Below are 288,358 nucleotides of genomic sequence, written 5' to 3' on the forward strand. Positions count from 1 at the left end.
TTTCTAAAGTCAAATGTCCCTACAGAAGGGTGACTTCTGCTCTGTTTTCAGAACTTCAATTGTATCTGCTGTTTCTCAAAATAATCCTTAGGCCAAGAGGCCTACTTTGGGGTGGCATGCTCTGCTACCTTTTTTTTTTTTTTAATTTCTTTATTGATTAAGGTGTCACATATTTGTCCTCATCCCCCCATTCCCATCCCACACCCCTCCCCATGGATGCCCCAACCCTCTGTTGAACTTAAGCATTGGTTAGGCTCATATGCATGCACACAAGACCTTTGGTTGATCTCTCCCCCCCCCCCCCCCACCCTCCCCTATCCTCCCTCTGAGGCCCGATAGTCCGATCGATGCCTCCTTGTTTCTGGTTCTGTTCTTGTTCATCAGTCTATGTTGTTCATCATTTCCCCTAGATGAGCGAAATCATGTGTCACTAAAGATATACTTATAAGAATTGAATGTGCGACGAGCAATAATAGTTATGCTGACAGGCAAATGAATCAGTCTGTAGTGAGTTTCTTTCTGGTCCAACAGTTCTTTTGAGACCCAATATCAATGTCCACCAGTTCCTTATGAGTACGTGTCGGCACTGACCCCTCAGCTCTGGATGGTGGACAAATGGTGGTAATGCAGGTCCGACTCCCTCTGGTTTGGTCTCGACCGGATCCAGGGGCACGGCTTCACCCGGATCCAGGGGCTCACGGCCTCACCCGGACCCGGGATCCAGCCTCACCCGGATCTAGGGGCACACGGCCTCGCCCAGACCCAGGATTCAGCTTCATCCGGACCCAGGGGCGCATGGCCTCACCCGGACCCAGGGGCGCGTGGCCTCTCCCAGACCCAGGGGCGCGTGGCCTCTCCCAGACCCAGGGTCGCGTGGCCTCACCCGGATCCAGGGGCCCACGGCCTCACCCGGACCCGGGACCCAGGCTCACCCGGATCCAGGGGCCCACGGCCTCACCCGGACCCGGGACCCAGGCTCACCCGGATCCAGGGGCCCACGGCCTCACCCGGACCCGGGACCCAGGCTCACCCGGATCCAGGGGCCCACGGCCTCACCCGGACCCGGGACCCAGGCTCACCCGGATCCAGGGGCCCACGGCCTCACCCGGACCCGGGACCCAGGCTCACCCGGATCCAGGGGCCCACGGCCTCACCCGGACCCGGGACCCAGGCTCACCCGGATCCAGGGGCTCTGCTACCTTTTAAGGTGGCAGAGGACACTGTTAAAAAACAAAATTCAACCCAGGGAATTTTAAAGGTCTTATTGGTTTTATTCAATGATTCAGGAATTGGGCAGCATCCCATCTAGCAAATAGAAAGTATCTCCAAGAAGCTGTCCAAAATAGACTTTTATAGGCAGAAGGGGATGGGACAGGAAGTTATACAAGCAAAGAGCTGGTTGCTTGTGGCAAGGTCACCGTTCTTTAGGAGATGGCAGGGATCTATCAGGCAGATGACCTCACTAGTGCCCATCAGATAATTCCAGATTAACTGTTTATGATTTTACTTCTGGAGAAGGCTGTCTTAAGTTAGAAATTAACTCTCCATTTGATGATGTGGAGCTTAGCACAAATGACTCCATTTTGGGTCTGTTGTCTCTCTTTTTTTAAAATATATTTTATACTAGAGGCCCAGTGCACGAAATTCATGCATGGGGGGGGGTGTCCCTCAGCCCAGCCTGCACCCTCTCCAATCTGGGACCCCTCGAGGAATGTTCGACTGCCCGTTTACAGGGATGGGGCCATGGGGGTGTGGCCAGCCTGGGTGAGGGGCTGATGGCTGTTTGTAGGCTGGCCACAGCCCCTTCAGGGTGGCGGGGGGGGGGGTCCTGCTGGGGTGCCTGGCCAGCCTGGGTGAGGGGCTGAGGGCTGTTTTCAGGCTGGCCACACACCCCAGCGACCCAAGCTCCCAGCCCCTCCTTTTTTTTTTTCTTTCTTTTTTTTTTTTTTCAGTGCCTCCTTGAGCGGAGGCCAGGGCCAGCTGGAAGTAGGTATCTGGGATTTATTTATCTTCTATAATTGAAACTTTGTAGCCTTGAGTGGAGGCCAGGGCCAGCCAGGGCGGGCGGGAAGCTTGGCTTCCTCCATCACCAGGGGCAACCCAAGCCTCCTGCTTGCTCCAGCTCCGGGGCCGCCACCATTTTTGTTGGGTTAATTTGCATACTTGCTTCTGATTGGCTGGTGGGTGTAGTGGAGTGATGGTCAATTTGCATGTTTCTCTTTTATTAGTGTAGATATTGATTTCAGAGAGGTTCTAGGGAGAAGGAGAGAGAGAGAGATAGAAACATCAGTGATGAGAGAATGTGATTGATTGGCTGTCTCCTGCATGCCCCCCACTGGGGATCGAGCCTGCAACCTGGTCATGTGCCCTGACCAGGAATCAGATTGTGACCTCCTGGTTCATAGGTCTATGCTCAACCACTGAACAACACTGGCCGGGCTATTGTCTCTTTTTATCAACACAAAGATGATATATCCAGTCCCTCTACAAATGACTCCATAGTTCCAAGTGCAGAAAGCAAGAACACAATAAGCATGGAAAAATTACTCCTGCTTTTGTTATCCAGACAGGGACCTGGCCCTGAGTGGGTCTGCCTTGGGCCAGCCTGTAGTGTGTGGATTCTTGACTTTGTGCAGGAAAGATTTCACAGCACAAGTCCAGGTGCTTTTGAGAATACGTTTATTAAAGCTAGGAACAGTGAAACAAGGCAGGGCTTAGGACTGAAGAAGCAACAGGGGAGAGACTAGGTGGGACAGAGAGGACTCACTGAGAAATAAAAGTCACAGTGACAGAAGTGAGCCAAGGTGTGGTTGCTATTGCCTCACTGAAAAGTCAGAATAAAAAAGAGGAACCCCCGGGGGCCTTGGAGACAGAATCAGGGGTTGAGCCTGGGATGAGTTGCCACTACCCATTGCTTCCCTGGTTGTAAGTCTCTTAGAGTTTCTTAGAGTTTATGAGATGCACACCTGAGGGGAAAGGGAAAGGCGTGCTCCCAGGAGAGAAAACGCACAACAACCTCCCCCCCCCCCTTTTTTTTCTTTTATAGATTTAGATAAAGCAAGTGTTGTGGTTACTATTTGCAATTCATCCAGAATATATGCATTTAAGTATTGATTGAAGGATGTTGCTTTTGGCACGGAGGGACACAACTGGAAAGAAACAGCAAAAATTCCTTCAGTCAGTGTCTAGTTCAGCCCCCTCATAAGCCATTTCTTCCCAAGTATTTGCAAAGTAAGTGCAATTGCATTGAAGTTAAACCTGCCTCTAGAGAGAAACCAAGATGGCGGCATAGGTTAAACACCTAACCTACAGCCTGGCACAACAATTTCAAAAACACAACTAAAAGTCAAAACGGACATCATCCAGAACCACAGGAAAGCTGGCTGACTGAAATGCCCACAACTAGAAGGAAAGAGAAATCCACAAGGAAAATCAGAGGAGCCGTAAAAGCCTGAGGTATGGAGACAGGGGCGGAGACACAAGCCCGCGCCCGCGCGCGTGCGGGGAAGATGGAGCCGGAGAGGAAGGGGCGGCTGACGGCCTGGCTGGCGTTCTCTGGCGGGAAGGAGATAAAAGCGCCAGATTGTGCTGAACCCCAGCTCCGACTGCACTGAACCCCAGTTCCGGGCAAAACCCTGGGAAGCCGGGCTCAGGCTGGGGGAGTCTGGGCTGTGGGGCGGAGGCACAGAGGAGTTGCGCCAGAGCCGCGCACGGGAATGTGCGCAGAGGAGGGACTGTTGCCTGTGCCGCTGGATTGCCCTAGCGGGAGGGAGACAAAAGCTCCTGACCGTGCTGAACCCCAGTTCCAACTGCACTGAACCCCAGTTCTGGGAGAGACCCGGGGAAGCCAGGCTCATGCTGGGGAAAGCTGGGCTATGGGGCAGAGGTGCAGAGAGGCGGCGAAGAGCAGAGCACCGGAGGCGCGCACGGGATTGTGCGCGGAGGATGGGCTGTTGACTGTGCCGCTGAGTCGCCCTGGTGGGAAGGAGACAAAAGCGCCAGACTGCGGTGAGCCCCAGTTCTGACTACACGGAAACCCAGTTCCGGGCGAGAATCTGGGAATCCAGATTCATTGGGGGAGAGACTAGACTGTTTGGCAGCGCGCGAAACTCCAGGGCGCTTTTCTCTCAGAGGTGTTTGCTGGGAGTACGGAGGGACACTGAGACACAGGAACCTCATAGGGCGGGGCTGACGGGAAGCCAAGGCGGTAGGCTCCGCCCTGTAACTCCGCCCCATCCAAGCTGAGCACAGAGGCTTTTACAATTTTGCAAGTCTAGTTGAATGGGGCTGTCTCCCGGCATAGACACAGCTGATCCTCACAGCCAATTGGACTGGAGGTCACATCCTCCCAGTGTACCAACAGCAATCAAGGCTTAACAACACCAAGACTTTGCACTCAGCCCACAAAGGGGGGGTATCAAGAGCGACCACCTAGGGAGATTGGGGAAGCTGAGCGATAGGGAGGCAGCCAAAAGGGGAAGACACCGAAACAGGTCACAAATATAAGGGATGCTGTAATTCCTGCTGAGGGGCCTCAGGCAGTAGCTGACCTACACTCCATTGGAGACCCAGAAACGAGGGCATCTAGTGGTCGGTGTGAGATGACACCAGATTTCAACCACTCGCATAAGGGACACATTCAAGAGGCAGACGCAGTGAGCGCCAAAGCCTTGCTGCACCAAGACCCGGCACATAAACGTGTCTCCCGCACAGCAACTCTTCCTTTATAGACACAGAGGGTCCGCACAGCCAAGTGGCCTGGAGGACAATTCCTCCCAGTGACACCAACAACAATCAAGACTTAACTATACAAACAAGGACCAAGATGGAGGCATAGGACAGAAGCCTGATTGCTGCCTACCACAACAATTTTGAGACTACGACGGGAGAGCAGAGCAGACACCATCCAGAACCACCGGAGGGCTGACTGAGCAGATGCTCTACAACTAGAATAAAAGAGAGGGGTACGCGGGATGAAGCTGATGCCGGTGACCCAAAGACCACACTTTAAGAACTACGGCTCAGGCGACACAATGGCGGCCTGGAACGTTCTCAGCGCAGTTCCCCCGGCAGTCTCCGGCTGAGGGGAAGGCTCCACTCGCTGCCAAGCACGGACAGACGAGCACCTGGGAGACATGGGGTGGGAGACTCCGCGCTTGCTGACCTCCGAGTCCTTCAAGAATCTCAACGCCCCGGAAGCGGCCAGGTGCGCACGCTCGGCGACCGACCACCGCTGCAGACCCAAGGGCCGACGCAGCCACCCCGGACCAGCCCGCCACCGCGCACCGGGCACACCGGAGCTTCGCCGAGCCCACCGCCCAACGAGTTCTGCGGTGGCTGCCCTGGAGCTCTGAGAAAATGGCCGAAGGAATTGCTGAGAGGGAATTGACCAATAGGAATTGGGATCAAGAAGATGAAACCCCACTGGGTCCCGGATCCGGGTGAAGCCGCGCGCCCCTGGGTCCGGGTGAGGCTGGGAACTGGGTCAGGGTGAAGCTGGGTCCCGGGTCCGGGTGAGGCCACGGGCCCCTGGGTCCGGGCGAGGCCATGCGCCCCTGGGTCCAGGTGAAGCTGAATCCTGGGTCTGGGCGAGGCAAAGTAAGTGCAATTGCATTGAAGTTAAACTCACTACAGACTGATTCATTTGCCTGTCAGCATAACTATTATTGCTCGCCGTGTGCCCCTGGATCCAGGTGAGGCTGGGTCCCGGGTCCGGGTGAGGCTGTGGGCCCCTGGATCCGGGTGAGGCCACGCGACCCTGGGTCTGCGAGAGGCCACGTGCCCCTGGGTCCGCGGGAAGCTAGATCCCGGGTACAGGCGAGGCCATGTGCCCCTAGATCCGGGTGAGGCTGGGTCCCAGGCCCGGGAGAGGCCACGCGCCCCTGGGTCCGGGTGAGGCCATGCGCCCCTGGGTCCAGGTAAAGCTGAATCCTGGGTCTGGGCGAGGCCGTGTGTCCCTGGATCCGGGTGAGGCTGGATCCCGGGTCCGGGTGAGGCCGTGGGCCCCTGGATCCGGGTGAGCCTGGCCCCAGGTCCGGGTGAGGCCGTGGGCCCCTGGATCCGGGTGAGCCTGGCCCCAGGTCCGGGTGAGGCCGTGGGTCCCTGGATCCGGGTGAGCCTGGGTCCCGGGTCTGGGTGAGGCCGTGGGCCCCTGGATCCGGGTGAGGCCACGCGACCCTGGGTCTGGGAGAGGCCACGCGCCCCTGGGTCCGGGTGAGGCCACGTGCCCCTGGGTCCGGGGGAAGCTATATCCCGGGTCCGGGCGAGGCCGTGTGCCCCTGGATCCGGGTGAGGCTGGGTCCCAGGACCGGGAGAGGCCACGCGCCCCTGGGTCCGGGTGAGGCCATGCGCTCCTGGGTCCAGGTGAAGCTGAATCCTGGGTCTGGGCGAGGCCGTGTGCCCCTGGATCCGGGTGAGGCTGGGTCCCAGGCCCGGGAGAGGCCACGCGCCCCTGGGTCCGGGTGAGGCCATGCGCTCCTGGGTCCAGGTGAAGCTGAATCCTGGGTCTGGGCGAGGCCGTGTGCCCCTGGATCCGGGTGAGGCTGGGTCCCGGGTCCGGGTGAAACCGTGGGCCCCTGGATCCAGGTGAGCCTGGGTCCCAGGTCCGGGTGAGGCCGTGGGCCCCTGGATCAGGGTGAGCCTGGCCCCGGGTCCGGGTGAGGCCATGGGCCCCTGGATCCGGGTGAGCCTGGGTCCCGGGTCTGGGTGAGGCCGTGGGCCCCTGGATCCGGGTGAGGCCACGCGACCCTGGGTCTGGGAGAGGCCACGCGCCCCTGGGTCCGGGTGAGGCCACGTGCCCCTGGGTCCGGGTGAGGCTGGGTCCCAGGCCCGGGAGAGGCCACGCGCCCCTGGGTCCGGGTGAGGCCATGCGCCCCTGGGTCCAGGTGAAGCTGAATCCTGGGTCTGGGCGAGGCCGTGTGCCCCTGGATCCGGGTAAGGCTGGGTCCCGGGTCGGGGTGAGGCCATGGGCCCCTGGATCCGGGTGAGCCTGGCCCTGGGTCTGGGTGAGGCCGTGGGCCCCTGGATCCGGGTGAGGCCACGCGAACCTGGGTCTGGGAGAGGCCACGTGCCCCTGGGTCCGCGGGAAGCTAGATCCCGGGTACAGGCGAGGCCATGTGCCCCTAGATCCGGGTGAGGCTGGATCCCAGGCCCGGGAGAGGCCACGCGCCCCTGGGTCCGGGTGAGGCCATGCGCCCCTGGGTCCAGGTAAAGCTGAATCCTGGGTCTGGGCGAGGCCGTGTGTCCCTGGATACGGGTGAGGCTGGGTCCCGGGTCCGGGTGAGGCTGTGGGCCCCTGGATCCGGGTGAGCCTGGCCCCAGGTCCGGGTGAGGCCGTGGGTCCCTGGATCCGGGTGAGCCTGGGTCCCGGGTCTGGGTGAGGCCGTGGGCCCCTGGATCCGGGTGAGGCCACGCGACCCTGGGTCTGGGAGAGGCCACGCGCCCCTGGGTCCGGGTGAGGCCACGTGCCCCTGGGTCCGGGTGAGGCTGGGTCCCAGGCCCGGGAGAGGCCACGCGCCCCTGGGTCCGGGTGAGGCCATGCGCCCCTGGGTCCAGGTGAAGCTGAATCCTGGGTCTGGGCGAGGCCGTGTGCCCCTGGATCCGGGTAAGGCTGGGTCCCGGGTCGGGGTGAGGCCGTGGGCCCCTGGATCCGGGTGAGCCTGGCCCCGGGTCTGGGTGAGGCCGTGGGACCCTGGATCCGGGTGAGGCCACGTGACCCTGGGTCTGGGAGAGGCCACATGCCCCTGGGTCCGGGGGAAGCTAGATCCCGGGTTCAGGCGAGGCCGTGTGCCCCTGGATCCGGGTGAGGCTGGGTCCCAGGCCCGGGAGAGGCCACGCCCCCCTGGATCCGGGTGAGGCCATGCGCCCCTGGGTCCAGGTAAAGCTGAATCCTGGGTCTGGGCGAGGCCGTGTGCCCCTGGATCCGGGTGAGGCTGGGTCCCGGGTCCGGGTGAAACCGTGGGCCCCTGGATCCAGGTGAGCCTGGTCCTGGGTCCGGGTGAGGCCGTGGGCCCCTGGATCCGGGTGAGCCTGGGTCCCGGGTACGGGTGAGGCCGTGGGCCCCTGGATCCGGGTGAGCCTGGGTCCCGGGTACGGGTGAGGCCGTGGGCCCCTGGATCTGGGTGAGGCCACGCGACCCTGGGTCTGGGAGAGGCCACGCCCCCCTGGGTCCGGGTGAGGCCAAGTGCCCCTGGGTCCGGGGGAAGCTAGATCCCGGGTCCGGGCGAGGCCGTGTGCCCCTGGATCCGGGTAAGGCTGGATCCCGGGCCCGGGAGAGGCCACGCGCCCCTGGGTCCGGGTGAGGCCATGCACCCCTGGGTCTGGGTGAAGCTGAATCCTGGGTCTGGGCGAGGCCGTGGGCCCCTGGATCCGGGTGAGGCTGGGTCCCGGGTCCGGGTGAGGCCGTGGGCCCCTGGATCCGGGTGAAGCCATGCCCCTGGGTCCAGTCGAGACCAAACCAGAGTGAGTCGGACCTGCATTACCACCATTTGTCCACCATCCAGAGCTGAGGGGTCAGTGCCGACATGTACTCATAAGGAACTGGTGGACATTGATATTGGGTCTCAAAAGAACTGTTGGTCCAGAAAGAAACTCACTACAGACTGATTCATTTGCCTGTCAGCATAACTATTATTGCTCGTCGCACATTCAATTCTTATAAGTATATCTCTAGTGACACATGATTTCGCTCATCTAGGGGAAATGATGAACAACATAGACTGATGAACAAGAACAGAACCAGAAACAAGGAGGCATCGATCGGACTATCGGGCCTCAGAGGGAGGATAGGGGAGGGGGGGGGGGAGGGGGGAGAGATCAACCAAAGGTCTTGTGTGAATGCATATGAGCCTAACCAATGGTTAAGTTCAACAGGGGGTTGGGGCATCCATGGGGAGGGGTGTGGGATGGGAATGGGGGGATGAGGACAAATATGTGACACCTTAATCAATAAAGAAATTTTAATAAATAAAAAAATAAATAAATAAATAAATAAATAAATAAATACCTGCCTCTATTTCCTATGTCCTCCAGGAATAAAGTACCCCTAAGTAACATTCTTCTTTTCTTCACTCAATCAATAGGGACTCCAGGAGACAACAGGCTCATCAAATCAGTGAGGCAGAGATGTGGACAAGCAGGTTGCTCTGGTCAACCATAGAGGGCTGAAAACTCATAGAAGGCTGCTAAGAAAACAACCAGCCTAGCTGCCCATAATTCATTTGTTTTAAATACCATACTCATGAATACCCCTTTCCCTTCACCAATATCTGCCATATTGTCCTTTTTTTTTATTAATTTTCTCATTCAAGGCTGAAAATTAGAATTTCAGTACTAAATTAAAATTTCAAAACTAAAAGTACAATTTCATGGTAATTTCACCTGCATAAAACATGTGTTTTGTAGAAAGAGGTTAATATTTGCTCAAAGCCTGGAACCTCAATCCCTTCTGGAGATAGCCACCTCTCCCTTACTAGAAGGGTCCCTACCACTGGCTTATGTAAGATGTTTAGGAAATAGACATGCTAGCCAGCCAATTTTATGATTTCTTACTGTATTCGCACTTGCTGGAAATGTGGGAGATATGCCTAGTTTCCATTTTTGTCAGAAGCTGTGAGCAGGCCTGCCCATTTGCATTCCTGTTACAAATGCAGGGGCAACACTGTTAGTCTGCTAAGGCAGCCATCACAAAATACCACAGACTGGATGGTTTAGACAACAGAAATTTATTTTTCACAGTTCTGGAAGCAAGAAATTCAAGATCAATAAAGGTGTCCACAGGTCTGATTTCTCCATTGGCTTTCAGATGGCCACTGTCTTAATCAGTTTGGGCTGCTACAATAGAAACTTATTTCTCACAGTTCTGGGCTGGGAAGTCCCAGGTCAAGTTACCAGCATAGTTGGGTGAGGCCCCTTTTCAGGGTTTCAGAATGCTGACTTCTTGCTGTGTCCTCACTTACTAGAAGGAGGTAGGGAGCTCTGTAGGTTTTTGGTTTTTTTTTTTAATAAAATAACTAAGCCCATCATGAGGGCTCCACTCATGCCCGAATCACCTCCCAAAGGACCACCTTCTAACACTATCACATTTGGCATTAGGATGCCAATACCTGCCTGGCATCATTAGTCATAGGAATGCAAGTCAAAACCAACATTAAAACCACTACACATCTATACTAATAAAAGGGTAACATGCTAATTAGACTGGACATCTTCTGGATGTCCTTACGGAGAAAGCCACGGTGGCAGGGGCCAAGGCAGAGGCGGTTAGGGGCGATCAGGCCAGCAGGGGAGGGAAGTTAGGGAGCAATCAGGCTGGCAGGGGAGGGCAGTTAGGGGGCGATCAGGTCAACAGGGAAGCAGTTAGGGGATGATCAGGCCAGCAGGGGAGCAGTTAGGGGGCGATCAGGCCGGTAGGGGAGCAGTTAGGGGGTGATCAGGCCAGCAGGGGAGCAGTTAGGGGGTGATCAGGCCAGCAGGCAGAGGCGGTTAGGGGTGATCTGGCAGGCAGGGGAGCAGTTAGGGGCATCAGGCCGGCAGGCAGAGGTGGTATAGGCGATCAGGCAGGCAGGTGAGAAGTTAGGAGCCAGTGGTCCTGGATTGAGAAAGGGATGTCTGACTAAACCGGCAGTCAGACATCCCCCAAGGGGTCCCAGATTGGAGAGGGGGCAGGCAGGGCTGAGGGACTCCCCCACCCCCGTGCATGAATTTTGTGCACCGGGCCTCTAGTCCTGTATAATAAAAGGGTAATATGCAAATTGACCCTAAAGCAGTTACTGTGATGCGCACTGACCACCAGGGGGCAGACGGTCAATGCAGGAGCTGCCCCCTGGTGGTCAGTGCACTTCCACAGGGGGAGTGCTGCTCAGCCAGAAGCCAGCTCATGGCTAGCCAGCACAGCGGCGGTGGCAGCAGGATCCGGGATCTGTGGCAGCGCTAAGGATGTCCCTATGGGAAGCGGGCCTATGCCATTAGTCAGACAACCCCCAAGGGCTCCTGGGCTGTCAAGAGGGATGTCTGACTGCCAGCTTAGGCCCGATCCCCTGGGGAGTAGGCTTAAGCCAGCTAGTGGACATCCCCCGAGGGGTCCCAGACTGCAAGAAGGCGCAGGCCGGGCTGAGGGACCCCCTCCCAAGTGCATGAATTTTTGTGCACTGGGCCTCTAGTTTATTATAATGACTAAAATGAAAAATACTGACCATAACAAATGCTGTTGAGGATATGGAGCAACTAGTGTGGATGTCAAATGGTACAAAAACGTTGAAACAGTTTGGCGGTCTCTTAGGTAGTTGATCATATACCTGCCGTATAATACAGAAATTCCACTTCTAGATGTTTACACATGAGAATTAAAAGTGTATATCCTTTAAAAGACTGTACCCATATTTTCATAGCAGCTTTATGTATAATAGTTAAAAACTGGAAACAAGTCAAATATCCACCAACAGATGAATGGATAAAGAAATTTTGTTTCATCCATACAATGAAATACTACTCAGCAATCAAAAGGACTAGACTATTGATACATGCAACAACATGGATAGAACTCAAAATACTTATGCTGAATGAAAGAAGCCAGACAAAATGCATACTAATGTAATGATTCTATTTATATAAAATTCTGGAAAATACAAACCAACCTGTACAGACAGCACTGGTTGCCTAGCTTCTAGTTAGGGGCAGCAGTGTGTGGGAGAGATTACAAAGAAGCATAAGTAAACTTTTAGGAGTGCTGAACATGTTTATTATCTTGATTTTGATAATGGTTTATGGGTATATATCTATAACATATTCTTTAAATATGTGGAATTATTTGTTAATCCTCACCTGAGAATATTTTTTCCATTGATTTTTAGAGAGAGTGGAAGGGCTGAGGAGAGACACAGAGAGAGAGAGAAATGTCCATGTGAAAGAGAAACTTCGATTGGTTGCCTTCTGCACTCGCCCCGACCTGAGGCATGGCGCCTGCAACTGAGGTACCAGCCCCTGACCAGAATTGAACCATGATGAACCTCTAACCTGAGGGCCAAAGTTCTAACCACTTCGCAACCCCAGCCAGAACTATGTAGAATTATTTTAAGACCAAAAGACATAGTATAATGGCTAAGAGACCTACCCAAATCATATCGTTACTTAAAAGCAAAGTAAAGCTCATTGTATGACTATCAGTGGCCTAGTAGTTACTTCATAAGTATTTGTTAAAAATAAGAGAGGGAGGCTTGAAAGATGGCGACCAGCAAAAAGGTAGGGAGGGAGCGTGTCTGAGTGTGAGAGAGTGTGGGAGCGATAGAGGAGTGTGTGGACGTGTGTGGGGTGTGTACGTGTGTGTGTGTGTGTGTGTGTGTGTGTGTGTGTGTGTGTGTGAGCTAGGAATAGTTAGATCCTGCAGGTCTTCCACGGGACTGCCAAAACAGGAAGTCTTAGATGGCGAAACCCTGCTGCCACCACGGACACTCTAGGGGAGACCAGCACAGGAACAGAGACCACACACACCATCTTGAAAAACAGAACTGCTTGAGACTAGGATCCTAGCCTCACCACCACCAAATCTGGTCTTAGATGCAAACCAGGACCCTACAGCCACTAGGGACAAAGACCTGCAACCACAGCTGCAGACCCACAGACACCAAGAATCCAGACATCCCGGCAGCAGATTTCTGTGAGTCACAGAGCCCATCCCCCTCCCCACAGGCTCGCTGCAGCGCCATAGGAACTGCTGGTCCCACCACGTGCAGGCAGGCCTCCTGCCCACACAGGACGGCTCTGACTCCACTACCCAAATTTGAGCCTGGGCGCACGGACACTGGGAATCTGTTTCCCACAGAGACCAGGCCCCATGCCCACACAGGGCAGCAGTGCCACCTGACTTTGATTCTGGGCAAGCGCACACAAGTCTGTTTTACGCAGCTCAGGAGTGGGCCTCCTGCCAACACAGGGTGGCTCTGCAACCCGGTCTCCTAAGCAGACCAGGTATTTTGATTCTCAGCGTGAGAGGCAGCACTGAGCAATAGTGACTTGACTCTGTTTCTCATCACGCGTGCCTGGGTTCCCTGATTCCCAGTGCACACACACTAAGAGCCAGTGACTCCAACTCTCGGTGCATGCACACACAGGGAACCTGATTCTCAGCGTGAGGCCGCACTGAGCAAGAGCGACTCTTAATACTCAATTCTTGGCGCGGGAACAGGGGCACTCTGACTCCTGGTATGCGCTAGGGGACTCTGATTTTTGGCACATGCCAGCGGGGTCTCTTTATCAGCTTGACACAGGCGGGGTTCCTGATTCTAGGTGCATGCACGAGGCTGTACTGAGCATTGGTGACTCTGATCCTGGGTGAGCGTGGCTCCCACCAACCCATGGCAGCCACACGTCTTGGTGTCGGAGCTCTTCAGTAAGACTCAGGTGGCGTGAAGCTCCCACTGCACACAGCCCAGGCCCCCACAACTCTGAGTTTGAACCTTCTGGTGATAGTTAGAATGGGGAGACAATGAAATAATCCCCAGAGGAAAGAAAAAGAGGAATCGCCAAGAAAGGAAATAAGTGAAATGGAGACATGAAACATGACAGAAAAAGAATTCAGGGTAATGGTTGTACAGTTCATACACCGGATGGCCAAGAAAATCAACAACCTAAGCAAAAATCAGGAAAAAAAATCAAAAGTGATATAGCTACAATAAAAAACATCATGGAAGGTTTCAACGGTAGACTAGAAGAAGCAGAGGACCGAATAAGTACATTAGAAGGTAAGGTAGAGAAACAAGCCCAATCTGAACAGCAGCTGGAGAAAAAAATTTGAAAAGTAGGAGGAGAGCCTAAGGGAGCTTTGGGACAACCTGAAACGAAGTAACATGCGTATAATAGGGCTGCCAGAAGGACAAGAAGAGCAGCAAGGATTAGAAAATCTATTTGAAGAAAAATGACAGAAAACTTCCCTGATATGGGGAAGAAAAAATTTACCCAAGTACAGAGAGTCCTAAGCAAAATGAATCCCAAAAGACCCACACCAAGACACGTCATAATTACAATGGCAAATGTTGACGACAAAGAGAGAATCTTAAAGGCTGCAAGAGAGAGAGACACAGAGTTACCTACAAAGGATCCCCCATCAAGATTATCAAATGATTTCTCAACAGAAACACATCAAGCTAGAAGAGAATGGAAGGAAGTATACAAAGTGATGCAAAGCAAAGGACTAAGTCCAAGAATACTCTATCCAGCAAGACTATCAATCAAAATTGAAGGGGAAATCAGGAGCTTTGCAGACAAAAAAAGGCTAAGGGAATTTATCACTACCAAGTCAGCAATGCAAGAAATGTTAAAGGGAATGCTGTAAAAAGAAGAAACAGAAAGCGAGGAAGGTACACAGGCATAAAGTACAGAAATGGCTACAAACAAGTACCTATCAATAATAACATTAAATGCTCCAATCAAAAGACATGGAGTGACTGAATGGATAAGAAAACATGACCCATATATATGCTGTCTACAGAAGACCTACCTCAGAACAAGGGACTCACACAGACTGAAAGTGAAGGGATGGAAAAATATCTACCAGTTAAATGGAAATGCAAAAAATGCTGAGGTAGCTGTACTTATATCTGACAAAATAGACCTCAAAGTGAAGACCATAACAAGAGACAAGAAAGGCTACTTCATAATTCTAAAGGCATTGATACAACAAGAGGATATAACTCTGGTAAACATTTATGCACCCAATGCAGGAGAACCCAAATACATTAAAAAAAAAAAACACTTATGGAAGAGATCACGGGAGAGATTGACAGCAACACAAACATAGTAGGATACTTTAATACTCTATTAACATCACTGGATAAATCCTCTAGACAAAAAAAATAGCAAAGAAACAGCAATCCTAAACGACTCACTAGATCAGATGGACTTAATCGACATCTTTAGAACATTACGCCCCAAAACTACAGAATATACATTCTTCTCAAGTGCATATGGGACCTTTTCAAAGATAGACCACATATTGGGACACAGGCAAAGTCTCTCCAAATTCAAGAGGATTGAAATCATATCAAGCATCTTCTCAGATCACAATGGCATAAAATTAGAAATCAACTACACTAAAAACAATAAAAAAATTCAAACACTTGCAGGTTGAATAACATGCTATTAAATAATGAGTGGTTACCAATGAGATCAAAGCATAAATAAAAAACATCCTGGAAACAAACGACAATGAAAACACAAAAATCCAAATCTTTGGGACACAGTGATAGCAATCCTGAGAGGGAAGTTCATAGCATTACAGGCCTACCTCAAAAAACAAGAAAAACTAATAAACCATCTAACTATGCAACATGATGAATTAGAAAGAGAGCAACAAGAAAAGCCCAATGTGACCAGAAGGAAGGAAATAATAAAGATCAGAGCGGAAATAAATTATATAGAGACCAAAAAATCAATAAAAAATATTAATGAAACCAATAGCTGGTTCTTTGAAAGGATAAATAATATTGATGAACCTCTAGCCAGGTTCACCAAGAAGCAAAGAGAGAAGACCCAAATAAACAAAATCAGAAATGAAAGAGGTGAAATAACAACAGACCCCACAGAAATACAAAGAATTATTTTTAAAAACTATATGAGCAACTCTACTCCAACAAACTGCTCATCCTAGAAGTAATGGACATATTCCTAGAAAAATGCAACCTTCCAAAACTCAACCATGAGGAATCAAAAAATCTGAATAGGCAGATAACTATGGAGGAAATTGAAGCAGTCATCAAAAAACTTCCAACAAAAAAAAGCCATGGACCAGACAGCTTCACAGGGGAGTTTTATCAAACATTCAAAGAAGAATTAAACCAATCTTCTTCAGACTATTCCAAAAAATTCAAGAGGAAGGAGCAATTCCAAGCTCTTTCTACGAAGCCAGCATTACCCTAATCCCAAAACCAGATAAAGACAATACAAGGAAAGAGAATTACAGGCCAATATTCCTCATGAACATAGATGCCAAAATTCTAGCAAATCAAATTCAGCATTACATTAGAAAGATCATACACCATGACCAAGTAAGATTTATTCTGGGGATGCAAGGATGGTACAACATCTGCAAATAAATAAATGTGATATACCGTTAAAACAAATTGAGAGACAAAAACCATATAACCCTATCCATTGATGAAGAAAAAGCATTTGACAAAATCCAACACCCTTTCTTGATAAAAACTCTCAGCAAGGTGGGAATAGAAGGATCATACCTCAACGTAATAAAAGCTATATATGACAAACACACAGCCAACATCATACTCAATGGGCAAAAACTAAAACCATTTTCCCTAAGAACAAGAACAAGACAGGGACACCCACTCTCACCACTCCTGTAAGACATAGTACTGGAAGTACTAGCCATTGCGATCAGACAAGAAGAAGAAATAAAAGGCATCCAAATTGGAAAAGAAGAAGTAAAACTGTCCTTATTTGCAGATGACATGATATTGTACATAGAAAACCCCAAAGACTCCATCAAAAAAACTACTAGATTTAATAAATGAATCCGGCAATGTAGCCGGATACAAAATTAACACCAGGAGTCTATGGCTTTTCTCTACACCAATAATGAACTCACCGAAAGAAATATTAGAAAAGCAATCCCATTTACCATTGTAACAAAAAAATTAAGATACCTAGGAATAAACTTAATGAAGGAGACAAAGGACCCGTACTCAGAAAATTTCAGGATGCTGAAAAAAGAAATAGAGGAAGACATAAACAAATGGGAGAATATACCATGTTCGTGGATTGGTAGAATCAACATCATTAAAATGTCCATACTACCCAAAGCAATCTATAAATTCAATGCAATCCCCATTAAAATACCAGTGGCATACTTCAAAGACCTAGAACAAATTCTCCAAAAATTCATCTGGAATAAAAAAAGACCTAGAATAGCTGCAGCAATCTTGAGAAAGAAGAACAATGTAAGGGATCACAATACCAGATATCAAGCTATACTACAAAGCCACTGTTCTCAAAACTGCCTGGTACTGGCACAAGAATAGGCATATAGACCAGTGGAACAGAACAGAGAGCCCAGAAATTGACCAAGCCAGTATGGTCAATTAATATTTCACAAAGGAGGCAAGAGCATACAATGGAGACAAGACAGTCTCTTCAATAAATGGTGTTGGGAAAACTGGACAGATAGTTGCAAGAAAAATGAAACTAGACAACCAACTTACACCATACACAAAAATAAACTCAAAATGGATAAAGGACTTAAACGTAAGGTGGAAACCATAAAAATCTTAGAAGAAGCCACAGGCAGCAAAATAGCAGACATTTGTCGTAGCAATATATCTTTACTGATACAGCTTCCAGGGCAATGGAAACTAAAGAGAAAATAAACAAATGGGACTACATCAAAATGAAAAGCTTATGCACAGCAAAAGAAACCATCAACAAAACAACAAGAAAGCCCATTGCATGGGAGAACATATTTGCCAATGATATCTCCGATAAGGGTTTAATCTCCAACATTTACAGGGAACTCATACAACTTAACAAAAGGAAGATAAACAACCCAATCAAAAAATGGGCAAAGGACCTAAATAGACACTTTTCAAAAGAGGACATTCAGAAAGCCAAGAGACATATGAAAACATGCTCAGAGTCACTAATCATCCGAGAGATGCAAATCAAAATGACAATGAGGTACCACCTTACACCTGTCAGAATGGCTATCATCAACAAATCAACAAATGACAAGTGCTGGAGAGGATGAGGAGAAAAAGGAACCCTCGTGCACTGCTGGTGGGAATGCAGACTGGTGCAGCCACTGTGGAGAACAGTATGGAGTTTTCTCAAAAAATTGAAAATGGAACTGCCATTTGACCCAGTAATACCACTTCTAGAAATACATTCCAAGAAAACAGAAACACCAATCAGAAAGGATACAATCATAAAGGATATATGTACCCCTCTAGCAGCACAATTTACAATAGCTAAGATTTGGAAAAAGCCTAAATGCTCATCAGCAGATGAATGGACTAGAAAACTGTGGTACATCTACACAATGGAATACTACGCTGCAGTAAAAAAGAAGGAATTCTTACCACTTGCAACAGCATGGATGGAACTGGAGAGGATTATGCTAAGTGAAATAAGCCAGTCAATGAAAGAAAAATACCTCATGATCTCACTCATTTATGGGTAATAACATTATAAACTGATGAACAAAAATAGATACAGAGGCAGAGAAGCATCAAACAGACTGGCAAACTACAGCGGCACCGTTAGGAGGGTTGAGGATGGCAAGAGACCAATGGAAGGACTTGTATACATGCATATAAGCATAACAAATGGATGCAAGACACTGAGGTGGGGGGCGGTGAGGGCATGTGCGGGGGTTGGGGGGTAGGGGACGCCAGGGGAAGGTCAATGGGGAAAAAAAGGAGACATATGTACTACTATTTGTAATACTTTAAACAATAAAATAAAATTTTAAAAAGTCAATAAAAAATTTAAAAAAAAACAAAAATAAAAGAGAGAGAGAGAGGGAGAAAGAGCTAGTGTCAGTTTCCAAGGGCTTCCCATGATAATTCAGATTTCTTAGCTTGGCCAGCAAGGCCCTACATTTTCTAGCCAATCTCATTATCTCCAAAATCATTTCCTGTCAGCTCTTTCCTTGCACCATATACACAGAAACCCTCTTGCTGCTCATTCTCTCCTTATAACCTTAGCACTTGATGTTCCCTGTGCCTAGAACGTGTTCCCACATCTTCCCACACCTTACTGCCCCCACTTCATTTTAGGTCCTTTTTAATATTACTTCCATGTAACATACTCTCAGACTCCAGTACTCACCTACCTACTTTTTATATTTCTTATTTAGTTTTTATCATTGACATCACATTATATATTTGTTTCCTGTTTGTCTTTCTCCTCTACTAGATAAGAAGCAAATTGAGAGCAGAGACTTGGTCTTCTTCACAATTATATCTCCAGTACCTAGAACATTGCCTGATAGTAAGTGCTTGATATATATTTGCTGAATGAATGAACTTGGACACAATGGAGTAGAATCCTTATAGTCTTGGTTAATCTCTCACAGCCTCCAATTCCTCATTTCCTACTTGAGTGTGGTGAAGAGGATTAAATGAGATAATGTATTTAAAGCATTTAGCAAGGTGTTTGGCACATGGCAGGTGGCTCATGCATTCTATTTCTTTTATATTCTGATATATTAACTGTTATTTCTGCCATTTTTCTGTGACCCATGACCCTTCCCCCCAATTTAGGCAGCAGGAGCCAGGGAATTTTATATAGGTCACGAGCCTGAGACCAAGCCATATCAGCTGAACAAGTTACTTTACCTCATCAAGCCTGTTTTTTGCCTGCACTACTGTTACTATGAGCCTCATGTGAAATAATACACATAAAGTTTGTAGTGAAGGTTCTGCCACATAGTGATAAAATAAATGTTACATCCCTGTATCTCCCCAGAGCACAGTGTTGTGTGAGGCTAAAAACCTGTGTAATTTAACAATGAACAATGGCCAGAAATGTAGGCCTTGGAGATGAGAGTAGAGAATGAAGGAGGGATGAACACTAATGGAGGGAACATAGACCAAATGGGGAGAAAGGGGTAAATTTCACTGTTTTTTGGATTAGGAAGTAGAATAGCATAGTGTTTAAGCATTTGTGTTCTTGGAAACGGATTACCTGGATTTGAACCTTGGCTCTGTAATTTACTAGTTGTGTTGTGTTATGGTGGGCAAATTATTTAACCATTCTGTGTGTCAGTTTTCTCATTGTGCAATGGAAATAATGATAGCATCTAACCTCTTATTTTGAAGGTTAAATGAGCTATAACCTATTAAGGGTAAGACATACCTGGCACATTGTAAGAGCTTAGTAAGTAAAAGCTACTATTACCATTTTTTCAATTTAATTCCCTGGTTACTCTAGTGAGGCTCTTGTTCCTGGGAATACTAAATGGCACATAGGTGCTATTATTGTCTCAAGTTAGAGCTGCATCAAGCATGTTCCTAGAAATGCTTCCCCCAGGACTGCTGCTTTTCTCCTCTGAAGTTGACACATGTAAAGTTTAGATCAGGTTCTTTTGTTAAAAATGAGAAGTAGGCCCTGGCCGGTATTGCTCAGTGGCTAGAGTGTCAACCCGCACAGAAGGGTTGTGGGTTTGATTCCCAGGCAAGGGCACGTAATTGAGTTTCAGGTTCAATCCCAGGCCCTGGTTGGGGGGCATACAGGAGGCAACCAATTGATGGGTCTCGCTCACCTCTCTCTCTCTCTCTCTCTCTCTCTCTCTCTCTCTCTCTTTGTCTCTCTCTCCCCCCCCTCCCTTTTTCTCTCTCCCTCTCTCTTCCCCCCCCCTCCCTCCCACTCTCTCTAAAATCAATGGAAAAATATCCTTTGGATGAGGATTAACGAAAAAATACCAAGCAAACAAACAGGAAAAACTGAGAGGCAGGCTTCAGCCTGCAGTTCCCCAGTTTTGCTGCACGTCAGAATCACTGGGGACTGGTTAAAAGTGCAGATGCCCACATGGTATGCCTTCTCAGTGAAATCAGAATGTGTGGAAACAGGTGCCAGACATCAGCATCTTTTAAAGGGTCTAATATGCAACAAATTTGGGGAACTACTGGTTTAACAGATTCATTTTCCTTCGGTGTTGAGGGTGCTGCATAAATTGAAGCCTTTACCTGGGAGGACATTGTTTCATTTTTCAAAGTAATGTGTATAAAGTTATGAAAGTAGCAGGGCAGTCCTAAACTGACTAAAATGCTCTTGAGATAGTCAATAGTGATCTCTGGTGGTGTGGTGTGAGAACCTAAAATAATCTGGTATTCTTGCAGGAATGCTCTTAACACAAGGAAAAAGTATCAATGACCACTCTTCACCCCTTACCCCTTCTACCACATACATATATTATCTAGAAAGGGAAAATGAAGCCTAGAGAGGAAGTTGACCAATATCACAAAAGAATCATTAATAGCTGTGGAACTGAAACTTGACGGGTTCTCTAACTTCCCCTTCCTCTCTAGGACATCCTCCCCCAGAGTGGTCTCATCTTCTCAACTTCCCAGTATAAGCACCACAAATGTGAATCAACAGCTTCCAAATTGCATTTCTAGCTCCTAACCATGACCTATATTCCCGCAACTGCCAAACACAGTCATATAACTGACCCGAGCTAAAAGTATCTGGAGAGAAATGATCTCTCTCTTCTGAGCCCTGCAGTTTTTATTTCTCCTGTCGGGTAGAAGGCAAAAGTTGAACTGCTGGCTAAGGAAGTCTGAGCAACTGAGCCTCTGGTTAAGGTTAACTGTCTCCATTGTATAAATGAAGAGAATAAGGCCCAATGAAAGGTACTGTCTAGCCCATCCATCTTGACACATTCCTCTCTGTCCTGAATCCAAGGGGCTTCCTATCAAGTAGGGAAACGGAGGCCTGAGTACAGAACTGCCTCTCCAGGCAGGCTCCCGAAAGCCCCGGGCTAACCTGTAGCACCGGCACTAATGGAACACTAGGGGTGTGACATTCTCAATATGAGGTAGTGACAGATGATGCCCAAGTATAAGAAAAAAATATGGGGTTGTAGGGTCTGAAAGAAGATGCTAGGATATGAGAGTTGGAGGGTAGAGGCTGAAGATTTAGGGACTAAAGCATGGAATGGGGGTGAGGTGGATCCTTGCACATAATCTAGTGGAGCTGAGTCACTGCTGCAGAAGTGGAGTGGATTCTGTGGGCCGAAGTGTCAGGAGCGAGGGAGATCTGGGGCCCCATTGGGTAGCTTCCTTGTAAACAGACTGAGAACAGCCAGTGACTGCACTGCCCTTCGCTCGCCAAACACAGCAGATGTCTGCTGCCCGCCAGGCGCGACTCCTGGGGTACTGGGGTCCCTGGGGACCAAGAGGCCTTCCTGGCTAGTGTGAGCTGAAGACCTGGGCTGACGAGACCCTGTCCCTTCTACTTCCTCCAAAGTCTCCATTTCCTGGAACTTCCAATTGATAGTGTTGTAGTAACCTGGTTATTAGATAACATAAAAGGAATAAAGGGAAGACTAGATAATATAGGCATGCCATTTATACAGACTTGCCAGGAAGCTGAAGTGAACATTCTCCAAGTCTGTTCCCCACAGATTATTGGGTGAAGACACTGGACAATAGATGCATGCCCAGTAAGGTCTGGGTGACGTGGGAAGGTGCTTAGCTGTCAGTCACACCTGGGAACAAATCAGTGGCCAGAAGAGGTGTGGTCACTGCAAGTGCAGGAAGATTTGATATTTAAGCTCCTGAACAAAGGAGGCCCTTTCTCTCTCTTGCTTGCCTGCACTCCTGGGATTCCTGTCGCAGGGGCAAGCTCCCCTGCACCCACAAGCTGGCCACGTGGACTCCATACAATGGACTAATGGGTTTTAACTAGACTGATACTCTGCTGGACCCAGCTCCATCATGGAACAGAAACTCTGGACACTGGCCCTACTTTTGGCTCTGCTGGACCCCCAGCTATACCTTTTTTAGAACTGGGTTAAGGGCATGGGACTTTACAACCCAAGAAATATAATTCCACGCCAATAAAAACCATTCATCCTGTGGGGCCTCGGCAAGTGCTTATTCCAGCAGTACCCCAAGAACCCTACTCCCACTATTGTCAAGGAAATTGGATTCCTGCAGCCAGAAGGTGGGTGGGTGGGACTACTGCTCCTCCCTCTGCCTCTTCTTTAAAAATTCCTTTATTGTTAAAATTATTACAGATGTCTTCCCTTCCCCCGCCCCCCCCCATTCATCCCTTCCACCCTGCTCCTGCCCCTTAATGGAGGCTCTATCGGACTTTCCGACGGGACAGGATTTATTTCTTCCAGAGCTCACAACCTGGAAAGGGCTAACAACCAAACTGACAAAACATGGGTGGGAGGGCATGTGTTTTAATTGCTGCATTCCCAGAAGCGTGTGGATGGTGAAGGTTTTCCTAGAGTGATTGAGGTTGGTGCTGAAACCTGAAGGACCAATAACCAGGAGCCTGGCAAGGGGGTAAAGCCAGAGCCAAGATTCCTGGTGGAGATATCGGTCACAGGTCTAGGACATAGAGTGGAATTAATCAATAGAACCATTTTGTGGGGAGAGAGGTGAGGGTAAGGAGGAGAAGGACCAACTAAAGCAGCATTGAGTAACATGGACATTATCCCCCGGGCAGTGTTTACACATTACAGCTCTAGGCAGTGGCCTTGCCTGTTCTGAATCAGATTTTAGAAAAAAATTGGCTTCATGAGAAGCCGATTAGAGGGGTTGGAGTCAGGAATTCGTGGGAAGAAATGATAGTGACCTGGGCTAGAGTAGGAGGTGGATAAGATATGATAGGCAATGATGTATATTTAGGAGATAGTCTGGAAAAAGAATGGTTACTGATTGCATAGGTGTTACCGGTAAGATCACAGGCAAGACAACAAGACCCCGGTTCTTGTCTTCTTGAAGGAAAGATTTCAATCAAGAGACAAAGTGTAGGAAAGCAAGCAAGAATTTATTGACCACAGCAAAAACACACTTAGGACAGTGATACAAGGAAGGGCTTAGAAGAAGCAGCAGGAGAGCCTAGGCTGGGCTGTGTTGGCTCACTGGGGAGTCAGAGGAAAGGGGGCCTTGGAGACAGGTTCAGGGGTTAGCCCGGGATGAGCTGCTCCTGCCCATTGTTCTTCTGGTTGCAGGTCTCAGGGGTCCCTTAGAGGTTAGGAGATGCGTCCCTGTGAGGGAATGAGAGAGGGAAAGGAATGGTATAGGTGTGCTCCCTGGAGGGAGAGTGAGCTGGGACCTTTGTTTTCAGGGATTTTAAAGGCTGGGTGTGTAGAGTTGGTCTTAGGGGAGGATCAATAGGATATTCATAAGTTTTATGCTGATATACCAAATTGAGATTTATTGTCTTAATTTGTCTGTCCTTGGGTGTGGTTGGCAAATGGCACTAATTGGATTTCATTTACACAAATGCACGTGTTAGACTGGGAAGGGCAAAAAGAATCAAACTAGATCCCTGCTGTGGGATCTGAGCTCCTCACCCTACACTCTGTGGAGTCTGTTTCTCTTCACTGTGTACTCTTGAGTAGTAGTTTAACCTCTCTTGGTTTAGTTTCTGAAAGGAAACTGCTTAGGCAGTAAACTTGTAATGAAGATGCGACATTTAAGCGTGATCCTTAAATACTAAAGAATTTTTAGTGTGTCCGTCCATGAATGATGGCACCTGGAGACAAGAGATGCCTCCTAAGTAGAGAGTAATCCAGCTTGATAATTTAAAGAGAAGTAGAGGGAAAGGTTAAAGCTTGCTGTGATGGTCTTGTTATATTGTAAATCAGAAGACGCCTTAATCAATAAGCCAAATTTATTTGGAGTCCTGTTCATTTCGTTAGCACTAGCGGGCCCAGAGGAAATCTTGCTTCTCAAATTCTGGGGCCCAATATGGTGGAAGTCTCCCTTATTTATGTTTTCAGCTCTTTGTTTTCCAAATTTGGAATGAGACTTCCGGACCTTCTGAGAAAAAGTCCTGTGTGCTGGGACAGGCCGTGAGACCATATCTCAAGGCCTGGCCTGGCGCCAGCACTGACAACTCTGTCTGAGGCATAGTTTATGGCCTCTCTGGAATGGGAGTAGTCTTATTTTTCCTTATTATGTAAGCAAGCAAACATTTACAGAAGCCAGAATAGCAGGATTAAAATTTTAAACAGCAGTTTTTACCCAAGATGGAGGTTACTATGCTTCAGTCTCTTTTAGATTTGTTTTGGATTTTTGTTCATTTTATATTTTAGTTTTAGTTTGGGGCAGACACAGTTATCCATTAAGGAAGATTCTTGCTCAAGGTGGCATTGTTTGTAAGGGACTCCTGGGATACGTGGTGGGCAGCAGGACAACTACCCTTTTATTAAGGCTAATTAACCTTTAATAAAAAGCATATCAAGCCTTAGTGTTTAGGTAATATTTATCCTCTTGTTATTTTTTGTAGGCCACCTCAGGATCTACATTGAATTCTATATTCTTTATAAACTTAGTTGATTGAAATTTTCATTTTTTGTTTTATACAGTCTGTCATTAGACGTTGTTTTATTTTGTTTTGTTTTTTATCCAAAATAAACACTCCATTATCTTTTGAATGGTCTTCATCTGTGACTTGAATTTTCCTCCCAGCTTTGAAGACCCTTTGAAACATATCCATTGAAATCCACTCAGCATTCCCTTCCTGCTTAGCTGCTACCTAGTCCATGAAGCTTCTGAATATGTTTTCCCTAGTTCTCAGAACACGGTATATCTTTTATATCTGTTACCCCACTCTGTTAATCTCTCTTGCATTTTGGGGATTTGTATTTTTCCTTTGTATACCTTGCTGCATTGTAAATCATGTAAGACATGCATTATTTTATTTTGTATATTAAGAGACCATATATTACTCATCTTTTATATTTACTTAATGGCCTTGTACTACTCATTTTTGTTTGTATGTGTACATACACTGGCTCATATAACTTTGTAATTCCAGCCTGAGGCCAAGAACCACTGGCAAAGGTAATAATATTTATTCACCTATTTTATAAAAAATTAAACATATTCTTTCAATTAAGATGTATAGGTTTAACAAAACTTTTAGAATTATTTTTAAAATATAACATTTCAAGTTTGTTAAAGCTAATTAGAAATGTGGTAGGTAGTTAGACAGATATGAGCAGAGCAAGGACAATGGGCCAGGTGCAGAAGGTCACCAGGGCAGAAAGCCCTGGGTGCTTAACAAAGGACAACAGTAGGGTGGGACCTCGCCCCCAGGGTGACATTTTCTCCCCTAACATATGCTAGTCATGCAGTTTGGATCCCCTGACCTTTCATCCCTAAAGATAACATGTAGGCCTCAGTTGTATTTCACCTCCAGGCCCAAAAGAGCAACAAAACCCGACCAGGGACGCTATGGCTGTCCTCAGGACCAACTGCATTGGATAATGATCCCCTGCTCTGGCGCTGACCAGTCATCATTGGAGATGCTGACCCTGAAAGGAAGCACCTGGAAAGCTGCTAAATATTCTATTAAGTTCTTCCCCTGGGACTTCCCCTAAAATCTTCACCCGTAAAATCCTTAGGATGGAGGACCCAGTGTGCTCGCCCTCCCAGGAGCCTCCCTCTCCTTCCTCCTCCCCTTTCCCTCCCTCTCCTCCTCCCCGCTAGGCGAGTTACCTTTACCTTTTTCACTCCCAAGCTCCTGGGCCCTTCCTTTGCCTCTATAACTTGTTTCTTCAGCCCATTTCTTCTATGAATTACTTCTTCTACCTCTGTGATTTTATATATAAATGTTCTCTTTATAGTTTGAGTGTTGGGTGTGAATTCTTTCCTAGCCAGAACTCAAGTACCAAGATTGCTGAACCCAGGGCTGGTCCAACCTCACCGGTCTAACTCCCGGTGCTGTTCCCGCTGACTACAACAGAAACTTGATTAAAAGCCTGAGTAAATTAAGTTTTAGACATCTTTCAATAAGTAAGGCTTTCTTGAGAAAAGATTGAGAATTATTCTCTAGAACTTAGTAAAAAAAATTTTTTAAATGTATGTACTAGTTATTGCTACTTCTTTCCTAAATTCAAATTTTCCTGCACACAAATAGTAATTCTTAAACAAGTGTATGGTGATTTATTTCTTACCAAAGAATCTGAATAAACGCCTGTTAGAAAACCAGGCAGCTGTGTTTCTCATCCTTTTAAAAAATCAATATTAATTTTATGGATCATTATATTTGTCTTGTCCTTTGAATTATCTGTATTTTTTACAAATTTATAATGTAGCCCAGTATTGATGTTTCCCAATAAGCTCAATTTTCTGAATATTTATAGAGTTGTGTTGACTTTAGTGTGCTAACCTAGGTCATCAATGCTTTGATATTCATTTGGGGGTACATCTTACCTTATTTCTCGTTTACTCAAAACTTTACTCAAAAATATTTGAGAAATGGAAATTTGATTTGTAAATATTACAAAATTAGCAATTCAAACAAGATATTAATATATCCTGATCCTAAAATTTTTATCTGTTTATGAACTTGAGTCTCTTAAAATTTTCAATTCTATTACATCAAGAGATAAAATTCCTGCCCTGGCTGGTGTGGCTCATGGTTAGAGCATCATACACCAAAGGTGCATTCTATTCCTAGTCAGAGTACATACCCAGGTTATGAGTTCCATCCCTGGTCAGGACGCATATGGGAGGAGGCAACCAATTGCTATTTCCCTCACATAGATGTCTCTCTCTCTCTCTCTTTCTCTCTCAAAAAAATCAATAATAAAAAAGATAAAATTCTTCTAAAAATCTATTTGAATGCTTTATTTTTTCTTTATATTTGAGAAATGTGTTTAATTTTTTGCAGTTTTTTTTTCTTTATTGATTAAGGTATAACATATGTGTCCTTATTGCCCCATTGCCCCTCCCCCCCCACCCATGCCCTCACCCCCCTGTTGTCTGTGTCCATTGGTTAGGCTTATATGCATGCATACAAGTCCTTCTGTTGAACTCTCCCCTTTACCCCCACCCTCCCCTACCTTCCCTCTGAGGTGTGACTGTCTGATTGATGCTTCTCTGTCTCTGGATCTGTTTTTGTTCATCAGTTGATGTTGTTCATTATATTCCATAAATGAGTGAGATCATGTAATATTTATCTTTCTCTGACTGGCTTATTTCGCTTAGCATAATGCTCTCCAGTTTCATCCATGCTGTTGCAAATGGTAAGAATTCCTTCTTTTTTACCGCAGCATAGTATTCCATTGTGTAGAAGTACCATAGTTTTTTAATCCACTCATCTGCTGATTGGCACTTAGGCTGTTTCCAAATCTTAGCTATGGTAAATTGTGCCGCTATGAATATAGGGGTGCATATATCCTTTCTGATTGGTGTTTCTAGTTTCTTGGGATATATTCCTAGAAGTGGGATCATTGGGTCAAATGGGAGTTCCATTTTTAGTTTTTTGAGGAAACTCTATACTGTTCTCCACAGTGGCTGTACCAGTCTGATTATTTGCAGTTTTTTTTAAACTTTCTAAAGGACTATTTGAAATGGCAAGTTAAACCTTAATTTTAGGATTAGCATAGGTATGGTCGTAGAATGCATTAGTTTGTGTTAATGATTAAAAATTGATTTGCTAATACAATATAGTTTCCCACATTAAAAGAGTGTTTTTGATAATATCAAAAGTGCATTTCAAGTTAAGTTTTGGCCTTTTATTTTCTAGCCATAAAGGAGGCAGAAAAATATTTACCAATCATTGCATATTATTAAAATAAAAATAACTTTGGCCATGGCCATCTCAAGAACCCTAAATAATTCCATGGCCCAGAGTGGCACTTTCCTGAAGCTGTGAAAAGGATCCTGGGCAAGAAGCAAAGGAGGGGACAGATCTCAGGCAGTCCTGATGCTTCAGCTATTCTGGTCTTCTGCCATATAAGAGTTCTTAGTAAGCCAAGGTCTACAGGAGGAGGAACCGACTATCTCCTGGGAAAGGCCTGTGTAATCTGGAACAGCACAAATTTCTCAAAGTGGGAGTTGGGATCCAAGTATCTCCTGGTTCTTGATGAAACAATTCAGTCATTTTCAAGGACATGAACCTGGGGAAATGACTGGCTCGGGAAACAGTGTTATTCTGGTATGGTGGAATAACCCTGCTGATCAATACCAGGAAATCAGTCTCAATCAACCATATTCCTTGTTAAGTGCTAGAGGACTCACTAGAGAATAACTTCATTACAATAATAATAGGAATGATAATAAGAGCATTTATTGATTGCTTAAGTAAGCCAGGCGCATGGTAGTCATTACAATTAAGAAACATTTTATTTGGCATGTATTGTACATTACTTCCTCTGCCCTATCAGCTGTGGTTGTACCCAGGAATCTGACCCTGAATATGTAGGGGTCTTAATTAAGTGTAAGAAAATTCAACTGTAAATAACTAAGTCACAAAATATTTTATTTTCAAATATATTTTTATTGATTTCAGAGAGGAAGGGAAAGGGAGAGAGAGAAAAATCAATGATGACAGAGAATCATTGATTGGTTGCCTCCTGCATGCCCCCTACTGGGGCTCCAGCCCCAAACCCAGGAGAACCTGACCTTCGGTAGAATTAATTTCAATCAGTGATTTCATTTGCAAAGATAGACCTTTATATTTATTGAACTTAATTGGTCTTAAACCTTTATTTTGCCTAAGGAGAGGAAACTTAATAGAGCCATTTCCAGGCACTTCAGTCCTTTTAAGATTTCAAGTCAAATTCAGGTTTCAAATTCAGTCTCCTTTTTCTTACCCTTTTTCTTTTCAACTTTGTGGCACCAGCCTCCTTGCTTCTGTTCACTAGAACCATGAACTATTGAAAGCCTCCAGCCTTCACAGTGCTAGAGGCTCCCTGGGGACTTTTTTAGGATTTTGAAAGGCTACCCTTGGGCCCCTTAACAGGGCCACCTCATTAGCCTTTACTCCTTCATTGCCCTGACACATTTCTGGTCTCTGGGGCTCTCTTTCTAAGATCTGCAGAATTTTGAGGTTACTCTCTGAAAAATGAGGCACAGCTTTCTTTTCTTATGGGATCTCCAGAAACTTTGTTAGGCTGTCTATCATACCTCCTTTGTGACTCTTGGTTCAAAGTATTGATTTTCCAGGCCCTTTCCATAAGACCCACTTACAGATGTATTCTGTGAAAATTCTCCTTCGAACATTGTCTCGATCTCCTTTGGTGTGAGGAAAGCAAACAAACAAACAAGCTCTTATAGTATCATAGATTCTCCCAGAATCTATTAGTTATGACAAAAACATGGAGGTTTTTGTATTGAAGGCAGACTTATGGAAATACAGATTCTTTTTTCTTTCTTTTTGGAAATACAGATTCTTAAAGTTTTTTGCTTTTCTGATTAATTGATTGTTTTTTGCCAAGGTCTTCAAAATTCTATTTCGTTAACAAATTATAAAAGAACTCTTTTTGAGACAACTGAAAATTTGATTATGAACTAGTTATTAGAAGATACCAAGGATTGATTTATTAATCTTGTTGGGTTTGAAAATGGCCTTGTGGGTACATATGAAAATATTCATAATTTTTAGAGAAGTTAGTGAAGACCATTTTAGGCAGAGTGGGTTGGGAAGTGACAGGAATGGAAGGTAGGGGATAGATTATATAGAGCCACACATACCATTCTTTGATTTCATGCTCACAGCATCAAGCAGGAAGTGACATGATTAATTTGCAAAAAGTGGGGGAGTATGAGAAAAAAAGTTTGGGACTAGGAGGTGGGTGGCTCGAAGAATTTTTTATTCCTTTCCCACCATCAACACCCACATTAAAATCCATCAGTAAACTCTGTTGGTTCTCTTAATTTCATCACCTCCCCATTCCAAACCACCATCATCTCTTATCTGGACACAATTGTTTTCTAATTATCAATTAACCAGTCTTTCTGCCTCTGTTCTTGTTCCCATAATACATTCTCCAGAGCTGCCAGAGTGACTTTTTAAAGCTAATTCAGATTGTCATTGCCCTGCTTAAAACATTCAATGGCTTTCTATTGCAGTTAAAATGAAATACAAACTCTGCCATAGACCATTAATTTCTATGTAATCTGACCATTATCTTCCTCACCATCCTCCTTACAGAACAGTCCGACACAGGTCACTCTATAGTTTCCATTCTTTTTTTCAGTTACAAATGTTCATTTTGCTGAATACATTATCTAGTGTGATAGTTCTATTGTAACATTTTAACCAAACTAGTACAAACTGAACTTCATTTATAAAAAAGAATGATTAAGTGAAAAAGTGCTCAAGTTCAGTAGCTAGATCTGAGATATTAAATAGTGACTAGATGGACAAAAATGTTGACATTAAATAGTACATTTTTATGTCATTCAATCTGGGTTCTTTAATGATGGGACAGTCATTACACATAGGTCTCAAGTTTTGTAGTTTCACATTTGGAATTTTATCTTTTAGTCTAATGAACATGGCTTCTTCATTAACTTTGCACACAGAACATATCCAATCAGGGCATTTTCTGGCATATTTTTCAAGAACTTATTTAGAGTCTAGCATACCAAAATTGAACTATATTGCCATTTGCCTCCTACTACTTCCAGAAGAAAGTAAAGTAATGAAAATAATTTGAAATGCCACTGTCTTCATCTTCCTACTGTTTAGTAAAAGGAAGTAATAAATTGCTGCAAATTTGATTTCTCATTCCATTGCTGGTTCATGTTTACAGTTCATGGTAGTTTAAGGTAATGAACAATGCCTCATGAAAAAACTCTTTCACAGACCACCTCTCATGCTCTGCTGAGGGAAGTGTAAAATGCGTCATTCTAGGGAGGGCAAGTGTCAACATTGATCCGCATTCACAGATACATGTCCTCTTTGATCCTGCAATTCTGACAGTTACCCGGAGCCTTAGAGCAGGTCAGCGCCACCACCAGCTGCCAGCCCTGTGCTGCTGCCGCCCCAGGTAAAAGGCCTTCTGAGTCAGGGCCCACCAAGCCCACGGAGACCAGCCCTGCCCACCCAGCCACCCAGCCACCCGAAGCCCACAGTTCTCTGATCCCAGTCAGACTCTCAGAAGCAGGCAGCTCCAGGGCAGCCCCGACCCGCAAGGGCATCGGATCGCCAGCCCAACCCTTTCAGCAATCCCCGCCTTTGATGGTTTTCCTCTACTGGAAATGAAGCTGTCCCTTTAAAAAAAGAGGTGGAGGGGGTACTCGGTAAATCTCAACTCCAGCGGAGCTCCTCTGAGCTCGGCGTGTCTCCAAGTTCAGCCCGCCGGGTGTAAAGTGAGTATTTTGAAGGCAACTACACAGGCTTAACCTCAGGCAGGGAAATGATCTCGCCGGTACCCCCACGCTCATAAATTGCGGAGTTTATTCAGAGGAAAACCCTGTGCATATACTAGAGGCCTGATGCCCGGAATTCGTGCCCGAGTGGGCCTTCCTCCCCTCCCGCCCCTGGGCCAGGGCAGGGACGGCCGGCTGCCCTCCAGGCCTAATTAGCACATTGCGCTTTATTATCGTTACTGTACGGCTAGCATCGCGGGGAGTTAGAAGCAGGCTGCAGCGAGGCCCGAGGAAGGGGGCCGAGGCTTCGGACTTGGGGAACACGGCGGAAAGGCGCACCGTTTCCCCCGGTTCCAGGCAGGGAGCCAAACGAACCGGGGCACCGGCCGCCCAGGTGGGACTGCTGGGCTTTCCCGCGCACCCGCCTCGGGGGGAAGAACCCGGATGAACCGCCCCCGCAGCCTGGACCCCGCCCCGCGGTCTTTGAATCCCTGAGCCGGGCGTAGTTGCCCGCCCTTCGGTGCTCTGATTGGCTCACCTTCCTAGGCCCCGCCTCGTGATTGAGTGTTCCCCGTGCCAGTCACGAAGCCCCGGCGGTTTCCCCGATTGTTGTGGGAAGGAGACGGCGTCCGCGTCGGGTTCGACTCCCGGCGCCTGAGCCGACCGTCGTGCGCCCCGCCTCCGGCGCCGGGGAGTGCGGCCGGCTTCTCGGCTGCAGGCCCTGCACGGAGGTGCGTCCAGGCGGCTGAGAACGACCCCGGGCACCCAAGCGTCACCTGCGTCACCCACCCTGCGCCATGTCCTGGATGTTCAAGAGGTGAGTCAAGAGGTGAAGGGATGGAGGGAGGGGGACGCTGCGGGGTAACGGCCTGGAGGTGTCCCCAAATGAACCCGACCTTCCCCGCGTTCCTTTCGCGGTTCCCGCGCTGTTTGGGCGCGTGTATTCGTTTTGCTGGTGGCTCATAGGTCTTCGGTAGAATTAAAAGCGTAATCTTGGTTGGTGAGGGGAGGCTCCTCAGGCGAGTCCGGTGCCAGGGCCTTGGAGAAATCTCTGTCCGGGGCTGTGGGGAGGGAGGGTTCTGGGGCTCAAAGCTCCAGTCCTTAGCGGGATCTCTCCTGCGCCTTATTCAGCAGAACGCCCATTGGAAACCCACTGTGCGTTAGGCTTTGTGCTCGGATACAGGGCCTAGGAGGACAGCCCTTGACCCTAAGTAGCTCACAGTTGATGTGCACACACTGACCAGCAAATATATATTTGCAGAGGAGCCAAAAGAGGTTCGCATGACCTGCAAGGAAAACGCAGGTGAAGTACCTTCCACCTGGTCCTAGGAGAGTGGAAACATCCTGGAAGCCCCCCAGCTGACGTCCCCCTTACTTTTCAGTATTCAAATTGGTTTACATGCGCGGTCCTGAAATAGTTATTTATAATGGGATTAAAGTTACCCTTAAACCAACGGGAATGGGAGGCCTTTAGGTCAGTCAGCCTCTGATGGTGGCATGGTTTGAATACCTGAATAAGATAAGGAAGGAATTAAAGTAATGGATGCTCGATCAGACTGTCAAACCTCAGAGGGAAGGTAGGGGAGGGTGGGGGTAAGGGGGAGAGATCAACCAAAGGACTAGTATGCCTGCATATGAGCCTAACCAGTGGTCACGGACAACAGGGGGGTGGGGGCATGCGTGGGGAGGGGTTTGGGATGGGAATGGGGGGATGAGGACAAATATGTGATACCTTAATCAATAAAGAAATTTAAAAAAATAAAGTAATGGATGCTGAATGTGTTATCTGTAATTATGTAAACTGCTTCACATATAATAATAGTTCTATATTTGCAAGGCTTCTAGCTCAATCTCCATTGAAATTTTGGCATATAAAGTTACAGACATCGAATACATTTTAATTTAAATAGATAATCACTAGGAAAAAGATTTGTGAACCCTTATTGGGTTTTTCATTTTCAATATCTGTGGTTAGAAGAGGCATTACTGAATAGGTAGGGTTCCTCCCCAACTGACTCAAATCCTGCTTTAACTAGACAGAGTAACACTTTTTTTTTTAAACATATTTTATTGATTTTTTACAGAGAGGAAGGGAGAGGGAGAGAGAGTTAGAAACATCGATCAGCTGCCTCCTGCACACCCGCTACTGGGGATGTGCCCCCAACCAGGGTACATGCCCTTGACCGTAATCGAACCTGGGACCCTTGAGTCCGCAGGCCGGATGACGCTCCATCCACTGAGCCAAACCGGTTAGGGCTAGAGTAACACTTTCTTAATCTTATGCAGAAATTCCCACATAAGAATTAATTTGTTGAAATAAAATGTGAGAAAACAATTGGCCTATGAATATGGTATGGTCTTTCAGAAATACTTGATTTAAATTTTTTTCCTCTGCCTTTTTTTTTAAAATAGAGATCCTGTTTGGAAGTACTTGCAGACTGTCCAGTATGGCGGAGTCCATGGAAATTTTCCACGCCTCTCATATCCAACTTTCTTTCCCCGTTTTGAATTCCAAGATATTATCCCTCCGGATGACTTCCTAACTAGTGATGAAGAGTTAGATTCAGTTTTATTTGGAACTTTGAGAAGCCATGTAGTTGGACTACGTTATTACACTGGAGTAGTGAGTATAACCTTAGACGTTAAGTTAAAATGTGATGTATTTATGGTATTAACCTAGAAAATAAAAATTAGATGGTGATATGTGCATTATTTTTACTATATATTTTTATTGATTTCAGAGAGGAAGAGAGAGGGAGAGAGAGACTGCCCCCTACTGGGGATCTAGCCCACAACCCCAGCATTGTGCCCTTGACCGGAATCGAACTGAGGACCCTTCAGTCCACAGACCGACGCTCTATCCACTGAGCCAAACCAGCTAGGGCTAATTTTGTTTTTACTTTAAGTAATTGAAATATATATGGTCAAGAGTTAAATATCTAATGACTAATATTCCTTTACATTTATATTATACTTGTAATATACAAAGCACGTTTTTCTGTATGGTCTCATTTGATGGCTACATTGACTCTGAGGTATATAGGGCATCTATTATCTCCTTTCTGTAACTGAAGAACAAGCTCAGGAGGGTTATATGATTTGCCAAAAAGGCACAAAAACTGTAATGTACATTTATAAAATGACTTCCAAGTCAGTCCATTGCTTTCTCTTCTTCTGCCCCTCAGCACATTTCTACACCTTAATTTAAAAAACAACATGTGGTTTTATTAATTTTAGATTTTTCGTAAGGGAGAGGGAGAGAAGGATAGAAACATCAGTGATGAGAGAGAATCATTGATTGGCTGCCTCCTGCATGCCCCTTCTGGGGACTGAGTCTGCAACTTGGGCATGTGCCTTGACTGATTAGGAATCCATCTGTGACCTCATGGGTCGCTGCTCAACCACTGAGCAACACCAGTTGGGGTACATTTTAATATTTTTAATTTAGGAAGATAACTCTTACTAGATAGGGGAATTGTCTATTTTTAGGTATTTTTTTCTTAAGACTCTATGTCTACCAATTTTTCTTCCCGTGTCTGTCTTTATCTCTGTTCTCGTCATTGTGTGTGTGTGTGTGTGTGTGTGTGTGTGAGAGAGAGAGAGAGAGAGAGAGATACATAGATAGGCATGTACAGATAGAGATAGAGAATATGTGATTTCTCTGTTAAGTAGTTGTCTTTGTTATGGTTGTCCATACTGTCTCTGTATTACCTGGATAATATAATTCTAGTTTTATTTTTAAATTGATTATGAAAAATTTTAAACATGCATAAAAGTAAAATAATACAATAAACTGCATATACCTATGATTCAGATTCAGCAGTTAACAAGCTTTTTGCACATTTGTTTCATCCTTTTTTCTTTTCATCTGTCCTTTTATACTAAAAATCTTTATACCCATAACAAAATTAATAATAATTTCTCATTCTATTCCATAATCAGTTTTCTTGATTGTTTAAAAATGAATTTTTATAGTTCATTTTTTCAAATCATAATCAAAACAAAATTCATATATTGCATATGGTTGTTACATCTCGTAAGTCATCCCTCTCCCTAAACCCCCTTTTATTTCATGTCATTGATTTGTTGAAGAAACTATATCTGTTCTATGGAAAGTACTAGATTTGTCAGTTTTTCTGTTCTCCCATATTTTTCTCTTTTTTTTCTTTTTAATAAGTCTTTATTGTTCAGATTATTATAGTTGTTCCTCTTTTTTCCCCCATAGCTCCCATCCACCCAGTTCCCACCCCACCCTCTGCCCTTACCCACCACCCCCCGCACTGTCCTCATCCATAGATTACAATTTTTGTCCAGTCTCTTCCCGCACCCCCCACACCCCCTTTCCCCCGAGAATTGTCAGTCCACTCCCTTTCTATGCCCTATTCTATTATATTCACCAGTTTGTTCTGTTCATCAGATTTTTTATTCACTTGATTTTTAGGTTCACTTGTTGATAGATATGTATTAGTTGTCACTTTGTTGTTCATAATTTTATCTTTACCTTTTTCTTCTTCTTCCTCTTCTTTAAGAATACCCTTCAGCATTTCATATAATACTGGTTTGGCGGTGATTAACTCCTTTAGCTTTTTCTTATCTGTGAAGCTCTTTATCTGACCTTCATTTCTAAATGATAGCTTTGCTGGGTAGAGTAATCTTGGTTGTAGGTTCTTGCTATTCATCACTTTGAATATTTCTTGCCACTCCCTTCTGGCCTGCATAGTTTCTGTTGAGAAATCAGCTGACAGTTGTATGGGTGCTCCCTTGTAGGTAACTAACAGTTTTTCTCTTGCTGCTTTTAAGATTCTCTCTTTGTCTTTTGCTCTTGACATTTTAATTATGATGTGTCTTGGTGTGGTCCTCTTTGGATTCCTCTTGTTTGGGGTTCTCTGGGCTTCCTGGACTTGTAAGTCTATTTCTTTCACCAGGTAGGGGAAGTTTTCTGTCATTATTTCTTCAAATAGGTTTTCAGTATCTTGTTCTCTCTCTTCTTCAGGCACCCCCATAATTCGGATGTTGGTGCGCTTGAAGTTGTCCCAGTGGCTCCTTACACTATCTTCATATTTTTGGATTCTTTTTTCTTTTTGCTTTTCCAGTTGGGTGTTTTTTGTTTCTTCGTATTTCAAATCTTTGACTTGATCCTTGAGATCCTCTGTTGGAGCTCTGTGAATTATTCTTTATTTCAGTCAGTGTATGCTTAATTTCTAGTTGGTCCTTTTTCATATCCTTGAGGGTCTCACTAAATTTCTCCGAGGTTTCTAGAAAATTCTTGAAAAACCTTATAACCGTGGTTTTGAAGTCTATATCCAGTAGTTTGCTTTCCTCCATTTCTTTCATTTGTGACCTGTTTCTTTTTCTTCACATTTTGGCTGCTTCCCTGTGCGGGGGGCCTGATGCAGCGGGGGCCAGACATGGCGGGGATCTCCCTCTTCCGCGTCCCGCGCAGAGAGAGAGATGAACGAACCGGTTCTAAATGGAGGCGGCCAGGGATTGAGAAAATAATAGAAATAAAGAAAACAAGACGCAGAAATAAATTCTGAAGCTGGGAGCCTGGGTGGATCTTTCTGTGCCTGGCTGAGGCCACAGAACCGATCCAGACTGCGAAGCTGAGGTTTTATTTATAATCAGGGACAAACAAGGCAATTGACAATGTTCTTGTACGTTTCACTTGTTTTGGCAGCACTTGCTGCCCCTCCCACAGCCCACTAGCTACCCAGGAAAGATCTAGGGAGCAGTCACAAGATCAAGCTTAATTATGCTTAGAGGACTGTGCCCTTCCAAGCTTGGGACTTGTTTGTGACTTTGCCAGCAGGTCAGTCCGAGGCTTAACCCTATAACCGCTTCCTACGTCTCACCCTTTCTTTTAAATTTAAGCTACTAATAATGGAAGTAAAATTTAAACATTAAGAACAAATTTCTGACTATTAAAACATTACCAAAGCAATGCCAATGCAAAATCCAGACATGGCTATTAATAAAACAATGCCAATGCAACACAACAATAAAGAAATCAAACTACAGTAACATTTTCCTACTAAATGAAAGTTTCTTTTGCTGATTTACTCAAGAGTCCTCAGACTTGGCTGTGCAAGAGTTTGCAGAAAGGCTGGTAGCTAATCAATGCTAGCATGGCCAGAAACATGATTGAAGAAGTAGCTTCAACTTCTTGCTTTTCCACAATCTGCTGTGCTTCAGTAGTTTTCTTCAGATGACTCCATGTTGGCACCTCAGTCCCTTGCTTAGCTTTCAGTTTTCTTCTTCCGCTTTGCTGTCATCAGTGCAGCTCTCAGTCCTTTTGAGTGAAGGGACACAGGAGCTTCTCTGGGTCCATTGTGGTGATGGACGTAACACTCTGGCACCCAAATTGGCTGCATTGCCCCTTCGGGAAAGATATAAAACACAACCTCTTCCCCACATTATTACTGAATCTGATAAAACTCTTGTCTGGTTTATGCTTCCTTCCACCTAGCTAACTCGGTGGAAGCTATTGTACAGGAGGCCTGATGCCCTTTACCTGCTGTACAATCCTTTGCATTATAATTCAAAAATTTTAAAGTATAAAAAGCATGACTGAGCCTCTTTTGAGGTGATACATAACACCTGTCTCCCCCTTTTTGTTTTAATAAATGATTTTAAGAGTGCAATTGGCTCTTTCCACTATTGAGTGACATCCATTTTGTCAGATTTGATTAGGTTTAAGTCTTTGGGGATTTACCCCTAAAGTTGGCACAGAAAGGTGGATAACAGACTGAGGACATTGCTTCCAATAAAACATGGAAATTGTCTTTCTTTAATAACATTTTAAAGGCTGAAAATTAAATGAAAAGTTCCTCTGAATTGTGTGCTCTATAGTAGATATATCAATAATTTTGGCCATACCTACCACATAAGCACTATTACTATAGGTTGAATGGGCTCCATAGCAAGATCTATTAAGGCATAAATAGGAGCTTGTATTTCTACTGAAATATAAGGGGTTTTAAGGACCTTTGCTCTCCTGCTGCAGTAGATCCATCCTTTCCAGAACTGGATCCATCTGTAAAAATGGTTAATGCCTGAAGTATAACATTTCTTTTAATGTGGCAGTTAATACTATTCCCTGTGTTAGAAATAAAGCAAGACCCTCAAGTCAGGGGTCCTGGTAGAACACAAAACATCAAACATTTTTGACTTCTATGCAGAAGGGTGTGCACACATGGTCTGGAAGTGCATGCACACCGACCTTCTTTGCTCTTAGTCCTGGGCAACCTGCAGCAATGCAGAGGTGCTGACTGCTAGCATGGCAAGGCATCTTCACTATTTTTATTTCTGGATTATTTCTCCTCTGTTCTCAGGGGCCACTACTTATTCTGTGGCTGGAAACAGTCCTACCAGCTCCTCTCTGGGATCTGTTGTTGCAGGAATCCATATGGGCTTTGGAGTTTTCTGGAAATATAAACATATTCTCGACCAAAGGTTAATAAAGAACTCTTTTCTATAAATTAGACTTGAGATCCTTTTGATTTTTCTCTAAATGATTTTCCTTTGGCTTATTTTGACACCATAAGATTTTTCATGGGTGTCTTATCAGCATTATAAATGAAAAATAATTTTTAAAGTAAAATTTTAAAGCAATTAAGGCTTGATGTAATTCACTTACAGGATATTTCTTACAGGATATTATTCTACTATCCTTTTTTGATTAATTATTATGAGGCTATTGTAAAAAAAATTAATGCAGTCTTGATGACTTTTATTTTTAATTTTTGCACAAGAATATGACTGCTTTGGATTCATTGGGTGTTAAGCAATTTTACCATTAAATGAATTACCAATAGAAATTTTGGATAATACTTTAGGAACAGCTTTTTGTACAATTAGATTTTCTTGAATATTCACTTATTTCATTTAGCCAATTTAAATTAATCTGAAAACTTGACTATTTTACTGTCAAAATTTAATACTCTAACAATCTTACTTTATCCTGTAAATATTAATGGAAAGGGTTATTTTGCATCCTTGAGAAAGCCCTGAGCATTCCTGGATTTAGGCTGGATTTAGACATAGGGCAGCTGCCATCAGCCAACTCTCTGTTGCCTGGGTCCCAATCCAAGCTGGGCCAAGTCTCTTTCTGTTATCTGGGTCCAGATCTGATCTGGGCCAAGTCTCTGTATGTTGCCTGGGTCCTGATCTGAGCTGGCATGGGAAGCGCGAAGCAGCCATGGGGCAGGAGACCTCCCTCAGAAGGGGCGAGTGTTCAAGCCCCTGTAATGTTGGGGGGTGAGGATCTGTGCCCCACCTCTGTTGACCCCCAAATTCTCTCCTGATGGCCCCTCTGTGACTGTGCCTGTCTTAGGCTGTTCCTCCCCTGAGGGATCTTACTCGTCTTTGACTAACCAGCCATCCTCTGGGGCCAAGCAGGGTGATGTGAGGTTCAGTTCTGTCTCCTTGGTAGCTTATGCCCCTATGGCCTCCATGCCCAGCACCTGCCTTGGGATCCTCTTGCCTGCTGGCAGGGCCCTGGCATTGATCACATATCTTGGGGAACCCAGGTTTCTTCTCCAGGGAGGGCCCAGCTCACGCCATTGTGCGAGAGATAGATCCATGGTACCAGCCACCATGAGGCTTCAACCTCAGCATGAACAGAAAACTTAGGCAACAGCTGTGGGCAATTGGATTGTGAGAAGAGGGTCCCTCTTGGCAAAAAGGGCAAGAGGGGCCAATTTAGAATGCTCAAGTGCCTCCCCAGGGGGCCTTCCACACTGTGGAAGGCGTTAAATCCTTCAATGTCCTTTTTAAATTGCTGCCAAATATTCAAAGAATTAGTTTGTAAGTTTGTTTGAAATAAATGTACAATATGCTGTTGTAAAATATCAAAAATTATAATGAAATTGTAGAATAATATCATGTAAGGATATTCTTTGCTCTAGGCCATGGCAATTCATTTTCAAACTGGCTATCAATTTATTTTTGTATAGACAAGGTTTTAACCAGTTAATGTCCCCTAATAATTTCTGAAAGTCATTTAATCTTTTCTTATCTCCAATGAAGAAATTTTGGATATACTCGATGGAGATTTTCACACATATTTGAGTCATGATTCCATTGACTCAACAGATGATGCTGAAAAGGAAAATTTTCCCATCGAATTTCTTAATAGTATTACTCCTTTGGGAATGCCATGTCATAAATTAAAATTGAAAGTGGTGCAATCATCATGCTACTGAGAAATCTTAATAGTAAATGGGGTCTTTGTAATGGGACTAGATTTATTATCACAAGATTGCAACCTAACATAATTGAAACTGAAGTATTAACAGGATTTGCGGAAGGAGAGGTTGTTCTGATTCCAAGAATTGATTTGTCCCCGTCTGACACTGGACTCCTATTTAAATTAATTCAAAGACAGTTTCCCATGATGCCAGCATTTATGATGACTATTAATAAATCACAGGACAAACTCTAGACAGAGTAGGAATATTCCTACCTGAACACGTTTTCAGACATGGTCAGTTATATGTTGTTTTCTCTTGAGTTTGAAGAGCGTGTGATGTTAAAGTTGTAAATACTTCATTATAAGGGAAATTAGTCAAGCACTCTGAAAGTGTTTTTATTCTTAATGTGGTATACAGGGATATATTAGAATAAGTTTAATCAATTTATCAGTCATTGTTTTTATCAATGTTTTTATATCAATGTCTTCTTTGTTGTTATATTATGTTATTAATCAATTTATATCTTATTTTCATATTTATTTTACTAATTTTCTTTCATCTTTGACACTTCTATTATAGAGAAAGGGTGAATAGCAATATTAATATATTTCTTCTAATTAATTTCCTTTCAATTTGCACAAATCTGTGTACTGGGCCACTAGTAGTTTGATATCTGGCATTGTGATTGCTTCTACTTCCTTCTTCTTTCTCAAGATTGCTGCAGCTATTTTGGGTCTTTTATGGTTCCATATAAATTTTTGGAGTATTTGTTCTAGCTCTGTGAATTATGCCTTTGATATTTTAACTGTGATTTCATCAAATTGTACATTGCTTTGGATAGTATAGACATTTTAATGGGTGTTGATTCTTCTAGTCCATGAACATGGTATATGTTTCCATGTATTTGTTTCTTCAAATATTTCTTTTTTTCAATGTTCTGTAGTTTTCCAAGTACAGGTCTTTTAACTCCTGGTTAATTTTATTCCTAGGTATCTCCTTTTTTTTTTCTTTATTAAGGTAGTACATATGTGTCCTTATCCCCCCATTGTCCCGGTATCTGCTTTTTGTTGTTGTTGTTGCAATGGTAAATGGGATTGCTTTTTTAGCTTCTCTTTCTGAGAGTTCATTATTGGTGTATAAAAATGCCATTGATTTAAGAATGTTGATTTAAGAAAGTATCCTTCTACTTTGCCGAATTCATTTATTAAGTTTAGTAGTTTCCTGGTGGAGTCTTTAGGGTTTTCTATGTACAATATCATGTCATCTCCGAATAATGAGAGTTTTAGTTCCTCCTTTCCAATTTGGATGCCTTTTATCTTTTCTTCTTTTCTGATTGCTGTGGCTAGGACTTCCAGTACTATGTTGAGTAAGAGTGGTGAAAATGGACATCCTTGTCTTGTTCCTGTTATTAAAGTAAACACTTGTAGTTTTTGCCCATTGAGTATTATGTTGGCTGCAGGTTTGGCCTTTATTATGTTGAGGTATGATCCCTCTATTCCCACTTTACTGAGAATTTTTATCAAAAAATGGTGCTGGATTTTGTCAAATGCTTTTTCTGCATCTGTTATATGGTCATGTGGTTTTTATCTTTCAGTTTGTTTATGTGATGTATCACATTTATTGATTTGTGAATATTGTACCAACCTTGCATCCCCAGTATAAATCCCATTTGATCATCCCATGTGATATCCAGCATTGTGATCGCTTTACTTCCTTCTTCTTTCTCAAGATTGCTGCAGCTATTTGGGGTCTTTTATGGTTCCATATAAATTTTAGGAGTATTTGTTCTAGCTCTGTTAATATAACATATTGTTGGATCTGCTTTGCTAATATTTTTTGAGGATTTTAGCATCTGTGTTAATCAGGGATATTGGCCTCTAATTTTCTTTCTTTGTAGTGTTTTGGAATTAGGATAATGCTAGCTTTGTAAAAAGAACTTGGAAGTGTTCCTTCCTCTTGAATTTTTTGCAATAGTTGTAGGACGATATGTGTTAGTACTTCTTTGAATGTTTGGTAAAATTCTATGAATCCATCTATGGACTTTTTAATGCTGGAAGTTTTTAAATGACTACTTCAATTTCATCAGTTGTTATTGGCCTACTCAGGTTTTCTGATTCTTCTGATTGAGTTTTGGACGATTGCATGTTTCTAGGAATTTGTCCCTTTTGCCAGGTTGTCTAGTTTGTTGGCATATACTTACTTGTTCATAGTATTTGCTTACAATCCTTTGTATATTTGTGGTGTCCATTGTTATAACTCTTCTTTCATTTGTTTTTATTTATATGGGTCCTCTCTCTTTGTTTCTTGATGAGGCTGGCTAGGGGTTCATCAATCTTGTTTACTTTTCAAAGAACCATCTCTTGGATTTATTGGTCTTTAATACTGTTTTTTTTTTTTTTTGTCTTTTTGTCATTTATTTCCGTTATGATCTTTATTATTTCCTTCCTTCTACTTCATCTGGGCTTTTATTGCTGTTCTCTTTCTAATTCATTAAGTTGTAGAGTTAGATAGTTTATTAGTGCTTTTGCTTGTTTCCTGAGGTAGGCCTGTAGTTCTAGGAACTTTGTTCTCAGGATTGCATTTACCATGTCCCATAGGTTTTGGGTGGTTTTATGTTCATTTTCATTTTTTTCCAGTAAGTTTTTAATTTCTAGCTTGATCTCATTGCTAACCCATTCATTTAGCCTCCCTGTATTTGAGTGTTAGTTAGCCTCCCTGTATTTGAGTGTTTTTGAGTGGTTTTTTTTTGTTTGTTTTTATTTTGCTGCTAAGTTCATGCCAATGTGATCTGAGAAGATGCTTGGCATTATATAAGTCTTCTTGAATTTGTATAGACTTGTTTGTGCCCTAACATGTGGTCTATCTTGGAGAATGTTCCATGTGCACTTGAGAAGAATGTATATTCTGCCACTTTGGTGTAGGGAGTGGGTATAGTGTTAAGCCTCAGACTGACCTGCTGGCAAAGTCGCAAACAAGTCCCAGCTTAGAGGGCACAGTCCTCTAAGCATAATTAAGCTTGATCTTGTGACTGCTCCCTAGATCTTTCCTGGGTAGCTAATGGGCTGTGGGAGGGGCAGCAAGTGCTGCCAAAACAAGTGAAACTTACAAAAACATTGTAAATTAACTTGTTTGCCCCTGACTATAAATAAAGCCTTAGCTTTGCAGTCTGGATCTGTTCTCTGGCCTCAGCAAGGCACAGAAGATCCACCTAGACCCAGCTTATTCTCTGTCTTTTCTTCATCCTTCGCCCGCCCTCCCTCAGGCTCGCCGAACCCTTGGCTGTGCTGGCGAAGCACACTTTGGGATGTAATGTTTTGTAAACATTGATTAATCAATCTGATCTAGTGTGTCACTTAGGACCTCTGTTTACTTGTTAATTTTTTTTTATGGAAGATCTATCCAGTGATGTCAGTGGGGTGTTAAAGTGCCCTACTATGACTGTATTGCTGTCAATCTCTCCCTTAAAGTCCATCAAGAGGTTTTTGTTGTTGTTGTTGTTTATGTACTTGGGTGCTTCTATATTGGGTGCATATATGTTTACAACAGTTATATTTTCTTGTTGAATCATTCCCATTAGTATTATGAAGTGGCCTTTTTTGTCTCTTGTTACGGCCTTTGTTGTGAAGTCTATTTGTCTGATATGAGTATTGCTACCCCAGCTTTTTTTTCCTAACCATTAGCATGGAATATATTTTTACATCCCTTCACTCTCATTCTGTATCTTTTGTTTTGAGAGAGTCTCTTGTGGACAGCATATATAATGGCTATGTTTTCTTATCCATTCAGTCACCCTATGTCTTTTGACTGGAGCATTTAATCCATTTACATTTAAGGTTATATTGATAGGTATTTATTTATTGCCATTTTAATTTTCTTTATGCCTATGATTCTCTCTTTCTCCTTTTCTTCTTAAAGCAGTCCCTTTAACCTTTCTTGCATTGTTGGTTTGGTGGTAATGTACTCCTTTTTTTGTCTAGAGAGCTTTTTATTTCTCCTTCAATTTTAAATGATAGCCTTGCTGGATCCAGTAGTCTTGGATTTAAGCCCTTGCTTTTCAATTATTCAAACTTTGAATAATTCATGCCACTCCCTTCTGGCCTGAAGTGTTTCTCTTGAGAAGCCAGCCAGCATTCTCATGGGAACTCCTTTGTAGGTAATTTTGTATCTCTCTCTTGCTGCTTTTAAGATTCTTTTTTTGTCTTTTAACATTTGCCATTTTAATTATGATGTATCTAGGTGTGGGTCTCTTTGGGTTTATTTTGATTGGGACTCTTTGTGCCCCCTGATCTTGGGTGACATTTTCCTTCACCAGTTGAGGGTGGTTTTCTGGCTTTTCTTTAAACTGGTTCTCTGATTTTTGGTCACACTCTTCCCCTTCTGGTATTCCTATAATGCAGATGTTGTTACATTTCATGTTGTCCCAGAGCTCCCTTAAAGCTCTCTTCCTGTTTTTAATTCTCTTTTTCTATTTGCTGCTCTAATTGGGCATTTATTTCTACCTTTTATTCCAAATAGCTGATTCGATCCTCCACTTCATCCAGTCTACTGTTGTAATCGTAAATGGGATTTTTTTCATTAGTTTATCTTTCTGAGATTTCATTATTGGTGTATAAAAAAGCCACGATTTTGGGGTGTTGATTTTGTATCTTGCTAAATTGCCAAATTCATTTATTAAATCTAGTATTTTTTGGTGGAGTGTTTAGGGTTTTCTACATACAATATCATGTCATCTTCCTCCTTTTCAATTTGGATGCCTTTTATTTCTTCTTGTCTGACCGCAGTGCCTAGGACTTTCAGTACTGTGTTGAATAAAAGTGGTGAAAGCAGACATCCCTTTCTTGTTCCTGTTCTTAGGGGAAATGGTTTTAGTTTTCGCCCCATTGAGTATGATTTTAGCTCTAGGTTTGTCACATATGGCCTTTATCATGTTCAGATATGCTTCCTCTATTCCCACTTTGCTGAGACTTTTTTATAAGAAAATTGGTGTTGGATTTTATTGAATGTTTTTTCTGCATCTATTAATATGATCATGTTATTTTGTCTTTCAATTTATTTATGTGATGTATGGCGTTTATTGATTTGCAAATATTGTACCAGACTTGCATCCCTGGAATAAATCCCACTTGGTCATGGTGTATGATCTTTTTAATATATTGCTGGATCTGATTTGTTAGTATTTTGTTGAGGATTTTAGCATCTATGTTCATCAGGGATATTGGCCTGTAATTCTCTTTCTTTGTAGTGTCTTTATCTGATTTTGGAATTAGGATAATGGTTGCCTCATAAAAAGAGCTCGGAAGTGTTCCTTCCTCTTCGATTTTTAAAAATATTTTGAGGAGTATAGGTGTTAGTTCATCTTTGAATATTTGGTAAAACTCCCCTGTGAAGCTGTCTGGACCCGGGCTTTTGTTTGCTGGGAGTTTTTTGATTACTGCTCTATTTCATCAATTGTTATTGGCCTATTCAGGTTTTCTGATTCTTCCTGATTCAGTTTTGGGAGATTGTATTTTTCTAGGAATTTGTCCATTTCCTCTACATTGTCCAGCTTGTTGTCATACTGTTGTTCATAGTATTTTCTTACAATCCTGTGTATTTCTGTGGTGTCAGTGGTTATTGTTTCTGATTTTACTTATTTGGGTCCTTTCTCTTTGTTTCCTGATGAGTCTTGCTAATAGTTCATCAATTTTGTTTATCCTTTCATAGAACTAACTCTTGGTTTCATTTATTTTTTGTATTGTTGTTTTAGTCTCTATTTTATTTATTTCTGCTCTAATCTTTTATTTTTTCCTTCCTTCTACTTACTCTGGACTTTTTTTGTTCTCTTTCTAGTTCTTTAAGTTGTAGGGTTGAATACTTTATATTTCTTGTTTTTTTGTGGTATCCCTGTAGTGCTTTCAACTTCCCTCTCAGGATAGCTTTTGCTGTGTGCCAGAGGTTTTGGGTTGTTATGTGTTCATTTTCATTAATTTCCAGGAAGTACTTGACTTCTTTCTTGATCTCATTGGTAATCCTTTCATTGTTTAATTACGTGCTATTTAGCGTCCATGTGTTTGAATGAATGCTTTTGGGTTTTTTAACTCTAGTTCATTTCTAATTTCATTCCACTGTGATCTGAAAAGATGTTTGATATGATTTCAATCTTCTTGAACTTGTAGAGACTTGTTTTGTGTCCTAACATGAGATCTATCTTTGTGAATGATCCATGTGCACTTGAAAAGAATGTATATTCTACTTTGGGGTGAAATGTTCTACAAATGTCAATTAAATCCATTAGACTCAGTGTGTCCTTTAGAGTCACTGTTTCCTTGTTAAGTTTCTGTCTGGAAGATCTATCCAGTGAAATCAGCGAGGTTTTAACCCTTTGCACTCGCTTGCTTTTTTCTCGATTCCTGTATTCTACTCGGGACTTAATTTTTTAAATACCCCAGATTTTACAAAGCGCGGCAGTAGAATAAAAAACTGGAGTTTCTTTTCATACAAACTTATTTATTTGGATTTTTTATATTTCAAATTATTGATACATTCAAAGAGTAATTTGCACTAGACATCCGAGTGCAAAAGGTTAAAGTCCCTAACTATGACTATATTGTTGTCAATCTATCTGTTAGAGACCTATATAAGTTTTTTTTATATATCTAGTTGCTCCTAGTGTTATATCCTCTTTTTGGTAGATTTCTTTAGTATTATGCAGTGACCATTGTTGTGTCTTGTGATGGCCTTCATTTTGAAGTCGATTTTGTTTGATAAGAGTATTGCTACCCCAGCTTTTATTTTTCATTTCCATTTGCTAGGAAAATTGTTTTCCATCACTTCACTCTCATCCTATGTGAGTCTTTTGTTCTGAGGTGAGTCTCTTGTAGTCAGCCTATAGTTGTGTCACATTTTTGTATTCGTTTAGCTACCCTATGCCTTTTGATTGGAGCATTTAATCCATTTACTTGTTGATAGATACTTATTTATTGCCATTTTAATTCTGTACATCTAGGTTTCTCTCTCTGTTTCTTCTCATTACAGCAGTCCCTTTATCATGTCTTGCAGTGCTGGCTTGGTGGTGATGTACTCCTTTAGCCTTTTTTGTTGTTGTTGTCTGGGAAGCTTTTTATTTGACCATCTATTGTGAATGAAAGCCTTGCTGGATATAGTAATCTTGGTTTCAGATCCTTGCTTTCCATTACCTTGAGTATTTCATGCCATTCCCTTCTGGCCTGTAGAGTTTCTGATGAGAAATCAGGTGTCAGTCAGTCTTATGGGAGCTCCTTTGTAGGTAACAGCTTTCTTTTCTCTTGCCACCTTTAAGATTCTCTTTGTCTTTAATTTTTGGCATTTTAATTATGATGTATTTTGGTGTGGGCCTGTTTGATTTCTTGCTTGGGGTTCTCTGTGACTCCTGAATTTGTGTGACTTTTTTCTTTACCAGGTTAGGGAAATTTTCTGCCATTATTTCTTTAAACATATCCTCTATGTATTCCTTCCAATGTGTTCTTTGTTTGTGCTATGTCACTCTTTATTTCTGTTTTCATAGTTAACTCTATCTTTTCCATGGTATTGAGCATCTTTACCATCATTACTCTGAACTCTGTTTCAGATAAATTTTTTTCCTAATATATTTTTATTGATTTCAGAGAGGAAGGGAGAAGGAGAGAGAGTAACATCAATGATGAGAGAGAATCATTGATCGGCTGCCTCCTGCACACCCCCTACTGGGGATTGAGCCCGCAACCCAGGCATGTCCCCTTGACTGGAATTGAATTTGGGACACTTCAGTCCACAGGCCAACACTCTATCCTCTCAGCCAAACTAGCAAGGGCTCAGATAATTTTTTTTTTTTTTAAATATCTGCTTCATTTATATCTTCTTCTGGGGAATTCTCTTGTTCTTTCATTTGGGGGTGGTCTTTATCTCCTCATTTTGGCTGCCTGTTTGGATTTGTGACTCTGTATTTGGTAGATCCTCTGGGCCTCTCAATTTCTAGTGCAGGACAGTGTCAAACACTATTTCTGACTGATTAGACAAGGGTAAAACTCAAAGCCTCCACAGACCACTTCTGCCTACAGACTAACAGGATTCTGACTTTGATTGCCCTCAGGTGTGGTGAGAGATTTTTTTTTTTTAAACGGTGTGGCAGTTGCTTCTACTTGGAGGCTAATTTTTATTTTTAGTCTCTTAAGTGGCCTCAGGGCAAAGAGTTTTCCAGTAGGGTGGGTCAAATCTCCCCCCCCCCCCCAGGCCACGCAAATGTCTGTGGGATATATGTCTTCTGCTGTGTGATAGAATGACTCAGCAGAGGAAACTGGGATGTCTGTCTTCTGAACTCTATCCCTTGAATCCCCAATCCTGGTTTCTGGTCACACACCTCCAGTCCACTCTGTCCTCCCTCTGCCAGAGCACAAGGTGGTGGCTCCCCAGGGAATTTTGTGCATTGGCTCTTCAAGAGGGTGCCTGAATTTCCAGCTGTCACACCCTAGAAGGCAGCAATCTGCTGCTTTTCACAGCCAGATGTTATGTGGCTACCCTTATCACTTCTGTTGCTCTCTGCTGGGGTGCCCAGTTTGGGGATTAGATTCCATAAATCTTAGTGGCTGAGTTATCTCTCGGGAACTTCAGTTCCTGTGTTGAGTACCTGGCCAGCCCTTTCATGCCTCTGCCTCTCCTAACAGTCTCTATGTGGTCTCTACTTTTGATCCTTGGGTATCAGGGTTCTCTCCAGAGAATTTTCAATTGATTATTCAGGAAGTTTTTCTGTATTTTTGTTGTAATTCCACTTTGTTCCTGGGAGCATGTCCATGCAGCATCCACTTACTCTGCCACCATTTTTAATCTCCTCCCAATCTTTTGAGAGGAGATTAAAAATGGTGGCAGAGTAAGTGGATGCTGCATGGACATGCTCCCAGGAACAAAGTGTGTTCTTGATGTCAGATATATCATTCTTCATTTCTGTCTGGTTCTTGTTCATGGCCTTTATTTTCCTTTTCATGCTGTTGCAATTTTCACTAAGTTCCTTAGTTATCTTTATAACCATTGCTTTGAACTGTGTGTCTGATAGGTTACTTTTCTCCATTTCATTTATTTCTTTTACTGGAGATTCTTTCTTTTCTCTAATTTGGGGGTTCTTTCTTTGTCTCCCATTTTAGCTGTCTCTTTTTATTTGCTTCTATGTATTATTTGTTTCTATGAACTGCTATGCATCCCGGTTTTTATAGGCTGGCCTAATGTAAATAGTGTTTTGATGCAATCTCTTTGTTTACCTCTGCCAGATGCTCTAGAAGTGCTCCTTATGTGTGTTATTTGGGTTCTCCAATTGTAATTGGGACTTGATTGTTGATGTCTTGTTCGTGGAAAGGATCTCCCTTCTGACTTGCTGCCAGAGAGGATCAACCACTGCATTGTTTTGCCAGCTCTTATACAGGTGCTGACAGAAAAGAATAAGGCAAAACAGAGTGAAGCCAAAAACAGCATGAAAATCAAGCTACTCAATGCAGTAACAATAGGAAAGACTAAGAAGGAAAAAGAAAAGACAGCAACTCAAAGAAAAAATATACTAAAAGATGTGTGACCAAAAACTTAGAGGGGATATAAAGGAAAAGGGAGAAAGAAGAAGACAAAAAGATGGATATATGGAAGCAAAGAAGAAGCTAAAAGAACTAGTATAGGAGGAAAAAGATGAAACAGGAAATAGATGAAATAATTATAATGAAATTAAAGTGCAATAATAATAGGTGTATTAAGATATAGATAGAAAAGCATAATGGCAAAGAAATGAGTAAAATACAAAAACTAAGTAAAATAAGAAAATTTAATAATTATAATAGGCTAAAGTAGAATAGAATCAAAGGAAAGAGATAAATTAGAGATATGCAAGAAAAAAGGGTAAAAAACTAACAAAAAATAAAGCATACACACACACACACACACACACACACACACATATGCACACACACACAGCAAAAAAACAAAACCACACACACTCACACACTGAAAGTCCTTTGGGTCTATTCGTGGGCCTCGGAGGATTTTGCTCTGTTATTGAATCTGGTCCCTTGGTGTGTCTATCCTGGGCTTCCTAGGAGCTGCTCTAGTGCAGGTGAATGTGAGTCACTGTCCCTTTCTGGCTCTGGCCAACCTGATTGAGGTCTGAGAGGTTGAAGCCACTAGTGTCCAGTGGTTGCAGATGCCTTGGTCCTAAGGCTCATCATTGGGTTTCACACCTTGATTGTCTCTGTTCTGAGCTGTATTCCCTTCCCCCACTGAGCTGGTCTCACAGGTGTTAGTTGCAAGCGTTTGGGGCCGAAGGGAGCATAGGCACAGAGAGGATCAACCACTGCATTGTTTTGCCAGAGAGGATCAACCACTGCTGGTATTCAACTCGCTGACAGTCTGGTACCTGAGGCTGGGGTGCGCAAGGTGCTGCTGGCTTTCCATTCACTTGCAATCCTGGCTGGTGCCTGCCGCAGGGGCATGCACACAGTCCTGCTAGTGTTCCACTCGCTGGTGGACCTGGGGGGTACCTGCAGAGGGGGTCTCATGGGAGGTCCCACTTGTGTCCTACTTACTGTGTTGTCCAGGGTGGTGTCCAAGGCTAGCATATTCTCTCCTTATTGGCTGTGGGCACTGCCATCTCTGAGAGTGGGGCAGCCAGTTAGCATATTCCCTCCTTATTGGCTGTGGCGCTGCCATCTTTGCGACGGCGTGAGAGTCAATTAGCATATTGACCCTCACGCCTTTATTAGATAGGATGGGTCTAACAAAATACACATTTCTTATGCAATGTTACTCAGTAAGCATTAAAAATTTAATGGAAATCCCAGATAAAGTATGATGAAGAAAGCTAGTATTGTATGTTTATTATTTATAATATTATCTGTTCATTATTTTTGTTAGGTTAATAATAATGAAATGGTTGCATTACAACGAGACCCCAATAACCCCTATGATAAGAATGCAATTAAAGTAAACAATGTGAATGGAAATCAGGTTGGCCATTTAAAGAAAGATCTTGCAGCTGCTTTGGCCTATATTATGGACAACAAATTGGCACAAGTTGAAGGGTAATGTATTTCAGAGTTTAGTTTTAATAATTTTGAGTTGTATTGATTTTTGAATTTGTTATGTCTATATAGTTATCATGACAACTTTTATCAGGACACCTTTAGTATGTGTTTAATACATGTTTTAATTCTCCTGTCATTTGCCTCTACTACCTGGCTATTCCCTCACTTTTCTTTTGAATTATTGCCTTAGAGAAAAATAGGTTATGGTTTAAATATTAGGAAATTCACACTATCTCTCCAAATCTTTTAGTGCATAGATTTGGGAGTTTGGAAGTGTTTGTTTAAATCAGAGGTTGTGAAACTGGTAGCCTGTGATCAGATATAGGTCAGCTTCATTTTGCCTACACAGTGTTTAAAAATTAAAAATTTCCCGCAATTTTTTAATATCTGGATATCCTATATTTTATACGTTATTTTTTTCCTGAATATAAGAATTATTTATGAAGATTTTTCTTGACAAATGGAAGATTTGATGATGCTGATCTCTCATTTTTACATGACATCAATTGACTGCTGCTGAGTATCAGCTATAGCTTTATCTAGGGCATACTCCAGTTCTTTTGTACATTTGTGTTTGTGATCTCAATTTAAGTATGGAATGTTTAGGATATAAAAAAGTGAATTTGGAAGACAAAGGCTCAGAAATGTCTTCTCACTTTATTTGTGTACTTGTTTTTTTCTTTCTCAGTTCATCAGTTTTTTCAAATATTGAGCATAAACTGGGTCAGAAATAGTTCTTGCAAATAATTCTCCAGTCTCAGAATGGATTGCTAGTCTCTGGTTGTATTAATGAAAGCTCTACCCTCTCAGTTAAACTTACTATTTTACTTATCTTACAATATTGATTATAGACTATTCTTATATTTAAACACTGCTTTATCTAGTCTACTCTGTTTCTTCTGGCATTGTTAGTAAAAACCACCCCTTTCTCCTGATTATTGTTGGTCCTGTTCCTATCATTTTTCTTTCTAGTCTGCCCACTAGTTCCTCCCTATTTTACTTCATGCAAAATTTGAATGCAACACAGATTCTTCATGGGAGTGAAAAATGGAAACTTTTAATTTCTTACTTTTTTTCCTTCTTAAATACAATAGGGTAGTCCCTTTTGGTGCAAACAACGCTTTTACCATGCCTCTGCATATGACTCTTTGGGGAAAAGAAGAAAATAGAAAAGCAGTTCTAGATCAATTGAAAAAACATGGATTTAAATTGGGTCCTGCACCAAAAAGTAAGTTTAGGGTTTAACCTACTATTATTTTGATATTGTAAAAATGTAGGAATTGTAAACATTTGTTATCTTAAGTGATACTTTGAATTTGGTTGACTAAACTAATTTGCATGAAGGCTCTAAGTTATAAAATTTTTGGAGTCTTTTAAAGAAAATCCGGGAATTTTTTCCTCTTTATTTTGAAACAACTATAGTTTCATAGGAGGTTTTACACACACATGCATACACACACACACACACACACACAGAAATATACAAGGAGGTCGTATAAGTCCCTCCCTGAAATTCCTCTAATGGTAGTATCTAGAAATCTTGATTGTAAATATTCTCTTTGATAAATTACATATCCTATCTAATAAAATGGTAATATGTAAATTACCATCACTCCGCTACACCCACGATTGGGCCAGCGGGAGGCGCAGGGGGCGGGACTCGGGGTGGCCAAGATAGCTGATTGGGCTAGCGGGATACTGAGCTCGCGTCGCCAGCGGCGGCTCTAGCTCAGCGTCTGCGCATGGCGAGCTCACGTCCCGCCGCGGACCATCAAAAGTGGGGGAGCTGGGTGCCTGTCTGCTCCAGAGGCTTCTGAAAGGCCTGGTGCACCAGCAGACAGGCACCCAGCTCCCCCGCGATCGAAAGCGAAAGCGTGTAGGGTACCCTACACGTGCATGATTCAATCATGCACTGGGCCTCTAGTAGACAATAAGAATCTCACAATAGAGAATGGAAAAGAATTATTTGTTTAGCAAGTGTTTGTTCAAATAATGTGGAATTATTTTAATAATGTATTAATGATAGGATTTAGCTTTAAAAAAATTTTTTTTTAAATCCTCACCCTAGGATTTGTTTTTATTTGTTTTAGAGAGAGAGGAAGGGGGAGAGTGTGTGAGAGAGAGAAACATCTGTGTGATAGAGACATCAATCACCTGCCTCCTGCATACACCCTGACTGGGGATTGAACCTGGATATGTGCACTGACCTGAAATCGAACTCATGACCTTTTGATGTATGGGATAACGCTCCAACCAACTGAGCCACACTGGCCAGCGCTAAAAAATTTTAAAATATATTAAAGAGTATTTTTGATGGAGCTTATTTTATAAGTCTTAAAAAGCTATTTGCTAAAAGATAACCTATTTCATTTGGTGATTTTATCTTCATTTTGTAAATTACAGCTTTTGGATTCAGTTTGGAAAGTGGTTGGGGCTCTGGAAGAGCTGGGCCAAGCTATAGTATGCCAGTTCATGCTGCAGTACAGCTGACAACTGAACAGGTGTGCTTTTCTTATATCTTGTAATCTAAAAGTGAATTTTAAATGAAGAGTGGTGTTTAAAAGGTTAAGATAAATATATATGTGCTGGTATTAGTGATCTTCAGATATATTGTTAAGTTATGAAACATGTAGAATAAACATATTATATATTGTAAACATTTATGTAAAAAGAAATCAGTGATAAAGAATATATCCATGGGCTCACATTCATACATACATTTAAAACACCTATATTGCTGTATATGCATGGGATGTTTCAGTATATTTTGTTTTCGTTGTGTTTGAAATTTTTGGATGATGCAAGTATTTTTTAAAAATTGAAGCTTGAAACTTAACTCCTTTCAGTAAGGTTGCAAATACAGTGCTAAAAAAAATAATTCCAGTTCTTTGGCATTACTCTAATTCTTAACTTTGTCAAATTTGTAATTTAGGATACTGTTATCCTGAATTAGTTTGGGGGGGGAGGGAAAGGGATATAAAATAAAGTAATGCAGATGATTCTACAAATAACACCATTTTTTTTGTCTCTACCCATCAGTATTAGTGTTAGCCTTTTTCTATTCTGATTATAATTACTGAATTTACCCTACTTATTGTTAGAAAGTCTTGAGCCTATGTCTGGTGGGTAAACCCCAGGTTACCTCTTCTAACTGTTTGGAGTTGGCCTGATTTCTTCTGGACTATTGCTATATATTCATGTGATATTTACAAAAGTAATTCTAACAGATATACATTGCTATAAAATTTTACTAGGTCCAATTTAAAGAACCAACTAAATTAGTATAAGATTGAAATCATCCCAGTATTTTATATTATACAGCAAGATTTTTACTGCAGTAATAATAAATAAAAAATCATTGACTGAAAAAAAAGTCAAATGTACCTGGTAGTATCTACCAAAATGGTTTGAATGCAACTATGTAATCCTATCTATAATAATAAAAGCGTAATATGTTAATTAGACTGGACAGCTGAACGACCTTCTGGACGAAGCTGTGGAGTCAGGGACTGAGGCAGCGGCGGTTAGGGGCGATCAGGCAGGCAGAGAGAGGCGGTTAGGGGCGATCAGGCAAGCAGGCGAGTGGTTAGGGGCAATCAGGCAGGCATGCAGGCGAGCGGTTAGGAGCCAGAGGTCCTGGATTGCGAGAGGGATGTCTGAATGCCAGTTTAGGCCCGATTCCACAGGGATCCAGCAGTCAGACATTCCCCAAGGGGTCCTGGATTGCAAGAGGGTGCAGGCCGGGCTGAGGGACCCCCCCACCCCGTGCACAAATTTTGTGCACCAGGCCTCTAGTCCTATATAATAAAAGGCTAATATGCAAATCGACTAAATGGCAGAATGACCCGTTGCTATGACATACATTGACCACCAGGGGGCAGACGCTCAACGCAGGAGCTGCCCCCTGGTGGTCAGTATGCTCCCACAGGGGGAGCGCGGCTCAGCCAGAAGCCCTGTGCTGGGCTCATGGCTGGTGAGCGCAGCAGCAGTGGCAGGAGCTTCTCCTGCCTCTGCAGCAGTGCTAAGCCAGCCGTCAGACATCCCCTGAGGACTACAAGAGGGCACATGCCAGGCTGAGGGACCCCCCAAGTGCACGAATTTCATGCACTGGGCCTCTAGTATAATCATAGAATTTCAATGGCAGGAGGAACCTTAGAGACATTCTAAATCTAGTTCATTCCTTTGATTTTACAGGAATAAGATACAGGGCCATAAAGGTTAAGTGTATTGCCCAAAGTTATTTATAGGTTTATTTGTGACAGAGCTATTACTGAAACCCAAGATTTACAACTCTATTCTATATATTCTTCCAACTGTAACATGGTTACCTTTTATACCTAAACCACTTATTCATTCTGTATTCACTGAGCAGTATAGTATTTTAAATAATTGATATACCTTTTGTTATTCAACTTTTATAGTTAAATTTCCGAGTTGTGTAATTATTATTTTAATTGTTTTGTTTCATGTTTCTTATTGCTATTTGTTGTAGCTTAAAACAGAATTTGACAAATTGTTTGAAGATCTAAAAGAAGATGATAAAACTCATGAAATGGAACCAGCTGAGGTACTTAACCAATATTTTAAATTTATTAATATCCTATTAATTTATACATTTTTTATCACAAGATTAGCTGTTTTTCAGATTCGGGGTTGGAGGGGGGGTATGAAAATGCTTATTGTACCTCTATTTATGACATTTCTTTTATTTATAGGCTATTGAAACATCATTGCTCCCACATCAAAAACAAGCTCTAGCTTGGATGATTTCCCGGGAAAACAGTAAAGAACTTCCACCATTCTGGGAACAGCGAAATGACTTATACTATAACACAATAACAAATTTTTCTGAGAAGGATCGACCAGAAAATGTCCATGGAGGAATTTTAGCTGATGATATGGGTTTGGTAATTATTCTTTTTCTTGAGTTAGTAAAATTCTATTTTGTAATTGTGATTTTATAGAAAGTAATTTTGAAGTAGGTAAGAGGAATATGTTAATGCCAGTTTGGGACTAGATTTCACTTCCAGTGTAGAACACAGTTTTTTCCTATGGTTTAAGTTAAAATAATGGTAAGTTTTTTGTTTTTCTACACTTAAGGTACAATTAAAATAATTCGTATAATGATATTAACATGTTTTTCTCAAATTTTTTAAAAGGAAAGACAACAGTGTTATGTAAAATTATTTGTAGTATATCACAAATGTGATATGCAGAATATTTAAATGTATATTTATGACTCCTTACATCAGCAGTTTTTATACTTTTTGGTCTCAGTGACCCTGTACACTAAAAAATTCTTGAGCAGCCCAAAGAGCTTTTGTTTTTGTGGGTTATATCTATTAATATATCTATGAATATTTATACTATTAGACATTAAACAAAATTTTTTAAATTATTAACTGAAAAATAACAGTTAATAAACTTACTTGTTAACATGAATAGCATATTTTTTAATGAAAAGTATTCCAAAACAAAAGCAATTTTGATAAGAAAACACACTTAGTTTTGCAAATCATTTTAATGTCTGGGCTAATAGATGACATCTGAATCTGTTCTTTTATTCAGTCCATTGTGATATGTGTTTTGTTTAAAATATGTAAAGAAATGTAATCCTTACACAGATATGTAGTTGGAAAGGGAGCAGTGTTTTAATAGCCTTTTTAGGTAAGTATATTCTTCTTTGATACAATAACAAAATCAGGCAAGTATTAGTTCATTACATATTGTAGTTATAATGTGGAACTTTAAAGTCATATCAGTGAACTTCTTATACTCTGCTCTATTAAAATCCTTTGGTATAACTTACACATTGAATACATATTTTACCCATGCATGATTTTATAACATCAGGCATTTTATAAAATCATTCACTGAGTTATACAGATCTGTCAAATGTTAATGCATTTCATTATATTATATCAACAATTTTAATTCATTGGTAATACTGTTGATCTTATTAGGCATTTACATTTTGGAAAGCTGCTATTCCCATAGTATTGGATACAAGTTTTTCAACAGTCTGATTTTTGCTCGAAAATTGAAATTTTATCATTAACAACAAATGCTATCAATTGTTTCCCTAGAAGGCGATAGACTCACTTTGTTCATTTTTCAAGAAAATGTCTGCCACTTTGTCATGAATAACTAGTTGTTGGTTATTCTTTCAAGTAAAATTAGTGATGCATAAAAAAGTGATGATGTGAAGTGATGCATGGTGGTTAGTCTCACAGTGATTTTTCCCTAGATAGCCCTCGTATTTTGGTGTCAAAAGAAGTATTTTATGTGTACTTCCCATCTTGTTATACAGAATATTTTAAAGATGTGTACTTACAAGGCAAGATTCAATAAAATTAATGTGTACTGCTTCATCAGGAATATTTTTAACATTTTTAAAGTGAAACTGGCATTTACATTTTTTTATTATGAGTGGCAGATAATACAATAACCACTATTAGAAAGTAGTGTCACCTGTTTTGTTTCATGCTAAGGCACTAGCAATTTTGCCCACCATTGCTTTTTGTGGCATTCCTATAGATGTTAACACAAATAAGGTCTTAGAAGTATTATGAAAACAGTTTTGATTGCACATAACTCCTGAAAGGGTCCTGAGGTCCCCTAGGGCCTGTGGATCACACTTTGGAAATTGGTGCCTTACACTGCTTTAAAATTCCCAGATTTGTTTCTGTCTTGCTAATTATAAATTCAGCTATGGCCAAAAATAAAAAATTGCATTTTTCTTATTTAAGAAAAACCTACAAGATATATCATGTTCTTTATAGCTTTTAAGTGTTGGAATTATATTTAAATGAAATTTAGTAAAATGATTACCTTATGTGAATACTTGGAATGACTAATAATTTTAAATTAGCTTTGAATTATATAGCAGGCAAAAGTTGTAGTTTCATGATAAAGGTATTAGTTCAGGGTTAAATGTAAACTCTTAGAACAGCAGTCATTTAATAAAACCACGTTTCTCAGAGATGTTTATAGTATTGTATGAGTAAACTAGAGGCCTGGTGCACGAAATTCATGCACTTGGCGGGGGGGGGGGTGTCCCCCAGCCTGTCCTGTGCCCTCTCACAGTGTGGGAGCCCTACAATCGATCACCCCAAAGAGGTAGGTCCTGCCCACCCATCCAGTGCTCCTTGATGGATTGCCCCAAGGAGGTAGGCTGGAGCCAGGGGTCCTGCCCCTGTGGCGTGTGCACGGGGCTGCGGGGAGCCAGCCTCCGCTGTGGCGCAGCCATCTTGTGACAGCGTAAGGGCATCGCGCATGAGGGCGTGATGACTACTTAGCCTTTTATTAGTAAGGATAATTTAATAATTTCTAACAATGCAGTGTGGGAAAGTATTTCTTAATGACACACTTTTAATTAATATGTATATTATCTATATTCTAGAGGCCCGGTGCATGAAAATTCATGCACTGGAAGGGGGGGGTCCCTCAGCCCGGCCTGCCCCCTCTCAAGGTCCGGGAGCCCTCAGGGGCGGGAAGCAACCCGGCGATCAGGGGAAGGTGACGCCCCATCACATCTCTGCTGCTGCTACTGCTGGCAGTGCAAGCCTCGGCCGGCCCTGGTTACCTGAGCCTCAGGCAGCCCTGGGCAGCTGGGCAGCTGCCATCTGAGGCTTGTCTGCACCTTGGGTGTTGGCTGGGCAGCCACCATCTGAGGCTTGCCTGTGCCTTGGGCCAGACCTGGGTGCCTGGGTGGCTGAGAGGACTGGGGGACTCCAGAGGCAGACACGTGGAGCCGCCGGGCCCGCCCTCAGGCGCCTGCCGCCCCAGCTGGGCTGAGGGGACTGGGCGCCACCATCTTGTGTCTGTAGGCACCGCCATCTTTGAGGGTGGGGCAGTCAATTAGCATATTCCCCCCTTATTGGCTGTGGGTGCTGCCACCTTTGTGATGGCATGAGGGTCAATTAGCATATTCCCGCTTTATTAGATAGGATATAAAGAGGTACTATACAAATTAGGCCAGGACACTGTGATAGTCATGACCAGTCAGGAGGAGGATGCACACAGGTGAGGCCCAGAGTGGAGACGAAGACAGAGGCAGGTGGCCCTGGAGCAGCCACTAACAGAGGAGCCTGGGGCAGACACTGATAGGGGGGCCTGGGGCCACCCAAGCCACCACACTGGCTCTGATAGCTGCAGAGCAGACACAGAAGGGGGGCCTGGGGCTGCTCCAGCCGCAGCGCAATGGCAGTCCCGCCTCTTTGCGTGAGCTGCAGAGGAAACACCTTTTCTGACTGCTCATTGGCTCAGCTCCCAGTACGCCACTCACAGTGTTCTTGGTAACTTGGGTAATAAGGATCCAAGAAGGTGATCTAGGGTTTTTCCACCTCACTCCTGGAGGAAAAAACGAAGGTCCGCTGCTGGAGGGCTAAGAAATGCCATATCCTGCCCTAGCTGGTTTGGCTCAGTGGATAGAGCCTCGGCCTTCGGACAGCAGGGTCCAAGTTCAATTCTGGTCAAGGGCATGTACCTAGGTTACCGGCTCCTCCCTCACTGGGGCCCAGGTCAGGGCTCATGCAGGAGGCAACCAATCGAAGTGTCCCTCTCACATTGATGTTTCTCTCTGTCTTTCCCTCTCTCTTTCACAGTCTCTAAAAATCAATGGAAAAATATCCTTAGGTGAGGATTAAAAAAGAAAGAAAGAAATGTCATATTCTATGAAAGAGACATCTTGAAAATGCCTAAAGAAAGTTGTCATTTTTTCGTGGTGAAGGGAATGGAGTCCGTGTTGATGAAAACACCTTGTGGCTGTGGTGGCGGGCAGTTGCAGCAGCAGCAGGATGATGGGGGTGGTGCCTTCCCTTAATTAGCCAGTTGCCTACCATAGAGGGAGGCCAGACTGCGGCTAAGCCATCAGTAGGACATCCCTTGAGGGGTCCCAGACCATGACAGGGTACAGGCTGGGCTGAGGGACCTCCCCCCTTCCCCCCACCCCCCCGTGTACGAATTTCATGCACTGGGCCTCTAGTTTAATATAATAATCAGTACACTTCTGTGGCTTTAAATGGTGTTTGATATTTACTTAATTGATTTTAAATTGGTTTTGGAATGTTCTCTCATCAACTGGGTTTTAGAATCTGACCATTTGTCTTTTTGAAACATTTTAAGGGCAAAACTCTTACAGCCATTGCAGTAATTCTTACCAACTTCCATGATGGTAAACCTCTTCCTGTTGAAAGAATTAAAAAAAATCAACTGAAGAAGGTAAAATATTAGTAAATGTGTTTTTTTTTTTTCCTCTGAAGTCTTTGGTTTATTTTTAAAACTTTTAATTTTGTCATTAAAAAATAATTGCCAAAAAATTTATAATATGCATTGTTTTCAGAGCATCAGGTCTTTCTCATTTGTTACTAATAAGAGTGAAAATCAGTGCCACATTCTTGAGGGCATTTTGGTAATTTGTATCAAGAGCCTTGAAAATGTTTATAATCTTCCACTCAATAATGCTATTTTAAAGAAACTACCTAAAGAAGTTATCAGAAATGTATTTTTTCCAAAGAGAAAAGTACAAGTTTATTTTCCCCTGGCATTATTTTAAACACAAAAAAGAAACACCTCTCAGTAAGCTAATAGTTAAATTATAAAATAGATGTAAAATTTAATAGTTATACAAAATTAAAATTCTATTTTTGAAGAATATTGTCATGATATTTTTTTAGTTAAAAAAAGCGAGTGGCACCCTCTCTGGTGTTGCTCAGTGGTTAAAATGTCAGCCCACACAATCAAGGGTCTCCAGTTCGATTCCTGGTCAAGGACATATACCTGGGTTGCAGGTTAGATCCCCAGCCCTGATTGGGGTGCGTGCAGGAGGCACCAATCAATGTGTCTCTTTTACACTGATATTTCTCTCTTTCTCTCTCTCTCCCTCTCTCTTTCTCTCCCTCTCCCTTTCTTTCCCTCTCTCCCTCTCTTTTTCTTTCCTCTTCCCTGCCCTCGCTCCCTTCCACTTTTTCTAAAAATCAATGGAAAAAAATATCCTTGGGTGAGGATTAACAAAAAAAACAGGGCCAAGTCCACATCTGTATATAGTGTTTGACTCCTCATTTTTTAAATACATATTTATGTATATCTAAGTATAGTTATACACTATATGTGCCAAAATGTTAATAGTGATAATTATGATCTAATGATAAGAATATGGGTGACTTTTGATAATTAACTTTATGTGTGTGTGTCAGATGTATGCTTAATATAGTTATATTCAGTTTATAATAATTAAAGTGAATTCATTTTATAGAAAAATAAATATTAAAGTGAAACAGTATTCTTTGTTCTGAGCTGAAAATTCAAAGAACTTAAAGTAGGAAATAACTAAGCAAAAGATCTGTGCAAAAATATTTTTTAAGACTTCTAAATTTTTAGATTTCAAAGAGACTGCACTCCAGTTTCCTGCCATTGATTAATAAATTTATTAATGTCTGCACTTAGTTGCATTTTCTTCTTTAAACTTTCATTGCGAGTTTAACTCTGTTATCTGAGATCTAATTCCCTACCTGAATAGTCTATTGCTTTATATACTGTTATTTTTACATTTGGTCATTAAAAGAAAAGCACCTAAGATTATTTATAGCTTCAGTGTCAGTTATCAATTTGAAACTTATCTATTATCAGTAAGACTCTCCCTTCCCCCTCCCCCCCCCCCCCCCCGCCCCAAGATTAGCCATGCGTTTAAGGTGTTGTATATTTGGAAGTTTTTGGATAGTTTGCTATATTAATTGAAATTGAGGCTGAAAATGTGATTTCCAGCTTAGAATTTATTGTAACAAAAATTCCAGTATTTTAAGTAGATTTAGATATTCCAAGCTTAACAGAGTAAAATATAATTGATTTAAATTTCATTAGATGATTGGATAGGTTGGACGTTGTAGAAAATTTGTCTTTGAACTCTATGGAGAAAAAGCTTGCCTAAATAAAATTAATATAAAATGAATAACGTAAAGAGTATCTTTTATTTGTGGATACAATTTTAGATTTTTTTGCATACTGTTTAATAAAAATGGTTGTACTAACTATTGAAGAAGATCGAAAAGCATTTTTAATATTAGTTTCTTGGAGTTATTAATGCTTTAAAAATTATCTAAAATAACTCTTCTAGCTACATATCTCTAAAAATGTTACATTTTGGATTTTCCCACCCATACCATTCGAAGGGGATATATCTTCTTTCAGTCACATTTTTAATAAATCCTAACTGTCATGGGATTTTGTAAAATGTTTAAAATTCTGTGTTTTTTTAAAACTAAAATTAAATATCCTTTATTAGCCCTAATTTTCAGCAAAAATTATTATACTCCTGTCTACCAATCCTGCCCTCCATTCTGAGGTTTTGATTTATAATATGACAACTTCACCTAGTTCTTTTTTTTAACCTGCAAGAATGAATTCAATTAAACCCCATTTTATTTGGGTTTATTCCTACTTATAGAATCAAGTCAAGAATTAGAAGTAAGATGGGAGGAATCCTTCCTTACTAGACTCAGTTAAAAATATTTTCATGAAGAAGTATAAAGTTTTACTTTTATAGAAGTTTTTGTACTCATGTGTACATTGATGCATTTTGAAACAAAAGGGTATACATGAAGGAAAAAGGAAAGTCAGGTTGACAGGAAAATCCCAGATAGAGTAAAACAGGAGAGAAAAAGCATAGCAATGGCAGCCTCATTAAAGATCTATTACTTGCTGTAGGGACTCTTGTTTTGAAAGCTTATCATCTGAGAATTTCTTTTAATTCTAAAGTAACTCCCATTTCATGAATGTTTCTCCTAGTAACTAACATGCCATTTATAACTGAAGTTTGCTTTTTGTATTATTTTTGCAAGGTAAAGACCAACTACTTTTCTTTTTTGAGATACCTGTGAAAGAATTTTAATCAGTTTGTGTATTTTTTATTTTTACTTAATGCACCTTTCCCCTTTGCTCCAGAATGGAGTAACAGCTTAAATAGTCTTTTTTATGTAAAATAAACAAATATATGCCGAAACCGGTTTGGCTCAGTGGATAGAGCGTCGGTCTGCGGACTGAAAGGTCCCAGGTTCGATTCCGGTCAAGGGCATGTACATTGGTTGCGGGCACATCCCCGGTAGGGGGTGTGCAAGAGGCAGCTGGTCGATGTTTCCCTCTCATCGATGTTTCTAGCTCTCTGTCCCTCTCCTTTCCTCTCTGTAAAAAGTCAATAAAATATAAAAAAATAAATAAATAAAAGAAATATAAAATAGGATACATTTTAAGCTTATTTAAAAGTGACAACAGTACTATGTAACAAATATGCCTTTTCATCCAGGAATGTAATATTAATAATGGATCTATGAAACTTGGAAGAAACAATACCAGTGAAAAGACAGATGAACTAACCAAAGGTAAACTTTAATTTTCAATATCTCATATTTTATTGAGATTTTTAAATTATTATTTTCAAATCTTTATTGTTGAAAGTATAACATACGTTCCCCCTTCCCCCCCACTGACCTCTTCTAGCCTGTCCCGCCCCCTATCCCAGGCCTTCACCATCCTATTGTGAGATTATTCTAAGTTAATTATGTAATTCTAGCGCTGGAGCTCTGTGCTGTACAAAAACTTCCAATCCCTTTTTCTGAAGGACGATAGTCAGGAAAAATTTCATCAAGGAGGTGATGATGGAATTGGGTGGTAGTACATCAGGCAGAGAAGCTGAGGAAGAGCATTTTTGGTTGAGCAACATACCCTGTGAAAGGTAGTAAAACAGCAAAATAAAAACACAGTCATAGAGCATATTTTGTTCTGGGACCTCAGAGTAGTTTATGGTATTTATAGTGTAACTAGGGGCCCAGTGCATGAATTCGTGCACCTTAAAAATAACTGTGGGCCGTGGGGCTGTGGGGGGCACAGGGGTGGGTCTCAGCTCATCCTCCGAGCCCCAACCCGGACCCTCCTGCTGCAGCCCCCAGTCCCATCTGCCTGCAGCCCCACTCCTGCTCCCACGCACTGACGGCACTGGCCCCACTCGTACCCACAGACGGTGTGGAGCAATTGGGGCTGGCGCCAGCAGCGGATGCAAGCGGGGCTGGCACCCTCAATGGGTGCGAGCGGCTGCTGCTGCCCCGATCGCTCTTTAGGAGCAGGGGAAGGTGGAGAAGTTCTCAGAGGTGATTGGGTCAGCAGCCACCTCTTGCACCCACTGATAGTGCCGAGCGATTGGGACTGGGGCTGGGTGCCGGCAGTGGGTGTGAGTGGCATCTCTGGCGCCGGCAACGGGTGCAAGAGGCAGCTGCCGGCCCGATTGCCCCTCAGGAGCAGGGGGAGGTGGAGAAGCCCTGCGGGGTGATCAGAGCCGGCAGCTGCCGCTCACACCCAATGACGGCATCAAGTGATCGGGGCTGGCGCCGGGCTCTGGCAACAGGTACTAGCAGGGCTAGCGCCAGCAACAGATGCGAGCCACAGGACCATCGCGTGCGGGACAAAGAATTTTCAGTAACCACCAGAGTCTCGCCCTGATGATGGCAACCGGTGCCCCGCCTTGGTCTGGCGCCCCCGCTCACCTGCTCTACCATCACGCCATGGCCGATGCCCACCATGTTCTGTCATCTGCTGCCTGTTGCCAACATCTGCCATGTTCCGTGTGCACCCCCCTGGTGGTCAGTGCACGTCATAGAGACCTGTTGTTTGGTTGTTCTACAATTCAGTCTATTTGCATATTAGAGTTTTATATATGTAGATGTGCATGGACAGCAGCACCTATGGAAAGAGGTTAGAAACAAATTCTGAAGTCAGGAGAAGTAATGAGATCTCTGGACTGAGCAGTTATATGGTTGGACTTAGGAATCACTTCACAAATTAATTTCTGAAGATTGATTAGAGCAGAACAGGCTGAAAATATTTTAAGAATAGTAGGTGAAGAATTGGAAATACAACTGTGTGCTATTGGCAGTTTATCTTTGAGATAGGAGAAGGAAATAGATAGTTAGAAAAAGATACAGAATTGAGGGTGTATTGTTTTGTTTTCAAACATTTTTTAAAATATATTTTTACTGATTTCAGAGAGGAAGAGAGAGGGAGAGAAAGATAGATCAATTATGAGAGAGAGTCATTGATTGACTGCCTCCTGCACGCCTCCCACTGGGCATCTGCACTTGACCGGAATTGAACCCAGGACCCTTCAGTCCATAGGCCGACACTCTATCCACTGAGCCAAAATGGTTAGGGTGAGGGTTTTCTTGTTGTCTATTTTTTAGTTTAAGAAAGAAACCCATGGATAGGAAGATTTTGAATACAATAGAGAGAATATTTTATAGGCCTGTGGGAGGAATTGAGATAAAGAGAACAGGTAGATGAGTTAGCATTAGAAAGAAAGAAAATATAGCTCAGGGAAAATACAGATAATTGAGGAAGTAAAAAGGTAGAAAAAATGGCAGTTTAAAGAAGACTAGAGGTCCAGTGCACAAAATTTGTGCACGGTGTGTGTGTGTGTGTGTGTGTGTGTGTGTGTGTGTCCCTTAGCCCAGCCTGCACCCTCTCCAATCAGGGACACCCCGGTGGGATCGGACCTAAGCGGGCAGTCAGACATCCCTCTCACAATCCAGGACTGCTGGCTCCCAAACGCTCGCCTGCCTGCCTGCCTGATTGCCCCAAACAGCTTCTGCCTGCCAGCCTGATCACCCCCTAACCACTCCCCTGCTAGCCTGATTGACGCCTAACTGCTCCCTTGCCGGCCTGGTCACCCCTAACTGCCCTGCCCTGCCGGCCTGGTCACACCCAACTGTCCTCCCCTGCCGGCCTGGTTGCCCCCAACTGCCCTCCCCTGCCGGCCTAGTCCCTCCCAACTGCCCTCCCCTGCAGGCCTGGTCACCCCCAACTGCCATCCCCTGTAGGCCTGGTCACCCCTAAATGCCCTCCCCTGCCGGCCTGGTCACCCTTAACTGCCCTCCCCTGCCGGCCTGATTGCCCATAACTGCCCTCCCTTGCCAGTCTGGTCGCCCCTAACTGCCCTCCCATGCAGGCCTGGTCGCCCCCAACTGCTCTCCCCTGCAGGCCTGCTCACCCTCAACTGCCCTCCTGTGCAGGCTTGGTCACCCCCAACTGCCCTCCCCTGCAGGCCTGATTGCCCCCAATTGCCCTCCCCTGCAGGCCTGGTTCCCCCCCCCCAACTGCATTCCCCTGCTGGCCTGGTCCCCCCCAACTGCCCTCCCCTGCAGGCCTGGTTTCCCCTAACTGCCCTCCCCTGCTGATCTGGTCACCCCCAACTGCCCTCCCTTGCAGGCTTGGTTCCTTCCAACTGCCCTCCGCTGCTGGCCATCTTGTGGCGGCCATCTTTGTCCACATGGGGCGGCCATCTTGTGTTTTGGGATGACGGTCAATTTGCATATTACCTCTTTATTATATAGGACTAGAGGCACGATGCACGAAAGTCGTTCAAGGGGCTTGGCCCTAGCAGCCCTGGCTGCCTCGCGCAGCCCTTGCAGCTCCTCGCAGCCTCAGCTGGCCTTTGCAGCCCTGGCTTTGTTTGGAAGGTCATCCAGATGGTCTTCCGGAAGGTCGTCCAGACGATCGTTCTGCTGTTCGGTCTAATTAGCATATTAGCTCTTTATTATATAGGAATAGAGGCCTGGTGCACGAAAATTTGTGCACTGGCGGGGGGTGTGGTGGTCCCTCAGCCCAATCTGCCCTCTCTCACAGTCCAGGAGCCCTCAGGGGATATCTTACTGACGGCTTAGCCGGAGTCTGGCCTCCCTCTGCAGGAGGCCTCCGGCCGATAATGGGAAGGCACTGCCCTCATCACCCTCTTGGTGCTGCTGCCTCTGGCCTCCCTCTGAGGGAGGTGACCAGGCCAATCAGGGGAAGGCGACACCCCCATCATGCCGCTGCTGCTGCCACTGCCAGCCGCCACGGCTGCCTGAGCCTCATCATGGTCTTTGCAGCAGCAGCCACCATTCCCGTCTTGCCTGAGCCTTGGCCCGGCCCTTGCAGCAGCAGCAACAGCTGCAGCTTTGTCTGGAAGACATCTGATTTAATTAGCATATTACCCTGTTATTAGTATAGATTGCTATCTACTTACTGTTTATTTTTTTCCAGCAGCTCTCAGCTGCCTTGGTACATCAGGAAATTCAGCCAATCTGGGGATTGGCTGGATGACTACAGGGGAAAGACTGGGTACAAAACAAATTGAAGGTACTTTTTTATGAGAAAACACTAGAATAGGAAACAAGTAGAGTAGCTGGCTGATTGAAAGGGCAGGAATGGAGATATTAAGAAGTTGTAATTCAATTCAAATGTATTTTTAAAAAGTTGTATTATTGAGTTGTAAAACCAGGGTTTTAAGAAGGATTATTGCTAGCCTAAGAATTTACTAATATTTTATATATTTGTCCTTTTCTTTAAAATGGAAGGATCAAGGTGTAGCGGAGAACCCAGTATTTCACATGTCAAGGGAAAGAGTAAATATCCCAGGTCAGAATTGTCTAGTTCCTGCTCCAAAAGGTAAACTCTTATTAAGATTTGATAATATATAATTTGTTTATTTAAATTTATTTCTCCATTTTTTTTTTTTTACATATAGGAGAGAAAGAGGACCATTATATCTGAGTTACATAGTTTTTTAAATACATTTTTTATTTGAAATTGACAAAAAGCACTGTGATTTAGGCAGGTAGGAAAGTAATAATCTATAAAATAAGTGAATTGATAATTTATTTTTAATTTTTGTGAAGGTGACTGGCAGCAATGGCTGTTAGTCATTCTGTTAATTTACCACTACAGACCACCACAGGTTTGTTTAGCACATCAGTGAATTATTAATTTTTAATCCCCTGTCTTTCTACTATTTTTTTTCCTATTTCTTTCACATAGGAACTAAGATCTAGCTTCTGGGGTTTTTATTTTTGTTGAAACTTTAGAAGAGCTTTATGAATTAGAGGAGATAAAAACTGACATTTTATTAGATAGTTTGACAAAAGCACTTTTTGCTCATCTCAGTTCTTTCTTTACTGTTAGTGGAAATAAGACACAATAAAGTCATTTATGGAGAGTATTATATTAATGTAGACTAGAAGGGGATATTTGAATAAAACACACAATCCCCTCTGATCTCAACTTGAATCTGTTAATGTTATAAATTTCATTTACCTTCTGAAGTAGATCTAAATATTTGGCTTTTATTGTATTTTCCACCATCAGTATTGTCTGGGTAACCTCAAATCTGAGTTTCTGTTAGCTGTTTCACCAATAAAGACGTCAAACTGGGTATCTGTTAATTGTCTTCTATCATTAAAACCTGTCTACACTGAGCACAGAACCAGGACTCATCAGTTTTCTCTCAAATATCAAATCTTACAACTCTGAACTGACCAGGAAACTAGTTAACAGCTCTATTAGGTGGACCAGATCGGGTTAAAGGACAGAGAAATAATTATAATGAGGACATGATAAAACTAAAAACAACCAACACATATATTAATTACATCCAGTACACGTATATTTACCGTGTAACTGACTATTTTAGGGGCTTTGTTTGTACTAACATTTTATCCAGTGAAGTGGATTGTATCTATTTCTGTTTTCCAAATGGGGAAACTGAGGCATAGAGGACCATTAAATAGCTTACCTAAAGTCACATAACAAATAAGTGGCAGAATGGGGATTTGAATCTGTGCAGTCTGACTATAGAACCCATTATACTTAGGCATTTAACAACTGTAATATACTTTTTATACACAAAATTTACAAAGTTTTTCATTGTGGAAGATTTATATTATTGCCTCTTAGCTGCTTATTTCCTTATATTGGAAGTCTTTTATTTGATAAGATTCATTTCATTTCTTTTTTGTTCTAATTTTATGTGTTTGAATTGAATTGAACTCAGTATTGAAATGATTACTATTTTAGAATGGTTTACTTTTTCAAGTTTATTTTAATAGTGATAACTGCATTTTGCATAGTAAATGCATCTGGTTATGAACACAGAATACTTTGACTTTCGATGGTGGGCACCCAATGCAACATACATATCATGTATCATAGAAATGTACACTTGACACCTATATGACCCTATTAACCAGCTTTAGCCCAGTAAATTTAATTATTTAATAATCTTTATTGTTCAGATTATTACATATGTTCCTCTCCCCCCCCCCCATAGTTCCCTCCACCAGGTTCCCACCACACACCAGGCCTTTGCCCCCCACTATCCTCGTCCATAGATGTAAGCTCTTTGTCCAATCTCTTCCCACACCCCCAACAACCCCTTCCCCCCGAGAATTGTCTGATTCTTACATTCACCAGTTTGTTCTGTTCATCATATTCATTTGATTTTTAGATTTACTAGTTGATAGATAAGTATTTGGTATCACTTTGTTTTTCATAAATTTTTATTTACCTTTTTCTTCTTCTTCCTCTTCTTAAAGAATATCCTTCAGCATTTCATATAATACTGGTTTGGTGGTGAAACTCTTTATCTGACCTTCAATTCTAAATGATAGCTTTGCTGGATAGAATAATCTTGGTTATAGGTTCTTGCTATGCATCACTTTGAATATTTCTTGCTACTCCCTTCTGGCCTGCATAGTTTCTGTTGAGAAATCAGCTGAGAGTTGTATGGGTACACCCTTGTAGGTAACTAACTGTTTTTCTCTTGCTGCTTTTAAGATTCTCTCTTTGTCTTTTGCCCTTGGCATTTTAATTATGATGTGTCTTGGTGTGGTCCTCTTTGGATTCCTCTTGTTTGAGGTTCTCTGCGCTTCCTGGACTTGTAAGTCTATTTCTTTCACCAGGTGGGGGAAGTTTTCTGTCATTATTTCTTCAAATAGGTTTTCAATATCCTGCTCACTTTCTTCTTCTGGCACCCCCATAATTCGGATGTTGGTATGCTTGAAGTTGTTCCAGAGGCTCATTACACTATCTTCATATGTTTGGATTCTTTTTGCTTTTTGTTTTTCCAGTTGGGTGTTTTTTGCTTCTTCGTATTTCAAATCTTTGACTTGATTCTTGGGATTCTCTTATCTGCTGTTGAATCTCTGTATTATTCTTTATTATCTCTGTATTATTCTTTATTTCAGTCAGTGTATGCTTAATTTCTGACTGGTCCTTTTCCATTTTTTTGGCATCCTCACTAAGATCCTTAAAGATCTCACTAAGTTCCTCGGAGGTTTCTAGAAGACTCTTGAGTAACCTTATAACTGTTGGTTTTGAACTCTATATCCAGTATTTTGCTTTCATCCATTTCTTTCATTTGTGACCTGTTTCTTTGTCTCCACATTTTGGCTGCTTCCCTGTGTTTTTTTCCATGTACTGGGTAGCTGCTAAGTCTCCTTGAGTTGATAGCGTGGCTTTGTGTGCTAGGTGTACTATAGGGCCCAGTGGCTCAGCCTCCCCAGTCACCTGAGGTAGACACTCTTGGTGCACCCCTTTCTGGGCTGTGTGCACTATCTTGTTGTAGTTAAGCCTTGATTGCTGTTGGTATCACTGGGAGGAATTGACCTCCAGGCCAATTGGCTGTGAGGACCAGCTGTGTCTACACTGGAAGAGCTGCTGTTTAGGAGACACCCTTATGGGGCAGGACTTGCTTCAGTGGGGCTTTGGGTGCCCCTTGACTTTGTCACTTATGGATGTGAAGAGTTGTAATCTGGTATGGTCTCACACTAAACAGTGGGTACACTGGCTCTTGGATCTCCAAGGAGGTGCAAAGTCAGCCACTGCCTGGGGCTGCCCAGCAGGAGCTTTAGAGAGATCTGCAGAATCCTCCTCTTTGTATTGGGTTTGGAAGTGCCCAGATGAGGCCCAACTATGTAGCAAGGCAGGCTGCTACTGCTGCTGCCTGTTTAACAGGTTTTAGGCTGAGAAAGGACAGGCCATTCATGCAAAAGCTACTGTGCACAGCTTGGGTTGGGTTGTAAATTGGGTGGGGCGGGGTCTCGGAATCACCAGGGTGGAGCAAACAGCAATGGGTGCCAGTCAGCCCTGCCCTGGAGAGGTCCCCGCTTCCCTGCTTAGGAACAATGATGGCTGCAAGCACCTCTGAAAGAAAGCCACCCTTGCGTTCCTGTCCTGATGCCAGATAGTCCAGTTTCTCCCTGTATGTGTCTGGGTCCCCCAGAGTCTCACCCGGAACTGAAATTCAGAGCAAGCTGGAGCTTGTGTCTCCCTCCTGATTAAAAAAGCAGCACACCCGGGTGCCAGCACTTTTCGCACCTCCACACCTCCTACCAGTCTCAATGAGCTTTCTTCACCTCTCTAGTTTGGAACTGCCACTCAGCCAGCTTTTCCGCAGTTCTGAATGATAGTTGTTCTGCCTTTTAGTTGTAATTTTGATGTGGTTGTGAGAGGCAGCAAGTATAGGTGTTTACCTATGCCTCCATCTTGATTCTCCTCAATAAATTTAATTTAAAAAAAAAGAAAACAGCCGAAACCGGTTTGGCTCAGTGGATAGAGCATCGGCCTTCGGACTCAAAGGTCCCAGGTTCGATTCCGGTCAAGGGCATGTACCTTGGTTGCGGGCACATCCAAAGTAGGGGGTGTGCAAGAGGCAGCTGATCGATGTTTCTCTCTCATCGATGTTTCTAACTCTCTATCCCTCTCTCTTCCTCTCTTTAAAAAACAATAATATATATATGTATATAAAAAAAAGAAAACACAATGCTTGTAGAAAATTTGACTTTCATTTGTCAAATAAAGTTTTACTTTAATATTTTTCAAAATATAAGTGGGGAAGACAAAAAGCATTTATATTGCATTTGTTAAACATGTTTTTATTTATAATTTTGTTTTGGGTTGATAAAAAAATTTTGATATATTTAATTTTAGAAGAAAAACTGCTGTCCAGTATACTGAAAGCAGCGATTCAGAGGAAATTGAAACTAGTGAATTGCTACAGAAAATGAAAGGTAATATGAAATGGATATGATTTGATGCTGTGTCCTGTATTCTAATTTTTTTGTGTGAGCATTTTTGTATTTGGTTGTTTGTAGGCAAACTGGGAACTGCACAATCAGAAACTAAAAGCAGAATTAAAGGTCTGTATGTACATTTCACTATCTGTAATCTGCACTTCAAATTATTAAAGAAAAAAACATTGATTTGCATCTCTCAAACTTAGAATTCTTTAGTAATAGGTCTTAAACTTGACTGCAGATTATATATGAACTATTCATGGAGCTTACCAGGGATATTAATTGAATGAGGCAAATTGAAAGAATAGTTTCAAAATAAAATGTAAGAGGAATTATTTAAACCAACTTTAAATAAGACAAAATGATTTTTTTACTACTTATAAAATTACTTTGATAAAACCTTATTCATACCTGTCTAAATTGTAATTTCAAAAGTATGGTGGGAGTATGTTCTTGGAAATAGTATATTCACATTATCATACAAATGTATGAATAACCAATGATTATTTTTACATTTCCCTTTATCTTTAAAACATATTCTTTATTTTCTTTTCCGCTAAATGAGATCATATTGTTTCCTAATTACCTGAGAAATTGCATTTGGAAAATAACTCATCAACATTGATTGACCTGAAAATTTGGCATCCTTATTGAAAGTCAGATACTTGTTTCCTTGAAAAAATTCTCCTTCCACCTGGGAGCTGAATCACTTTGCATATGGCTGCTTCTACTTTTACATCTCTTCCTCAGGAAGATATGCTTAGTGTCAGAAGAGGCAATTTTGTATTTGGTTGTTTTATTCTTTTTTAATAATATAAGCTCTTAAGGTAGTGTGGCAATGGTATTCTATTTTCTATTCTCAGAAAGTACCTGTGCCTAAGCACAGGAGAAAATGTTTTCAAATATCTTAATGATTCTGTGGTTTTTAACTTCAGCAGGATCTTCTAAGGTTAAAGAAGATACAGAGTTTGCATGTGCACTTATTTCATCTACTCCTGCAACAAAAAAGAAAATGTTGAAAAAGGGTCAGTAAATCTACAGGGTTTTGAGCTTTTGTTTGTTTGGTTTTTTTCAGTGAAAAATATTTTAGATGACAAAAGTTATAAAACCATATTATAAGAAGTTTAGAAAGTAGAGAAAGGAAAAAAATTCATAATCCCATTAAAAAAGATATGTTTTGATGTGTTTTCTGTCTAGTACCTTTTGTATTTTATTTATTTTAGTTAGGTGGGAAATTGATGGGAGGAGGTCCCTTACTCATCTGAGTAGCAGGGTTATTTCTTCTAGTAAAGGTACAGATCAATTTATGGCTGCTTTAAAAACTTAATTTAATTTAAATTATAATAAAGGTTTACTACTTGGTATAAGTAGAATCTGCTTTTCACTTAAGAATGTTAATGATCTTTATTATTTATTGTAATTTTGTATTTTTTAATTGATAGGAAATCAACACTGCTTAGAAGTCTCAGTATTGGAGATGGAAAGAGATTGAACTAGGATTAAGGAAATTTGGGACAATTTATATCTCTGTATCTTAGTTTCCTCTATTTTACATGTTGCAGATATAACAGACAAAAGTGTATTTTCATGGAACTTATGCCTAATTATCGAGAAAACATAAAATTAATAAACATAATTATAGACAATAAATGCTGTGAAAAAACAAAGGAACATGATGAAATAAAGATTGACCGAAGGAGTCTGTGTAATGTGATATTTGAGCTAACACAGAATGATGAAAAAGAGCTAACTTTTTGCTTAAGAATCAAACAATTAGGAATAGAAAATGTAGGCATTTCAGATAGATTATTTTTAACCCCAATTTTAGGAATTTTAAGAAATTTTGAATTTAGTTGAGATGTGATTTAGATAGAATTAGAATTGAGATAGAATTAAGTTCACACAAAAAGTTCCTTTCTGTTGCAGACACATCGTGGTAATACAGGAGAGAAACTTAAAAAAAAAATCATAGCTGATCTAAAACCCAAATAAAGATATTTCTGGAATAGAAATAGAATAAAAACAAAAATCAGTGCATGGAGATAGAAACCATGTATTGTGGTAAATAGTGATTTAAAAAAAATAAGACACACAAAGGCATAGAAAAAGATTAAATTCAACATTTAAAATTTCCATGCATCAATAGGTACCATAAATATGAAAAACGTTAAGGCTGAAGAAGATATTTGTGATTAAGTGTAACTTAGAAAGGATTAATATCTAGAATATGTAAAGAATCATCTGTTGTCATTTCGAAAAAGACAGTACAGTAGGGGAATAGCCACTAAGAATATAAATGTATAGTTCTAAGAAAGAAAACCCCAATAACCAATAAATATAGGAAAATATATGCAGGTTCAATCATTGGGGAAATGCAAATTAAGGGAACAGTGAGATACTGTCTCACCCATCATATTTACAAACATTTAAAAATCTTAATGCCAAGTATAGGCAAGGTTGTGAGCAACAGGAAGTCTCATGCACTGTAGATGGGAATGTAAATTACCGTGGAGAGCAGCTAGACCAAATGCAATGAAGCTATAAATAGACCACCTAGAACTCTGTAGATGTGTACAAGGAGACATGAAAAACCAGTTTTCATTGATGCCTTATATAGTGAAATACTGGAAATAATGTAAATACTGCCCAATAAGGGAATCAATACTAATAAAAGGGTAATATGCTAATTAGACCGGACGTCTTCCAGATGTCCATCCGTTCAAAGCCACAGTGGCTGCGAGGGCCAAGGGCCGGTGGCACAAGAGAAGGAGAAAAGCCGCCCACCCCACGGTCCCAGGCGCCAGTGCCTGCAGCTGCGGCCCAGGAAAGGGAGAAAAGCTGCCCACCTCGTGATCCCCTGTGGCTGTGGCCAGCCTGCGTGAAGTCAGCCTGGGTCCTGGGTGCCTGCGGCCAGCTGGATGAGGGAATCCTGGGCCCCGGATATAGGACTGAGGCAGAGGTGGTTAGAGGTGATCAGGCTGGCAGGGGAGCACTTAGGGGCGATCAGGCAGGCAGGCGGAGGGGTTGGGGTGATCAGGCAGGAAGGCAGGTGAGTGGTTAGGAGCCAGCGGTCCCGGATTGAGAGAGGCATATCCAGCGGGTCCCGGATTGGAGAGGGTGCAGGCCAGGCTGAGGGACTCCCTCCGCCGTGCACGAATTTTGTGCACCGGGCCTCTAGTCTATAATAATAAAAGCGTAATATGCTAATTTGACCAGACGTCCTTCTGGACGTCCTTCCGGACGAAGGCAGGGCTGTGAGGGAAGCCTGGGTCCGGGGTGCCTGCTGGCGGCTGGAGGGAATCCCAGTTCCCAGGTGCCTGCCAGCAGCCGGAGGGAAGCCTGGGTCCCGGGTGCCAGAGGGAAGCCGGTGCCTGCAGCCGGGGGAAGGAAGGCCTACTCTTGCATGCATTTTGTGCATCAGGCCTCTAGTGGAAAATAAAATTGGAGGGTGTTTTTTCATAGGCTGCCTGAGTAGCCTCACAACATAGCAGTTGCCTTCCCCCAGAGAAAGTGATCAGGGTAAGAGAGAGCATCTAAGGGAGAGAAACTGCATTTTTTATAAATTAGTCTCAGAAGTGATATGTCACTTCTGACATATCCTTTTGGTCCACAGACCAACCTCAGTGGAGTGTGGGGTGGGACTACACAAGGTTGTGACTATCAGGAAGTGGATTATCATTGGGGGCCATCTTGGTGTCTGGCTACCACATTAACCATAGTCCAAATTCAGAGAATTGCATAAAACAAATGTTCATCCTAATGAATAATTTAATGAATATCAGTGGGTATTTGAAACTTCCTCCTTGTGTCCCCTTCTAGTCATAATCCTCTTCCTCCCCCATGAATAATCACTGTCTAGGTATTTAGCTGTTTAAAGTGGCAAAGTAAAAATCTAGTTACTGTTACTTCTTCAAAGCTGGAAACAGAAGTCCATCTGCTTCATTTTAGTTCTTCCTAATTTCTTTTTTCATAGAGGCACATTATTGTCATTTCTTTATTGACTATATATTTGTGGGGGGGGTGGGAAACACACACTTAATATTAGTGCCACTGATTTATTCTTTCAGGAGCATCTGCAGTGGAGGGCTCAAAGAAAACTGATGTAGAGAGACCAAGAACAACACTGATCATCTGTCCACTTTCTGTGTTAAGCAACTGGATTGTAAGTCTTCACAGCCTTTTAAAAATGTGAAATAATTTATATTTGTCTTATAAGATAAAAAGTACATAGCCTGTTAGCGTGTCTTACATTGGGAGAAATATACCTGGTCGGCATTTTATATCTAAGTTCAAATAGGTGAATTGGAGAGATTGCTGAATTGAAGCAATTTTCCTCCGAAGATTTAGAATAAAAAAGAAACATTATCAGTTCTTATAATAAGATTTGTACTTCTGCCTCTCACATTTCTGTCCCCCAAAGTAGGAAATGTGTATAATTTAACACCATCATATTTATGAACTATTGGAACCTTTTTTAAGAATTCCACTAATAGCTTTTAACATTTAGTGAGCTTCTGTGTGCTCCGTTTTCCCCTAAGTTCTTTTTATAGATTTTCTCATTTAATCTCACAACTATTCTTATTTTCCAGGTGACCAAGTGGAATCATAGAGAAATTAAGTAATTTGCTTAAAGTCATCCAGCTAATAAGTGATGGAGCTAAGATATGGTCACCAGCATTCTGACTCTTAGAGCCTTTGTTTTGAAGGCTACCTGCCAGAAAATGTGCTTGTTTGTGTTTTCTGCCAGATTGCTTTGCTGTTCTAAAACATTGCATTGGAATGAAACATATTTATGTGTTATGTGTAAGGAGCAGCTTGGCTATGTTTCCAGTTTGAGCTTCATTCTGCATGTTATAATGAAACTAGAGGCCCGGTGCACGAAATTTCATGCAGGGGAGGAGGGTCCTTCAGCCCGCCCGACCTGCACCCTCTCGCAGTACGGGAGCCCTTGCGGGATGTCCAACGCGGGCCTAAGCCAGTCGTCAGACATCCCCCTTGGCAGTCCGGGACCCCTCGCTTTTTACCACCCATCTGCAGTGGAGGTGGGAGAGGCCCTCGCCACCAGTGCTGCACTCGCCAGCCATGAGCCCGGCTTCTGGCTGAGTGGCACTCCCCCTGTGGGAGCACACTGACCACCAGGGGGCAGCTCCTGCATTGAGCGTCTGCCCCCTCATGGCCAGTGTGTGTCATAGTGGCCAGTTGTTCCGCCATTCGGTCAATTTGCATATTAGGGTTTTATTATATAGGATAATGAGTCTATTGGAAGCACCGTAAACATAAAGACTACTAGATGTAAACTTCCATTCTTGTCACTTTTAAAATTATCTGCCTCTCTCTCAATCTTTCTAATCTGAGAGTGGAAGAGGTCCTACTCTTTGTACCTTAGACTACTCATTGGATTCTGTCTCTTCCAGCCTTTGCATTTCATTTGTTATTTTCTCCCTTGCCTGGTTATTCAGCCTGTCCTCACTGGCTCTTTCATGAAGCATAGATATTTTTCATTTTTAAATACTTTCTCTGGATTGTCTCACACTTAAATTGCTACTCTGCTATACTTTCTTTCACTGTCATACCTCATGGGATTTCACTTTGTACTTTTGCTTACTAACAACTCATTGTAATCTGGTTTCCGCCACTAATTTTCTAAATTGCATTGGAAAATATTAATAGTTATTATCTAATTATAAAATTCCAAGGCTTTTTAAATTTCTTCTTGACTTTATGTAGCCTTGCTTTCTTTGACTTGTCTTTCTTTAAAAAATATATTCTTATTGATTTTAGAGAGGAAGGGAGAGAGGAAGAGAGAGAAACATTGATCAGTTGCCTCCCACACACACCCTAACCGAGGATTCACAAACCCTGACTGGGGATCGAACCTTCAATTTGTGCGTGTGCCCTGACTGGGAATTGAACCAGCGACCTTTTGGTGCATGGGTCAACACTCAACCAACTGATCCACACCAGCTAAGATAGCTTATATTTTTATTATAAGTTTGTTTTGTTTTTTAAATTAGACCTTCTCCTGTTTAGTGTGCCATTTTTCCTCTTCACACCACAATGAATTTTGCTTCTCTGTTGCTCTTTTTTAATTCCAACAAAATTATGCTTTTGCTTTTTTTTAAACATATTTTATTGATTTTTTACAGAGAGGAAGGGAGAGGGATAGAGAGTTAGAAACATCGAGGAGTGAGAAACATCAACCAGCTGCCTCCTGCACACCTCCTACATGCCCTTGACCGGAATCGAACCTGGGATCTTTCAGTCCACAGGCCAACGCTCTATCCACTGAGCCAAACCGGTTAGGGCAATGCTTTTTCTTTTGATGTGTTTTCCATCATGGGAAGGACAGTACATGAGTATTTGAATGGCATTTTCAGGGGGAAGTTTCCAAATATTAATGGAGATATAAACAACTGAACTGATTTCTTTTTCTTTATATATTTTTATTGATTTCAGAGAGGAAGGGAGAAAGAGAGAGAGAGAAAGACATCAATGGTAAGAGAGAATCATTGATCAGCTGCCTCCTGCACACCCCTGGGGATCGAGCCCACAACTTGGGCCTGTGCCCTGATCGGGAATCGAACCGTGACCATCTAGTTAATAGTTTGACACTCAACCACTGAGCCCACAGGCCGGGCCAGAACTGATTTCTTAAGAGCTTGGGGGAAGGATATGTATTTTAAAAATGAGTACTCAGGGTGCTGAACCACAACACAGTGTATAGATGATGTGTTATGGAATTGTGTACCTGAAACCTGTATAATTTTGTTAACCAGTGTAACCCCAGTAAATTCAATAAAAGTGGGAAAAAGGAGGAGGAAGGTTGAATTCACTCTTAAAAAAATAAAAATTAAATAAAATTGGGTACTCAGTGTTTTATTATAATTTTATATTTTGAAAACAAAAGTTTTGGTAATATAAACTTCAGAAAGAAAAACTTGGCAAAATCTTGCCTACTGATGTGTAAAAACTGATATTTCTAAAAATATTAAGGAATGGTTGGGCATATAGGGATTCCTGGCCAAGAATTAGAATTTTATAATCTTTCAACAAACTATTCTCTTTCTGGCCCCCAAATAAATGACCTGGCACCCTAATGAGCAGGCTAGAACTACCTTATTTCCATTTCTTTTTCTTCAAACCTGGGCAAGAATCTAGTTAAAGGATTAAGATACCAATATCACTTCTACCACTTACTTTTTCTAGATATTGAGATCAGTAATTCGTCCTCCCACTGTAAAATGAAATAACATCTATTTCATTCACACATACATACACATAGTCATATAATATAGCACAGTGGCAAGAAATTCAATATTAGCATTCTCTTTCTCCAGAAAAGTTAGTTTTTTTCTATTTCAAGTTTAAACCTTCCACAAATATGCTGTGTTCAATTTCAAGGCAATTCTACTTACTCATTTTTCTCACACTGGATTCATTTTCCATCAGATTTTTTGATAACATTTTCTGTGTTTTCACCTTTACTCTTTCATGTTTTATCCTCCCTTCTCTTTTTGCCGACACTGTTTCAGGTTTCATTCTCTTTTCAAGCCCACAGTAGTTTGGAATTGCTCCCACCCTCTCTAGAAACTCTTTGTGAAGGCCTTCAGTGACCTCATTGTTGCCCTGACTAGCCACTTCTCTTTTTCTTTTCCTTGTTTGCATTGTTTTTGAAAGTCATTGTAAGGAAAGGGAATGAACATAAGGTAAAAATTTTCAAGTTGTTTTGTATTTCTTCTTGAAACTTTGATGTTCTTTGGCCTCTCCCAAAATTTTGTTTTCTACCCCATCTTTCTGACCACTATTTTTCTCTACTTCTATTTTTCTCCTATGGTTTCTATGTAGTCTGCCCTGCCCTTCCCCCTTTAAAACATGATATATATTTTTAAACATTATGAAAAATTTTAATGAGATATTTATTTACTCATCAAGATTCAAGAATTTCAGAATTTGCTTTGTTATTATTTTGCTGGAATATTTTGAATCATAACCCAGAAAGCATGTCATATCTCTCAATAGAAGCATAAGTCTACTCTTCATTTTTTAAAATAAGATACAGGATTTATTTATTTATGTTACATAAGGCAAGTCCAGAGACCTGAAAATCAGAGCTTGTATGCTATTCTTATGTTATTTCATTATCAGCGTTACCTCATGGTCCTGAGATGGTTAAAGCAACCCCACCATTGCATTACATATCAAGAGGGAAGAAAGGAAGAGGGCAGAAGGGAGCTCCTTCCAGCTAAGAGCTTTCCAAGAATTCCACAGAATTATATCTTACATCCCATTGGCCACTTGTATCATCAAGACAGACTGGGAAATGTGGCTTTGTATGCTAGATAATGTTGCCACAGCCCTCACTATAGGGGTTCTGTTTATAAGGATGACAGGGAAGAATATGACTCAGATCTCCACTACCACAGGTAAGTTCCCTGTTCTCAGGAAGTTCATGTTTCAGCAGGAAAAATTAGACAACCAATAAGAAAACAAATTAAAAAGGTAATTTCAAATGTGATAAGCTCTGTCAAGAAAACAGAATATAGTCTTACCTAATAATAGACAAACATGTAAATTGACCATACCTCCGCTACGCCACCAGCCAATCAGGAGTGATATGCAAATTAACCCAACAAAGATGGAGGTTAATTTGCATACTCAGCCATCAAGTGATGGGGGTGTAGGTCTCTCAGGGCCTCTGGCAGCATGGGAAGGAGGGGCCAGAGTGGAAAGAGGCGGCTCTGGGGCCTGAGCGGAAAGGGGCTGGGCCGGAGTGGAAAGGCAGTGCCAGCAGCCAGGGAAAGGCAAGCCCATTCTAGCACGAATGTTCGTGCATCGGGCTTCTAGTGTTAAAATATAGAAGGTGGTAGGAGAGTGGTGGGAACCCAATGTGGATAGTGAAGACGGAAGATATTCTTGAGAAGAACAAGTTCTAAAAACCCTTCTAATTTTGACATTCTATAATTTGAGGTAACTGAGCAATCTCCCCCACCCCCATCAAAGAGAATAATGATAATAAGTAGTTTTTTTATAAGCAAAATAGGTCCTCTTCTTCCAAACTCTTAATTCCTCTTATTATTTTCTTTTTTTTTAAATATATTTTTTATTGTTGATAGTATTACAGATATCTCCCATATTACCCCTTTTATCCCCCTCCCCGGTCTTCACTACCCTATCGTCCATGTCCATGGGCTATGCATATACGTATATAAGTTCTTTGGTTTATCTCTTCTCGTCCCCACATTGAGGTATGTCAGTCTGTTCCATGCTTCCATGCTTTGGGTCTTATTTTGTTGGTCAATTCATTTTTTCATTAGATTCCACAAATAAGTGACATCTTGTGATATTTGTCTTTCTCATTTTGGCTTATTTCACTTAGCATAATATTTTCCAGGTCCATCATGTTCTCCCAAAGGGTAAGAGATCCCTCTTTTCTACAGCTGCATAGTATTCCATAGTGTAAATTTCCCACAGCTTTTTAACCCATTCATCTACTGATGGGCACTTGGGCTGTTTCCAAATTTAGCTATCTATATATATAAACAGGGAATATGCTAATTAGCCGGGCATCATGACCGCTCAGGAGGAGGCTGCATCATGACTGCTCAGGAGGAGCTGCGCTCACAGATGGGCGGGAAGTTCCATTTTTAATTTTTTGAGAAACCTCCATACTGTTTTCTATAGTGGCTGCACCAGTCTGCATTTCCACTAGCAGTGAACTACTGTTCCCTTTTCTCCACATCCTCACCAGCACTTGTTTGTTGATTTTTTTGATGATAAGCCATTCTGACAGGTGTGAGGTGATATCTCATTGTGGTTTTACTTTGCATTTCTCTGATGATTAGTGACTTTGAGCATTTTTTCATATGTCTCTTGGCCATTTGTATGTCCTCTTTGTAGAAATATCTATTGAGGACTTCTTCCCATTTTTAAATTGGATTGCTTATCTTCCCTTTGTTGAGTTGTATGAGTACTTTATATAGTTTGGATATTAACCCCTTATCAGGGGTATCATTGGCAATTATGTTCTCCCATACAGTGAGTTCCCTTTTCACTTTGATGGTGGTTTCTTTTGCTGTGCAGAAGCTTTTTATTTTGATGTAGTTCCAATTTGGATGTCTTTTATCTCTTCTTCCCTCTATTTCCAATTTATTTTCTTCTTAGTTTCCTTTGCCCTAGTTGATGTATTTTTAAACAGATTGCTGTGTGAGATGTCTGAGATTTTACTGCTGATGTTCTTCTCTAAGATTTTTGTGGTTTCACGCCTTATATTTCAGTCTTTTATCCATCTTGAGTTTAATTCTTAAGTATGATGTAAGTTGGTGGTCTAGTTTCATCTTTTTGCATGTGTCTGTCTAGTTTTCCCAGCACCTTTTGTTGAAGAGACTATCTTTACTCCATTGTATGTTCTTGCCTCCTTTGTCAAATATTAATTGACCGTAATGGTATGGGTCAATTTCTAGGGTCTCTGATCCATCGGTTTATATGTCTGTTCTTGTGCCAGTACTAGGCTGTTTTGGTTATAATGGCTTTGTGGTATAGTTTGATATCTGGTATTATGATCACTCCCACTTGGTTCTTCTTTCTCAATATTGCTGCAGCTACTTGGGTTTTTTTTATGGTTCCATATAAATTTTTGGAGTATTTCTTCTAGCTCTGTGAAATATGCCATTGGTATTTTAATAGAGATTGTGTTGAATCTATAGATTGCTTTGGATAGTATAGATATTTTACTGAAGTTAATTCTTCTAATCAAGGAACATGGTATATGCTTTCATTTGTTTGTATCTTCCTCTATTTCTTTTTTTCAATGTGCTATAGTTTTCCAAGTACAGGTCTTTTAACCTCCTTGGCTAAGTTTATTCCTAGTTATCTTATTATTTTTTTTGTTGTTGTTGCAGTGGTAAATGGGATTGCTTTTTTAGCTTCTCTTTCTAACAGTTCATTATTGGTGTATAAAAATGCCATTGCTTTGGGGATGTTGATTTTGTATCCTGCTACCTTGCCAAAATAACTTACTAAGTCTAGTAGTTTCCTGGTTGAGACTTTAGGGTTTTCTATGTACAATATCATGTCATCTCCGAATAATGAGAGTTTTACTTCTTCCTTTCCAATTTGGATGCCTTTTATCTCTTATTTTTGTCTGATTGCTGTGATTAGGATTTCTAGCACTATGTTGAATAAGAGTGGTGAAAGCAGACATCCTTGTCTTGTTCCTGTTCTTAAGGGAAACACTTTTAGTTTTTGCCCATTGAGTATTATGTTGGCTGTAGGTTTGTCATATAAGGCCTCTATTCTATATGATCCCTCTATTCTATATGATCCCTCTATTCCCACTTTACTGACAGTGTTAATCAAAAAACAGTGCTGGGTTTTGTGAAATGCTTTTTCTGCATCTATTGATATGATCATGTAGTTTTTATCTTTTAATTTTCTAAATTAAACTATATATTTTTATTATTTGAACCCTTTCTATTGATAACTAAACATAAATAGACATTCTTAGAAGAAATCAGAAAGAGAATTTCCTAGGACAACTAACAACATAATGTATTTATCAATGACCTTTTTAAATAGAGTCTATACAACTATCCTATATAATAAAAGCCTAATATGCTAAGTTTCCGGTCGTCTGTTCAACCAATCAAAGTGTAATATGCTAATGATATGCTAAGGCCACTCAACCACTTGCTATGATGTGTACTGACCACCAGGGGGCAGACACTCTGACTGGTAGGTTAGCTTGCTGCTGGGGTCCGGCCGATCGGGACTGAGTGAGATAGGCCGGACATGCTCTGGAGCCCTCCTGCGGTCCCTCCCCAGATGGCTAACCTCCCGCATCCCTCCCCAGCCCCAGTCATGCACTGGTGGGGTCCCTCGGCCTGGCCTGTGCCCTCTTGCAATCCAGGACCCCTCGGGGGATGTCAGAGAGCCAGTTTTGGCCCGACAGCAGAATGACCGGTCGCTATGACGCGCACTGACCACCAGGGGGCAGACGCTCAATGCAGGAGCTGCCCCCGGTGGTCAGTGCGCTCCCACAGGGGGAGCGCCATTCAGCTAGAAGCCAGGCTCACGGCTGGTGAGCGCAGCGGCAGTGGTGGGAGCCTCTTCCACCTCCACGGCAGCACTAAGGATTTCTGACTGATGACTTAGGCCCTCTCTCAAGCCATCAGTCAGACATCCCCTGAGGGCTCCCGGACTGCAAGAGGGCACTGGCTGGGTTGAGGGGGAACCCCCTCCCCCCAGTGCACGAATTTCGTGCACCGGGCCTCTAGTCTCTTATAATGTTTTCCACTAAGCTATATTAGTTTATCATTCTTATTACCCACTGTATAATTAAGCTTCTTCATCCTCTTTAGGACAATAGGACATACTAAAACTATACAACAGTTCATTTGTGATTTTGCTCTTATATATGCTAAGTGTTCCCTTACGACAATTTTCCTTTTCTGTGAACTGCCTGTTCATATACTTTTCACATTCCTATTGGTTTCAGGGTCATTTTACTGATTTGCAAAAGAACTTTGTATTAGCGTTTTGTGTGTGTTTTTAAAAAATATTTTATTATTGATAGTATTATAGCTATCTCTCCTTCCCTCTCCTTACCCCTCCTTCCTCCCAGCCCTTACCTCTTCCTTTATGTCCTCACTACCCTATTGCCCATGTCATGTCCATGGGCTTTGTTTATAAGTATACTAGTGGCCTGGTGCACAGATTTGTGCATATTGAAAGGAAATTAATTAGAAGATATATTTTAACAGGGGTGGGTGTGTTTGTGTCCCTCAGCCCCAGCCTGCACCCTCTCCAATCTGGGACCCCTCAAGGGATGTCCAACGGCCCATTTAGGCTCGATCCCACCAGGCCTAGATTGATTAATAAATAAACAAATAAATTGCCCACCGGGATCGGGCCTAAACGGGCAGTCAGACATCCCTCTCACAATCCAGGACTGCTGGCTCCCAAGCGCTCACCTGCCTGCCTGCCTGATTGCCCCCTAACCACTCTCCTGCCAGCCTGATGGATGCTGCAGGCCTGGTTGCCCCCAACTGCCCTCCCTGCTGGCCTGGTCGCCCCTAACTGCTCTCCCCTGAAGGCCTGGTCGCCCCTAACTGCCCTTCCCTGCAGGCCTGGTTGCCTCTAACTGCCCTCCCCTTCCGGTCTGGTCATCCCTAACTGCCCTCCCCTGCCGGCCTGATTGCCCCTAACTGCCCTCCCCTGCAGGCCTGGTCCCCCCCATCTGCCCTCCCCTGCAGGGCTGGTCCCTCCCAACTTCCCTCCCTTTCAGGCCTGGGTCCCCCCAAACTGTCCTAACTGCCCTCCTCTGCAGGCCTGATTGCCCCCAACTACCCTCCCTTTCAGGCCTGGTCCCTCCCAACTGCCCTCCCCTTCTGGCCTGATTGCCCAACAACTGCCCTCTCCTGCCAGCCATCTTGTAGCGGCCATCTTGTGTCCACATGGGGGCAGCCATCTTGTTTGTTGGAGTGATGGTCAATTTGCATATTACCTCTTTATTGTATAGGATTGTTATTCACCCTTTCTCTATAACAGAAGTGTCAGAGATGAAAGCAAATTAGTAAAATATATATGAAAAAAAGATATAAATTGATTAATAAATAAACAATAACATGATATAACAACAAAAAAGATATGATATAAAAAAAACAAAAACATGATCTATAATCAACATAGATAAAAACAATGACTGATAAATTGATTAAACTTATTCTAATATCTCCCTGTATACCACATTACTAGTAAGAGTAAAAACACTTTCAGAGTGCTTGACTAATTTCCCTTGTGATGAAGTATTTACAACTTTAACTTTGTTGCATGCTCTTAAAGCTCGAGAGAAAGCCAGCGAGATTGGCGTCAGTGAGAGCTTTATATGTATTGTGCATACCCAAGTCAATGTTTATTTTTAAATTGCCAGTATGTGTTCATATGTGCCGGCCGGTTGGTGAGTCGGACAGTCGGATGGATGTACAGTTGGTCACTTAGTCTTTTATATATATAGATAAGTTCATTGATTTACCTCTTCTCCTACCCCCTCTTTCAGTTTGTTCAGTCACATTTATTGATTTGCGAGTATTGTACCAGCCTTGCATCCCCAGAATAAATACTACTTGATTATGGTGTATGATCTTTTTAATATATTGCTGGATCCGATTTGCTAATATTTTGTTAAGGATTTTAGCATCTATGTTCATCAGGGATATTGGTCTGTAACTTTCTTTGTAGTGTTTTATCTGGTTTTGGAATTAGGATAATGCTGGCTTTGTAAAAAGAACTTGGAAGTGTTCCTTCTCCTGATTTTTTAAAAATAGTGTGAGGAAGATAAGTGTTAGTTCTTTGAATGCTTGGTAAAATTCTCCTGAAAATCCCTCCAGTCCAGGACTTTTGTTTGCTGGGAGATTTTTAATTACTACTTCAATTTTATCAGTTGTTTTGGCCTACTCGGGTTTTCTGATTCTTCTTGATTGAGTTTTGGAAGATTGTATGTTTCTAGGAATTTGTCCATTTCACCCAGGTTGTCCAGTTTGTTGGCATATAGCTGTGTATAGTATTTGCTTACAATGCTTTGTATTCTGTGTTGTCCATTGTTATATCGCCTGTTTTGTTTCTGATTTTATTTATTTGGTTCCTCTCTTTTTGTTTCTTGATGAGTGTGACAAAGGGTTCATCAATCTTGTTTATCTTTTCAAAGAACCATCTCTTGAATTTATTGATCTTTCGTAATTTTTTTAGTCTCTGTGTCATTATTTCTGCTCTGATCTTTATTATTTCCTTCCTTCTACTTCCTCTGGGTTTTATTGCTGTTCTCTTTCTAATTCATTAAGTTGTAGGGTTAGATAGTTTATTAATACTTTTGCTTGTTTCTTGAGGTAGGCCTGTAGTGCTATGAACTTCCCTCTCAGGACTGCTTTCACCGTGTCCCATAGATAGGTTTTGGATGGTTGTGTTTTCATTTTCACTTTTTTCCAGTAAGTTTTTAATTTCTAGCTTGATCTCATTGGTAACCCATTCATTGTTTACTAACATGTTACTTGGCCTCCCTGTATTTGAGTGTTTTTGAGGGTGTTTTCTTTTATTGTATTTGATTTCTAAGTTCATGCCAATGTGATCCAAGAAGATGCTTAGCATTATATCAATCTTCTTGAATTTGTAAAGACTTGTTTTGTGCTCTAACATGTGGTCTGTTTTTGAGAATGTTCCATGTGCACTTGAGAAGAATGTATATTCTGCCACTTTGGGATGTAACGTTTTTGTAAATAATGATTAATCAATCTGATCTAGTGTGTTATTTAAAGCCTCTGTTTCCTTATTAATTTTTTTTTGGTGTGGAAGATCTATTCAGTGATGTCAGTGGGGTGTTAAAGTGCCCTACTATGACTGTATTGCTGCTGTCAACCTCTCCCTTAAAGTCCAACAAGATGATTATGTTTTGTTTTGGTTTGTTTTTTTTATGTACTTGGGTGCTCCTAGATTGGGTGCATATATGTTTACAACAGTTATATTTTCTTGTTGAATCATTTCTGTTAGTATTATGAAGTGGCCTTCTTTTTCTTTTGTTACGGCCTTTGAAGTCTATTTTGTCTGATATGAGTATTGCTACTCCAGCTTTTTTCCCCTATCCATTAGCATGTAATATATTTTTACATCCCTTCACTCTCAGTCTGTATCTTTTATTTTGAGAGAGTCTCTTGTGGACAGCATATATAATGGCCATGTTTTCTTATCCATTCAGTCACCCTGTGTCTTTTGACTGGAGCATTTAATCCATTTACATTTAAGGTTATATTGATAGGTATTTATTTATTGCCATTTTAATTTTCTTTATGCCTATGATTCTCTCTTTCTCCTTTTCTTCTTAAAGCAGTCCCTTTAACCTTTCTTGCATTGTTGGTTTGGTGGTAATATACTCCTTATTTTGTCTAGAGAGCTTTTTATTTCTCCTTCGATTTTAAATGATAGCCTTGCTGGATCCAGTAGTCTTGGATTTAAGCCTTTGCTTTTCATTACTTTGAATAATTCATGCCACTCCCTTCTGGCCTGAAGTGTTTCTCTTGAGAAGTCAGCCAACATACTCTTGGGAACTCCTTTGTAGGTAATTTTGTATCTCTCTCTTGCTGCCTTTAAGATTCTTTTTTTTTGTCTTTAACATTTGCCATTTTAATTATGATGTATCTAAGTGTGGGTCTCTTTGGGTTTATTTTGATTGGGACTCTTTGTGCCCCCTGATCTTGGGTGACATTTTCCTTCACCAAATTGGAGTTTTCTGGCTTTTCTTTAAACTGGTTCTCTGAATTTTGGTCACACTCTTCCCCTTCTGGTATTCCTGTAATGCGGATGTTGTTACATTTCATGTTGTCCCAGAGCTCCCTTAAAGCTTTCTTCCTGCATTTTAATTCTTTTTTTTTCTATTTGCTGCTCTAATTGGGCATTTATTTCTACCTTTTATTCAAAATAGTCGATTCGAGCCTCTGCTTCATCCAATCTATTAATATCTTCCAGTGTGTTCTTGATGTCAGATATATCATTTTTAATTCCTGTGTGGTTCTTGTTCATGGCCTATATTTCCCTTTTCATGCTGTTGTAATTTGCACTAAGTTCCTTAGCCATCTTTAAAACCATTACTTTGAACTCTGTGACTGTTAGGTTGCTTGTCTCCATTTCATGTATTTCTTTTTCTGGAGATTCGTTCTTTTCTTTAATTAGGGTTGGTTTCTTTTGTGTGTGTGTCCCCATTTTAGCTGTCTGTTTTTTTGTTTGTTTGTTTTTCTATTTATTATTTGCTTCTATGAACTGATATTCCTCCCAGTCTTTATGGACTGGCCTAATGTACAAAGTGTCTTGAGGGGTCCAGTGATGTAGTCTCTGTGTTCACCTGAGCTGGATGCTCTAGGAATGTGCCTTATGTTCATTGTTGGGCTCTCCTGTTATAATTGGGACTTGATTATTAATGTCCCATTCATGAGAGGGATCTCCCTTCTGACTTGCTGCCAGTGAGGTTCATCATGCCAGTTGTTGTCCATGTGCTTTCAGTCCACTATTTGTGGGACTCATTTGATTTTGCTCTGATATTGTTGAATCTCGTTCCTTGGTGTGTCTATACTGGACCTCCTGGGAACTTCTCTAGTGCAGGTGAATGTGAATCACTCTCCCTTTATGGCCCTGGGCAACCTGATTGAGATCGGAAAGGTTGAATCCCCTAGTAATCCCATGGTCTGGGACTACTTCCTCCAGTGGCTGGGTCTGCCTTGTGTCTCACACCTTGATTGTTAATGTTCTGATCTGTACTCCCTTCTCTTACAGAGTAGGTCTTACAGGTGTCAGCTGTGGGCACTTGGGGTCCCATTGGCTTTTGCACTGCTGAGCCGTCTGGGATGGTGTCTGCGGCCTCTTCTTATTATTTTCAACCCATCAAATGGGTAGGAAGGATATCAGATTACTTCAGCTTTAAGAGATAGAAAACCTATTCAAATGGTATACATATTAAGGAAGTGCAGCATCTTACAGAGCTGAAAGTCCAGAATTAAGGGTGGGCTCCAGGGTTAATCGATTCAGAAGCTCTGTGATGTCATCAAGGACTTGGGTTTTTCTGTTTCTTGGCTTTGATATTCTCCCCCCTTTTATTGTATTTTATTATTTTTTCCATGACCATTTATCCCTCATATGCCCTCTTCCACCTTAACCCATCCACTCACTTCCACAGTCACCACACTGTTGTCTCTTGTCCATGAGTTTTTTTCTCTCTTTTATTCTTTTTTTGCTCAATCCCTTCACACCTCAATATCCCTGAAAACCCCCACCACCAGAGCTGTCTGCCTGCTCTCTGTCTAGGATTTTGTCTATTTTGCTTGTTAGTATAGTTTGTTCATTAGATTCCACATATGAGTGAAATTATCTGGTACTTGTCTTTCTCTGACTGGCTTATTTCACTCAACATAGTGTTCTTAAGGTCCATTGTTGCAATTGCAAAGGGTAAACATTTTTTTTTCCTTTCTAAAGCTGCATAGTACTCCATTGTGTAATTGTACTGTAGCTGTTTTATTCATTTAACTGCTGATGAACATTTAGGCTGCTTCCAAATCTTGGTTATTGTAAATACCACAGCAATGAAAATAGGGGTGCATATATTCTTTTGAATTAGTCTCTTGGGTTGCTTCAGATACATTCCCAGAATTGGAATTGCTAGGTCATAAGGCATTTCTGTTTAAAATTTTTATTTTTTATTTTAGAAAGAGAAAGGGAGAGGAATAGAGAAATAGAAACATTAATAATGAGAGAGAATCATAAATTGGCATGCTTCCTACTGGGGATCAAGCCCAAAACCCAGGCAGGTGCCCCAACTGGGTATTGAATTGTCACCTCCTGCTTCATAGGTTGATGCTCAACCCTGAGCTACACTGGCCAGGCACTTTAAAATTTTTGAGGTAACCCCATACTGCTTTCCACAGTGGCTGTACCAGTCTACATTCTCACCAATAGTATACCGGAGTTCCCTTTTTTCCATATCCTGGCCAACTTTTGTTTGTTGATTTATTGATGATAGCCATTCTGACAGGTGTGAGGTGATATCTCATTGTGGTTTTAATTTGCATCTCTCTGATGATTAGTGATGTTGAGCATCTTTTCATATGTCCATTGGCCATTTGTATGTCCTCTTTGGAGAAGTGTCTATTTAGGTCCTTTGCCCATTTTTTAATTCGGTTGTTTGGTGTGTGTGTGTTTTTATGTAGAGTTTTATAAGTTCTTTATAAATTTTGAATATTATTAATCCCTTACCAGATGTATTGACAAATATGTCCTCCCATTCAGTGGGTTGTCTTTTCATTTTGTTAATTGTTTCCTTTGCTGTGCAAAATCTTTTTAGTTTGATGCAGTCCAGTTTGTTTATTTTTTCTTTTGTTTCCCTTACCTGAGGAGATATATCATTAAAAAATACTGCCTTGCCCTAACTGGTTTGGCTCAGTGGATAGAGCATTGGCCTGCGGACTCAAGAATCCCAGGTTCGATTCTGATCAAAGGCATGTACCTTGGTTGCTGGCACATGCCCAGTGGGGAGTGTGCAGGAGGCAGCTGATCGATGTTTCTAACTCTCTATCCCTCTCCCTTCCTCTCTGTAAAAAATCAATAAAATGTATTTTTTTAAAAATACTCCCTTGAGAAATATCTGAGATATTACTGCCTATGTTTTCTTCTACGATTTTTATAGTTTCAAGTCTAACATTTAAGCCTTTAATCCATTTTGAGTTTATTCTTATGTGCGGTGTAAGAAGGTGGTCTAGTTTCCCTTTTTTGCATATACCTGTCCAACTTACCAGCACCATTTATTAAATAGCCCATTGTATGTTTTGCCTCCTTTGTCAAATATTAATTCACTAAAAGCATGGGTTTATTTCTGGGCCCTCTATTCTGTTTTTATGCCAGTACAGTTGTTTTGATACTATGGCCTTATAGTATGCTTTGGTATCAGGTAATGTGATTTCTCCAATTTTGTTCTTATTTCTCAAGATTGCTGTTGCTATTCAGGGTCTTTTGTGGTTCCATATAAATTTTTGGAATATTTGTTATAGTTTTGGGAAATATGCCATTGGAATCTTCAGTCCAAAGGCAGATGCTCTATCCATTGAGCTAAACCGGTTAGGGCGCCTTTGGAATCTTGATAGGAATTGTGTTAAATCTTTTGTTTGCTTTGGGTAGTATGGACATTTTAATGATGTTAATTCTTCTTCTCCATGAGCACATCATAGATAATTTAATTCTTTTAAATCTAGTAGTTTTCTGATGGATTTTTTATGGTTCTCTATATGCAGAGAATGACAGTTTTATTTCTTCTGTTCTAATTTGAATGCCTCTTATTTCTTCTTTTAGTCTGATAGCTGTGGCTAGCACTTCCAGTTTTTTGCCCATTGAGTATGATGTTGGCTGTAGGTTTGTCATATATGGTCTTTATGACATTGAGGTATGTTCCCTGGATTCACTTTGCTAACAGTGTTTATCTTAAATGGGTGCTGGATTTTATCAAATGCTTCTTCTGCATCTCATGATATGATTATGTGATTTTTATCCTTCATTTTGTTTATGTGGTGTATCACACTTTGCTTTGTGTATATTGTAGCAGCCTTGTATCCCCAGAATAAATCCCACTTGATCATGGTGTATAATGTTTTTAATGTATTGCTGGATTCTGTTTGCTAAAGTTTTGTTGAGGATTTTAGCATCTATGTTCACCGGAGATTTTGGCCTATAATTTTTATTCTTTGCTGTGTATTTATCTGGTTTTAGAATTAGGATAATGCCTGCCTCGTGAAATGAACTTGGGAGTCTTCCCTCTTCTTGAGTTTTTTGGAATAGTTTGGGAAGGATACGTGTTTATGTTCTTTGAATGTTTGGTAAAAGTCACCTGTAAAGCCATTCAGTTCAGGACTTCTGTTTTGGGGGAGGTTTTTTAAATTATTAATACTGCTTCAGTTTCACTATTGTAATCTGTCTGTTCAGATTCTCTGATTATTCCTGACTAAGCTATGAAAGATTGTATGTTTCTAGGAATTTATCTATTTCATCCAGATGATCAAATTTGTTGGCATACAGTTATTCAAAATATTTTCTTACATTCTTTTCTGTTTCTTTGGTGTTAGTTGTTACTCTCTTTCATTTCTGATTTTATTTATTTTGGGTCCTCTCTCTTTTTTTTTTTTCATTTTCCTTTTTTGAAAAATATATCTATTGTTGAAAGTGTTACAGATGTCCACTTTCCCCTTCGCCCGAATTACCCCCCTCCGGCCGGACTTCACCACCCTATTGTCTGTGTCCATGGGTTATTTACATATGCATATAAGTTCTTTGGTTAATTTCTTCCCTACCCACCCACCCTGCCTTCCCTATGAGTTTCGTTAGATACTTCTATGTCTCTGGATCTATTTTGCTCATCAGTTTATTTTGTTCATTAGATTACACATATGAATGAGATCATGTGATACTTGTCTTTCCCTGACTGGCTTATTTCGCTTAGTGTAATACTCTCCATGCTGCCTCAAAAGGTAAGAGATCCTGCTTTTTAACAACTGCATAGTGGTATAAATGTACCACAGCTTTTTTATCCACTCATCTACTAATGGGCACTTGGACTATTTTCAGATCTTAGCTATTGTAAATTGCAATGCTATGAACATAGGGGTGCATACATCCTTATTGATTGGTGTTTGAGATTTCTTAGGATATATTCCTAGAAGTGGGATCATTGGGTCAAATGGCAGTTTCATATTTAATTTTTTGAGGAAACTCCATACTGTTTTCCATAGTTGCTACACCAATTAACATTCCCACCAGCAGTGTACTAGGGTTACCTTTTCTCCACATCCACGCCAGCACTTGTTATTTGTTTATTTGTTAATGGTAGCCTTTCTAACAGGTGTGAGGTGATATCTCATTGTCATTTTAATTTGCATATCTCTGATGATCAGTGACTGAGCATTTTCTCATATGTTTCTTGGTCAACTGTATATCCACTTTGGAGAAGTGTCTATTTAGGTCCTTTGCCCTTCTTTAAAATTGGATTTTTGTCTTCCTTTTGTTAAATTGTATGAATCCCTTATATATTTTGGACATTAACTCCTTATCAGATATGTCATTGGCAAATATGTTCTCCCATACAGTGGGCTCCTTTTTCATTTTGTTGATGGTTTCTTTTGCTGTGCAGAAGCTTTTTATTATGATGTAGTTCCATTTGTTTTATTTTCTCCTTAGTTTCCCTTGCCCTAGTAGATATATCTGCAAACATTGCTGCTAGAGATGGCTGAGATTTTTCTGCCTAGGTTTTCTTCTGAGATTTTTATGGTTTCATGACTTACATTTAAGACTCTTATCCATTTTAAATTTATTCTTGTGTATGGTGTAGGTGGGTGATCTAGTTTCATTTTTTTGCATGTATCTGTCCAATTATCCCAATACCATTTACTTAAAATTTTTTTAAAATATGTTTTTACTGATTTCAGAGATGAAGGGAGAGAGAGCGATAGAAACATCAATAATGAGATGGAATCATTGGTCAGCTGTCTCCTGCATGCCCCCCCGCACCCCCCCCCCCCCCCCCCCACTGGGGATTGAGTCCACAAGCCAGGCATGTACCCTGATTGGGAATTGGAATTGAACTCTGACCTCCTGGTTTATAAGTTAACTCTCAACCACTGGGCTACACTAGCCAGGCCTAACACCATTTATTGAAGAGACTGTCTTCATTCCATTGTATGTTCTTATCTCCTTTGTCAAATATTTATCGAGTGTTATGCCTTGGGTTGATATCTGGGTTCTCTCTTCTGTTCCATTGTTCTATATGCCTGTTCTTATGTCAGCACCAGGCTGTTTTGATAACAATGGCTTTGTAGTATAACTTGATATCCGTTATGATTTCTCCAACTTTGTTCTTCATTTTGAAGATTGCTGTAGCTATTCAGGGTCTTTTTTGGTTCCATATGAAGTTTGGAGTTGTTTTTTTTTCCAGGCTATAAATGTTATTTTTAAGGGGTGAAATGCTCTATTTTTTATTGTTTAAAGTTTTACATATGTCTCCTTTTTCCCAGATTGACCCCCCAGCCACTCCCACCCTGGAGGGCAATACCCCACCGCCCCAGTGTCTGTGTCCAGTGGTTATGCTAATATGCATGCATACAAGTCCTTTGGTTGATCTCTAAACCTCCTCCCCTCCCCTGCCATTTGTCTCTGGATCTATTTTTGTTCATCAGGGAGTATTTATTTTAGATCTGTGATCTCTTTTTTTCTTGATGAGTCTCATTAAATGTTTGTCAAACTTGTTTATCTTTTCTAAAAACCAACTCTTGTTTTCGTTGATCTTTTGTATTGCTTTTTAAAACTTTCATTTATTTCTGCTCTGATCTTTATTATTTCCTTCCTTCTACTCACTCTGGGCTTTGTTGTTCTTTTTCAAGTTCCTTTAAGTGTGATCTTAGATTGTTCATTTGAGCTTTTTCTTATTTCCTGAGATAAGCCTGTAATGCTATGAATTTCCTTCTTAGAACTACTTTCCCTTTGTTCCACAGATTTTGGAACAAAGGGAAAGTAGTTGTGTCCTCCTTTTCATTTGTTTTAAGGTATCCTTTGATTTCCTTCTTGATCTCATTGTTAACCCATTCATTGTTTAATAACATGTTATTTAGCCTCCATGTCTTTGTGTGTTTTCCCGTTTTCTTCTTGTGATTGATTTCAAGTTTCATAGCATTATGGTCAGAGAAGATGGTTGATGTCATTTTGGTCTTTCTTAAATTTATTGAGATTGTGTCCATCAAGATTTGCTTTAGTATTAGATGCTCCTATGTTGGGTCCATAAATGTTTACAAGTGTTATGTCCTCTTGTTGGATTGCTTTCTTTATCCTTATATATAGTGTCCTTCTTTGTATCTTGTATGGCCTTTGTTTTAAAGTCTGTTTTGTCAGATGTAAGGATTGCTATCCCTGCTTTTTTTTTCCTTTCCTTTTGCATGAAATACATTTTTCCATCCCTTTACTTTTACTCTGTGTGTATATTTTGTTCTGACATGTGTCTTATCTATTTATCTACCTTATGTCTTTTGATTAGAGCATTTAATCCATTTACATTTAAAGTGATTATTGATAGGTACATATTTATTGCCATTTTATTTTTTAACTATGTTCCTGTTATTGTTGTTGTTCTTCTTCCTTCTTTGTTCTTTTTTCTTCTTCAAGTCCTTAACATTTCTTGTAATACTAGTTTGTTGGTAATAAACTCCTTTAGCTTTTTCTTGTCTTTGAAGCTCTTTACTTCTCTGAAATTTGAATGATAGCCTTGCTGGGTAAAGTAGCCTTGGTTATAGGTACTTGGTTTTCATCTTTTTTTTTTTTTGTTAATGATAGGATAAATTTTATTTTTGTAACAGTGAGAGCTATTAATGAATAAAGGAGGTCTCCCCCCCCCCCCTCCCCCCAGTTACTGGATCCTTAAGTAGGCCAAAGCAGAAATAACAAAAGCTGATAGTTGTATTTCCACATTATGCCACAAGATGGAAGCATGCAACTGACTAACCTTAATGGTGATGGTGGTGGGAGTATTTTCACCATAAATAGAATAATAGAAACCCTTCCATTTCATATTAAGGTTTCAAGTTAGAGTTTTGGTAACTCACTTCAAAAATGTGTTATTTTAAACCCAGTTTTTAATGTATTGTTATAGCAGTCTAAATATTTCTTTTCTGAGATATTTTAATTTTCTCCATTCTAACTAACTTTCTCCTAATACCTCTTATGATCCAATTAAGAACCTTTCAATACTTACTGAAGTCCAGGAAGTATCCCAGGCACAACACAAACATTGACCTATCTGTCTTTGTGGCTTAATCATTTCCCCCCATTTCACAGATGAGAAACATTGAAGAAAAAAAGACCCTTGGTCCACACAAGGGACTCTTTACTCACTAGACATTACTCATTCCCTGGGCAGCTGGAGTCTCCAGGAAGTCCTTGGTTGTGTATGTGTGAGCAGGTGTGTTCTGAGACATGCTGGTCTTATCTTCCTTTGTTACCTACCAATTAACAGCTTGCATGCTGAATCCCCAACACCTGAGCAACTGCCGAGCATTACTAATTGCAGGAGTACACTTATCGCTATTAATGCCTTTATCTTACATGCAGTACCAGGACATAGTGAATGTGTATTAAGTCATACAACAAAAACATGCAGAACTCTTTGCTATGTGATATTAAAAACAATACTGATATCTGTATAAATACATATCTTCAAGGTTTTCTTACATCATTTGTACTCCTATCTTGCTTTTCATATTTTTCTTGGTCATAAGCCATTTTCTTCATCAATTTCTTCATTGTTTTTAATATTTCTTAAGATTTTTGGTGTTTTGCTTCCTCACTGGTTGAGAAGAAACTTGGGAATTGTCCACAGAAGTTTTTGATAAGTGCATGGTATTAACTGTACCAGCTACCATTACAAATTCTTGAACTTTAAACCCAGTGCTTGACACATGAAAAGGTTGGGGGTCATGACCATGGCTACATTTATGACAGTCTGTCTATTACTCTTTGGAGAAATTCAAGCAGGGCCTTCAGTATGTCTTAATTTGTATCCGGCTGAAGGACAACGAGAAGGTTCAAAGCCTGTTGTTGCTTCTTGATTGGAAGAATCTGGACAGCCTGGAAGGCTTTGAGGTATTCTACACTGAGCAGTGGCTGGGACAGCTCACAGATGAACAGCTTCAGCAGGCTGGCTGCATCGGGCTGCTTGACAGTTTCCCAGTTAAGGCCCTTCATGAAACTTTGCTTCTAGGGCTTGGCAGAGATTTTTGATTCTAATGACAGCTCCAGCTATTCTTAAGAGGCCGTCAGTTTCCAAACCTCCGTCTTCAATTAGAAAAATCAGTTTTTGAAATATCAAGGATGTTTGAGTTCCTCGTACTTTCCTTTGATCTTGTTCTAACAATACTGTCAGTGGAACACAAAAAAAGGTCAGAATCTTTTGTTTCAATCTTCATAGCTTTTTGTTGTTTCATTTCAACACCCAGTACATCATAGAGGGTGGTCAGTTCAAGGCTAAATAGCAAACTTTCTTCATGTCCTGGGCAACGAGGTCACCAATCCTGGTGGTACCTGTCTTGTCCTTTGGCAATCTGAAAGTAGGTCATGGGCGTTGCTGCCTTTGCTTTTCGGGCTCCTGTCCTGGAGCTGTCTTTCTGATTGACGGCTTGCTCTGCAAGTGATACCTCCGGCTGATAACTGTTTCAGAGGCAGGTGCCTCCGCAGGCACCAGTGGCATCAGCTTCTTTCACCAACAACTAGGCTAGATGCCTGGCATCTTTTCCTTGGTATTTGTTTTCATTTATTCTAACTGACCGTGACTCACTGCCACCTGGAGCTTTTTCTTTTGACTCTGCCTGCTAAGCAAATATGTCTCTGACGTCAGGAATGTGGCACGTTTGTTCTTTTTCCTTAAAGCAATGATGGGCAACCTTTGGAGCTTGGTGTGTCAAACTTCACCAAAAAACTGAGCATAACTCGGGTAGTGTGTCACTTTGAGGAAAAAACATTATTTCGCAAATGTTTCATCCTCAGGAGCAGCAAATGTTTCATCCTCGGTATGCAGCCTCCTCAGCGGCCGCCTGTCATCAGAAATGGCTACGTGTGTCAGTGCTGCCACGCGTGTCATAGGTTCGCCATCACTGCCTTAAAGTCTGGGAGCTAGTCTCTACCCATTTCTGAACAGCTGCTGCCTGGTTTGGGTTAACGTTGATAAAAACACCATGCTTTCTTGGGGATCTCCAGCAGACTCTCCAAAGACATTAGACAAACCAGCCTCCTTCAGCCACTCTTCTAATTCACTCACGTCAGGCTCTTTGACAACCACCACCTCTTGATCTTGTCTGTTCTCACTAGATTTCTTGATATTGTCTACTTCATTCCAATAGTCCTCCTTAGATAGTTCATCCATGGGAACTCGATCAATCAAATGGAGGCTTCTCCTTAGCTTTGGTCATTTCTTGGTTCATACTGGCCATATCTGCGACTTTTGAGACAGTGTGGATGGACCTGGACAGCATTATGCTCGAGGTGGCTTCCTCCCCTCCCTGGCCATGGCTCTCTCCTATGGCCTGGTCTTTGCTGCTATGGTTGTAGGCGGTTAACACTACTTCCTGGGAACTGGAGAGCCAGTTCTTGGTGAGAGAAGGGGCATAATCTGTGGTCCTGACTCTCTCATCCCTTTTAATATTTCATGCCAATCCCTTCTGGCCTGAAATGTTCTGTTGAGAAATCAGTTGACAGTCTTATGAGAGCTTTCTTGTAGGTAACTAACTGCCTTTCTCTTGCAGCTTCTAAGATTATCATTTTGTTATCTGTCTTTAACTTTTGCCATTTTTAAAAAAATATTTTTTATTGATTTCAGAGAGGAAGAGAGAGATAGAAACATGAATGATGAGAGAGAATCATTGATTGGCTGCCTCTTGTGATCAAGCCCACAACCCAGGCATGTGCCCTAACCGGGAATCAAACCCTGATCTCCTGGTTCATAGGTCAACACTCAACCACTGAGCCACGCTGGCTGGGCTAACTTTTACCATTTTAATTATGATGTGTCTTGTAAGTGGGCCTCTTTGGGTTCATCTTATTTGGGGAGATTTGTATGTCTTTTTCATTCACCACGTTAGGAAAGTCTTCAGTCATTGTTTCTTCACATCAGTTCTGGATGCCTTGCTCTCTATCTGGGACCCCTATGATGTGGATGTTGTTACATTTCATGTTGTCCTAAAGGTCCCTTAAACTATACTCATTTTTCAAAATTCTTTTTTTTGCTGCTCTAATTGGGTGGTTTTTTTTTTCTATTTTCTCTTCTAAATCACTGATTCTATCCTCTGCTTCATTGAGCCTACTGTTTATTCCTTCATGTTTTCTTTATTTCAGATAAGCCATTCTTTATTTCTGACTTGTCCTTTTTTATGGTTTCTGTGTCCTTTTTCATGCTGTTGAGCATCCTTATAATAATTAGTCTGATCCCTATATCTGATAAATTACCTCAATTATATTTACCTTTTCTGGAGAATTCTCTTGTTCCTTCATTTGAGGACTGTTTTTTTGTCTTCCCATTTTGCCTGCCTGTTTATGTTTGTTTCTATGTTTTAGGTAGATCTGCCATGACTCCCAGTATTGGTATGGCAGCCTTATGTAGTAGGTGTCCTGGGGGACCCAATGGCACAGTCTCCCTGATCACCTGCGCTGAGTGCTCTAAGAATGTGCATGTTATGTGAGCCTCCTCATTGTAATTGAGTCTTGATTGCTCTTGGTCTGATCGGGTGTGGGATCAGTCCTCAGGCCTGGCGACAATGAGACTCAACTCTAAACACAGTGTGCAGGTTGCTGTGCAGGTGCTGATCACATGAAGCCAAATTCAACTCAGCAGGGTCTTGTGCCTGCTGAGATCTCCTTATGATATGCTGCTTGTGAAGCTTATTGGAGTCTGCTCTGTTGTTGTCTGGAACTAGCCACTGGATGTATTGGTTCTGGGCCTCTTTGGAGGGACTCTGGTACCAGCCAATGTCACAGACTGTCTGTGCCTGGCCCTGGGCAATCTGTTGGGAGTTATCTGCATTCCACCGCTTGTGGCTCACTCTGCTGAACCTGGGTGCATGTAGAAAGGACCAAGCTGCACACCAAGGTCTGCTTTTACTAGCCCTGGTCCCAGCAGCATCTCAGGCAGACTCAAAGCACCCAGAGATCTGCCTCTGCCTGCAGGCTGGCAATTGGGCTCAGTCACTTAAAGAAACTCATGCTGTATTCTTCAGCTGGGTTTAAGCTCCACAGGGTGGGATGAGAGGGATTCTAATGAATGGGGCTATTGCTTCCCCCCAGGCTGATGCTGCATGAAGGCGAATGCTTTGCTTGAGAAAGATGGCTTCTGTAGTATGGGAGAATTACTCAACACAGGGATCCTGGTGGCTGACCTCTCAGCTCTCTTCCCAGAGCGAGCAACCCTGGTCTCTCCTCATGCAGCTCTAGTCCACTCTGCCCTCCCTCTGTAGGAGCCCAGGGTGAGTGGCTGCAAATGAAATTTTGTGTGTTGGCCCTTTCAGAGTGTGCCTACATCTCTAGTCATCTCGATGGCAGAGAGAAACTCACTGCTTTTCACAACCAGATGTTATATGGACACCTTTTCCAGTTCTGGTGCTCTGAGCTGGGGAGCCCGCTTGGGGTTTAGATCCCAGAGTTCTCAGAGAACCCCTTGCAGCTTAGGTATCCCTTTGGAACTTCAGCTGCTGCTGTGGGAGCCTGGCCAGCCTTCTCAACTCCATGCTTCCTACCAGTCTTGATGTGCCTCTTCTGTAAGTCCTTGGTTATAAGGCTTGTCTCCACCCAGTCTTCAGTTGGTTATTCAGTATGATCCTCCTATATAATAAAGCTGTAATATGCAAATTGACCATCACTCCAACACACAAGATGTCCGCCCCCATGTGGACACAAGATGGCCACCACAAGATGGCCGGCAGGGGAGGGTAGTTAGGGGTGACCGGGCCTGCAAGGGAGGGCAGTTGGGGGTGAACAGGCCTGCAGGGGAGGGCAGTTGGGGGCAACCAGGCCTGCAGGGGAGGGCAGTTAGGGGCAACCAGGCCTGGAGGGGAGGGCAGTTGGGGGTGACCAGACCAGCAGGGGAGAGCAGTTAGGGGCAACTAGGCCTGGAGGGGAGGGCAGTTGGGGGTGACCAGGCCTGTAGGGGAGGGCAGTTAGGGGTGACCAGGCCGTCAGGGGAGGGCAGTTAGGGGTGACCGGACCTGCAGGGGAGGGCAGTTGGGGGTGACCAGGCCAGCAGGGGAGGGCAGTTAGGGGCAATGGGGCTGGCAGGGGAGCAGTTAGGCATCCATCAGGCTGGTAGGGGAGTGGTTAGGGGTTGATCAGGCTGGCAGGGGAGTGGTTTGGAGTAATCAGATGGGCAGGCAGAAGCAGTTAGGGGCAACCAGGCAGGCAGGCAGGCGCACAGTTGGGAGCCAGCAGTCCTGGATTGTGAGAGGGCTGTCCCAGATTGGAGAGGGTGTAGGCTGGGCTGAGGGACACCCCTCCCCCATGCACAAATTTCATGTACCGGGCCTCTAGTTTTTCTATAATTTAGTTGTAATTCCAGTTTGGTCCTGGGAGGATGTGAGTACAGCTTTCACCTAATCTGCCGCCATCTTAGATCCTCAAGCCTGCTCTTTAAATATTGGTGTTGTGTAGGCTACAGGTTCTGTTTTCTCATGGACATGTTCTCCTTAGAAAATCTTAATCTTAGTTTAATTTTGATATTTTTAAGTCTACCAAGTAACTTCTATAGCTTCATGTACTGTCTGATGAAAACTTTAAAGTCCGTAACTACTTGCATTATAGGCCAATAATTAAATTTTCCTAGTATACTTCTCTAGTCAGATATTCTGTAGTAACCCAAAATTTTAAATGTCATTTGAAATAATACTCATCATCTCTTTCTCATCTTTATTCCTCTTTTCCCCTTCTTTATTTTAAACTTACCTATGTCTTTATTACACAGTATTCCTAGGCAGTCACTTTAAGTAATATCAGCTTCTTTGTATTCTCTTTCATGAAGATATTTCATATTGAATTAGTCTTCAAGTTCAGGAGTTCCTTCTGAGTTTCTTTCACATGTGTTCTTTCCATTCTGTTCTATGCTGTTTGGGTTTAGGGCTTCATCATCTCTCACCTAAATGGTTTCCTAGCTGTTTCTCTTTGGTGTCTTCTGTCTTTATTCTAATCATTTGTGTGTTTTTTTTGCTCTGACTCACCCACATATATTGTTTTCATGTTAAGAAAACCAAAACTCAAGTTTTAAAAACTGATCATGTCCTCAAAGAGAGCAGGGACCAGTTCTTATTTTTCTTCTTAGCTGTACTACCCTTCTTCTTCATACCTGGCACATAGTAGGCCTATGTTAAATGAAAGTGGATACTGTGTTTGAATCTTTATCTACTATCTTGAAAATACTGGTTGTTGTTCTTTTACTGTTTAATTTTGATATTTTTAAGTCTACCAAGTAACTGGAAGCATTAATGATCCTGTGTGTTAAAATATTAAATTAAAAAAGAACTAATTACTGTTTTAAAGAAGCTTTGTATTTTTTTTCTGTCAAAAATGAAGTGGCTGCTCATTGGTAGGTCCAAGCAAAATTTATATAGTGTATTATTATAATATAAATGCCAGTTTTCCTGACAATAAAATAATAATTAGTATTATTATTGTTGCTATTTTAGTTTAGATTGCAGGAAACTTGATGTTATGTAATTTTAGTAGTGTGATTTGTTTGACTACACCAAGACAGTACTACATATATATATATATATATATATATATATATATATATATTTATTAAACCTGATACTAATCTTCTTATTATTTAAAATACTTCTAATTTTCCTTTAGGACCAGTTTGGACAACATATAAAATCAGATGTGCACTTGAATTTTTATGTTTATTATGGTCCTGATCGTATTAGAGACCCGGCTTTGCTTTCAAAACAGGATATTGTTTTGACTACTTACAATATTTTAACTCATGACTATGGAGTAAGTATACTGATACTCAGAGATTTTCAAAAGTTTAATTTAAGAAGTATGCTTCAGGTTTCTGAAGTGTTCTATAAAATTTAAGCTTCATACTCTTCCTTTTTTTTCTTTCTAAATACTTAAGAATACACAGTAAATAAACAGGAATTTGTGTTTTAATATGCAAAAGAAATGGTTGGCCTTTAGATATTAAGGTAGAAATACTTCCATTTAGGACACTTAAAGTTAAATTTTTAAATTTGAATTTAAACTAAGTCTACATAATAATTTGTAAATGAATTTTCTTTTAACTATTCTAGAATATTATTTTCTATCACAATCATTTGATTGTCTCAGTTTAAAAATAAGCTTTTTCATAGCTGAAATTTGTGTTTCCCAATTTATGTAGAAGTCTAATTGTTGTTTGCCTATAATTCCAGTTTTTAAGCTAAAATGTTTTTGAAAATACCTTATTTTTAAAAAATTTCAGTCTTTTAAAAATTATTAAATATATTTTTTATTGATTTCAGAGAGGGAGAGAGAGATGGAAACATCAATGATGAGAGAGAATCATTGAATGGATGCCTCCTGAACAGTTCCTGCGTTGAGCATCTGCCCCCTGGTGGTCAGTGCACGTCATAGTGACCAGTTGTTCCTCTGTTCAGTTGATTTGCATATTACCCTTTTATTATATAGGATTTTAATCTGAGGCAGAGTACTTCAGTGTACTGGACCAAGATCACAGCAGATCAAGCCTGGTTTGATTACCTGGCTTTGAATGCTAGCTCTTCTACTTCCAAGCTGTGGTACTTTGAACAATATACTTCACATCTTGGTGCTTCAGTTTTCTCATCTGTAAAAAAAAGAGTAATAATACTTCATAAGCTTGTGAACATCCATTAATTTAATGTATGCAATGCTTAAAGCCATACCTATCACATAGTAAGTTGATATTGAGAATACTAACTCATATTACTTATCAAATTATATAAACTACTATTTTACTTTCCTATGTTTTTAATTCATATGAAACATTTATTTCAGATGAAAGGTGATAGTCCATTACATAGCATAAGGTGGCTAAGAGTGATCCTGGATGAAGGACATGCCATACGAAATCCAAATGCTCAGCAGACTAAAGCTGTACTTTATTTAGAAGCAGACAGAAAATGGGTATTGACAGGTAATGATAGCATTACACTTTTTAAAAAATTATTTCCCAAATATGTATCATTAAGTGAGTTAGTGAAGTAACTTTGTAAACTTCAAGTGGATATAAAGACTATTCCAATATTAATCCTAGCAATCATTTAATAAAATATTTGACTTGTTCAGTTTATGAGACAACTAGACTTATTCTTGAACTGTGGACATTCATTAGACACTTTAATCCTTCAATTAGAATCTTGATTTCTCTACTTGCCATTTTGGAGTCTGCTTTACTAGAGGATGGGGAAGAAAATATGAACTCATATTAGATTTTGCTTTCTTGCTAGTGCTATTGATTTAAAAATCAAGTAAGCAATGGATTAGAAGAATTAACATCATTAAATGTCCAAACTACCCAAAGCAATCTGTAGATTCAATGCAATCCCTTTTAAAATACCAATGGTATATTTCACAATCTAGAACAAATACTCCAAAATTTTATATGGAACCTAAAAAGACCCCGAATAGCCACAGCAATCTTGAGAAAGAAGAAGAAAGTTGAAGGGATCACAATACTGGATATTAGGTTACACTACAAAGCCATTGTAATCAAAACAGCCTGGTACTGGCACAAGAACAGGCATATAAATCAATGAGACAGAACAGAGAACCAGACATCTACCTAAGCCATTATGCTCAATTAATATTTGATAAAGGAGGCTAGAGCATACAATGGAGTAAAGATAGTCTCTTCAATAAATGGTGTTGGGATAATTGGGCAGATAAATGCAAAAAAATTAAACTAGACCACCAACTTAAACCAGACACAATAATAAGCTCAAAATGGATAAAAGTCTTAAATGTAAGTCATAAAACCATAAAAATCTTAGAAGAAAACCTAGGCAGCAAAACATCAGACACCTCACATAGCAGAAATTTCACTGGTATATCTCCTAGGGCAAGAGAAACAAAGGAAAAAAAAAACAAGTGGGACTTCATTAAACTAAAAAGTTTCTGCACAGCAAAAGAAACAATCATCAAAATGAAAAGGGAACCAACCAACTGTATGGGAGAACATATTTTCCAATGATACATTGATAAGGGATTGTTACCCAAAATAGATAAAGTACTTATACAATTCAACAAAAAGAAGACAAACAATCCAATTTAAAAAAATGGGCAGAGGGCCTGAACAGACACTTTTCCAAAAAAGACATACTGTTGGCCAGGAGACATGAAAAATGTTCAAAGTCACTAATCAACAGAGATGCAAATTAAAATGACAATGAGGTATCACCTCACACCTGCCAGAATGGCTACCATCAATAAATCAACAAGTGACAAGTGCTGGTGAGGATGTGGAGAAAAAGGAACCCTAGTACACTGCTGGTGGGAATGCTTACTGGTGGAGCCATTGTGGAAAACAGTGGATTTTCCTCAAAAAAAGTAATACTGAAACTGCCATTTGACACAGTAATCCCACTTCTAGGAATATATACTAAGAATCCTGAAATGCCAAACAGAAAGAATGTATGCACCCCTATGTTCATAGCAGTGCTATTTACAATAGCTAAGATCTGCAAACAGCCTAAGTGCCCATCAGCAGATGAGTGGATAAAAAAGCTGTGGTACATTTACACAGTGGAATGCTATGCAGCTGTAAGAAAGAAGGCTCTGTTTCCTTTTGAGACAACATGGAGGGACCTGACCATTATCATGTTAAGCAAAATAAGCCAGTCAGAGAAAGATAAATATTACATGATCTCACTTGTGGAATCTAATGAACAAAATAAACTGATAACTAAAATAGAACCAGAGGCATGGAAACATGGAACAGACTGACAAATCTCAGAGGGAAGGGGTTGTGAGAAGAGATTAACCAAAGAATTTATATGCATACTAGAGGCCCAGTGCATGAAATTGGTGCACAGGAGGGGGAGGGTCCCCTCAGCCCAGCCTACACCCTCTCCAATCTGTGACCCCTTGGGGGACATCCCTCTCACAATCCTGGACCGCTGGCTCCTAATCGCTCACCTGCCTGCCGGCCTGATTGCCCCCAACTGCCACCTCCACCCCCCGCCAGCCTAGTCGCCCCTAACAGTCCCCCTCTGCCAGCCTGGTCACCCCTAACTGCCTGCCCCGCCGACCTGGTTGCCCCTAAATGCCCCCCTCTGCTGGCCTGGTTGCCCCTAACTGCCACCCCCTCCCCCCCACCAGCCTGGTCACCCCCAACGACCCCCTGCCAGCCTGGTCGCCCCACGCAGCCTGCTGTTTAGTTGTTTGGTCGCCCCTCACTGCACCCCCTGCCGGCCTGGTCACCCCACGCAGCCCTCTGTTCAGTAGTTTGGTTGTCCCTCACTAAACCCCCTGCTGGCCTGGTCACCCCACGCAGCCTGTTCAGTCATCCATTCGGTTGTTTCGGTTGTGACGGTCGCTTAGGCTTTTATATATATAGATATGCATAACCCATGGACATAGGAAATAGGGTGGTGAAGCCCTGGTGCAGCGTGGGAACTGGGTGGAGGGGAGTAATGGAGGGGGAAAAAAGGTATGACATTTGTAATACTCTCAATAAAGATTTTTTAAAAAGTCAAGGAAATTTTCTGGGTAAGGAGAAAGTTGAGTTTAGTGGGTCTGTAGTCTTTATTTTATTTGTTAGTATGGCAAATGAGAGCTAAAAATTAGAGCAAACTGTATTTTGAGATTACGTATATGTTTAAGAAGGAATTATAGTCACAGGTTGATGGTGGGTGTGCCTGGTACAGAGTGTCCATTTTCAGCTATTGTCTCGATTCAGCTAGGTAGATATACTGATTGGATATTTTGGTTATAGAATTGTAACTATTTCATGTTATTTTTAGGCACTCCAATTCAGAATTCTTTAAAGGACTTGTGGTCTCTTCTTTCCTTTTTAAAACTAAAACCATTCCTTGATAGAGAGTGGTGGCATAGAACAATTCAGCGACCTGTCACAATGGGAGATGAAGGAGGACTTAGGTGAGTAATTTCATGATAACTGATTAGTTACAAATAACTGTTAGCAGCTTGAACCAATTTCCACTTTCATTACTATTTAACTTGGCTATTGGCTTTAATCTCCAAAAAGTGTTACCGCTTTATGCCTTTGACTCTCAGAACCTAGTGATTCTTGTTTGGGGAGATAAAGATTTAAGTAGTGACAGGAAAAACTATAGGCTCTGAAGGTCCAAAATGCACTCAAATTTCATAACTTATCTTGTATAGCTTTATACAGTGGTAATTTAATGATGGAATGATGTACAGTGGCATCAACAAGAGTTTTATAAGAGAAAGTTGTTTCTGGTGGAGATAGGTAAAAGTTGAGAACATAAATAAAATTCAGCTTGGCAATAGCCATTTTTACAAGGTACTAGGCTAATGTATTTTAACTTTTTTGCCTAGAATATTGGTTTTCAAACAGAGGGTTTGGGATTCTCTAGCTGGTTATGAAATTACTTAAAAAAGAGGGCAGCCAGCATTTTAAAAGAAAAGAGAGTAGAAGATTAAAGAAAAAAGCAGAGTGCATCACACATGGTATTTTGTGGAATGTTTGTTTCTGTTGTATGTGTTTGTTTATACGTTTGCTGAGTGGACTAAAATTTGTTTCTTACTCTGGGTTTTAGTGAAAAAGGTTCAAAACCCACTAACCTAGCTTGTAATACCATCTCTTTGATTCCTTCAAATCAGCTATTTAAATTATAATTTAAGAAATGGTATTTATATTTCAGTGTTAGGAAAAACCTTTTTAAAAATAAGTTGGCATGCCTCCTTTTATTCTGATACTGAAAGGGGAGTGTCAAATTATAGAACCTATAAGGCATTTGTCCCTCTTCTGGGTTGTTATATTGTGTTATTTTTTTCATTACTTTATAAAATTTATTTTTTGATTTTCATGTTACTAAAATACTTTTTGAAGGTGTATATTTTTATGATATTTAGTATAATTCCTTTTACTTAATAGGTGCTTATTAAGAATGTGAGTATTGAATATGGGTGATATAGCTGAAGAATTGAGAAGTAAAAGGGTTAGAAACTAGAACAAAAATGGGAGAAGAGCAGAAATTTTAAATTGTGTGAATTAGGGCAAATTTCAATGTATTTGTTGCTGTAATTTTCTGTTTGTAGAATACGTCTGTGATGATCAGATTGGATAAAAGTACAAGTAAGAGACTAAAAAAAATCCTTTGCTAAGATTATAAAATGGTAATAGCTTAAAATATTCTTTTTTGTTCCTGTTGCATCAACTTATATAGAAATAACAAATTATGTAATTATTTGTTTTATTTTCTAGGCGTTTACAGTCCCTAATTAAAAATATTACACTTAGAAGAACAAAGACAAGCAAAATTAAAGGAAAACCTGTTTTGGAGTTACCAGAACGTAAAGTATTTATTCAGCATATTACACTTTCAGATGAAGAGAGAAAGATTTATCAGTCTGTGAAAAATGAAGGCAGAGATACTATTGGAAGGTATGGAGAAAACCATTTTAGAAAATAATTTTTGGGTTTTTTTGCTTCCCATTTAACTGAATAGCATTCTTAAGATATGTCAGCAATAAAGTCTGAAGTATACTGAAAGATAATCTGCTTTCTTTAACTATATTTTAACTACTTTTTACGAATTAATAGTTGAAGTGAGTGAATATTATAATTCAACAGGTTATTTCTTTTTATTTTTTACTTATTGATTTTAGAGACAGAGAAATATTGATGTGTTGTTCCAATTTTTTATTGATTTTTTTTTTTTTTTTTTTTTTTTTTTACAGAGAGGAAGGGAGAGGGATAGAGAGTTAGAAACGTGGATGAGAGAGAAACATCGATCAGCTGCCTCCTGCACGCCCCCTACTGGGGATGTGCCCACAACCAAGGTACATGCCCTTGACCGGAATCGAACCTGGGACCCTTGAGTCCGCAGGCCGATGCTCTATCCACTGAGCCAAACTGGGTAGGGCTGTTGTTCCAATTTTTTATGCATTCATTGGTTGATTTTTGTGAATCAGGAGGACGCTCTAACCAAATGAGCTACCTGGCCAAGGCTTTTTTTGTTTAAATTAATATTTTAATTGATTGAAGAATTTCTTAAGTTAGGAAAAAATTCAAAGTTTACATGAAAAGGCAAGTTCTGATTGCTTCCTTCTACTTCTGACTGTTTCATGGGAGTAGATAAAAACATTGAGAGAAGTATGTATATAAGGAAAGTAAACCTATTAAGGACCAAAACTTGGGGGATTGTCCACATTCAAGAAATAAATAAATTAAGTAATTAATTAAAAAAATAAGAGAGCTTTCAGCAAGTGGAGAAGTGTGAAGAAAGTAAGCTGTTACCGAGTTTTAGGAAAGAGGAGAATCAAGAGAGAACGGTCAGTAGTGTCCCAGTACAGGCATTTGGAAAAGGCTATTGAATATGGTGACTCAGAAATTACTGGTGTGAACTCTCAGAGTAGTTTCACTAGAATAATGAATTAAGTAGTTATATTGTGGACTAAGGAGACTGCAAAGAAGTAGCAGCTGTAGGGGTAGACAATTTTTTACAAAGTGTGTGAAAGTGAGACTGGTAGATAGGATCAGTATTTGTTTATGGATCAATTATTTTGATAGTTTTATTTGGTAACTGTTTTGAGAGGAATTGAACATAGAAAAGATTACAGGTACAAAAGAGAATAAAGCAAATTGATGGAGAAAAACGAAGCCTGGGGTGGTAAATACGAAAAAGAATATTAAGAGCCCTGACCTTAATATTCATGACTTAGTAGATGAATGTTTTGAGTTTTTTTCTGGATTATCTATTTGCAAGAGATTCATATGAAGGGGACAGGGTCAAATATTTAATTAAATATTAATAGTAATAATACACACCTTAATATTTAAGCCAATATTTAATTTAATTTAATATTTAATTTAATATTAAGGTGTGTATTATTACTATTATGCCACTATTACAGCCAAGGAAGCTCAAGACAGTTTGGCTCAGTGGATAGAGCGTCAGCCTGCAGACTGAAGGGTCCCAGGTTCTATTCTGGTCAAGGGCATATACCTTGGTTGCGGGCACATCCCCAGTAGGGGGTGTGCAGGAAGCAGCTGATCGATGTTTCTCTCTCATCGATGTTTCTGACTCTCTATTCTTTGCCCTTCCTCTCTGTAAAAAAATCAATAAAACCTATTTTAAAAAAAAAAAGAATATTAAGAGAGTAATCATTGAGCTGTGAAACCAAGGTATTTATGAAATAAGGAAGGCCATCATAAAAAAGTAAGGTTTTTAGAGTGGTAGAAAGGCTTCATGTGGTATTTTCCAATAACACGTGGAAATCTGAGAATAGGAGTTGGCCAAGTAGATTAAAGGGGTTGAGGATTGGAAGAATGTGAGAAATTCTAGTCCAAGCAAGAGCATAGTTGATGTAAGTGCCCATAGGAACCAGAATGAGTAGGAGACAAGTGAAGGCAAAACAGGGCTCAGAAAACTGGGGAATCTTTAAAACATAAAGAATTTAGGTGAGTTACAAGGTGGGTTTAATAGGAATTAGAGATATTAAGAAAGATTGTTCTAAGCAGGAGGTTTCAAAGCAGATTTCAAAGTAAAGAGGCACAGCAGTTAGGTAACGTGTATTGTGTCACACAGCTAGTGAATGACAAGAGTGGTATTTAAGCTCAGGCATTTTGGGTCTAGAGCTTATAAGTTTAACCTTTATAATATACTGCCTTACATTCTTGAGTACTTATAAGTATTTGTTCCCATAATATTACTGTAACTTGTAACAGCAGATATTTTATATCACTTACCATAGTCAGTATTCTAAATACTCTGCATTTAAAACTTTTTATGACAACAGTCCTCTAAGGTGTGTATTATTACTATTATGCCACTATTACAGCCAAGGAAGCTCAAGACAGGTTAAGAAACCTGCTCAAGGTTTTGCCCTGGCTGGGTGACTCAAATGATTGGAGCATCTAAAAAAAAAATAAATAAATAAACTAAGATAAAAATAAAAAGGAACCAAAACCTGCCCAAAGTTCAGTTAAATTGGCAGAGTAAGGTTTTGAATTCAAGACAAGTCTAGCTTTGAGTCTGTGCTCTAATCATTAGGCTAAATTTCTTTTCCTTTTTTTAATTTTAAAAGTATATTTTTATTGATTTCAGAGAGGAAGGGAGAGGGAGAGTTAGAAACATCAATGATGAGAATCATTGATAGCTGCCTCCTGCACACCCCACACTGGAACTCTCTTGCTCTTTGCAGTTTGTGACTTAGTAGATGAATGTTTTGAGTTTTTTTCTGGATTATCTATTTGCAAGAGATTCATATGAAGGGGACAGGGTCAAAGCTGTGCCCAGACTAGAAGGAAATGTCTCTATTTAGTTATGATTCAGGGTTACGTGTGAGTTCTTCTACGTTTTATTTGTGCTTATATAACAGATCAGAAGCTTTAAGGTTTCTAATAGTGTGGAATGCTGTGTCCATAGTCTTTTCTGTGTGTTTCCTTATTCAGCTTACCTTCACTCCTTGGTGTAAAATTTGTCCAGGGAAATTCAAGCAACTAGTTATGCACCTGGTTTTTGTTTTTGCACATTAGAGAAGTTTATTTCACCCCAGGGCATGTGGTCTATTTTGAAGAATTGTGCTTGGAAGGTCTGTTGAGAGCTGCAGTCATGTCTTTCGGCATCTTCCTATCTGACTTACACTGCAGTTGGCAGCTATTTCTCCTATATTTTGTTTTTTTTGTTATAAACCTTTCCTGGTTTCATTAAAAATAGAGTTTGCTTTTCTGTTTTTTATTCTTGTTTTGATGTAATTTCTGGAGAATAGAACAATGCAATTTTTATTCCACTGTTTCAGAATAGGAAACATTGTCATATTTAAATTTTCACCTGTAGGTATTTTAATGAAGGGACTGTCCTTGCTCACTACGCAGATGTCCTGGGTCTTCTGCTCAGATTGCGGCAGATCTGTTGTCATGCTCACCTTCTTACCAATGCAGTGTCTTCTAGTGTTCCCTCGGGTAAGTAAGTGGGGCTTGTTTACACCATTTTGTTTGTTAGAGATACTTAATAAAATGGGATATTAATGAGTTCTTCCAGGATTTCCACATCGATATTCTTGGGTCTATCTTTTATTCTGTGGTAGTATGTGCAGATTGTGTTAAAACGATGCTTCTGTGCAAGGTGTATTATGTGAGTTGGCTACTATTTTAGATTCTGAATTTTGCTTAAAATTTCTCATTTAAACCATGCTTTTTGCCTTTAATAGAAAAAGACTAAAACTATCAAAGCAAAACTTTCTCCTATATAAGGAAGATTAACTTGTCTAGTCATACTACAGATTTGCTCTGAAATTAATTTTTCAGCCTTTTCTCTAGGAAATGATACACCTGAAGAACTACAAAAGAAGTTAATAAGAAAGATGAAGTTAATTCTGAGCTCAGGTTCCGATGAAGAATGTGCAATTTGCTTGGATTCATTAACAGTTCCTGTCATAACGCACTGTGCACACGTCTTCTGTAAACCCTGTATTTGCCAAGTCATCCAGAATGAGCAGGTTTGTTTTATGCTTCATACAGAGTCAGTGTTTGATGGAGTGACACATTAGTTTTGAGTGTAATGGAAGCTCAAGTCCAATAGACTATAAGAGTTTTGCACTTGAATTTACTAATGTACTTTTCATGGTTAATTATATCATTGTTTTAATAGGTGATATATTTCTTATAATTGAAACCTTTCAACCTAAAAAGACATTAGGTGTTTGGTGGCATAACTGTTTACATCATTGTTGTCCAATAAATATATAATGTGAGACGCAAAGGTAATTTTCATTTTTTTAGTAGAAACAGATGAAGTTACCTCTTAGAATATATTTTATTTAGTTAGTATATCTAAAATATAAAAATTATTGAGATACTTTATATATTTTTTACTTAAAACTCTATTAATAAAATTTAAGTTCAAGTTCCAGTGGTATTTTATACACGTATAACACATCTAAATTTGACTTTGTTACATTTCAAGGGCTCAGTTGCTACATGTAGCTATTGCCTATGGTATTGATTAAGGTACATCTAGATTCTTATGTGCAATAGGATTTTTTGAAGTGAAATAATCTGTTAAGCAGTCCTTCAACTGAGATAGAATTTTGAAAAACAACTTTGATGTGTAACATACATATAGAAAAAAAGGTACAAGTTATGATTGTACAGCTCAGTAAATTATGAGTGAACACATCCAAGTAAATACTACCTAGGTCTCCTTGTGTTCCTCCCAATCATTTACCCTCTCCCTCCTCCTTAAAGGTAATCCAATTATACTGACTTCTCACATTGTTTTAGTTTCAGAATCTTTTTTTATTATAATGATATTCGGTATGTAATTATTTAAGAGATAATCTTATTTTATTATCGTGTCTTGGGACAAATAGACACAACAGATACTACTTTGAATGAACCATTAGAATTTAACAGATCTAGACTGGCCCTCCAAGCCATTAAGGAGGAAAATTTTTTTCCTTCTAAATAGTTCAAACTGGTGTTCTATATTGTAGTTAGGTTGAAGAAACTGTTGCTTATATGTGTGTGTTTTGTTTTTTTTACTTGTCTTTAGATAGTATATCATTTATTGTTTCAAATTCTGAATGTTAGTCAAGATCACATATTTTTACTTTTATTCTCTTCTTTTCCCATCCCACTGACTACATTAGAATATTACTGTATATCGGCCTGGAGTTCAGCACGTATGGATTTGTGTCATGGGTGAATCTGATAAAAGGTTTAATAAAATGCTAGCTAAATTTGTATTTCTGCTCCTCTGATAAGTGTCACTCATATTTTGTTCTTTCTTATGTAGCCACATGCTAAATGTCCTTTATGCAGAAATGATATACATGGAGACAATTTATTAGAGTGTCCTCCAGAAGAACTGGCATGTGATACTGAGAAAAAGTCTAACACGGAATGGACATCCAGCTCGAAGGTAAAATATTTGGTTATTTGTTTATGTTAATGTAAAGAAATACCATGTATAAAACTAATAATTATCCTTTAAATTCTGTAATTTGAATATTAAATTTTTTGGTGACTATTGGCTTTTTTATTTCTAGTGGTGATTTTCAGAGGAAAGAGTAAGGTTTCAGATTATGAAGTATTCTTTTAGTCTTAATTTTTGAAATTGGTGGTCTTCTACTTTTGCATTTTAGGGAAATAACATAACACCTTTCTCTTCATAATAAAACATTTTGGATATGTTTTGCCAATTCAAAATGGAACCTAATGGGTGTCCAAATGTTTTTCAGATCAATGCCCTAATGCACGCATTGATGGACTTAAGAAAGAAGAACCCCAACATAAAGAGTCTAGTTGTTTCTCAGTTTACGACGTTTCTGTCTTTAATAGAAACACCACTCAGGTAAGTTTAACAGTGCTCCTCACTTTCAGTAAAGGATTCTTATATATGTTTTGATTTGGATAACAAAAAATACTTATGTTTTATCAGTTTTATTCATTTATCGATCTAAAATAAATTTCAGAATCACAATAAAGAATATTTCCTGAGTGCATGGGATTTTATAGATTAAGTCTGAATTTATTGAAAAAAAATTGACTGCAGAGCCTTACATTGTAGTAGATGGTTAGTAAATACTTGTCAAAATAAATAGAGTAAGACGATTAGTTGAATAAATACATTGTAATTACTTAGCATGTTTTTATAGTATAGGAAGTGTTATTTGTCTCTTTTGTCCCCTCCTTTAGAACCTCTGGATTTGTGTTTACTCGTTTGGATGGTTCAATGGCCCAAAAGAAAAGAGTTGAATCAATTCAGTGTTTTCAAAACACTGAGGCAGGATCTCCAACCATAATGCTTCTATCCTTAAAAGCAGGTGGAGTTGGTTTGAATCTTTCTGCAGCTTCTCGAGTGTTTTTAATGGACCCAGTAAGTAATTTTGTAGACTTTTGCTATGTTATTACTTCTATTAAAAAAAGAACAAAAACTATTTGGTAAATACCTATCCTATATAATATCCTATATAATAAAGATGTAACATGCAAATGGTCATTATGCTGTGAAGTGTAGTGACCGACTGTGTAACGACCAGATCACGGAATAGCAGGAGGGTGGGGCAGCGAGCTACAAGCAGGAGGCAGAGAGCTACAGGAGGGGGCAGGGCAGCAAGCTGTGAGGGGGTGTGGGGGGAGCTACAGCAGGGTGGGGCAGTGGGCGGAGAGCTACTGGGGGGCGCTGAAAGCTACTGATGAGCTACTGGCGCACGGATTCACGCGCAGGGCTACTAGTGTAGTTATAATTGTGAAAATTCCTTAGGCAAACTTTAGAAATAAATAATAACTTTCCAAGTTAGATTACAACCAGAGCCATATTTCGGCATTCAAGGGTTTCACCTTAATGTCATGGATGGCACTGGTCTGTTGTATTTTCTTGCCTTAGTTCTATGAATGAAGTTTTAAATCTCTGTTATAATTTTATTACTTTATGGTTATATAGATATTCATTGTATCTACAGATTAAGTTACATATTAACACAATGAAAATTCTAGAGGCTGATTTTGGAACAAATTCCAAAATTATTTTATTCTTTGGTTATGATCTTAGTACTTGATAAGAAAGAGGCTATTAATACCAAATAGAGTAATTTAATTAGTATTATAAAGTTTATTAGAGACTAACCCTTTAGCAGTTATAGTAATACTTATTGGATGTTTGAGCAGGTTTTCTTACTCCTTACCCAAGGATATATTTTTATTTTTGTATTTATTGACAAGAAAGAGAGAGAGAGATTGGTTGCCTTCTGTACTCATTCCTGACCAGGAATCAAACCTGCCACCTTTCAGTGTATGGGACAACGCTCCAACCAACTGAGCCACATCAGCCAGGACTTAACAGTTTTATAGTAAGTTGATTGTTTGAGAATTTCAGGCTTTCAAATGCTATTTCTAACTTTAAAACAAAAGCCAGGTGTGGGAGCCCCTTTCACGTCCGCGTGGTTCAGGGTTCGGGTTCAGGGTTCGGGTTCTGGAGAAGGCCGCACACAAATGAAAGAGACTTGAAAAGTATTAATTTGGGAATATTGGGGGCCAGGCGGGAGCCCACCTCTAGTGGGAGGACTACCGTAGCCTTGCTTTGGCCTTGCCATCCCTTTTATTAATTAAGACTATGGGATACACCCATTGCCCTTAAGCAGTTTGGGATACACCCATTGCCCTTAGGCAGGTAATAAGCGGATTATCATATCAGTGAGGATTTACATGATTATTTGATGGGGAAGTTGCTTCAGTTACCATTGTCTCAATTAGATAGGGAGTGGTTGGCTCTGACCTTTCAGAGCTTCAAGGTTGACCAGCCTTCTGGCTTCTTTGTCCACACCTTTCTAATTAGTGAGACAATAATCGGTTTCCGGAAGCCAGGTCCCCCAAAATAAGATTTAATCAGAAAAATTTGCTCATGAAAATCTTTTACCTTCTTGTAGGAGAGTTAAAGTTTCTTTTGATGTGCAGTTATGAGCTTTTGATAAAGTTAATTGCTTCATCACTCATGAGAATGGGAGCTATCAGTTTTATACTTTCATAAGATAAATTTGATTCCTGGTTGTCTGTCATTCTAGATATATTATTGCAAGCTTACCATAAAGTTTCTAGACAAATACAGGAAATGGAAAGGAACATTTTACCTGGTCTCTTGGCATAGTGGTTTCAAAATGTGTCCAATTGTGAAATAGAAAAAATTCACAAAATTTGATTATTTCAGTTTTAGAAAATCATAAATTGAGTATATCCTTAAATCCAACTTTTATACCAAAACAACCCAAAACTCAAATTTCAGCAAGTTAATAGTAAAATCTTTTTCCTTGACCTCAAGAGAACTTTAAAAAGAAGATAAAGCCATAAGTAAAAATCATGCTGTATAAGTGTTCCTTTTCCCCAAAACATTCTGTTTTCAGTTTCAAGAATCATCCCATAGTTTAAATTTTTAATTTTTTAAATTTATCTTTCTTGTTGAAACTAATACAGATGGACCTTTTTCCCCCATTGACCCCTTCTAGCCTGCCCCTGTCCTCCCACCCCAGGTCTTCACAACACTATTGTCTGTGTCCCTGGGTTATGCATATATGCTTATAAATTTTTTGGTTAATCTCTTCCAACCTTCCACCCCCACCCAATGATTTCCCTCTGAGATTCCTCAGTCTGTTGCATGCTTCTGTGTCTCTGGATCTATTTTATTCTTTAGATTCCACATGAGAGAGATCAGGTGATACATGTCTTTCCCTAACTTGCTTATTTTGCTTAGCATAATACTCTTCAGGGCCCTCCATGCTGTCTATAGTTTAAATTTAAAATTTAATGTTCTCTACCCTGACAATTCATGCTATTATTTAAAACCACTAGTCTCCTATCTTTCTAGTCTACTGTTGAAACCTTCCATTGTGTTCTTTTTCTTTTTTATATTTAAATTCTTTTTTGTTTAAAGTATTACATGAGACTCCTTTTCCCCCCATTGAACTCTCCCTGGCCCCTCCTCACCCCCCTACTGTCTGTGTCCATTGGTTATGCTCATATTCCTTTAGTTGATCTTTACCTCCTCACCCCCCTCCTTCCCTCATAGGTTGGACAGTCTGTTGCATGCTCCTATGTCTCTGGTTCTATTTCTGCTCATCAGTTTATATTGTTCATTATATACCATAAACGAGTAAAATCATGTGATATTTATCTTTCTCTGACTGGCTTATTTTGCTTAGCATAATGCTCTCCAGTTCCATCCATGCTGTTGCAAATGGTAAGAATTCCTTCTTTTTTACTGCAGCACGATATTCCACTGTGTAGATGTACCACAGTTTTTTAATCCACTCATCTGCTGATGGGCACTTAGGTTGTTTCCAAATTTTAGCTATTGTAAATTGTGCTGCAATGAACATGGGGGTGTATATATCCTTTCTGATTGGTGTTTCTGGGTTCTTGGGATATATTCCTAGAAGTGGGATCACTGGGTCAAATGGGAGTTCCATTTTTAGTTTTTTGAGGCAACTCCATACTGTTTTCCACAGTGGCTGCACCAGTCTGCATTCCCACCAGCAGTGCACGAGAGTTCCTTTTTCTCCACACCCTCACCAGCACTTGTCATTTATTGATTTGTTGATGATAGCCATTCTGACAGGTGTGAGATGGTACCTCATTGTTGTTTCTATTTGCATCTCTCGGATGATTAGTTACTTTGAGCATTTTTCATGTCTCTCGATCTTCTGTGTGTCCTCTTTCAAAAGTGTCTATTTAGGTCCTTTGCCCATTTTTTAAAAACATATTTTATTGATTTCTTACAGAGAGGAAGAGAGAGGGATAGAGAATTAGAAACATCGATGAGAGAGAAACATCGATTAGCTGCCTCCTGCACGTCCCATACTGGGGATGTGCCTGCAACCAAGGTACATGCCCTTGACCGGAATTGAACCTGGGACCTTTCAGTTCGCAGGCCGACGCTCTGTCCACTGAGCCAAACCAGTTAGGACCCTTTGCCCATTTATTGATTGGATTGTTTATCTTCCTTTTGTTAAGTTGTATGAGTTTCCTATAAATTTTGGAGATTAAACGCTTATCGGAGATAATATTGGCAAATATGTTCTCCCATGCTGTGGGCTTTCTTGTTGTTTTGTTGATGGTTTCTTTTGCTGTGCAGAAGCTTTTTATTTTGATGTAGTCCCATTTGTTTATTTTCTCCTTAGCTTCCATTCTCCTAGAAGCTATATTGGTAAACATATTGCTATGTCATATGTCTGATATTTTGCTGCCTACGTATTCTAAAATTTTTATGGTTTCCCGTCTTACGTTTAAATCCTTTATCCCATTTTGAGTTTATTTTTTGTGCATGGTGTAAGTTGGTGGTCTAGTTTCATTTTTTTGTATGTATCTGTCCAATTTTTCCAGCACCATTTATTGAAGAAACTGTCTTGACTGCATTGCATGCTCTTGCCTCCTTTGTCAAATATTAATTGAGCATAATGGCTTGGGTCGATTTCTGGGTTCTCTATTCTGTTCCATTGGTCTATATGTCTGTTCTTGTGCCAGTACCAGGCAATTTTGAGAACAGTGGCTTTGTAATATAGCTTGATGTCTGGTATTGTGATCCCTCCAACTTTGTTCTGCTTTCTCAAGATTGCTGCAGCTATTCGGGGTCATTTTTTATTCCAGATGAATTTTTGGAGAGTTTATTCTAGGTCTTTGAAATATGCCATTAGTATTTTAATGAGGATTGCATTGAATCTATAGATTGCTTTGGGAAGTATGGACATTTTAATGTTGTTGATTTTACCAATCCATGAACATGGTATATTCTTCCATTTGTTTATATCTTCCTCTATCTCTTTTTTCAGCATCCTGTAATTTTCCAAGTACAGGTCCTTTACCTCCTTGGTTAAGTTTATTCCTAGGTATCTTAATCTTGTTGTTGCAATAGTAAGTGGATTGTCTTTTTAATTTCTCTCTGTGAGTTCACTATTGGTTTATAAAAAAAGCCATAAATTTTGGGGTGTTAATTTTGTATCCTGCTACATTGCCAAATTCATTGGTTATGTCTAGTAGTTTTTTTGCTGGAGTCTTTAGGGTTGTCTATGTACAATAGCATGTCATCTATGAATAATGGTAATTTTACTTCTTTTCCACTTTGGATGCCTTTTATTTCTTCTTCTTGTCTGATTGCTATGGCTAGCACTTCCAGTACTATGTGGAACATTAGTGGTGAAAGTAGTCATCCCTGTCTTGTTCCTGTTCTTAGGGGAAATGGTTTTAGGTTTTGCCCATTGAGTATGATGTTGACTGTAGGTTTGTCATATAAGGCTTTTATTATTTTGAGGTATGATTCCTATATTCCCACTTTGCTGAGAGTTTTTATCAAGAAAGGGTGTTGGATTTTGTCAAATGCCTTTTCTGCATCCATTGATATGATTATGTGATTTTTGTCTCTCAATTTGTTTATTGATGTATCACATTTATTGATTTGCAGATATTGTACTAGCCTTTCATCCCTGGAATAAATCCAACTTGGTTTTGGTGTATCATCTTTCTAATGTAATGCTGAATCCGATTTGCTAGAATTTTGTTGAGGATTTTATCATCCATGTTCATCAGGGATATTGGCCTGTAATTCTCTTTCTTTGTAGTGTTATTATTTGGTTTTGGGATATGGGTAATGCTGGCTTCATAGAAAGCTTTCAAGTGTGCCTTCCTCTTGAATTTTTTTGAATAGTCTGAAAAGGATAGGTTTTAGTTCTTTGAATGTTTGGTAAAACTCCCCTGTGAAGCCATCGGTTCAAAGCTTTTGTTTGCTGGAAGTTTTTTTAATTACTGTTTCAGTTTCATCAGTGGCTATCGGCCTATTGAGGTTTTTTTATTCTTCCTGATTGAGTTTTAGAAGGTCATATTTTTCTAGGAATATATCCATTTCATCAAGGTTGTCCAGTTTGTTGAAGAAGAGTTGTTTGTAGTATCTTTTTACAATCCTTTGTATGTCTGTCAGGTCGGTTGTTACTTCACCTCTTTCATTTCTGATTTTATTTTGGGTTCTTCTCTCTTTGCTTCTTGGTGAGCCTGGCTAGAGGTTCATCAATCTTGTTTATCCTTTCAAAGAACCAGCTCTTGGTTTTATTGATTTTTATTTTGTCTCTTTGTCGTTTATTTCTGCTCTGATCGTTATTATTTTCTTCCTTCTGCTTACTCTGGGCTTTTCTTGTTGCCTTCTTTCTAATTCTTGGGATTAAAAAATTTATTACCATTTTTGCTGCTCCTTTGTTATTGAGTGCTATGTACTCGTTCTTGTTTTTTGAGGTAGGCCTATGGAGCTATTAACTTCTCTCTCAGGACTGCTTTCACTGTGTCCCATAGATTTTGGGTTATTATGTTTTCAATGTCATTTATTTCCAGGATGCTTTTTATTTCTTCTTTGATCTCTTCGGTAACCCAATTATTATTTAATACCATGCTATTTAGCCTCCAAGTGTTTGGTTTTATTCCCCTGGTTTTTATTGTACTTGATTTCTAATTTTATGCCATTGTGATCTGAGAGATGCTTGATATGATTTCTATCTTCTTGAATTTGAAGAGACTTTGCCTGTGTCTTTTTTTGAAAGTGTCCCACATGCACTTGAGAAGAATGTAGCTTTGGGGTGAAATGCTCTGAAGATATCCGTTAAATCCATCTAATCTAGTGAGTCATTTATGACTGCTGTTTCTTTGCTGATTTTTTGTTTAGAGGATTTACCCAGTGGTGTCAATTGGGTATTAAAGGCCCCTACTATGATTGTGTTCCTGTTGATCTCTCCTTTGATATCTTCCAGAAGTCTTTTTTTTTTTTAATGTATTTGAGTGCCCCAGTATTGGGTCCATATATGTTTACCAGGGTTATATCCTCTTGTTGAATTGCTCCCTTTAGTATTATGAAGCGGCCCTCCTTATCTCTTGTTATGGCCTTCACTTTGAGGTCTATTTTGTCAGATATAAGTATTGCTATCCCAGCTTTTTTCTCATTTCCATTTGCCTGAAAAAATATTTTCCATCCCGTCACTGTCAGTCTGTGTGGGTCCTTTGTTCTGAGGTGGGTCTCTTTTAGACCCAGCAATTGTATGGGTCATATTTTCTTATCCTTTCAGCAACCCTATGCCTTTTGATTGGAGCATTTAATCTATTTATTTTTAAGGTTATTATAGATAGGTAATTGTTTCTTGCCATTTTTATTCTTTATACCTGTGTTCCTTCTATTTCTATTTCTAATTTTTAAAGCAGTACCTTTTTTTAAAAAAATAAATCTTTATTGTTCAGATTATTACAGTTGTTCCTCTTTGTTTCCCCATAGCTCCCCTCCACCCGGTTCCTACCCCACCCTCTGCCTTTCCCACCCCCCCACTGTCCTCATCCATAGGTGTACGATTTTTGTCCAGTCTCTTCCCGCATCCCCACACCCCTTTCCACCCAAGAATTGTCAGTCCACTACCGTTCTATACCCCTGATTCTATTATATTCACCAGTTTATTCTGTTCATCAGATTTTTTATTCACTTGATTTTTAGATTCACTTGTTGATAGATATGTATTTGTTGTTCATAATTTTTATCTTTACCTTTTTCTGCTTCTTCCTCTTCTTAAAGAATACCTTTCAGCATTTCATATAATACAGGTTTGGCGGTGATGAACTCCATTAGCTTTTTCTTATCTGTGAAGCTCTTTATCTGACCTTCAATTCTGAATGATAGCTTTGCTGGGTAGAGTAATCTTGGCTGTAGGTTCTTGCTATTCATCACTTTGAATATTTCTTGCCACTCCCGTCTGGCCTGCATAGTTTCTGTTGAGAAATCAGCTGACGTATGGTTACTCCCTTATAGGTAACTAACTGTTTTTCTCTTGCTGCTTTTAATATTCTCTCTTTGTCTTTTGCTCTTGGCATTTTAATTATGATGTGTCTTGGTGTGGTCCTCTTTGGATTCCTCTGGTTTGGGGTTCTCTGCGCTTCCTGGACTTGTAAGTCTATTTCTTTCACCAGGTGGGGGAAGTTTTCTGTCATTATTTCTTCAAATAGGTTTTCAATCTCTTGCTCTCTCTCTTCTTTTGGCACCCCTATAATTCAGATGATGGTACACTTGAAGTTGTCCCAGAGGCTCCTTACACTATCTTCATATTTTTTGATTCTTTTTTCTTTTCTGGTTGGGTGTTTTTTGCTTTTTCGTATTTCAAATCTTTGACTTGATTCTTGCAGTCCTCTAGTCTGCTGTTTGATCTCTGCATATAATTTTTTATTTCAGTCAGTGTATACTTAATTTCTAGTTGGTCCTTTTTCATATCCTCGAGGGTCTCGCTAAATTTATTGGCCTTTTCTAGGAAATTCTTGAAAAACCTTATAACCGTGGTTTTTAACTCTATATCCAGTCGTTTGTTTTCCTCCATTTCTTTCATTTGTGACCTGTTTCTTTGTCTCCATATTTTGGCTGCTTCCCTGAGTTGATAGAGTGGCTTTGTGTTTTAGGTGTCCTATAGGGCCCAGTGGCTCAGCCTCCCCAGTTACCTGAGGTGGACACTCTTGGTGCATGCCTTTGTGGGCTGTGTGCACAGTCTTGTTGTAGTTAAGCCTTGATTGTTGTTGGTATCACTGGGAGGAATTGAGATGGGAGGAGAGGGGAGGGGAGGGGAGGAGAGGGGAGGAGAGGGGAGGAGAGGGGAGGAGAGGAGAGGGGAGGAGAGGGGAGGAGAGGGGAGGAGAGGGGAGGAGAGGGGAGGAGAGGGGAGGAGAGGGGAGGAGAGGGGAGGAGAGGAGAGGAGAGGGGAGGGGAGGAGAGGGGAGGAGAGGAGAGGAGAGGGGAGGAGAGGGGAGGAGAGGGGAGGAGAGGGGAGGAGAGGGGAGGGGAGGGGAGGAGAGGCTGTGAGGATCAGCTGTGAGGATCAGCTGTGTCTACACTGGGAGAACTTCTGTGCTGGAGACAACCTTATGACACAAGACTTGCAAAATTGCAAAAGCCTCTGTGCTCAGCTTGGATGGGGTGGAGTCTCAGGGCAGAGCAGACAGCAATGGCTTCCCATCAGCCCTGCCCTATGAGGCCCTTGGGTCTCAGTGTCCCGCGGTAATCGCTGCAAGCACCTCTGAGAGAAAGCCGCCCTGGAGTTTTGCACACTGCCAGACAGTCCAGTTTCTCCCCAAATGAGTCTGGGTCCCCAGAGTCTCACCTGGAACTGGAGTTCAGAACAGCCGGGAGCTTTTGTCTCCCTCCCGATTGAGAAAGCTAGCCACGTACGCAGTTGCCAGCCCTCTCCACGCGCGCCTCCGTACCTCTGCCTTCCGCACTTCCTCTGAGTCTCAGTGTGCTTTTCTCTTTCCTTCTAGTTGTAGAATTTCCACTCAGCCAGCTTTCCTGTGGTTCTGGATGATGTCCATTTTGTCTTTTAGTTGTAGTTTTGAAATTGTTGTGGAAGGCAGCAATTTAGGTGTTTACCTATGCCGCCATCTTGGTTTCTCCTACTTCAGTACCTTTAGCATTTCTTGCTTTGTAATAATAAACTTCCATAGCCCTTTTTTGTCTGTAAAGCTCCTGATTTCACCTTCAATTTTGAATGATAACCTTGCTTGGTTTTGTATATTATTTTCCATTCCCTTTAGGCCTGATGTGGTTCTGTTGAGAAATGAGTAGATATTCTATTGGGAGATCCCTTGTAGGTAATTTTCTGTCTCTCTCTGGCAGCCTCTAAGAGTCTTACTTTGTCATTGATATTTTCCAATTAATTATGATGTGTCTTGGTATCAGTCTTTTTTGGTTCATCTAGTTTGAGACTCTGTGTGCTTATTGGACTTGTGTTGTTTTATTCGTCCCAACATCAGTGAAGTTTTCTGTCATTATTTCTTCAATCAGATTTTCTATTCCTTGCTCTGCTTCCTCTTCTGGCTCCCCTATTATGTGGATGTTGTTTCATTTCGTCTTATCCCAAAGCTCCCTTAGGCTCTCCTCCTGCTTTTAAGTTTTCTTTTCAGTTGCTGCTATGCTTAGGTGGTTTTTAAAAAAATATGTTTTATTGATTTTAGAGAGGAAGGGAGAAGGAAAGAGATAGAAACATCAATGCTGAGAGAGAATCATCAATCAGTTGCCTCCCACACACCCCACACTGGGATTGAGCCCGAAGCCTGGGCATGTGCCCTTGACTGGGATCAAACCTGGAACCCCTCAGTGCACAGGCCAATGCTCTATCCACTGACTCAAACCAGCTAGGGGTTGGGTGGTTTTTTCTACCTTGTCTTGTAACTCAGTGATGTAGTCCTCAGCTGCTTCTAGTGTACTGTTGAAACTTTCCATTGTGTTCTTTATTTTGGCTGTGTCATCCTTCATTTCCCCTTGATTCATCTTCATTTCCTCACGATTCTTACACGTTATTGAATTTGTCTTTCATCTCTATAACCATTGCTCTTAATTCTTTCTCTGACAAATATCTTGCCTCCATTTCATTTATTTCCTTTACTGGTGATTCTTCCTTTTCTTTTGAATGTGGTTTGTTTCTTTGTCTCCCCATATTTGTTGTTCCCTTGTGATTATTTCTACATATCAGATCAAACTGCTATGTCACCCAGATTTTTTGAGTTTGTCTTATATAATAGATGTTTTGTAGGACTTAGTGATGCAGTCTTTCCATTCTTATGGGCTGCACAATCTAGGGATGCCCCCTACTTGGGATATATGGGTTCTCTTCTTGTATTTGTGTCTTGAGTGTTATTGTCTTGTTCGTGGATGGAGTCTCCTCTCCGGGTGTCTGGTTATGTGGCTTGCTCTCTACCACATTGGCCAAAGAGGATAAAATTCACCTTGACAAGACATGACACAAAGGGAACAAAACACAAATGTACTCACAACACCGATAACCCCACTATAAGTGACCACTAGAGAAAAGATAATTAAGGGAGAGAAAAGAGAGCACAAATGATATTGAAGAGAGAGAAAGTGGTATGAGAAAATAGAAAAAGAAGAAAAAGGAAGAAAAGGAAAAAAAATAAAAAAAAATATTATATATATATAATATTTTTATATTATATATATATATGGAGAAAACACCATAGAACAAAGAGATAAACCAAAAAATGCAAACAACAAACACCCAGAAAAGAAGGTGGGTGCAGAATCTGTATAGGCAGAGCTTATATACAGAAAGTAAGGTTAAAGAATTTTATGAATATGGGGAGGGCCTTGGTTCAGTATAGAGGAGATAGAAAGAGGATGAGTGGTTAAGAAGAAAAGAAAGAGAAAGAAAGTTAAAAAGAAAAAGAAAAAAGAAAAAATTTAAAAGTAAGATAATAAATAAGATAAATTAATTAAAAATAAAAATTGAAGGAAAGACAATGTGGAAAAAAATAAAAAAAGAAAATAAAGAAGTATTTTAAAATAAATGATAAAAAAATAAAATAAAAATATAAAGTGAAGTGTCGTTCATTTTAGCACAGTGTTAATGCCCCATGGGGGCTGGGTTAAGATCCCACTCTTCTGTACTGTCTGCCACTTGTCAGTTTCCTGTTTAGGTAGTCAGCACTGTGTTGAAGTTCCAAGCGATCTGTTTGTACCTATCTCCACCGCCTTGACTGCCAGTAGGAGGACCAATCTGACCAGTTAGCCTCTCTGCCTGCTGTCAATCTTAATCTGTCAAGTGGCCGTTTTTGACAGGGGTGTAGTTAGGGAGGTTGCTGTATTGCTTTCCAGGACCGAAGAGCCTCTCATCAACCCAGTCCCTGAGGGTTCTAAAGGGCTATTCAGATTTTTTTTGTGTCCTTAGTACCACTCAGAGTGTAGTCTGGGTGTGGCTGTATTGGTTGCCTAGAGACTGCTGGGAAGAGCTAGCTCTTCAGGTGAAAATGGCTGCTTAGGTCCGGAGTGTTAGGAATGTCCCAGTGCCAGACTCCCGGTCACCTCTCCCCAACCCGCCCTTCTCCACAGCCTCTCCCCAGACTCCACAAGTCCGCACCTCCACCTGCAACTCAGCCAAGGGTGAGTGTTTGCATTTGAAAGGGTTTATGAACTTGGTGTAGTGAATAAAAGCAAAGACCAAAAAGAGGGGAAACAACTGCTTCACTACAGGTCTCTCTCCCCCTGGCACCACACAGCTTCAGCAGTTCTTCAGGCCGCCCCCCCTAGGCTCAGCCTCTTGCAGCTATGGACTTAGATCTAGAATCCCCTGCCACCAGCAGCCCTGTGAACTTCCTTTCCACAGTCAGATATTACACCTGTCCTCAAGGGACACAGACTTGGTGCCGTGCAGCTTCCTTCTTACCCTCCCGGCTCAGAGATCTTGTAACTCTCTCTAGCCCAGATCCCCGATCGTACTGTTCCCTGACCTTGCCAGCTGCAAATTGTCTCAACAGCTGTGTCTACTTTTCCAAATTCGCGTAGATATTATTCAATTTAGATGCTCCTTCTATCTGCTCTGGCACGGAACACATCTGCCTATTCAGCTGCCATTTTGTCTCCTGTCTCTTATTTCCCATTGTGTTCTTTATTGCAGCTATGTCATTCTTCATTTCCACTTGATTGTTACTCATGTTGGTGAATGTCCATCCAGCCTTTTTGCATCCTTACAACCATTACTCTGAATTTGTTCTCTGACAATTTGCTTGCCCCCATTTCATTTATTTCCCTTTCTGGTGATTTCTCCTTTTCTTTCATGCAGGGGTTGTGTCTTTGTCTCCCCATTTTTGCTATTCCTTTGTTATTGTTTCTATGTATTAGATCAAACTGCTATGCACTCAGATTTTTTTTGAATTTGTCTTATGTAGTAAATGTTTTGTGGGACCCAGTGGTTCAGTCTCTCAGGTCTTCTGGGATGAGTATCTTAGGGATGCCCCCTATTTGAGATGTTTGGGTTCTCTTGATATAGTTGGGTCTTGAATGTTATTGTCCTGTTCATGGATGGAGTCTCCATTCAGGGTGTCTGGTTATGTGGCTCGCTCTTTACCATGTCATGCCAACCATTGTGGAGGTGCTGACCGAACAGCACAAAATGAAACATAAGACACAACATAAAAGGAACAGAACACTGTACACAAGACACCTATATCCCCAATATGAGTGGCCACCAGAGAAAAGAGAATCAGGAGAGAGGAAAGAGAGCAAAAAAAAAAGATCGTGAGAAAAAAAAAAAAAAGAAAGAAAGAAGAAAAATATAAAAAAGGAAAGAATATGGAGAGACAACACAACAAAACAAACAAATAAACCAAAAAGCACAAACAAAACACATCCAGAAGAAGAGGGGTTAGAATCTGTAGAGGCATAGCTTAAATACAGAAAAAAGGTTAAGGAATTGGATGAATAGTGGAAGAACCACTGTTTAATACAGAGGAGGACAAAGGAGAGTGGATAAGAAGAAAAAATATTTATTTTTTAATTTTTGAAAAGGAGAATAGAGAAGAGAGCAGATAGGCCTGAATTTAGGAAGTGAAACCATTTAAAAAGTTAGGAGAAGAAAGGAGCAAGAGAGGAGAAGGGAAATAATATTGAACAGTTAAAAAACAGAAAAGAGAAGGGGAAATGGAGTAGGAGCAGGGAAGAGGAGATTAGATATATGAATAAGGCAACAGAGACTACAATAATAATAACACATCGGTAAAGCAGACAAAGAAAATTACTTTTTAGCAAGTGGTAAAAAGAAAGAAAAGGTAAAAGCTAAAGTGGGGAAAGTAGAAGAAAAACAGGATGAAAAAGGGAGAAGCGAGGAAGAAAAAGGTGAAAATAAAATAGAATAACAATTAAAAAATAAAATTAAATATATACTACTAAGGAATTTTTAAAAAATTAACAAAAAATATTAAAAATGTGGTGTCATTCACTTTAGCCGTGTTTTAATGCCCCTTGTGAGCTGGTTTAGGACCCTACTCTTCTGTTCTATCTGCCAATTCTGGGCTTCCTGTTAGGTAGTTAGTTCCTGACAACTGTCTTTGGTGATTAGCACCATGTTGAAGCTCCAAGCGATCCACTGCTCCTCTGCTTGTGTCTATCTCCATAGGCATTGGCTGCAAGCAGGCAGGACCAATCTGCATGCTTTGCATGTCTGCCAGCTGTCAATCTTAATTACACAAGCATCTGTTTCTGTCAGGGCTTAAATGGGGTTGGTGCTGTTTCGCTATCTGGGGATCAGATGGATGTATTTTCCCCTACCCAGGGCCACTCCTCCGAGAGTGGCCCAAAATATAGCTCTGGCCTTTGTTGGTCAGAGATCCTCGTATGGAGACCAGTGGTTTGGCTGGCAGCCTGGTGTTTTAATCAGTCTGGTTCCCAGAACAGTGGGGCGCACTAGCGCCTCTTCCAACCCAGCCACTGAGGGCTCTTTGGGGCTATTCAGAGCCTTTGTTTCCTTTGCATAGTTCTAAATGCAGGCAGGGTGTGGCAGGCTGTATTCCCGCCTTGAGGCCACTGGGAAGGGCTAGCTCTTCTGGGGAGAAATGGCCACTTGGATTTGGAGAGTTAGAGTCCTGCCATGTCTCCTAGCCCTGTCTCTCCTGAGGCTCTACAAATCCGTACTTCTCCCTGAACCAGAGCCTAGGCCCTAGGGTGAGTTTTTGGAACTGAAAAGTCCTGTAATCTGGGTTTAGCGAATAAAAGTAAAGACAAAACAAAACAAAAGCCAAACAACCACGAAACTGGGTTTTTCTCCCCGCGGCACCAAACCACTTGGGTCGCTTTTCAGGCTGTCTTTTGTGATCCCAGGTCTAAATTCCCCAGGCACTAGCAGCCCTGTGGGTTTTCCTTTTCCACAATTGGGTATTACACCTGTTACTAAGATGCTGCTGCTTTGGTGCATTGCAGCCTACAGCTCACCTTCTCGGCCCAGAGGTCGGGCATCCCTCTCCAGCACAGATCCCCACTCCTACCGTTCTCCAGGCATCCTCTGCACTTCCTTATTGAAAATTATCTTCTCAGCTGTTTCTAATTTGTTAATTCTGGGTAGCTGTTCTCCAATTTAGTTGCTTTTTCCAATCTGGCCCCGGGCGAAGTTACATGACATGTCTGCCTATTTGGCTGCCATTTTTTCCCCCTCCCTATCTTTTCTAGACTGCATAACTCTGTATCTTTTCAGTTATTCTTCCTTTTTAGTTAATTCACTGTTATATTCTTCACCATAAGACTTTCTGTGATAATGCTTACGTTAGAGCTAATGTTACTTTTTTAGTTCAGTTTTGAAGTCAAACTGATTTCAAAGATAGATACAGAAAATTACATCAATAAAATCTTAATATTTTGGACTTTTGATTACTCTTGAAATATTTTTTGTACTTTTTTGTTTTTTTAATGAGTGGAGGAAAGTGAAAAAATAGAACCAAAGACCAGCAAAAGGAGAAAAAAATTTTCATAAGTGGACCCTATTACATCTTTTCTGATACAAATTAAGTTATTTAAAAGGATATGTAAACGTTTTTTCTCTCTGTTAAGCAGACATAGATCTACTTTAAAATGGGGGGAAAAATCAGGAATTATTATGTGATTAATCAACAATCATTTACACTGTGTGCTTTCTTTGTATTAGGCCCTGCATTAAATAGTAGAAGTACTGAGGTGAAATGATTGGGGAGAATACCTGCCTATCAAAGTAGTGATTGGAAGTCTGAAGGGAGTGTGGATTTTTAAAAAATATATTCTTATTGATTTCAGAGAGGAAGAGAGAGATAGAAACATCAATGATGAGAATCATCGATTGGCTGCCTCCTGCATGCTCCACACTGGGGATCAAAATGGCAACGAGGTCATGTGCCCTGACCAGGATTTGAACTGTGACCTCCTGGTTCATAAGTCGAAGCTCAACCACTGAGCCATGCCAGCCAGGTGGGGAGTGTGGATTCTTAGTCCCACAGCATTTATAATGTCAGTATTTGTGGCTCAGTTGGTTTGAGCATCATCCTGTACACCAAAAGATTGCGGGTTTGATTCCTGGTCAGGGCACATACTTAGGTTGTGTGTTTGATCCCTGGTCGTAGTGCATACTGGGGTGGTGGTGGGGGCATTGGTACTTCTCTCTCACATTAATGTTTTTCTCTCTCTCCTCCTCTACCTTATTCTCTAAAATAATGAAGACATATCTTCGGATGAGGGTTAAAAATAAAGGGGGAAAATGGTGAATGAATACTGAAATGAAAGAGGCAGAACAAAGTGGTGATAAAGCAGATCATGTTCTGTTTTTTAGGCCTGGAATCCAGCTGCTGAAGATCAGTGCTTTGACAGATGCCATAGACTTGGACAGAAGCAAGAAGTCATCATTACAAAAGTGAGTTCTGAAGCTATTTATCTTAAAATTAGGTTTTAAGGGTTTTCAAGTTATACAAATAATGCATGAATATTTAAAATTTAAAAATTAATATACACATTTGTATATGTCTTTAAATTTTTTTTTAATTTTTATTATTGAGAGTATTATAGATGTTCCTCGTTTTCCCCGCCACCCGGTTCCCACCCCACCCCAGGTGTTTGCCATCCTATTGTCTATATGAATATAAGATCTTTGTTTGATCTCTTCCCACCCCCCCTACCCTCTCCCCTCTGAAAATCATCATTCTCTTCCATTTCCATGCCTCTGATTCTATGTTGTTCACCAGTTTATCCTGTTCATTAGATTTCTTATCTATTTATTTTGATGTTTAGATTCAATTGTTGATAGATATGTATTTATTGCCATTTTATTATTCATATTTCTTCTTCTTCTTCTCCTTCTCCTTCTTCCTCCTACTCTTCTTCCTCTTCTTAAAGAATACCCTTCAACATTTCATGTAATACTAGTTTGGTGGTGATGAACTCCATTAGATTTTTCTTATCCGTGAAGCTCTTTATCTGACCTTCAATTCTAAATGATAGCTTTGCTGGGTAGAGTAATCTTGGTTGTAGGTCCATGCTATTCATCACTTTGAATATTTCTTGCCACTCCCTCTGGCCTGCATAGTTTCTGTTGAGAAATCAGCTGACGTATGGGTGCTCCCTTGTAGGTAACTAACTGCTTTTCTCTTCCTGCTTTTAAGATTCTCTCTTTGTCTTTAGCCTTTGTCATTTTAATTATGATTTGTCTTGGTGTGTTCCTTTTTGGGTTCCTCTTGTTTGGAACTCTCTGTGCTTCCTGTCTATGTCCATAGGTAATGTGTATATTTATATAAGACTTGTAAATCTATTTCTTTCACCAGGTAGGGGAAGTTTTCTGTCATTATTTCTTAAAATAGGTTTTCAATCTCTTGCTCTCTCTCTTCTCCTTCTGCACCCCATAATGCGACTGTTGGTAGGCTTGAAGTTGTCCCAGAGACTCCTTACACTATCTTCATATTTTTGGATTCTTTTCTCTTTTTGCTCTTCTGATTGTGAGTTTTTTGCTTCCTCAAATTTCAAATCATTGATTTGATTGTCGGAATTCTCTAGTCTACTGTTGAATCCCTGAAAATTATTTGTTATTTCAGTAAGTGTATGCTTAATTTCTGACTGATCATTTTCCATCTTTGGCATTCTTTTGAAGATCCTTGAGTAATCTTATATCCGTGGTTTTGAACTCTGTACCCAGTAGTTTGCTTTCTTCCATTTCTTTCATTTGTGACATGTTTCTTTGTCTCTGCATTTTTGCCAGTTCCCTGTGTTTGTTTCTATGTATTGGGTAGAGCTGCTATGTCTCTTGGAGTTGGTAGAGTGACCTTGTGTGGTAGGTGTCCTGTAGGGCTTAGTGGCTCAGCCTCCCAGTCTCCTGAGCTGGGCACTCTAGGTGCACCCCTTTGTGGGCTGTGTGCAGAGTCTTGTTGTAGTTGAGACTTGATTGCTGTTGGCGTCAATGGGAGGAATTGACCTCCAGGCCGGTTGGCTGTGAGGACCAGTTGCAACTACAGTGGAAGAGCTGCTGTGCACAATAAAACCCTGTGGAGCAGGACTTGCTTCAGTGGGGCTATGGTGCTCACTCAGTCTGCCCTTGAGTGTGTTGCTTGTGGATGTGTAGAGCTGTAATCCTGTATGGTCTAAAGCTGTCCACCAGGTGCACTGGCTCTTGGGTCTCCAGGAAGGTGCAAAGTCAGCCAGTGCCTGGGGCCACCTGGCAGGAGCAGCAGAGAGATATGCAGACTCCTCTTATTTGTATTGGATTTGGAAGTGTCCAGGTGAGGCCCAGCTTTGAAGCAAGGCAGGCTGGTGCTGGTGCCAGTGCCAGGTCTTGGGCCTTTTACTGATAGGTATGGGCCATGCTGACAACAGTTGCAGCTTGATTGAAAGATTGTAGGAAAGCCTGAAGCCTGAACCAGGACAGGACATTCATATGGAAAAGTTGCTACAAACAGCTTGGGTGGGGCTGCAAATTGGATAGGGTGGGGTCTCAGTGAATCACCAGGGCAGAGCAAACACATGTGCTCAGGTTTATGGGGACTCCCGGTAATGGTTGCCAAGCCAATCACCCCTGGGACAGGGGAGGTCTAGGCATAGGAACAATGAACCCTGAAAGCCATCCCCAAGTTCCTGCCCCATGCCAGACAATCCAGTTCCTCCACATATGTGTCTGGGTCCCTCAACACTTCCTGGCACTGGAGATCAGAGGAAGAAAATCTGAGTAAATTTGTGCCTGGCTCTTTAAGAGGGACACCTGTATCTCTGGCAGCCTCCATGTCCCTCTGCTACAATTCCAACTGGTTTTTAGAGCCTGAAGTTACAGGGACTTTTCTCCCCAGCTCTGAGGCCCTGGGTGGGGGTCTGGTGTGGGGCTGGGACCTCTTGCTCCTCACAGTAGCCTCTGCAGGGATGATCTCCCTCGTGGTTAAAAATATACTATATAAAAACTGTCAAAATATACTATACTGGAGGCCCAGTGCACAAAATTTGAGCATGGAGGGGGGGGTCCCCTCAGCCCAACCTGCACCCTCTCCAATCCGGGACCTCTTGGGGGATGTCCGCCTGTCGGTTTAGGCCCCTAAACCAGCAGTTGGACATCCTTCTCAGAATCCTGGACCGCTGGCTCCTAATCGCTCACCTGCCTGCCAGCCTGATCACCCCTCACTGCCTCTGCGTGCTGGCCTGATCGCCCCTAACTGCCCCCAATGCTGGCCTGGTTGCCACTAACTGCCCCCCCCACTGCTGGCCAGGTCTCCCCCAACTGCCCCCACCCTGCAGGCCAGGTTGCCCCCAACTTCCCCTGCCCCCGCTGGCCTAGTGGTCCCTCACTGCCCCCCCTGCCAACCTAATCACCCCCAACTGCCCCCCTGCCGGCCAGGTTGCCCCCAACTGCTCTCCCCCGCTGTCCTGGTGGCCCCTCACTGCCCCCCCTGCCAGTCTAATCACCCTCGACTACCCCCCTGCCGGCCTGGTTGTCCCCAACTTCCCCCCTCTGCCAGCCTTGTCGCCCCTAACTCCCCCAACCCTGGTGGCCTGGTCACCCCCAACTGCCCCCCCCGCTGGCCTGGTCACCCTCAACTGCCCCCCCCCCCCACCGGCCTGTTCGCCCCACGCAGCCTGCTTGTTCAGTCGTTTGGTCATCTCTCACTAACGCCCCTGCCAGCCTGGTCATAGGCAGCCATCTTTTGAGGGTGTGAGGGTCAATTTGCATATTACCTCTTTATTATATAGGATAAAACCATAGTAATTATGCCAGTAATATTGTCCCGGGAATAGGATAAAAAGAGATCAATGGCCCTAGCTGGTTTGTTACTTTGTTATTCAAGTTTTCATAATATCTCTGCTGAGTATTTTCATATATCTTGTAAGTACTCAGCTTTTTCATATTTCAAATATGAAACATACTTTTAGCCTAGGAAAAATATGAATATCACTTTTATCCTCTTCAGAGAAAACCACCACCAGTAGTTTAACATATGCTATTCAAATCCCTTTCTCTATGTTTACATACATTCATACTTAATGTGTACCTCTAGGGTGGGAGCCAGATGGAGGAGGGCACAGGTGGGGTAATGGGGGACATCTGTAATACTCTCAACAATAAAAATAAATTTAAAAATATTTTCTGGGATCATACTTTATTATTTTGCAACATGCTTTCTTCCCCCTGAACAGTATATATTGGAGACTTTCATATAAGTACATTTAGATCAAACCTATTCTTTTGTTTTCTATTGTGGTAAGATATACATAATGTAGTATTTAAAATAATAAAAAGTATTTTTAAGTGTGCAATTCAGTGGTAGTGAGTACATTCACATTATTGTTGCAGTCACAATCACCATCCATCTTCAGAACTTTTTCATCTCACACTGAGATTCTATACCCATTAAACATAACTCATCATTCCTTCCTATTCCCCCCTAGCAACCACCCTTCTACTTCTTGTCTCTGAATTTGACTACTCTACAAACCCTTCTTTTTAATGCCTACATATAGATACATCATAATTTATTTCATCAGTCCCATTTATTTGCTAATAAAAATAGTGCTATAATGAGCATTATATTACATGCATCTGTGCATATCCTACCTAATAAAGAGAGAATATGCCTATTGACCCTCATGCCGTCGCATAGATGGAGGCACCCACAGCCAATAAGGAGGGAATATGCTAATTGACTACCCCACCCTCAAAGTTGGCGGTGCCCATAGCTAATAAGGAGGGAATATGCTAATTGACTGCCATGCCCTCAAAGTTGACGGCACCCATAGCCACAAGATGGTAGTGCCCAGTCCCCTCAGCCCCGTGCACCTGCCTCCAGAGTCCCCCAGTTCCCCCAACCGCCCAGGGCCAGCCTGAGGCACAGGCAAGACTCGGTTGGCGGCTGCACAGCTGCCCAGGGCCGGCCCTAGAAGCAGGTAACCAGGGCCGGCCGAGGCTTGCGCTGCCGGCAGTGGCAGCAGCAGAGGTGTGATGGGGTGTCTCCTTCCCCTGATCACCGGGTTGCCTCCCACCCCTGAGGGCTCCCGGACTGTGAGAGGGGGCAGGTTGGGCTGAGGGACACCCCCTCCAGTGCATGAATTTTCATGCACCGGGCCTCTAGTATACAAATACTTCTTCAAGATAGGTTAGGAAATAGAATTCTGGATTTATTATTTTTTATTAGATAACTCTCATGTTGTTTTCAAAGTAGACTTTATGATATATGAGAATTATGTAAATTTATTCTTATGTGATGGTCAAAAAAGTACCCTTTAATTTGCATTTACCTAAGACCTTGAGGATATTTCACATACTGGTATCTGTTGTTTGTTAATATTTTTTTCTGTGACTTGCTTGTTTATATCTTTTGCCTAGTTTTCAAAAAGTATAAATACAGTTTTATAGTATAAAAAATTTCTTTATACATTCTGATTTTAAATGTTTTGTTATATATATTGAATATTGTTTATCCCAAGCTTTTGCTTATCTTTGAACTTTATGTGTTTCTTTGTCATGAGAAAGTCTTAAAATTTTTATGATGTAAAACATGTCAGCATCTTTCTTTATGTCTTCCAGATTTTAAGGTCTTCTTAGAACAGGCTTTATTTTCAGATTTTAAAACTGAATCTCTTAACATTTACCTCTGATTTGTTTGAAATATTGTTCTTTATTTATGATTCATGATATGATTCTAATTTTATTCTTTTTTTCAAATGAAGACCCATTTGTTTCATTATCATTTATTTTGAAAAGCCCATCCTTTTATATTTCTTTTGATTTGAAATTTCACTTTTATCATACATACTACATGGGTCTCTTATGGACTCTCTTCTGTTCCATTGATCTCTCTCTCTCTCTCTCTCTCTCTCTCTCTCTCTCTCTCTTTTATTGATTTCAGGGAGGAAGGGAGAGGGGGAGAGAGATAGAAATATCAATGATGAGAGAGAATCATTGATCGCCTGCCTCCTGCACGCCCCCTATTGGGGATCGAGCCCGCAACCCAGGCATGTGCCCTTTACCAGAATCGAATCCGAGACCCTTCAGTCTGCAGGCTGATGCTCTGTCCACTGAGCCAAACCATCTAGGGCCATTGATTTCTTTTTATCCTATTCTCGGGACAATATTACTAGTATCATTTACTATGGTTTTATATAGTACTAGAGGCCCGTTGCATGAAAAGATTCATGAAATAGGCCTTTCTTCCCTTGGCTTCCAGCACCAGTTTTCCTCTGGCACCCAGGACCCAGGCCTTCACTCCGGCCAGAGTCTGCCTTCTTCGTCTTTGCTACAGACTCCGGCCAGAGTCTCCTGTCTTTGCTGCGGACTCCAGCCGGAGTCTGCCATCTTCGTCTTCGCTGCTTCACTGCAGACTCCAGCCAGAGTCTGCTGTCTTCACTGCAGACTCCAGCCAAAGTCTGCCGTCTTCACTGCGGACTCCAGCCAGAGTCTGCCATCTTCGTCTTTGATGCAGACTCAGAGTCTGCAGTCTTTGTCTTCGCTGTGGCCAGAGTGCCGCTCCTGTAGATCCCTTCGCCCTCCACCCTCCCTCCCATAGCAGGCGTCCTGCCCCGCCCAGCCACTCCACGCCTGGAGCAGCTGGGCGGTCGCCATCTTTTGCCTTCTAATTTGCATATTCCATCCTGATTGGCTGGTGGGTGTAGCGGAGGTGTGGTCAATTTACATGTTTGTCTATTATTAGGTAAGATGTTTTGACAGATAGTGGGGCAAAGTGCTCACATTATCCTTTGGGTTTAGGTTACCAAATCTCATTTAAGAAATCTTGTTTGGTATTTATTGAATTTACAATTATAATTTGACTAGTAGCCCATTTGCAGGAAGAATCCTTCAAGCGGCCGCTGCGGCCGCATGCGCTGCTGCTGCCGCCGCCGCGCCTGCACCCGTGCACCGCTGCTGCCCGCCCCGCTCCGCCCAGCTCTGCCTCGCTCCGCCCTGCCCGTGCTTTCCCTCTGGCAGCCACCTTGCTTTCCGCATTTCCTCCCTCTTCCTTACTAAGTTGTCTTCAGTCTTCACTCCTCCCTCCCTCAGCGTATGCAAATTAACTGCCATCTTTATTGAGTAATTTGCATGCTCGCCCTGATTGGCTGGTGGGCGTGGCTTGGGCATAGCGAAGGTGCGGTCAATTTGCATATCACTATTTTATTAGGTAGGGTAACTTGGTAACTATCCTACCTAATAATAGACAAATATGCAAATTGACCGTACCTTCGCTATGCCCATGATTGGCCAGGAGGCGCGGGGGGGCGGGACTCGGGGTGGCCGGGGTAGCTGATTGGGCCGGCGGGACTCTGAGCTGCGTCGCCAGCAGTGGCACGAGCTCAGCGTCTGCGCCATGGCTGTGCTGCGGCACAGAAGGGGCCTCTGGGGCAGCGAGCTGACGTCCCGCCGCGCGGACCATCAAAAGCGGGGAAGCTGAGTGCCTGTCCGCTCAGGCAGCAGGCCTTTCAGAAGCCTCCACCACGCCAGAGGCTTCTGAAAGGCCTGGTGCACCAGTGATCGAAAGCGAAAGCGTGGGAGCTGGGTGCCTGTCCACTCAGGCAGCAGGCCTTTCAGAAGCCTCCACCACGCTGGAGGCTTCTGAAAGGCCTGGTGCACCAGCGATCGAAAGGAAAGCGTGGGAGCTGGGTGCCTGTCCACTCAAGCACGCGATCGAAAGCGAAAGCATGGAAGCTGGGTGCCTGTCCGCTTAGGCACCAGGCCTTTCAGAAGCCTCCGGCGCCTGATGCACCAGCGGACAGGCACCCAGCTCCCCGTGATCGAAAGCGAAAGCGTGTAGGGGACCCTACACGTGCATGATTCAATCATGCACTGGGCCTCTAGTCTTATATAATAAAAGCCTATGACACACACTGACCACCAGGGGGCAGACGCTCTGACTGGTAGGTTAGCTTACTGCTGGGATCCGGCTGATCAGGACTGGGCGAGATGGGCCAGACATGCCCTGGAGCCCTCCCACAGTCTCTCCTCAGCCCCGATGGTGCACAGGTGGGGTCCCTCGGCCTGGCCTGCACCCTCTCACAATCCGGGACCTCTCAGGGATGTCAGAGAGCAGTTTTGGCCCAATCCTGCAGGCCAGGCCGAGGGGCCTCACCTGTGTATGAATTTCGTGCACTGGGCCTCTAGTCCTTTTAATAAAGAGTGTTTCTATACAGGAACTTAGCTAGTATCTCCTAAGTACATTCACATCATTATTTTTTTAATGTATCTCAATACATATCACTTTAGTTATTACAGTAACCAGAACCTCTAATAGTGTTGGACAGCAGTAGTGATAGTAACAATTTTTGACTTGTTTCTGTCTCTGTTGGAAATGCTTTTATTGTTTTATATGAAATATGTTGTTTTGGGGAAGTTTCTAGTAGATGTCCTTAATGCAGTTGAGGACATTTATTTCTAAGTAAATGTGGATTTTCTTTTATCAGGAATAAATGTTGAATTTTATCAAGTGTTTCTTACGCATCTGTTGAGATAATCACTTTTCTTTGTTGTTGTTTTTTCATGTTATGAATTATACCAGATAAAGGCTCATTTTTGCATTTCTGAGAAAATCTCATTTAGCTTTTAAAATATAATGATATAATGATAAATTTATTTTTGCTAATATTCCACTTACAGAGCTGCATTTACAGTTAGTTTTTGTGTGTGTGCTGTCTTACTTGATGATGGGGTTTTAAGATGTAACATGTCTTTATGGCCTTATTTTTTGTATCAGGAAAATATATTGAGTGATAAGGGAATGCAATCTCATCACAAGTTATTATATTATGTTCTAAATATTCTCACTGTATATTCAGGAAAAAGGTGGAACTAAATAGTTTCTAATAGGTTATTATTGACCTGTTGTTGTTTTAAATCCTCACCTGAGGATATTTTTCCATTGATTTTTAGAGAGAGTGGAAGAGAGAGAGGGAAAGACAGAGAGAAATATTGATGTGAGAAACACATTGATTGGTTGCCTCCCACACACCCCGACCAGGGCCTGGGCTGGGAAGGGAGGAGCCTGCAACCAGGGTATGTGCCTTTGACTGAATTGAACCCGGGTCCCTTCCATCCGCAGGCTGACGCTCTATCCATTGAGCCAAATTGTCTAGGGCTTATTGACCATTTTTGAAAGCTATAAAATACTATAAGAACGTAGATAATCATTTTCATATTCTCAAGTTTTCTTTTTTTTTTAAATTAAATTTATTGGGGTGACATTGGTCAACATGAACATATAGGTTTCAGGTGTGGGTTTCTATGTTTTAAGATCTGTATGTTAAAGATTTTAAATATTGTGACGTAACAAATGCTTAACCAATTTACCTTCCTTCTCTCCCCCCTTTAAAGTTTATTGTGAAGGACTCTGTTGAAGAAAATATGCTAAAAATACAAAACACAAAGAGAGAACTGGCAGCAGGAGCCTTTGGAACAAAAAAAACAAATGCCAGTGAAGTGAAACAAGCTAAAATTAATGAAATCAAAACTTTAATTGATTTATAATTTGTGGGATTTTGGTAAGATTGGTTTGATCAGATATATAGCTGTTTTAGAAATGAGAAAAGTACAGTTTTAGAAATGAGATCTTGTGAATATATCTTCTCAAAGGAGCATATTGTTTTTTTTTATCAGTGAAGTAGTATTACTGATACATAATCTCTCCTCTATATGAACCTATTTTTAATGATATTTAAAATAGCAATAAGTTCCATTATATACTGTGGCCTAAAAGAATTTTTTTTGAGAAAAAAAGTTACTTTGTTATTCAAGTTTTCATAGTATCTCTGCTGAGTATTTTCATATATCTTGCAAGTACTCAGCTTTTTCATATTTCAAATAAGGTAAAACCTTTTATACTTTTGACCAAATAAAGAGTTATTTTCTATGTTGGACACATTTGGTTTTCCATCAGTCCTCCTGTTTGTGATGCAATGGATTCAATAGTCCTTGTAAACTATTCATATATACACAGACTATAGAAAAGATTGGTTTTATTGGACTTTCAAAGATGATAATTGCATTCCAGAACCAAACCTTAACATGAGAGACCAAAGTCCAGGTTAGTAAGTTACTTGTAATTTTTTTTTTTTACAGTTTCATTGAGATATAATTCATATAACTGACTTGCAATCTTATGTTCATGAAAAAGATTAGGGACTGTGTTAGAGTACTGTGTTCTCCATTTTAGTCAGGTACTATTCATTGCTTAAATGTAATTTGATGTGTTAGTGTGTAAATATGGTTTGTGGGGGTGAAAGGGAGCAAATTCTACCCAATTTGATTTAAATTATGGAATTGCTGAATAGATATTTCTATATATAGATAACTTTTATTTATGTAGGTTTTTTAAATGACTTTATACATTTTTATAATTCAGAAGACTACTATATGTGAGAGGTATAATACCTGGATGGAAGTTGGATTGGATGACCTCCAAAATAATTCTGACTCTTAAAGACATCTTTAAGATGAATGGGAAAAAGTCTTTGTTATTGTATTTAGAATCAGAATTTGTGTTTGAACCTTCAGTAATTCATTCTTCCATCTATCTACAGAATTTATCATCTTTCTGTTACTTTTTTGTTAATCAAACTCACAGTAGTTGCCATAGAATTCTAGATGATTCTTTGAATCACATTTAAAATACATAAGCTATAATTCAGCAATCAGGTTAGGCAATCAGTGTTGTTTTTTCCTTAAGGGAAACTTTTTTTTTTTTATCCAAAGAAAGAAGAGATTAATTATTGTAATAGGAGAAGCTTTATGTTTGATGATCCAGACTAGAGAACACCTTATATTTTACTTGTAGTGTTACAAATGACTTGACTGAAAGATAGGAGATTGAGGCAACGTTGTGTTCTGGGGCACACATCTAAGGTTTGTGCTAAATATATTAACAGCTAAGTCCTCTCCTTCCTGTGTCCTGTCTCTTGCTTCAAGGAAACAGTAGGTTAGATTGCAAGAATTTTTCCAATTTCTTGTCTCTTTGGCAGTAGGTGAGGTAAAGGATCAGCAGACCTTTCTACAGGGACAAGAGTGGAATAGTAACTTGGGGTTGGTCCACTAGCATTAAGGAACAATAGGGAAGTTCTTTACCTTAGAGGACTAGCATTACACAAAAAATCAGGTGGATCAGAATCTCATCAAATACATTAAGTGGATTCTCTATATACCAGTACTTCAGAGAGAGTTAATACAAAAGGAGCCAACAAAAAAACATCACAGCCTAACTCTTATGCCTTACAAAGGTAAAGTCTTGCAAGCTCACTATAGTGGTGAAGACTTTGCTTGCTTCTTTACCCAGACATTTACATACTTGTGTTTTTAAACACTCATAATAAATTTGGTGAGTCATTTAAAAATACCTTTCTGTTTTTGTATAGTTCTATTAAATGGTGTTAAGTAAAAACAAGTTTAATCCATCCTAAGAAAATATATAAACCACTGGAATGAAAAGTTCACATTATGCTATGTTGTTAATTGTTTCATTATTATGTAGAATAATAGCTTTAGAAGTATCTTGAAGACATTGTATTCCCACTTGTGGTTCAAACTGAATTTTGTTTAAATTTAAAATCAATAAAAGTTTCAAAAATTTATTCGCTTCCTCAGTGCCATAATTTTAATGACTTTTTCTTTAAAGAAAATTTAATCTTTCATAAATATCACAATTCTATGAAGATGGCTATATTACTAAATTGAGTTTCTTGCTTAGAAATCAGTGTATATAATTTTTAACTATGTTAAATGTCTTGATCTTCTAAAATACTGGTTCTAATTATTTTTTTACCTATGATAATACCTATGTATAGTGGTATTACTAAATAATGCACACTGCATTATAGATTTTGCTCTATTACAGCTCTAGGATTGGAAATAGTTAATCAAGAAAATAATCTTCTGTTTATTATCAGTGAGTACTAATGAAATTATCCTCTTACAGTATCTGTTTTCTGTTAGGGGACACCAAAGACATTGGTATATTTTTTCTTTATTTATCATACTTGCCACAGTTCTATTCATTGGGATTTGGAAGATTCACCAAAATTACAAAGACAATTTTATGTTTGGCTCCTTAAAAAGAACTGAGATGTTTGACCGTAAGTTCTTAAGTATATTAACTTTAAAATATTTGCAAAATATGTAATATAACAGCTTATCCTCATTTAATTCATTATTGAATATATAGTAACCTTTCTAACATGTTCTACTGCTGGAGGCTAATTCCAACATGTCATAAATGCAAGAAGTTTCATCAAAAGGTTGATGGAATCTTGAGGCTTCAGCAGGGCTGAATACATGTTATTGCCTACTGGAATGGCCGAAAGCATTTCCCCAAACCTGAAGATCTGCATATTTTATTGCCTGTTACCGGACAGCTGAGGGCATTTCAATTTACATGTTATTGCCTCCTGCTGGCCAAATAGCTGAACAGCCGAGGGCATTTCCCCCAACCTGACAATGCCTACTATATACTAAACCTTACCTTTGATATGTATACCTGCTTTGCTATAGGGCAAAATGTGGGAATAAAAAGAGCCCTGGGTCCAGAGATAGAAGTTAGCTACTACAGCTAAGCTTCCTCTGGCTCCCCAAAATGCCTTCCAAATTTATATTTCATGTCTAGTCTCTTTATTAACTTACTCTCGCAGACTTTCTCCAGATTTCTGAACCCTTCTAGATGCTGGATATCACCCCGGCATTATTCTATATTGTGGATTTGGTACCTAGTTTGTGTGGTACTTCTGAACAAAAAAGCCGAAAATACTGGTAGCTGTGAAGGGCTGCTTCCCTGCAGTCCTTCCAGCGGCCTGGAAACCTTTAAGCAGGCATAATGTTTTCTTTCACGTTGATGTATTTGTACTCATTGTGTGGTAATAAGGGGGAGCAGTCTTCTATATAAAGCCATGATATTTACTCCTTTTATATAGATTTACTCCTTTTGTGTAATTTCTTATTCCCAATCAGATCTTTTAATGGTAAAAATGGGATATTTTTTCTCTCTGTTCTCCTTACTCAACCTTCCTGATCAAGAATGGTCTGACAAATTTAAACCCATTTCTACTTTTAAACTTGTAAATTTCCATATGAAAATATCCTAGCTAATAAGAGAGTAATATGCAAATTGACCATCACTTCAACACACAAGATGGCCACCCCCATGTGGTCCAAGATGGCTGCCCCCATGTGGACACAAGATGGCCACCACAAGATGGCTGGCAGGGGAGGGCCGTTGGGAGAGACCAGGCCTGCAGAGGAGGGCAGTTGGGGGGACCAGGCCTCAGGGGAGGGCAGTTGGGGGCAACCAGGTTGGCAGGAGAGGTCAGTTAGGGGTGACCAGGCCAGCAGGCGAAGGCAGTTAGGGGCAATCGGGCCAGCAGGGGAGCAGTTTGGCGTCGATCAGGCTGGTAGGGGAGTGGTTAGGGTGTGATCAGACTGGCAGGCAGAAGTGGTTAGGGGCAATCAAGAAGGCAGGCAGGAGAGTGGTTGGGAGCCAGTAGTCCTGGATTGTGAGAGAGATGTCCGACTGCCCGTTTTAGCCCTGATCCCACCAGGATTGGGCCTAAACGGGCAGTCGAGCATCCCTCGAGGGATCCCAGATTGGAGAGGGTGCAGGCTGGGCTGAGGGACACCCTCCACCCCCGTGCATGAATTTCGTGCACTGGGACTCTAGTATCTTTAATAACATATATAATTTAATGTCTATGGCACAGGCCATCTCCATTAACCTGAACCAGGTATCCAAAACTTTATACTAACTAGGCTGCACTGAGACCTCCACATTTTGAGCAGATGTCAAAATGACTTATTAAGCTGGTGGATAAAACAGATTCTAGGGCATGTCTTGGCACTATTTCAAGACAGTATTCAATGTGATCAGAAGTGATATTAAGAGTCATCAAAGAGGTATATCCTATATAATAAAGAGGTAATATGCAAATTGACCATCACTCCAACACACAAGATGGCCACCCCCATGTGGACACAAGATGGCCAGCAGGGGAGGGCAGTTGTGGGCGATCAGGCCTGCAAGGGAGGGCAGTTGGGGGCAACCAGGCCTGCAAAGGAGGGCAGTTGGGGGCAATTGGACCAGCAGAGGAGCAGTTAGGCATCGATTAGGCTGGCAGGGGAGTGGTTAGGAGGTGATCAGGCTGGCAGGCAGAAGCGGTTAGGGGCAATCAGGCAGGCGAGCAGTTGGGATCCAGCAGTCCTAGATTGTTAGAGGGATGTCCCAGATTGCAGAAGGTGCAGGCTGGGCTGAGGGACACATACACCTCCCCGTGCATGAATTTCATGCACTGGGCCTCTAGTTGTTAAATATGTATTCTATTTCCTAGAGCAGAGAGAAAACCTAAAGTCATTTTCAAGGTCCATCATTTCTTACCTCTTTTAAGTCGCGTCAAGTTTCTAAGCCTTCTAAATCTCCATTTTCTGGCTAATGAAAATAGGATTCCACTGTGTCTCCTATCTTCCTACTCCAGGACTTCTGTGACGATCAAATGAGATGAGGCATGGGAAAACGCTTCACAGACATTTGGTTAAAGTGTGAAATGTTTGCACCTGGCTATAAAGCAAGTCGCGAGCCTGGGCTGAAGAAACTGCAAAGAGGCTAGTTGTCGCTAGGAAGAGGAAGCCGGGTGTTGCTACGTGATGTTATTACCCGGTACCCACAGCAACCAGTTCCAGGCTGGGCTGGGCTGTGGGCTTCATTATGCACCATGGGGTCTTTGCAGCGTCAGCTGCAATTTGGTGGGCTGTCGCTCTGGGGTGGTGGCAGGGCCTATGTCCCACTTGGGGGAAGCTGAGTGTTGCTTTGTGGGCACCAGGTCCACGGTGCCAATGTGCGTCACGGCAGCTGCTGCATTGAGTATCTGTCCCCTGGTGGTCAGTGTGTGTCATAGTGACCGGTTGGACGGTTGAACACTTAGCATATTAGCCTTTTCTATATATACTAGAGGCCTGGTGCATGAAATTCGTGCGGGGAGGGTCCCCTCAGCCCAGCCTGGACCCTCTCCAATCTGGGATCAGGCCTCAGCTGACAGTCGGACATCCCTCTCACAAAGCTGGCTCCTAACTGCTCACCTGCCTGACTGCCTGGTCGCCCTTAACTGCCTCCCGTGCCAGCCTTGTCACCCCTAACTGCCCCCACCCCGCCAGCCTGGTCACCCCTTACTGCCCCCCCTGCCAGCCTCGTCACCCCCAATTACTCCCCCTGCCAGTCTGGTCACCCAACTGCCCTCCTGCCAGCCTGGTTGCCCCTAACTGCCCCCGCTGGCCTGGCCGCCCCTTACTGCCCCCCATGCTGGCATGGTCACCCCCAACTGCCACACCTGCAGGCCTGGTTGCCCCACACAGCCTGATATTCAGTCATTTGGTTGCCCCTCACTAATCCCCCTGCCGGCCTAGTTGCCCCATGTAGCCTGTTCGGTCGTCCATTCGGTTGCGATGGTCACTCAGGCTTTTATATATATAGACTAGTGGCCTGGTGCATGAAATTGTGCATAGGGGGGGTGTCCCTCCGCCTGGCCTGCACCCTCTCCAATCTGGGACCCCTCTGGGGATGTCCGACTGCTGGTTTAGGCCCGATCCCTTAAACCGGCAGTCAGACATCCCTCTTGCAATCCGGGACTGCTGGCTCCTAACCGCTCACCTTCCTGCCTGCTTGATTGCCCCTAACCACTCTGCCTTCTGGCATGATTGCCCCCAACTGACCCCCACTGATGGCCTGCTCGCCCCCAACTGCCGTCCCATCCTGGCCTGATCACCCACAACTGCCCACCCCTCTTGGCCCCTAACTGCCTCTACCTCGGCCCCGCCACCATGGCTTTGTCCAGAAGAATGTCCAGAAGTTCTCCTGGAAGGTCTCCCAGTCTAATTAGCATATTACCCTTTTATTAGTATAGATAGAGGCCTGGTGCATGGGTGGGGGCCGGCTGGTTTGCCCTGAAGAATGTCCCGGATCAGGGTGGGGGTTCCCTTTGGGGGCGGAGGGGTCTGGGCAAGGGGCCTGTGGTGGTTTGCAGGCCGGCCACACCCCCATTGGGGTGGGAGTCCTCACTGTGGATGGTGCTGGCCTGGGTGAGGGGCTGGGGCAGTTTGCAGGCCAGCCATGCTCCCACAGGGTGAGGGTCCCCACTGGGGGTGTGTGGCCAGCCTGGGTGAGGGGCTGATGGCTGTTTGCAGGCTGGCTATGCCCCCCAACAGGGACCCTCACCCCATGGGGGTGTGGCCAGCCTGGGCGAGGGGCTGAAGGCCGTTTGCAGGCCCCTCCCTCGGCGGCTGGCCCGAACGACCCAAGCCTCCCACGCTCAGGCCAGCTCCATGGCCACCACCCACAGGCCCCTCCTTCAGCGGCTGGCCAGGGCAGGCGGGAAGCTTGGGTTGCCCCCGGCAACCCAAGCCTCCTGCGTGCTCAGGCTGGCTCTGGCTACTGCCCACAGGCTTCTCCTTCGGCGGCCAGCCCAGGCGGGCCAGAGCTTGGCTTCCTCCATTGCCAGGGGCGACCCAAGCCTCCCACCCACTATGGCTGGCTCCGTGCCCACCACCATCTTTGTCCCACTAATTTGCATACTCACTCCTGATTGGCTGGTGGGTGTTGTGAAGTGATGGTCAATTTACATATTTCTCTTTTATTAGTGTGGACTAGAGGCCCAGTGCATGGAAATTCATGTACTGAGGGGAGGTCCCTCAGCCCGGCCTGCACCCTCTCTCAGTCCGGGACCCCTCGGGGGATGTCCACCTGCCAGCTTAGGCCTGCTCCCTGGGGGATCAGGCCTAAGCTGACAGTCAGACATCCCTCTGGCAGCCCAGGAGTCCTCAGGGGATGTCCGCCTAAACAGTAGTCGAACATCCTTAGAGCCACCACTGCCCAGTCATCAGCTCGGCTTATGGCCTAGCGGAGCTCCCCCTGTGGGAGCACACTGACCTGCGTTGAGCGTCTGTCCCCTGCTGGTCAGTACACATCACAGCAACCAGTTGTTCTGCTGTTGGGGTCAATTTGCATATTACCCTTTTATTATATAGGATAGATTTCAGGCAGCCTATTTAAGAAAGACGAGTAAAAGGTATTTCCCAAGTTCTATTTCAAGGCTACTGCCCTTGCCTAAATAGCTAGTAAAATGAAAGTTTTTCCATTATTACATTGTATTACTCCCCAGATTTCTGGCATTTGCATTTCTGGTTATATACAGAGATCTTTGATCTCACTGTCTGTTTTGACCACACATTTGTTTAATGCAGAGCTTTACCAGCTTTGGAATTTGGAAAGTCTTGCAGATCTTTCTTAGTCTCTGATCATCTGCAAAATGAGAACAGTGTTGATAGGATTGATAGAATTGAGGTGTAAATAAATAATACTGTCTTTTTTTCTTTCTTACTGGTTGTTTTTACTTAAAGGAGATTGAATTTCCCTATCTGAAATTCAGAGAAATCATTTATCAAATAATGTACCCAAATACAAACGTAGATTGTGATCCATTTTGGTATTTATAATAAGCAGTAGAGAAAAAAACAAACCAGACTATTCTATTTAAGGCAAGTCTTATTTAGCTTAATGCCCCAAGTCTTAGGGACACTAAAAAGGTAAACAGGACACAATTATATTTATAGATGTTTTTTATGATGTTTCCTATATCACTCAAGGAGTTGAGATTGTCTTTTGTAAAGCCTTCACTAGTTGGAAGTAGTCTCTGCTATGCAACAACCAACCACCTCACCTTTTCATACTTCGGCTATAAACCTGACTCCCCAGTGTATTTAGTGTAAATGTTTCCTTAACATATCAAGTGGTTCTCGCAAATGTCATTTAGGTCAGAGTCCTTTGCAGTGCTTGTTACTTAGAGTGGGGATACTGCAGCTCTATCCCAAGACCTATTGAATGAGAATCTGTAGTGATGAGGCCCAAGAAACTGTACTTATAATTAAACCTGGTGTTCTCAGGAGCATCCAGGTAGAGACTCAGTTGCTCAGGAAAAGTTACTCCTTTTTCATGACTCTTCACATCCAGTCCATCAGCAACATCGCTGCTTTCACTCTGATGAAATCTGTGGTGGATTACCATTGTCTCTTACCAGAACCAATACAATAAACTGGCCTTCCCATCAACTCTATAGCTTCATTCAAACTAGTTCCCACCAGCTGCAAATAGAGTGTTTTTAAAATGTAAGTTTCATAAGTAAGGCAGTAAGACCATCTTTAAGAATAACTGCAATGGAATGAAACAAAAACTATTATTAAAATTTATTAATCCATACTGGTACTATAATAAAACCCCCATGGTCAACTTTGGAGTATGCTAGGAAACTAAGTCCTTATATTGCATACTTGGGAATGAAGGGAAAGAATCAAGCATTCATCCTGCCATATGTATACATACACAGCCTATCTAATAAAGAGGGAATATGCAAATTGACCGTTATGCCATCACAAAGATGGTGGCACCCACAGCGGAGGTGGGATTTCCATAACACAAGATGGCTGCACCCACAGAGGAGGTGGGGTTTCCATAACACAAGATGGCTAGACTCACAGCAGAGGTCGAGTTCCCATAATGAGCCTTAATGAGCAATCAGTAGGGACCTGAGGCTGCCTGGCGCTGGGCCGGGGCAGGGGACCTCAGGCTGCAACCCCCACCCAGCAGGGCTTTACAGGGGACCTCAGGCTGCAACCCCCACACCCAGCAGGGCTTGATGGGGTACCTCAAGGTGCACCCCCCGCCCTGGTGCTGGGCTGGGGGACCTGAGGCTATGCCCCCCACCAGGCGGGGCTTGATGGGGTCCCTGAGGCTGTGCCTCCCACCCAGTGGGGCTTGATGGGGGACCTGAGGCTGCACCCCCCTCCTGGTGCTGAGCTGGGGGACCTGAGGCTGCGCCCCCACAACCTGGCAGGGCTTGACGGGAGACAGGCCATGCCTCCCACCCGGCGGGGCTTGACCGGGGATCTCAGGCCGCGCCCCCTGCCACAGGCCGGGGGACCTGAGGCTGTGCCTCCTGCCCTGGGGGACCTCAGGCCACACCCCCTGCCCCAGCGCCAGGGGACCTGAGGGTGCACCCCACCCAGCGGGGCTTGACGGGGGTGGGGCTGGCCGGGTCTAGGTCTCACACAATTTCGAGGCGCGGGTGGGTGGGGACTTGACTCTGGGTCCTGTAGTGCACCCCAGACTCTGACAAGAAGATTTTCATTTATAATTTACTAATTTTCTTTCATCTCTGACACTTCTATTATAGAGAAAGGGCAAAGAGCAGTATTAAAATATTTCTTCTAATTAATTCCCTTTTAATGTGCACGAATTTTGTGCACCAGTCCACTAGTATGTGTGTATATATATATATATATATATATATATATATATATATATATATATAAATATAAACTCAGGATAACCATATTATCGATGAATGGAAGTATACGGAAATACTTCAGCTAATAAGAGTATCACCATTTTGAAATCCCTAATGAAATAATGTTTCTAGGTAATGATCACCAATAGCAGTTAATATATGAAGGTAACCAGTGATTTGGAAGCTGCTAACACCACTCTAAAGTACTATCAATAGAATACAGGGGAACATGTCAAACTGCAATCAGCAAAATGCAGTATGTGGGGGACTACAGGACAAATAATCTGGTTTCCATAAATAAATTGCAAGGAGACAAAAATGAACAAAAAGGGAGGGTATAGAAATAGAAGATTCTACCAGAGAGGTATCAACCAATTATACTGTATGGACCTTAGTTGGATCCTGATAAGAACAAAGTGGAAATAAAACAATGGAGACATTTGGAAATAATCGTTTTTTTGGTGTGATCTTCAAAAGTTCTTACATCTTAAAGATATATATGGAAATATTTCATATGAAATTTCTTATATGGGATTTGCCTCCAAATAGGCTGGTGTGTGTGAGCGGGTGAAAGAGTTGGTGGGGATACAGAGTAAACAATGGTTGAAGCTGGGTTATAGGGGTTCTTTAAACTCTTCCGCTTACTTTTGTGTGCATCTCTAATTTCTCTTTAATACAAAAAATTAGATCTAAATTACATGAATGAAACTTCAATCAACTGCTATTGAATTAGAATAAAATCCAAAGCCCACACCTTGTCCTATGAAGCCACTTCCTACCTCTCCATCCTGTCTTGGTATCCCTTCCTTCCATCCAGTTCTTGTCTGCTCCAGGCCTTTCCTCACGTTTCCCTTTTAAGGGGATAGTCTTCCCTTCTCTCTAGTTACCTCAGTACCTCTCTTTCTGGCTTAATCAGGATCTTACAGAATCTTTCTTGACCACCCTAAGGTTGGATCTTGCCTGTCAATGTTGTCAGTGTACTTTAGCATATTTGTAATTATATTTGTTAGTTTCTGTTTTGGTCTGTTCCCTACTAGACTATAAGGAACTATATCTTGTCCTATATTTATAATGCCTGTTACATGTGTGATATTGTAGGTACTAGATAAATACTTGGTAGATGTTATTTCTGGAATACACTCAAGTGTTTTCTTGAAACCAGACAATTACCTTTGATCATTGGGATTGTGAAAGCAACACAGAGCTTTGAAATTATACATATTGTCCAGAAATAAAGGCTCATTTGTATGACTTGCAAGTTACACTGTAAAGAAATTAAATTTCCGTTTAGCCATGTTTCTCTGTGCTTTGGATTCTCATGGGAAGAGTTTAGCTCATACCCCCTGATGCAGAGATCCATGGACTTGGAGTATCTTGAGAGACTTCGGAGCACAGCACCTGACAGTGCTTTATGTACTTAGCAACTCAATTCTCCACCAGTCCAAATAATTGTTGCTTATTTTTCCTTCAGGAATAATTTAATATTTTACAATTTTGGGTAAATCCACATGTTCTTCTTGAGCTCTTGTGGTAGACAGCCTCCACGGTGGTCTCCAGTCATTCTTGCCTATAGAATTCCAGACCCGTGTGTATTCATCTACACTGATATCTGATAGGGCTAACCTGTGTAACCAGTGGGATACTGTGGAAATAAAGAAGGGTGACCTTGAAGTTTAGGTCATAAAAACCACTCAAAGTTTCTGCCCAATTAAACCTCGTTTCTTTTTGTGAATGGTCTTCCCTTGTTTTCTTCAATAGAATGATTTCTGAATACTCACTTTAGTTTTACAAGTTCATTTTGCATCCTACTCTTCCCTAGCTTGCCATCCTTACAACCTAGAATCATTTGTACATTTAATAAATATTCTTCACATTTCTATCATTTTAAGCCATGGATAAAAACACCAGAAGACACTGGGGTCCAGTATTGATTCTAACAGTCCTAGAAGATTATTGGGTATGTTCCGAGACTGACAATGAACCCATGATGATTTTAGGGTCACAGCATTCTAAATCTGAATACTCATTTCCTATGGAGATGCAATGTGGGTCACAGATTAGATGAGCTTGATCTCACTTTCATCTATCAGATCCATCCCACCACTGCAGAACTCTAGATTTAATTATATTTCACTATCTGGAAACCAATTTTAAAGCATATATTCTAGTACCAAGTTTTACACTGGTTTTAAAACCACTGACATTCTACAAATTATGAAAAATCCCCCAATACATTATTTTTCAAGGGGTAGGAATCCTTAATTAAACTAGATAATAAGATATGGCAATAAGTCTTTATTTTTCATATAAGGTGCCACTGCTCTTTTCAGATATACAGAACTGAATAGAAGCATTTTAGCATGCTGCCTCACTGTACATGGAAAACTGGGGCATCTTCAGACACTAAAGCTAGGGAAGAAAATGGGTTAATGCCATTTGTTGATGGGTTTATGAATCACTCAGCAGTATTATAGGCTGTATTCACCTGAAAGCAGAACTGTAATCACTCGGGCAGCCCTGGACAATTCTGAAATGCATGTCTACGAAGGTGTAACAGCAAGCCAGAGACAGATACCATGTCCCGCTCTGAAGAGAGACTGATCTGGCCCCTGGCTCAGCCCATTTTAAGAGCTGATATAGCCATCTTAATCATTTGAGTTTCCCTTACCACATATGTTGGCAATAAGCATAACAGAATTTCTGAAACATCAGCTGAATAAGTCCAGCTTTAAAAAACAGGCCATTTAACAATTGCTACTTCATTGTCTATTTAACAATTGCTACTTCATAACTTCTGCTGTTATCAGTTGTTGTCCTACAAAAGCCCCTTATCTGATGAATTTCAGTGAAAGCCTTGTCTAGCAACTGTAACAGACCCGCTCTAGGTAATAAGCATGAGAACAAAGTGCCTGTGAGTGGATGTGTCCATGGAAAAGTGGCAGTGTTTCTATTGGAGGTAAGTGTCAAGTTTCCTCTTGATGTTGTCGAAGGAATCTGCTCCCATGTAATCAGCCTGGCCCTGCTCCCACCTCTCCTTCCGTTCTTCTGAGGATACAAAAGGCTGTGCCGCAGCCGGGGTCTCTCCAACGGACAAATGTGACATGGCTCCGGAGACATCTTCCTAGAAAGGAGAGCATAATCAGAGACTCCGTGAGAGCTAAAAATCAGTTTTAGAGAATGCAATAAACTGAAGAAGGTGAGTAAAGCCAGGATGAATTATCATGCAAAGTAGCAAAAACTGAAAAGTATTACGTGAAACAAACAAAAAAGGACACAAAAATACAAGGGTCATATGATTTTTTCCCTAACAAAATGAAGACTTCTTGACTCAGTGAAAACATTTAAGAGAACAAAGTAATTAAGGTCAATGTTTAAGTTCTGCATACCTTACTAGAGAAGCCACAAGAGAAAGCCAGTGTAGTGTATAGACCAAGTCTGAAAGCTGCAAACAGTTCATTAGAAAGTGTAAGATGATGGACAAGGGAACACAGTCTCATGATACATAAGTCTTGATCTGTCAGCTCAGAAAGGTTGAGAACTTAAAATGATATCTCAGGGCAGTGGTTCTCAACCTTTCTAATACAGTTCCTCATCTTAGAGGAACTGTATTAAAGGGTCATGGCATTAGAAAGGTTGAGAACCACTGCCTTAGAGGCTAAGTTTCAGAAAGAACCTAACCAGAGAGCTGCACCACATACACAAGTTGTCACATCATAAAAGCGAGAGCTGAATGGTTTGAGACCATGCACCAAACTCATGTGCTTATTCAAGCTTATTACCACGTAGCATCTAATCTTGGAGCTTCTGTACATTTAACTAGCTTAGTTTTGAACTACTGTTTCAATTCCCAGCATCACTTTTCTTGGTTCATAATTCTTAGTCCTTGGGTTGCGAAAGGAACAAAATGAATGTGCAGGAAATGGAGCAAACCTACTCTATATTAGATTCTTATTACATATAGAGACACAATTAACTTCAATTGTACCATAAAGGCATATCAAAGCTATCCTTCAAAAAACTCTAAGGTGAGAAGGTACTGGAAATCTTGGTAGAGAAAAAGCAAGGCGGATGAATACATGTAGGTATTGCTTTTATCAGAAACTGGCAGAACAAAACTTCTGGATTACTTGTTCTTGTTGCTATATCTACATGCATGTGTAAATGCATATGAATGCATTTAAATATACTGGAACTCCAAGGTACTTGAGTGGATTCCATGGGATTGTATTACAACTGAGGCAACGTAAGTCCTTCCCTTGGGTTAGTTCTGCCTTTGCCTTCCATTTGCAACAGGAATGATTTAGGGAGGCTCTTCCAGAGTCCTCTGCTCACTGTATTTTTCATTAAGGATAACCACAGTCTCAGACCTGGATTTGAGTCCCTGTTCTCCTACTCACTAGTCTGTTACATAATTAAGAGCAGTTATGTAACTTCTTTACACTTCTGTTAATTTTAATATCTATAGAGGAGATATTAACAAAAATACTTACTTGATAGACTAGTTTAACTGTTAAATAAAAATACCTAACTTTTCTTGAGCACTTATTATGTGCCAGGCAATATTCCAAGTACTGTACAAGTGTTATTTCATGATCCATACAAAGCAATTAGAGTAAGAATGTAAGCGGTGAGTTATTTTTCCCATTCTCCTTTTCATATTTTGTTACAAGTGTTAATAAGTGAAATGGCTAAAATCTATACCAGAGCAAAGAGAAGTATCTATGCTAATAAAAGGGTAATATGCTAATTAGACCGGGAGACATTCTGGACAAAGCCATGGTGGCGGGGCTGAGGCAGAGGCAGTTAGGGGCGATCAGGCCAGGAGGGGAGGGCAGTTGGGGGCAAACAGGCCAACGGGAGGCGAGCAGTTGGGGGAGATCAGGCCGAGGGGGGCAGTTCGGGGCGAGAAGGCCAGCAGGCAGAGTGTTTAGGGGTGATCAGGCAGGCAGGCAGGTGAACGGTTAGGAGCCAGCGGTCCCAGATTGTGAGAGGGATGTCCGACTGCCGGTTTAGGTCCGATCCCTATGGGGCAAACATCCCCCGAGGGGGTCCCAGATTGGCGAGGGTACAGGCTGGGCTGAGGGACACCCCCCCACACCGCATGAATTTCGTGCACCAGGCCACTAGTCTCTTATAACCTTAACTAGAGGCCCTGTGCATGAAATTCATGCATGGTGTGTGTGTGTGTGTGTGTGTGTGTGTGTGTGTGTGTGTGTGTCCCTCAGCCCAGTCTGCACCCTCTCCAATCTGGGACCCCTCGGGAGACATCCCTCTCACAATCCAGGACTGCTGGTTCCCAACTGCTCGCCTGCCTGCCTGCCAGATTGCCCCTAACCGCTTCTGCCTGCCAGCCTGATCGACGCCTAACTGCTCCTCTGCCGGCCCGATTGCCCCTAACTGCCCTCCCCTGCCGGCCAAGTCACCCCTAACTGTCCTCCCCTGCAGACCTGATCACCCAATGCTGGCCATCTTGTGGCGGCCACCTTCTGTCCACATAGGGGCAGCCATCTTGTGTGTTGGAGTGATGGTCAATTTGCATATTACCTCTTTATTATATAGGAAGGGTAGAAAGGCAATTAACTGATCACTTAGACTTGATTGTAACTCACCCACAGTTTTATTCTTTATAGCTTAATTTGTAACATACAGGCTTTATTTTTTTTAATTTATTGAATTTATTGGGGTGACACTGGTTAATGAAATTATATAGGTTTCAGATGTACAATTCTAAAATACACCATTTGTACTGTGTGTTCACGACCTCAAGTCTCCATCCATCACCATTTATCCCCACTTTACCCACATCTACCTCCCAAATATTTAATTTCTCATCCTTTCCCAATTCCTCCAAAAGAGCAAACCTTAGAAGAACTTTAAAGTCAGAAAAGATGCTAAGCACTTTTTTATTGTAAATGTTAATATGTCATTTCCTCTTACAAGATTTCTTTTTTAAGATCCTATATAACCATATAGGAGTACAAACATGATATATCAAAATAATCCTGGAAAAGTATTTATTTATATGTCCATGCTGTAATTTTCACTGAAAATACATTCTTCTGAGCAAATGGCAAAAATAAAATCACTATGTTTAAATGTATGCAGTTTCTAAAACATGAAACATGGCATTCACTGTTTTAGGAATAATCATAGGACAGTTGGACTAAGAGGCTTATGGTTACAATATGTGGGAATATAGTAAAACCTCTAAAACCCTTTCTTATGTTCTCTGATTTGAGGAAATTTGCCAGAAACTCTACTTCTGCGTTAGTCTTCGCTGATAACATTTCTCCCTTCTAAGATGAACACTGTTTTCTATCCACACAATCTTATCTCTTTGTTAACATACCACCAAATACTCCATGTCTACTGGTATACAAACCTTTAAAAAATACAGCATTGCCCAGCCAGTGTGGTTCAGTAATTGAGCTTTGACCTATGAACCAGAAGGTCACGGTTGAGTCCCAGTTAGGGCACATGCTCAGGTTGTGGGCTTAATACCCAGTGGGGGGTGTGCAGGAGGCAGCCGATGATTCCCTCTCATCACTAATGTTTCTATTTCTCTCCCCCTCTCCCTAACTCTCTGAAATCAATAAAAATATATTTTTTTAAAAAATAAAAAAAGTAAAATAAAAACCACAGCATTACATTACCTGAAAGAAGAAACAGAACCTACCACATTGAGGTGCGGGTGGGTGTCTGAGATGAGGCCAAACTGCTGCAGCAGAGGTGAAACACTGGTGGTGAAGATGTCCCACCACAAGCTGAGAAACTCAGGGTGAGTCATGGTGGGATCATGGGACTCAGTTTTGACACTTTTTGTTTTAGGATCATAAGTATAATTCCACGGTTTGATTCGTCCCAGGAAATGCACAACTTTGGCATTGGCACCAAACCTGCCAAGTGAACACAGATGAAATGGTTAGTGGATTCTGAGCGCTAACAAAAAGATAAGCAGCACTTTGTTCTGCAGACTTAATAGTGCAGCTTCCGTCCCACAGGTGTGGCTGGAAAGGAAACTGAGTTCCCTGGAAAATACTTAGGCGTGCTTTTTAAATTATTCAACTGTATGTTAAATATACACAAAATACAAAAGTATCAGTAGTTCAGTGCAACAACCAAAACACAATTCACTGTGCACAGCAAAGGTACAGCTGCTTAGAAAACCATGTGATATTAGCTACTCAAGTTGAAAATGCTCAGCTTCTGGGCATGTACCCTAAAGAAACTCTCACAGATGTGTGACAGAAGACATAATCAAAATGTTCACAGCAGCAGCACTGGGAGGTAGGTGTGAACTGGAAACAATTGGATGACCATAAGTTCGGTGAGATGATTGTGGAGCGTGTTCACTCCGTTTCCCAGCCTCTGTGAGGAGTACATGTCCCTGCCTCACTGATGTTGGGCATGCTCAGATGATTTGCTTTGGGCAACTGAATGTGGGCAGCAGTGAACTGTTTTTGTTCACCCTCTCTAAGAAGTTGCCACTTCTACAGCAGAGAATGTGCCTGGGCAGCCTGCAGGTTCCCGACTGAGACGCTTGGAGCAGACAAGGATCAAGCCTGTGGCCTGGCTCTAAACCCAGCTGAGGTGACCAGAGCTGTCCGGGCCTACCCACCAACACATGAGCAAGAAATATGTGCTTAATGCTGAATGTCACTGAGATTTTATGCTTATTTACCCATTCTATATTTTTTTCATTAAAAATATTTATTAAATGTCAGTTCATTAAGTATTCCCACTTTATAACTGCTCTTTTAACTTTGGAGGCTTCCATCATTTTTTTTTTTCTTCTAGAAACAGACCCACATTCTCAGCTGGTTGAAAGGGGAGGACAGAGAGGGGGAGGCTCATATACCTGCATTCCCATTTCTTTCTCTGACAAAAAAATTAGCCATGGATACTTTCCCTTGCAATTTCAAAAGCAAGTATCACCCCTTCACTTTAAAACAAACCTGTCCTGTGTAATAAAGTCCAAGATATATGATCTGATCCGATCCTTCATATCCTTTTTTTTTTAAAGGACAACTTCAGGTACATTTATATCATTGAATACAATTCAGCAGTGAAAATGAATTTTTAAAATATGCTGCAAAAAGAAACATACAAATTCAAATAGAAATACATATGAATCCACTTATATTAGGGCAAAACAAAAAGTACTATTAAAAGAACAAAAGACTATAATCAATAAAAATTTCATATTGGTTCTCTGGCAGAGAGGGAAGCTGTGATGGGAAAGGGGCCAAAAGGAGCTTCTAAGGTACTGGTTATGTCCCATAAACTTGGGTGGTGGGCATTTTAGAAAACTACATTTTTGAATATTCTTTGGTATATACACTATATTTTCACAATTAGAATAAGAGTGGTCCTATTTTGGCTTAAAGCAGTGGTCGGCAAACTCATTAGTCAACAGAGCCAAATATCAACATTACAATGATTGAAATTTCTTTTGAGAGCCAAATTTTTTAAACTTAAATTTCTTCTAATGCCACTTCTTCAACATAGACTCGCCCAGGCCGTGGTATTTTGTGGAAGACCCACACTCAAGGGGCCAAAGAGCCGCATGTGGCTCGCGAGCCGCGGTTTGCCGACCACGGGCTTAGAGGAAATCTATGACTATAAAACTAAACAATGCAGGTGAATACAACAGGTGGCAAAGGGAGGGGTGCTCTAGGAATTCAGGGGCAGGAGGTCACCGGGGCGCTGGGCCGAGGTGCTGAGATGGTGGATGTGACTTGAAGTTTGTACAACTTTACAACAGGAGGAAGCTTTAATAGCAAAAGACAAAATGGGACAGAATCCCTTAGTGCTGGGCTCATGTGTTAGATTTTAGTGGATTTATCCTACAGGCAACAAAAGGATTTGATCATAATACACAGATCAAACAATGCAAACTATCCATGTAAGCTATCCTACTGCCTAAAGATATTTTTTAAATGTCGGACACCTGTTATATAGCTGTGATTATCTGAGAGTTTACTATATTCAAGGCCCAAATTATGTAAGGACATGATTGGAAATAACAGTCCGCAAGGTAGATTTTCCTAGTGTTAATAGAGGCTCCTAGTGGTGAGTTGCCTAGAGCCATACAGCTATTAAGTGGTAGAGATGGTATCTGGCACAGTTCTCTCTCTCCTATGCCTGAGCTCTTCCCATCCTACCATGCTCTCATTCCAAACTACTTAAGAAAAATAGAGGCTGTTGTCAATTTCCCTCTTAGGATGACTATCCCACCGTGCATTTCTTCTGAAAATGAAGGATACCTGATATCCCCAAGCTAACTCTTCATTTTATACACACAGAGTATTTTACATACACATACACTCACTCAAACTCACACAAGTACTTGCAATTCTATCCTTAAAAGGACAGAAATAATAATGCTCAAATTAGGTATGTGTAAGGCACTATGCTCAGTGCGTGGTCCCAAGAAGCTTTTGTCCAAACAGGGAGATGAGTCATCCAATAAAAATCATAAAGGGCCAGGGCGGTGCCAACACTGGAACCATGGGATTCCAGAACAGCCAGAGCAGGCGGGCATTTCCACAAGAGGTTTTGTGCAGAAGTGGCCAGACAAGGCCGGGGAAAGATATGCAGGATTATGATACCTGCCTTCAACAAGTGCCCCAATGGTGATGGGGAAACCATCCCAGCAATACAGACACTTAACTGGAACCAGACAGTGCACAGGTGAAGCGGAGGTGCTCCCTCACCTTCTCAGACTTTCACTCCTGACTCAAGGGCCCATCTGTCTGCTCCTCCTGTCTTAACTGACCAGGAAGTCTACCCCCATTATTTTCTTAAAGCTAATATAAATGTCATATAGTCATTACATGAGATGTAGAAATACTCATTAAAACATAAATATAGAACAAACTCTATTCCTTTCTAGTCTGTTCTTCTTGACACTTCGAAAATAATTAAGCAGTAGTAACAGTAAAAGCTAACAAAAGGGTGGGGCAAAAGTAGGTTTACAGTTGTTTGTATTGAACATAACACAATAATTAATAAGTAATCCTAATATATAAAAACCCAGGGTCCGTAACGACCGACCAAGGGCTCGACCAAACACCAGAAGTCAGTCCTGCAGTCAGTGCTGGGTCGCCGTGGCGACCCAGCACTGACTGTCGCTGGTACAGGCACGGTGACCCAGCACTGACTGCAGAGGGGGCTGCGGATCAGGCCCAGAGAGAGGCAGGGTCTGATCTCCAGCCTCCGTGGCAGCTGTTGATCAGCCGTTGCTCTCTGTTTCTCTCCAGGCTTTGCCAGCAGCCATGCCTCTGTTTCTCTCTGGGCCTCCGTGGGGGCTGCTCATCAGCCCTGCCTCTCTGATCAGGCCCGGAGACAGGCCCAGAGACACTGACTGGCATAAAAACTGACCAATCAGAACCAAATCTGGGTGAAGTGTGAGGAGCCAATGGCTGCCTAGGAGGTGGAGCTTTTGACGGTGACTGGCATAGAAACCGACTAATCAGAACCAAATCTGGGTCAACTGTGAGGAGCTAATGGCTGCCTAGGAGGCAGAGCTTTTGACACTGGCCTAGAAACCAACCAATCAGAACCAAATTGGCCAGTAGGGGAGGGCAGTTGGGGGTGAGATCAGGCTGGCGGGGGAGGGCCGTTGGGGGCAAGATCAGGCCAGCAGGGAAGGGCAGTTAGGGATGAGATCAGGTTGGCAGGGGAGGGCAGTTGGGGGCAAGATCAGGCCAGCAAGGGAGGGCCATTGGGGGTGAGATTAGGCCAGCAGGGGAGGGTAGTTGGGGGTGATCAGGCAGGCAGTCAGAGGCAGTTAGGGGCAATCAGGCAGGCAGGCAGAGGTGTTAGGGGCAATCAGGCAGGCAGGCAGGCAGAGGCAGTTAGGGGCAATCAGGCAGGCAGGCAGGTGAGCGATTAGGAGCCAGTGGTCCCAGTTTGCGAGAGGGATGTCTGATTGGAGAGGGTGCAGGCTGGGCTGAGGGGATACCCCCTCCGTGCACGAATTTTGTGCACCGGGCCACTAGTATAAGAATAAACTGTTTTGCATACTCATGACTGCAAACCTACTTCTGCCTGCCCTGTAGAGTGCCTCACACATGCCAGGCACTGCTAACATTTGTATGACTTGTCTCAGTTAATCTCCAAATCAGCTTTGTGAGGAAACCAGAGTGTGAATAAGTAGAGTAGCTTGTATAGGATCACATTGCTGGTGAGTGGCAGAGCTGGGATCCCAACCATGCCATTGCTCCAAAGCCAAGGCCCTTAACCACAACTAGGCTGTTGTTAAAAGGAACTCCCAGAGTTATAAGGATACTAGTGGCCTGGTGCACAAAATTTGTGCACAGGGGGTGGGGGGGGTGGGGAGGGTGTCCCTCGGCCATCCTGCACCCTTTCCAATCTGGGACCCCTTGGGGGACATTCCTCTCACAATCCAGGACCGCTGGCTCCTAACCACTCGCCTGCCTGCCTGCCTGATTGCCCCTAACCACTTCTGCCTGCCAGCCTGATTGCCCACTAACCACTCCCCTGCGGTCCTGATTGATGCCTAACTGCTCCCCTGCCAGCCTGATCACCCTCAACTGCCCTCCCCTGTGGCACCTGGAGAGTTTCTTAAGTGGAGGCACAGCTACTTCAGCTAAGTGTATAATGTTGAATTAGGCCACCCGGAGTTCAGATGCATAAGTTACTTCAAATAAACATTTTTGGAGTGTGTGTGAAAATTTAGGTCTCTTGATATTGAGAGGAAAAAACTATTGCTTTAAAATAATCACAACACCTATTTTAAATATTGTAATGAAGTATGGGGGAAAAACCCTCACACAAAAAGGCTGCAAAAATGTTATTTTACTTTGAAGACAGTAATAACTGAAAATAACAGGTTTCTTTCAGGCCACATCATAAAAAGGTAGCTGCTTTTTTATGTCTTAGGCCTTACAAAGGTCTTAAAAGACCCTTGACCCTGCCTTCTGAAGATTTTAGGTTAACACGTTTGTCTTAAAAACTGTGAGATGCCTAATTTTTAGAAACAACCGGCCATACCCCCTTCCTCAACCATATGGTCACATCATCCAAGTTATCTATATATATAAAAGGCTAAGTGACCATCACATCCAAAACCACTGAACGGACGACTGAACAGGCTGTGTGGGGCCACCAGGCCGGCAGTGGGGTTAGTGAGGGGCGACCAGACAACTGAGCAGCAGGCTGCATGGGGCTACCGGGCCCACAGGGGGGGGGCAGTTGGGGGCAACCAGGCCGGCGGAGTGACCAGGCCAGCCTAAGTGACTAAGGAGTGACCAGGCCGGTGGGGAGGGGGGCAGTTGGGGGCGACTACGCCTGCAGGGAGGGCAGTTGGGAGTGACCAGGTCAGCAGGGGGGGGCAGTTAGGTGCGATCAGGCAGGCAGGCAGGTGAGCAGTTAGGAGCCAGTGGTCCCAGATTGTGAGAGGGTGAAAAAGGGGCTGAGGGGACCCTCCAGTGCACGAATTTCGTGCACCGGGCCTCTAGTACTTTATAAACAGACTTGATGTGCTACACACATGCAAAAAGTACACAAAGTGGGTAAACTACTTTGCCTTAGAAGTATATATTTAGTAATGACTTAGTTACATTATTTTATTTTTATGAAATGAGAACTGATTGACCAAACCTTTCAAACAGACCCAACAGATGATAAATATCACCATATGTTTGGTTCACAGTACATTTGGGTATAAACACTTCAATTACAGCTTTGTGTTTAGTATCAAAAACCTTTTGTGTGCGTGTTTTCGCTACAGACCCCTTGCTCTGCATTACATTTTGAAAACCACCTATTACAGTTAAAGCACCTTTCCAGGTACTCTTCTGAGAAACAGATGTACTTATGCACACAAAGGTGTGTGCACACCTTTTCACACACAAATGTCCATATAATGCCTGCACCACACTCCCAGCACATGCCCACTGCGTGTGTGCAGCCACGCATCCCGGGTCCGGCATAAACAGGCTGCCCCCGAACACGCCAGAGCCTGGCCAGCCTCCCCAGCAAAGTTTTTTTTTAACTTACTTTGAAATAGTTTTATTGGCTCATAAGACTTCTGCATATAAAAAAAAAATACCCCAGAACACTATGCAGTATTAAATCACAATTACATTTTTTTACCAATTAAAACTTCCCAGAATATACATTTTTAAATGGAAAAAAAATCCTCCAGAACTGAATTCTGAAATGACATTATGATTTAAATACTGTGACAAAATAGATAATTCCTTAGAACATTAATTCATTGCACAAAGCTGCCAGACACTTCCATACGCATAACCATTGCAGAGTGCAAATGAACACAATTCAACATCACACACTTAGCTGAAGTAGCTGTGCCTCCACTTAAACTCTCAAATTTCTGGCACAAAAGTTGGGCTGTTTTAACTTTTACCAGGAAACCAACTTCACAATCCATTTACTCTCTTTCTGGCCATTCCTATTCAAAAAAGAAGAAGAAGAAAGAAAAGAAAGTAACATCCTTCTGCTGTCATAGCCTCAAAGAGTCAGCATCGCCTCTACTTGAAGAAATCTCAGAAAGGATATATGCACCCCTATGTTCATAGCAGCACAATTTACAATAGCAAAGATTTGGAAACAGCCTAAGTATCCATCAGCAGATGAGTGGATTAAAAAACTGTGGTACATCTACACGATGGAATACTATGCCGCTATAAAAAAGAAGTAACTTTTACCTTTTGCAACAACATGGATGGAACTGGAGAGCATTATGCTAAGCGAACTAAGCCAGTCAGAGAAAGATAAATATCACACGATCTCACTCATATGTGGGATATAATGACCAACATAATTTGATGAACAAGAATAGATTGATCTAGAGGCAATTGGTGGTGGGGGTAAGGGGGAGAGATCAACCAAAGGACTTGTATGCATGCATATTAGCATAATCAATGGACACAGACACTGGCGGTGGGGGTCAATTGGGAAAAAAGGAGACATATGTAAAACTTTAGACAATAAAAAATAACAATAATTAAAAAAAAGAAATCCACTCCTCTCAATTCTTCGGACAGGTATTCCTGGTCCACAGGCTCGCTGTACATGGGGTTGTATTTGTAGCCTTTGCCATAGCCCAGGTCCTTCACAAGCCGGGTTGGTGAGTTCCTTGGGTGCAGCGGGCGGGGGCACAGGCCCCTGGTGGTTCCGCAGGCAGGCTCTGATGTTGTTGTAGGCACTGTACACCTCAACAGACTTTGGGGCTCTGGCAAAATAGACTACACGCTGGGCCAGAAGCACCTCACATTCGGGCATGCCTATGAAGTGACAGCCCTGGTAGGCGGCCACTGCTTGTGGTAATGCAGATGGGTCTGCCAGACCTATGCCTTCACTGGCAAACCTCACCAGTCTCCTTGCCACATACAGCGGGTCCTCTCCTCCTTCGAGCATGCGTGCCAGGCAGTAGTGGGAGGCGCTCGGGTCTGAGCCCTGCATTGACTTAAGAGGAGCAGAGATGCAGTTGTAGGCTCTTCTCCTGCTCGGTCATATAAAATGTGAGCCTTCTGGAGGCCTTCCTTCACATCATTCTCTGTGATCAGAACTCTACTGGGAGAACAGGCTTGCCCACTCTTCTTACAAAACATCTTCCTGGAGCTTAACCTGGCCAGCACCGCCAGCTGCAGTCCATTCAGTCCAATTCGGACTCCCCGCAAAGTTAACCTGCATTGCTACACTGGTTATGGCATGAACCTCTCCACCCCTACGGGGTCTGGGGCCTAAGGCCGCGGCCCACACCCACCCGAGCTGCTCCACCCGGGGCTCCATACTGGGTGGTGGTGGGGGCAGGGCTGCCAGTGCCGGGAGGCGCCTCGGAGTGCCAGCGGGTCTTTCTTCATTTTTAAAAGACTGCACCGTACGCAGGGCCCCCAGCACCACCCTGGCCTGGGCTAGGGGCCACCGGCGGTTTGAAGGCTGGCCACTCCCCTGATCCAGGCAGGGGTTCCCTCACCGTGACCGGTTGTTTGGCCATTTAGGTCGAGACACCTCTTGGCCTTTTATTATTACGATTGTCTGAGGATATAACATTTGTTACTCCATGCATTAGCTCATTGCCTACTGATGATCAACCTAAAAGTTGGAAAAAGTATGCCTAATGAATCCTGAAAACACCCCAAATATAGTCATTGGCAGAGCAACAGAAGGTAACCCACAGGAAAGAAAGCTACAAAGAAATCAAGTTAGTACGGTCTGAAGAATGGCTGGTCTCAGAAGATGCACTATGCATAAAATTCCGAGGAAGGGGAAGAACAAACAAGACATAGACGGTGCTTCCCCTTAAGTGGACTGCATCTCAGGGCCTCTGAAGCCCCTCGCTCTGTGAACTGGCCTTCAGAGTTCATGGAGAGGACAGGCACGTGGGCCAAGACCCAAGAATGCTACTGTGATGCCGCAAACCCTACACAGTGAGGTTGCCCAGTCTCTGCTGGGAGCAGGACGGCCTACCTCAGCCTTGGGCTCCTTCTGTACCCCCAGGGTCCCAGGTGCGTCTGCAACCTCCCCGAACACTAGCTGCATGCTGGTAAACACCTCCTCATATGGCCCATCTTCCCCTACATCAACCGGAATGCCATTTGGGGACAGTCCACACCCTGGGTTTTGCTGGGGCTCAGGCCTGGGCTCCACCTTCATGAATCTTCAAGCATCTCTTTAATGATAAATCAATGTTGTCCTCTGGGGCCAGAGGGAGGACCCTCCTTCTTCAAAATTACCGTCTTTACCCATTCTCCCCTAACAATGTGAAACATTGTATCCACCAGATCAAGCATGCCAACCTGCGGCCGGCGGGCTGCTACGAGGCATGTGGCCCGCCGGGCGTGAGTTTGACATGCTTGCACTAGATAGTCCTTTCATAGGCAGGGCAGTCCTAGTTTTAAGAAAGTTCTTAATAAGCCTGTTTGACACGGAAACCAAGATCTTAAGGGGCCCTAAATGTGGTTGGAACTGCCCTTTTCGCCCATAGGTGAGGAATTCCTTGGCCGCTAGCAAGATGGGGACGTGTGGGAGGAACAAGAGGCAAGCAGGACTGTGGGAGGCTGCACAGCGTGAGTACCCTCACAACAGCTGCCCAAACTCAGCAACAAAACAAATCACAAATACACGACACGAGTAGGTTTCTTGAAAAAATGGGAAGACCAGAAAGCACTCACGAGGACCCAGAAGTGTGACGGCAGAGATGCATGAGAGGAAGAAAGGAAGGTACTGGGACATGTCGCAATCACGAACCAGCTTCAATGTTCTGGATCGGCCTCTGTCGGCCCTATTTCCGTACAGTAAGAGACGGGATCTCTGTTTTGAGGAATGGAGGTATTACCGCCACGCATCTAACAGATCTACAGAAATGAGTGGGGGATAGGAGGAAAACGGGTTTTGGAGCAAGGACTCTATGGAAAGGGCCTGGGCGAACCACCAAACCAGGGCCTTTTGAGAGTAAAAGGAGTGGGGAAGAGTGAGAAGTGAGGCAGCTGCTAAATGGGAAACATGGGTCAGGAAGGTGGGAGGGGAGTGGAGACAGACTCTGAAGTTTTGCACAAGGCAGTCACCACAGAGATCCCTGGGAACATGAGGGGGACTGGCAGGCCTGACGCTGGCTACCTTACGTGAAGCTTGTGGTTATACAGTTAAGACTCACGAGGTACTAGCTGTACAAACAGAACAGGATTTATTCACACGGTAAAGGCGCCCGAAGGGCCAGCTCTCTTAGCTTTCATAATAAAACATGATGAGCAAAAGGTCTCAAATACTGTGTTTGAATCTAGGGTTTCAATTAAGTAGATATAAATTTCATGTAATCATGTTTATGTCTCAATCATGTTGCCTGAGGAATGTTTTAAAAATTCATTTTCTATTATTTTAATCAATTTACTCCTTAGTCATTTATGAAAATCCAAAATGACCATGTCAAAATAAAATAAGAGCTCAGATCATATGTATAAGAGGAAATTACTTCTTACTTAAAAGAATATTTTAGCCTAAATACAAATCTGGGAGTATTCCTTATAGAAGGGTAAGCCGTGATAATTTTCTGGAATTCTCTCGCTCATCAAAGGCAACAATCAAGTATCTGCTGGAACTTATGTTGCCTGGCTAAAACTAAAATAACTGATGAATAAGAAGGGGAAATGTTGATGGCACAAGATAGTCTTACCTAACCTCAATCCAGAGCAAGGATAACCAGAAGATTCACTGACTCACTGCTGTTTAGCCATCAAAATACCAGCCAGGAACAATAAACAAGTTGGGAACATATCACAATTGTCTCCAAATTGCTGAGAGGCATTCAATCTGACCCAGTAGTGGGGATTTGTCTCAGCTTGCATGCATCTCTTAAAATAAGTGTTCTAATTTTAACCAGCTGGGATCTCAAAAGAGACCTCCAGATCACAAGACACAGCCTGAACCCAAGCCAGCAATAATACTGCTTAAGTTAGCTGTTAAAATAATCCCAATGACCTGACGTTACCAAAAGATCAGATAGAATTTTCATGATTAGTTAGCAGTTGAGAAATGCAGCTGGTAACGTGTGGACGAGACTACAGAACTATTCAGAATGGAAAGGAACTAACCCACCCAGTGCCCACAGGAGCGAGTCCATGTGGAGCTCATATGTGCGGCAGTGCTCAATTAGGCAAGAGAGAGAAAGTGCAGCTTGGGCAGCCTTCTCTGGGAGCGCAGAGGCAGGTGGCCACCCTGCACCCACTTCAGCGACGCATATTCTCTGGTGCACGGCCACTCTTGCAACTTCTTAGACTGATTCACACACAACAAATTAGCCACCTCTTCTCTATCCTTAAAATGTCTCTTCTTATCCACTTAGTCTAAATCAAAAGTCATAAATGCGAGTGCCCAGGGCTGGGCTGGTCGTGTGGAAGAGTAGACCTGGTGGTGTAGGACTGGGGACCATGAGCGAGCACGTGTCCCATCATTTGAAGACAGCTGCTTCCCAGCAAACAACTGTGGCCATCAGGAATACACCCAATTTTTCCTTGCCTTTCAAGCTAAATAAATCTCCGAATCATGTTCTGGAAATCAGAACATCGGTACTCAAACCCAGACGAGGACCTAGTTACCACACTACCTATCAGCTGGCCACTCTTCACAAAGTAGGCCAGGAAAGCCCCCGAGGGGCAGGCCACCCGGAAGACTTTCTGGACATAGTATGTAATTTTTGGTCTCGCCTGGCTGATAGCTTGCGCATTCACTCATTTATTCATTCTTTCATTCAACCAACACACTCTGCCTTCCTTCACAGTATTGTCCCAGTTCTTATCTGACGCTGATCTCTCCACTGTGCACAAGGACATGTCCCCTTTCACCTACTCAGGACATCACTCTGGCAAGTCTCCCTTCAGTTTTCTGCATGATTAGTGTTTCTCTCTCCCTCCTTGATCCCTGCCACCAAACACAAACATGCTGTAACTTCTCATCTTGACAAAATCACCCTCTCTGGCTCCTATATCCCTATCCAGCTACCAACACATTTCCCTGCTCCCTCTTAAAGAAAAGGCCAGCAGAGCTGCCTACATTCAGGATCTCCCATTATCCATTCTCTGGGACCCGCTTCAGCAGGCTTTCCGCTCCACTGGTCCACCGGAGCAGTTCTGCCACGACACCAGTGACCACCACATTCCAGGTCCAGTGCCAGTCCTCCGCTATCCTCTGCCTGACCTGCCACAGCCTGCCACAGAGGCACCACTCCCCTCCTCCTCCACAGGGTTTCTTTGCTTGGCTTGGACAACACCTCACTTCGCTGGGCTTCCGCTGTGCCGTTCTGACTTTTGTCCCTACTCCTCCGAATTCTCCTGCCTCAGGGCTCAGTCTTCAGGACTTTCCTCATAACCACTCTCCTGGTCATATCACCTTGTCTCATGGCTATAAATATCACTTATATGCTGACAACTCCTATAATTATATCTCACCAGACCTCTCCTATCTCCCAACTCTTACATCTACTTACTTATTCTACATTTTCACCAGGATGTTTAATATGTACCTCCAACTTAATATATCCAAAACTTAATACACTTAATAGATCTCTAGCAATCCGTCCACAAACCTGATTCACCCACGGTCTGTCCCATCTCAGGAGATGGCAACTCCTTTGTTCCAGCTGTTTAGACCCCAAGTCATAAAAGTCATCTTTGACATCTTTCTCCCACATCCCACTGAATATCGATTTTTTTTTCATAACAAGCTGGAAATCTGGGTTTCATGTGAAATTCCCTAATTTTTAAGCATTGACAACTCAAGAAAAACAAAACACCTAAGTGAAAGGAACAGAGGCCACTCCATGGCTACCATCATTCTACCTACCATCAGCCTGCTGTGAGAGGGAAGGCCAGCCAACCCTGGGGCTGCTTGTCTGGAGACCACCACGGTTGTTCTGAGCCCAGCAGAGGGATTTTAATTCATGCTGAGCTCCCAGACGCCCACAGGCTCTTTGGGGAGTATAATGGCCTGAATGTTCAGGATAGTCTATTTCAGCTTAAAAATCTAGATCACAATTTTACACGAACTTGAAACAAAAAAGAAATTTAACTATCTGCCTGAATTTTCAGCCCTTCTTAATTGTACGGAAAAAAAAAATGTTTCTAGAGATGGATCTCTGCAAAAAAATCAGAAAACAACCCACAAAAAATAAACAAACAGAAAACCCCACCAAAAGCATTTTCTGGCAGAGGGGAGGAAAAATGAGCTCTCTGATCTGGTTTCAACATTCCTGAACAGGCGGCAAAGGGCTGAGAGAAGGCATCACTTGGAACAGTGTTACCACAGAACCATAGACCTGCCACCCCCAGGGGTGAGCTGCAAGGACACAGCACTAACTCCTGCCAGGCTGCAGGCCAACTGACTAACTGTGGAGCTGCTCCCCAGTTCCCCCGGCATCACACACTCTATGGCTCTGCTAATAAACTAAGGAGATTTCCAAAAGAGCACTGTTTTGTTGAGCGAGGAAGACAGGACCATCCTAACCATTTTGGTAATTTAGATCTCAAACTTTTTCTGAGAAATGTACTTAGGGAATATTAAAAAAAATATATACACACAAAAAAAACTGGGTTCCTGAGAGAGGGGCCAAGGTCTAGCAAACAAGTCTATCTTCCCCCTAAAAACCAACTGGGCTCTACCTGCTTGTTTTTCTTTGTCAAATAAAACAAATGTGAGCAGTGTCTGTGCAAACCAGGCTATCACTGAAAAGGACAGTGTGCTCAGTTGGGTAGTAAGGTGAAAGTCAGAATCCCAACGAACCAAGGGGAATTTCTTGGCACTGGGGACCATGTTACAAGAAAACCACGAATCTTTAAACACTAGGATGACCCTGTTTGAGAAGTGAAACCAATTGGCAGGATGTCAGATTCTCATGTCTTCACGTATTTATCCCAGGACGAGTGCTCACTCTGCAGAACTCAGTGGGATGGTGGGTAGAACTGCTCACACTATTCTTTTTTTAAAAATAATACTTTCTTTTTTAAAAAAATATATATTTTTATTGATTTCAGAGAGGAAGGGAGAGGGAGAGAGATAGAAACATCAATGATGAGAGAGAATCATTGATCAGCTGCCTCCTGCATGCCCCCTACTGGGGATCGAGCCTGCAACCCGGGCATGTGCCCTTAACCGGAATCAAACCTGGGACCCTTCAGTCTGCAGGCCAACACTCTATCCACTGAGCCAAACTGGCTAGGCTGCTCACACTATTTTTTAAAATATATTTTTATTGATTTCAAAGAGAAAGAGAGGGAGATATAGAAGCATCAATGATGACAGAGAATCACTGATTGGCTGCCTTCAGCATGCTCCCCACTGGGGATTGAGCCCATAACTAGGGCATGTGCCCTGACCGGGAATTGAACCGTGACCTCCTGGTTCACAGGTCGACGCTCAATCACTGAGCTGCGCCAGCCTGGCTGCTCACACTATTAACGATTACTTTGCCTTTGCACTCTCATCTTCTTGCTTGCTTAGCTGGATCCAGTCAAATTAAGCCACTGCCCTATTACACACAAATTCAGTTCTAGGGGTCAGCTATCATGGTTTGCCGGAACATGGTTCAAACTGGCAGGATTATGAACCAGTAAGGATTAAAATGAATCAGGCCCACATTTTCAAGCAAGACAGGTTACTTCATAAGGCCAAGGACTGAGAGGCAATTAATGCTTCTCTTATTCTATCCCTTGACAATGATTCCTGTTGTTTGCTTTCCTCAAACCAGTTGGTGTATTTGCGAGTTTGCCTGTATTGTGCTAGAAAGGGGAGAGAATCAAGAGGCTGCAGTATGTTGGAGACACATGCCAAGAGAATAGGGAGGAAAGCACACAACATACTTATAATCCTTATCTGGGGCCATGACAGAGTCTGCCCAGAAAAGGAAACATTTTTGCCACAAAGTCCATGCTCATTCCTGTGGTGCTAGACCAGTGATGGCGAACCTATGACATGCGTGCCAGCACTGACACGCATAGCCATTTCTGATGACACGCAGCCGCTGAGGCGGCCGCATGCCGAGGATGAAACATTTGCTGCTCCTGAGGATGAAACATTTGCGAAATAATGTTTTTTCCTCAAAGTGACACACTACCCGAGTTATGCTCAGTTTTTTGGCGAAGTCTGACACACCAAGCTCCAAAGGTTGCCCATCACTGTGCTAGACTACCGGGAGGACTTTGGCTAAGGCACCAAGAAGAGCATGTTTCTGCTCACTCAGGAATGCCCTGGCGCGACAGACTGGAGAGCCAAGCCCAGCTCAATGGGAGCTCGGCTGCTCATGGCTATGTTTCAGGATCAACCTGACAGCTTGGCCTCTGCTCAGGAAACCTGAGTCATCTTTCTGGTTCAACACAATGAGTCAGAGGCTGAAGGATGGGACCCAAGCACTCACAGTGAGTCAAGTGTTGCAACTTGGCTGCATTGGTTGCTGAATTAGAACAGCACCAGGGACAGTGCCAAACAAGCACATTGCCGAAACAACGGCCTCCACTGAGTACTTTACATGACTGAATTCACTTCATCCTCATGACAACCCTCTGAGGTAGGTATTTTTCTCCTTGTTTTGCATATGGTGAACTGAGGCACAGAGCCTAAGCTAGACAGCAGGTAAGGGCAGAGTAAGCCACACACCCACCTTTCTGGCTTCAGAGATTATTACTTACACTATTCCATCTCTCAAACAGAAAGGAATAACCATCGAATGTTTACTGAGTGCTCAGGCAGGTCAGGCCTGTCTACCCACTTTACATGATTACCTCTCATACTGCTCACAGTACCCTCTGTGGAAATGGAGGCAGAGAAGTCTAACATCTGCTGAACCACAAGTTCAGTAACCATCAATCATCCAGGAAGTGGCTATTCCAGGATGTGAACTGAGGGAGTCCAGCTCCACAGCCCCCACTCTTGGCCATGACACCACACTGCTATTAGCATCTTGCTTAACTCCCAGCACCACATGGAAGGAGCTGTTAAGACCCTCATTTACAAAAGAGGAACCAGAAACTAAGCTAGCTGCAGAAGTTGGGTCTGCACCCAATCTATTCCTGACCATGACATACAGATGGTTTATCAGAGGTCCAGGTAACCCAGGAACTGATGGGGCCCTTTCCCAATAGGCAGCTAAATGCCCTGAAGGTTATTCTAAGCAGAAAGGCATAGGGATCGCTATCATCAAGGCCTCTCCCCATCACAGCCATGCTTCTTGCAAGAAAAAGACTTCCCTCAAAGTTTCCCATCTGTTATTGCCCTTAGACTGACAATGCACCATAAAATCTTAAATCTACTCCCCTGCCCCCACCATCCCCCAAAACAGTAAAACAGTTTCCACTTACGCTTTAAATGCTGGGAGGTAGGAATATATAGAAATGCTGCTTAGGTTATAAATAAATGGCAGGTGTTTTCTGATATCTGTTGTTGCCCAGCTGCTAAAAAACATGTTCAGTAAACCCTGGTCCCCACCTGAAAGAAAAATAAAACAAAAACAAATTAAAGTCACAGACTCAAGGACAGTTCAATAACTTTATAGGACTACTAGGTGTACCGGTTAATAATGCAGATTTTGTAATAAAAAACACACACGATAATTTCAAGAGAAACATGAAAAGTGCTTTATTCAAAGTAATGTCTATCGCTAGCTACACATTGCCCCCATATTTCAGGTAATTTGTGGATACCGTCCCAATAGAACTTTTCTTGTTTTGAGGAAAACCATTCAGAGACCCAATTTTCCACTTCTTCGTACGTTTTAAAGTGCTGCTTAGAAAGTACGTGTGCCATCAATCAGAACAAGTGGTAATCTGAAGGAGCAAGGTCTGGTGAATATGGTGGGTGGGTTAATACTTCCCAAGCAAGATCTTTTAACGTGTCTTTAACTGGTTTTGAAGTGTATGATGGTGCATTATCATGAAGCAAAATTACTTTGCCGTGTCTTCTGGCCCATTCTGGTTGTTTCATGATCAAAGTGTGGTTCAAATTGATTATTTGTTGTTGGTAGTGTCCATATTAATGGTTTCATCTGGTTTTAGAAGCTCATAATACACCACACCTTCCTGATCCCACCAAACACAAAGCATTGTCTTCTTTCCAAAGCGATTTGGCCTTGCAGTCGATGTTGGTGGTTGACCTGGATCAACCCATGATTTTGTGCGTTTGGGATTCTCAAAATAAATCCACTTTTCATCGCCAGTCAATTCAATGCAAAAAAGACTTTCTTTCTTGCCGTTGAGGCAACATTTTACTGATGACTTTCCGGTTTTCAATTTGTCTTTCATTCAGTTGATGTGGCACCCATTTTCCTTCCTTTAAAATCTTTCCCATTGCTTATAAACGACTGGAAATTGTTTGCTGAGCAATGTTTAATCTTTCTGCAAGTTGTTTTTGAGTTTGATGTGCATCTTCATCCAATAATGCTTGTAATTGTTGGTCTTCAAACTTTTTCGGTTGACCTGGAGGTTCTTTGTCTTTCACATCAAAATCATCACCTTTAAAGCGTTTAAACCAGTGTACACAAGTATCTTGAGATGGAGCATGTTCACCATAAGCTTCCCAAAGTATACAATAACTTTCAGCAGCACTTTTCTTCAAAATAAAGTAATGAATTAAAACTTTCCGCAAATGCTTTTTTGGCATGAAATTTAACATTTTTAAGCATAAAAATATCTATAATGTTAACACTTCCAGAAAACTTGACATATGAAGTTTTGAAGCTTGTTGTCAATACAACAAAATAGCATACATATCAAATCGCATATATATCAACATATGTGTAACTCCATCTATTGAAAAAAAAATCCACATTATTAACCAGTACACCTGGTATATACATAGACCTTTAAAAACAGATACTAGTTCCATGTTAAACCTAAGAACATTTTAGGGAGTGGTCATTTCTCTGACTTAATTCATTAATTCAACAAATATTTACTGAGCAACTACTATGTGCTAGACACTGCAACAGGCACTGGAGAGTCATTATCTTCACCAGGATTTAGAATTGGTGGGGTCAGGGATACCGATACCAGCAAACGAAGCATCAATAAACACCATCAGAAACGGGGAGGAAGAAACAACCAAGATGGTGGCATAGGTAAACACCTGGACTTGCTGCCTCTCACAACCACATCAAAATTCCAACTAAAAGACAAAACAAATATTATCCAGAACCACAGGAAAGCTGGTTGAGTGGAAGTTCTAAAACTAGAAAGAAAGAAAAAAGCACAGAGACTGGTAGGAGGTGCGGAAGTGCGGAGGTACGGAGGCGCGCAAAACGGGCTAGCAACGGGGTGTGCTGTTGGTTTTTTTCAATCAGGAGGGAGATACAAGCTCCCGACTGCTCTGAACTCCAGTTCCGGGCGAGACTCTGGGGACCCAGACTCATATGGGGAGAAACTGGACTGTCTGGCATCGGGCCAGAACACGAGGGCGGCTTTCTCTCAGAGGTGCTCACAGCATCATTGTTCCTGCATGAGGCCGTGGGACACAGAGACCCGGGGACCTCTCCAGGGCAGGGCTGACTGGCAGCCACTGCTGTTTGCTCCACCCTGGTGATTCTGAGACCCCGCCCCACCCAATCTACAACCCCACCCAAGCTGTGCCCAGCGGCTTTTGCATATAAATGGACTATCCTTTTGCAACCTGAAACCTAACAAACTGCAGCTGGGTCAGAGAGCTCCAAAGATTCCAAAAGAAGGCCTAAGGCCCTGCAGCAGCAGCCTACATTGCTTCACAGCTGGGCCTCAACTGGGCACTTCCAAACCCCATACAAAGAGGAGGAATCTGAAGATCTCTCTGTAGCTCATGCTGGGTGGCCTCAGGCAGTGGCTGACTTTGCACCTCCTTGGAGATCCAAGAGCCAGTGTACCCAGTGGTCAGAGTGAGAACATCCAGATTACAACTCTTCACATCCATAAGTGACACACTCAGGGGGCAGACTCAGTGAGCGCCAAAGCCCCACTCAAGCAAGTCCTGCCCCATAACACAGCAGTTCTCCCATTGTAGACACAACTGGTCCTCACAGCCAACTGGCCTGGAGGTCAATTCCTCCCAGTGATAGCAACAGCAATCAAGGCTTAACTACAATAAGACTGAGCACACAAAGGGGTGCACCAAGAGTGTCCACCTCAGGTAACTGGGGAGGCTGAGCCACTGGGCCCTATAGGACACCTAGCACACAAGGCCACTCTATCAACTCAGGAAAGCAGCCAAATGCAGAGACAAAGAAACAGGTCACAAATGAAAGAAATGAATGAAAGCAAAATACTGGATATAGAGTTCAAAACCACGGTTATAAGGTTACTCAAGAATCTTCTAGAAACCACCGAGAAATTTAGTGAGACCCTCAAGGATATGAAAAAGGACCAACCAGAAATTAAGCATACACTGACTAAAATAAAGAATAATATACAGAGATCCAACAGCAGACTAGAGGATCCCAAGAATCAAGTCAAAGATTTGAAATATGAAGAAGCAAAAAACACCCAACCGGAAAAGAAAAAAGAAAAAAGAATCCAAAAATATGAAGATAGTGCAAGGAGCCACTGGGACAACTTCAAGCATACTGACATCCAAATTATGGGGGTGCCAGAAGAAGAGAGAGAGCAAGATATTGAAAACCTATTTGAAGAAATAATGACAGAAAACTTCCCCTACCTGGTGAAAGAAATAGACTTACAAGTCCAGGAAGCGCATAGAACCCCAAACCAGAGGAATCCAAAGAGGACCACACCAAGGCACATCATAATTAAAATGCCAAGGGCAAAAGACAAAGAGAGAATATTAAAAGCAGCAAGAGAAAAACAGTTACCTACAAGGGAGTACTCATACAACTGTTAGCTGATTTCTCAACAGAAACTATGCAGGCAAGAAGGGGGTGGCAAGAAATATTCAAAGAGATGAATAGCAAGAACCTACAACCAAGATTACTTTACCCAGCAAAGCTATCATTCAGAATTGAAGGTCAGATAAAGAGCTTCACAGATAAGAAAAAGCTAAAGGAGTTCATCACCACCAAACCAGTATTACCGTACTATCCGGCATATAAGATGACTTTTTAACCCAGGAAAATCTTCTGAAAAGTTGGGGTCGTCTTATACGCCGGGTGTTGTCTTATAGGGCGGGTGCTGAAACTTCCGAGCCGGACTGGAGAATCTGCAGTCACCGCATATGGTGGCGGGAACTCAAAAACGGCTGCACTCCATTCATTTCAATGGAGCCGGACGGAGACCGCAAGTGTCTCCAGTCGGCTCCTTTTTGTGCCGCATACAGTCTCCGTCCGGCTCCATTGAAATGAATGGAGTGGGCCGGGTGCTCGCCGCATATGGCGGGGATGAGGCCGCGGCCATTTTTGAGCTCCCCCACACCGTATGCGGTGACCATATGAAAGCAGCAAGGGCAGCGCTGTACAAGTACGGTAGAAGAAAATCCACTCACCAGGATTCGTGGAAAGAAGTGACTTAACGCGGTCCCAATGATAAGGTGAGGGGGCGCCTCACCAGGAAGGTGTAAGTGAAGGGCGGAGCAAGCTGCAGGCGTCCAGGACGCCCGGGGTATGGAAAAAAGAGATAGAGCTGTGCCCAGAAAAACACGCCTCTTTCACCCGTCTGGCCCGCCCTTGTATCCTGTTACCGTATCTCCTTCTCTGCCTCTCAGATCTCGCTCCTGAGGACTGCAGTGAAGCGGCATTGCTAACTCGCCAGGGACTTGCCCTGCACTTGCTCTCTCTCTGTTGTTTGTTATCTTCCTCCTGTCATCATCAGTTCCAGTTTGGTTGGCAGCTTAGAAAACAAACAGCATGGCAGCTCCCATGGGTTTATTGTCTTATCCTTCCTTTCAGCTTTAGAGTGAATTAGGAAAAGTTTAATCCACTTGCACTGTTTTATGTTTACATGTTTGATGACAAACAGCCTTATGTTTATAAGTGACAGTTTTCCTGCTAAGTACCTGCATGTCATAAGCATTTGAATTAAAATTACCATATTGAAATCAAATCTGATGTTTTTTTAATTTTTATTTGGTGTGCGTTGGAAGAGGGGTAGTCTTATACGGCGAGTATATCCCAAACTCTATATTTTAACTAGAAAAGTTGGGGGTCGTCTTATATGCCCAGTCGTCTTATACACCGGAAAATACGGTATATGAAATGCTGAAGGGTATTCTTTGAGAAAAGGAATAAGGAGAAAAAGGTAAAGATAAAAATTATGAACAACGAAGTGACAACAAATACATATTTATCAACAAGTGAATCTAAAAATCAAGTGAATAAATAATCTGAGGAACAGAATAAACTGGTGAATATAATAGAATCAGGGGCATAGAAAGGGAGCAGACTGACAATTCTCAGGGGGAAGGGGTGTGGGGGGTACGGGAGGAGATTGGACAAAAATTTTACACCTATGGACAAGGACACTGGGGTGGGGGGTAAGGGCATGGTGTGGGAACTGGGTGGAGGGGAGCTATGGGGGAAAAAAGAGGAACAACTATAATAATCTGAACAATAAAGATTTATTAAGCCCTAACAGGTTTGGCTCAGTAGATAAGAGGGTCAGCCTGCGGACTGAAGGGTCCCAGGTTCGATTCCGGTCAAGATCATGTACCTTGGTTGTGGGCACATTCCCAGTAGGGAGTGTGCAGGAGGCAGCTGATCGCTGTTTCCCTCTCATTGATGGTTTTTTTATTTTATTTTATTTTATTTTATTTATTTATTTATTTATTTATTTATTTATTTATTTATTTATTTTAAAACATATTTTATTGATTTTTTTACTGAGAGGAAGGGAGAGGGATGGAGAGTTAGACACATCAATGAGAGAGAAACATCGATCAGCTGCCTCCTGCACATACTGGGGATGTGCCCGCAACCAAGGTACATGCCCTTGACTGGAATAGAACCTGGGGCCTTTCAGTCCACAGGCCGACGCTCTATCCACTGAGCCAAACTGGTTAGGACAGAATACTGCTCTTTTGAAGTTCGAGGCTGGTGCACTGAACAGTTATTTCCCTCCTCAGAATGCTTTGCCCTGAGACCCAGTTTTCTTTCTAAACACACAGCTGGTCTAATTGGCTGGCATTACTATTTGGTTTTTCTTGGTTTTGAAAGAAACTTTTAAATAATGAGATTTATTTAATTCTTGGAGCTAAATAATAAGACCAGGGCATTAGGTTTAAAGTCCAACTGTCCCTTACCCATGCTCTGAGTGTCCCATCCTTTCCAAATGCCCTCAGTCAGCTCTCTGGATGAAGAGCATTTGTTCAACCAATGTCTATGGAGCAACCTCTCTGTATGAGGAGGCTCTCACAGGTCCTCATTCCTCAAGAGACAGACAGCTCAACAGAAAACTAGTTTTGCCCTTATAACTTCTAAGAATAATAAAGATGGCATCAGGATATATGCTCACTTGTTATCGGAACAAAAGAAGATTTTAGATATATAGACAAATTAACGCATTTTGAGAAATAAAATATTAAGGCCAAAACACCATATTCACTAGAGGCTCACTTTGGATTCCACAAAGATTCCCAGAATGTGGGAAAAGAGGTACAGAGGCCTAAAGTCTTACTCATTTCCTTTAACACATGATCATCATAAATGACAAAATTACAGAGACAGAGAACAGATGCAAGGTGGCGAGGGGTTACGGAGGGTGGCAGGGAGCATGAAGAATCCTGTGATGAGCCTGCTCTGTACCCTGACTGTGGTGGCATCACACAAATCTACACACAGGATAAAAGTGCACAGAAGCACCTGTGTACACATACCAATGAATACATGAGAAACTGGTAAATCTGAATAAGGCTGGTGGATTGTATCAATGTCAAATTCCTGGTTCTGGAGTTATAATTATGCAAGATGTTGTTACCACTAGGGGAAACTGGTGAAGGGTATATGGGATCTCTATATTGTTTCTCACAACTACATGTAAATCTACAATTTGCTCAAAAGTTTTTTGTTTTTTTGTAAGTCTAAGAGTTATGTGGTTAAAATGCAAAATACAATCAAGAACTGTTAGTCATTAGATTCTAAATTCCCAAGGACAGGGTGTATGGCTCTTTTTGCTTAGCACTGTAAATTCTAGCAGCTAGCAGAATGCCTTACACATAGATAAAATATTTGTGGAATGAATGTAAGAACCTTGAAGATGTTCTGTAACAGCAGAAAAGTTGAAATAACTTAAATATTCCACCATAGAGGAATGGTTAGTACACTGTTATGCTAACCATTCATGACAATATTATTCAGCCATTAAAACTAATAGCTATAAAGATCACCATCCATCGTGTAATATAAACAAATACAGTGACATACATCGTGATTATAACTAAGAACATAAACATTCATATCGGGAAAAAAAAGAAAAGTTAATTACTATGTAAGAAGAATGGTATTACAGATGTTCCCTCCCCCTGACTTTTTCTTAATACTGTTATATTTTTGTAATTTTAAAATAACAATACAATTAGGGGCAAGAATGAGAATTTTTTGAATTGCGTTAAGATCTTTTCTTTCTAAACATTCTTTGCTTGTTAATTTCTTTTTGTTATAAAGCATGATACTATCAAAGGAAAAAATATATGTATATGTTATAAAGCATATTAATAATAAACCTCTATACTCCCAACATCAATTTAAGAACTGAAACATTACCACTATTGTTTAAGTTCTCTATGTGGACTCCCCAATCCAATTTCACTGTCCCCAACCCCAGAAGTAACCACTAATCATGAATTTTGTTTCCAGAATTGTCCTGATTTCCTTTATTTTACCAACATGTATGTAATCTGACAACATATGCAGTTTTGTTGGTTCATGAACTTTGTAAAACTGGATATCATATTTTTTCTACTTCTTGTTTTCTTATGCCATACTATAATACTTTTGTTAAGCAATTCCACTTAAACTATTTTCTACATGTAATGTAGTGAAGAAACCCATCTAATTCCAAGGAGTCAGAATAGCAATTGTAAAAGAGAGATTCCCAATCCCATGGGGTGAGCCTGGGAAAGAGGAGTCAGAGCTGCTGGTCCCTCAGAGCCCATGACACCACAGGCTGTTTCCATTCACCCTTGAATGCCCTGCAAAGAGCAGTGTGCCACAGCAGGGCTGAGAAGCACTGATGGAACAGGATACAAGCTAGAAGGGGAAAAGGCAGGGCAGGAGACTTGTGATCAATGGAGCTCATTCAATTCGCAAATCCTTAAACACCCAACAGGAACCTTTCCTTCAAGGCACTACAGATAATGAAACTTCCAAGGCCACTGACCTCATTATGTGATAAGGGGTCACCTTTCTGCCAAAAATTGTGAATTAAAAATAGAGTTAAACACCACCTATAAGTCTGTGGCTTCTTAAGTAATTTTTAAATTTAGCACTAATCATCTCTTTCCACATTTCAGTAAGATGAATGTTTTAGCTTCATCAGAAAAATCCATGTGTAAAGTTATCAATATCCTCTCTTTAGAAGTCCCTAAACTAGAGCACAGTTCAAAGCAGAATGCAAATCCAAGAAGGTCTGTGCTACAAAACCCAAAAGCATGCCATGAAGACTGCTGAATTTCCACTACCAACACCTGTTTCAGTCAGACTCCAGAGGCAACTTTCTTTACTCTGACAGGTTCAGACATACTTAACCTCAACCTCGACCATCTCAGTGCAGACAAAAATGATTAGCAGGCTTGCCAGCAGCTGGGATCCAGCAGGCCAGTGCATGGCGACACAGGTAGGAGAGAGTGAGCTAAGGACGTGGAACAAGGGACACACCCATCTTGCAAACAAAAGCAAGTATCAGATTCTGTATCATCCTTCCACCAGGTTGCCCAAGGGCCAGTAATAACCTACAACCACTTGGTATTTTCCAGGTCTTTTGAACCTGGTCACCATGGACATATTACAGCATTTGTCAGAAACTGGACCTATTGTTTTGTAAGACAGGAATGGCAGTGAGCGCACTTGCTTAATGCTTGTGTAGTTTGTGTGGTTTTCCAAAGTTCGTTGGGCTACCTACTATGAATAGCAGGAAGGGCAGGTCGATTCTGGTTTAAACTTGAACTCCAGTATTTCAGCCACAGGAATGTTGCCCCTAGAATCATGCTACTCAAAGTGTGATGCAGATTCCAGCAGCATGAACATCACCTGAGAGCTTAAGAGAATTGCAGAATATTAAACTCCACCCAGACTACAGAATCAGAATCCACAATTAAATCCCCAGATAGATGAGAAAATGGCATCCGAATAAGAAGGCCTGTCAGGTACCTCAACCCAGGGCCAGGCTGAAAATACCACTAAATTGGAGAATATTCACCTAGAATTTCCAACTGTGGTCCAGCTGAGGAGGTGACTTATAACAAGGAAAACCAGAAGGCATTTAAGACCAGTAGGAAGGGCGAGGTTGAGAAAATAGGGAAGCCCAGAGAGGAGGGAGCTAAGCTACGGGAAGAACTGCTCCAGGAGCACAAGCAGGGCTCCATGCACCAGTGGCAGCAACCTGACTAGGTGTGCTTCCTGACTCATGGCGGTGTGACCCGAAGTGCCTGTATCATCCAAGCAGCTGTGAAAGGTAGCAGGACTACTGGCAGCAGTGGAGTGTATACCCAGCAGACCAGAGCCAGTGTGGGAGAAAGCTGCAGTTTCTATTGCTTTTTTTTTTTTTTAATCTCTAAACCCAGAGCACAGGAGTTTTCATTTGCAACTACACAACCGAGGTATTGGTGCATGGAGGGAGGCACAGAATTGAGGTGCCCGAGGACAGGCAGGGTTGGAAAGCAGGGCAGAGAGACTTGGAAAAGCAGTAGACAGAAATCCTGCATTGGGCTGTTCATATACTTCCAAACAGAAATGGCCATTCTCTCTGGGAGGAGCTACCTGCTCTCAACACTCAGAGGGCAGGTAATGGAAAAAGCAAAGCAAAACAAAACAAAACAAAACACCTCTGCCCTAGGTGATACAGCCTGCCACATCCTGGACTTTGAGCTTTGCAGGGATCAAACCTGCAACCAAGGTACGTGCCCTTGACTGGAATCGAACCTGGGACCCTTCAGTCTGCAGGCTGATGCTCTATCCAGTGAGCAAAGAGGCTATGGCCATTCCTTTAATTCTTTCACCTTATTTAAGCTCTGCTTCTACAGATCCTGCCCCCATCTCCTTTTTTTACTGGGTGGTTTTTGTTTGAGCTTTTTAGTTTGTTTGTGTTTTCTCCCCATATTTTATCTTTCTTTTGTTTTCTATCATTCTTGCTCTCTTTTCTCTTTTCTAATTCTCTTTCCTCTGGTGGTCACTTTTGCTGGGGCTATAGAGGTCTTGAGTACATTCTTATTCTGTTCCTTCTGTGTTGTGTCTCGTCTAGTTGTATTTTGTGCGATTCAGTCAGCAACTCCACAACAGCTGGCACAACATGGTAGGGAGTGAGCCACATAATCAGACACTCTGAGAGGAGACTCCATCCACAAATGGGACAATAACATTCAAGACCCAACTACAACAGGAAAACACAAATATCCCAAGTAGAGGGCCTTTCTACAGCATGAGAATACCCAGCCCAGGAGACCTGAGAGTCTGCACTACTAGGTCCCACAAAACATCTACTACATAAGACCAACCCAAAAAATGTGGGTGGCATAGCAGTTTGATTTAATACATAGAAACAAATGCAAAGGAACAGCAAAATTGGGGAGACAAAGAAACAACCCCCAAATGAAAGAAAAGGAGGAATCACCAGAAAAGGAAATAAATGAAATGGAGGCAAGTAATCTGTCAGAGAAAGAATTCAGAGTAATGATTATAAGGGTATTCAAACATCTGAGTGAGAATTACAAGCAAATCAATGAGAATTATAAGGAGTAAGAATCAAGAGAAAATGAAGAACAACGTAGCTGCAATAAAGAACACCATGGAAGGTTTCAACAGTAGGCTAGAAGAAGCTGAGGGCTGAATCAGCAAGTTAGAAGACAAGATAGAGAAAAAAACACACCCAAGCAGAGCAGCAACTGGAAAAAAAATTAAAAAGCAGAAGGAGAGTTTAAGGGAGCTTTATGACATAACATCCACATAATAGGGTGCCAGAAGGTGAGGAAGCTGAGCACGGATTAAAAAAAAAAAAACCTGTTTGAAGAAATAATGACAGAAAACTTCCCAGACTTGGGGAAGAAAAAGTCACACAAGTCCTGAAAGCACAGAGAGACCCAATCAGGATGAATCCAAAAAGACCTATACCAAGACATATCATAATTAAATTGGCAAAAGTAAAAGACGAAAGATGAAATAGCTGTTAGTTTACAGCTATTTCACAACACTTAAAATCGGCAAGAGAGAGACAGAAAGTTACCTACAAGGGATCTCCCATTAGACTATCAACTGATTTCTCAACAAAACTCATCAGGCCAGAAGGAAATGGCATGAAGTAATACAAAGTGATGCAAAGCAAGGGACTGAATCCAAGAATACTCTATCCAGCAAGGCTATCATTCAAAATTGAAGGGGGAATCAGGAGCTATGCAGACAAAAAAAGGCTAAGGGAGTTTATTGCCACCAAACCAGCAGTGCAAGAAATGCTAAAGGGACTGTTATAAAAAGAAGAAATAGAAAGGGAAGAAGGAACACAGGCATAAAGAATATAGATGGTGACAAAGAAGTACCTATCAATAATAACTTTAAATGTAAATGGATTAAATGCTCCAATCAAAAGACATAGGTAGCTGAATGGATACAAAATCATAACCCATATATATGCTGTCTACAAGAGAACCACCTTAGAACAAAGGACTCACACAGACTGAAAGTGAAAGTATGGGGAGAAAAATTTCAGGCAAATGGAAGTGGGAAAAAAAAAAAAGCCATACTTATATCTGACAAAATAGACCTCAAAGTGAAAGCCCTAAAAAGAAATAAGGAAGGCCCCTTCATAATATTAAAAGGATCGATTAAACAAGAGGCTGTAACTCTGGTAAACACATATTTACCCAATACAGGAGCATCCAAATATATATAAAAAAACTTCTGGAGGATATCAAGGGAGAGATCAGCAGCAATACAATCATAGTAGGGGACTTTAATACCCCAATGACATTATTGGATGAATCTTCTAGACAATAATCAATAAGAACAGCAATCCTAAATGACATTCTAGAACAGATGGAACTAATTGACATCTTCAGAACATTCCACGCCAAAGCTACAGAATATACATTCTTCTCAAGTGCACATGCGACATTTTCAAAGACAGACCACATGTTAGGACACAAGCTAAGATTCTACAAATTCAAGACTGAAATCATATCAAGCTTCTTCTCAGACCACAATGGCATGAAATTAGAAATCAATACAATAAAAATGCTAAAAAACAATCAAACATATGGAGGCTAATAGTATGCTATTAAACAATGAATGGGTTACCAAAGAGACCAAAGAAGAAATAAAAAACATCCTGGAAACAAATGAAAATAAAAACACAACAATCCCAAATCTATGGGGCACATTGGAAGTAGTCCCGAGAGAGAAGTTCACTGCACTATAGGCCTACATCAAGAAGCAAAAAAAAAAAAAATTGTAATAAGTTATCTAACACTACAACTTAAAAAATTAGAAAGAGTACAAGAAGAAAAGGCCTTCTACAGAAGGTGAAGGAAAGAAATAACAAAAATCAGAGTGTATATAAATGAAATAGAGACAAAAACAAACAAACAAAATCCCAAAAAATCAATAAAACCAAGAGCTGGTTCTTCAAAAGAATAAATAAGATTGATGAACTTCTAGCCAGACTCATCAAGAAACAAAGAGAGGATACAAACAAACAAAATCAGAAATGAAAGAGCTGAAGTAACAACTGATGCCACAGAAATACAAAGGATCGTAAAATATATGTATAATGAACGACTTTATTCCACAAACATCAAATTGCATTAAGGCTGCTTTCTTCAAATTAAGCATCAAGTGCATAAGTTTCATCACACCTGAGTGTGTGGAGCCAGAACTACTGATTAGTATCTATGGTATCATGACCTCTCCCTCTCACTGCTAACAGGTCCTGAAGTTAACCTTATCTTGTCAATTTTATAAAATGTTAGTTTACAGCTATTTCACAACAGCTATTGTTCAACTTTCAGGAAACGTGTAACTTCAGTTGTGAAGTAAATGGCAAGACAGTTTGCAAATACAAACACCAGTATAGGAACTTAAGACACTTCGCTATGGGAAGTTGGGTGCCAGCCAGTCATGAACCAGGTATGTAGTCACTGGCTCTAGATTCTGGGAGGAAAGAAGTCAAGGTACCTAGCACGATTTGCCATATCAGAATTATTCTCTTGGCCAGCACTGGTGACTGGGGGTAAGGAGGTGTGACTGAGGACCAGTGATTAGAAGCTTGACAGCCACATTCTTTCCCATCAGAAGAGCCAAGCAAGCAGCTGCAAATGCTCGGTCATCAGCAGCCTTGTCAGTGGACACCAGGCCCCATCACTTTTTGTTGTATGTATGCAAGAAATTAAGCAAGACTTGCAAGATGTTCAGACTGAGATACAGCCATGTGCAAACCAGTTTCCTTTAATACCAGCCTAAAAATTCGTGGGCTTAAGCCCCCTGTTCAGGAAAACTGGGGGAGAGAGGGGGTGGGCAGATACCTGTGAATGCTAGAAAATGTATGGCACAGTGAAAAGTCTGAAAATGTTCATCTCGCCTGTGGCATAACACTTAAACAAAATTAGGCACTGTATGGAAAACCTGAGGCACAACAAGGTTACTGCCATTAAACAGGATGTAGCTCACAAAGAAATATTCTATTAATATTAAGCATAAGTCCAATAAGTCTTTATGTCACACAGGTATGGATTCAATAAGATAGTATAGTATAGTCCCTCGTTATCTGCAGGGGATACATTCCAAGACCCCCAGTGGATGCCTGAAACTGCAAATAGTACCAAACCCTATATACTGTTTTTTCCTATACATACATACATGCATACGTACACGTACACTTTATGGCTTCTCTTTGGCATTTCTGAATTGCCAGTTTCACTACTCTTGCACTTTGGGGCCATTATTAAGTAAAAGAAGGGTTACTTGAATACAGCACAGCAACACCCAGTCAATCTGATAACCAAGATGGCTAATAGGAGGGAAGCATATACAATGGGGAGATGCTGGATAAAGGGATGACTCAGAATGGACTAGAACAGTATGAGATTTCATCATGCTACTCAGAATGGCATACATTTTACAACTTATAAATTGTTTCTTTCTAACATTTTCCATGTTTACTATTTTTGGACCACGGTTGACCACAGGTAACAAACCACAAAAGCAAAAGTGTGGAAAAGGGGGGACTACTGCAAACCCCTGCAGATAGGAGCAGGCTCCCACAACACGAGTGAACATGCTCTGGTAAGTAAAGCTTATCAACACATTCAGTGAAAACAACCTTGCAGTTGGGAGCTCCTATTAATTTAAACAACATATTGAGAATAACTATATGTTCCATCTGCATAGTTAAAATTTCAACTGTCAATTAAGCAGCTTTATTAAGAGAGAAAATCCAACCCTTCACCACCAAGAGCTAGTGCATGGAACACCTTCAGAAAGGCCAGCTTCTGGAACACTGCAGCTGAGAGGAAGCATGCTGCAGGCACAGGAAACCTCTCAGCGGGTTCAGATTCTGGCTGCAAAAGCAGAACGTACTGTCTAGTCGAACACTTTTACATGTCCCTGCTTCTAAATAAATTCACCTACCCTTCTAGCATCTGTTTTTTTAACAACTAATTCAATATGGTTTTTAACCTTTTATTTTTGTTTTCTTAGATTAATTTTATAATTTATTTTAATTCTATAGAAAAGGGACTTTCACAGGGGCACCCCAGGAACACTGTTCATGCTATTTTTCTTGCAGCACAAAGTATAAGAAAATATACTAGAACTCCTTCCAATGTACTCATTTTTTATTTTATGTTTAATTAAATCTTTATTGTTGCAAGTATTACATATGTTCCTTTTTTCCCCCATTGACCCCTTCTAGCCCGCCCCTGTCCCCCGCCCCAGGCCTTCACCACACTATTGTCTGTGTCCCTGGGTTATGCATATATGCATACAAGTTCTTTGGTTGATCTCTTCCCACCCACCCACCTTCCCTCTGAGATTCCACAGTCTGTTCCATGCTTCTATGTCTCTGGATCTATTTTGTTCATCAGTTTATTCTGTTCATTAGATTCCACATATGAATGAGATCATGTGATACTTATCTTTCTCTGACTTGCTTATTTTGCTTAGCATGATACTCTCCAGGTCCCTCCATGCTGTCTCAACGAGTAAGAGACCCTTCTTTTTTACTGCTGCATAGAATTCCATGGTGTAAAATGTACCACCGCTTTTTTATCCACTCATCTACTGATGGGCACTTGGGCTGTTTCCAGATCTCAGCTATTGTAAATTGTGCTGCTATGAACATAGGGGTGGATACATTCTTTGTGATTGGTGTTTTAGATTTCTAAGGATATATTCCTAGAGGTGGGATTACTGGGTAAGATGGCAGTGCCATATTTAATTTTTTGAGGAAACTCCACACTGCATTCCATAATGGCTACATCAGCATGCATTCCCACCAGCATGTACTATGGTTCCCTTTTCTCCACATCCTCACCAGCACTTATCATTCACTGATGGTAGCCATTCTGACAGGTGTAAGGTGATACCTCATTGTCATTTTGATCTGCATCTCTCTGATGATCAGTAATTTTGAGCATTTTTCATGTCTCTTGGCCATCTGTATATCCAGCCCTTTTGTCCTCTGCACTTCCTACCAGTCTCTATGCATCTCCACTTTCCATCCTTGGTTATCAGGGTTCTCTCCAACTATTCTTCAGTCAATTTTTCAGGGTGGTTTTTCTCTATTTTAGTTGTATTTCCAGTTTGGTCCTGGGAGAATGTCAGTGTAGCTTCCACTGTACTCCTCTACCATTTTTAAGCCCCCTTCCAATTTACTATTGGCCCTGATTCCAAATCCAGAGTTCTTTCCACCAGAAAAACAACCCTGTACTGATAGAAAGAAGTCTGAACTTGGGTTCTGATACTGGGCCCAAATTTTAGATCTACTTTTGTTTCTAGCACCTCTTGATTTTATTTATTTACTAGAGGCCCGGTGCATGAAAATTCATGCACTGGAGGGGGGTCCCTCAGCCCGGCCTGCCCCCTCTCACAGTCCAGGAGCTCGCAGGGGCAGGAGGCGACCCTGGCAATCGAGAAGGCGATGCCCCATCACACCTCTGCTGCTGCCACTGCCGGCATCGCAAGCCTGGGCCAGCCCTGGTTACCTGAGCCTCGGGCGGCTCTGGGCAGCCGCCATCCGAGGCTTGCCTGTGCCTCGGGCCGGACCTGGGTGGCTGGGCAGCCGCCATCTGAGACTTGCCTGTGCCTCGGGCTGGCCCTGGGTGGCTGGAGGGCTGAGGGAACTGGGGTACTCTGGAGGCAGGCATGCGGAGCAGCTGGACCCACCTGCCGCTCCGTCAGGGCTGAGGGGACTGGGCGCTGCCATCTTGTGGCTGTGGGTACCACCACCTTTGAGGGCGGGGCAGTCAATTAGCATATTCCCTCCTTATTGGCTGTGGGCACAGCCATCTTTGTGACTGCATGAGGGTAAGTTAGCATATTCCCTCTTTATTAGATAGGATTTTTAAAATGTATTTTTAAATATATTTTATTGATTTTTCACAGAGAGGAAGGGAGAGGGATAAAGAGCTAGAAACATCGATGAGAGAGAGACATCGACCAGCCGCCTCCTGCACACCCCCCACCGGGGGATGTGCCCGCAACCAATGTACATGCCCTTGACCGGAATCGAACCTGGGACCTTCCAGTCCGCAGACCGATGCTCTATCCACTGAGCCAAACCGGTTTCGGCTAAAATGTATTTTTAATGATTTTAGAGAGGAAGGGAGAAGGAGAGATAGAAACATCAATGATGAGAGAGTATCATTGATCGGCTGCCTCCTGCATGCTCTCTACTGGGGATCAAACCTGCAATTCAGGATGTGCCCTGAGACTTGAACTGTGACCTCCTGGTTCATAGATTGACACTCAACCACTGAGCCACACTGGCCGGGTGAGCACCTCTTGATTTTAGAATAACGTAGATAATCCAGGTTGGTCTCTACCAGGTAATTAGTTTACATTTTAAAACTATCACCATGGCACACTACTACTATCTGGTATCCAAACTCTTCTCTCCCAACACCACCATCTCATGCTCTTCTACATTAGAATAGAATTCTCTTTACACTCTTTATAATCATGTAGATTTCAGGCCACTGGGTCTACTTTAGAATGTGATTCACTTACTGGAATTGAGAATTTACACTGAATTTCTGACAGGATTACATTATTTCCTTCAAATTTGATGAGAGGTAAAGAAAGCTACACTCTTGCAGGAAGGTTAAGACAAACCGTGGACTTCTGCTAAATATACTCTCACCTTCCTTTTATGCAAAAGCAACTTTTAGCATAAGCAGTAGAAATAAGGAATACATGTTTTGAATTCAAATATTAATACAGCTTTTATTCTTTATATGAAAGGGAGACAGTAGGCGCTAAAAAAATAAGTCAGTAAAGTGAAGAAGTTACACTTGGCCCTGCCTACAAGGAGCACTCAACACATTACTTCTTACTCAAGACTGATTAATGTCAGATGCTGCCATTTATTATGGTCCAGACAGTTCTGCTCATTGTCCTAGAGCAGTGGTCAGCAAACCGTGGCTCGTGAGCCACATGCGGCTCTTTGGCCCCTTGAGTGTGGCTCTTCCACAAAATACCACGTGCGGGCGCACACGTACAGTGCTATTGAAATTTTGTGGCCCAAGCACAGAGGTCGGTTTTCGGCCTGGGTGAGTCTATTTTGAAGAAGTGGTTCTAACGCCGAGCCACACTCAAGGGGCCAAAGAGCCGCATGTGGCTCGCGAGCCGCGGTTTGCCAACCACTGTCCTAGAGCCTGTAATGTCCTGTACAGAGCAGTTTCTCAGTCTTAGCATTACTGACATTTTAGGTAGAAAACTCTTGGCTGTACAGTCTTGTATGTTGTAGGATATTCAGCAGAACACCTAACCTCCACTCACTGAATGTCAGTGGCATCTTCCCCACTCAGCTGCAACAACCAAAAATGTCTCCAGACGTTGCCAAATCACCCTAGGCTGAGAACTACTGGCACAGAATATAAACAAACCAAATAATGAAATAAGATTAAGACTTAAATTTCCTTAGTCTTTTCAATAACATTTCAAATAGCTGCATATTCCAAATCCTCAAATGACTAAAAAGATTTCAATTCCAGTGAACAGCAACATCAAAAAACCAATTTCAAGACAACCAAGATGGCGGCATAGGTAAACACCTGAACTTGCTGCCTCGAACAACCACATCAAAACTACAACTAAAAGACAAAACGAATATCATCCAGAACCACGGGAAGGCTGGCTGAGTGGAAATTCCACAACTAGAAGGGAAGAGAAAAGCGCACTGAGTCCGGTAGGAGGTGCAGAGGTGTAGAAGTGTCAAGGTATTGAGGTGCACGAAAAAGGGGCTGGAAACTGGGTACGCTGCTATCTTTTTCAATCGGGAGGGAGATACAAGCTCCTGACTGCTCTGAACTCCATTTCCGAGTGAGACTCTGGGGACCCAGACTCATATGGGGAGAAACTGGACTGTCTGGCATTGGGCCGGAACGCGAGGGCGGCTATCTCTCAGAGGTGCTTGAAGCGATCATTGTTCCTGCACGGTGCAGAGGAACACAGAGACCAGGGGCCTCTTCGGGGCAGAGCTGAAGGTCAGCCATTGCTGTTTGCTCCACCCTGGTGATTCCGAGACCCTGCCCCACCCAATTTACAACCCCACCCAAGCTGTGCACATTGGCTTTTACATATGAATGGCCTGTTCTTTCGCCTAAAAGGAACTGTAGCTGGGTCCGAGAGCCCCAGAGCTTCCAAAAGAAGGCTCAAGGCTCCACAGCAGCTAGCATTGCTTCACAGCTGTGCCTCATCTGGGCACCTCCAAAAACCAAACAAAGAGGAGGAATCTGCAGATCTCTCTGTAGCTCATGCTGGGTGGCCTCAGGCAGTGGCTGACTTTGCACCTCCTTGGAGATCCAAGAGCCAGTGTACCCAGTGGTCACAGTGAGACCATACCAGATTACAACTCTTCACATCCATAGGTGACACACTCAGGGGGCAGACTCAGTGAGCGCCAAAGTCCCACTGAAGCAAGTCCTGCCTCATAAGGGTGTCTCCTGCACAGAAGTTCTCCCATTGTAGACACAGCTGGTCCTCACAGCCAATTGGCCTGGAGGTCAATTCCTCCCAGTGATACCAACAGCAATCAAGGCTTAACTACAACAAGACTGTGCACACAGCCTACAAAGGGGTGCAACAAGAGTGTCCACCTCAGGTAACTGGGGAGGCTGAGCCACTGGGCCCTATAGGACACCTAGCACACAAGGCACTCTATCAACTCTGGGAAGCAGCCAAAATGCGGAGACAAAGAAACAGGTCACAAATCAAAGAAATGGAGGAAAGCAAAATACTGGCTATAGAGTTCAAAAACCACGGTTATAAGGTTACTCAAGAATCTTCTAGAAATCTCCGAGAAATATAGTGAGACCCTCAAGGATATGAAAAGGGACCAATGAGAAATTAAGCATACGGTGACTGAATTAAAGAATAATATACAGAGATCCAACAGCAGACAAGAGGATCGCAAGAATCAAGTCAAAGATTTGAAATACGAAGAAGCAGAAAACACCCAACCGGAAAAGAAAAAAGAATCCAAACATATGAAGATAGTGTAAGGAGCCTCTGGGACAACTTCAAGCATATCAACATCCGAATTATGGGGGTGCCAGAAGAAGAGAGAGAGCAAGATACTGAAAACCTATTTGAAGAAATAATGACAGAAAACTTCCCCTACCTGGTGAAAGAAATAGACTTAAAAGTCCAGGAAGTGCAGAGAACCCCAAACAAGAGGAATCCAAAGAGGACCACACCAAGACACATCATAATTAAAATACCAAGGGCAAAAGACAAAGAGAGAATCTTAAAAGCAGCAAGAAAAAAAACAGTTAGTTACCTACAAGGGTGTACCCATACAACTGTCAGCTGATTCCTCAACAGAAACTATGCAGGCCAGAAGGGGGTGGCAAGAAATATTCAAAGTGATGAATAGCAAGAACCTACAACCAAAATTTCTCTACCCAGCAAAGCTATCATTTAGAATTGAAGGTCAGATAAAGAGCTTCACAGGTAAGAAAAAGCTAAAGGAGTTAATCACTGCAAAACCAATATTATATGAAATGCTGAAGGGTATTCTTTAAGAAGAGGAAGAAGAAAAAGGTAAAGATAAAAATTATGAACAACAAAGTACAACAAATACGTATCTATCAACATATGAATCTAAAAGTCAAGTGAATAAATAATCTGATGAACAGAATAAACTGGTGAATATAATAGAATCAGGGGCATAGAAAGGGAGAGGACTGACAATTCTTGGGGGGAAGGTGGAGTGGGGGATGTGGGAAGAGACTGGACAAAAATCATACACCTATGGACGAGGACAGTGGGGGGAGGTGGGTGGTAAGGGCAGAGGGTGGGATGGGAACCAGATGGAGAGGAGCTATGGAGGGAAAAAAGAGGAACAAATGTAATAATCTGAACAATAAAGATTTATTTAAAAAAAAACAATTTCAGTGTTATGTATAACTTAAAATGGTTCACTTCCAATCTCTTAACTTCAGATAAACTTTCCAATTTAATTTTTTTATTTAGAAAATCTAATTTTGAGATTTTGATTTTTAGATTTATAACTAGTTAATGGAAATGAATCATATCTGCACTAAGGCCAGAACCTTATGTCCCTGAGGAAAGCTGTTTCTGCTAGTTCAAAAGATCTACTCACTGAAAATCTCAAGTCTGCTGTAAGAGGGAAGTAAGGAGGAGAAAGCCCCTAGGCCTGGTCTGCTGCAGAGCTCAGGTCCTGGACCAGCCCTGTGTTCCTGGCCTGGGCTTTTGCCACAACGTCCAGTATCTGACAGTGAGTCACTGCTGAGAGGGCTTCTCCTGAGGCATGTCTTTCTTCCTGGATACACAGGGTCTTTCTTTTATTCAGAAGGTTCATCAACATTAATTTTTAAAAAGCTGCTTTTGCATTCAACTACTTGTTTTGTCTTATTGTGTATGGTTTTGTTGTTAAAAACACACACACACAGCTTTTTATTTCAGAGACTGTCCTGAAATAGAAGCATACCTACTAATTCGTTTGATCAAAAGTCTCCAAAGAATGTGAGACCCTAATTCACAAGTAGTCAGAACCTTTCTATGTACTGTATACACATCATTATGGAAAATGGGTGATGACTTCGCCAGTGATCACTCTTCAGCCTTACAGATGCCACTCTATATGATGCAAAGCCTTACAGAGAATGAGAATATGGAGACAAAGATTATTCATGTAAACTGCCTATCTTCTTTTTTATTTTTTTTATTTTTATTTTTTTTTAAGTTTTATTGATTTTTTACAGGGAGGAAGAGAGAGGGATAGAGAGTTAGAAACATCGATGAGAGAGAAACATCCATCAGCCGCCTCCTGCACACCCCCTACCGGGGAAGTGCCCGCAACCAAGGTACATGCCCCGGACCGGAATCGAACCCGGGACCCTTCAGTCCGCAGGCCGACGCTCTATCCACTCAGCCAAACCGGCTCTGGCCCTATCTTCTTTTTTAATGTCTCCTAAGAGGATAGAGCCAAATTATTAGGTTTATTCCTCCAATTTCCATGGAGACAACACTTGGTCCTGTTAGGTCTTGCATATAAGTTTATTCGGGTTTAGATAGTTGTTAAAGTTTTTTATTTGCCCCAGAGTCTTTTGAATTCTTGAATAAACATGATTCATTTATCATACTCTAATTTAGACACAGGAAAACCAATAAAGGTAAGTCTGTAAACTGCCTGTCCTAGGTTAGGATACTCTTATGTACCTATAGAAAAAAGACGCAGGTGCACACACAAACACACTAGTATTTCCAAAGTGCACAACATAAAAAGCTTGCTACACCTCATGTAATGCTGTGCTCGAGGCACAAGGAACCACAACTCTATCCCTGGGAAGAGCAGCTCCTAGAATTTGCTAGCAGCTGACCAGACAAAGAGAGAACGTGATGGAGAGGTATACGTACCATCAAAACTGCCCTGCTCGGAAGCAACGCGCAGCAGCTGGCTGTACGTTTCCACGGAAGGCTGGTACACAAAGACGCCGGAATTGAAGCAGTCAGGCCAGCCAGGGTCTGGAGCCGCCGACAATTCTTCTCTCTCAAAGAGATCATCAATATTGGCTAGGACCTGATTCAAAGATGGGGAGGGAAAGCATTACAAAAATGTTCCTAAGCTCTAAATCATCCAACACAAAAGATGCAATCTGTTGCTGGTCTTAACTGTTCAGATGACAGCTGTGACGCAGCCTGGGCCTGCTTTTCTTCATCACCTGACACTTGTTTTAATCTGAACGTTACGGTGAAGTCTTGGCAGCATTCTGCTAATGCCTAACTGATCGCAGCTACCATACACATCCTTTTAGCTATCAAAGCCACACTCACCAGAGTATCTGCATCCATGAACACACATTTTGAATACTGTGTAAGTGACCAACAGTGGAGCTTAGTTAAGGTAACACCCAACTCAGGCCTCTTCATTAAGGTCAGATGAGCAGAATCGCCACTGTCCAAAACATCTACCATGATGACTTCATCGAAGACTGTCTCTAAAACTTTCCTGTCAAAATAAAATTCAAAACCAGTGTTTAGCATCTTTTCAGAACAAGTAACATCTACCATAAGACTGCATTCTTATTAGCCAATCCATGCATTAGTAGGGCAAGCTATTACTTTGGCATAGCACAATCTCTTAAATATGTCCTCATTTACTTCAGGACAAATTATGTTATTTTGCATGTGCAATTAATTTCACTAAAATAACTGCTTATGGTGAGCATGAAGCACTTGTCTTAAGACACTATTACAGAAATTTCTTATTTTTTATTATACCACCAAACATCAGGCAAACTGCGGCAACAGCTGTGAAAGTGACTCACACGTGGTAAGAGTGCATCTTTGCAACAGCCTATGTATTTACAATAGCTTATTAGAACTGATTCTTTCCGACTATCACATATTTTTACAAATGATGCTGAGTGAAGTACATATAATGTCTGCAATGAATCCTGTAACTAATAACCTTTGCTAAAGAAGTTAACAGAGGATGGCCTGAACCTGTCTCAAAAGAAGTGCAAGGTTAAAAAAAAAAAAAGAAGTGCAAGGGCTCAGTTATTCCGTTGCTATTTTTTAGAATAGAATGCAACTAGCATTTACGATGTGCTTACCACTCCTGGCATAAAGAGACTCACTTTGGTTTGTGAAGTACAACACTTCTCCATGTCCCCAATTAATTAAAGATTTATTTTAGGAAACAATCCGAAAGTGGTGAGAGGAGTATACTTAGTAAGACACTAAACTCAACCTAAGTTAAAACATGATAAAGACAGATCATAACAGAGTTTATAATATCAGACATGCACAACAAAACTGATACTGTATTACTTGTCTCCAGAGCTGTCCAAGAATATGTTCTATTTTGCACAGTAAACTTGATCTTATTGAAAAGAAATGGTCAATGGTACCATTTACCACAGTAAAGGCGTGGGTATGGAGTTGGGGGAGGTGGGGATACTAAGACTACATCATCCTCTTATATACATCCCCATAAATAAACTACAAATTAGGATATACACATTAGGAGATAAATTTTGTTTTTGTTAATTGATTTTTAGAGAGAGAGGGAGATAGAGAAACATTGACGTGACAGAGAAAAATCAATTGGTTGCCTCCTGTACACGTCCAGACTGGGGATCGAACCCACAACCTAGGTATGTGCCCTGACTGGGACTGGAACCCGCAACCTTTTGGTGTATGGGACAACGCTCCAACCAACCGAGTCACCAGGCCAGGGCTAGGAGATAAACTTCCTTGCATTTTCCTGAAGTACCCTTTAGAAACAAGGTTGCTTGTGTACATGTATGTGTGTGTGTGTGTGTGTGTGTGTGTGTGTGTGTATTCTCCTTTTCAGAGATCCTTAGCATGTGATCACATATTTTGAAAAAAGTCACAAAAAGATGTTTTCAATTTCTAAGAGGGATAAAAGAATGCCAAAAGAAACACAATACAGAGTAGCTAGTGTGCCCAGATATTTCTAAAGTTAGTATTAGGAAGTGGGTAGTTCATTCAGATACTTCAAAATTTAATTCCAACAAATCAAAGTGAATAACCCAATCAACAAGCAGCTGTGGCCCTTGGGCTGCTCTCCTAGCACAACCCCACATTCAGAAAGTCCTTTGGCAACTATACCCATTTATTAATCTGTAAATAAAGATCTTTAGGTTACAAATGTCAATGGCAGTGGAGAAAACTGCTATTTTCTTTGAAAGTCACCTGAGGTTTCCCTGGTTTGAAACAGGAAACCAAACAGCCCCTGCTGCATTTTGGGAAAGGAGTGCATGTGAAGTGTGACTACAGGAAGGGAATGCCTGTATGGAAACCCACACCCTGAGAACTTGTTCAGGGGGATCAATCTACTCCTCACGTCACAGAAGGGAGCTTGGCTGGAAGATCTCCCGAAAACTAGACAGAGGTTTCATACCCTGAAATCCTTCACTCATCACCTTGAATCTTCCTCCCCCAGGTGCTCACCCCCTGTAAAGGGTATGGCCTCAGTGCCCACTGATGCCAGCAATGGGAGAGGGGCGTCAAAGCACCACCACACACAGGCAGCGCAGTCCTCACCTCATGGAGTCCGAGACCTGCGGGGTGGCAAGCACCGCCAGCCTCCTGGTGGTCCCGTGCTGTTTGAGAGACAAGGCCAGCACCAGGGCTCCTTTGGTGTAGGAATCATTTGTGGTCAGTGTAACAAAGGCCTGATCTTAATACAAAGAGGGGAAAAACAACACTCATTACAATCTCCCACCTCGAAAGAGCCACCCCAGGACCCATCGCAACCAATAATTTGGTAAAAACCAGTTCCTCTCTCAATCTGTCCTAATTTAGAATCCAAACAAGCTAAATTCTCAGACTAGCTTAACACTCAGAGGCAATTAACAGATGGCGATGAAGCTATCAGAAGTGTGATTTCTGTTTCTCCTGGAAGGTACCATAGACAGTATTTTCAGCCAAGGATAAATCCAACTAACAACTCCAACTGAGAGCTGAGAGCATCTGAAAGCGGAGGCCACATTCTTCGTTCTGGTGCTTACATTTCTGCCAGGCCCTGGGCTTTTATCGTTTTCTCAGCCTGGAGCAAAGGCCTCCCACCACCCCTCCAGAGTCACTCTGAGTGTCTGCTCAAATGTCAGCTCCTCAAAGAGGCTTTGCCTCCTAAGTGCTTCCATCTAAACAGTGGCCAATGGCTGTTAAATTGACTTAAGAATCACCTCACAAGCTCATGAAGGTGCTTTGTTTTCCTTGGAGAAGCAAGCAGTACCCCCTACCCTGCACTCTGCTCCCCCAACATATTCATTCTCATTCTCTCTCTCTCTCTCTCTCTCTCTCTCTCTCTCTCACACACACACACACACACACACACACACACACAAACTGTCTCCAATAATCACCTAATTGCGGGGACCAACGGCAAACAGACGGATTATTCTTCCTGCTCAACAAACCCCACCCAGCCAAGGCCACCAGCAGGCCTTAGGATTCCCCGTCCTTGCCTGCAGTGATTCTGGGACACACTGTTTCTGAGGGGATTTCAACTGCAGTAAGTTGGTGGGCACCCAAGTGTACAGGATACTTGGGATCAAGCTCTGGTAGGGGTCACTTGGGGTCACTGTTGCCCAAACAGGGAGCTGGGACATTTTGTCACAAAGCCACTCTCTGTCTTAGGTTTCCTCATTCTCCCTTTGCCCATTTTCCAATGTGGAGGCAGCAGGCAGTTGAAATTCCACTGAGGGGTGAGAGGAACGTGCATGCCCAGGCTCTGACCTGAGGGCCACCTTCACACACGGTGGGGGGCTCTCTTCCAGGCAAGCCCACCACTCAGCTCTAGAAGGACTGGGGTTCCCCATCCCCGGAGGGTGCCAGCGTCCCAGCCGTGACACCTGTCCCCGGTCATGCCCATCACCCTCTCCTTGTTCGTCCAACCCGTCCATCATAGGAAGGCAACATTCCAGCCTGCCCAGAGGAACTTAATGCGGGGCACAGTGAGAGATGTTTCCCCTCAGAAGCGGTGCAGATTCCAGGGGGTCCGGAAGCAAAGTTGAATAAAGGGAAGAGGGACTCAAAGGCTTCGGGAGACAAGGTGTGGATGGTTTCCAGGACGCAGCCCGGGGCAGGACAAACTCGCAAACATCACCAGGGACGGCAAAGGCCGGGGGCGGGGGTGGGAGTCCCCCTCCCACGGACGCGTCGCACCTGCAGTCTTTCCGCGGTTCCCCGTTCCGGGTAACATCCCCGCCATCAGCCTCGACACGGGAGGACCAGTGACCTCCGCCCCGGGGCCAGGACGGCCGGCAACAAGTGGGCCGGCGCCCTCCCGCTGCTGGGCTCCGGCCTCCGAAGCCGCCCCGAAGGCCTAAAAATAGGCGCGGCGTGCCCGCCAGCGCCGGGCGGAGGCCCAGGAGCCGGGCCTGGCCGCCGGCGTCCCGGCCTCGCGGACGCCCCTCCGGAGGCTCCAGCCCGCGGGCGGCGGGCAGGACGGAGGAGACGGGGCCCCGCGGGACCAGACGCTGCCGGGGGCCCCACCTCCGCGCCCCCGGGCGGCGGGGCGGCCGCCGGAGCTGGAAGCGCCAGGCCAGGCGGCCGCCAGTGGCAACTTTGCGGCGGTCCTCCGGCCGGGACCTCCGGGGCCCGGGCTGCGGGGAGGCGGCGGGGCGGGGCTGCGGGGCCGGCGGGGCGTGGGCGGCGCGGGGCGTACCTGCCATGGTGCTGCCTGGGGCGGGGGCACCGCAGCCGCAGGTGGGCGGCCGGGGAGCCGGGCCGGCGGAGCGGCTGCAGGGAGGCGCGGCGGCTGGCGTCCGCCCGAGCGCCCTTATCGCGGCGGTCACGTGGCTGCGCACGCCCCGCCCACAGGCCGCGCCCGCTCTGCGGCCGGGGGGGGGGGGGGGCGCCCTGCGGGGCGGGGCGGGGCCGGGCCGCGCTCCTCCGCCTGCGGGCTGGGCTCCGGGCCGGCTCCCGCCTGGGGCCGCGCCTCCGGGACACCTCCGTGCCCCCGGCAGTCGGGGTTTGGGGCGGAGGGTGGCATTAGCGGGACAAACTCTCCAAGAAGTCAAGGGTGAGGAAACCTTATAAAACAAAGGAGCAAATAACAAGATCACTGTAGTTATAGTAATTCATCCGAATTACACATACATTTTGATTCCACTGTCCAAATCAGCCCCAGGAGCATTTCCTACTGTTCTCACGAGGGTTTTGTGGCTTCGACAGAAAAATGCAATGAATTTTAAGAATATTATTTAGATTCTTGGGGCTCTCTACGTCAATGAGATATTCAAGTGTTTCATTCAATCCTCATAGAAACTCACTGAAGTGAGGGTTATGTCCTTATTTTCACAGATGAGGAAACTGAGGCACAGAAAAATTAAATTACTCATCTATGGTCATCTCAGGTAAGTGGAAAAGGAAGAATTTGAACTGTGGCAGTTTCGTTTACAGAATTGTCCCTCCCACTGGCAAGGCTGTGACATCTCTGGTACACTGGTACCCTAAAAAGGTTAGTAAAATGATAGTGACTGTGGTTGGGTAATGTACTTGTTCTGGTTAATCTGTTTCACCAATCATGGAAGGTTGAATCAGTCCTTTTTTAGGAAGTTGAGAAATAGCTCTCTAATGTGGTCACATCCTTCTCTTCTCCTCATCTCTTCCACACAGTCCAAATACACCAGGAAAGCAGAAAGTAGTACAATTCTCTGCAAACAATAGTTGCTTAGTAAATGTTGAATGGAACCAAACAGGAAGTTAACAACATCAGTTAAGAATATGAAATAGATGCCCTGGCCGGTTTGGCTCAGTGGATAGAGCCTCGGCCTGCGGACTGAAGGGTCCTGGATTCGATTCCAGTCAGGGGCACATGCCCAAGCTGTAGGCTCAATCTCTCCTCCTTTCCTTACTCTCTGAAATCAATAAAGAACATGAAATAAATGTTTAAGAATAAGTGATTTTATTTGCAAAGGTGGTAATTGCTATTCTCAAACCAATTATATCACTTTTTCCTACATCAGAATTGCTTGGGGCAATTTATAAAATGCAAATAATTTGGTCCTCAGCTCAGACCTCCTGAATCAGAATCTTAAGGGTGGAAACCAAGAACTATTTAGCATTTTAAATATCACTCTCCGGGAGACTTTCTTGGTCCTTCCTTCCCTTTCCTCCCAAACTCACCATAGCTTGGAGACCACTGATTTACTTGGGAAGACCTCCTGGTTACCTGGATTATAAACCACCTTTGCAGGAAGTGGGCATGTGGGGGCAAAGCTGCAATGGATGGGTTTCCACTTATCCAACCCTGTAGGCTTCGGAGAGTTGGAGCTCTTTAAGGAATATAAGGGCTATACCTGCAGAGAAGGAAGGTGTCTCTGGGTCTGGTCTGAACTGCTCCTTTCCATACAGATAGGTGGACCTGGAAGAGTAAGGTTTCCACCTTTCACCCAGGAACCCTACTGCCATTAGTGACCCTTAACCACCTGCTGCTTGAAGCCTCAGGGTCTAGGCTGGACTAATGCAGGGTGTGGTGCTGGAGCCAAAGGGGCACAGCTAAGAGGTAAGGACAACTAGAGCAGCAGAAGCTTCCCTTAGGAACAAGGTCCTCTGTTTACCTCCCCCAGGGTTTAAGTAAAAGTTGTCGACATAACCTTTCTAATTTCACTCGTATTTACAGAAACACTTTGAATCAATTAGGAACATTTTAAGGTTGCTACAGTCTACTCTTTGTGTCTTTTGTTTTTACCTTCAGGACAGTTGAGTATGCTTATAATACTTTTTTTTTTTTTGCTTATAATACTTTTAGCTAAAGAGGCTGACTATGAAATAGGTTGAATTATCACAAATAACATTTTGAAATGCCACCCCAAACTAAAGTGCAGTGATTCTGTAACATGCTTAATAATTGAACAGAAGATCTGCATTATTTTCCAAGGAATCATGTCAGAGAACATGAATTAATTGTAGGAACTGATTCGTGAATAGTGGTCTTATTAGAGCACATGAATCAGCAATGGTTACATATATGATGCTAACTTTTTATAATATCTTCATCTTCCCTTAACCCATAACCAGGCAAAAAAATCTTATGGATGACTGGGAACCAAAGAAAGATGAAAACTTGCAGTTTAATGCTTCCTAACAGAAAATAACTTCCAATAATTTTAAAGCATATTGTTCAGAAGTCTTTACTAGGAGGAAATAGTTGTAACTATAGGCTGTGCAGTACTATATTCTTTAAAAAAATCCTCACCCAAGGATATGCTTATTGATTTTTAGAGAGAAGGAAAGGAGGAGAGAGAGAGAGAGAGAAACATCTATGTGAGAGAGAACATGGATTGTTTGCCTCCCAACCCCAACTGGCAATCAAACTTTCAACCTTTTGGTATATGGAATAATGCTCCAGCCAACTGAGCCACACCAGCCAGGGCAGGGCTGCAGTACTGAATTCTTATTGGGATACCTGCATTGTTGGCACGTGGGCTGCTTTATCACCAAACATTTTATTGTTTTCACTAGGACCTTTTTTTGCTAAAATCTATGTTCAACTTGTTTTTAAAATAAATTTTAACAATAACACCAGTAGAGCAGATTTATATCTATCAAGTAAAGGCAAAAAAGAATCAGTGTACTAATGAAAATATATTACAAAAGATTCATATTAAAACTAAAATGTTTGGGTTTCAGAAATAGAAATGAGAATATTCTACTCTAAATTAGAAAAATTGTCTTAATTTCAGAGTTCCAAGTAGTAATTATTCATTATTTACCAGTTGCCAAAATCTGAATATTCTCCCGTATTTCTCCTATTATCATTTTTTATTCATCATCTTCATTCCATATTCCCTGTCCGAGTGAATCACACACCACCATTCAGTTGCTTTATTGACATACCTAGGAATCATCCTTACATGGTGTGTTAGTTGACATTCCAATAACGACCCAATGCCCAGTTTTCTTGAGGTTGCTCTGCACTGAGCTTCAGTTAGGTATGAGAACAAAGTCTCTCAATGTTTAATGTGCACACAAGTTGCCTGGGGTATCTTGTTAAAATGCAGATTTTGGGGGTGGATCTCTCAGGCTGTGGACCAACTTTGAATATTGAGGTGTTCGAACATTCTGGATTTTAAGGCTTCTAAGATAGTGGATAGACATACCTGTTGTAGTGAGACAAATGTTTGAGACTGTAATTTTTAAATTTTCCTCCCATGAAATTTGAACTATCAGAATTTCTGAGCCCTGAAAGAAAGATTTACATTGAAAAACTATTCTACATGAGTACCCATAACTCTTAACCATTTAAACCTGTGCTAAAAGGGTATATTCAACATGCTTGGTCCAAAATTAAATTTTAATTGGCTTTGGAATGCATTATGTAACTTTTTGGCAGCATAGTTACCTCCTAATTATGTTTTTTAAGATAATGTCGAAATCAGTTTGCATTCCCTTGAGCACACAAACTAAATGATGGTGGGAACAACTGACCTGGAAATATATTCCAGAGCAGAGGGCAATCTGCTGGCCTAAGACGCAAACAGTTCCCATGGACAGTTCATGAAACAGATAAATCACAGTTGGCCAGACACAGGAACTAACTGGTAAACTAATGACTTAAACTTTTACCCTTAATTGAGAGCACACAAAATCTGTACACATAATTGTCCCCAGCGATCACAAACCAGTCCAATTCTAATCAGAATCTCTGTTTCAAGAAGTATTAACCTTGGAGGCCTAAAGTAGCTCATTCTTCAATTGAGAGCTCAAGTCACAAACGCCACAAATTGCAGGGGCCTTGTCACTAGTTATATTGCCTTTAAAATATTTATGGATATACTAGGGCCCCAGTGCACAAATTCAAGCACCTTGAAAGGAACTGTGGGCCGTGAGGCTGCGGTGGGCACAGGGGCGGGTCATGGCCCATCATTCATGCCCCCACCCGGCCCCTCCCCCTGCCTGGTCCCCTGTCTGCCAGCAGCCCTGCTCCCACCACCTCCATTCCCATGCGCTGATGGCACCGGCCCCACTCGCACCTGCTGATGGTACAGAGCAATTGGGGACAGCACCGTCAGTGGGTGCGAGACGCGGCTGCTGCCCTGATTGCCCCTCAGGAGCAGGGGTGGTGGAGAAGCCCTCAGGGGGCAATTGGTGCTGGCACCGGGTGCTGGCAGTGGGTACCAGCAGCGGCTCTGGCGCCAGCAGGGGTGCGAGCTCCGGGTGGGACTATGGCATGCGGGAGCAAAGAATTTTCAGTAACTACCAGAGGTTTGTTCCGATGACAGCAACCGGCGCCCTGCCTTTGTCTGGCACCCCCGCTCACCTGCTCCACCATCCCACCGTGGCTGTTGCCTGCCATGTTCCGCGCTCTGCTGCCTGCTGCCGACACCCGCCATGTTCCACTCATGTGTCCTGGTGGTCAGCGCACATCATAGTGACCGGTTGTTCAGTTGTTCCACCATTTGATCTATTTGCATATTAGCCTTTTATTATGTAGGATAATTAACATACCATAAAATTCATCAATTTAAAGTTTATAATTAAACTAGAGGCCTGGTGCACGAAATTCATGCACGGGGGGCGGGGTTTCCCTCAGCCCAGCCTGCACCCTCTCCAATCTAGGACCCTTGAGGGAATATCCGACTGCCAATTTAGGCCAGATCCCGGAGATCAGGCCTAAACTGGCAATCAGACATTCCTCTCACAGTCCTGGACTGCTGGCTTCTAACTGCTCACCTGCCTGCTGGTCTGATCACCCCTCACTGCCCCCCCCCTGCTGGCCTGTTCGCCCCCAACTGCCCCCCCCCCCCGGCTGGTCGCTCGTAACTGCCCTCTGCTGCCGTCCAGGTCAGCCCTAATTGCCCCCTGCTGCTGGCCTGGTCACCCCTCACTGGACTCCCTGCTGGCCTGGTTGCCCCTCACTGCCCCCCCCTGCTGGCCTGGTCACCCCTAACTGGCCCCCCGATGGCCTGGTCACCCCTAACTGCCCCCCCTGCCAGCCTGGTCTTCCCTCACTGCTCCCCATACCACCCTGATTGCCCCCACCTGCCCCCCCTACTTGCCTGGTCACCCCTAACTGCCCCCCCTGCCGGCCTGGTTGCCCCCAACTGCCTCCCCCATCAGCCTGGTGGCCGCCAACTGGCCCCCCCACCAGCCTGGTCTCCCCCACTGCCCCCCGTGCCAGCCTGTTTGCCCCACACAGCCTACTGTTTGGTTGTCCCTCACTGCCCGCCCTGCTGGCCTGATCGCCCCACACAACCTGCTGTTCGGTCATTTGGTCATCCCTCACTGCCCTCCCTGCCAGCCTGGTTGTTCCACGCAGCCTGCTGTTTGGTTGTTTGGTCATCCTTCACTGCCCCCCCCCTGCAGGCCTGGTCACCCTATGCAGCCTGCTGTTCGGGCATTTGGTCATCCCGCACTAATACCTCCCCCCCTGCCCACCGGCCTGGTTGCCCCACGTAGTCTGCTGTTCGGTCATTTGATTGTCCTTCACTAACCCCCTTGCCGGCCTGGTCGCCCCATGCAGCCTGCTGTTCAGTGGTTTGGTCGTTCTTCACTGCCCAACCCCCCCACCCCCTCCACTGGTCTGGTTGCCCCACACAGCCTGCTGTTCAATGGTTTGGTTGTCCCTCACTGCCCCCCCCCCTCCCCGCCAGCCTGGTCTCCCTACGTTCTGTCATCCGTCCGATTGTTTTGCTAGTGACGAACCCTGGCTTTTTATATATTAAGATGGTCTTGAGACATTCACAGAGTTGTACAAGTATCATCACAATCTAAGTTTAACATTTTTATCACCCCAAAAGAAACCTATACCTAGTTGCAATCACTCATTCTCTTCTTTCCCTCAGCTCTCAGCCACTACTTTCTGTCTCTAGATATATCTGCAGAGATTTGCCTATATATATGGTCTTTTGTGATTGGCTTCTTTCAGTTAATATAATATTTTCATGCTCCTTCATGTCGTGGCATGTATTAGTATTTCATTCCTTTTTAATTGCCAATAACATTTTATTACAGTAGGCAGATATGCCACATTTTGGTTATCCGTTTCATGGATAAACATGTTAATGGACTTTTGGGTAGTCTCTACTTGTTAGCTGCTATGAATAATACTGCAAAGAACATTTGTGTCCAAGTTTTACATGTATGTATACTGTTTTTCCTCCTGATATATACCAAGAGTGGAATTGCTAGATCAGATGGTTACTCTATATTTAACAATTCAAGAACTGTCAGACTGTTTTTTCAAAGTGTGCATCATTTTGCTTTCCTACTAGTATGAGGGCTGCAATTTCCTTATTTCTTAGCAAATACTTGTAACTGTCTTTTTTATAATAGCCACCCTAAAGGGTTTAGAGATATAGCATATTGTGATTTTGATTTGCATCAACCTAATGACAAATGATGTTGAATATCTTTTTGTATGCTTATTTATTGGCCATTTAAATATTATCTTTGGAGAAATGTCTATTCAAACCCTTTATTCATTTTTTAAAATTAGGTTAGTTTTTTAATTATTAAGTTGTAAGAGTTCTTTTTTTTTTCTTCAATTTTTTTATTAAGGTATTATATGTGTACATATCTTACCATTACCCCCCCCAACCCACTCCCATATATGCCCTCACCCCCCAGAGTTTTGCGTCCATTGGTTATGCTTATATGCATGCATACAAGTCCTTTGATTGATCTCTTATCTCCCCCACCTCTCCCTAACCTTCCTGCTGTAATTTGACAGACTGTTTGATGCTTTACTGCCTCTGTATCTATCTTTTTGTTCAAGTTTAAAATGTTCTTTATTATCCATAAATGAGTGAGATCATGTGGTATTTTTCTTTCATTGACTGGCTTATTTCACTCAGCATAATGTTCTCCAATTCCATCCAGGTTGCTGCAAATGGTAAGAATTCCTTCTTTTTTATGGCAGCATAGTATTCCATTGTGTAGATGTACCACAGTTTTCTGATCCAGTCATCTGCTGATGGGCACCTAGGCTGTTTCCAGATCTTAGCTATTGTAAATTGTGCTGCTATGAACATAGGGGTGCATATATCCTTTCTTATTGGTGTTCCCAGTTTCTTAGGGTATATTCCTAGGAGTGGGATTACTGGGTCAAATGGGAGTTCCATTTTCAGTTTTTTGAGGAAACTCCATACTGTTCTCCACAGTGGCTGCACCAGTCTGCATTCCCACCAGCAGTGCACGAAGGTTCCATTTTCTCCGCATCCTCGCCAACACTTGTCGTTTGTTGATTTGTTGATGATAGCCATTCTGACAGGTGTGAGATGGTACCGCATTGTTGTTTTGATTTGCATCTCTCAGATAATTAGTGACGTTGAGCATCTTTTCATGTGTCTCTTGGCCTTCCTTCTGTCTTCTTTTGAAAAGATTCTATTTAGCTCCGTTGCCCATTTTTTTATTGGATCATTTATCATCCTTTTATTAAGTTGTATAAGCTGCCTGTAGATGGTGGAGATTAAACTTTTATCAGTGATGCCATTTGCAAATATGTTCTCCCATGCAGTGGGCTTTCTTGTTGTTTTGTTGATAGTTTCTTTTGCTGTAAAAAAGCTTTTTATTTTGATGTAGTCCCATTTGTTTATTTTCTCTTTAGCTTCCATTGCCCTAGGGGCAGTGTCAGTGAAGAATTTCTTTTGGCATATGTCTGACATTTTGCTGCCTGTGGATTCCTCTAGTATTTTTATGGTTTCCCGTGTTATGTTTAAGTCCTGTATCCATTTTGAGTTTATTTTTGTGTATGGCGTATTATCTAGCTTCATTTTTTTGCATGTATCTGTCCAATTTTCCCAACACCATTTATTGAAGAGACTGTTTTTATTCCATTGTATGTTCATGCCTCCTTTGTCAAATATTAATTTAGCATAGTGGTTTGGGTCAATATCTGGATTCTCTATTCAGTTCCATTGATCTATATGTCTGTTCTTGTGCCAGTACCAGGCTGTTTTGAGAATAGTGGCTTTGTAATACAGCTTGAAATCTGGTATTGAGATCCCCCCTACTTTATTCTTCTTTCTCAGGATTGCTGTGGCTATTTGGGGTCTTTTTTTATTCCAGATGAATTTTTGAAGAGTTCTTTCAAGGTCTGTGAAATATGCCATTGGTATTTTAATGGGGAGTGCATTGAATCTATAGATTGCTTTGGGTAGTATGGACATTTTAATGATGTTGATTCTACCAATCCATGAACATGGTATGTTCTTCCATCTGTTTACGTCTTCCTCTATCTCTTTTTTCAGTGTCCTGTAGTTTTCCGTGTATAGGTCTTTTACCTCCTTAGTTAAGTTTATTCCTAGGTATCTTAATTTTTTTGGTGCGATGGTAAATGGGATTGCCTTTTTAGTCTCTCTGTCTGTAAGTTCACTATTGGTGTATAGAAAGGCCATAGATTTCTTGGCGTTAATTTTGTATCCTGCTACATTGCTGAATTCATTTATTAAGTCTATTAGTTTTTTGATGGAGTCTTTCGGATTTTTTATGTACAATATCATGTCGTCTGCAAATAAAGACAGCTTTACTTCTTCTTTTCCAATTTGGATGCCTTTTATTTCTTCTTCTTGTCTAATTGCAATGGCTAATACTTCCAGTACTATGTCAAACAGGAGTGGTGAGAGTGGGCATCCCTGTCTTGTTCCTGTTCTTAGGTGAAATGTTTTTAGTTTTTGTCCATTGAGTATGATGTTTGCTATGGGTTTATGATATATAGCTTTTATTATGTTGAGGTATGAGCCTTCTATTCCCACCTTGTTGAGAGTTTTTATCAAGAAAGGGTGTTGGATTTTGTCAAATGCTTTTTCTGCATCAATTGATATGACTATGTGATTTTTATCTCTCAATTTGTTTATGTGATGTATCACGTTTATTGATTTGCGGATATTGTACCATCCTTGCATTCCTGGGATAAATCCTACTTGGTCATGGTGTATGATCTTTCTGATGTACTGCTGGAGCCGATTTGCTAGAATTTTGTTGAGGATTTTGGCATCTATGTTCATGAGGGATATTGGTCTGTAATTCTCTTTCATTGTGTTGTTTTTATCTGGTTTTGGTATTAGGGTAATGCTGGCTTCATAGAAGGAGCTTGGAAGTGTTCCTTCCTCTTGAATTTTTTGGAATAGTCTGAGGAGGATAGGTTTTAGTTCTTCCTTGAATGTTTGGTAAAACTCTCCTGTGAAGCCGTCAGGCCCCGGGCTTTTGTTTGCTGGAAGCTTTTTGAGGACTGCTTCAATTTCGTCCATAGTTATTGGCCTATTGAGCTGTTTAGATTCTTCTTGATTGATTTTCGGAAGGTTATATTTTTCTAGGAATATGTCCATTTCCTCCAGGTTGTCCAGTTTGTTGGAATAGAGTTGTTCGTAGTATTTTGTAACAATCCTTTGTATGTCAGCGGGGTCTGTTGTTATTTCACCTCTTTCATTTCTGATTTTATTTACTTGGGTCCTCTCTCTTTGCTTCTTGGTGAGCCTGGCTAGAGGTCCATCAATCTTGTTTATCCTTTCAAAGAACAAGCTCTTGGTTTTGTTGATCTTTTGTATTGTTTCTTTGGTCTCTATGTCATTTATCTCCGCTCTGATCTTTGTTATTTCCTTCCTTCTGGTTACACTGGGCTTTTCTTGCTTCTCTTTTCCTAGCTCTTTGAGTTGTAGGGTTAGGTAATTAATTACCATTGTTTCTTGTTTTTTGCAATAGGCTTGTAGAGCTATGAACTTCCCTCTCAAGACTGCTTTTGCTGTGTCCCATAGATTTTGGATTGTTGTGTTTTCATTGTCATTTGTTGCCATGATGTTTTTTATTTCTTCCTTGATCTCTCTGGTGACCCAGTCCTTGTTTAATAGCATGCTGTTTAGTCTCCATGTGTTTGATTTCTTTGGATTGTATTTATTGTAGTTGATTTCCAGTTTTATGCCACTGTGATCTGAGAAGATGCTTGATATAATTTCTATCTTCTTGAATTCGAAGAGGCTTTGCCTGTGACCCAGCATATGGTCTATCTTTGAAAATGACCCATGTGCACTTGGGAAGAATGTATATTCTGTGGCTTTGGGGTGAAATGTTCTGAAGATGTCAATTAATTCCATCTGGTCTAGTGAGTCATTTAGAATTGCTGTTTCTTTGCTGATTTTTTGCTTAGAGGATTTGTCCAATGGTGATAGTGCGGTATTAAAGTCTCCTACTATGATTGTATTGCTATTAATCTCTCCCTTGATATCTTCCAGGAGTTTTTTTTTATGTATTTGGGTGCTCCTATATTGGGAGCGTATATGCTTACCAGAATTATTTCTTCTTGTTGGATTTCTCCCTTTAGTATTATGAAGTGGCCTTCCTTATCTCTTGTTATGACCTTTACTTTGAGGTCTATTTTGTCAGATATAAGTATTGCTACCCCAGCTTTTTTTTCATTTCCATTTGCCTGAAAGATATTTTTCCATTCCTTCACTTTCAATCTGTGTGAGTCTCTTGTTCTGAGGTGGGTCTCTTGTAGACAGCATATATATGGGTCATGTTTTTTTATCCATTCAGCCACTCGATGGCTTTTGATTGGAGCATTTAGTCCGTTTACATTTAAAGTTATTACTGAAAGGTATTTGTTTGTAGTCATATCTATTTTTGTGTCTGTATTCCTTCTTACCTGTTTATTTCTTCTTTTTACAGTATTCCCTTTAGCATTTCTTGCATTGCTGGTTTGGTGGTGATAAACGCCCTGAGCCTTTTTTTTGTCTGCGAAGCTCCTGATTTCCCCTTCAATTTTGATTGATAGTCTTGCTGGATATAGTATTCTTGGATTCAGTCCTTTGCTTTGCAACACTTTGTATACCTCCTTCCATTCTCTTCTAGCTTGTGTTTCTGATGAGTAATCATTTGACAATCTGATGGGTGTTCCTTTGTAGGTAATTCTCTGTCTCTCTCTTGCCGCCTTTAAGATTCTCTCTTTATCATTTATATTTGCCATTGAAATTATGACATGTCTTGGTGTGGGTCTTTTGGGGTGGATCCTGCTTGGGACTCTCTGTACTTGCGTAACTTTTATCTTTCCCATATCCGGGAAGTTTTCTGTCATTATTTCTTCAAATAGATTTTCTAACCCCTGCTGCTCTTCTTGTCCTTCTGGCAGCCCTATTATACGCATGTTACTTCGTTTCATATTGTCCCGAAGCTCCCTTAGGCTTTCCTCCTGCTTTTTAATTTTTTTCTCCAATTGCTGTTCATATTGAGCTTGTTTCTGTACCTGATCTTCTAACTCACTAATTCGGTCCTCTGCTTCTTGTAGTCTACTGTTGAAACTTTCCATGGTGTTTTTTATTGTAGCTATATCACTTTTCATTTCTTCCTGATTCTTGCATAAGTTGTTGATTTTCTCATCCATCCGATGTATAAATTCCACGACCATTACTCTGAACTCCTTTTCGGTCACGTTGCAAGCTTCAGTTTCACTAATTTCCTTTCTTGGCGACTCCACATTTTCTTTCCTCTGTGAGATATTTCGTTTCCCCATTCTGGCTATCACCAGAAAGCTCAAGCTTCCATTTGCGTGGACCTGGGCCGTGTGCTGTGGGGACTTCGCTCCACCCAAGTTTCACTGAAGTGCTCTGACACTAGGACGTGTGGCTGCCTTTGGTTGGTGGGAACCAGACTTGCCCAGGGTCAGTGTCCCCAGTGTTCTGTGTGGTCTCGTGTGCACACTTGGAATCAGGGGCCCTGTCTGCACCACACTGTTGGTATGTTGCGAAAATGAGATCCTTAGCATGTGCCAAGAGTCAGAGTTTCCCTGTGTTTGCACCAAGAATCGAGTGTCAGAGTCTCTGTTGCCTTGTGCGGTTTCTCTTTGAGAATCAGGGTCCCTGTGTGTGCATGCACCAGCAATTGGGGTCACTGGCTCTTAGTATGAATGCGCTGTGAGTCAGGGATCCCAGGCAGCTGTGTCTGGCGTGCCAAATTCCTGAAGTGGAGCTGCATCCTGTGTGTGCTCTCTCTACTGAGCCAAACCGGCTAGGGCTTCGCACACTCTCAAATTCCTGCAGGTGAGCTGCCTCCGTGCACTCTCCCAGATTCCCCGAAGGGGGACGGAGTCCGTCCTGTGCGCCAAATTCCCCATAGGGGAGCCCCTCTGTGCGTGCTCTAAGATTCCCCGAAGGGGAGCTGTGACCAGCAAGCCAAATTCCCCCAAATTCCCCGAAGGGGAGCCCTCTGTGCGCACTGTCAGATTTCCCCAAAGGGGAGCTGCTTCTGTCCCTTGCGCCAAATTTCCTAAGGGGGAGCGTGTCCCTGCGCAAAGCTCTGCAGCTTGGGCGAGGGGCGGGTCTATCAGTTACTTTGGCGCTATCCGAGAGCCTGCGGGCGCTCTGCAGCTTGGGCAAGGGGCGGGTCTATCAGTTACTATGTCGCTATCCGCATGCTCCCCGTTCTTTATTAAAGGTAGCACACCACATATGCTCTGTACATGCTCTTTTGCACTTTGGTGTTCCTACTTAGCAATATATTCAGAACGTCACTCTATATAAATTCAGTATCTCTTTCTTTGTTACAGCTGCATTAACTATATTTATTTTATTTCTACATCTTTTGATCATTTTTCTATTGGTCTTTTTCTTAATAGGGGATGGTAGCTCCTTACATATTATGGAGAGTGTCCATTTGTTTGGTATAAATTAAAATTTTGTGTATGTGTATGGACTATTTTAATACAGAGTAGATTCTCTGCCCCAGAAGTGTTCAAACACATCATCATTTGGTAGGAGTATTATAGCAGGTACTCTTGGATCAGATCACTGCACCTTATAATTTTTAAAGTACATTTCCATTTTCAGCTTTTAGGATTCATTGATTAAACATTGCTTTTTTTAGAATAGAAAAATCCAGGTCTCCATATAAAACAACTTATTTTAACATAGTCTACTCAGCATCTCGTTAGAGGACAGAGCCTGAATGTTTGGCAATCACACATTTGTCAAGTGTCCAGTGACCTGTACCTTTGCACCCTTCCCCCTAAAAATAAGGAAGCAGCTGTAGCCTATTACCTTTGAGTATTTTGGCCAACAGACTAGCACCTTGGGAATTTATCCAGCATGCTTTTCAGAGATATTCAGACCCCTTTAAAAGAAAGCAAAGTCATTAAAGGAAACCAAGAACATTAATGATTTAGGCCTTTTGTGTAATTTGACTGCAAGAAACAAAGCCAGTTTCTGTTCAGCACATAATATAAGATGAACTTAAAACTGCAAAGAAACATGTTTAAAGATAATTAATACATTTTTATAATATTTTTGTCAAATCACTCACATCACACATTTCACAGGCAGCTTGGGAACATTTTGTACACTAGAGAGATAAAAGCATGTCCTGGAGTATGTGGAGGAATAAGAGCCCTGGATTTTGAAGTCTCCAGGAAATGATTCTGCATATATTGCACATAGGCACCAACTGCTCCCAATCAGCAAGGCCTCATTTGGGATTTGGACATGTTGAGGAACACTATGGGGCTGATTGAAGTGAATGGCAACAAGAGGTCAGCAAATGCACAAGAGTTTTGTTCAAGTGCTTTTTTTTTTTTTAAACATTGCAAATTTATGGTAAGAGCAAGATCTCACTAACTTAGAATGCTTAATGGCAGACATTTTCTAGAAGGGATGAAGTGAGTTTAGGTAATATCAAATAGTTTGGTACATCATTTTTCTTTTGCTTTTAAAAAAAGTTTCTTCCTCTCAACTCTTTTTAAATTAGCTTTCTGATCCCTGTAACTCTGTCCCTCATGTTTCCCCCCTTCAAATTCTAATCCTTCCTGTCTCCAGTAGGTGTAATCAAAGGAATACTTTCTTTTTGTCTTCTTTCCTTGAGGGATTATTTCTTTTATTTAGGGACCATGTGACATTGTTCAAGAAGGATGAATTCTGTATCTAAAAAAGGTGCCCAGTACAGCAAAGTGCACAATTGTGACCACAACCCCCAGTTGGGAGGTGGTGTTCAGGGAGACCAAGAATGAACTTGGTCATTCTCAGCATTGTTTGTGGCTGATCTGGAACCTGTTGAGGTTATAGATAGAAGCTGATGCTCTGGGAAACTATGGATGAGCCAGCCCTACTAGGATTCATGCAAGTCAAATAATTGTTGGATGCATTATATTTCACCAGCCACAGAGAACACTCAAGAAATCTCACCTTAGGCTTTAGGCAGAAAGTCTTTTGTTCTTGTGCCAGTACCAGGCAGTTTTGAGAACAATGGCTTTGTAGTATAGCTTGATATATGGTATTGTGATCTCTCCAACATTGTTCTTTCTCATGGTTGCTGCAGCTATTCGGGGTCTATTTTTTATTCCAGATGAATTTTTGGAGAATTTGTTCTAGGTCTTTGAAGTATGCTGTTGGTCTTTTAATGGGGATTGCATTGAATTTATAGATTGCTTTGGGTAATATGGACATTTTAATGATGTTGATTCTACCAATCCATGAACATGGTATATTCTTCCATTTGTTCATGACTTCCTCTATCACTTTTTTCAGCACCCTGAAATTTTCTGAGTACAGGTCCTTTATCTCCTTAGTTAAGTTTATTCCTAGGTATCTTAATTTTTTTGTTGCAATGGAAGTGGGATAGCTTTTTTAATTTCTCTTTCTGTGAGTTCATTATTGGTGTACAGAAAAACCATAGACTTCTGGGTGTTAATTTTGTATCCTGCTACATTGCCCAATTCATTTATTTTTATCATTTTTAAATTTTTTATTTCTATTACATTGATTTTTAAAAAATATATTTTATTGCTTTTTTTTACAGAGAGGAAGGGAGAGGGATAGAGAGTTAGAAACATCGATGAGAGAGAAACATCGATCAGCTGCCTCCTGTACACCTTCTACTGGGGATGTGCCTGCAACCAAGGTACATGCCCTTGACCAGAATTGAACCTGCGACCTCAAACCGGCTAGGGACGAATTCATTTATTAAGTCTAGTAGTTTTTTTATGAGTCTTTGGGGTTTTCTATGTACAATATCATGTCATCTGTGAATAAGGACAGTTTTACTTCTTCTTTTCCAATTTGGATATCTTTTATTTCTTCTTCTTGTCTGATCGCAATGGCTAGTACTTCCAGTACTATGTCAAACAGGAGTGGTGAAAGTGGGCATCCCTGTCTTGTTCCTGTTCTTAGGGGAAATGGTTTTAGTTTTTGCCCATTGAGTATGATGTTGGTTGTGGGTTTGTCATATATGGCTTTTATTATGTTGAGGTATGATCCTTCTTTTCCCACCTTGCTGAGAGTTTTTATCAAGAAAGGGTGTTGGATTTTGTCAAACGCTTTTTCTGCATCAATGGGTATGATTATATTGTTTTTATGGAACAGAACAGAGAACTCAGAAATCGACACAAGCCATTATGCTCAATTAATATTTGACAAAGGAGGAAAGACTATACAATGGAGTCAAGAAAGTCTCTTCAATAAATGGTGTTGGGAAAACTGGACAGATACATGAAAAAAAATAAAACTAGAACACCAACTTACACCATGCACAAAAATAAACTCAAAATGGATAAAGGACTTAAATGTAAGACGTGAAACCATAAAAATCTTAGAACAAGCCATAGGCAGCAAAATAGAAGACATTTGTCATAGCAATATATTTAATGATACAGCTCCTAGGGCAATGGAAACTAAAGAGAAAATAAACAAATAGGACTACATCAAAATAAAAAGCTTCTGCACAGCAAAAGAAACCATCAACAAAACAAGAAAGCCCACGCATGGGAGAACATATTTGCCAATGCTATCTCCGATGAGGGTTTAATCTACAACATTTACAGGGAACTCATACAACTTAAGAAAAGGAAGAGAAACAATCCAATCAAAAAATGGGCTAAGGACCTAAATAGACACTTTTCGAAAGAGGACATTCAGAAAGCCAAGAGAGATATGAAAACATGCTCAGAGTCACTAATCATCCGAGAGATGCAAATCAAAACAACAATGCAGTACCATCTCACACCTGTCAGAATGGCTATCATCAACAAAGCAACAAACGACAAGTGCTAGAGAGGATGAGGAGAAAAAGGAACCCTCCTGCGCTGCTGGTGGGAATGCAGACTGGTGCATCCACTGTGGAAAACAGTATGGTGTTTCTTCAAAAAATTAAAAATGGAACTGCCATTTGACCCAGTAATACCACTTCTAGGAATAATTCCCAAGAAAACAGAAACACCAATCAGAAAGGATATATGCACCCCTATGTTCATAGCAGCACAATTTACAATAGCTAATATTTAGAAACAGCCTAAGTACCCATCAGCAGATGAGTGGATTAGAAAACTATGGTACATCTACACAATGGAATACTATGCTGCCATAAAAAAGAAGGAATTCTTACCATTTGCAACAGTGTGGATGGAACTGGAAAGCATTATGCTAAGTGAAATAAGCCAGTCAGTGAAATAAAAATACCACATGACCTCACTCAATGGATAAAAAAGAACATTATAAACTGATGAACAAAAATAGATACAGGGACAGAGAAGCATCGGACAGACTGTCAAACTACAGCGGGAAGGCTGGGGAGGATTGTTGAGGGGAGGTAAGAGATCAACCAAAGGACTTGTATGCATGCATATAAACATAACCAATGGACGCAAGACACTGGCGGGGGGAGGGGTGAGGGCATGTGCTAGTGGGTAGTGGATGTTGGGGGAAGGTCAATAGGGGAAAAAGGAGATATATGTACTACTATTTGCAATACTTTAAACAATAAAATTAAATAAATGTAACTTAAAAAAAGTGGAGCTTGTGTATATGAAAACAGCATGCTCTGAGGTGAGGGCTAAGCTCAGGCTCTGAGGTAAGAAATAAGATTGTGCTGAGAAACCATCTCGGAAAACTCTTAGACTAATTTGAATTGAACCAAGCAGAGACCTTAAGCATTTCTTTAAAATGCGATTCAAGCTAAACAGTGACATAAGCTGATGTTTACTTGTGGAGATGCCCATGAATACTCCCCTAACAGTAAGTCCATGCTGCTCCTGAAAGCAGCATAAGTAACTGCTGTTTGCTTTGAAGTCCGAGGAAAGCTGCTTCCCACTGTGGTACATCTACAACTTCTGCAACTGCCGGGCAGGTGTTCAGTGCCTCGACCACAGTCCCACTAACTCCTTTAGATGTGCAGGTTTCTCAAAGGTATTCCAATCCCTGAAGCTGTTCTATGAGGTCTTTGAAGAAAGATGTTTAAAAAATATGACTTATTTTTAATCATTAGATTATTAAGTAAGTTTACCAAAAACATGACTATAAATCATGGATGTTTGTAGCTTAAAAAAAAAATATTGAGGGAGAGCTTTTTTCAAAGGGATCAGATTTGGGAGGATTCCTATATAATAAAAGGGTAATATGCAAATTGACCCTAACGGCGGGGAACGACCAGTTGCTAAGACGTGAACTGACCACCAGAGAGCACATGCTCAATGCAGGAGCTGCCCCCGGTGCGCTTCCACAGGGGGAGGGCTGCTCGGCCAGAAGCTGGCTCATGGCTGGCCACCACAGGGCAGTGGCAGGAGCCTCTCCCGCCTCCGTGGCAGTGCTTAGGGGAGCGGGCCTAAGCCGTCAATTGGACATCCCCTGAGGGGTCCTAGACTGTGAGAGGGCGCAGTCTGAGCTGAGGGACCCCCTGAGTTCACAAATTTTTGTGTACCGGGCCTCTAGTAGATATAGAATTGTTAAGTCAATACAGTTGTCTAGATAGTAGCATCACACTAAGGAATCAATCTTAAGCCTGAATATTTTAAAAATGTATTTTTCCCCAAGACCTATTTTGAAGATTCTAAGAAAATTGAAATTGACTCTCTTATCAAGATTTTTTTAAATTAGCATATTTTTATTCATCACAAATTAGCATGAATAAAAATATGCTAATTTAAAAAAATCTTGATAAGGGAGTCAATTTCAATTTTCTTAGAATCTTCAAAATAGGTCTTGGGGAAAAATACATTTTTAAAATATTCAGGCTTAAGATTCAGAACAAACATAAGTTTAAACTAGTGTATGTGTTGAAGGTAACAGGGAGTAAAAAAACCACTGAATGAACAATCTGATTTGTGTTTCATATGTAGCTCTCTGGCAATGTGACAGTTGGATCTCTGTAAGGGACTTTGGTTTCTGTATCTTAATCATTCAAGCCAAAGTGGATATAATTTTACTTGAGACTGCTGTAAAGAGGAAATTATTAACATGATATTTTAAAAGATAATATTTCACAGCATAATTTTGAAATGGATTAGTAAGACTGTTTGTAAAATTATGTTAGTTAAATCTATATACATTACATTGTAGTAAGAAGAATGCAAGTGTTTTCATGCTGACATTATTTGGTAGGGTTAGCAAAGGGTAATTGCCAGTTTGGATTTATCTTTGTAGTAAAAATTCAAATGTGGACTGCACTGAGACAGAAATTCAGGACTTAACCTGTCCTTTGAAAATCATCTGCACTTAGCGAAGCTTCAGTTACTTTTCTTTTGCATTTATGTTGTTTCGCCTTTAGGGAGTTGATGGAAAGGCATTGTGAGTGTTTTTGTGGCTAAAGTTAAAATTGTTTCATTAAATGATAATGGACTTAATAATCCAGTTAAAAGGGCCAATATATTAGCCTGTATTCAACATTTAATGCTGACGTGGCTTATGTTCAGGAATTGCATTTGAGCCATAGCACTGAACGGCATATGTGAGCATAGGTTAGGAATAGGTTTTGTTCTTTTGCTATAAGGAAATAACCATTCTGTCTATAAATGACTCTGATTTTTAACAAAGCAGCTATTTTAGATGCAACCAATTGGTTTATTTGTCCCAGAAAAAGATCCAGATGTCTATTTGAACATTAGGAACACAGCATGGTTCACTGGACTCAATAACAGAATATAACTTGAGTTACATAAAAGTCCATAATATACCTCTAACTTTATTGAGTATCTTTATTATAAAATGAGATAACAGTGCATTTGGAGGAATTACTGATTATAAAGTATTTTGCAAGTGTTCAGGAGATTTTTGCTGATTTTTTGGAAAGGGGACTATTATGCTATAGTAAAGATGTGTCTAGAAAAATGAATTTGTTCTTGGCTGATATAGGAGATTTAAAGTTGTGCTATTCCCTCCAGATTAGATGAGAATATGTATTTTTGCAGTTTTGAGTACTTAAAACTATATTCTGTAGAGAGAGGAAGGAATACAGGCTCAGCTTAGCCCACAATTCCACAGGACCTCCCTCATCTTGTCTTCAGGAATCATCAAATCATGTGGCTTTGGATACATCTTTGTCAGCTCTTTTGAAATTAAGCAACACTCATTTTAATATAACCTTTAAATACTTAGAAATAGAAATACTTCATGTCTTTATAACACATGGACCACATGTGGTCATGAACCATATGGACTCTATGTAGGCTGAGAATATGGCAATATGTGAGGGTCTCCCTTCTCTTTTACATTATAAAATGGTGAAAAATTTAACAGTGAGGTCACAAGATTGTATGAAGTGAAAGCTTAAAAAACTCATTCATTCAACAACATTTTTGGGGCACCAACTATTTTCTTCTTCTACCAAAAGAAATATAAAATTTACACAAAAGTTTATAACTGTCTTTAGCTGCAACAATTCTAGCATTAGAGACATGGGCTCATCCAAAAGAACTCAGAATAAACAATATATGCAAAATGATGACAGAGAAAGAGCTGAGACTAACCAACATGACCTCAAGGAAACGACTGAATTCTCTAGGCCTTGGTGTCTTCTGAAATAAGGACAATTGAGAGGCTCCTTCTTGCTCTACAATTCTGAGGGTCACACAGAAATTATTTTGGATAATTATCCCAGTATGGAAGGAAAGATTAACACTTTGTCCTCCCAGTGGAATGAAGTTTTCTAAAATTCTTTCTTGTTTTCAGCTTCTTCTAATGTATATTATATCATTCTATAATGGTCCAGTGCTCTGAAAGCTGCTATGCCCTTGATGAATGCAAGGAATATTTATTAAAATATCACATATCTTCTGTATATATAAAAGCCTAAGTGACTGAACCACCGGTCGACCAGTTGTTCATGCACTGACCACCAGGGGGCAAACGCTCAATGCAGCAAGCTTACCGAATGGCGGCAGTGGCAGGGGCAGTGGGGCCTGAATGACCAGAGTGGTGTGGGCTCCTCCCCAGCAGCCTGCCACTTTAAACACTACTATATCCCGTGGGGGATGTTGGACTGCCAGTTTCAGCCTGATTCCTGCAGTCCAATATCCCCCAAGGGGTCCCAGATTGCGAGAGGGTGCAGGCCAGGCTGAGGGACCTCACCGGTGCACGAATCCGTGGACCAGGCCTCTAGTTAGAATATAAAACATAATCCATGGATAAGTTTCTAATCTCCAGTCTCAACTTTGAATTTCTTTTTTAGACAAAAGGAGGACATCAGCTGATAGAAGGAACATAAGACATAAATAAAAACTAGTCAAGGCAAGCCTCCATAGACAGTAATCTGTCTCTTGAATTTCAGCAGCTAAGCACCTTTAGGAATTCATGATGAAGCTATTGCTTTCTGACTCGACAGTATTTGGTTCTTCAAGAGTTTTTACATGTTAATGATAATTGTTATCAATATTCAGAACCATAAAGCCAGTGGGGACATAACAGGATAAAGTGATGGTAATAGCTAACATTTATTTCTTACTTTTGCCAGGCACTTTTCTAAGCTCTTTACATATATTACCTCATTTGACCCTCACAGCAATCCTCAGGTAGTTACTATTATATTCCTGTTTCAGGGAGAGGAGATGTAGCCACCGAGAGGGTAAGTGCCCTGCCTGACATCACTTAGACTGTAAGCAGCAGTGCTGAGACTTGAACCTATGTGGTCTGCTTCTAAGGCCTGGGCTAATGTCCACAATAATGTCCACATGACTACCTCCCAACGTGACCACTGACTTGCCATTTTTATAGTGACTCTCACTAGTAGCTGGTCACCAAGTGTTTTCACCCAGTGGTTAAGCCAAGAGCTGCTGAGCCGGAGGCAGGGCCTGCTTTATATCCTAGGCACAGTAGGCCAGGGCCTAGAGACCATGTCACTTTTAGGGCCCAAGAAAATGTTTTGTTTTGTTCTTAAATCAGAAAAAATACGTAAATATAATTTGGCCTGGATCATATTCATCTTTATACTGTTATAGCTGGAGTTTATAGTTTATATATGTTTAAATGTGTTCAGGGACATCATTATGTGCCTCGATTGGAGGGCAGAGAAGTAGCTGGGGATGGACAAAGCTGCTGCTTAAAGGCCCTTCTGAGGCTCCTTCTCTCTGCAGGTTGGTGCCCAGGTGAGTGGCTGCAGAGCCCACCTAGGCAAAGCTTCTCACTTCACTGTCAGACCTTTCTCCGTGAAGCCACCCCATCGTTTTTCACCTTAGTCACCAGGTTACCTGGCTTACCTTTTATGCACTGTAATGAGGCAAGCTTGCTAATGTGTTTCACCTCTGGCCTGCAGGTGGGTTTGATCTGCTCTGTACAATTTTTAACAAATTAGAGTTAGTTGCCAACATTAAAAAGAAACTGGGAGATTTTACTTAAAAATCTGGAGTTCTGGCATCTCTTGGAAAATCAGAAGTCGGGTAGCTCTGGGCCCATGTTTCATGATTCCACTCAGCGGGGGACTGAGGAAAACTATTTGCTTCAGTCCCCTCCTAGCCCTGCCTGTCCCAGTGAACACTAGCATTTCAACCGTTGCATAAGGTGTAAATGACAGCTTAAAGTATTATGTTTCCTCAAAAATCCTTGCAGGTTCACAGAAAAGGAAGGAAACTATGGAGATTATACAGTTTGTGATGATGGAATTGCAGGCTTTAGCCAGTGGGAATACCTGGAGGATATCAGGCACAAGTATATCAGGGCTGGTGAGGCCTTTGCCTACTTTCCATATGAGCAGGGTTTATCTGTGTCTCCTCATGGATGGTGTAACCAGGGCAGCCTGGCTTTTTAGGGATAAAGAGAGGTGGAAAATGAGGCAGGACAACCAGCTGGAAGTTGATTTGCACCCACCCAACTCCACCCTCCACTTTCCTTCAAGTGCCTGATGTTGCTGAAACCAGGTAAAATATGAATGGAATACAGGACTCCTGCATCTCTTATTTTTAATTTATTTTTTAAAGAAAAACTTTTTTATTTGAATTGAATTTTAATTCAAAATAAAATGCTTGATAGGGTAAAAATAAGGACAAGTTTATAGTATTCAGGTTTTACATCCTACTTTTTCTCAAAGTATATATAGTCTTTTTGATATTCTTAAAATCCCTGTACATTCTATATTTTGTTACTATCATTAAAATTTTTGTTTTTCCATGTGTTAATATAGTCCATGTTCTAGTGATGTTAATGGTGTCACAGTATTCTGGCTTTTATTTTTAATTTATCACCCTTTTTTCTTTTTGAATTTATTAGTGTGACATTGATTAATAAAATTATATATGTTTCAAGTACAGTTTTATAATATGACAACTGTATGTTGTATTGTGTGTTCACCACCCCAAGTCAAGTCTCATCAAAGTCTCCTTCTAGAGAAACCAAGATGGTGGCATAGGTAAACACCTAAACTGCTGCCTTGCACAACAATTTCAAAACTACAACTAAAAGACAAAATGGACATCATCCAGAACCACAGGAAGGTTGGCTGAGTAGAAATTCTACAACTAGAAGGAAAGAGAAAAGCACACTGAGACTCAGAGGAACTGCGGAAGGCAGAGGTACAGAGGCGCGCGCACGGAGTACGTGGCAACTGAGTACGTGGCTGGCTTTCTCAATCAGGAGGGAGACAAAAGCTCCCGACTGCTCTGAACTCCAGTTCTGGCCAAGACTCTGGGGACCCAGACTCATTCGGGGAGAAACTGGACTGTCAGGAAAGAGAAAAGCACACTGAGACTCAGAGGAACTGTGGAAGGCAGAGGTATGGAGGCGCGCACGCAGAGAGGGCTGGCAACTGAGTATGTGGCTGGCTTTCTCAATTGGGAGGGAGACAAAAGCTCCCGGCTGTTCTGAACTCCAGTTCCAGGTGAGACTCTGGGGACCCAGACTCATTTGGGGAGAAACTGGACTGTCTGGCAGTGTGCGAAACTCCAGGGCGGCTTTCTCTCAGAGGTGCTTGCAGCGATTACCGCGGGACACTGAGACCCAAGGGCCTCATAGGGCAGGGCTGATGGGAAGCCATTGCTATCTGTTCCGCCCTGAGACTCCGCCCCATCCAAGCTGAGCACAGAGGCTTTTGCAATTTTGCAAGTCTTGTGTCATAAGGTTGTCTCCAGCACAGAAGTTCTCCCAGTGTAGACACAGCTGATCCTCACAGCCAATTGGCCTGGAGGTCAGTTCCTCCCAGTGATACCAACAACAATCAAGGCTTAACTACAACAAGACTGTGCACACAGCCCACAAATGGGTGCACCAAGAGTGTCTACCTCAGGTAACTGTGGAGGCTGAGCCACTGGGCCCTATAGGACACGTAGCACACAAAGCCACTCTGTCAACTCAGGGAAGCAGCCAAAATGCGAAGACAAACAAGTCACAAATGACAGAAATGGAGGAAAGCAAACGACTGGATATAGAGTTCAAAACCACAGTTATAAGATTTTTCAAGAATTTTCTATTAAAGGCCAATAAATTTAGCGAGACCCTCAAGGATATGAAAAAGGACCAACTAGAAATTAAGCATACACTGAATGAAATAAAAAATAATGTACAGAGATCCAACAGCAGACTAGAGGATCCCAAGAATCAAGTCAAAGATTTGAAATACACAGAAGCAGAAAACACCCAACCGGAAAAGCAAAAAGAAAAAAGAATCCAAAAATATGAAGATAGTGTCAGGAGCCTCTGGGACAACTTCAAGCGTACCAACATCCGAAGAAGAGAGAGAGCAAGATACTGAAAACCTATTTGAAGAAATAATGAAAGAAAACTTGCCCCACCTCGTGAAAGAAATACTTACAAGTCAAGGAAGTGCAGAGAACCCCAAACAAAAGGAATCCAAAGAGGACCACACCAAGGCACATCATAATTAAAATGCCAAGAGCAAAAGACAAAGAGAGAATGTTAAAAGCAGCAAGAGAAAAACAGTTAGTTACCTACAAGGGATCACCCATATGACTGTCAGCTGATTCCTCAACAGAAACTATGCAGGCCAGATGGGAGTGGCAAGAAATATTCAAAGTGATGAATAGCAAGAACCAACAGCCAAGATTACTCTACCCAGCAAAGCTATCATTCAGAATTGAAGGTCAGATAAAGAGCTTCACAGACAAGAAAAAGCTAAAGGAGTTCATCACCGCCAAACCAGTATTATATGAAATGCTGAAAAGTATTCTGTAAGAAGAGGAAGAAGAAGAAAAAGGTAAAGATAAAAATTATGAACAACAAATACGTATCTATCAACAAGTGAATCTAAAAATCAAGTGAATAAAAAATCTGATGAACAGAATAAACTGGTGAATATAATAGAATCAGGGGCATAGAAAGGGAGTGGACTGACAATTCTCGGGGGAAAGGGGTGTGGGGGTATGGGAAGAGACTGGACTAAAATCGTACATCTATGGATGAGGACAGTGCGGGGCGGGGGGAGTAAGGGCAGAGGGTGGGGAGGGAACCGGGTCGAGGGGAGCTATGGGGGGAAAAAAGAGGAACAATTGTAATAATCTGAACAATAAAGATTTATTTAAAAAAGAAAGGGATGATTATTAGTAAGGAAATGGTTTTATAAGTGACTTGGACTTTGCAAGTAGATAATCTGAACGTGTCTGAATTGATCAGATATTTTTACTCCAAAATCTTGACATAAATAATGGCCTACTCTTTCTGAATTTCACTTGTGGAAGATATTCTTAGTTATTTATTCCAATTTTCCTATTGGCATTTTAGTCGTACCATTTTGGGATTGCTTCAGATAACTTAGAGGTAAACTTGCCTTCCCACTATTAATACTTTAAAATTAAGATATTTAATCACATAATTTTATGGTGTTTAAATGTTATCACATTTACCAATAACAGCAATTAAATTTACAAATTCTCTTCATAATTTCCTGCCAAACAGACTGATTATAAGCAAGTTCTTTGAAGAGTTTCTGAAACCAGGACTTTCAGAATAGTTGAGACTAATAAACTTTTTAAAATTAAAACTGCTTGCTAGCTATGAATAGTGGATAGCTTTCCCAGGAGTTCCTACATTTTATGACTTATCTTGTCAACCTATTGAGGATCTGTGTTCAGGGTGGAGGGCATATGTTTGTATGTAGAAATGGAGACGGACGTGGGATAAAACTGAGAGAGCAAGTAGGAGAAAGTAAAAAAATTAGTCTTAACTTCAGTAATTGGGAAACGAGGATGTTTTTCTCCAAATATGGTGTAAAATCAATGTTAAATGCCTGTGGAAAAGTTCATAGTTGTGGTATAGAGTGAGTGGTAAATGTAATGAGAATTATGGAATAAATATAATAGAAACAAATAAACAAACAAAAAGTCTCTTCCACCACCATTTATCTCTCCTTTACCCTCTCCTACCTCCCCCTTTTCCTCTTGTAATCCCCATACTGTTGTTTGTGTCTATGAGTTTTTTTTCCCTTAATCCCTTCACCTTTTTTACCCAGCCTCCAAAATCCCCTCCCTTGTTGCAGCTGTCAGTCTGTTCTCTGTTCTATGAGCCTATTTCTATTTTGTTTGTTAAATGAGACTACATCAAACTAAAGAGATTTTGCATAGCAAAGAAAACCATCAACAAAATGACAGATAATTCACTGAATGGGAGAATATATTTGCCAAGGATACATCTGGTAAGGGGTTAATATATGAAACGTATAAAGAACTTACAAAACTCAACACTAAAAATAAACAATCTAACTTAAAAATGTGCAAAGGATCTGAATAGACACTTTTCCAAAGAGGACTTACAGATGGTCCATAGACATATAAAATATGCTCAACATCATTAATCATCAGAGAAATGCAAATTAAAGCCACAATAAGATATCACCTCACACCTGTCAGAATGACTATCATCAATAAATAAACAAGTGTTGGTGAGGATGTGGAGAAACGGAACCCATATGCACTGTAGATGGGAATGCAGATTGATGCAGTCACTGTGGAAAGCAGTATGGAGTTACTTCAAAAAATAAAGAAAAAATTGAACGACCTTAAGACCCAGTGAATCCACTTCTGGGAATATATCTGAAGAAATCCAAAACACTAATTCGAAAGAATACATGCACCCCTATGTTCATTGCAGCATCATTTACAAAAGCTAAGATTTGGAAGCAACTCAAGTGTCCATCAGTAGAAGAGTGGATAAAAAAAACCGTCTGTGGTACATTTACACAATGATACTATTCGGCCATAAAAAAGAAGGAAATAATATTATTTTGAAGGATAGGAGTTATTTTTTCCTTAATCCCTTCACCTTTTTTGGTACATTGTGGTACAAAAGAAGGAAATACCATTATTTTGAAGGATAGGACTTCAAAGGAGCTGGCAGGTATTAACTTCAAAGAATGCTATAAAGCACTGTCCAGATAGTTCAGTTCCATTGGACAAAACTCTCTGCAAGGCCATCAGGCACCCAAAGGTGAAAATAATTTCATTTTAGCTTCTTGTTGGAAAACTTTCTATTTAAGAATGTGTTTTTAAATTCTCCCCATAACCATGCAGGCTTTATAAACTTTGCCTGTTTTCACTGGCGCCCATGTGAGCTTTTTATGTGGCCAAAACATTGCTGCTGCCCAGCCTTGACATTGGCTCCTCAGATATAATAGCATTAGCGGTTGTCGGCCCATGGAGATGTGCACATTTCTCACATTTGGTCTACCACATTGATGGTGTTTCTCTAGAGAGTTTGTAGTTACATACACTCAGTGCTTAACATAAATATGTGAGATACCTGATTAGATAGCCAGTTACTGAATATAGGGGGTGAACAAAGTAAGATTTTTGTGACCATGTGGCTGAGCTTACCATCCCTCCTAGAAAGAAGAATATGACTTGCACTGAAAAGACATTTTGCCTGCAGAAAAAGGAGGGCTTCGTAGATACAATATGATCAATTGTATTTCATTTTTCTTACCCAGTTCAATTCCTGACAACCCAGAAATCCCTCTTTGTTAATATATATTGTTCACATATTGTATGAGTTATGGCTGGTACGTAAATGGCATCAAATGATATACAGGATGTAGAAGAAGTGGTTCTTGCCCTCAATGAATTTAGACTAATTGGTGAGCCAAGACTAAAGAAAGAACAGTGGGCCTTCTATATTGCTATATATTAAGCACTAAATTGGATGGAGATATAAATGACTTAGTCCACCAGCTGTTCAACAGAGGAGACATTTGGTTTGGGTTGGGCCACTCAGAGTAGGTTAACATGGGTCTTGGGCTGGACTTCAAGGGTGAGAGCGAGGACATAGAGTATGGCATAATGGGTGGATGTTGAGAGGGTGGGACAGAGTTACAGAACAATGGAGTTTAGGCCAGATTGATGCAGGGATAGGTGAGGCACAGGTTAAGGAGCTTCTGCTTTAACCTACAGGTAATGCTAAACCATTTTTATGCGAGGGAGAAAAAGGCCTGACAAAAGCAGTGCTCTAGGAAGATTAATCTGGGAACTCAGAGTAAAGCAATTAAAGCAATAGAAGCTGCAAGAGGCTGAAAGACCAGTTAGGAGGCTCTTGAGTAATCCAAGCATCAAGTGAGTGGAGCCTGAATTCAGATGAGAGGAGGGAGAAGCAGGGAGAGTGATTTCAGAGAATCATTCTTTAGAAAATATAACTGAGTATAGCTGGATCAAGGAAAGTATGGGAGGAGTAAAAGATAACTGCATTTAACTGCAGTTTCCAACCGGGAAGGGAAGAAGAGCTGAGGGACGTGCCAGCCCCTCACATATCTTGCCCACTCTTTTCCAGTCACACCTATATCCTGGCTGATCCTGGAACAAGACGCATAATCCCACTTCAAAACCTATACACTTGCCAATTCCTCTGTCCTAAACATTCCTCCCCTGGTATCTACCTGGCTTGCTTCTTCACTTTCAGTCCCTACTTGTCCCTCCCTGCTTACTTATGCTACCTTTGTAAACATTGGGATTTTCAATCAATACACTATGAAAATATTGCTCTCTCCCAAAGTTCTTGTAGGTGCACAGAGACAGAAGGATTAAGCTATAGAGATTGTTAAAGTAGCTTCATTAGAGTGGCCTTTCCTGACTAGTCCATCGCTCTTTTCCCCTTACCTGCTTGGTTTACCTTCATTGCATGTTTCCTCAATGACAGTATATCATGTATTTAGTTATTTGTTTGGTTCTTTTTTTCTCCAAGAATGTAAGGGTATATGGACCAAGACTCTTTCATTTTTAACTCATCACCTAATATAGTACCTGGCACATAGTAGGTTTTCAAATAAATATATGTTAATTAAATGAATGAAACAGGAAGGTTAAAACAAGTAGCTAATTTGGGGAAAGGAGAAGGAGAAATGTGATGAGCTCGTTTTAAACATGGATCATCTAGAAGAGACAACACTTGATGGTGACTGGCAGGATTTAGCTCAGCACCTTCATGTGTTTACCTTCTATACAAGCATCCTAGCAGCCTCTTCTAGGACAGCCCCCTTCTCTGTGTTGTTGTCTCAGTGTTGTCGACCTTACTTTAGGAGTCCACTACCCCCAACCTCATGTGACTTACCTTTTCTCTGGGAGAGAGGAGCAAAACAGCTTTGGATCAGAGGGATGTACCTGGAACCTGCCGAGTCTCTGAGAGGACAACCTGGGAACCACATTTTCTCCCTTAAGCTGCCCATCAAATAAATACCCAATTCTTTCTAGAAACTCTAAATCTATTTATTTAGATGATCTACTACACACTTTGAAATATATTTGATATAGCCTGTAATAATGCAAATGAGACCAGATATAAAAATAAGGCTCACCTGTAACTCATTTGTTTTCACTTCTTCAGTTGCTCCAATCCCCATTATTGGCAGGAGCATCTGAGGATCACCTGCCAAACTGACTGATGATTTAGTGAAGTGTCTCATGCACATTCATTTGCTTCTCCAAAATAATCCCTGTAAGAAAACACTTTCTCCTTTTCAAATGCAGTTCAGTTTTTCTTGATATGAAGCACTTTCTAACATCACTACTGACTGTATTGAAATGAATGAGTACATTATAAAGCATTTTGTCTTGTTGCTGCCTGAAGTGATCCATGGAGAGTATAATTACCAGCTATGTATCTGGGCACATAATTCCATTGCTGGGCTCTGATGGAGCCATCAGTCCTATGGACAGTCCTCTGTTTGACAAACCAACCTCACATTCCAAACGTACCTTCATGGCAAGTGCCCTCTGCAGGTCGGGCCATGCAGCCTGAGCACAGCAGGTGCTACCAGAAGCCCGGGTGCCTGGCTATTCTTAGAGTTTTCTCAAACAGCCCATCATGCCTCTGATATCTCAAGGTACAGCTGCTGATCAAAGGGTCCCTCCAGGATGACTGTGTCCGATGATTCCTGAGACTGTCCATAAACATTCTTAAGCAGCAGTAAACCTAATTTTAAATCTCTCGCCATGTTTGTGTGCAGGGCAGGGCCAGCCACCATTCAGCTGTGGGTGTTAAGGAGCTTCTTATTGTTTTGGCCTTTGGGTATGCACTGGGGTGATCCAGTTTCCCCAGTATCTTTAAGTATCACCTGGTCTATCACTTGGAGATGAGTTGAGTAGGGGTGGGAGTGCTTACAAAAGCTGTCCTGCCAGCATGCAAATATACTCTGGGTTTACACTACCAGGGGTGGGGAACCTTTTTTCTGCTAAGGGCCATATGGATATTTATAACATCATTTGAGGGCCATACAAAATTATCAACTTAAAAATTAGCCTGCTATATTTGGTCAAACATTTAATTAACTCACCCCTAATGCCTTGGCAGGGCCAGACCAAATGATTTTGTGGGCCTTATACAGCCCTCGGGCTGGATGTTCCCCACCCCTGCACTAGGCTATGCATTTCTGTGGAATCCCAGGAATTTAGAGGTCACCTTGTTCAGAATTCTCATTTCATAGGTGAGGGTTGAGAACTCCCATCACTGAGGCCTCCTGAGTGTCTAGTACAGTCAGGAGCTTTTCATTCATTCTCTCAGTTGACTGATGTGAAAACTGCTGATGGTGTTGTCTTAGCACAAAGCAAATATCCCAATCTTGAAAGAAAAAAGAGCTTTGATTAAAGAGGAGAGGGTGAGAAGAGTGACTTTGGTGTGGGGCAGAGGCTGGTGCAGGTGAGTGGGTTTGCTGTCAGCAGGAGGAAGACTCAGGACACCAGGTGGTGGGAGGAGAGAGAAAGAGCAGATTGCCCAGGATACACGGAACACAGCTCTGTGTCTCAGTGGAAGACACTGCAAGGACAATCGCTGAGTCAGTTCCTGGGCTGCCTTTGCCACAGCATTCCAGGTTGCAGATGTCCCCTTTCAAGGTAAGTCTGGTTGACTGGGATGTAGAGATGTGCATTTGAGAAGATTACAGAGAGTGAAAATGGTGTTGTTGTTATTTTAATGGTAATAGTTGTTACCACCTGTCAAAAACTTAATATGTACTAACGTTACTATTTGTGTTATGCATCTTATGTAAATTAATTCTTACAAAAACATTGGGGGTTGATATTCTTATCCTTATTTTAGGGATGGCATTTCTTGGCTAAGTTTTCACAGCAAGTGGCAGGTCCGAGTTGAACTTTAAGCTTGTTTGGTACCACATTTCTGTGACAGAATTCCTAATAAGCAATTTAATCTCTACTCATAAAACATGGATTCAGTGTCCTCATCCCCCCTTTTTATGCTGTTCAAGCCAGTTCAAAACATAAGCTCCGAGCATAACCTACAGCACTGAGCATGACCTACAGCACTGAGCATGACCTACAGCACTGAGCATGACCTACAGCACTGATCATGACCGAAGGCACAGAGCATGGCCAATGGCACTGATCATGGCCAATGGCACTGAGCATAGTCAATGGCACTGAGCATGACCGAAGGCACAGAGCATGGCCAATGGCACTGAGCATAACCTACAGCACTGAGCATTACTGAAGGCACTGAGCATGACTGACAGCACTGAGCATAAAGCACTAGAAGAAACAATAGCAAGAAGATAAGTTGCCCCTTTAGCTATTTCCAAAGTCATGGTCTCCAGTAAATCCTCTTCACATGTGTCAGCCTTGATGATTCCTGGACATCCCTGACTCCAGATATCCAGTAACAATTTATAGCCTATAATTTAATGGGCTACCCTCCCCTTTTTAAACCATTTTGGTAAAGTTTTTTTTTTTTTAATGTTACCAATTATTCTTGTTCTTATTAATAATAATTAGTCCAATTAAACTATGATACTAAGAGCCTTTAAAAGTTCAACAAAAAGAAAAATATAACTAGGTGATATTAGAATAAAGAAATAATTTTGATAAGTGATAGAAAGGGGAGAGGTTGTTTGTTTATATATAATAACTATGTAATTATTATATGTTTATCATCCTTCCTCATTTATTGGAGAAAACCTAGCTTTCTTGGTATGTTACTGGAAAGTGTGCAGTGGGGAAAATATGGCTGTTTATAGCCTCTATGGCCTTGAGCATGTTACCAAAGTCTTTGGGTTTTAGTTGCTTTCTGTATGAAATGAATGTCATAGGTAAATGCAGAAATTTACATTCTTTTTTTTTTAAAAATATATTTTATTGATTTTTTACAGAGAGGAAGAGAGAGGGATAGAGAGTTAGAAACGTGGATGAGAGAGAAACATTGATCAGCTGCCTCTTGCACACCCCCTACTGGGGATGTGCCCGCAACCAAGGTACATGCCCTTGACCGGAATCGAACCTGGGACTCTTGAGCCCGCAGGCCGACGCTCTATCCACTGAGCCAAACCGGTTTCGGCAAGAAATTTACATTCTTTTTAAAAATATATATTTTATTGATTTTTTACAGAGAGGAAGGGAGAGGGAGAGAGAGTTAGAAACATCGATGAGAGAGAAACATCAATCAATCAGCTGCCTCCTGCACACCTCCTACTGGGGATGTGCCCACAACCAAAGTACATGCCCTTGACCGGAATCGAACCTGGGACCCTTGAGTCCGCAGGCTGACACTCTATTGACTGAGTCAAACTGGTTAGGGTGAAATTTACATTCTTTTGAGAACATCACATCACCATATTCTCATGTAGATGCAAGTCTTTTGCTGTACAGCTCATTCTTTCATTAACATTTCTAACACAACTTTCTTTAGAATCACAGAATGTTACAGGCAGAAGAGAGAGATAATGAATGAAAAAAACTTTCCATTGTAAAGCTCCATTCAAATATAAAGTCCTTACAAATCCACATGCTGCATTTGGAGTCTGTTCGTTCTGTTCTCAGGAGAACAGCTCATTACGTTCCTAGGCACAAGCCTTTATATACTTGAAAACCATTGCTAGCTAACCCTGTAACCCTTTGGCCTCTAAACATAATTACCTTGATTCTTTTAACCTGTCCTGATCTTTATTTCTCAGACCTCTAACCACTCTGTGGCTTTCCTTTGAATTGACCCAGTCCCTCTGTCCCCCAGTAATTGCAGACCTCTGAACTAGACCCAGCACCAGGGAAGCTTAGCCCAGGCCTGCACAGCTGGGTCAGGGAGATGGAAACAGAGAGGCAGGCAGTGACAGCAGCAGCTTGTTAGTGGCCGGACAAGACGGGGAGAGGGGAGGAATAGGAGTCTTTGTATGACAGAAGGTTGACTTTTGCCCAACAATTCATTTTAATTTCAGGGTTTCCCAAGCAGTGGCACATGCATTGGTGAGCCATTTCCTCACCGAGCACTTCACAAGGCGCTGCATGGGCCCAGTACTCCCCTGGAATTCAGGAAACTGCCAGTTCTTGGTCCCTAGGCAGAATCCTGCCTGCAGGCAGAGTTTGTTTTGTTCACGTAGTTAGAAATATATTTTAATTAATTACTGACATTTTAAAATTAAGAGATTCCACCTCCCAAATTATTCTGATTTCCAGCTTCGTTCAGATTCTGAACTCTGGGGAATATCAGGCTCTCATGCCAGGCCTGGGCCAAGTGCTGGGACTGAGTGTAGTGCCCCTGAATGGAGGGGAACTGCCCTCTGGTTCTCCTAAGTAACCATCTTGCCCATTGTTATGGACTGAATTGTGTCCCCCTAAATTCGTATTTTGAAGCCCTAGACCCCAATGCGACTATATTTGGAGATAGGGCCTTTAAGGAGGTAATTAAGGTTAAATGAGGTCATAATGGGAGCCCTAATCCCATTTATAAGAAGAGGAATAAACACCATTTATAAGAAGAGGAATAAACACCAGAGAGCTCTCCCTCCATGCGTGCACAGAGGAAGAGGAAAGGCCATGTGAGGTCGCAGGGAGAAGGCAACCCTCTGTAAGCCAGGACCAGAGCTCTCCCAGAGACCCACCTGATGGCACCATGATTGTGGCCTTTCAACCTTTAGACCTATGAGGGAGTTAGTTTCTGTTAAGTCTGTGGTATTTTGTTACGACAGTCCAAGCAGACTATTAACACCCATTACCTCACCTATTTTGTGCCTAGCTTCTGTGGGTGTTCGAGTTTGAGACCCCTGTTCTATGATCGGTGTTAAAAGAGTGAATATCCAGTTCCTACACCTTGTCTACTGGTAGAGAAAGTTAAATGGAGAAATAATTTGTAACACAGGACATCATATAAGAGATGCATAACTGATATCAAAGGACAGAGAGCTACTGATGGCTGGGAAAGGAGGGAGAATACAGTCTTCACTGTGGGGAGATAGCATGTCAGGTTTTGGAGAGGTTAGGAAGATTTCAATAACTGATGATGGAACAGAGGCAGGAGCTACTAAGTTTGACTGGAGTTCAGGGTACATTGCATGTGGGTATGTGTGTGTGACAGGAGATAAGGCCAGAAAAGGAGGAGAGATTCAAATCATAAGCCTTGAATGTCATGCCATAGAATTTGGTTTAATTTTGGAGTGAATGAAGAATTACCTGAGGGGATGGAGGAGGGAACTAAGCAGATGAAAGTTATGTTTTAATTATTGAATTAAACAAATATTTATTGGGAACATCCAGTGTGTCAGGTGCTGCAAATACAATTGTGGATGAGATAGAACTACTAGTAAGTCTCTTCCCTCATGTACCTGACAAAAACAAACAATCAGCTATATAACTACATCAGGGAGTAATGAGTGCTATGAAGGAAAGTTAAGCAGTGTAAGGGACTAGAGAGCAGTGTGGCAGGTGCTAGTGTTTAGGGAAGGCATGATATTAGGGCATAACCCTGAATAAAGTGAGAGAATGAATCATTGGGTATCTGGGAGAATATAATTCTAGACACAGGGAACCACAAGTGCAAAGGCCATGAAGTAGGAGCACAGTAATGCTCAAGAAACAACATAGAGGCCAGTCTACCAGGAATAAGTAATGGGGTGAATGGTGGGCAGTGAGGTTGAAGTAGTCAGGGGCTGAATCTTTTTCCAGGAAGGGAACTCTAATACAATGTGAAGGGCTGATAAGGGACCAGGACTAGAACAGGGAGACACTTAGGAGCCCAGGTAGAACAATGGAGTTGGAATTGGAGAGTAATACATAGGAGAAGGGTGCATTTTTGAAATCCCCAAATAGAGCTGGTCTGGGGGAAGATAGGACTTGGGGGGACACGATGAGATGGGGTATCACCCCCTATCTCTGATCAGTTGTGTGCGGTGGCAGCCATCAGAGGAGAGAAGAATCAAAGTTCTGCCTCTCCCACAGTTCAGACCATCAGTCTAACTGTCCCAAGGGAGGGTGAAGGCAGAGACAGGGTTCATCTGCTTCCACTGCTCAGAAGCCCAGGCAGTCTCCAGGGGGCATCACGGAGAACAAAAGTGTTCTTCCCCTACAAAGTATAATGCTAACTCCTAATACTACTGATCTCTGGCACATGTCTCCAAACCTTCTGGTTTGGTCTAGCCCTAGAATGAAATTACCAGTGGGAATAAAAAGAGTTGAAAGGCAATGCAGAGAGAAGGGTTTAATGCAGGCCAGAATGTGGACTGGTATAGTTTCTCTTTAGGATTTTCTTTCAAAGCTTAAGTGAGGAGGTAAATCATCTTTTAAGAGCAATATAAAGCTCTACTTCCAGAGCACAGTGGCCAGGGAGCATGGTGATTGCCCTGGGCATTCTTCTCTACTAATTTTTCACCCTTAGTGTTTGTCCTTTTCCTTCTTGCTTGGCTGGGGTAATTATGAGCCCCTTCAGAAAGAATGCTGTGCTTTCTTTGTTGGCACCATTGTGGGCATCCATTCAATAAATTAAGTATCTGTGGTGAGAGTGGCCTCTTCTGGTACACCCTGTCTGTCTTCAGCTGCCAGTTCCCTGACAATACTATGTTTTTAGTGCTATCTTCTTCATTAAATAAATTGGCAAAGGAGAAAAGCAAAATATATTGTTGTTGGGGATAAGTTAATTTCACTCAGTGTTTCTAGAACCTTCTTCTTCAGTCCTAATCCTCACTTGGCCATGGTCTCTGAATCTTCTGACCCAGCCTTTCTTTGGGATTTACACTTAACCTTTTACTGATCTAGGAAAAAGGTACAAATGGCAGCAATTGAAAGCATGGAAGGGTGTTGATACAACACAGTTAACTACTTTTATTCCCCTGTTTCTACTGAGTACTTACTTAGGTTATTGATTGCTTGAGGGCCAAGCATTGTCCTAGGCTTTTGACGATCCTAAATAAGATACAGTACTTGCCTTTGCTGAGCTGGGACTGTGGTGGGAAAGATGGATGAGAAAACAGAAAATTATAACACCAGGTGATAAATAACTGAGGTGGTCTGAGGGAAATATGAATTAATTTTTTTGGTTATTCAAATCCAAGGGTGAAAAAAATGAATGCTTCCCTGACTTGCATTATCCTTCCTGATAGGCACATCTCTCTGCACTAGACTTCAAGATCGTATGTATAAGGGTTCAAGATGGCAGTGGAATGGGGGTATCTTGCTCACAGTGACCCCCAGAACCAAGCTGAAAGTTGAAGCTAAATTTGAGAACAATCACCCTGAAATACAAACTGGAGACTATCTGAAGAGGAGATTTTTAACCGAGGACTGCAAAAGCCACATTGAGACTGATAGGAAGGGCAGAGTCTCAAAAGGGGTAGAAGGCTGAGGGTACTGAGGGATACCTTGGCTGCAGGAGGTTACCCCTGAGAGGTGAGAAGACTAGTCCCCAGATGGGGTTCACCATCCTGGAGCTCCTAGAGCTAGGAATACACACCCATGTAGCATCCAGCTGTGAAAGGTGATGGGGTTATTATCTGCCAAGGAGAGGTGGAGTCTACTGGAGTTAAAGCCATCCACTTAAAGGTCGAACTGTGCAAAACTTTTGTTTGTAGACACTCACCCAGATGCCAGCAGAGGGAGGGCAGTGAGGACTGGAGTCATCTGAGGAGAGTCTAGGGTGGCTGGCATTGGGGAGAGGCATGCGGGAGCAGCCACCAGGAGCCCAGTACTAGACCATCCTTAGGTATAACAGCAGCCTTTTTTCTTAGGAGGAACAATCAATCCACTCTAAGTGGCATCAGCCTGGGGAAAAGGAATTACCCCCACCCTCCAGCATTCTTCTGACCCAGCCCTCTGGAAATCTCCTCACCCCACCCGACATTTTAAGCCCTGCTGAGGAGGCAGCAGCATAGGCTGGGGCTTAGAAGGCTGGACAGGCTCAGGGGTTGTCAGTGACTTGCTTTGGGATGTGGCCATTCCCCTCACTTTCCAGGGAACCTCATGGGAAATAAAATAGAAACATCCCTCCCATTACTAGCCTCCAGCAGACCCAACCCCTGGGCTTCATAGGCTCCATTCCCTTGACTACTAGGGGCTCTTCCCTGCTGAGGTCAGGGGAAAATTCAGGGCAGACTCAGACCTGTGGCTCAGGGTGGGGAAACACACCCACCATCTTCCCTGAACTGAACCTCCTTTCCCCCTTCATGGAAATCTAGTAATCCCATATTCCTGATTCCACCAGAGGCTCTTTCAGAGACTAAGCCTTTTCAGTATCTAACCCAGCAACTGATGAGCAGGGGGAGACAGGTGGAGATAGATCCTGGGGAGCTTTGGAACATTTGCTGACCCTCCCCTGGTCCCTCTGCTGGTAAAAACCAGCCTTGGAGTACAGTTTGTTTTTTTCCAGGTGTATCCAAGCCCAGAAGAGTCAACAACATACTGTGGATAGCTTGTAGCCATGGCCAGGTTGCCAGACGCCAGGAACCTGCAGACCAAGTGGATGGCTTTGGACAGATTGGAGCAGGAACTAATAAGCTTCACTTTTTTCTTTCCTTATTTTTATTTTATTTTATTTTTGTGTGTTGGTTATTTTTCCCCCTGTTTCTTCTTTTTCCTTAATATTTCACATTTTCCTCTTTTCTTTTCTATTCCATTTTCTTCCTTTTTTCTTTTCTTATACTTTTTTTTCCTGATTTTTCTCTTCCTAAGATATATGTTTCTCCATTATCTTTCTTTTTCTTATTTTCTTGTTTCATTTAATATATTTTCTCCTCTTATCTTTTTTGACTTTTATTATTATTTTTATTTTTTCTATTATTACAATTTTTGTTGATGTTCTTGTTAGTTTACTTTTATTGTCTCATTTTTTTCTTTTGGTTTGTTTTATTCTGTCAGTACCTGTACAACAACTTGAATGACATGGTCAGGTTGAGCCTCACAGACATCCAGTTTGAGGGTTAATCCCACACATGAATGGGCCAAGAGAAATCAAGACCCAATTACAATAGGAGGGCCCATGTAATCTACATAAGGAACATTCTTAGAACATCCAGCTCAGGAAAGCAAGAAGAATGCTCCACAGGGTCTCACAGGACACTTACTACATAAGGCCACCACATGAAGACTGTGAGGCATAGCAGTTCCATTTGATACATAGAAACAAACACAAAGAGATAGCTAAAATGGGAATACAAATAACTCCAAAATGAACAAAAGGAGGAATCCCTAGAAAAAGAGCTAAATGAAATGGGGGCAAGCAATTTATCAGCTTGAGTTCTAAGTAATAGTTATATGGATGCTCAGGAACTTTGTGAGAATTGCAAGAATCTTAGTGGGATCTACAATAGCATGAAAAAGAAAATAGAAACTACAAACAAGAACCAGTCATAAATAAAGAATACCATATCAGACATCAAGAACACACTGTAAAGAATCAAAACTTTATTGAATGGAAGATCGAAACAATGACTTAGAAGACAAGATAGAAAAAACACCCAATTACAGCAGCAGAAAGAAAAAAGAACTAAAATTTGGGGGATATCTTAAGGGAACTTTGGGATAACATGAAGGGTAACAATATTCACATCATAGGGGTACCTGAAGGAAAAGAGAGTGAGCAAGAATAGAGAAACTGTTTAAAGAAATAATGACAAAACACTTCCTAAACCCAGTGAAGGAAAATGTCACACAAGTACAGGAAGCACAGAATCCCAATCAAGATTAACCCCAAAAGACCCACCCTAAGACATATCATAATTAAAATGACAAACGTTAAAGACAAAGGAAGAATCTTAAGAGCAGCAAGAGAGAGTCAAAAAGTTACCTACAAAGAAGCTTCCATTAGACTATCAGCTGATTTCTCAACAAAACCCTTCACGCCAGAAAGGATTGGCATGAAGTAAGGTGAAATAAAGAGTTCCCAGCAAAAACAAACAAAACAAACAAACAAAAAAAAAACAACAAAACACACACACACACACACACACACAAAAACAACCCCAAACAAACAAACAAACAAACAAAAACAAACAACAAAAAAATCTAAAGGAGTACATTACCACCAAATCAGCTTTGCAAGAAATGATAGAGGGACTACTTTAAGATGAAGAAATTGAGATGAAGAGAGAGAGGAACAGGTCTGAAGAAAAAAATGGCAATAAATAAGCACCTATCAATAATCAATAATAACATTAAATAAAAATGGTGTAAATGCTCCAAAAGATATAGGGTACCTAAATGGTTAAGAAAACATGACCCATATATATGCTTTCTACAAGAGATCCATCTCAGAACAAAAGATTCACACAGACTGAAAGTTAAAGGATGGAAAAAATATTCTATGCCAATGGAAATGAAAATATAAAGAAAGCTGGGATAACAATACTCATATCTCACAAAATAAACTTCAAAAAAAGTCTATAAGAAGAGACAAAAAAGTTTGCCACATAATATTAAAGGGATCACTCCAACAAGAAAATATAACCCTTGTAAACATATATGTATCCAATATAGGAGCACATAAATATATATATTTTTAAAAAACTAACCTTTTGGTGGACTTTAAGGGAGAGAGTGACAAAACAGTCATAATAGGAGATTTTTGCACTTCACTGACTTCACTGGATAGATCTTCCAGACAAAAAAATTAACAAGGAAATAGAAATCTTAAATGACACACAAGATCAGATGGATTTTGTAGATATTTATAGCACATTTCAACCCAAAGTGGCAGAATATAACACTCTTCTCAAGTGCTCATAGAAGATTTTCAAAGATAGATCATACTTTAGGACACAAAATAAGTCATAACAAATTCAAGATGATAGAAATCATACCAAGCATCTTCTCAGATCACAATGGGATGAAACTACAAATCAACTTTAATAATAAAAAAAAACCCTCAAAGCATTCAAACACATGGAGGCTAAATAGCATGTTATTAAACAATGAATGGGTTATCAATGAGATCAATGAAGAAATAAAAAACTTTCTAGAAACAAATGAAAATGAACACACAACAATCCTAAATCTATGGCACACAGCAAAAGCAGTCCTTAGAAAGAAGTTCATAGCATTACAGGCCTACCTCAATTAACAAGAAAAAACTCAAATAAACAATCTAACCCTACAACTAAAAGAATTAGAATTAGAACAACAAGGAAATCCCAAGGTAGGTAGAAGGAAGGAAATAATAATGATCAGAGCAGAAATACATGGCATAGAGACAAAAAAAAAAAAAAAGTACAAAAGATCAATGAAGTCAAGAGCTGGTTCTTTGAAAATATAAACAAAATTGATGTACCTTTTAACTAGACTCATCAAGAAACAGAGAGAGTACCCAAAGAAATAAATTCAGAAATGAAAGAGGCGATATAACAACTGACATCACAAATACAAAGGATTGTAAGCAAATACTATGAACAACTATATGCCAATGAAATGGACAATCTGGGCTAAATGGACAAATTTCTAGAAAAATACGATCTTACAAAATCTAATCAGGAAGAATCAGAAAACCTGAATAGGTTGATAACAATAATGAAATTGAAGCAGTAATGAAGAAAACTCCCATCAACCAAAAATCTTGGACTGGATAGCTTCACAGGCAAGTTTTACCAAAAATTCAAAGGAGAACTAACACTTATCCTCCTCAAACTATCCCATAAAACTGAAGAGGAAGGACAACTTACAATATCTTTTTATGAGGCCATCATTATTCGAATCCCAAAAACCAGATAAAAACACTACAAAGGAAGAAAATTACAGGCCAATATCCCTGATGAACATAGATTGTATACTACTCAACAAAATATTAGTAAATCTGATTGAGCAATACATTGAAAAGATCATATAACATGACCAAGTGGGATTTATTATGGGGATGCAAGACTGGTACAATATTCACAAACCAATAAATGTCATACATCATATAAACAAAATGAAGGATAAAAATCACATGATCCTATCAATAGACACAGAAAAAATTATTTGACAAAATCCCCAGCACCCATTTATGATAAAGATTTTTAGCAAAGTAGGAATAGAGGGATTTTAACCTCAACATAATAAAGGCCATATGTGACAAACCTATAGCCAACATCATACTCAGTAGGCAAAAACTAAAAGTGTTTTCCTTAAGATCAGGATCAAGACAAGGATGTCTGCCTTCACCACTCGTATTCAACATAATGCTGGAAGTGCTAGCCACTGCAATCAGACAAGAAGAAAAATAAAGGCATCCTAATTGGAAAGGAGGAAGTAAAGCTGTCAATATTTAATTGACATGATATTGTACATAAAAAACCCTACAGACTCCACCAAAAAACCGATAGGTTTAATAAATGAATTTGGCAATGTATCAGGATACAAAATGAACACCCAGAAATCAATGGCATTTTTATACACTAATAATGAAGTCTCATAAAGAGAAACTAAAAAAGCAATCCTATTTACCATTGCAACACCACCAACAAAAATGGTACCAAGGAATAAATTTAAGTAAGCAGGTAAAAGACCTGTACTCAGAAAACTATAGGACATTGAAAAAAGAAATAGAGGAAGATACAAACAAGTGGAAGCATATAGTGTGTTCATAGATTGGAAGAATTAACATCATTAAAATGTCCATACTGCCCAAAGCATTCTATAGATTCAATGAAATCCCTATTAAAATACCAATGGAATGTTTCACAGATCTAGAAAAAATACTCCCAAAATATATATGGAACCAAAAAAGACCCCGAATAGCCTTAGAAATCTTAAGAAAAAAGAACAAAATTGGAGGGATCACAATATCAAATATCAAGTTATAGTACAAAGCCATTGTAATCAAAACAGCCTGCTGGTGGCACAAGAACAGGCATATAGACCAATGGAATAGAACAGAGATCCAGAAATCACCCACACCATTATGGTCAATTAATATTTGACAAAGGAGGCAAGAGCATACAATGGAATAATGATAGTCTCTTTAATAAATGGTATTGGGAAAATTGGACAGGTACATGGAAAAATATGAAAGTAGATCACCAACTTACACCATATACAAGAATAAAACCAAAATGGATAAAAGTCTTAAATGTGCTGTGAAATCATAAAAATCCTAGAAGAAAACATAGGGAGCAAAATCTCATACATCTCATGTACCAATACATCTCCTAGAGCATGAGAATCAAAGGAAAAAATAAACAAATGGGACTACACCAAAATAAAAAGTTTCTGCACAGCAAAAGAAACCATCAAAAAAATGAAAATGGAGCCTACTATATGGGAGAACATATTTGCCAAGGATACATCTGATAAGGAGATAATTTCCAGAAAGTATAAAGAACTCTTACAACTCAACACCAAGAAGACAAACAACTCAATAAAAATGGACAAAGGACCTGAATAGAAACTTTTCCAGAGAGGACATATGGATGGCTAATAGACATATGAAAAAATGCTCAACATCACTGATCATCAAAGAGATGCAAGTTAAAACAACAATGAGGTATCACCTCACACCTGCCAGAATGGCTACAATAAATAAATAAATAAATAAATAAATAAATAAATAAATAAATAAAGATCCAAGATGGTGGCTGACAGGACATCAGATTGCAAGATAGTGTGTGAGTGAGAGAGCAAAAGGAGAGTGTGTGTATGTGTGGGAGTGTTTGTATTTACGAGTGAGGGACAGCTATATTCCACAGGTCTGTTGGGGACTGGCAGACCAGGCTCCCCTGGCCAGGCAGCCTCAACTACTGCTGAAATCTCTCCTGGAGTGGCCGGCTCTGCCACAGAGACTTTGCCATCTTGAAGGGGAGAGCGGCTGTGATCAGAAACCCAGCCATACCTTCAACCCAGGAGATCTCAGATACCTCCTGGGATCCTACAACCACATGCCCAGGAACCAGCTGCATCAGCTGCGAACCCACAAACACTGAGACTCCAGCCTCCCCGGCCGCAGGCACCTAAAAAGTTTCTCCAGGGGGAGACAAAGCGGTGCCAAATACATGGATGGGTCCTGTGTCTTTTCACAGAGCAGATAGAAGGAACAGCTGAATTGAATAACATCCACCTGGAATTGGTGAATTAAACACAGCTGGTGAGACAATCTGTGGACAGAAAGGTCAGAGATTGCCTAGAGAGAGCTCTGCCTCCTAAGATTCATCTGGGTGTTTGTTGTTTGGGTGTTTGTTGTTTGCATTTTTTGGACTAGTTGTTGTTTGTTGTTTGTATTCATCTGTGGGTGTTTGTTGTTTTGCATTTTTTGGATTAGTTGATGGTTTTTTGGAGTTTTCTCTCCATATGCATATATTTTCCCCCTTCTTTTTTTTCTTCTCTCTTACATTTTTTCCTTTTCTCAATATAATTTTTTCACTATTTTCTCTACCCTAATTCTATTTTTCTCTTGTGGTCACCGTTATTTGGGGTTATTGGTATTGTGAATACATTTGTGTTTGGTGCCCTGTGTGTTGTGTCTTGTCATGTTGTATTTTGTGCCTTTAAGTCAACACAGGAGAGAGAGAGCTACATAACCAGTCACCCTGAGAGGAGTGACCATGGGGAGATAAAGAAACAGACTGCATACAAAAGAAAAGGAGGAATCACTGGAAAAGGAAGTACACAAAAGGCAAGCAATATGTTAGAGAAAGAATTCAGATCAATGGTTATAAGGATGCTGAAAAGGATGGAAGACAAATTCAACAATATGTGTAAGAACCAAGAGGAAATGAAGAAGAACCAAGAAATAAAAAGTGACATTGCTGCAATAAAGAACACAATAGAAAGCATCAACAGTAGACTAGAAGAAGCCGAGGACCACATCAGTGAGCTAGAAGACAAGGTAGGAAAAGTACCCAAGCAGAGCAGCAACTAGAAAAAATACTTAAAAAACAGGAGGAGAGACTAAGGGAACTTTAGGACAACAGGAAATGAAACAACATCCACATAATAGGGGTGCCAGAAGGAGAGGAAACTAAGCAAGGAATAGAAAACCTGTTTGAAGAAATGACAGAAAACTTCCCTGATATTGGGAAGAAGAAAAAACTCTCACAAGTCCAAGAAGCTCACAGAGTCCCAAACAAGGTGAACCCAAAAAGACTGACACCAAGACACATTATACTTAAATTGCCAAACACCAAATGACAAAGTAAGAATCTTAAAGGCTGCCAGAGAGAGAAAGAGAGTTACCTACAAGGGATCTTCCATCAGACTATCGACTGATTTCTCAACAGAAATACATCAGGCCAGAAGGGAATGGAATAAAATATACAAATTCATGCAAAGCCTGGGTCTGAATCTAAGAATACTGTCCCCAGCAAGGCTATCAATCAAAGTTGAGAGTGAAATCAGGAGCTTCACAGACAAAAAAGGGACTAAGGGAGTTTATTACCACCAAACCAGCAATGCAAGAAATGCTAAAGGGACTGCTGTAAAAAGAAGAAATAGGAAGGGAAGAAGGAACACAGGCATAAAGAATAAAAATGGCAACAAACAAGTACCTATCAATAATAACTTTAAATGTAAATGCATTAAATGCCCCAATCAAAAGACATAGGGTAGCTGAGTGGATAAGAAAACATGACCCATATATCTGCTGTCTACAGGAGACCCACCTCAGAACAAAGGACTCACACAGACTGATGGTGAAGGGATGGAAAAAGGTTTTTCAGGTGAATGAAAATGAAAATAAAAAAGCTGGGGTTGCAATACTTATATCTGACAAATTAGACCTCAAAGTGAAGGTCATAACAAGAGATAAGGAAGGCCACTTTATAATAGTAAAGGGAGCAATTCAATAAGAAGATATAACTCTGGCCATAACTAGTTTGGCTCAGTGGATAGAGCATCTGCCTGTGGACTGAAGAGTCCCAGGTTCGATTCTGGTCAAGGGCATGTACCTTGGTTGTGGGCACGTCCCCAGTAGGGGGTGTGCAGGAGGCAGCTGATCGATGTTTCTCTCTCATCGATGTTTCTTACTCTCTATCCCTTTCCCTTACTCTCTGTAAACAATCAATAAAATATATTAAAAAAAGAAGAAGATATAACTGGTAAACATACATGCACCCATACAGGAGCACCCAAATACATAAGAAAAACTTCTGGAGGATATCAAGGGAGATATTGACAGCAATACAGTCATAGTAGGGGACTTTAATACACCACTAACACCACTGGACAAATCCTCTAAACAAAAAATCAGCAAAGAAACATCAATCCTAAATGATTCACTAGATCAGATGGAATTCAATGACATCTTCAGAAAATTTCACCCCAAAGCCACAGAATATATGTTATTCTCAAGTACACATGGGTCATTTTCAAAGATGGACACAGGCAAAGTCTCTTCAAATTCAAGAAGATAGAAATCATATCAAGCATCTTCTCAGATTACAATGGCATAAAACTAGAAATCAGCTACAATTAAAAAAAATGAAAAAATCAAACATCTGGAGGCTAAATAGCATGCTATTAAACAATATTGGATTATCAATGAGATCAAAGAAGAAATAAAAAGCATCATGGCGACAAACAACAATGAAAACACAACAATCCAAAATTATGGGACACAGTGAAAGTAGTCTTGAGAGGGAAGTTCATTGCTCTACAGGCCTATTTAAAAAAAACCTAGAAAAAATTATAATAAATTATCTAACCCTACAATTTAAAGAGTTAGCCAGAGAGCAACAAGAAAAGCCAAGCATAAGCAGAAGGAAGGAAATAATAAAGATCAGAGTGGAAATAAACAACATAGAGACAAAAAAAGAAAGAAAGAAAAGAAAAAGAAAAAGAAAACTATATAAAAGATCAACAAAACCAAGAGCTGGTTCTTTGAAAGGATAAACAAAATTGATGAACCTCCAACCAGGCTCACCAAGAAGCAAAGAGAGAGGAACCAAATAAACAAAATTAGAAATGAAAGAGGTGAAGTAACAACCGACCCACAGAAATAAAAAGGATTATAAAAATATACTATGAACAACTTTATTCCAACAAAATGGACAACCTAGATGAAATAGACATATTCTTAGAAAAATACAAGCTCCCAAAACTCAATCAGGAAGAATAAAAAAACCTGAATAGGCAGATAACTACTGAAGAAATTGAAGCAGTGATAAAAAATCTTCCAGCAAACAAAAGCCCTGGTCTAGATGGCTTTACAGGGGAGTTCTACCAAGCATTCAAAGAAGAACTAAAACATATCCTCCTTCGACTATTCCAAAAAATTCAAGAGGAAGGAACACTGCCAAGTTCTTTCTATCAAGCCAGCATTACCTTAATTCCAAAAATCAGATAAAGACATCACAAAAAAGAGAACTACAGGCCAATGTCCTTGATGAACATAGATGCTAAAATCTTCAACAAAATTCTAGCAAATCAGATTCAGGCCAAGAATATGGGTTAGGGTTAGGGTTAGGGTTAGGGTTAGGGTTAGGGTTAGTATGGACATTTGGATAGTATGGACATTTTAATGATGTTGATTCTACCAATCCATGAACATGGCATGTTCTTCCATTTGCTTATGTCTTCCTCTATCTCTTTTTTCAATGTCCTGTAGTTTTCCACGTATACATCTTTTACCTCCTTAGTTAAGTTTATTCCTAGGTATCCTAATGTTTTTGGTGCAATGATAAATGGGATTGTTTACCATTGCACCAAACCCTAACCCTAACCCTAACCCTAACCCTAACCCTAACCCTAACCCATACTCTTGGCCAGCAGTGATGGCAAGACATAGAATAACAAGTCTGTCCTGGAGCCAGTCAGTGTGGCACCTAAGAACTCACTAGACTGTGTTTGGGTAGTCAGTGGTGTCTTCAACATGACTACTGGGACACAGTGAAAGTAGTCAGATTCAGCATTATTGGTGTATAAAAAGGCCATTCATAGAATGGCCTTTTTATACACCAATAATGAACTCACAGAAAGAGAACTGAAAAAAACAATCCCATTTACCATTGCACCAAAAAAAATACATTAGAAAGATCATACACCATGAACAAATGGGATTTATTCCAGGGATGCAAGGATGGTACAATATCCACAAATCAATAAATGGGATACATCACATAAACAAATTGAGAGACAAAAATCACATAATCATATCTATCGCAGAAAAAGCATTTGACAAAATCCAACCCCCTTTCTTGATAAAAACTCTCAGCAAAGTGGGAATAGAGGGATCATACCTCAACATAATAAAAGCCTTATATGACAAACTCACAGCCAACATCATACTCAATGGGCAAAAACTAAATCTATTTCCCCTAAGAACAGGAACAAGACACGGATGCCCATTTTCACTATTACTGTTCGATATAGTACTGGAAGTGCTAGCCATAGTGATTAGACAAGAAGAAAAAATAAAAGGCATCCAAATTGGAAAAGAGGACGTAAAACTGTCCTTATTTGCAGATGACATGATACTATACATAGAAAACCCTAAAGACTCCATCAAAAAACTACTAGATCTAATAAATGAATTTGGTAATGTAGCTGGATACAAATTAACACCCAGAAATCTATGGCCTTTTTATACACCAATAATGAACTCATAGAAAGAGAACTGAAAAAAACAATCCCATTTACCATTGCACCAAAAAAATTAGGATACCTAAGAATAAACTTAACTAAGGAGGTAAAAGATCTATACACGGAAAACTACAGGACATTGAAAAAAGAGATAGAGGAAGACATAAGTAAATGGAAGAACATGCCATGTTCATGGATTGGTAGAATCAACATCATTAAAATGTCCATACTATCCAAAGCAATATACAGATTCAATGCAATCCCCATTAAAATATCAACGGCATATTTCAAAGATCTAGAACAAACTCTCCAAAACTTCATCTGGAATAAAATAAGAATAAGCACAGCAATCCTGAGAAAGAAGAACAAAGTTGGAGGGATCAAAATACCAGATATCAAGCTATATAACCAAGCCACGGTTCTCAAAACTGCCTGGTATTGGCACAAGAACAGACATATAGACCAATGGAACAGAACAGAAGCTATTATTCTCAATTAATATTTGACAAAGTAGGCAAGAGCATACAATGGAGTCAAGACAGTCTCTTCAATAAATGTTGCTGGGAAATTTGGTCAGATACACGCAAAAAAATGAAACTAGATCACCAACTTACACCATACACAAAAACAAACTCAAAATGGATAAAGGACTTAAATATAAGATGGGAAACCATAAAAATCCTACAAGACTCCATAGGCAGCAAAATAGTAGACATATGTTGTAGCAATATCTTTACTGACACAGCTCCTAGGGCAATGGAGACTAAAGAGAAAATAAACAAATGGGATTACATCGAAATAAAAAGCTTCTGCACAACAAAAGAAATCATCAACAAGACAACAAGAAAGCCCACTGCATGGGAGAACATATTTGCCAATGCTATTTCAGATAAGGATTTAATCTCCATAATTTACAGAGAACTCATGCAACTTAACAAAAGGAAGATAAACAATCCAATAAAAAAACACAAAGGACCTAAATAGACACTTTTTGAAAGAGGACATACAGAAGGCCGAGAGACATATGAAAATATGCTCAAAGTCACTAATTATCTGAAAGATTCAAATCCAAACAACAATGAGATACCACCTCATACCTATCAGAATGGCTATCATCAACAATTCAACAAACAACAAGTGTTGGCGAGGATGTGGAGAAAAAGAACCCTTGTGCACTGCTGGTGGGAATGCAGACTGATGCAGCCACTGTGGAAGACAGTATGGAGTTTCCTCAAAAAGTTAAAAATGGAACTGCCATTTGACCCATGAATCTCACTTCTAGGAATATATCCCAAGAAATCAGAAACACCAATCAGAAAGGATATATGCACCCCTATGTTCATAGCAGCCCAATTTACAATAGCTAAGATTTGGAAACAAACTAAATGCCCATCAGCCCATGAGTGGATTAAAAAACTGGGGTACATCTACACAATGGAATACTATGCCACTATAAAAAAGAAGGAACTTTTACCATTTGCAATAGCATGGACGGAACTGGAGAGCATTATGCTAAGCAAAATAAGCCAGTCAGAGAAAAAGAAATACCACATGATCTCACTGATATGTGCGATATAATGATCAATGTAATTTGATGAACAAGAATAGATTCAGAGACAAATGGCAGGGGAGGTGGGGTTAGAGTAAGGTGACCAGACATCCTGCTTTTGGCGGGATAGTCCCGATTTTTAACAATTTGTTCTGCGTCCCACGGCATTTTAAAAAAGTCCCGATTTTTGGAAAGAATGCACGACAAGCTAGGGTACGGCAGGAGAACGGGAAGGGAATATACAGTTTTCGGAAGCCATGTGGCTATTTAGCCAGGATATGAGTTTTATATTATTTTTGTTAATTTTATAATGTTAAACTTTAATAATAACAAATAATTGTTGAAAACTGATTATTGAGAACTGCTTATCAAAGTTTGCATTGTTGATCAGTTGTTAGAATTCGACCACCATTGTTTGGACTTAATGAACAATGGCATTTTTTGGGATTGGCAACGACGAAAACATTTTGTAACTGTCTCTCAGACGATACACATCATACTGCGTGCTAGTAAGCCAGTTAAACAAGTGATGTTATTACAAATCAGCTATTCAGATAATTTAGGTAAGTAATTTATTTATTTATTTATTTCATAAATACATAAATTTTCTTGAATTTAGCAGACAGTACTTGTATTATTTATATTTTATAGTGGCGGCAAAAAGTCAGTGCCGGCCTTGAAAGTGACACTTACGACTTACGTTACGGCAAATTCATGACCTTTTAAACAACGACAGCAATCTACTAAAAAAAATTCACTCAAATGAGAAATATGCCAAAGAATAAAATACTACTATACATAACTTTTTATTTATTATATTTGTAAATTGTACTTATGTTGAAATTTAAAAAAATATATTACAATACTATTTTTGCGTTCTATGAAAATTTTTGTCGCTCCATATAGACCAAATTTATAATCAAGAACCCCCCCCCTCCCCCCGGTCAATGGTGTCCCACTTTACCAATGTTAAAATCTGGTCACCTTAGGTTAGAGAGCAACCAAAGGACTTGTATGCATGCATATTAGCATAACCAATGGACACAGACATTGGAGCAGTGGGGGGCTTGCCTGGCTTGTGAATGGCTGCGGGGGGGGGGGGGGTGTCAATTAGGGAAAAAAAAGACATATGTAAAACTTTAGACTATATATATATATATATATATATATATATATATATATATATATATATAAAATAAACCAATAAACAAATGCTGCTGCTGAGGGTGTGGAGAAAAGTACATTTCTGGTGAAAATGTAGAGTGGTACAAATACTATGGAAAACAGTGTGGCATTTCCTCAAAAAGTTAAAAATAAAACTGTCATTTGACTCATTGATCCCTCTTGTAGGAATATATCCTAAGATTCCTGAAAAACCAATCAGAAACAATATATGCAGAGAACCAAGATGGCAGCATAGGTAAACACCGGTACTCACCACCTCCCATAGCTGCATCAGAATTACAACGAAAATACAGAACAACCATCATTCAAAACCACCTGAAAGCTGCCTGAATGGAAGTTCTACAACTAGAGAAGTAAAGAAGAAAGCACATGGAGTTGGTAGGAAGGGTGGGAGCTTGGAACTCATCTTTTTTAATCAGGATGGATATCTTGGCTGTGAAGGCCTTCAGTGAGGAGCAAGGGGTCCCAGCCCCTCCCCAGACTCCCAGTCCAGGGTTCCAGAACTGTGAAGAGAAGTCCCCATAACTTTGGTTTGTAAAAACCAGCAGGAATTTTGGCTGAGTGACACAGAGGCTGTTGTAGAGAGACCCAGGCAGTTCCTCTTAAAGGGCCTGCTCACAAACTTACATGGACCCACCCCCTCTGAGCTCCAGCACTGAGGCAATGGCTTGGAGGGGGAGAGGGGGAGAATCCAGGGATATATGGGGAGGATCTGGATTGTCTGGCATCAGAGCAATAACTCAGGAGTGGCTTTCTTACAGACAGGGGTGCTTGCAGATTTCATTGTTACTATGCTAAGACATCCCCTGTCACAGAGCTGGCTGGCAACCATATCTGAATTTCCATCAGCCTGGCTCACACTGGTGATTCTCTGAGACCCTCCCTCCCCAAATCCAATTTTCAGCCTTGGGCAAGCTGTTTGCAGTGGCTTTTCCATATGAATGGTCTGTCCTGGCTCAGGCTTAAGACTGCTGGAGGCTAAGACCAACAAGTAGTTAGCATAATATTATGCAAGAAGTCCTTTAGAAGGCTAATGGACTTTGATATTCAGCAGGGCTGAAAATCAGCATAATATTGCCTGTTGCTGGCTGAATGGCTGAAGGCAATTCCCTAACCTGATAATCCTTTTATTGTTTACCAAACCTTACCATTGATATGCCTGTTTGCTTTGCTAAAGGGCAAATGTGTATTCTAATAAGTAAAAAGCCAATGGATCCAGAGATTCAGGGAGCTTCTCCGCTAGAGTGAAGCCTCCACCTGGCTCCCCCATGCCTTCTAAATTTATATTTCTTGTCTAGTATATCCATTGGTGCACAGCCCCTTCTCCAGATCTTGAATCCTAGCCGCAAATGAATGTGGTGTTCACATAAGACTTTCCTAAAATCTCTTAAACAAGCAGCAGCTACTGTCAATGTACTCCATACCTATCAATAAGAGGCCTAAGACAGCTTGGCCTTGCCTGGGCACTCCCAAGCTCTGTAGCTCCTACCAGATGGCCCCAGGCAGTGGCTGACTTTGCACCTCCCAGGAGGCCCCAGAATCAGTGCACCTTGTGGACAAGTTCAAACCATACCAGATTACAACTTTACACATCCACGAGTGACATTCTCAAGAGGCAGACTTAGTAAGCACCAAAGCCTCCCTGAAGCAAGTCTTGCTCCACAGGGTTGTCTCCTGCACAGAAGCTGGTCCTCATGGCCAGTTGGCCTAGAGGCCAATTCCTCCCAGTGATGCCAACAGAAATCAAGTCTCAACTACAATAAGACTCTGCACACAGCCCACACAGGAGCACACCTAGAATGCCCAGTTTAGGTGACTGGGGAGGCTGAGCCACTGGGTCATACAGGAAACCTACTACACAAGGGCACTCTACAATTCTAGGAGACATAGCAGCTCTACCTAATACATAGAAACAAACACAAGAAAGCAGTAAAAAATGCGGATACAAAGAAACATATTACAAATGAAAGAATAGAAGAAATCTCCAGAAAAAGAACAAAATGAAATGGAAGCAGGCAAACTACTAGATACAGAGTTCAAAATAAGGGCTATAAGGTTGCTCAATTATCTTAATCAGAGCTTCAAGGGATTTAATGAGACTTTCAAGGATCTTAGAATTTCAAAGACATGAAAAAGGACCAGTCAGAAATTAAATATACACTAACTCAAATAAAGAATAATTTATAGGGATTCAACAGTAGAGTAGAGGATTCCAAGAATCAAATAAACTATTTGGAATATGAGGAAGCAAAAAACACCCAACTAGATGAGCATAAAGAAAAATATTCTAAAAAATATGAAGAGAGTGTAAGGAGACTCTGGGACAACTTCAAGAGTACCAACATTTGCATTATGGTGTTGATAGAAGGAAAAGAGAGAAAGCAAGATATTGAAAACCTATATGAAGAAATAATGACATGAAATTTCCCCTACCTGGTAAAAGAAATACACTTGCAAGTCAAGGAAGCACAGAGAGTCCCAAACAAGGAACTCAAAGAGGCCCACACCAAGACACATCAGAATGAAAATGACAAGGGTTAAAGACAAAGAGAGAATCTTAAAACCAGCAAGAGAAAAGCAGGAAGAGAAGAAGAAGCAGGGGAAGAAGAAGAAGAAGAAGAAGAAGAAGAAGAAGAAGAAGAAGAAGAAGAAGAGGAAGAGGAAGAGGAAGAGGAAGAGGAAGAGGAAGAGGAAGAGGAAGAGGAAGAGGAAGAGGAAGAGGAAGAGGAGGAGGAGGAGGAGGAGGAGGAGGAGGAGGAGGAGGAGGAGAGGAAATATTAATAAAATGGCAATAAATGCATATCTATCAACAATTGAATCTAAAAATCCAAATAAAGGAGTAAGGAATCTAACGAACAAAATAAACTGATGAATAAAATAGAACCACAGGCATGGAAACATGGAAGAGACCTATTAATCTCAGAAGGAAGGGGGGAGGAGGGGTGGGAAGAGATTAACCAAAGAATTTATATTCATATATGCACTGCTTATGGACATAGACAATAGGATGGTGAAGGCTTGGGGTGGGGTGGGAACCCAGTGTAGGGGGGCAATGGGGAGGGAAAGGGGGCATATGTAATACTCTCAACATTAAAGATTTATAAAAAAAGAATATATGCACCCATATGTTCATAGCAGGGTTATTTATAATAGCTAAGATTTGGAAACAGCCAAAGTGCCCATCAGTAGATAAATGGATAAAAATGCTGTGGGACATTTACACAATGGAATACTATGCCGCTCTAAAAAAGAAAGATCTCTTAGCCTTTGCAACAGCATGGGTGGACCTGGAGATTATTATGCTAAGTGAAATAAGCCAGATAGAGAAAGAAAAATATCACATGATCTCACTTATATGTAGAATCTAATGAACACAATAAACTGATGAATAAAATAGGTTCAGAGGAATGGATGCATGGAACAAACTGACAGATCTCAGAGGGGGTGGGAGATGGGAGGTTAGGAATCAATTAACCAAAGAACATATATGCATATATTCTTTTTTTTATTGTTTAAAGTATTACACATAGTAGTACATATATCTCCTTTTTTCTCCCCATTGACCTTCCCCCAGGTTCCCCTACCCCTGTCGCATGCCCTCATCCCACCCCCGCAGTGTCTTGTATCCATTGGTTATGTTTATATGCATGCATACAAGTCCTTCGGTTGATCTCTTTCCCGCCCCGTCCCCAACACTCCCCAGCCTTCGCGCTGTAATTTGACCGTCTGTTCCATGCTTTACTGCCTCTGTATCTTTTTGTTCATCAGGTTATAGTGTTCTTTATTTTACATAAATGAGTGAGATCATGTAGTATTTTTCCTTCATTGCCTGGTTTATTTCACTTAGCATAATGATCTCCAGTTCCATCCATGCTGCTGCAAATGGTAAGAATTCCTTCTTTTTTATAGCAGCATAGTATTCCATTGTGTAGATGTACCACAGTTTTCTGATCCACTCATCTGCTGACGGGCACCTAGGCTGTTTCCAAATCTTAGCTATTGTAAATTGTGCTGCTATGAACATAGGGGTGCATATATCCTTTCTGATTGGTGTTTCTAGTTTCTTGGGATATATTCCTAGAAGTGGGATCACTGGGTCAAATGGGAGTTCCATTTTTAGTTTTTTGAGGAAACTCCATACTGTTCTCCACAGTGGCTGCACTAGTCTGCATTCCCACCAGCAGTGCACGAGGGTTCCCTTTTCTCTGCATCCTTGCCATCACTTGTCATTTGTTGATTTGTTGATGATTGTCATTCAGACAGGTGTGAGGTGGTACCTCATTGTCATTTTGATTTGCATCTCTCGGATAATTAGTGACTGAGCATGTTTTCATATGTCTCTTGGCCTTCCTTCTGTCTTCTTTCGAAAAGTATCTATTTAGGTCCGTTGCCCATTTTTTTATTGGATCATTTATCTTCCTTTGATTAAGTTGTATGAGTTCCCTGTAAATGTTGGAGATTAAACCTTTATCAGTGATAACATTTGCAAATATGTTCTCTCCTACAGTGGGCTTTCTTATTGTTTTGTTGGTGGTTTCTTTTGCTGTGCAAAAGCTTTTTATTTTGATGTAGTCCCATTTGTTTATTTTCTCTTTAGTTTCCATTGTGCTAGGAGCAGTATCGGTGAAGAAATTGCTTCGGCATATGTCTGAGATTTTGCTGCCTGTGGATTCCTCTAGTATTTTTATGTTTTCCTGTCGTATGTTTAAGTCCTTTATCCATTTTGAGTTTATTTTTATGTATGGTATAAGTTGGTGGTCTAGTTTCATTTTTTTGCATGTATCTGTCCAATTTTCCCAACACCATTTATTGAAGGGACTGTCTTGACTCCATTGTGTGTTCATGCCTCCTTTGTCAAATATTAATTGAGCATAGTGGTTTGGGTCAATTTCTGGGTTCTCCATTCTATTCCATTGATCTATATGTCTGTTCTTGTGCCAGTACTAGGTAGTTTTGAGAACAGTGGCTTTGTAATACAGCTTGAAATCTGGTATTGAGATCCCACCTACTTTGTTCTTCTTTCTCAGGATTGCTGTGGCTATTTGGGGTCTTTTTTTATTCCAGATGCATTTTTGGAGAGTTCTTTCTAGGTCTGTGAAATATGCCATTGGTATTTTAACCTTTTGCACTTGGATGTTGAGTTTGACTCGACACGGTTAGCATCGGTAGCAGCTCTTTTTATACTCTTTGAATGTATCAATAATTTGAAATATAAAAAATCCAAATAAATAAGTTTGTATGAAAAGAAACTCCAGTTTTTTATTCTACTGCCGTGCTTTGTAAAATTTGTAAAATCTGGGGTATTTAAAAAATTAAATCCTGAGTAGAATAAAGGAATCGAGAAAAAAGCAAGCGAGTGCAAAAGGTTAATGGGGATTGCATTGAATCTATAGATTGATTTGGGTAGTATGGACATTTTAATGATGTTGATTCTACCAATCTATGAACATGGTATGTTCTTCCATCTGTTTATGTCTTCCTCTATCTCTTTTTTCAGTGTCCTGTAGTTTTCTGCGTATAGGTCTTTTACCTCCTTAGTTAAGTTTATTCCTAGGTATCCTAATTTTTTTGGTGTGATGGTAAATGGGATTGGTTTTTTAGTCTATCTTTCTGTAAGTTCACTACTGGTGTGTAGAAATGCCATAGATTTTTTGGCATTAATTTTGTATCCAGCTACATTGCCAAATTCATTTATTAAGTCTAATAGTTTTTTGGTGGAGTCTTTAAGGTTTTCTATGTATGGTATCATGGCATCTGCGTATAAGGACAGTTTTACTTCTTCTTTTTCCAATTTGGATGCCTTTTATTTCTTCTTCTTGTCTAATTGCAATGGCTAATACTTCCAGTACTATGTCAAACAGGAGTGGTGAGAGTGGGCATCCTGTTTTGTTTCTGTTCATAGGGGAAATGGTTTTAGTTTTTGCCCATTGAGTATGATGTTGGCTGTGGGTTTGTCATATATGGCTTTTATTATGTTGAGGTATCATCCTTCTATTCCCACCTTGCTGAGAGTTTTTATCAAAAATGGCTGTTGGATTTTGTCAAATGCCTTTTCTGCATCAATTGATATGACTATGTGGTTTTTATCTCTCAACTTGTTTATGTGATGTATCGCGTTTATTGATTTGTGGATATTGTACCATCCTTGCATCCCTGGGATAAATCCTACTTGGTCATGGTGTATGATCTTTCTGATGTACTGCTGGATCTGATTTGCTAGCATTTTGTTGAGGATTTTGGCATCTATGTTTATGAGGGATATTGGCCTGTAATTCTCTTTCATTGTGATGTCTTTATCTGGTTTTGGTATTAGGGTGATGCTGGCTTCATAGAATGAGCTTGGAAGTGTTCCTTCCTCTTGAATTTTTTGGAATAGTCTGAGGAGAATAGGTTATATTTCTTCTTTGAATGTTTGGTACAATTCCCCTGTGAAGCCATCTGGACCAGAGCTTTTGTTTGCTGGAAGCTTTTTGATGACTGATTCAATTTCTTCCTTAGTTATTGGCCTATTGAGATTTTTAGATTCTTCCTGATTGAGTTTTGGAAGGCTGTATTTTTCTAGCAATATGTCCATTTCCTCGAGGTTGTCCAGTTTGTTGGAATAGAGTTGTCCATGGTATTTTTTTTTAACAATCCTTTGTATTTCTGTTGGGTCTGTTGTTATTTCTCCTCTTTCATTTCTGATTTTGTTTATTTGGGTCCTCTAACTTTGCTTCTTGGTGAGCCTGGCTAGGGGTTCATCAATCTTGTTTATCCTTTCAAAGAACCAGCTCTTGGTTTTGTTGATCTTTTGTATTTTTTTTTTTTAAACCTCTATGTCATTTATCTCCTCTCTGATCTTTATTATTTCCTTCCTTCTGCTTACACTGGGTTTTCTTGTTTCTCTTTATAACTCTGAGTTATAGGGTTAGGTAATTTAACCATAGTTTCTTGTTTTTTGCAGTAGGCTTGTAGAGCTATGAACTTCCCTCTCAAGACTGCTTTCGCTGTGTCCCATAGATTTTGGATTGTTGTGTTTTCATTTTCATTTGTTGCCATGATGTTTTTTATTTCTTCTTTGATCTATCTTGTAACCCAGTCATTGTTTAATAGCATGCTATTTAGTCTCTAGGTGTTTGATTTTTTTGGATTGTTTTTATTGTAATTGATTTCCAGTTTTATGCCATTGTGATCTGAGAAGATGCTTGATATGATTTCTATCTTTTTGAATTTTAAAAGACTTTGCCTGTGACCCAATATATGGTCTATCTATGAAAATGACCCATGTGCACTTGAGAAGAATGTATATTCTGTGGCTTTGGGGTGAAATATTCTGAAGATGTCAATTAATTCCATCTGGTCTAGTGAGTCATTTAGGATTGATGTTTCCTTGCTGATTTTTTGTTTAGAGGATTTGTCCAATGGTGATAGTGGGGTATTAAAGTCCCCCACTATGATTGTATTGCTGTCAATCTCTCCCTTTATATCCTCCATATATGTATTTGGGTGCTCCTGTATTGGGTACATATATGTTTACCAGAGTTATTTCTTCTTGTTGGATTGTTCCATTTAGTATTATGAAGTGGCCTTCCTTATCTCTTTTTATGACCTTCACTTTGAGATATAATTTTTCAGATATAAGTATTGCTACCCCAGCTTTTTTTTTTTCATTTCTATTCGCCTGTAAAACCTTTTTCCATCCCTTCACCATCAGTCTGTGTGCATCTTTTTTTCTGAGGTGGGTTTCCTGTAGACAGCATATATATGGGTCATGTTTTCTTATCCACTCAGTTACCCTATGTCTTTTGATTGGGGCATTTAATGCATTTACATTTAAAGTTATTATTGATAGGTACTTGTTTGTCGCCATTTTTTTTTTACCCCTGTTTTCCTTCTTTGCTTCCTATTTCTTCTTTTCATAGCAGACCCTTTAGCATTTCTTGCATTGCTGGTTTGGTGGTAATAAACTCCTTTAGTCCTTTTTTGTCTGTGAAGCTCCTGATTTTACTCTCAGTTTTGATTGATAGCCTTGCTGGCTACAGTATTCTTAGATTCAGTCCCTTCCTTTGCATGAATTTGTATATTTCATTCCATTCCCTTCTGGCCTGATGTGTTTCTGTTGAGAAATCAGTTGCTAGTCTGATGGGGGATCCTTTGTAGGTAACTTTCTATCTTTCTCTGGCCGCTTTTAAGATTCTTACTTTGTTGTTGGTGTTTGTCAATTTAATTATGATGTGTTTTGTCATCGGTCTTTTGGGGTTCATTTTGTTTGGGACTCTGTGAGCTTCTTGGATTTGTGTGAGTTTTTCTTCTTCCCAATATCAGGGAAGTTTTCTGTCATTATTTCTTCAAACAGGTTTTCTATTTCTTGCTTCTCTTCCTCTCCTTCTGATACCCCTATTATGTTTATGTTGTTTCATTTCGTGTTGTCCCAAAGTTCCCTTAGGCTCTCCTCCTGCTTTTTAATTTTTCTTTCTAGAAGCTGCTCTGCTTGGGTATTTTTTCCTACCTTGTCTTCTAGCTCACTGATGTGGTCATCTGCTTCTTGTTGATGCTTTCTATTGAGTTCTTTATAGCAGTGATGTCATTTTTCATTTCTTCTTGGTTCTTCTTCATTTCCTCTTGGTTCTTACACATATTGTTGAATTCGTCTTCCATTCTTTTCATCCACCTTATGACCATTTCTCTGAATTCTTTTTCTGACAGGTTGCTTGCCTCCATTTTGTTTACTTCCTTTTCTGGTGATTCCTGCTTTTCTTTCATATGTAGGCTGTTTCTTTGTCTCCCCATGATCTCTCTTTTCCGGGTGTTTGGTTATGTAGTTCTCTCTCTCCTGCGTTGTTTAGAGGATTTGTCCAATGGTGATAGTGGGGTATTAAAGTCCCCCACTATGATTGTATTGCTGTCAAAGGCACAAAATACAACACAACAAGGCACAACACACCCAGCACTGAACACAAATGTATTCACGATACTAATAACCCCAAATAAAGGTGACCACCAGAGAAAAGTTAATTAGAGGATAAGAAAGAAAGAAGAAGTGAAAAAAAGGAAAAAGAGAGAAAAAAAAAAGAAGTGCAAAAATGAAATTGGGAAAAGGAAAAAAAAAGTAAGAGAGAAAAGAAAGAGAATAAAAAAGAAGAGGGGGAAAAACTATTTATATGGGGAGAAAACTCCAATATAACAGCCACTAATCCCAACAAATGCCAGCTTTAAATATCTAGAGATGAATGCAAACTACAAACAACAACTAATATCAGGCAAGGTGAGGGAAAATAGAAGCAAAAAACAAACAAAAACAAAACAAAAATACAAAAAGCAAAAGCAAAACAATCTTGCAAATAAGCATAAAAAAACCAATATTGTCAACAATCAAGCAAACAACAACAAAAGGACAGAGATATAAAAATTTGGATAGTGAAGAAAGAGAAGAGAGGTGTATATATGGACTTAGAGTAGGGGATTGGAAATTAGATATATAAGTAGGGTGATATTTTAATAGGTGGTAAAAAGAAGGAATAGGGAAAATCTAAAGCAGGAATAGGATAAGAGAAACAGGACAACAAAAGGGGAAAGGTTAGGAAGAGAGTGTTGGCATAAAGGTAAAGTTGAGATAGAGTAAAATGGTGCTAAAGGAAAGATGAAAATAGAATGTAGAACACTAATCCCAAAATAAAATAAAGAGAAAATAAAATGACACTTTAAAAACAAAGGTAAAATAGTAGTATAATAATATTGATTAAAAATAAAAGTGTAATAATTAAAAAGGTAAAATCAAGTGAGGAAAAAAGAAAAAAATTAGTTTCTTAAGTAAAAGATGGAAAAAAAAATGAAAATGTGCAGTAGTGAAGGTCATTCACTTCCTCTACTGTTCTGTTTGGCACGCCTGTTTCCTGGTCAAGATAGTATTGAAGTTCCCTTCGTTCCACTGCTCCTCAGTGTTGTAGGCCACAATCCTGATTTTCAAGCCGGCAGTACTTCTCTGTTTTGTATACTCCTTTATTTGTGTTTACACAAGAGTCAATTTGTGAATCAACCCCTGGGTAGCCGTGTTTCTGGATTGTCCTCCGGGTCTATAGGTCCTCTCTAGCTAGTGCTTAGATTTTGTTTTCCCTGTGGCACTTAATACCGGTTTGGGGGAATGGGCTGCCCCAGAGCCAGATCTCTGATTGTTATTCCCTGCTTTGAACCCCAGGTTCCACAGAAACACCTTTCCCCTGCAGTATCCCTCAAAAGCAAGGATTTAAAGAGGGAAAAAAAATGAGCCGGAACAAGCGCACGCTCTCCAGTGCTGCGGCGCAAGTCCGCGCAATCTTTTCCCCCTTGGGTCCAAGCAGCCGGCACACTGTTAAAATCCCCAGGCTGCCCTTTTCCACCCAGTTCAGCTATGGGCCACTTTCTAGAGTTCCTTTCTAGAGTGTGGATCCCCTTCCACACTCGCAGATCACGCCAGCCCCAATGGCCGCAGATTCTTTCTGGGCGCAGACTTCCCTGCGTGCACGTTTCTCTCTCCTGCCCGGACCACAGACCTCACCTTATCCCAGGTGAAATCTCACCTTTCCGTGAGGAGGTGCAGGCAGAGCTCCTCCGAATCCCTGTGCTCATGTCACTTGGGAACAGGTGTTCCAGGGTTTGCCGCTGTTCACTGGGTGCTGGTGGTGTAGATTCTCGGATTTTTAGGCTTCCGATAACATCCACTTTCCCCTTCAAGATGGCGTGGTCTCTGTATCAGAGCTGGTCGCTCTGGGAGAGATCCCAGCAGCAGTGCAGGCTGCCTGTTCACGGGAGCCCCGTCCTGATATCCCCCACAGTCCCCTGGAGTATAGCTGTCCCTCAACTCACAAACAAACACTCCCCGAGCAACTACACACCCTTTCTGCATTCTCTCACTCACAAATTATCTTGCAGTCTGCCTTCCCATCGGCAGCCATCTTCCTTCTCTATGCATATATTCATAGCCCATGGACAAAGGTAAAAGTGTAGTGAAGGCCTGGGTTAGGTAGAAGGGGACAAAGTGGGGGAAAATAGGGGACATCTATAATACTGTCAACAACAAAAACAACAAAAAGATTGCATGTACAAACCATGATGTTTTTAATATTGTTATGTTACTAATCCTACAAAGTGGTTTTAGATCTGAAAGGGATCCTTAATATATATACACTGAGTGGCCAGAATATTATGATCTCTGGATGCATAATAATCTGGCCACTCAGTGTGTGTGTGTGTGTGTGTGTGTGTGTGTGTGTGTGTGTGTGTGTGTGTATTAGAGGCCCAATGCATGAATTTGTGCATGGGTGGGGTCCAGCCAGCCTTGCCAGAGGGAGGGGACATGGGCGGTTGGCCGGCCTGCCTGCTGGTCGAACTCCTGGTCTAGGGGACAATTTGCATATTAGCCTTTTATTATATAGGATTATTATATAGTATATATACTGAGTGGCCAGATTATTATGCATTCAGAGATCATAATAATCTGGCCACTCAGTGTATATATTAGAGGCCCGGTGCATGAAAATTTGTGCTCTCGGGGGGGATCCCTCAGCCCAGCCTGCACCCTCTCACAATCTGGGACCCCTTGGGTAGGATCCCTAGGCCTGGCCTGAGATCAGGGCCTATCGGGACCTTCCTTCCCTGGGCTGCAGGCAGCTGGCCCCACCCCCACTGCTGCCACTGCTTGCCATCTGTGCAGCACTGTCCCCCCCTCCTCTGCCACCAGTGGCCTCCCTCTGCAGGCGACAGGCTAGGGTGCAATGGCTTGGCTGCCCTGGGCCTCCTTCCTTCTTTGCTGTGGGGCAGGGCCAGCCCTGAGAGGGGCCGTCTGCCTACCTGATTGCCCCTAACCGCTGGTCTGCCTACCTGATCACCCCTAATCACTCTGCATGCCTGCCTGATTGCCCCTAAATGCTTCCTTGGGGTCAGGGCCAGCCCAGCGAGGGGCCATCTGCCTAACTGATCTCCCCTAACCGCTTGCCTGCCTACTTGATCACCCCTAACCACTGGTCTGCCTACCTGATCTCCCCTAACTGCTGGTCTGCCTACCTGATTACCCCTAACCCCTTTGCTTGATTGCCCCTTACCACTTGCTTGGGGCGGGGCCAGCACTGACTTCTGGTTGGTTAGCCTCCAGTCATTACTGGTCATTACGACACAGGGTTTTTATATATTAGGACACACACACACACACACACACACACACACACACACACGGGGCCCATCATGCAAAATCGCGTGAGATGGACTCCAGCATCCGCCGCACCTGTGCGGGGGCGGGACCCCAGACTCTAGACCTGCCCCATGAGGTGCAAGACCCATCAATGCACCTCCTGGTGAGTCCGGTCATTATGGCATGAGGGCATCATGACTATTTGCATATTAGCCTTTTATTATGTAAGATATGTTCAGTTGTTGCATGAGGATGTCCTGAACAATTATGTTCAGTCATTGCATGAGGGTGTCCTGAACAATTTACATATTACCCTTTTATTGGTGTGTGTATATATACACACACCAATAAAAGGGTAATATGTAACGACTGAACAGCAGGCTGCGTGGGGTGACCAGGCCGGTGGGAGGGCAGTGAGGGGTGGCCAGGCTGGCCGGGGGAGCAGTTGGGGGCAACCAGGCCAGCTGGGGGGGAAGTTAGGGTTGAACAGTCCGGCAGACAGAGGCGGTTAGGGGTGATCAGGGAGGCAGGGGGGAAGTTAGGGGCAACCAGGCAGGCAGGCAGGTGAGTGGTTAGGAGCCAACGGTCCTAGATTGTGAGAGGGATTGGGCCTAAACTGGCAGTCAGACATCCCCTGAGGGGTTCTGTATTGGAGAGGGTGCAGGCTGGGCTGAGGGGACCACCCCTCGATGCACGGATTTCGTGCACCGGGCCTATAGCACATATATAAGCTTTCTCCTAATTTTTTCTTGTATGATCAAGGAAAATTTATTGTATTATAATTTGAACTTTTGGAAAGATTCTACACCCATAGCTTCAACTAATTAAATACTACATTTATTTATAGAATACCAATGTATAATGAAAAAGGTTTTGTGTGGGTTTGACTAAAAATCATAGATTTGATAGGCATGATTTTCCTCCCTTTAAAAAAAGAGTTATATTTAATGAGACCCTTCCAAAATTGTTCCTCATATGGGAGGAGTTTTTTCTCCACATACCCATGGTTTTTTCTCATTTATCCATTAGCTCTAACCCATGGTCTTATATACCATATATGTAGTTCTGAATGTTATCCAGTGTCCCAAGGACCTATTTTTTGTTCTATTTGGAAAATTTGTTATAGCAGTTTACTGAGTTTTTTCCTATGCTCTGAATTTTCTACATAAGAAAAATTTTAATTAAAACTGGGAGAAAGATATGGAGGGTAGAGAGAGAAAGAGAGAATATATTAATGAGCTACCTTATCCTCCTATTCATCTCTTGGCTGTAAATTTATATAAAACCTGTTGGTGATATTTTGGGATATACTTCTCACCAGACATAGATGGTGGTGTTCATTAGTTCATGTTTTTTAATTTAAAATATTTATTTTAATTTTAACTGCATAAGATTCCTTTGGCATTTGCATAAATTTGGTTATCTTTTTTATTTCTTTTTCAATATCATACCTAATAATAGACAAACATGCAAATTGACCGTACCTCTGCTACACCCACAGCCAATCAGAGTGAGTATGCAAATTAACCCAATAAAGCTGGAGGTTAATTTGCATACGTTGCCGCCCAGCAGCCTGGGTCCTGGGAACTTTCTCAGCACCCAGGTCACTCCGAGGTAGGCCCGGGGTGGGTCCTGAGCAACCAGAAAGGGCATGAGCCAGGGGGCTCCTGGGCAGGGGTAGAGCCGGGCAATCAGATGGAACTGGGGGGGCCCTGCCTAGTACCCAAGCCTCGGCCAGAGGCTTGGGGCCTTGGCAGGGACGGAGCGGGTGATTGGAGGGAGCTGGGGGGGCCCTTCCCAGGACCCAAGCCTTGGCCAGAGGCTTGGGCCCTTGGCAGTAGCCAGTGATAAGAGGGAGCTGGGGGTCCCCTGCCCAGGACCCAAGCCTCAGCCAGAGGCTTGGGGCCTTGGCAGGGGCGGAGCGGGCAATTGGAGGGAGCTGGGGGTCCCCTGCCCAGGCACCGAGGCTTGCCACCTTGGCAGGGGCGGAGCTGGAGATTGGAGGTGATAGGTGTGAACTACAGAGGAAACACCTTTTCTGACTGCTCATTGGCTAAGCTCCCTGTATGCCACTGGTAATATTCTTAGTAACTTGGGTATAAGAATCCAAAAAGGTGATCTAGGGCTTTTCCACCACACTCCTGGAGAAAAAAAAAACAAAGGTCCACTGCTGGAGGGCTAATAAATGTCATATCCTTCCCTAGCTGGTTTGGCTCAGTGGATAGAGCCTCGGCCTGCTGACCGCAGGGTCACGGTTCGATTCTGATCAAGGGCATGTACCTAGGTTACAGACTCCTCCCTGGCTGGGGCCCAGGTTAGGGCTTATGCAGGAGGCAACCAATCAAAGTGTCCCTCTCACATAGATGTTTCTCTCTGTCTCTCCCTCTCTCTTCCACACTTTCTAAAAATCAATGGAAACATATCCTCAGGTGAGGATTTAAAAAAAAAAAGAAGAAGAAAGAAAGAAATGCCATATCCTATGAAAGACACATCTTGAAAATGCCTAAAGAAAGTTGTCATTTTTTCATGGTGAAGGGATTGGAGTCCGTGTTGATGAAAACAACTTGGTGGCTGCGGTGACTGGCAGTGGCTGCAGCAGCGGGGTGATGGGGCTGGTGCCTTTCCCTGATCAGCCCGGTCGCCTCCCACAAAGGGAGGCCAGATGGGGAGTGGGCCTAAGCCGTCAGTGGGACATCCCCTGAGGGCTCCCAGTATGTGAGAGGGGGCAGGCTGGGCTGAGGGACCCCTGCCCCCCCCCTGCATGAAATGGCCCCTAGTTTGTTATAAATCTCAATTGCGTGCTAAAGAGGACATTTCTATGCCTTAAGGTGGGACTGATAATCTTTCTTTGATCATAGGATAACTATCTCTAGGACTCTAGTTTTAGTTCACTTTACCACTGTTGGTTATATTACACCTTGTCCAAAAAAAACTTCTAAATTCAAGAATGCTTAAGAGGAATTTGTAGAGAAGTGTCCATAGAGTCCTTAGTTTATATCCCAAGAAACCGATTTTTGTATTGTCTTGCTGATTTAAAATAAAAACTTCAAGTGGACTTAGAGGAACATAGAGGCTCTATGTAGCTTTGAACCTGCTTGATCCTGAGCTGGATCATCACACTCCTGGAGGTATAGGACTGTGCATATGTACAGATCATGAACAATTGAGCTTTATTTATTTATTTTTTTGGTAGGAGCAAAGGTGCTAAATCATTTTTTTTTCCTCACTGCCATTTTGAGTGTTTAAATTCTAAATTAAAAACTCAAAATGGCAGTGAGGAAAAAAATGGCAGTGAGAAGCAACCAGAGGTGAGGAAAACTCTAAGAGTAAGTGGACAGGGTGAGGGCACCCTAGCTCCAGTGACTCTGTCACTCATGGGCTAAGTGTCCCAGAGTAAGTTCTCTGAGACTCATTTTCCTTATCTTTATTTTTTTATTTTTGGCCTTGCTTTTAATTTTCCCCCCTATCTTTAAAGTCATCAGTAGAATGTTTCTTGGAAGTGCCCAGGAAGGATGAGGAAGGGGAGAGGGGCAATGTAGTTGGGGCTTTGGGTCCCTACTTATGTTTCAACCTGAGAAGCTCAGTTTTATTTTATTTTATGTATTTGGCTTCATTATAAGACCTTGATGAAGAAAACAGAAAAGATCTTGTTTGATCTAGCAAAATAAAACACAACAAAACAAAGCTAACAAAAACCTTTTGAAAATCATTATGGTAGATCAAACATGTCAAACTCAAAGGCTAACATGGGCCAAAAAAACAAGGTTTAAGTTTATGTGGGCTGCAAGAAAACAAAAGCTTCAATTTTCATAGAAACATAGGTTTATTTTGATAGAGACATGTTGAATACAAAGGGCTGAAATAAGTGAGTAATCATTAACATAAAATAACCTTTTAATAAAAATTAGTATTTTTTTCTTGAACATTAACTTACCAGACACTGAATAACTGCACAAATTAATAAGCGTAACGCAAGTAAACCTATTTTTCTTGTTCTCTGGAAGTGAAATATTTCCTGTTGCGCACACCAAACAAGTCAGTACAAGACTAATGACGTGGCAATCGGCTGCTAAAATATTCACTGCTAGTATTAGTGGAGAGAAATGGTACGCATGCATGTAAGGCGGGTAAGGGAAATGAATGCAACATGATTATAATAATCAGTCATTAGCGAATGTTGTAGTTTGTTATTAATAACTATGTATAGTTATGACATTTTTATTAAAACGTTTCTTACATACTGTTACATTGGTTGGGCCGCAAAAATATTTATTGTGGGCCGCATGAAGCCTGCGGGCTGCAAGTTTGACATGCTTGGGCTAGATGATTTCTAAATTTCTTATTACCTCTAGAATTCTGTGAGAGTCGGGGTAGTGGTATTTGTTGCTTTTCTGCCCAGTATCCATGATGACTTCCTTCTGATGTTCCTGCAATCATCTTTTTTTTTTTTTTTTTTAAGATCTTTTTCTTTTTTTTTTTCTTTATTGATTAAGGTGTCACATATTTGTCCTCATCCCCCCATTCCCATCCCACACCCCTCCCCATGGATGCCCCAACCCTCTGTTGAACTTAAGCATTGGTTAGGCTCATATGCATGCACACAAGACCTTTGGTTGATCTCTCCCCCCTCCCCCCACCCTCCCCTATCCTCCCTCTGAGGCCCGATAGTCCGATCGATGCCTCCTTGTTTCTGGTTCTGTTCTTGTTCATCAGTCTATGTTGTTCATCATTTCCCCTAGATGAGCGAAATCATGTGTCACTATAGATATACTTATAAGAATTGAATGTGCGACGAGCAATAATAGTTATGCTGACAGGCAAATGAATCAGTCTGTAGTGAGTTTCTTTCTGGACCAACAGTTCTTTTGAGACCCAATATCAATGTCCACCAGTTCCTTATGAGTACATGTCGGCACTGACCCCTCAGCTCTGGATGGTGGACAAATGGTGGTAATGCAGGTCCGACTCCCTCTGGTTTGGTCTCGGCCAGATCCAGGGGCACGGCTTCACCCGGATCCAGGGGCCCACGGCCTCACCCGGACCCGGATCCAGCCTCACCCAGATCCAGGGGCCCACGGCCTCACCCGGACCCGGGGCCAGGCTCACCCGGATCCAGGGGCCCACGGCCTCACCCCGACCCGGGGCCAGGCTCACCCGGATCCAGGGGCCCACGGCCTCACCCCGACCCGGGGCCAGGCTCACCCGGATCCAGGGGCCCACGGCCTCACCCGGACCCGGGACCCAGGCTCACCCGGATCCAGGGGCCCATGGCCTCACCCGGACCCGGGGCCAGGCTCACCCGGATCCAGGGGCCCATGGCCTCACCCGGACCCGGGGCGAGGCTCACCCGGATCCAGGGGCCCACGGCCTCACCCGGACCCGGGACCCAGGCTCACCCGGATCCAGGGGCCCAAGGCCTCACCCGGACCCGGGACCCAGGCTCACCCGGATCCAGGGGCCCAAGGCCTCACCCGGACCCGGGACTCCTGCAATCATCTTGTAACTATTATGACAAAGCCCAAAGCTGTCAGAGGATACCACAGAGCTTAGGCATTGCGCCAGTCCGAAGGCAGCCAAGCAGAGGTGGGTCCTGCAGGCATCCTTTAATTTCAGGATCAAGCCTCACCTGTGGCTACACTGTCTTCCAGAGTTTTCAGTTGAGTCAATAAATTTATCCCTGCCCCTCCCCCCTTTTTTTTGTTTAAGCCATTTAAAGTTTTCTGCCTTTTGCAACCAAAAGATACTAATCAAATCAGATAGTGTTAAAAATATAGTCAAAAATGTTAACTGAGATGTCGTAGAGTATAAAAGAATAAATATCTGAAATACAGGTCAAGGAACTCTTTTTTTTTTTAATCTCTTTTATTTATTTATTTTTTAATGTTACATGCAATAAACCTTAATGTTTTAAGAAAATTATCTTAAATATAATAATGTTACATGCAATGAACATTAATGTCTCAAGAAAAACGATTTTATTTTATTTTTTTCATTCTCAATTCCTTGCTTTATTTTTCTTTGTAGCACTTTATTTTTTAAATAAATCTTTATTGTTCAGATTATTACAATTGTTCCTCTTTTTCTCCCACATAGCTCCCCTCCACCCAGTTCCCACCCCACCCTTTGCCTTTACCCCCCACCCCCACTGTCCTCATCCATAGGTGTACGATTTTTATCCAGTCTCTTCCCGCACCCCCACACCCCTTTCCCCCTGAGAATTGTCAGTCCGCTCCCTTTCTATGCCCCTGATTCTATTATATTCACCAGTTTATTCTGTTCATCAGATTTTTTTATTCACCAGATGTTTAGATTCACTTGTTGATAGATATGTATTTGTTGTTCATAACTTTATCTTTGCCTTTTTATTCTTCTTCCTCTTCTTAAACGATACCTTTCAGCATTTCATATAATACTGGTTTTGTGGTGATGAACTCCTTTAGCTTTTTCTTATCTGTGAAGCTCTTTATCTGACCTTCAATTCTGAATGATAGCTTTGATGGGTAGAGTAATCTTGGTTGTAGGTTCTTGCTATTCATCACTTTGAATATTTCTTGCCACTCCCATCTGGCCTGCATAGTTTCTGTTGAGAAATCAGCTGACAGTCGTATGGGTACTCCCTTGTAGGTAACTAACTGTTTTTCTCTTGCTGCTTTTAATATTGTCTTTTGCTCTTGGCATTTTAATTATGATGTGTCTTGGTGTGGTCCTCTTTGGATTCCTTTTGTTTCGGGTTCTCTGTGCTTCCTGGACTTGTAAGTCTATTTCTTTCACCAGGTGGGGGAAGTTTCCTGTCATTATTTCTTCAAATAGGTTTTTAGTATCTTGCTCTCTCTCTTCTTCTGGCATCCCCATAATTTGGATGTTGGTACGCTTGAAGTTGTCCCAGAGGCTCCTTACACTATCTTCATATTTTTGGATTCTTTTTTTCTTTTTTCTTTTCCGGTTGGGTGTTTTTTGCTTCTTTGTATTTCAAATCTTTGACTTGATTCTTGGGATCCTTTAGTCTACGGATGGATCTCTGTATATTATATTTTATTTCAGTCAGTGTATGCTTAATTTCTAGTTGGTCCTTTTTCATATCCTTGAGGGTCTCACTAAATTTATCTTTGGCTTCTAGAAGGTTTTTGAGTAACCTTATAACTGTGGTTTTGAACTCTATATCCAGTCGTTTGCTTTCCTCCATTTCTTTCATTTGTGACCTGTTTCTTTGTCTCCACATTTTGGCTGCTTCCCTGTCTTGATAGCGTGGCTTTGTGTGCTAGGTGTCCTATAGGGCCCAGTGGCTCAGCCTCCCTAATTACCTGAGGTGGACACTCTTGGTGCATGCCTTTGTGGACTGTGTGCACAGTCTTGTTGTAGTTAAGCCTTGATTGCTGTTGGTATCACTGGGAGGAATTGACCTCCAGGCCAATTGTCTGTGAGGATCAGTTGTGTCTATGATAGGAGAACTTCTGTGTGCTGGAGACACCCTTATGGGGCAAGACTTGCTTCAGTGGGGCTTTGGCACTCACTGAGTCTGCCCCCTGAGTGTGTCTCTTATGGATCTGAAGAATTGTAGTCTGGATGGTCTCTCTCTGACCACTGGGTACACTGGCTCTTGGATCTCCAAGTAGAGAGGCCACCCAGCAGGAGCTACAGAGAGATCTGCAGATTCCTTCTCTTTGTCTGGGGTTTGGAGGTGCCCAGATGAGGCCCAGCTGTGAAGCAATGCAAGCTGCTGTTGATTCTTGGGTCTTCTTTTGGAGGCTCTGGGGCTCTTTGACCCAGCTGCTGTAGTTAGGTTTCAGATTGCAAAGGGCCAGGCCATTCATATGCAAAAGCTGTGCACAGCTTGGGTGGGGTTGTAAATTGGGTGGGGTGGGGTCTCTGGAAATCATCTGGGTGGAGTAAACAGCAATGGCTGACCGTCAGCCCTGCCTGGAAGAGGTCCCATGTCTCGGTGTCCCACAGTACCGTGCAGAACAATGATCGCTGCAAGCACCTCTGAGAGAAAGCCGCCCTTGAGTTCTGCCCAATGCCTGACAGTCCAATTTCTCCCCGTATGAGTCTGGGTCCCCAGAGTCTCGCCTAGAACTAGATTTCAGAGCAGTTGGGAGCTTGTATCTCCCTCCCCATGGAAAGAGACAACAGCGTACTCAGTTGCCAGCCTTTTCCGCGTGCGCACCTCCGTACCTCTGCACTTCATTTCTGTACCTCTGCACCTCCTCCGAGTCTCAGTGTGGTTTTCTCTTTCCTTCTATTTGTATAATTTCTACTCAGCCAGCCTTCCCGTGTTTCTGGATGATACCAATTTTGTCTTTTAGTTGTAGTTTTGAAGTGGTTGTGCGAGGCAGCAAGTTCAGGTGTTTACCTATGCCGCCATCTTGGTTTCTCCCTACTCTACACCTTTTGATTGGAGCATTTAATCCACTTACATTTAGGGTTATTATTGAGAGGTACTTATTTATAGTCATTTTAATTCTGTATGGCTAGGTTTCTCTCTCTGTTTCTTCTTCTCAGCAATCCCTTACAGCAAACCCTTGAGCATTTTTTGTAATACTGGCTTGGTGGTGATGAACTCCTTTAGGCTTTTTTTTTTTCTAGGAAGCTCTTTTTGTACATCTATTTTGAATGATAGCCTTGCTGGATATAGTAATCTTGGACTCAGATCTTTCTATTACCTTGAGGATTTCATGCCATTCCCTTCTGGTCTGTAGTTTCTGATGAGAAATCAGATGTCAGCCTTATGGGAACTCCTTTGTAGGTAACAATTTTCTTTTCTCTTGCTGCCTTTAAGATTCTCTTTGTCTTTAATTTTTGGCATTTTAATTATGATGTGTCTGGGTGTGGGTCTGTTTGGGTTTTTCTTATTTGGGGTTCTCTGTGCCTCCTGAACTTGTGTGACTTTTTCCTTTACCAGGTTAGGGAAGTTTTCTACCATTATTTCTTCAAACACCTTCCCTATTTCTTTCTCCCTTTCTGCCTCTTCTGGCACACCTACTATTCTAATATTGTTACTTTCACATTATCCTACAGTGGCTCCCTTAAGCTGTCCTCCTGTTTTTTAATTGTTTTTTCTTTTTGGTGCTCTGATTGAGTGATATTTTCTACTCTGTCTTCTAATTCACTGATTAGATCCTCAGCTTCCCCTAATCTGCTGTGTATTCCTTCCAATGTGTTCTTTATTTGTGTTATGTCATTCTTTATCTCAGACTGTTCTTTTTTCATAGTTACTATATCTTTTTTCATACTGTTGAGCATTTTTAACATCATTATTCTGAACTCTTTTTCAAATAAATTTCTCATCTCTGCTTCATTTATCTCTTCTTCTGGAGAATTCGATAGTTCTTTTATTTGGGGGTTGTTTCTTTGTCTCCTCATTTTTGTTGTTTGTTTGGGTTTGTGACTATGTATTAGGTAGATCCTCTACACCTCTCAATCTCTAGTGCAGGACAGTGTTAAAGGCTGTTTCTGACTAATTGGATCAGGCAAAGACTCAAAGCCTTCTGAGACTGCCTCTGTCTACAGACTAATAGGATTCCGACTTGAATTGCCCCCAGGCAATCATCCTCAGGTGTGGCAAGGGTTTTTTTCAACAGGGTGGGGCAGTTTCTTCTGCCTGGAGGCTAATTGTTACTTTTAATCTCTTAAGTGGCCTCAGGGCAAGGTGTTTTCTAATAAAGTGTATTGAATGTCTTCCCCCCAGGCCAGGCAAATGACTGTGTGAGAAAGATGTCCTCTGCTGTGTGAGGGAATGTCTCAGCCCAGGAAGCTGGGGTGTCTGCCTTCTGAGCTCTATCCCTTGAGGCCCCAGTCCTGGGTTCTGCTCTCATAGCTCCAGTCCACTTCACCCTCCCTCTGCCAGAGCACATGGTGGGTGGCTCCATAGGAAATTTTTGAGCATTGACCCTTTAAGAGGGTGCCTGAACTTTCAGCTGCCACTCCCTGGCAGACAGCACCACACTGCTTTTCACAGCTAGATGTTTTGTGGGTACCTTCCTCAGATTTGGTGCTCTCTGCTGGGGGGTCCAGCTTTGGGATTAGATCCCAGAGTTCTCAGTGGCTCCCCCCACAGCTGAGATATCTCTCCGGGACTTCAGTTGCTATTTGTGGTTGGCCTGTCAGCCCTTTTGTGCCTCTGCCCATCCTACCAGTCTCTATGTGGTCTCCACCTTTGGTCCTTGGGTATCAGGGTTCTCTCCTGTGAGTTTTCCATTGATTATTCAGGAAGCCTTTCTGTATTTCAGTTATAATTCCATCTTGTTCCTGGGAGTGGGTCCGTGCAGCATCCTCCTACTCTGCCACCATTTTTCAAATATATCTGTAATCTCTTTTTCTTTTGTATTTGTTTTCACAAAGATCTGCTGCAGTCTTTAATGCCTCCAATCTGGGGAGGGTTTGAAATATTTCTCTGTATGGGAATGTATTTAAATAGAAAATATTACTGGAAAGAGCTTACCTTGAAGGTTTTTACTCCTCTTGGGTTACTGGCGGTAACTGTACCTCCCCACATCAGCCAAATTTCTCAAGAGCTATCTACATGGTTATCCCCATTTTCTCACTGCTCATATATCAAGGTACTCTTTCTTTGAGTAAAAACTTAACTTTAATATGCTGTGTTTTGTGAATGGAAATCAGTCCAGATTTATATCAATAGGACATTTCCTTTGTTTTGTTTACTTGACTAGTAGTCATAAAAACTCTTACCTTGTGCCCCAGCCAGGTAGATCAGTTGGTTAGAGCATCATCCCAGGTTGTGGGTTTGATCCCCAATCAGGGCACATATAAGAAGCAACCAATGAATGCATGGATAAGTTGAACAACAAATTGATGTCTCTTTCTCACTCTCTGTCTCAAAATCAACAAATAGAAAAATTAAAAGCAAAACAAAACACAAACCTCTTACCTTGTGAGGCAATTAAAGTGGCAGTCTTATTCTTACTAACATATTGGGACCATCTGAACTCCTGTGGAGGTAGATAAAACTGAGAAATGTGAACTGGATAAAAATAACACTGAAAGAAACCAGGCTAAAATCACTCCCCTGTACTGCTTCAGGAGAGTGTACATTGTAACAAATTTTAAGGGCAATTTGACAACATTACTAAAAGCTTTAGAACTGTGATCCATTCTTATTTAGCAATCCCACCTCTAGAAATTGATCCTAAGGAGATAACTATAGATGTACACAAAATCTTTGATAGAGAGATGTTCATTACATAATTGATTATAAACACACATGTGAAAGGTTCAGAGTGGGCCGGGGTCACTTACCTATGACATGAGGCTATAGTGTATCAAAAAGCTTTTATTTCAGGCTTCTGGGTGCAGACGGGCTGAGTCTGACAAAGGGGAGTCAGCCTACAGCAGTGATGGCGAACCTATGACACGCGTGTCAGCACTGACACGCGTAGCCATTTCTGATGACACGCGGCCGCTGAGGCGGCCGCATGCCGAGGATGAAACATTTGCTGCTCCTGAGGATGAAACATTTGCGAAATAATGTTTTTTCCTCAAAGTGACACACTACCCGAGTTACGCTCAGTTTTTTGGCGAAGTTTGACACACCAAGCTCAAAAGGTTGCCCATTACTGGCCTAGAGTGTAAGAAGTGGGGAGACTTTTATCAGCTATTGCTGGCTGCAAGCAGTTCGGCAGGCTGATGTAAAGGTCTGGTCTTTCATTCCTCCCACCGCCAGGTGTCTTCTGGTTATCTGAACTATGCGGTGCTCAAGGCTGCAAGCTTTCTGCAAGATATCTGCTAAACACAATAAGTTTTTTTCTGCCCCGTTTTATTCTCTTTAACCCTTTCAACATGCACACAAAGGAAAATATTGTAGATGTCAAGCAATAGGGGATTAGTTAAACATGCATGCTCACCTGCAGGATAGAAGCCCATTTTTTAAAAAGATGTAATGAATCCTGTCATGTAAAACTTTTGTCAATGGGTCCCTAGGTGAAGCAGATTACTGCACAGTATGTGTAGCCCTGTATTTGTAAAATTATGCATGTGCACACGCACCTTGGTGTTCACTGGGCTGAGAGGAAGCTTCCCTGGTGGCTGGACCCTGTTGCTTCCAAGTGAACATTAGCTGCCCAGAGTACAAACAATGCCCAGACAGGTCACGCTGACCATGTTTGGGAAAAGGTAAAGACAAAACCACTCTAAACCACAAAAATGACAAATACCTTTCTCTAACACAGGGGTGGGGAACCTTTTTTTTTTTCTTTTGCCAAGGGCCACTTGATATTTATAACATCATTCAAGGGCCATACACAATTATCAACTTAAAAATCAGCCTGCTATATTTGGTCAAACATTTAATTAACTCACCCCTAATGCCTTGGCAGGGCCAGACCAAATGATTTTGGGGGCCTTATACGGCCTGCGGGCTGGATGTTCCCCACAAGTGACTGCTACTTTCTTTGTTTTCAAACTAATGAAACTCTTACCCACTTTAGTTCTTTTCCTTGAAAGATAAAAATCAAGAGATTCATCACCTAATTGCCCCTTCTTGATTAAATCTTTATTGTTGAAAGTATTACATATATCCCCTTTCCCCCCGCCATTGACCCCTTCCAGCTCCTCCTCATCCCCCACCCTAGGCCTTCATCACCTTATTATCTGTGTCAGTGGGTTATGCATAAATGCATACAAGTTCTTTAGTTGATAGCTTCTCACTCACTCACCTTTCCCTACCTTCCCTCTCAACACAGTCTATTCCATGCTTCTATGTCTCTGACCTATTTTGTTTATTAGTTTATTTTGTTCATTAGATTCCACATATGAGTGAGATCATGTGATACTTGTCTTTCTCTGACTGGCTTATTTTATCTAGCATAATACTCTCTAGGTCCCTCCATGCTGTCTCAAAGGGTAAAAGACCCTTATTTTTTACTGCTGCATAATATTTCATGGTATAAATGTACCACAACTTAAAAAAAAAACTTTATTGTTGAAAGTATTACATAGGTCCTCCTTTTCCCCCCATTAACCTTTTCCAGCCCACTTTCATCCTTGCCCCCCCAGCCTAGGTCCTCACCACCCCATTGTCGGTATCCACGGGTTATGCATATATGCATACAAGTTCATTGGTTGATCTCTTCCCACCCACATTCCTCTGCCTTCCCTCTGAGGTTCAACAGTCTGTTCATGCTTCTGTGATTCTGGGTCTATTTTTGATCATCGGTTTATTTGGTTCATTAGATTTCACATACCAGGATGAGCAAGATCATATGCTTATTTCACTCAGCATAGTGCTCTCCTGGACCATCCATGCTGTTGCAAATGGCAAGAGTTCTTTCTTTTTTATTGCCATGTAGTATTCCATTGTGTAAATGTACCATAATTTTTTTATCCATTCATCTGCTGATGGGCTGTTTCCGAATCTGAGCTATTGTAAATTGTGCTGCAGTGAACATAGGGGTGCATATGCTAGTATTCTTTCTGATGAGTGTTTCCGGTTTCTTAGGATATATTCCTAGAAGTGGGATGACTGGGTCAAATGGGAGTTCCATTTTTAATTTTTTGAGGAAACTCCATACTGTTTTCTACAGTAGTTGTACCAGTCTGCATTCCCACCAGCAGTGTACTAGGATTCCCATTTCTCCACAACCTCGCCAACACTTGTCGTTTGTTGATTTGTTGATGATAGCCATTCTGACAGGTGTGAGGTAAGCCTGTAGTGCTATGAATTTCCTCTCAGGACTGCTTTCACTGTGTCCCACAGGTTTTGGCTACAGAGTATACATTCTTCACACAAAGGAAAATATTGTCTTAAGTGCATATAGGACATTTTCAAAGATAGACCACATGTTAGGACACAAGCTAAGTCTCTACAAATTCAAGATGTTTGAAATCATATCAAGCATCTTTTCAGATCACAATGGCATGAAATTAGAAATCAGTTACAATAAAATTCTCAAAACCAATCAAATACATGGAGGCTAAATAGCATGTTTATTAAACAATGAATGGGTTACCAAGGAGATCAAAGAAGAAATAAAAAACATCCTGGAAACAAATGAAAATGAACACACAACAATCCAAAAACAGAACTATATATATTTATTGTGTAGAGTATTAGAAAAGACATATCAAAGCCATAATTTCATAGTCGTGATACAATTTTAAAAAGCCACAGATTACCTTTAGGCAAAAATGCAAGCCATTTGATACACACATCTTAGGTAAATAGCAGTGCTGGAAAAAATCAAGATGAGTGAGATGCATGGCTTCAGGCTGGAAACATGGGCAGAAGTTGCTTTATCAGGCCTTTCTGATAGAGGTGAGGCCTGAGCTGTGATTCAGAGGCGTGCTTCAAACACTGGACTGAAAACATGCTTGTGGAAAACAGATTCCTGGTCCATGCCTGGAGATTTTAGTTCAAGGCATCTGGGAAGGGTCCCAGGCTGTGTCTTTGCATGAAGCTTTTCTGTTGTAGCCAGGTCTGGGAACCTTGAAGATGGGAGTGGTACCTCCTTGGGCCCTGAAGATCAGAAGTTCTTGGTAATTAAACCTATTTTAAGTATGTGCTGGCTGTGAAGTCTATTAGCTGCTGTTGATTGCCATAAGCATGGCTTTGAAAACGTTTGATTTTTAAACTGTGCCTCCAGGTCTCAGCATCGTGTGTGTGTGTGTGTGTGTGTGTGTGTGTGTGTGTGTGAATTAAAGATACCCACAGGTGAGCATACTATATTCTAACCCAGACCACATTTTAATCTGACTTAACTAATTAAATAAACAGGAATGAATTATGCCAGCAGGCTCAACAGGGCTGCCGGGCAAACTAATAGCATGGGGCAGAGCAGGCAGGGAGTCATAAAGTTCATGTTTCTGGGAAAGGGGGCGCTGGAGTGGCAACTGTTTCATGGCAAAGTGATGTTTACTCAGTGGGTTTCAGAGGAGTCACTGTGGGGCAGCTGGGAGAGAGGCCCTGGTTGGGACAACTCAGATGGAAACCCTGGGTCTGGCTGCGCAGTCCTGTGAGAGGGCAGTGGGGAGGAGTGTGGGTGAGAAAGCTGCAATCACACCAGGACGGGATGAGCAAATAATAGAAAGCTGGGAGCACCAGAGAGGCACAGTGAGTTTACTGAGGGGCTGGTAAAATCCTTCCTTAATAACAGCAAATGGTTGTTTCTGTGGTGGGGTGGAGGAAGCAAAATATTATCCCAGAGGACATTAGGAAACAAAATACTAAATTATTTATGAAAGTCAAACAGGGCAAATACTATCTATGTAGTTATAGCAACTGAGTATCTTGAGTTTCCTGGAGCAGTTTCTGGCTCTGTTTGATTGGACTGGGTTTAGGTTTATATGCCCTAATTTTAGGGTCAGAAAAAAAAATGGTGAAAGTATCTGGAATTAGAAGCCCAAGGTGGCATCCAGATGGCTCTGCTCGGTGTAAGCTGGGACATGTGAACTGTAGAATCTCACAGATTCTGGACAAGAGTGGATTCCCGGAACCCACAAGACAAAGGGACCAATTTCCCTGGGCCAGGCCACTCAGCAGGGTTTCTAGAGGTAGTGGCCCCTGGTTTTCATCTGATTCCAATCTGAAAAGTCCTCACAAATTCACAGTAAAATTTAAATCATTCTCTCTCCATCTGATACAAAAATTTTATACTGCGCTAAAGAAATTGGGGACCAAGATTTGTCTTTACTGTTTCCTTTCTTAGTCAGTTTCTTTGTACATATATGTTTTAAAACTAGTTCCAGTCTGCCAGTCCCCTTTGCTGTTTTTATCACAGAGATTGAAGTTACAGGATTTTTGGTGTGAATTTCAAAGACATTGGCATTGGCAATCCTGTGGAAAAATTTTATAAATTAATTTTGTTACTGGTGGGAGAAAGCCTTGTCCCCACCTGTTGCTCATGGGACTGGGCTTCTTGAGATGTTACAAGAAAAATAACTTTCTGAGACTCGCACGGGAGAATGAGATATGATAGAAAGATTTATTTCTGTGGACTTCTGCCCCTGAGTTTCCAAAGTCCCATGTCCCTTTGTCCCACCGAGGAAGAAGAGGAGCTAGGGCTTCAGTGGGGCTAGAATCAGAGGCAGCATCCAGAGTTTCCTTTCCATGTTGAGCCAAGCCCCGTCCAGCATCAGGCTAGCTTAGCTTGTCCCGCTGCAGTCTATCAGCCCATTGCAGGTACAGTCCGCAGGGCCACAGGCTTGGAGGAAACACAGGTGAATGCAGGAGGTAAGTACAAGAGAGCCCACGAGCCAAAAGCTAAAGTCACAAGAAAATGAACTCCTTTGTTTGGGGGATTAGATATCCCAAAATTTTCAGGGGCTTGTAGTGGCCCTGCCCATTCTGGCCAATGATCTCTGTTTCCAAGTTTGACTGGTAAGCGCCTTCCCGAGTCACCCCAACTTCATTGCACATATGTCTGTCTATCTCCCCTTTGTTGGACCCCACCCCCCAGTTATCTGTAGGGAATGGACCAGTGATTCCTTGGGGAGTGTGAAGCTGCCAAAATGACATGCCTATGATGTCAGGCCTCCCTCTTTGCTCCTTTCCTATTATTAATAACTCGCTAATTACAATAGTATCAATTTGATTTTCGGGGGACAGGAATGGAGTTTAGCAAAGCTTCTCCACTAGGTGTCACTCTTGATCCAACTAAACCAGGCTGGTGGTGTTTACATAGAGTACATTTATAAAATATTTATTTCCTTGGTTTCGTAAACATGAATAACAGAATGTTCCCACCTGTGTTTCTTAAGTTCTTTCCTGATGAGCTCTGTCATGAAAGGCGACCAAACATCCCTTCTGTGGAGGACTATTTCCTATCACAGAGCCCCTTAGGTTCTGAGACTTTCCCTTTTGGCAGGCAAGTAGGCCACGTGAGCCTGAGGCTCCTCTAGTCACCGATTTATTTTTATAACACAGGACTCAGCCCCTTCGGGAAGCACATTGGACTCTCTGGTGATTAGAGCAAAAGTTTCCAAAATGCCCCATTTCCGCTCGATGCTTCCTGAAGTGCTGTCTCTGGGTGTTTCTGGGCAGCACTTTCACCCTCAGCTGGTGAGGAGGGAGGGCGGGCAGGGCCAGAGGCTGCCTCTGCACCAGGCCATTCTGGGGCAATGCAGGCAAGATCTCTGCTAGCAATTTTGAATTTCAGGATATGGAATTATTTGGTATGAGTATTGGCAAATTCTATTTGTTTCTCTTTTGCACTGTCTTCAGGGATAAAAATGGATGTACAATTTAGAGTTTATAAGAAAGCAACAATCTGATTTAGAGAGATTGTCTGTGGCTATAATTAAAAATAGATTGTATTATTATATAAACAACCATCTTTCTCTAAAATATAAGGAGTTCATCTTAGAGAAGAAATGGGGCAATAATAACTAATATTCATACAGCACTTTCCAGTTCAGGAGGTTGTCTCGAATGCATTACCTGAAGATTCAGCACAATCTTGGGGGCTGCGTGTTTTTGCTGTCATATTTCTGACAGGCCTGCAGCTGTAATGCCCAGGCTTGCCCAACTGGAATTTTAATCCAGACCACCTGACTCCAAAAGCTATACCACCCATGACATCAGTGTTCTTAACCAGGGCGTGCATTGGAATCTCCTGGGGGACCTTTTAGCATAGGGACCCCTGGACCCACCTGGGCCCTCTCCATCAGAATTCCTGGAGGGATATTGGGTTCATTCAATAATAAAAAAAACACACAACACGAAGTAGGTCAGGTAGTGATAGATGTTTTGGGAAGAAAGAACAAAACACAGTGAGGTAAGAGAGAGAGACAGGAGTTGATATTTTAGAAAGAGTCAGCTGGGGAAAACCAACCTCTCCTGACCCTAATGAAGTAGAGCAGTAACTTTTGCAGATGTAAGTGGGAAGGTTGCTCCAGTGGAGGGACTAGCAGATGCAAAGGCCCTGAGCAGGAGTGTGCTTGGTGTGGAGACACAGCAGGGAGACCAGTGTGGCTGGAGTGGAGTTGAGGAGGAGAGACCCAGCTTGGAGCGAGATGTCAGGCCTTCAGCTGGTGCACAATTTTTAAAACAGGTTCAGGCACAAGTTCTCATTCCTCTAATTTTCTTTCCCCTCCTCTATTACTTTGCCAAGCAATGAAAAGGAAAAACAGAAAAGATAAAAGCACAGCTAAAATACAGCCCTGATGAGCTGCCACCATTGCAATCACCATGAAGCTGCAGTTCAGGGCTGTTAAGACCAAGAAGACTGAAAATGGTTAGTGGTGAATGAGTAGCTGCTAATTTGATAATCACCGTGAATCCGAGTGAAACAGATTTGTTCGCCTCACTGTCTACAATTTACTTTTATTTGTGATTGAATTGTAATTTCCATTTAAAATCATTATAAGGAAACAATACATTCCTATCATGCTCACTTAACTACCATCCTGACGTTTTTAGTTTTGCTTTAACATTAAATCTGGTCATGCTGTCTGTCTTTCAGTCCTACCACCAGGGCTTTCTCTTAAGTAGATGCTGTTCTTTTCCTTGTGTGTTTATAACGTGGGACACATTACACACGCGAGGAGAAATGATGATCATGTTTGGTTTCTAAGACAGGTGAAATTTACATTTGAAATTTTCTCTCAAGAGTGTTAAATATCTCCCATAATTTTAGGGGAAAGTATTTCATATAGATATAATTTTAAATATATAAATTAGAGCAGGGATAGTAGAATGCCACATTCACAAAGTTTAAATCCAGTACTGTCGTGGGTCTTAAACAATTAAACCATGATAAATACAATTACTTTAGTTAGCATTAATGTTAATTTCTGTTCCATAAGCTCACATTTATTATTTTAAGTACCATATGGAAAAATAAAAGTGATGTACTATGATTGGTCACTTGCTTAAGCCAGCTGGAAAAGTCAGACGAGAGAGGGCTCTACTCAGGAATGGAGGTGCGGTTGCCTGTCCCAGCACAGTCTCCAGCTTGCACTCTGAGTGCCTGGAACAGGTGTTGATGAATGACTTCAGGAAACATGCACCTGCCATGACCTGGGGCACCTTGGGGAAGCCAGGGGTTGTGAAACTGGACACAAAATACGATCCTCTGTTTGTTAAAATGAAATATGTGTTTAATAATGTCTAGAATGATATCTTCACAGTATTGCCAGTGGTATTCCTTTCATGGAGGGTGGTTTCTGGGTGATTTCATTTTTATTTCACTGCTTATCTGTACTTAAAAAAATTATTTATTGTTGAAAGTATTACATATGTCCCCTTTTTCTCCCGATCTAAGGTTTGTACTTAAGATGAATACATACTTGTGTAATGAAAAACTTATACAATAAAGTTTATATACTTTTATATTGTAGAAAAACAACACTAAATGTTATTTTTTTAAAAAATGACATGTTTGTTGCAGGGTGTGAAGATTACATCCTGGTTTCCTCCCAGGCTCACTGGTTGCCTTATAGCGCACCAATGAATCATTAACTCCTACTTATTTTACTTCAACATGAACTTTGCCTTCTACAATAGAAAACCATAGCTTGATTACTCTGTATTTTTTTTTTTTCAGTTTTAATTATAAACACTCCAACTCAACACCACAATGGAAGGGGCGATTTTTCTGTGAGTTAACTGTGTTTTGGAGTTAGGCCTCAGGGAGCTCTGGATTCTGGACCACACTGTCTGCTATATCCCTTCTGTCCACTAGAGGACAACAAGTGATAGGACTCATGGGCCATTAAGGTTAACTTGTGTTGACAGCTTTTTGGGAGACAAGTGAGAAATGGTCCAGTTGTAGTTGGCTGGGTGTCACAGTGACTCTCATTCAGAAAGCCATACAGTTTATTTTCATTAGTGAAAATTAACAACAGAATGTTTCCCTCTCCTCTGAACTATGGGATACAGAAAATTAACTGCTGCCCCAGTGTTAGGAGGTTATGAAGGTGCCCCAATGACTCAAATCTACACACTTAGGAATAGGACTTGCACCAAATAAGAGTTCTTTTATGACTTTTACACTATACACTATATATTCTTGGAGGTTCTGGTAATTAAATTGAGGCAGGGGCTCTATAAAGTTGGGATATAAAACATAGATACATTGTTTTTGCCCTCAAGGTATATACAATACAAAAGCCAGATAATAAGGTACAAATCTATATGCAATTAAGAGGGTTTAAGGAGGGATTATTAGTAAAAAAAATAATAATGATGGAGAAATAAATTTGACTTTGTCAGAATTTGAAGAAGTAATGTCTGCAGATTAGAATTGAGACAAGGGTTGAAAACTAGTGTCTTGACAAATCCAGATTGCAGAAGTATTTTCTTCTATTAGTAGAAAGCTTTAAAATTTTTATTAAAATTTGAATTTTTTAGGCGGGGCATGTACTTTATAGTTTGCTGCACTCCACCATTTCCTATAATTGTGTACCCAGCACTTCACACATTTCTCTTACCTTCCAGGTCCCTGGATACATTTAGGATTGTAACCCCCGGCTTAGAGGATACAAGGAAGAGAGACATAGGAGGGAGGAGGCAGAATGGCAGGAATATTGGGCCAGAACTACGAATAGGAAAGTCACACGTGGGGGAGGGGGTATGGGGTGGGACCACTATATATAGACCAGGCTGGTTCAGACCAAGGGGCCATGTTAGAAAATAAGTTCAAGGAGTTGAGTGTGGTGATGGTTTGAAGAGTAGTTTAGTCTGGTACTGTTATAGAGAGTTCTGTAAGTGCTTGAGGATGGGAGAGCAGGAAGTCCTGGAATAAGATGCAGAAGTCAGCCTGGAAAAGTGCTGGAAAATCTATTTCCTGTTCATTCCACTATCTGCTTTCACTATGGGTTTTGATTACTAGAACTGCTCTTCTGAAAAGAAACTGAGTTCTGGAGTCAAACATTATGACATGTGAGGGTGCTGCCCTGCACCACCGTTCTAGACCTTACCACTTACCTGAGTGTCCTCAGAAAAGTTGGTGGCTTGAGATAATCAGCCCTCACAACTAGGACACGAGTCTCTCCTTGCAGGATCTTGTTACCACTGTGAGTTGGTGCTGGTCCTGCCCCTGGCATTGGCTCAAGGGCTCACTAGGGCACAGTGACTTAATCATTGCACTTTAGTTTTCTCATAGTAAACTAAAAAAGGAATTGCACGAGGCAGCCTCAGATGACTTGCTCAGCATTAGTTTCCGATGATAGTCATTCAGAAAAAATGCCAAGACCCAGCTCTTAATAAATAAACCAAGATGTCACCCAAGTACTTGTGCTCTTGAGAAGTGTTGGTCGCATTGCATTATGGGAGGAATGAGTGAGGGGAGGGGTGAAAAAGGCAAAGAGTCTATTATGATTAGACATGAGTTCCAAGTCTAATTTCACATTTTTCTAATTAAGTGTCTTAAGACAGCCATTGAACTTCTGTGAGTATCTATTTCATCAGCGAAATGATGCTGGGATGTGTGTAGTAGGGTTGTTTGGAAATTATAGGAGACTGTAAATGTCTGGCACATCTTCCTTCATACTTCATCCACGTAGAAGTCACTCCTGGAGTCTAGGATACACTCTCCCTCTGAGTGAGAAGGAGCCAGGTCTGAAGGACACAGCATCCAAGACATCCAGGTGGGAAGAGCCATGAAGGGCGTATGTACTGAGTGTCCCTGACCATTTATTTATTTTATTTATTTATTTTTTAATATGTTTTTATTGATTTTTACAGAGAGGAAGAGAGAGGGATAGAGAGTCAGAAACATTGATGAGAGAGAAACATCGATCAGATGCCTCTTGCACACCCCCTACTGGGGATGTGCCCGCAACCAAGGTACATGCCCTTGACCGGAATCGAACCTGGGACCCTTGAGTCCTCAGGCCGACGCTCTATCCACTGAGCCAAACCGGTCTCGGCTGTCCCTGACCATTTAATATGCTCTGTCGAGGCAGTTGCAATTGCCACAGCATTTTCTGTTGCTCCGCTATCAAAAGATGCAAAGGAAGAGTTATGTACAGAATGCAGAGGTCACTTCCTAAGAAGCAGAAGTGTGCATGCCTGTGCACTGAAGAGGAGCTTTGACCCCACAGCAGCTGAGGGTGCAGGACTTCACAGAGCCCGGAGCTTGGTGGCTTTGTCATCTGTTACCCCAAAGTCATTTGGCCACTCCAGCAAGAAACCATGCTTTCAACACACCTGAGAGATATGACATGTCCCAGTCCTCAAAGGCCTTTTGTGGTGGGGAAGGAAGAGCAGGTGGATGGCTCTGTGAGGAAGCAGCCCCTACAGGAGTTCTGTAATATCACTGTTTCCTCAAGAAAACCTCTGTCAGAAACCTGAAAAAATAATAATCTATCTATCATCTATCTATCTATCTATCTATCTATCTATCTATCTATCTATCTATCTATCTATCATCTATCTATCATCATCTATCTATCATCTATCTATCTATCTATCTATCTATCTATCTATCTATCTATCTATCATCTATCTAAGAGCCAGGGTCCATAATGTCCAAAACGACTGAACACCAGAAGTCAGTCCTGCAATCAGTGAACATAGGGTCAATTAATATCTCTTTGAGAGGAGTTGAGAATATAAAGTACAGTGTAGAGCAATTACTTATATTATTTCACATAAAACTCTTTTCAACTAAGATATTTTCCTTTATTTAAAAGTAGAGGCCCTGTGAATGAAATTTGTACACAGGGGTGCGGTGTCCCTCAGCCCAGCCTGCACCCTCTCCAATCTGGGACCCCTCGCGGGAGGCCCAATCCCGGTAGGATCGGGCCTAAATGGGCAGTCGGACATCCCTTTCACAATCCAGGACTGCTGGCTCCCAACTGCTCGCCTGCCTGCCTTCCTGATTGCCCCTAATCACTTCTGCCGGCCAGCCTGATCACCCCCTAACCACTCCCCTGCCAGCCTGATTGATGCCTAACTGCTCCCCTGCCAGCCTGTTTGCCCCTAACTTCCCTCCCCTGCAGGCCTGGTCACCCCTAACTGCCGTCCCCTGCAGGCCTGGGTTCCCCCCAACAGCCCTTCCCTGCAGGCCTGGTTCCTCCCAACTTCCTTCCCCTGCTGGCCTGATTGCCCACCACTTCCCTCCCTTGCAGGTCTGGTCCCTCCCAACTGCCATCCCCTGCTGACCATCTTGTGGCGGCCATCTTGTGTCCACATGGAGGCAGCCATCTTTGACCACATGGGGGCAGCCATCTTGTGTGTTGGAGTGACGGTCAATTTGCATATTACTCTTTTATTAGATAGGATAGAGGCCTGGTGCACGGGTGCGGGCCAGCTGGTTTGCCCTGAAGGTTGTCCTGGATCAGGGTGGGGGTTCCCTTGGGGCATGGGGCAGTCTAGGCGAGGGGCCTGTGGTGGTTTGCAGGCTGGCCACGCCCCCCGGTGACCCAAGCGGAGGCCCTGGTATCTGGGATTTATTTATCTTGTATAATTGAAACTTTGTAGCCTTGAGCAGAGGCCTGGGTGGCCAGGGTGTGCAGGAAGCTTGGCTTCCTCCATTGCCAGGGAAACCCAAGCCTCCTGTTCGCTCCATGGCCGCAGCCATTTTGGTTGGGTTAATTTGCTTACTCGCTCCTGATTGGCTGGTGGGTATGGTTTGTGGGTGTAGCAGAGGCATGGTCAATTTGCATATTACTCTTTTATTGGATAGGATGTATCTTTATTGTTGAAAGTATTACAGATGTCCCTTTGTTTTAGTTATTTTATTTACCCATTGATCTCCTCCACCCTCCACCTGCCCCTTCCAGGCCTTTGCCAGACTATTGTCTGTGTCCATGGGCTATTCCTATCTAATACATAAAAATCTAGAAAGATTTAGAGAAAATAAAATAAAAGATATGCCAGGTAAATATTGAACAGAAGAATTGAAGTTGCTGCATGACGTTTCTGGCTTGAAGCCAAAACAACTCATGAGATAAAGTTAGTCATTGTAACATAGCAAAAGGTTCCTTTCACTAAAGAGATAAGATGGTTCCTAATACTTATATACACATAATAGAACAGTTTGGGGGTTCAGAATGAGCCTCACCAAGATGTGTCTCAGTGGTATGCAGATTTTTGAGCTAAGGGCAATTTTAGCTTCAGGCTCAAGTGAAAATTCTGCCCCTTCCTTTAACTACCTAAAAAAAATTGAATTAGAGGCCTTGCCCATAAGAAGACATTATCCTATATAATAAAAGGCCAATATGCAAATTGACTGAAGAGCAGAATGACTGGTCGCTATGACATGCACTGACACCAGGGGGCAGATACTCAATGCAGGAGCTGTCCCCTGGTGGTCAGTGTGCTCCCACAGGGGGAGCGCTGCTCAGCCAGAAGCCGAGCTCATGGCTGGCTAGCACAGCAGCGGTGGTGGGAACCTCTCCTGTCTCTACGGCAGCCTTAAAGATGTCTGACTGATGGCTTAAAGATGCGGCAGCACTAAGGATGTCCGACTGTTGGACATCTGTGAGGGCTCCTGGACTTTAAGAGGGTGCAGTCCAGGCTGAGGGCACGAATTTTGTGAACGGGGCCTCTAGTCCTATATAATGAAAAGGTAATATGCAAATTGGCCATCACTCCAACACACAAGATGGCCACCCCCATGTGGTCAAAGATGACTGCCCCCATGTGGACACAAGATGGCAGCCACAAGATAGCTGGCAGTGGAGGGCAGTTGTGGGCAATCAGGCCAGCAGGAAAGGGCAGTTGGGAGGGATCAGGCCTGCAAGGGAGGGCAGTTGGGGGGGACCAGGCCTACAGGTGAGGGCAGTTGGGGGGACCAGACCTGCAGGGCAGGGCAGTTGGGGGCAACCAGGTTGGCAGGGCAGGGCAGTTAGGGGGGACCTGGCTGGAAAGGGATGGCAGGTAGGGGCAACCAGGCCTGCAGGGGAGGGCAGTTGTGGGGGGGGCAGGCCTTAAAGGGAGGGAAGTTGGGGGGGGGAACATCCCTGCAGGGGAGGGCAGTTGGGGGGAGGACCAGGCCTGCAGGGGAGGGCAGTTAGGGGTGACCAGGCCAGCAGGTGAGGGCAGTTAGGTGTCAATCAGGCTGGCAGGGGAGTGGTTAGGGGATGATCACGCTGGCAGGCAGAAGCGGTTAGGGGAAATCAGGCAGGCAGGCCAACGAGCGGTTGGGAGACAGCAGTCCTGGATTGTGAGAGGGATGTCCGACTGCCCATCAGACATCCCTTGAGGGGTCCCAGATTGGAATAGGTGCAGGCTGGGCTGAGGGACATACCACCCCCAATGCACGAATTTCATGCACCGGGTCTCTAGTCTGTTCAATAACCAACTAGAAAGGCCCTGTTAGATTTTGTCTCATCCTTAGATAAACTCTGTTTTGGATAGAACTTTGGATGCTTTGTGAGGTATGTCACTAAATGTGGTTTCAGAGTTTCATAGCATAACAAAGAACATTTCTTTGACAGATTTTTTTTTCTTCTTCTTGAGATGAGGCCTAGAACTTATTATTATCCTCTAAAATTTTCCATGGGCTGTTTAAAACTCAGGGAGGCGGGAGCAAGGCTTGGGATACTGTGGGGAGGAGTGGAGGCATAGGGTGGAGATTCAGAAGGGAAAGGACCATAGCACCTGCTTTTGTGGAAATAAGAGAAAAAGCACTGAAACCATATCCAGGCATAGGAAGGAGCTGGGAGGAGCAGAGGACTAGGGTGGGGCAAATGAGGTAATTAAATTTAAGGAGGCACTCATTATC

The 288,358-nt window shown here is 41.8% G+C and overlaps 2 protein-coding genes and 1 pseudogene across 14 annotated transcripts; 1 reads left to right on the forward strand and 2 right to left on the reverse strand.

Annotated features, from left to right (window-relative positions):
- Positions 1 to 31,715: 31,715 nt before the first annotated feature.
- On the forward strand, positions 31,716 to 142,999 carry HLTF (helicase like transcription factor). 9 transcript variants are annotated; one of them, XM_079763930.1, is made up of 26 exons: positions 31,716 to 31,796; positions 32,343 to 32,613; positions 34,209 to 34,419; positions 51,866 to 52,032; positions 53,130 to 53,263; positions 54,439 to 54,536; positions 56,528 to 56,602; positions 56,751 to 56,942; positions 61,162 to 61,257; positions 64,334 to 64,409; positions 68,412 to 68,502; positions 72,820 to 72,899; positions 72,984 to 73,028; positions 73,841 to 73,930; positions 76,973 to 77,067; positions 103,842 to 103,985; positions 105,009 to 105,147; positions 107,975 to 108,110; positions 109,423 to 109,602; positions 113,000 to 113,124; positions 113,470 to 113,660; positions 114,959 to 115,084; positions 115,404 to 115,516; positions 115,861 to 116,041; positions 131,790 to 131,870; positions 140,778 to 142,999. In XM_079763930.1, exons 2-26 carry the CDS (start codon positions 32,594 to 32,596, stop codon positions 140,928 to 140,930), a joined length of 3,039 nt encoding a protein of 1,012 aa, XP_079620056.1. In that variant the 5' UTR covers positions 31,716 to 31,796; positions 32,343 to 32,593; the 3' UTR covers positions 140,931 to 142,999. The 9 variants fall into 9 exon arrangements, with proteins under 9 accessions (XP_079620056.1, XP_079620058.1, XP_079620057.1 ...); XM_079763932.1 differs by having other exon boundaries at positions 113,482 to 113,660; XM_079763931.1 differs by having other exon boundaries at positions 73,844 to 73,930.
- Positions 96,877 to 101,127, reverse strand: LOC307097241 (rho GTPase-activating protein 18-like; annotated as a pseudogene). The gene is made up of 3 exons: positions 101,048 to 101,127; positions 99,108 to 99,644; positions 96,877 to 98,875 (listed from the first exon to the last, which is right to left on the reverse strand). The product of its transcript is annotated as a rho GTPase-activating protein 18-like (transcript).
- A 10,562-nt stretch (positions 143,000 to 153,561) lies between the features above and the next one.
- On the reverse strand, positions 153,562 to 200,365 carry GYG1 (glycogenin 1). 4 transcript variants are annotated; one of them, XM_079764209.1, is made up of 7 exons: positions 200,233 to 200,365; positions 198,105 to 198,235; positions 195,867 to 196,041; positions 195,450 to 195,612; positions 173,602 to 173,728; positions 157,443 to 157,662; positions 153,562 to 153,887 (listed from the first exon to the last, which is right to left on the reverse strand). In XM_079764209.1, the coding sequence occupies exons 2-7, from the start codon at positions 198,107 to 198,109 to the stop codon at positions 153,714 to 153,716; spliced, it is 864 nt and encodes a 287-aa protein (XP_079620335.1). In that variant the 5' UTR covers positions 198,110 to 198,235; positions 200,233 to 200,365; the 3' UTR covers positions 153,562 to 153,713. The 4 variants fall into 4 exon arrangements, with proteins under 4 accessions (XP_079620335.1, XP_079620334.1, XP_079620333.1 ...); XM_079764208.1 differs by having other exon boundaries at positions 198,105 to 198,240; positions 200,233 to 200,359; XM_079764207.1 differs by lacking the exon at positions 200,233 to 200,365 and adding an exon at positions 199,731 to 200,017 and having other exon boundaries at positions 198,105 to 198,240.
- Between the last annotated feature and the right edge of the window lie 87,993 nt (positions 200,366 to 288,358).

This window comes from Cnephaeus nilssonii, assembly GCF_951640355.1.
Source record: "Cnephaeus nilssonii genome assembly, chromosome: 3".
In the NCBI taxonomy this organism is placed as follows: Eukaryota; Metazoa; Chordata; class Mammalia; order Chiroptera; family Vespertilionidae; genus Cnephaeus; species Cnephaeus nilssonii.

Excerpts from the sequence above, each read along its gene's own strand:
- HLTF (XM_079763925.1), top strand. The coding sequence starts at position 32,594 with ATGTCCTGGATGTTCAAGAG. Across the intron at positions 56,603-56,750 it reads ATGAAATGGAACCAGCTGAG|GCTATTGAAACATCATTGCT; the intron begins GTACTTAACCAA and ends TTTTATTTATAG. Across the intron at positions 73,931-76,972 it reads AAAGAAAATGTTGAAAAAGG|GAGCATCTGCAGTGGAGGGC; the intron begins GTCAGTAAATCT and ends TTATTCTTTCAG.
- GYG1 (XM_079764207.1), bottom strand. The coding sequence starts at position 199,776 with ATGGCGGGGATGTTACCCGGAACGGGGAACCGCGGAAAGACTGCAG. Across the intron at positions 196,042-198,104 it reads CAGGTCTCGGACTCCATGAG|GAAAGTTTTAGAGACAGTCT; the intron begins GTGAGGACTGCG and ends TTATTTTGACAG. Across the intron at positions 173,729-195,449 it reads CGAGCAGGGCAGTTTTGATG|GTGGGGACCAGGGTTTACTG; the intron begins GTACGTATACCT and ends TTTTTCTTTCAG.